The sequence below is a fragment of the Rhinichthys klamathensis genome, unplaced genomic scaffold (genome assembly GCF_029890125.1).
Source record: "Rhinichthys klamathensis goyatoka isolate OS25496 unplaced genomic scaffold, OSU_Roscu_1.1 h1tg000111l_1, whole genome shotgun sequence".
NCBI lineage: Eukaryota > Metazoa > Chordata > Actinopteri > Cypriniformes > Leuciscidae > Rhinichthys > Rhinichthys klamathensis.
The window spans coordinates 9,760,228-10,048,585 of NW_026606649.1; the positions used below are offsets into that span (position 1 = coordinate 9,760,228).

General features: G+C 39.6%; 8 protein-coding genes across 13 annotated transcripts; 6 read left to right on the forward strand and 2 right to left on the reverse strand.

Annotated features, from left to right (window-relative positions):
- Window positions 1-49,869: 49,869 nt before the first annotated feature.
- creb1a (cAMP responsive element binding protein 1a) lies at window positions 49,870-61,340 on the reverse strand. 2 transcript variants are annotated; one of them, XM_056254421.1, is made up of 8 exons: window positions 61,121-61,340; window positions 59,636-59,745; window positions 59,317-59,500; window positions 55,068-55,168; window positions 53,409-53,548; window positions 53,039-53,221; window positions 52,687-52,837; window positions 49,870-50,560 (listed from the first exon to the last, which is right to left on the reverse strand). In XM_056254421.1, exons 2-8 carry the CDS (start codon window positions 59,734-59,736, stop codon window positions 50,416-50,418), a joined length of 1,005 nt encoding a protein of 334 aa, XP_056110396.1. In that variant the 5' UTR covers window positions 59,737-59,745; window positions 61,121-61,340; the 3' UTR covers window positions 49,870-50,415. The 2 variants fall into 2 exon arrangements, with proteins under 2 accessions (XP_056110396.1, XP_056110395.1); XM_056254420.1 differs by lacking the exons at window positions 59,636-59,745; window positions 61,121-61,340 and having other exon boundaries at window positions 59,332-59,471.
- Window positions 61,341-62,187: 847 nt separating this feature from the next.
- On the forward strand, window positions 62,188-69,925 carry chmp2bb (charged multivesicular body protein 2Bb). Its single transcript, XM_056254422.1, has 6 exons — window positions 62,188-62,346; window positions 62,801-62,892; window positions 64,433-64,627; window positions 65,295-65,397; window positions 65,536-65,642; window positions 69,653-69,925. The coding sequence occupies exons 1-6, from the start codon at window positions 62,313-62,315 to the stop codon at window positions 69,764-69,766; spliced, it is 645 nt and encodes a 214-aa protein (XP_056110397.1). The 5' UTR covers window positions 62,188-62,312; the 3' UTR covers window positions 69,767-69,925.
- Window positions 69,926-84,260: 14,335 nt separating this feature from the next.
- htr1fb (5-hydroxytryptamine (serotonin) receptor 1Fb) lies at window positions 84,261-120,613 on the forward strand. The gene is made up of 2 exons (XM_056254423.1): window positions 84,261-84,431; window positions 119,446-120,613. Exon 2 carries the CDS (start codon window positions 119,459-119,461, stop codon window positions 120,593-120,595), a length of 1,137 nt encoding a protein of 378 aa, XP_056110398.1. The 5' UTR covers window positions 84,261-84,431; window positions 119,446-119,458; the 3' UTR covers window positions 120,596-120,613.
- Window positions 110,806-113,937, forward strand: LOC130087893 (uncharacterized). Its single transcript, XM_056254424.1, has 3 exons — window positions 110,806-112,893; window positions 113,180-113,299; window positions 113,413-113,937. Exons 1-3 carry the CDS (start codon window positions 112,372-112,374, stop codon window positions 113,680-113,682), a joined length of 912 nt encoding a protein of 303 aa, XP_056110399.1. The 5' UTR covers window positions 110,806-112,371; the 3' UTR covers window positions 113,683-113,937.
- A 14,655-nt stretch (window positions 120,614-135,268) lies between the features above and the next one.
- cldng (claudin g) lies at window positions 135,269-136,046 on the reverse strand. The gene has a single exon (XM_056254425.1). It carries the CDS (start codon window positions 136,041-136,043, stop codon window positions 135,414-135,416), a length of 630 nt encoding a protein of 209 aa, XP_056110400.1. The 5' UTR covers window positions 136,044-136,046; the 3' UTR covers window positions 135,269-135,413.
- A 1,195-nt stretch (window positions 136,047-137,241) lies between these two features.
- On the forward strand, window positions 137,242-156,982 carry znf654 (zinc finger protein 654). Its single transcript, XM_056254427.1, has 9 exons — window positions 137,242-137,393; window positions 138,219-138,364; window positions 140,949-141,030; window positions 141,170-141,305; window positions 141,428-141,630; window positions 152,185-152,321; window positions 152,494-152,635; window positions 152,774-156,656; window positions 156,736-156,982. The coding sequence occupies exons 1-9, from the start codon at window positions 137,268-137,270 to the stop codon at window positions 156,744-156,746; spliced, it is 4,866 nt and encodes a 1,621-aa protein (XP_056110402.1). The 5' UTR covers window positions 137,242-137,267; the 3' UTR covers window positions 156,747-156,982.
- Window positions 156,983-158,571: 1,589 nt separating this feature from the next.
- Window positions 158,572-174,330, forward strand: arl13b (ADP-ribosylation factor-like 13b). 5 transcript variants are annotated; one of them, XM_056254428.1, is made up of 11 exons: window positions 158,574-158,997; window positions 162,042-162,112; window positions 163,748-163,997; window positions 165,592-165,697; window positions 165,880-166,082; window positions 169,423-169,537; window positions 169,625-169,784; window positions 169,963-170,082; window positions 173,367-173,435; window positions 173,927-173,991; window positions 174,090-174,330. In XM_056254428.1, exons 1-11 carry the CDS (start codon window positions 158,939-158,941, stop codon window positions 174,129-174,131), a joined length of 1,260 nt encoding a protein of 419 aa, XP_056110403.1. In that variant the 5' UTR covers window positions 158,574-158,938; the 3' UTR covers window positions 174,132-174,330. The 5 variants fall into 5 exon arrangements, with proteins under 5 accessions (XP_056110405.1, XP_056110404.1, XP_056110403.1 ...); XM_056254430.1 differs by lacking the exon at window positions 173,367-173,435 and having other exon boundaries at window positions 158,572-158,997; XM_056254429.1 differs by lacking the exons at window positions 173,927-173,991; window positions 174,090-174,330 and adding an exon at window positions 173,581-173,917 and having other exon boundaries at window positions 158,573-158,997.
- Window positions 174,331-177,210: 2,880 nt separating this feature from the next.
- On the forward strand, window positions 177,211-225,398 carry nsun3 (NOP2/Sun RNA methyltransferase 3). The gene is made up of 6 exons (XM_056254433.1): window positions 177,211-177,378; window positions 177,558-177,667; window positions 179,296-179,657; window positions 181,258-181,412; window positions 184,312-184,433; window positions 225,019-225,398. The coding sequence occupies exons 1-6, from the start codon at window positions 177,265-177,267 to the stop codon at window positions 225,284-225,286; spliced, it is 1,131 nt and encodes a 376-aa protein (XP_056110408.1). The 5' UTR covers window positions 177,211-177,264; the 3' UTR covers window positions 225,287-225,398.
- The last annotated feature ends 62,960 nt before the right edge of the window (window positions 225,399-288,358 follow it).

Sequence of the window (288,358 nt, forward strand, 5' to 3'; positions counted from 1 at the left end):
AAAACAATCATGCATAATGAGTCCAGGAAGATAGTTATGGGAAGTGTAGTCCAGGACAGAATGACAATGAAATAGAGATGAGTGCCCTCTGGTGGACATCCAGGGCACTTCAGCTGGTGATCTGACAGTGGTTGTTTACCGTTTGTGTAAGCTTTCAGATTAGCAATACTGGAGTAGGCTAATATAATAAGCAGTTTTTATAATTAAAATATGAGGAGACAAGGTACAATGGAACAGTATCTTGCCCCCTCTGGGCTTTTTTTTCTTTGCAGGGAGAGGGAGGAGGAGAGAGAGACACGTGTGCTTAGAATCTGAATTAGCAGACTTGCTTTTCCTTGGGCATTTTGCACCCCAGGTCAGAGGTAAAATACATACAGTTGCCAATTTGTAAGACACTAAAATCAATTCCATTTACCATACATGGTTTTAAAACATTAATATTTTCGATGACACTTTACAATTAATATTTTTTGCTGACACGTTATGAAAAGGTTTCGTTTGTTAACATATGTTTAACATTTAGTTAAATGAATTAACCTGAGTTGGCGTTAATAAGCATTTACTAATGAAATGTGAATCGAAAGTTAATTGTATCTGTTAAAATTATTTAATTAATCTGTGATAACATTAACTAAAATGAACAGTTGAATTTTTATTAATGAAAATTATCACAAAATATAACAAATAGTAACAAATATTGTATTGAAAATTATTTATATTATTATTTAATAATTGAACATTGTAACTGATATAATAATCATTGTTAGTTAGTGTTATCTAATCTTATTTTATTGTATATTATTATGTATATTATCTTAAAGGTACAATATGTAAGAATTTTGTAATAAAATATCCAATGATCAGACATGACAAATATTGCACAGTGTGATATATTTCATGCAGTTGTGTACTTACAATATCCCAAAAGTTCCCAAACATTTTTAATTTCAGAGAAATTCCCATTTTAAATAATGGGCCCGTCCCAGACTCCCTTTTCACTTGTCGCCTGTCAATGACGTAATATCCGCGCTATCCCTGGTTTCCGCTGGTACTGCCATAGTAACCATGGCGACGGACGTGGACAACAGCATTAGGTCTAGCGGCACGCTCACGCTGTTGTTTGTTGTTTCGTTTCGTTGGAGTTTTCGAGATGCCGAGAGCCCTACATCCGTGACAAACTTCGACTTGACAGAGCTCTTGCATTATTAGACAGGTAAGCAAATGTACATAAAACTAATCAATGTTATATAGTTCAACATGATGAAATGTTAGAATATGATCTGTATGTTATTCTGATGTTGATCTAATTACTGCTAGTCTCATACAGCCAACAAACTAACACATAGAATAACATTATGGGCCCTATCTTGCACCCGGCACAAATGACTTCGTACACTGACGCATGTATCATTCCTAGTTTGCACCCGCGCAAAGCGGGCTTTTCCCTCCACAGACGCACTTCGGTAAACTAGGAAATGAACTTGCGCTCCCTGGGCGGGTCGGCGCAAAAAGGAGGCGTGTTTCGGCGCAAACATTCCCTAGTGCTATTGTGCAGTTCCAGAAAACAATTCCGCCACTGACCAGAAAAAACCTAGTCTAAAGTCAGTTGCGCGTTGTTCATAATGCTATTTTAAGCGCGCATGCTTGGCCATAAGCGGGTGCACAACGCGCATACACTTTGATTCTCTCATCAACACAGATGCAGCAGTTTTTATTTTTCCAAATCGTACATTATAACAAGGAAAAATATTAACACATGAGGGAAATCATTGTGGTGTCCATGAAGATGTAAAAAAAAAATGTAGGCCTAAATCTAGCTTACACATTTACCCACAATTTTCAGGCTAATTGTAGTAATGACGGATCAGACCTGTTTGCCCAATAGTGGCAAGACACATGTGTATATAAGGACATCTGACAAATTAGTTTGTCCGTCAAGAACCAGAAAAAAAAAAAACTCCCATCCCCATACAACGTCACTTCTCTGTCTTTCACTGCCCTGACAAGAACGTCGGTCTCCTTGGCTGTGAACCGTGTAGGGTATGGACCAATTAGACACACACCAATTATTGATTATATACAAAGGTTTATGAAACTCCAAAACTAACATCCCAAATGAAACAAACACACTGGCAGAACCAGGGTGTCCTGTTACATTGAGACTGATAACAGACTTTTATGACCTCAAAAAGGAATGTGGCCACATGTGCAAGAAAGAGACAATGGGAAGACAGAAACCCTCTTTAATAGAAACTTTGCTGCATTAGTCATATGCCTCCCAGAAACTGTGTGAATGATTTAGTGTTTTGTGTACTTTTAAGTACTATTATGTATAATACTACGGTATGTATTTGATTGGTATGTATTTGGTTGTACAACCTACCAACGGGCAATGTAACCTCACCTGTATCATATCTCCTACCTAATTAATCCTCACCTAATGACTCACACTTTGATGTACATCACATTCCTTTAGAATGCACTGTGGATTTGTTATATCTGTCTGATCATTACTGAACAGAAAAAGGGTGAAGCTTTTTCTTTTGGACTCTTTGGACAAAGAGTCATAAAAATCTCCCCCAGATGAAACTCCCGCCAGAGAGTCCACTCCTCTGATTGGTAAAGCAAACTGAGAGAGGAGGGATCTTCTCAGCGTTATTTAGGGACAGTCCACAGCGACCGCCCTCTCTCTTGGTTCTCTCATCTGGCCGCAAACACACTGCTGATACGGGGAGGAACCCCTCCCCCCAGGGCCCAGCAGACCATGCTTTCATGCTCTCAAAAGGGAGTCAGACTGCCTTTACTTCAATCCAGAAAACTGCTCACCCTGGACCCACATTCAGGATGGAGAGAGAAGACTCTCTCACAAAGAACCAAGGACAATCTCAGGAGTTTGGAACCACGACTCCAATCACCCACTCTTCCGACTTCCTCACTTCTCCTGAGTGCTCGGCGCGGCCTCAGCAGGGCCCAGGGCCCCAGGCCTTGATGTGCTCATGGAGAAAGATAACTTTCAAACAACTTCCACTTGACACCGCCGGAACCCTCAACGACGTCAATTGTCCACAACTTCAAGAATTGTTCCCACTACAAATGCAAGTATTCAATTCAATGAAATGTGGAAATGAAATGCTGTTGGTTCTTCTCAGTTAGATGGATCTGCCCCATCGTTCCCTCTCCTTTCCAATCTCATTCTATCCCTTACCTATTTATGTATTTATGTGTATCTGTACATATATGCACATATGTTTGTTTAGTTTATTTATGATTTAGTTAATAAAACTTGTACATAATATGTATTTGGTTCTGATTTGCTTGCAATACGGAGTCCCTTTACGATTTAGATTTTTGCTACAAGCTCAAAGCGCTGTATAAGCTAAGAAATGACTATTCTTCTGTGGCCATGGAAGGTAACCGTTTCTTAGAATAAATGAATAATCAAAGAGCTAGTTGAACAAACTGATTAATTGATTGTAAGATTAATTTAGCCATGTCAAGTTAATCCAATTAACTGACCCCAAATATTCATAATTAATAATAACAAGTTATTATTGATTATTAATATTTCATATAGCTGATCCTTTACAACCGCTCCTGGCGCGCGCCTGGTAAATCCGCCATAATAATAACAATCCGCCATGCAACATGCGCACCTGCTCTTAAAGGGTATGTTGGATGACGCTCTGATTGGTTTATTTCACGTTACGTCCAAACCACACCTATGAATAATGAAGCTATTTCAGACCAACCCTTTTTAAACTTGCATCGGGCGCAAGAGTCATTTATCCCGCCGGTAAAATAGCAACAGCGCCTAAGACCCGCCCACAAAGTTACTTGCGCTTCGCGCTTGATACTTGCGTTTCAGATCGTTAAAATAGGGCCCTTTAACTTTCAACACACAGTGGCGGAGGCAGAAAGTAGATGATAGGTGGGCCTCTAAAAGTGTGGGGAGGGGGGAAATAATGGACCGTCCCTCAGTGGCGCCAATTCACTAAAAGTCAAGGTATGGCAAGTTAAAAGGACGTTATGTAATCTAACAATATTACGTGACTATATTAATTCAAGTAAGTCAAAAACGACAGATAAGAACAAGACAAAACCACATAGGCAAACACGATGTATTTTATCTGTTTAAAGTTTATTTACCCCTTCACTATTATTCTGTGACTGTCTTTGGGACACTTCACACAAAAATGGAATTTCAGTAATTATTTACTCACCTTGATGTTGTTTTAAAGCCTTATTATCTTATTTTTTTATTGAAGATATGGTCATAAACGAATTAGCCTATCTGTTAGTTCTCTTTTCAAACGACAAAAGTGTCAAGTAGTTACGGCATCCTGTCATCTTTGTCAAGATGTTTTTCTTTATTAAATTCATCATAGATAGCGGTTTAGCCATTTTTGCAGTTTAGTATGATAGTGTAGACCAAGTGAAACAGCACTGCGTTACCTCACAAGTTTCATTCGTCTAATAAACTGACCTGTGTGAGTATTAATAATATTATTAAATATATTAATAATAAGAGTATTAAAAATGTCCTTATTCCTTTATATCCGTGGGACTCGCGTGTGGCGCTGATATCTCTCTCATTAGCAATCGTGCCCTACTTTATCCTAGAGTCATGTTAAAAACATCAATGTATTCACTCATCCATAAACATTATTATATCCATCAGCTTAAGGACAAGTTCCATAATTCCGCTGGAATTTTGTGTCATCAACCTATGGCTTTGTTATTGTAAGAGGTTAGCGACCCCTGGCGGCAGAAAAAGTTACATATTGTAACCCTAACCCATGCACATAAAAACTAATTTTCGCGTATAAATTGCACGATAAATACAATGCTATAGAGATGCATGAAAATGATGACATCATGCACATGCGTATGTGTTCAATCTAAAGTGTTTCACCATCTAACGGCCTGGCAGCAGAATACAGGTGTTTTATTCGTTTTCCCAGATCCGTGTGAATGGGGATCGTTTTGACAATGGTGTCGTCTGTACGCGGAAATTGATTGATTGGTTGATTGATTGATTGATTGGTTGATTGATTGATAGTTCTATCATCACAGCTGTTCGTCTTTTAGTTAATCACGATGTGTATTTTAGTTCCTCTTGTTCACTCAGTGTTTGTTTGGTCTGCATTACATTTAATGTGTGGCCCTGCCTGCCTGAGTATTATTTGTATTATCCTCATTAAACTTTGTATTGGAACTTTATTCTTCATCTTTGTCTGCCTTCCTGCAACCCCCCATGACACTTAGCCTTGCTAATATTAGCCATTTTATCATCATTCTGTGTTAGAGGTAAAAGCTATTAGCCTTAGGCTTAATAATGTTTTTATAAATTTCTGTGCACTAAAATGTCATATGCATATGTATGACATGACAGGCTTATAATGGATTATGGAAGAAATATTGTGCCTTGGGAGAGAAATTAGGTGTCTCAAACACAGATGAGTGGAGGGCACACATCTTAACATCTCAAGATTCAGGGTATTTGTAGATCAAAACATCTAAACCATTCAAGCAGGAAATACTCTCATCAGTTACACTCAGGGCTGTCCATAAGGGGGGATAAAGGGGAACGTTTTCTTGGGCCCAGCCGCTAGGGGGGGGCCCATGCAGTCCAGCAATAATTATGTTCATCCTAAATATAAGCAAAGGTTACCATATTTTATTTTTAACCAAAATAGCACCATTTATTGTTGAAAGTGAGAAAAAAATGCATTTTATTTAATGTTGCTTGAGTAAAATGTAGCCTGTGTCATAATGAAACACCCCTCTCCTGAAAATGGTCTGAGTAGACTATTTTTTGTTGTACGTAAGTCAAAACGCCAGTGCTTCGCGCCAGTTCGCGATCAGCAGCGCAAGTGAGTGACACACGATGGAGTGCGCGAATTGACACGGTAAGACCATAGACAGTAAAAGAAAAAGTAAGACCTATTGCTCACCACCATCTCCCCAGTGTGATTGAAGCAATCGATTGCCTAAAATCGTCCTGTAAATTTAATGAGGCCTTATCAGATGCGCGAGGACTGAGAGAATATGTCATTTCATTTACAGCAGTTGTCATGTGCACTGTCCTGCTAAAACTACTACAACATATTGAAGATAGGATGGAATTTGCTTCTGCAGAGTGGCAGCCTTATGGTGTGTTCACACCGAACGCGAATAGAGCGTCAAATACGCATCTATCGCGTCTAGTTAGACGCTTGAACATTCGCTCGAGTTCAAATTTTTCAACTTGCGCGGAAGACGTTCGCGGCAAACGCGTCGCCCAATTCGCGTCATTCGCAACGCCCGGCGCGAATGATGCGTCTATTCGCGTCTTTGCATTGACTTTGTATGTAATCTACTCGCGCAAATAATTAAATACGCGTTCGGTGTGAACACACCAAGATATTGGACAGGTCGCGGGAATGGGGTTGTTTCATGACAATTTTATCTTTTTTTTTCATTGGTTGTTGCGTTAAATCGTACCCAGATACAATAGTGTTATTTTCTGGCTTTTGTGTAGCTCGACTAACAACAACACAGGGGAGACGCGCTTGATTCCTGCCGGGTCCAAAGTGAGAGCGTCGGGGCCAGAGACATTTTTGGCGCTGCGGCATATTAAAGGTGCCCTAGAATGTTTTTTTTTTTTTTTTTTTTATAATGTTTCCTGGGTTGCCCTTATAATGTTAGTATGTTTTTTAACATAGATAAAAGATAAAGATAAAAAATAATCATAATTTAGAAATAAATGGCATTTTTCCTAGCCTGCTTTTAGCCTCTGATTTGAACACTCTGTTTGAAGGGCCGTGTCTGCTGTGGGATTCAGTGTAACCGCGGCCACTGCTGTGATTGGCTGACATGCTTGCATATGAAATAGCTACGCATTACATGTGAAAATCTCTCGAATACTTTTACTACTGCTATTATACGTTTTTACTATAACAGCTATCGAGATTAACGAATCGTGAGATGTTTTTAAAGTATTTAGATCTATTCCCATCACATAAAATGTTGCCGTGATGAGCATTGAGCAGATGACAGTGTGTTGATCGCGAGAATGAAGATCTTATCATTGCAAAGCAGTTTCTGCACTCTCTCTAATGCTTTCACCAATGCAAACACGATGATGTAAATACAGTAAGAGCTTCGTTGTGCAGTAACGTGCGTCATTGATTTCATAACGAGTTTGGCAAGTGTCCAGATAAACTCGCGCTGTGTGGAAAGATTGTTCTTTGATCGCTTTCTGTATATAATTTGTTCACAATTTAAATACGATTATTTTCATCCTACTAAAAGAAACGATGTGAAGTTGATATTTTAGTCACTGGCTTGACTTACTGATGCATAAACAGTATTGAACTATTTTGAGAGAAAGATTACCTGTCTGAACTTGAACAATTACACATCAGAAAGTGTTGCTTGGTAGCTCGATCCGAGGCCAGCTCTGTATTGGCCCAAGTTGAGGAAACAGTCGGTGAAATGTTTGGAAATTTCCAGAGAAAATAAAATTAACCCATTGTTTCTTCAGGCTCAGATGAAGGAACTAAAAAATACTTTTGTGTTCATGTGTACATCCAAACACTGAGCAACTGCCATGCTCCGGCTGCGCAGTTCCGCCTGGCATTGAAGGCTGGCATATGCAAATATTTGGAGGCGTACATATTAATGATCCCGACTGTTGCGTCACAGTCGGGTATATGTGGAGATTCGCCTGTTTTTCGGGGGTGTTTTTCAAAAACGAGATTTAACTAAGAAGGAGAAAACAATGGTGTTTGAGACTCACTGTATGTCATGTCCATGTACTGAACTCTTGTTATTTAACTATGCTAACATAAATTCAATTTCACATTCTAGGGCACCTTTAAATATATTATAAATCGTTTTTCCCCGTGAGAAATACAATGTGTGGCGGGAGTGCGTGACAAAAGACCGAAATGAGTGACTGTCATGCTCAATGCGTGACACTTGAGAGCCCTGTGTGTGTGTGTGTGTGTGTGTAACTATAGACCCCATCACTGAGTAAGTCTCTCTCAGTTAAATGTATGTGTTAATGTAGGAGAGAGAGAGAGAGAGAGAGAGCGAGAGAGCACACACGCATGAAATGAGTAGCCTATTGCAGATTTGGGGAGGGCCCATTCACTGGACCTTTTCAGGATCCCAGTCATTTCTGTGGGCGGGCCTGGTTACACTATGAACATCTCCTTCAGCAGTATAATCTGCCTCCCAGCTGAATACTAACTTAAATATAATATCAATAGTAATACTCCAAAAACCATCAGCTACACATTTATTCATTCATATGTTACTAAATAAGGCCATTTTGTCATAGCTAATCCATACCGTAGAAACTAATGCCATCCTGCTGGCAATTTCAGGCTGAAACATACTACCAACCAAACAGAAGTATGCAGATAACTCTGGATGTGTGTATGAGATTGACACTTCTTCATTTTGCCATGACATTTTTATGTGCTGAGGTTTTAATTTGATAGACACTAAATTTCATGGTTTCGTCATTCATTTTCATCAAAGTTGTGCAACGATCGCATACATACATAACCAGTCCTTACCCCAGGAATATGCTTCATCTTTCTGAAAAATCCCAAATGTACTGAATTTACCCATAATGTCATCAACAATTCCCTAAAGGCCACTGCTCAGATATGTTTGTTGCTGGAATGACAGGTGACAGAACGAGCTCTGAATATAATCAATATGGCCCCTTTGCGGTAGGACTGTTTTCAGTTAAGTCCCAGATGAGATCTGTCAGGGTCTTGACAGCATTTGTTTAGGCTGAGAGAGCGAACTGAGAATCTGAAGAGAAGGTCACAGTGCTCCAAAAGGTAGTCGCTTATTTTTTCCACCTAGATCTGCTATTTAATGTTCATTGTGCTGAGGACAATAAGTGTTAAATGAGCAATTATTTATTATAGCTGTCGGCCTTAAAATCACTTTTCAGACATTTCAGAAAAAATGGCCAGTTAGTTTATACATTACCATTCAGAAGTTTAGAGTTGGAATGATTTTTTAAAGATTTTTTTTAAAGAAGTGTCTTATGTACGGTGGCCCAGTAGTGCACAACACAACCAAATTTAAAAAGCAAACATAAGTTCACAACACAAAGAAATTAAACCACAACACAACGAAATGAATACACAACTCAACGGAAATGAGCCACAACACAACGGAAAATGTACAACACAACAGAAATGAGGTACAACTTAACGGGAAATGTACAACTCAACGGAAATGAGCCACAACACAACGGAAAATGTATAACTTAACGGAAAATGTACAACACAACAGAACTGAGCCACAACACAACGGAAAATGTACAACTCAACGGAAAATGTACAACACAACAGAAATGAGCCACAACATAACGGGAAATGTACAACTCAACGAAATAAAGCCTCAACACAATGGAAATGCTCCCGGAGCGCGATAAAGTTAGTTCTCTTATGAGAGGTTCTCTCGTATTGCGTAAGTTGCTTACGCTACAGGTAAAGTCATCTTTTCTCGAGATCTGAAGCCAAAAATTGTCCTTAATTTTGTATTTATTGTCAACGCAGACAGCAGACCATAGCAGATTGAGTAAGTGTGCTCATTGGCTGTCCTGCGGCAAATGCAGCAGCCTATCGGTGACCCCCTGCTTCGCGCCCTCTACGCGTCACAGCCGCCAAAGTGGGAGTGGCCAACGTATATAAAAGAGGGGCACAACAGGCTGAACTCTGATTTTCATCTCTTCAGCGAAGCTCTCCGCATCGCTGGATCTTGAGAAGCCGCTGCCGTCGAAACCCAGCCGTCGAAGCGACCAGCAAGCTCAGGAAGCAACTGAAGAAGCCGGCCGTCTTGGCCACCTTCAGCGACCCGTACCTGCTACGCTATCCGGCGACAGTATCCTTTTTAAGCCTTCTCTCTGTGTGTGTTCGCCGCCGCGACACACACTCTTATATCTAAAAGAGCGCGAGGCGTTTTTATCAAAATGCTTCGCTCCACCTGCGGCTCGTGCCGCGCCCCGCTCATCGCTGGAGACCGCCATCTCATCTGCGCTCTCTGCCTGGGCCGCGAACACGCCGCCAGCGCACTCTCCTCGGGCGGCTGCCCTGAGTGCGAAGAGCTTTCAATGTCGACCCTGCGGGCTCGACTTGAGCTCTTCAATGATGCCGCTCCGCCTGTCTCTGCTGGGCCGTGCAGGAAGAAGCGCCACTCCCAGAGACCACCGGAGACCGAATTGGCGCCCAGAAGCCCGCCGTAACCTTTCCCTCAAGCTTCTCTCTCGCCTTCCCCGCCCCTCCTCTCTGAGACCACCGGAGACCGAATTGGCGCCCAGAAGCCCGCCGGAACCTTTCCCTCAAGCTTCTCTCTTGCCTTCCCCGCCCCTACGCCGGTTCCCGCCCGCACCGCCGCCGCTTCAGAGGACGAGGCGGATGATTTGAACATGGACGCCGCCGCTGACAGCTGCTCTCTTCTGGCATCTGACAGCGAGGAATTGTCCGGTTCGCACTCGTCAGTCCAGGAGGCCGGCCGTACTTGGGCTGGCATTGATGCGGAGGCGCCGGCATCCAGGACTGCGCCCTTCCTACCGGAGCTCCACGCCAAACTCTCCAAGTCGTGGAACGCCCCTTTCTCCGCGAGAGTCCGCTCGCATGCCTCCTCGACGCTCTCTCAGGTTGACGGCGCCATCGAGAAGGGGTATAACTCTATTCCCCCGGTGGAAGAAGCAGTGGCAGCGCACCTTTGCCCGCCCTCTGGATGGCGTTCAAAGGCTGCCCTCCCCTCTAAGGCCTGCAGGACCACTTCAGCCCTTGTCGGCCGCGCTTTCGCCGCCGCCGGACAGGCCGCTTCAGCCCTGCACTCCATGGCGGTTCTACAGATTCTCCAGGCTGATCTCCTCTGTGAACTGGACGAGAAGAGCTCGGAACCATCCGCCATCACGGATCTTCGCAGTGCGACGGACCTCTCCTTTCCCGCCACGAAGTCCGCCGCCCAGGCTCTTGGATGGTGCATGGCTTCCTTAACAGTCACGGAAAGGCACCTTTGGCTGACGCTCGCCGACATGAGGGAATCCGAGCGGGCTGTCTTCCTCAACGCCCCGCTCTCCCCCACCGGCCTCTTCGGCCCAGCTGTTAGCGGGATTGTGGACCATTTCTCGGAGGTGCAAAAGACCACGCAGGCCATGAATCTCTTCTTGCCGCGTCGTTCAAACTCTGCTGCACGCCGCAATCGGGACCAGCCTGCACAGAGCTCCGCTCAGCGTCCAGCCCAGCCACCGCCTTCGCAGCGACGACAGGGCGGCCGCCCTAGATCGCGCTCAGCCAGCCGTCATAGGCCGCCTCCCCCCCCCCCCCCCCCTGCAGGGACCCGAGCCCGCGAAGTCCTCCTAGCAGTTCAAGGGAGGAAAAGACGGTTAAGCCCCGCCGCGGCCGGGCCGCCGTCAAAAGTCTCCGCTCTTTCAGACCCCGAAGCCTCGGCTACGGCAGATGTGTATTTCGCAGCCAACGAGCCGGTAATGCGACCCGCTCGCCTGCACACAACCGCCATGTTTACGGCGACCCAAAGAAATATCAAAAAGAGCATAATGTCTGGTTATACGGCTCACGCCGCATGTGTTTTAAGTGTAGAAAATGTGCCCATATCCCAGTGTTCACCCCTACACACAAGCACTATATCACCCGTGTCCCTCACAGAGCCCACTCTCATAAAGCTGGCGAAAGCCGCTCGAGTGTTAGATGTAGAACATGTGCCCACGTCCCCGTGCCTACTCACTGCCCGCTCTGTCTCACGGTCGCGCCCCGCCGGTCGCTATGCAAATGTAAGTCTGGTGCCCGCTCACGAGCGCTCACGCTTACTGAAAAGCATTTTATCCCCAGCTACACTCTCGTGTCCCGTTTCCCACACGATACGCTCCCCGTCCAAAGCCACCGGGACCTCATGTATAAATCGGCCGCCCATCGCCATAAGCGAGCCGCCGTGTTCCAGCACCGAGAGCGCGCGCGCTGCAACCGTGCCCCAGATTCAGATCCTTGAGCCCACGGTATGCAACGATCGGATCCCGGAGGCCATTCGGCCCCTTGCTCTACATGTAAAAGCATGGGAAGCTATCCCGGGCGCCTCAGAATGGGTGTTGAACACAGTAAAGAAAGGCTATGCATTGTAGTTCGCTCGCCGCCCCCCCGCGCTTTCGAACGCGGACCGAGACGAGAGTGAATGGAGAAGTAGCACACCTACTTCATGCAGAAATAGCGAAACTTCTGTGCAAGGGTTCCATAGAGCCAGTACCCCCTTCTTTGAGCGAGTCAGGCTTTTACAGCCATTATTTTCTCGTACCCAAGAAGGACGGAGCCCTCAGGCCAATTCTAGATCTGAGATATTTGAACAAAGCTCTTATGAGAAGACCGTTCAAAATGCTCACGACCAGACAGATCCTCACGCAAATTCGCCCCGGGGACTGGTTCATTTCCCTCGATCTGAAAGACGCATACATTCAGATCCAGATAATACCCCGTCACAGGCCATTCTTGAGATTCGCCTTCGACGGCCAGGTATATCAGTACACCGTCCTGCCGTTCGGCCTGTCTTTAGCACCCCGTACGTTCACGAAGTGCATGGATACGGCTCTCGCTCCCCTGAGGGGTCAGGGTATGCGAATTTTGAACTATTTGGACGACTGGCTGATTCTAGCACAATCAGAGGAGGAACTTGTTTCTCACAGAGCGGTGCTTCTCAGCCACCTGGAAAGCCTGGGTCTCACGGTCAACTGGACCAAGAGCTCGCTACTGCCCAGCCAGTCAGCCTCTTTTCTGGGCATAGAACTGGACTCTGTGGCAAAGACGGCCCGGCTGTCGATACAGCGCGCGCGCCGTGTCCGGCTCCTGGCCGCGTCTTTCCAGAAAGACAGCGTCGCATCTCTAAAGACATTTCAGAGGATGCTGGGTTATATGGCCTCAGCTGCAGCAGTACTCCAGCTGGGTCTACTGCGCATGCGACCGCTACAGCGCTGGCTGATCGCTCGAGTGCCTCACCGAGCCTGGGCGGCATTCGAATCAGAATCACTCAGGGCTGCGTTTCAGCACTGAAGCCCTGGTTAGCGGCCGGCTGGTACCAGCGGGGAGTGACAATGGGAGCTGTCTCACACCGACAGGTTATCGCGACGGACGCTGTTCAATGGCAGACCAGTCTTCGGTCTGTGGTCAGACCGGGAGAAATGCCTTCATACAAACTGTCTGGAGAAGATAGCAGTCGAGAACGCACTGAAGCGCTTCCTCCCGCACTTGAGGGGCCACAGTGTTCTAGTCCGCTTGGACAACATGTCTGTGGTGTCCTACATAAATCACCAGGGCGGTGTCAGATCCAGAAATCTCTGCAGTCTGACTGAACACCTTCTCGTGTGGGCCCATCGCTCGCTGCGCTCGCTGAGAGCCTCTCACGTGCCGGGCCACGAGAACATCGGCCCGGACAGACTGTCCAGGGACAACATTCCCCTGGGAGAATGGTCCTTACACCCCCAAGTGGTCCAGTCGCTATGGCGCCTTTTCGGCAGAGCGGAGGTCGACCTATTCGCGTCGAAAGACAACGCTCATTGCCCAAGATTCTTTTCAAAGAACGAGGACGCGCTGGCCCAAACCTGGCCCAGCTGCCCGCTGTATGCTTTCCCCCCGATCTCACTGTTACCACAGGTAATCAAGAGGATCAGGGAAACGGGCCACTTAGTCCTTCTTGTAGCCCCACGATGGGAAAACCAGACCTGGTTCCCAGAGCTGGTGAGGCTGTCACACATAGCCCCGTGGCCGTTCCCGGTGAGGAGAGATCTCCTCTCTCAGGCCGGTGGATCGGTGTGGCATCCCCAGCCAGAGCGCTGGTCTCTGCATGCGTGGATAGTCAACGGATACCCGTTGCATTGCCAGAAGGGGTCATGAACACGATCTCGCAGTCTAGAGCTCCTTCTACGAGACGGCCCTATGCGTCTAAATGGTCAGTGTTCGCCGAATGGTGCGCTGGTAAAGCTGTTGGACAAGGGCAGGTCCCCTTCCACGCTCAAAGTATACGTTGCGGCTATTGCGGCGTTCGCGGAGTCGACGCGCGGCCGCGCGATAGGAAGGAACGAGCTCATCATCCGCTTCCTCAGAGGAGCCAGGAGGATGAATCCCCCGCGGCCCCCCTCGGTTCCGGTTTGGGATCTTTCTTTGGTCCTGGAGGCCCTGAAAGCTTTCCCCTTTGAACCACTAGAGTCCGTGGGTTTGAAATACCTCTCGCTCAAAACCATTTTTCTGATAGCCCTGTCATCGGTAAAACGTGTGGGGGATCTACACGCGCTGTCTGTCAGCCCCGCGTGTCTCCAGTTCGGACCAAATGACTCTTAAGTCATACTCAAACCGAGACATGGTTACGTCCCCAAGGCGATTGGCACGCCTTTTAGAGCACAAGTCATCTCCCTATCGGCTCTGCCAGCATCCGATAGCGAGGGCGAACCCTCTGTGCCCAGTCAGAGCGCTGAGGTTTTACGTCACACGCTCCACGGCCTTTAGGCGCTCCGAGCAGCTCTTTGTTTCGTTTGGAGGGTGCACCAGGGGTCTCGCCGCCTCGAAACATAGCCTGTCCAGATGGATAGTGGACGCTATCGCAGCGGCTTACACGTCAAAACACCTGCACTGCCCTATGGGCATCAGGGCCCATTCCACTAGAGGCATGGCCTCGTCATGGGCTTGGTCCAGCGGGATTTCTATACACGATATCTGTATGGCGGCAGGCTGGGCCTCCCCCTCTACATTCGTGAGGTTCTATAACCTGGAAGTCCCCGCCTTGCAGGCGAGACTTTTGTCAGTCTAAGGGGATGTGTATGTTCTGCCCAGCTGTCATGTGCAGACCACTCTCATCTCAGCGAGGCGAGCCTCGCCGTATATAGCCGGCTGAGTTCGTCCGCGTTTCCCTATGACGCGTCAGTATGCATGTGCGGGCCTGCGTTGCTGGCCGCCTATTTCCCTAAAACAGCTGCGCGAAGGGGTTTTTCGCTTTACATAATCCAGCAAAATTTTGCTCTGTTGTGTGCTTGTGAACTGTGTTGGCCCGCGTTGCTGGCCGCCTTTACTCTAAGTCTATACATGGACCGGCGGTGCCACTCTGTGCTCATATCAAGTGTCTTTTACATGTGATGGCCCGCGTTGCTGGCCGCCGTTGTTCTGCATGTTTGTTCCACGGGTCTCCCTGGGTCTCATGCAACGGATGCTTGGCGCGCAAGGCGTTGACAATGGGTTCCCGTAGCGTAAGCAACTTACGCAACACGAGAGAACCTCTCGTAAGAGAACGTACTCGGTTACCTAATGTAACTTCGGTTCTCTCTAGAAGAGGGAACGAGTATTGCGGAACCTGCCGTGCTCGCGCTGCGAGCTTATTCGCTTCAGTCAATGAAAACCAGAGTTCAGCCTGTTGAGCCCCTCTTTTATATACGTTGGCCACTCCCACTTTGGCGGGCTGTGACGCGTAGAGGGCGCTCACTGGGCGTGACGTCACGCTGGGCTCACCGATAGGCTGCTGCATTTGCCGCAGGACAGCCAATGAGCACACTTACTCAATCTGCTATGGTCTGCTGTCTGCTGCACTGCATTGACAATAAATACAAAATTAAGGATAATTTTTGGCTTCAGATCTCGAGAAAAGATGACTTTACCCGTAGCGTAAGCAACTTACGCAATACTCGTTCCCTCTTCTAGAGAGTACCGAGGTTACATTAGGTGACCGAGTACGTTTTCCATGCCACTGTTATAGAGTCAGCAGTCTAAAAAATATATTAACACCACGATTCGTTTTAACAGTATGTAGCTAACCATTGTATATCAACATTTATTAATTCAAAAATCACCTACGTGCATTATAGCTGCATATTTATACGCTTTGATGGGCTACCACAGCGCATTGGAACATTCAAAAACAGACATGTTCAAAATCCAAAGCTTGATTGTGTTGGTAGTAGACTGACTAACTACAAGTGACTTTTTTCCAATACCTCCATGTATTTACAGTAAACAATTTTAGGAAATTTCGATAATATAATAAAAGTTTTTTTTTTCTTTTATCATGTTTCAAAGGTTGTAGTTCCTATTAACCAGACTGACTTACACCAGGTGAAATTGTGCCAATAGCTCCCTGTATGCACAGTACACAATTATTTTTTTATAAAAACATTTGGCCTTCTGTAATTCACCTAAAGTTTATTTTTTCATGTCGCAAAACTTGTAGTAGGTTCCTAGTGACCAGACTGAATTATTACAGGTGAAATTGTGCAAATACCTTCCTTTAATTCTGCAATTCACCAAATTGTTTTTATTTTTATTTACCAAATTATATTATAATAAATTATACGTTTTAACCACTTGGTGGAATTGCCAGACGTTCCCTTACGGATCATGCACTGTTGTAGCACGTCAAAGCATTCTCGAGTATAAATACGCAGCTATAATTCATGTAGGTGATTTTGAAGTAATGTTTTATGTCGATATACAATGGTTACATACTGTTAAAATGAATTGTGGTATTGATATATTAAGACTGCCTTTATTAAGACTGACTTTACCGCGCTCCGAGAGCCTGGTGGTCGGGAGCATTTCCGTTGTGTTGCGGCTTTATTTCGTTGTGTTGTACATTTTCCGTTGTGTTGTGGCTTATTTCCGTTGTGTTGTACATTTTCCGTTGTGTTGTGGCTCATTTCCGTTGTGCTGTGGATTAATTTTGTTGTGTGCTACTTGGCCACCGTAGGCTACTAATGTTCTCCAAGGCTGCATTTATTTGATAAAAAAAAATACAGTAAAAACAGTAGCCTATTATTTTGAAATATTATTTAAAATATTTCATAATTTATTCCAGTGATGAAGAAGCAGAACTTTCAGCAGCCATTCTTCAGTGTCATGTGATTCTAAGGGTTCTGCCCCAGTGATAAGCTGTCATGATACATTTCTGACAGTATGTTTCCCTGCTAACATTAAGGATTACAAAAAAAGCCGAGCATCAAGCTTTGCATGTCACCAAGCAATGCACAGACAGAAAGCTGGTTTGGATCAGCATTTGAGGAGTCGAGTTACAGAGATTTGTTCTAATGTTCTAATCACTTGGCTCCAATTAAATTCCTGGTTCTCAATTTCCTGAGAAACCTGTTCATAGAGAACATGGAGCTAGAGAAAACAAACTCACTTATTGCTGCGTAAATTACTTAAATATCAGGGATTTTTTCCACCAAACCCAAACAGAGCACTTGGAAAATGATTATCGAGTCGCATTGGACTTTTTTTGCTGACACTCAAGGCTGCTTTATTAATCGTAGAAGTACAGTCACGGTGTAATGCTGTTGTATTGAATTTACCCAAAAGGAAATTAATTAAACTATTCTCCTTTTGTGCTATGCAAAAGAAAGAAAGTCATACAAGTTTGGAATGACATAAGTGTGAATAAATGATTTTATATTTTAATAATTTAAATTTTTGTTGTGAACTATTCCTTTTACCTTTTGACACTATACATCTTCTACAGCAGCACCATAAACCAGCTATTTTCAATCCTTTTTTTCAATCAACAAATGCTTTTGGATCCACACATCATGCTCAGTGATAAATGACCTTATTTTATGTGAAATAGTGATGTGCTGGTACAGAAGTATCTGGATTGATGTACAGCTGACACACTGGTGTTAATTTTGACGTGTTCCCATAAATCCTGCTCCGTCCAGAGCACACTGGAGAACAGCAGCGTATCACTAGCTGAGTTAGTGTGTGTGAGCATACATGTCTTTGTGCCTGAGAATACACATATATAAGCATTCAGCAGACAGAACAGAAGGAGGCTGGGTTACTCTCGATAATCACCAGGCCTCGATTTGGATTTCAAATGGAGTTTGCAATGCAAGAAAAGGAAGAGGAATTCAGGGCCAGCAAGTCTCAGAATAAAAACACGGATAAGAGACTATGCAGCAAAACGTGTGGCTTTGTTGTTGCTGCAACTGATCTAAAGGTTAAACATATCTTTGGGGGCAGAAAGGCGTAAAATAAACAGCTAAGATGACTAGAGTAAACATTATCATCGGAATAAAAAAGATAACCAAACAAGACATAGGTTTTGGACACAACCTTATGGATTACACACATACAGTATTAAATTTTTTATGCTACAGATTTTACAGACATTACCTTCTCAGAAATACATCATACACATACTCATCGTTCCTGTACCATGGTAAATTATTCCCACAGAGAAAGAAACATACCAATGAAATACAATTTTCTCTCACAGTATGAATTGTATAAATATGTATCTTACTTTCAGTACAATTCTGCTTGTTGTCATCTTCAGAAATGATGACACTGCGGTTGTCGGATGTATCACTGATAATAATGAGGATGAATATAGAGAGCTTATTAGGAATTTTGTAGATTGGTTCCAGTTGAATTTCCTTAATGCAAGTAAAAAGAAAGAAATCGTAATAGATTTCAGAAAGAAAACATCAAATTGTCCCTGTAAATATCTAAGGGATGGACATTGAAATTGTGAGATCTTATAAATACCTTAGAGTCTACTAAGCTGGACCGGTGTGATCACATGAATTGTTTAAGAAGGGTCAGAGTCGACTGAGATCTTTTGGTGTGTGCTGGATTCTATTAAAGACTATTTATGCTGTGCTTTTTTATGCTGTTGTATGTTGGGATTTCTGAGAGGGACAAAAACGATTCAAACTGATTATATAGCTAGTTAATAACGGAAGAATATGTAAAAGTATGGTATTTGGGATAAAAAGCTGCTTACTTTTCCATTTGTTGATATGACGTGGTTAGCTTCAGATGGTAAATATATCAAGTTAGGTGTCCAGCTTAGAGATAATCACATTTTAAATATATTTAAAAAATATTATATTAATAATTTAAATAAAATATCATATTTATTTGTTACTACTGTAAAGCTATATTCAATTATTATTGGATCTCATTCAATGCTTTTTAAAATGAACATATTTTAATGACAGTATATTTATTAAACAAAAATGAATTATTTTATTTATCAAAATAAACCAAAAATTCAAACTTTGCTAAAGTGATTGTTTTGAACAAGTATTAACTTAGACATTATACAAAAATATATATATATATATAAGTATTTGTATGTGCCTTTTGCCCCATGCTGGTGAGCCTTTTACCCAGTGTGTGGGGTAAAAGGCCATGCCACCTCATACATTTATAAGATATTATAGTAAGTGTTGCTGCTGTGACATGTGAATCCCCACACCCACACTTGAACCAATGGTGTAAGCTTTACTTTGAAACAATTTTCACCCTGTGTTGCAGAACTTCCTTGTAAACTTCACAAATAAACAAAGAAATGGCAAGTAACACGTTGAATTTTGAAGTAGAAAGACTAGTATTTTCTTAGAACATAGCCTACTTGTCACAGTTCTGGACTTTTTGTGTTTCGCCTCCTTCTGGCTGCGTTTATCATTTGTTGTCATGGTCACTCATTATGTTCAGCTGTTCACTCATTAATCTACTCATTATCATGTGTATATGTTCATTTCTGTTAGAGTTTAGTTGTCCGGTGTCATCAGTTTATGAATGTGTTTGTATGTTACTCTGTTCTTGTGGATTGTCCTGTGGATTTATTAAATATTGCCTTTATCTTCATCTTTGTGTTCGTTTTTAAAACCACCCGCATGACATAACACCGGACCTACAAAGTAAATAGTGGCCTGTTTTTTGAAGTTTTATTTCTTTTCAGTAAGTAGGTGTTATGGTTTCGTTTTTTTCCCTGCTTGCACTATGGATATTCCGGCAGTAAAACGGTTGTGCCTTGAGCAGGGAGAACACTCCCTCGAGAAACATTTAGAGGAGTTTCTGGACCTTGCCCATCAGACCACCTTCCCGGATAACTGCCTGTGCTTGTTCCTTCTCGCCGGCCACACAAGCGCAGCTGTCCAGGGAGGCTCCACGAGGGAGCTTTGCCGCATTTGTGGAGTGGGTGCTGGTTTCCTGCAGATAAACGTTCGCTGTCCATTCGCTGTTCGGTGTGCCGCCAGCCCCACTCCCAATCCAGTGCACAGCCAGAACCACCCAGCCTACCAGGATGACAGCCTGTGGATTCTTGTGGATTATCCTGTGGATTTATTAAATATAGCCTTTTTACCATTATTTTCATCTTCGTGTGTGTGTTTATACAACCACCCACATGACAGTCTTCCAATAGTCTTTGTTTGATTTACAACTTTGAAAAATCTTTTTTTCTTTTTACAGTGTAGCTATGCTATCATTCAAAAGATTAGGGTCAGTAAGAACTTCTTTTTTTTTTTTGAGAAATCTCTTGCTTTCCAAGCCTGTATTGATTTAATCAAAAATGCTGACAATGATATGCTTAAAACGGATAAGTTTTTCCTGTGTACAAACGACACCATTGTCAAAACGATCCCCATTCACACGGAACAGCGAAAACTACAAAAAACGCTGTATTCTGCTGCCAGGCCATTAGATGGAGATGAAACACTATAGAGACTGAACACGTAATATGCATGTGTATGACGTTATCGTCTTCAGAGATTTGCATTTTTTGTTGTTTACACGGAGACCGTTTTCAGGCACCCAAAACACCGTTGTCGTGTAAATGAACGGCCAAACAGTAAATGTGAACAGTAAATGTGAACGTGACCGGACAGAGAATGAACGTGAGGGTATAACTTAGTGGCTGTAAAAATGTAAAACTTTTTATGTGTATAAAAAGTTTTACATTTTTACAGCCCCTAAGTTATACCCTCACGTTCATTCTCTGTCCGGTCACGTTCACATTTACTGTGTGTTGCAACCTTCTGTTAACCTTATTTGATATTAAACTCGTATTGGAAGATTCTTTATCTTCGTCTGTTTACCTGCAACCACCCGTGGCAGTAATATTGTAAAATATTATTACCATTTAAAATAACTGTTCCCTTTCAAGAGAACTCGAGCTGCGTCGAGACGCTGTGGGAACGCCCCTGCGTGATTGCGTTGTGAAGCACATGTATAATCAGTCCAATGGTGTGACGAGACGTCATAGGCGGGTGACGTCATAGACCAGGAAACTATAAAGCACACCTGAAAACAGGCCGCGCTAGCTTCTGTGCCTTCAGCAAGCGCTCTCTGTATACTGTATCTGTCTATTTGGTGTTGTCTGTCATTGCAAGCACAATATTCACAAGAGAAACAATATATATACACTCACCTAAAGGATTATTAGGAACACCTGTTCAGTTTCTCATTAATGCAATTATCTAATCAACCAATCACATGGCAGTTGCTTCAATGCATTTAGGGGTGTGGTCCTGGTCAAGACAATCTCCTGAACTCCAAACTGAATGTCAGAATGGGAAAGAAAGGTGATTTAAGCAATTTTGAGCGTGGCATGGTTGTTGGTGCCAGACGGGCCGGTCTGAGTATTTCACAATCTGCTCAGTTACTGGGATTTTCACGCACAACCATTTCTTGGGTTTACAAAGAATGGTGTGAAAAGGGAAAAACATCCAGTATGCGGCAGTCCTGTGGGCGAAAATGGCTTGTTGATGCTAGAGGTCAGAGGAGAATGGGCCGACTGATTCAAGCTGATAGAAGAGCAACTTTGACTGAAATAACCACTCATTACAACCGAGAAATGCAGCAAAGCATTTGTGAAGCCACAACACGCACAACCTTGAGGCGGATGGGCTACAACAGCAGAAGACCCCACCGGGTACCACTCATCTCCACTACAAATAGGAAAAAGAGGCTACAATTTGCAAGAGCTCACCAAAATTGGACAGTTGAAGACTGGAAAAATGTTGCCTGGTCTGATGAGTCTCGATTTCCGTTGAGACATTCAGATGGTAGAGTCAGAATTTGGCATAAACAGAATGAGAACATGGATCCATCATGCCTTGTTACCACTGTGCAGGCTGGTGGTGTAATGGTGTGGGGGATGTTTTCTTGGCACACTTTAGGCCCCTTAGTGCCAATTGGGCATCGTTTAAATGCCACGGCCTACCTGAGCATTGTTTCTGACCATGTCCATCCCTTTATGGCCACCATGTACCCATCCTCTGATGGCTACTTCCTACCATGTCACAAAGCTCGAATCATTTCAAATTGGTTTCTTGAACATGACAATGAGTTCACTGTACTAAAATGGCCCCCACAGTTACCAGATCTCAACCCAATAGAGCATCTTTGGGATGTGGTGGAACGGGAGCTTCGTGCCCTGGATGTGCATCCCACAAATCTCCATCAACTGCAAGATGCTATCCTATCAATATGGGCCAACATTTCTAAAGAATGCTTTCAGCACCTTGTTGAATCAATGCCACATAGAATTAAGGCAGTTCTGAAGGCGAAAGGGGATCAAACACAGTATTAGTATGGTGTTCCTAATAATCCTTTAGGTGAGTGTATATATATATATATAAATATATATTATGGCGAGCAAGCAAGATTTTAAGCGATGTGCTGTTTCCTGCCCTCGTTTTATCACGGGTGGGGACACACACGAGCTTTGTGTTGCTTGTTTGGGAGTGGAGCATGCCCAGTCAGTTCTCGAGGGGGCTGAATGTGAGTGTTGCGAGAAGCTGTCCGTGAAGACGCTCCGCTCCTGCCAGGTGTTCTTCGAGGAGGACGGTTCGGTGCGCGCTCCTCAGGGTGCACATCTTGGGGCTCGCAAATGGATCTGACAGTGGGGTTTGCCCTATCTCAGCCTTCACCTGCCATATCCAGTGCCTTATCTCAGGGAGAAGCACGCGCTGCGGTTTCTTCTCCCCGGGCTGAGGCACCAGTGCTGTGAATATCCAGTTCTGAGGAACTGGATGTCGTCAGCATTGATGCAGGGGACTTTGAGAATTCGCCATCTCATACTCCTGCTGATGAGAAGCTTATGGAAGTTGTGACTTGTGCTGTGGCTAAATTAAATATAGATTGGCCAGCCCGAGGAAACATGATAAATATAAAAAGACAAGTTTGCTAGATGAAAGATACTTACCATCTAGGTCACAACCTCGACGTCGGGTCTTGCAGTTTTTTCCCGACCTCCACACTGAGGTGTCGAGGTCGTGGAAGAAACCGGTATCATATCGTGTTTTTAATCCACAAACATCTAACTATAGCAATGTTATGGGTATTAAAGATCAAGGTTACGTGACGATGCCTCGAGCTGAAGAGACACTCGCGAGCAATCTCTCTCCCGAGACAGCATCGTCATTAAAAGCCCTGATGTCACCTGTACCATTTCTAGGGGTCCTCACTACGGTGGTGGACCCTGAGCAGGCTCTAGTTATGGAGCAGGAAGTACTGACTGTTCTATGAAAGGGGGCTATAGAAAGGGTTCCTCCTCCCAGCAGGGAGTCAGGATTTTACAACCGTTACTTCATTGTTCCAAAGGAGGATGGGGGGTTGCTTCCTATTCTAGATCTGCGCCAACTAAACCGCAGCTCTGCAGCTCTGGCTCCCATGAGACTCCAGGGCATCCGCGTGTTGAATTACATCGACGATTGGTTGATTTTAGCTCAGTCCGAGCAGATGGCGGTTCGGCATCGAGATGTTGTTCTGTCCCACATAAAGATGCTGGGGTTGAGGCTCAACACCAAGAAGAGTGTGCTCCTCCCGTCTCAGAGGACCCCTTTTCTAGGTGTGGTATGCGATTCAACAACGATACGGGCACAATTGTCACCTGCACATATTACTAATTCACTCAGCCATAAATGGGGTAAAACTAGGACAGTTACTCACTGTAAAACAATTTCAGAGACTGTTGGGTCTCATGGCAGCTGCGTCCAATGTAATATCTTTTGGCCTCCTGTACATGAGACCCCTGCGGTGGTGGCTCAGGACCAAGGGGTTTTCTCCGAGGGGAAATCCGTTTCGCATGATCAAGGTCACGCGGCGATGCCTACGTGCCTTAGTCATGTGGGAGAAACCTTGGTTCCTCACCCAAGGCCCAGTGCTGTGGGGCTTCTTGTCGTCACGTAACGCTAACGACGAATGCTTCCATCACTGGTTGGGGGGCGTTCATGAGTGACGTCGCTGGGCGAAAGGTCTATGGCAGGACCATCTACTTTCTTGGCACATAAATCGGCTAGAAATGATGGCGGTGTTTTTTAGCTCTCAAGCACACCCTGCCAGACTTGAGAGGTCATCATGTGCTTGTCCGCATGGACAACACATCGGTGGTCTCTTATATCAACCATCAGGGGAGTCTGAGATCACATCACCTATGCAAACTGGCTCATCAGATCCTCCTATGGGCCGAGGGGAAATTACTGTCACTCAGGGCAGTATATATTCCGGGGTATCTAAATCAGGGAGCGGATATCCTGTCGAAGCAGGGGCTGAGGCCCGGGTAATGGAGACTTCACCCCGATGTGGCGAAGCTCCTCTGGGAGAAATTCGGTCAAGCTCAAGTCGACCTTTTCGCATCTTCAGATACAACTCATTACAACTCGCTCCTCTAGGACTGGATGCGATGGTTCAGGTGTGGCCGAGGCTACACCTGTACGCTGTTCCTCCGATATCCATGCTTCCGGGAGTTCTGGAGAGGGTTCGCCGGGAAGGGGCCCGTCTGTTACTAGTAGCCCCATACTGGTCGGCCCGAGCTTGGTTCTCGGACCTGGGGTCCCTTCTAGACGGCTCTCCGATGGAGATTCCAATCAGGCGGGACCTACTGTCCCAAGCAGGGGGCACGATTTATCACCCTCGCCCGGAGTTGTGGAAACTGTGGGCTTGGCCCCTGAGCGGGCCAAGCTCATAGAATCAGGTCTCTCGACCGAGGTTGTGGAGACCATACTCCAATCCAGAGCTCCGTCCACGAGAAGACTGTATGCACTGAAATGGAAACTATTTTCTCCTTGGTGCAGAGAATGCCAACTGAATCCTGTTAACTGCCCTGTTGGTACTCGATTATCTGCAAGAATGTTTCTCTGCCGGGTTATCTCCTTCCATCTTAAAGGTGTATGTGGCGGCTATATCTGCTTACCACACTCCTCTGGGTGGTGCATCATTGGGGAAATATCCTCTCATTTCTCGTTTTTTTTTTCGTGGCACCTTGAGGCTGAGACCTGCACTGCGCACTAGAGCACCGGCTTGGGATTTGGCCTTTGTATTGGAAGGCCTGGTTTTTGCTCCCTTCGAGCCCATTGAAGAGGCTTCAGAAATGTTCCTTACACTAAAACTTTATTTCTACTTGCTATTTCTTCTATCAAGAGAATTGGAGATTTGCAAGCCTTGTCGGTTGCTCATTCGTGCTTTGAATTTGCACCTGGTATGGTGAAAGCTTTTCCTCACCCTAGGCCAGGTTATATTCCTAAGGTCCTTACTAATGTTGCGGGCCCGATAGTGCTGCAGGCCTTCTGTCCTCCACCTTTTAATACACCAGATCAGGAAAAACTTAATCTGCTGTGCCCTGTGTGGGCTTTGGATGCCTACATACACAGAGCTGCCCTGTGGTGTAATCGGATCAACTATTCGTCTGTTTCGGGTCACCAAGAAAGGGTTACCTGCATCCAAGCAGAGGATGAGCAAGTGGGTAGTCTATCTCACTTGCTTATGAAGTGGCTGGTCAACCTTCACCTTTGGCTATCCGGGCCCATTCTACTAGGAGTATGGCTGCCTCAAAAGCCTTATTGTCAGGGGTTTCCCTTCATGACATCTGTGATGTGGCAGGCTGGTCCTCACCACATACATTTGTTAGATTTTACGGCTTGGATCTAGACTCCACTCCAGGGTCTAGGGTGCTTGCTTCTTAGTGTGCGCCATGATTTCACACAGAACAGGCATTTGCCATTGTGGCGTCGTGGGTATAGTGTTCCCACAGCGTCTCGACGCAGCTCGAGTTCCCTTAAAAGGGAACGTCTCAGGTTACGTATGTAACCCTGGTTCCCTGAAGAGGGAACGAGACGCTGCATCGCCCTGCCATACTCCCTGCATGCCTGTGATCGACTTGCTTCGGCCTATTAGAAGCTAGTGCGGTCTGTTTTCAGGTGTCCTTTAAAGTTTCCTGGTCTATGATGTCACCCACCTATGACGTCTCGTCAAACCATTGGGCTTATTATACACATGCTTCACGACGCAATCACGCAGGGGCGTTCCCACAGGAAACCATGGTTACATACGTAACCTGAGGCGTTTTCTATTTTAATTTAGAATCGTAATTTATTCGTGTGATGTTAAAGTTGACTTTTCAGCATCATTACTTTGTTACCCATCAGTTGGTCACTCTCTACGTATGTGGTGACCGGCGAACAGGAATCTCGCTAGAGAGGCCAATCTACTTCGAGTGAAACTAAACGAGCCAATTCACATTGGCGTGCAATCATTTGCATCAGCTGTTCAGCCACGCAGCGCGGGTATATAATGAGCAGCAGGGGCGATTGCACTTCAGCCTTTTGCTTCAGAGCTGAGCACTTCGATGCTGTGTTCTCTACAAACAGAGTGTTTCAAGACGAGCGAGCTCTCAATGGGACTGGTGCGGGTGATACAGCGCGTCAGCGTGATCGATCTCTCTCTCTCTGTCTTTTTTGTTTTCTGTTGAGCAAAAACAAAAAAGCTGTTTTTACAGCTGGTAAGGTGCGCCATGAGAGCGCTGAAAGGCTGTTTTCACGGCTGGTAAGATCACCAGCAAGAGAGACAGCGCACAACAGGTACACATTCCTGTCTGTGTTCGCTGTGAACGTTCCCCTGCGTGCTTCAGCACCAAGGAGAGCAGTCCCTAAAAGAGATTTCACGGGTAGAGAGTCTTTTTAAATATCTCACTCTACCTGTGTGTTTCTGGATGCGGTTGTTACCTGGGATCACGGGATGGTCACGAGCACTGTATCGCGTGTCTGGGCATTGAACACGCTGAGGCAGCGTTCGTGGATGAGTCATGTACCCATTGTGGGAAGATGACCATCTCGGAGCTACGGTCGAGACTCTCGGTCCTGCAAAGGGGCGGAGTCCCTGCGTCTCCGCCGCGATCTAACCCTCCTCCGAGGGTTACTTCAGGCGGTAGTGCGGGTGACCTGAGGATCACGGTGAGCGCGCTTCCTTCAGGGAACCAACCCCCTAGGAACCCTCATCCCTCCAACGCTCCACAGCCAGTAAAGCCGCCAACGGAACGTGCTGGACCATCCACGAGGTGTGCACCAGTCGTTTCCTTTGGCGCTCCCCATGATGAACAGATGTCGATCGCTGCATCGGAGGGTTGGTCAGACTTCTCTGCGGATGATGATTCGGTCCCAGAGTCAGACCCGGAGATGATGGCCATGCTTTCCCGGGCAACCAACAGGGTCGGGCTCGTGTGGAACCCTCCACCATGTCACGAGCCCTCGAGGCTGGATGATTGGCAACTCAGGGTGGCGTGCGCTGGTTCTCAGCAACCCACCCCAGTGCCTTTCTTCCCGGAGGTGCATGAGGAGCTCACGGGGGCATGGACGGCACCTTTTACTGCCAGAAACTGTCCCGGTGGCTCCTCCTCCCTCACCACCCTTGATGGCGGGGCGGCTAAGGGTTACACCCGTATCCCACCAGTGAAGCGGGCCGTTGCTATGCAACTATGCCCTAACTCCACTTGGCGCGGAAAACCGTGTCTCCCTTCCCGGGCCTGTAAGTACTCGTCGGACTTAACCGCCAAGGCTTACAAGGCCTGTGGGGAAGCCGCCTCTGCCATACACACCATGGCGTTGTTGCAGGTCTATCAGGCCAAGGCACTGAAGGACCTGCACGAGGTTGGTCATGATCCACAAGTTCTCCAAGAACTTTGTGCCGCAACGGACCTCGCACTTCGTGCGACGAAGGTCACCGCGCGGTCAGTGGGTCGTGCGATGTCCACTATGGTGGTCCAGGAACGCCATCTCTGGCTGTGTCTGGCTGACATGAGGGTGACCGACAAAGTCAGGTTTCTTAACTCCCCCCGTGTCCCAGAACGGCCTGTTTGGCGACGCGATCGAGAACTTCACCCAGTAGTTCTCGGCTGTACAAAAGCAGACTGAGGCGATCAGACACATCCTGCCGCGACGGTCAGCTGCTGCCTCCACCCCATCGCCTGCAGCCCCTCAGTCTGCTCATTGCCGGGGGCATCCTCCTGCGTCTGCCTTCGCTCCCGCGCCGCAGTAGCAGCCACCACCTAAGCGGCGCCGAGGAGCCAGTCGCAAGCAGGCCGCCCCGACCCGGAGATGGATGGGACTGCTCTCCAGGAGATGGTGACCGCACCGCTCCCTCCCCTGGAAGAGGGCCGGTGGAAAATGTTTTGTTCCCCTTTATTTGTGTTCTGCCGCTGGCCTTAAAACCAGTGGTATCCAAATTTTTAATAAAAATTTCAATACATTTTCTTCCATCTCTGGGTCCAAAGAGGGCCCGGAGAGCAGTGGGAGGAGATAATCCTCAACACTCTCATCCGCCTCTTCTATCACCAGCGGGCAGCGGCGTGCAGTTCGAGAACGCATCCAAGCCGCCTCCTGCCCCGTGGAACCAGGTAAGTGTTGCACAGCACACTCAGACCCCGCTACGGGCCATCTCCCAGAGAGAGCCTCCCGAGCCGCATCCCTGCGTTCCACTTCGCTGCCCCACTGCGAGTACGCCCACGGTCCCTTTGGTCCCGCTTGCACAGTCTCTTCGAGCCTAGTTAGCGCTCCCCAGTCCGTCTCGCTGGCTCATTCGGACCATCAGGCTCGGCTATGGCAAAACAGCAGGAAAGCACGACCTGGTCGTCAGGTTCCTTAGGGGGGCGAGACGGTTAAATCCTCCTCGACCCCCCTCTATACCCTCTTGGGACCTTTCCCTGTTTCCCTGATGCTCCCTTTGAGCCTTTGCAATCAGCAGACTTAAAGCTTCTCTCCATGCAGACTTTGCTGCTGGTTGCACTGGCCTCTGTCAAGAGGGTAGGGGACCTGCAGGCATTTTTGGTCGACGAGTTCGGGCCGGGTGACAACCATGTTGTACTGAGACTCCGGCCTGGCTATGTGCCCAAGGTTCCTACCACTCCCTTCAGGGACCAGGTAGTGAACCTGCAAGTGCTGCCCCTGGAGAACGCAGACCCAGCCCTGGCTTTGCTCTGTCCCGTTCGCGCTCTTCGTCTGTGCGTGGACAGAACTCAAAGTCTCAGGACCTAAGACCAGCTCTTTGTCTGTTATGGAGGCCAGCAGAAGGGAAAGGCTGTCTCCAAGCAGAGGATGGCCCACTGGATAGTGGATGCCATCGCCGTGGCTTACCAAGCACAAGGCGTGCCCTGAATCCTATGAATCAGGTTGCATACTCACTCCACGAGAAGCGTTGCATCTTCCTGGGCACTGGCATGTGGCTCCTCGCTAACAGATATCTGTAGAGCTGTGGGCTGGGCGACACCTAACACGTTCGCTAGATATTATAGCCTACGTGTAGAGCCGGTCTCCTCCCGTGTTTTCACCCTAAATGTGTAGAAGCACTGAGAGCCCCGGCTCTGTCGGCTTGCTGCACACTACTGTGCACCCTTATTGCTCCAGAGTGAAAAACCTGTTGAGTCCTCCAACACCTCTGCCCAGACGTGGCAGAGCGTCCGGCGCCAGGCCTTTATCCGTTGAATCCTTGAGAACCGGGTCTAGACTGGGTCCCATATGTATGACCCTGTGGGGATCCCATATGTGTATTCTTCCATGGCTGCTCCTAAACGGAAGCCTGTGTCTTTCCCTTGGGCTAAGTCACCCAGTATTTCATATGCAGTACAACCTTCCTTCGGGGAAGAATGTGGGTCCTGCAGCGTTCTCCTTCCTAACAGAAAGGGCACGCTTTCCCAGTGTTATCCAATAATCTCACTGTATGGGTTATCACGGAACAACAGTGACAGATACACTCTGTGTAAGCCCTCTCCTATCGTCCTTTCAGGCAAGAAGGGGCAAGAGGCTCGCACAGGGTGCTGGATGGGATCAGCAGCTGTGGCGCTTTGGTAGGGATTCCTTTTCGTCGGTCACGACGTATGCCGAGAGTGACCGACTGATAGGGAATGTCTCGGTTAAGTATGGTAACCCTCGTTCCCTGAAGGAGGGAATGGAGACGTTTGTCCCGTCGCCACATCTGCTGCGACCTGACGGGGCAGCCAGCTCATTGGCTCGGCTCATCAGCAAAAAACTGAAGTACAATCGCATCTGCTGCTCATTATATACCCGCGCTGCGTGGCTGAAAAGCTGATGCAAATGATTGCATGCCAATGTGTATTGGCTCGTTTAGTTTCACTCGAAGTAGATTGGCCCTATTTTATAGTTCAAAATTCTTCTTTAGCCCATTTTATTGTATGTAAATGTTCATATGTAAAGACTGAAAATTAATCATAACAGATCTGAATAATTAATCGAAAAAAAGATATTATGAGATTACTGTTATGGTTACCATGATTAACTAATTGTAAAACACAATGATTATAGCATTCTATTTAAGTCTACCCCCTTGGCGTTTTTCTTCTTCAGCTAAGCAGTGTAACCAATCACTGATGTGTCCTAGGTTTGCATGAAAGAGCACAGTGAATAGTACAAAATCTGTCCTCCTATGAATCAGTATCTATCAAATTCCCCTCTCCATATTCCAAACATTGATTTAGGTGGGCGCATTGGCCCATGCGATATTCCCTGTATGTGGATATTCAGGGGTAATATGTCCCATCTGTTCTCCCTCCCACCCTGTAAGCCACCACCTGTAATGACGGAGCTCTCAAGGTCAACAGCACAGTACTGCAGCTATTAATCACAGGACATAGAGGAGGTGCCCACCACTACACACAAACACACATACATAGACAAGTGAGTCCCACTGTAATCAGAAACACTGCTCTCTGACCTCTGAATCTCCACTTTACGCAAACAATTAAAAATAATGTGTTCCGTAAAGTGTAATTACAGATGGGTAGACATGAAGGAGAGAGAGAGAGAGAGAGAGAGAGAGAGAGAGAGAGAGAGAGAGAGAGAGAGAGAGAGAGAGAGAGAGAGAGAGAGAGAGAGAGAGAGATCAGATGTTGGTAAAGTTAAAGGCTTTGTATTATATTAAGGCATATAATATAAACCCATCATATTTATTACACCCCCCTCTGGAATACTTTATTCTGACTGGTTAATTACGGGACTGAACTGCACAGGCTATTTCACCACTGTCAATGGCAATATACCATGCTATTTTAATATCACTCTGCAGTTTCTCTCATTTCACCCCAAAGTTACATTATATAATTGATGCCATTATAAATCAAAGCGGTTACTTACCAACTGTAGTAAAAAAGGGTCTCAGTGTAGGCTACTTCAGTATTAATTTAATGGATAGCATAAACATTTGCTAGACATTGATCCTTCAGAAATCATTCTAATATGCTGATTTGGTGCTCGATATTATTATCTTATTATTTGTGTTGAAAACAGTTGTGATGCTGCTAAATATTTTTGTGGAAACCATGATACATGTTTTTAGGCCTGTTTGATGAATGTCGAAAAGAACAGCATTTATTAAAAAAAAAAAAAAAAAAAAAAAAAGTCTTTACTATCACTTTTGATAAATATGCCCTTGCTGAATAAAAGTGTTTATTTCTCAAATTTTTTATGGTTTTCTATGTCCTAATGGGCTGTTTTTCTTGGCAGAACAATCAAGTAATAGTAATCATTTTTATTCTTAAAAATAAAATTAATTGATTCAGTTCAATCCATTTTCTGAATGAATCGTTCAATCCAATTTGTGAACTGATTTGACCACCAATTCAAGAACTAGCTCAGAAGAACAGCTTGTTCAGAGATCACATTGATTTGGTTCTCAAGTTCAGTTTACTGATTTAATAATCTGCTCACAGCAGTTATCAAGATTTTCAGCAAATATCTTACAAAGATTGTGTAAGGCTTCAGAAGACGCAGAATACAGCACATGAGTCAGATGATCTTTTATGTTTTTTTTCTTTCTTGACAGACATTGTCACTGTGAAATGCCCTTGTATTGAAATGACCAGTTTGAAGAGTCTTCAAAATGTCTTATTTTGTGTTCCATCATTTTTTTTTTTTACTGCATACAGGTTTGGTACAACAATGAAAAAAAAATCTTTTTTGAGTTAATTATTCCTTTAACCAGCAAATTAATTATGTTAAAACAAATATATTGTCCAGTGGTCTGCTACAACTTGCATCCTTGATTAGACTTGCTTCACAAGTAAAAGGGATTTGCATTGATTATAAAGTCATGATGACTGTTGATGCCTCATATTCCATGTGACTGCTGATATGTTTCCTCTGAGGGTTGAAAGGAAAAGTCTTTGCTAAAGGCATCAATAACCAATATGAAGTTGCTGAAATAACGCTGTTCATAGAAATTGCCTTACATTTTCTGCTTTTATAAGGTCAACCCAATAAAAAAGCAATAACATTTGAGCAAAATAATCAGTGCTCAAGCTATTATTCGTTTGTCCAATAACCGAGTCCACAGGGGGAGACAGCAGAGAGAAAATGAAAGAGGTGATCAGCATCTCCGTTATTTCAGTGGAATGGAGAAGAAGATCACTATTACCTTCCCGAAATGGGAATCGCAAAGCACCACTTCAAACACGGGTGGATTGAGGGGCGGCTGAGCAAGTGTTGAAAACACTGTGGTCACATTCTGTGACCTTGCCTTAAAAGACACACACATACTCACAAACATTTTGACAGAAGTAGAAATAGGCTTCAGGTCTTTGGTTTGCTGCATGATTGCTTTATAGTGTAACCGATTTCCAATCTGTTTGCGTTGACTGCTGTAAACGTCTAAGTCATTCACTAATTTGTATTCATGCAACGGTTTGGTACAGTCCTTGAATTTGATTGGTTGCAGCATTATTTTGCTGATATAGGGTGAATTAGTAAAGGAACTGAACATCCATATGCATCGCTACTCACTCAAAAGGACAAAGTCCTTAAAGTGGGAACTCTGGAAGGAGCAGGTATGAAACTTATTCCCAGGTAGAAGGTGACGTTCCCGCGACCATGGGTAAAGGTTTCCTAAAAGTTCTCTAAAGGTGACGAACATTCCGAACCTTTACAGAACATTAGGGACGTTCCTGAAACGTCCTCTTTTGTTAATGCAGTTTAACGTTCCTTAAATGACTTCAGGGGGACGTTCCGTAATGGTAATCTTATGGTCACATAACAACGTTACAAAGAGGACGTAATCAAAACGTTCTCATATGTGTCACGGTGTGGGTTTTTGTGTTTTGTTCCTTGTTCCTTGTTCTTGTCTGTCATGTGTTTCCCTGTCTTTTCATGTTCAGCTGTTCCCCATTTTGTTGATTAGTCTCCCCATGTGTTTCTGATTAGCCACGCCCCCTTGTTATCTTGTTTAGCTTGTTTGCCTGTGTATTTATACCCATGTTCTTCAGTTGGTGTTTGTCGGTCGTTGTTTGATGTTGTGATGTTCCTAGTTCCTTGTTCTGTGTACTGTGTACCTTGTTCTGAGTTTACCCTGGATTACTTGTTTGTTGGATTATTAAAGTGCTTGCGATTGGATTCACTCTCTGCTTCGTCCTTGCCGCATCGTAACAATATGGGTCTAAGTTGGTCCTATAATAACGTTCCTTATAGGACTTTAGGGGGACGTTCCGTAATGGTAATCTTATGGTCACATAACAACGTTACAAAGAGGATGTAATCAAAATGTTCTCATATGGGTCTAAGTTGGTCCTATTATAACGTTCCTTATAGGACTTTAGGGGGACGTTCCGTAATGGTAATCTTATGGTCACATAACAACGTTACAAAGAGGATGTAATCAAAATGTTCTCATATGGGTCTAAGTTGGTCCTATTATAACGTTCCTTATAGGACTTTAGGGGGACGTTCCGTAAAGGTAATCTTATGGTCACATAACAACGTTACAAAGAGGATGTAATCAAAACGTTCTCATATGGGTCTAAGTTGGTCATACAATGACGTTCTTTATGTGACTTTAGGGGAACATTCCATATAGGTTATTTTATGGTCACATAGCAACATTACAAAGAGGACATAATAAGGATGTTCCGATATGGTTCTCTGTTGACCATATGAGAACGTTTTGTGACTAACTTGATGAGAACATTTTCATATACATCACATTTTGTGCGCGGTGACGTGGGACGAACCGAGGTTCAACTTCCGTCAACTTCTGTCACGTTTATCTGGTTTGTCTGCGGGCTGGACCCTTCTCGGACGGACACCTGACGACGGTCTTTTTCCTGTTTTCTTCACCGACAGCAAGCCAGAAAAAGCCAATGTGATTATCATGTAAAGTTATTTTAATTAACCATTCTCGCGTAGATGGTCAGGCTATATTGGCTTTTTTTTTTTAGATAAACAAGCTAACGTAAGCGCTAGGCCTATTCCAATTTGCTTATTTTAACTCTTGTTTACATAGCCTGCAGGGTCTCCTCACGAAATCTAAGCGGCATAAAGTTCAATGCGAGGGTCTTTAGAATATGTTTGTATTATTTTTGTCTCTTTTCTTTTATTGTCATTTTTTCCTATTATTTGGTAAAGGCTACACCACTTTTCCATGGGAAAAAAGTTGTGGTGATCCCGCTATTTGGCTCGTTGTAGTAAAACAGTCTTTTACAATTGTTATTATAAAATCAAGAATGCAGACGTTTTAAGCTCAGCAACAATGGCAGTAAAATGTACACAGTATATTAAAAAAAAAACTCCTGTCACACACACAGAGCCTGCAGATCAGGTTGAAGCGGAGAAGCATCAGCTTCTTATTCTTTAAAGATAACAGAAGACCTTAATAGGACAAAAAATATATATTCTAAGTTGGTCCCTAAAAGTTCTGCAGGACGTTCTCAGAATGTTTTGGAAACATTGGATTTGTGAATTAAATATGGTCTTCTAAACGTTCCCAGAACGTCCTGAATGTTCCCTGAAGGTCCTCCAAATAGCGTCCCCAAACCCTTTAAAGAACTCCACATCGTGACTGTCTGGGAACGTTGTGGGAATGTTACCAGGCAACGTCCTTGACACCAGCGGGACGTTCTCAGAATGTTTTGGAAACATTGGATTTCTGAATTAAATATTGTCCTCTAAACGTTCCCAGAACATCCTGAATGTTCCCTGAAGGTCCTCCAAATAACGTCCCCAAACCCTTTAAAGAACTCCACATCGTGACTGTCTGGGAACGTTGTGGGAACATTACCAAGCGACGTTCCTGACAACAGCGGGACGTTCTCAGAATGTTTTGGAAACATTGGATTTCTGAATTAAATATTGTCCTCTAAACGTTCCCAGAACATCCTGAATGTTCCCTGAAGGTCCTCCAAATAACGTCCCCAAACCCTTTAAAGAACTCCACATCGTGACTGTCTGGGAACGTTGTGGGAACATTACCAAGCGACGTTCCTGACAACAGCGGGACGTTCTCAGAATGTTTTGGAAACATTGGATTTCTGAATTAAATATTGTCCTCTAAACGTTCCCAGAACATCCTGAATGTTCCCTGAAGGTCCTCCAAATAACGTCCCCAAACCCTTTAAAGAACTCCACATCGTGACTGTCTGGGAACGTTGTGGGAACATTACCAAGCGGCGTTCCTGACACAAGCCGCAGCGGGACGTTCTCAGAATGTTTTGGAAACATTGGATTTCTGAATTAAATAGTGTCCTCTAAACGTTCCCAGAACATCCTGAATGTTCCCTGAAGGTCCTCCAAATAACGTCCCCAAACCTTTTAAAGAACTCCACATCGTGACTGTCTGGGAACGTTGTGGGAATGTTACCAGGCAACGTCCTTGACACCAGCGGGGACGTTCTCAGAACGTTCTGGGAACGTAAAATTTCTAGCTGGGTTTAAACCACTTGAATAATTCAACTTTGGGGTTAGTAACATTCATTCATTCATGAATTCGTTCATTTGAAAGAAAGAAATTACTTTTATTCAGCTAGGATGCACTAAATTGATCAAAAGTGACATTAAAGACTTTTGAATTGCTACTTTTATACATTTCAAATAAATGCGGTTCTTTTGACCTTTCTGTTCATCAAAGATTACTGAATTTTTTTTGTATCACTGTTTCCACAAAAATATATTAACTGCATTCAACATTGACAACAAGAGGTATGTTTCTTGATCTGCAAATCAGCATCTTAGAATGATTTCTGAAGGATCATTAGAGATTGAAGACTGGATTGCTGCTAAAAATTCAGCTTAGCCATCAAATAAATAATTACTGAAATACACTCACCTAAAGGATTATTAGGAACACCTAATAATGCAATTATCTAATCAACCAATCACATGGCAGTTGCTTCAATGCATTTAGGGGTGTGGTCCTGGTCAAGACAATCTCCTGAACTCCAAACTGAATGTCAGAATGGGAAAGAAAGGTGATTTAAGCAATTTTGAGCGTGGCATGCTTGTTGGTGCCAGACGGGCCGGTCTGTGTATTTCACAATCTGCTCAGTTACTGGGATTTTCACGCACAACCATTTCTAGGGTTTACAAAGAATGGTGTGAAAAGGGAAAAACATCCAGTATGCGGCAGTCCTGTGGGCGAAAATGCCTTGATGCTAGAGGTCAGAGGAGAATGGGCCAATTGATTCAAGCTGATAGAAGAGCAACTTTTACTGAAATAACCACTCGTTACAACCGAGGTATGCAGCAAAGCATTTGTGAAGCCACAACACGCACAACCTTGAGGCGGATGGGCTACAACAGCAGAAGACCCCACCGGGTACCACTCATCTCCACTACAAATAGGAAAAAGAGGCTACAATTTGCAAGAGCTCACCAAAATTGGACAGTTGAAGACTGGAAAAATGTTGCCTGGTCTGATGAGTCTCGATTTCTGTTGAGACATTCAGATGGTAGAGTCAGAATTTGGCGTAAACAGAATGAGAACATGGATCCATCATGCCTTGTTACCACTGTGCAGGCTGGTGGTGGTGGTGTAATGGTGTGGGGGATGTTTTCTTGGCACACTTTAGGCCCCTTAGTGCCAATTGGGCATCGTTTAAATGCCACGGCCTACCTGAGCATTGTTTCTGACCATGTCCATCCCTTTAGGGCCACCATGTACCCATCCTCTGATGGCTACTTCCAGCAGGATAATGCACCATGCCACAAAGCTCGAATCATTTCAAATTGGTTTCTTGAACCTGAGAATGAGTTCACTGTACTAAAATGGCCCCCACAGTTACCAGATCTCAACCCAATAGAGCATCTTTGGGATGTGGTGGAACGGGAGCTTCGTGCCCTGGATGTGCATCCCACAAATCTCCATCAACTGCAAGATGCTATCCTATCAATATGGGCCAACATTTCTAAAGAATGCTTTCAGCACCTTGTTGAATCAATACCACGTAGAATTAAGGCAGTTCTGAAGGCGAAAGGGGGTCAAACACAGTATTAGTATGGTGTTCCTAATAATCCTTTAGGTGAGTGTATATTATAGTAATATATTATAATTATAATACTACAAGCCATCTAGCTTTAAAACGAATCATGAATACTTGCCACACTGGGTCATGTGATCATAAACAGTAAAATAACTTTTAATAGGGCCATGTCATGTACAGTAGTGTAGGCCTTGTGGGAGGGCAGTTCCAAAGGGGTTAAGCTATACTCTCCTAGTAGTGAATGATGTCCCGGGTCACTAAAGACCCGAGGTATGTGTTTAAGGGTCAATACAGTAACTACATGTAATGTGTAACAAGGGCACTGTTAAATAAAGTGTTACCATATTAATTTATTGTTAACTGGTAAAACCAATGATATGCAAGCACATTCAATGGTTTGGTCATGCTGATATTTGTAACAACAGCACTCTTGCTAGCAATATTGTTTAAATAAACCTGTGTTTAAATGTTCTGTTTCTTTAGATATTAACAAACCTAAATCTTGTTCAGAATCAGCTGCTGTTGACTCACAGCTTATCTCTATTAGACAGTAGTGATATATAGGGATGTGGGAGCATTAAATTAGGCGCACAATGAACAGCAATGGCTTGGCCCTTATTTTCTTGCACCGCTGCATGGTGATCGCATAAAGCTGATCCACAAATATCACCCATTACAGAGGATTGTGTAGCTCCTCATTGTGAGAAAATGGAATGTGCCTGGACACATATGTGAAGGCTGGACTCTTTACGGTGAAAATGGGATTTGTCAGTGTTCAGGGAATAGATATATTCATCATCGCTGGCTGACTGTCACAGTCTCGTTGGGGTGTTGAAACACATATTAGGGTGTAACAGGCCGAGTCAGCTTCATGTGTGTGCCGCGGAAACATTGAGAATTATGAGTATAGGCCGATAATAAGGTCTTCTCCCTGCTGCCAAAATGGTAATCCAGAATTGGGATATTTTTTTTGGTTTTGTGAACTAACAAGCTTTGCACTATTTTTGGACATTTTGCTTTTCACTCTGTATGTGAGTGATTCGTCTTTTGTGTAGCCACTGCCACCATCTACAAAATGTTCCCAAATTCTGATAAGCATTTGAGGAATTGTAGATTGGATGTCATAAGAACATGTTACAAGAATATTTGAGTAGATCAAATAGGCCTAAAGGGCCGCTCACACCTTGGATGATAACTATAATGATAAATAATTATAAAGTCTAAATCTTATAAATATTTAATAATCACTTTAACCCTCTGGTATTGTTCATTTGGGAGTCACACTTGTGTTGTTCACAGTCAAAAGTGACAGAACACCTGAAATGTAACTTCTTCTTTTTTTCAGTAAAATCAGTGTAGTATATTTTTGTTCAATAACATTTTATATTTTGAGAGAATTTTATGCTACTGATTAATATGTATGCGATAATTATGCTAAATTGTTTTGCAGTGAAAATAATATATTTTTTTCCATTATTTTTCAATTAAAGCTGTATGTCATTAAAATAGAGACAAGGCCTTTAAAATTCTCAATTTTTGAAGACAGATTAGTGTCATCTGGTGGGAGTGAATAAAGAAAAACATCTGTAATGCCATGGTGTATCCACTAGATTCCTTTATATAAAGTGGCTTGTAAATTCCATAGTTGTTTTTAGACAAAAAAAACCCCCTTACTTTTAGTTTGTAGATATATGTGTCTATTTTGCACTCTTGATATTTATGAGTGTCACCCCTTCACTGAGCCTTTTTTCTGCATCGTGGCTGATTTGCAGATTGTAGCAAAAATTGCTCTCTTGTTTAATATTTCTTCTATTATTTTCTATCGCAAACAACACAAATTTGTCAGTTTTTTTTTTTTTTTTATTACAACCTTTTAGCTATTTCGAACCAAGTCCATGAATTTTTATTTTCTTTTTTGTGGTCACATAGCGACTGTGGTCACATAGCGACTCACCAAGTTTCGTACCATTCCGATGAAGTTCACACCACGACTATAACTTTATATTCATAAATTAGTTTTTATTTGTTTTTATTTATTCATAATTTGTATACTTTTCTTTTCTTTTTTTTATAATAATTTTTTCCTTTTTTAAATCGTTATGAATTAAAGGGATGTGTTTTTTCCCTGTGTTGTGTTTGGACTTTTAGGTTACTTTCTATCCCGAGTGCCATGTTTGTAGTTCTTGTAGTTTTTTAGTAGATTAGTCTTCATTGTTCCCAGGTGTGTCTTATTAGCCAATTAGAGCCCCTGCCCTTGTGTTTCCCCTGTTCCTGTCAGTCGATGTTTTCTATATGATTTGTTGATGGTGCCGGTGCACATTCCTTGTTTTCCCTGGTTCTTTGTGTTCCCAGTTTCAGTTTATTTGTTTGTTCAATAAACCCCTTGCACAGATTCTCTCTATGCCTGCCACCTCTTCCAGATTACAGGATGAAGCTTGTGCCTATATGCTCAACTTTTATTATAAATGTTCAGGTTGACATAAATCTGTCAAAAACAGATAGTATTTATGTATCTGTTGCAATTTTTTTATTTGTTACAATTTTGTTGGATGCTGATTGATTGTGAGAACTTTTAAAAGAAAAAAAAAAGAATATCACCAAGACATTTCTTGCCCTCAAAATGCATTATAATGAGACATGTTTGTATCTTCAAATGATTTAATTTGCCACAAATCCATTTGCCATTCTCTGCCTTTTCTATTCTTGGAAAAAAAAAGGAAATCATCTCAGCGTATTGCAAAAAGAGTGGCGCCGCAGCCTGACAACAGAAAATAAATAAGCAAGTTTTCAGTGATTTGCTCCAGGAACGAATGGTAGATGAGTAATACCACTGGAGCGACCCATTTCCTCTGCCCTGCCTCTGTGTAATTAGATTGTAATTGTACCACAAGTGCGATGCCCAAAGGAACCAAGTCGTCAAATCAATTGCGCTGTCCTCGTTCATAGCCATTTTTGTTAGCTTTCTTTGGATGAATAATTGAAACATCTTGAAAGCGACAAAAGGCTTTGGGCAGACGTACCTGCTAAGCTTGTTCTGCTCTTATTGAGTGATGAATAGATTTTTGTGAATGGGTGAAAATGTAGCCATAGGAGGTATCATTTCAATTTGGCAATGCATGCTCCTTAGCAACAGTATGGGACACAATAACCATGTCTTTACATGCTCCTTGATCAGAAAATAGTGCGGTAAATTTTTTCAATTCTTTACAAGGAGTAGAAATAGAAAAAGACAAGGAGAGGACTGTTGTCAGCTTATGAATTGTAATTTTATTGAATGAGATTGATTAAAGCGTCACAAGTGTGTTGTACTAGAAGCTACTTTCTAATCAAATATAGGACATAGTGTTGTCTTTCATTGATACGTTACATTTGATTTTCGTTATGTAAAACAATTGAGACCATAAGACCATGATTGAAAGGGTTTCGATAAACTATTTATTTATTATTTTATGTATGCATGTATGTTTTATTTAATTTTTTATGTATGTTTCATTTTATTTATTATTTTTTTTTTTTTGGGAACAACACACTTTAGCTTTGCAACATGCATAAACTCCCCAACTTCACAAATGTGCTTATTTGATTAATCACATATAAATAGTGCAGAATCCAGAATCTTGAATATTTAATTTAATGCATTTTTTGCCATTTTTTTTAAATCCTAAAACTTTATTTCCAAGTTTAAATTATTGGATTTTGAATGAATAGATTTTTACTGTGGAATTTTAGGCCCCTCTATATATAGAAGATTGGGTGGATAGAATAGAATAGAATAGAATAGAATAGAATAGAATAGAATAGAATAGAATAGAATAGAATAGAATAGAAAAGAATAGAATAGAATAGAATAGAATAGAATAGAATAGAATAGAATAGAATAGAACAGAACATAAATTACCCCCAGATATCCTTTTCTTGGACTTCAACTCATAGTAGAAAAACACAGATAACATCATAAGGACAAAATGGACAGAAAATTCAACATCATACTGACAGGGGCTTTCAGACTTATAGTGTTTAATTTATTTCAATTTGTCACACATTAAAATCAGTCTAAAGTACCTCATTACCTAAGAAAAACAATAAAAACAGCATAGAGTGTGTGAGAGAGGAGTTCATTACTACCGTAAAAATCCTTCATCATGATACAGCTGTATGAGCGAAAAAGCAATCACACCATGTATTTCAATAATGCTTAATCAAATCTGATTACAAAATGACCAGGTGGTGAAACAAATGAAGGGCAGAATGTTCTTTCAGTGTGTTTAGTATATGAATGCAAATACCTTCTGTGGCTTTTCGCAGATTGCCTTTTATGCTTGGATTTCAGAATTTCCTTTAATCATAGTTGTGGGGAGTCAGTATTTTGCTTTTGAATTCATCAATCTTTCCAGCATATAGTTTTCATAATCTGATATTCACATTGCAATATTTTCAGAACATTAAAATAATTTGAATGGCCAAACTTTTAAAATAGACTTACTCATATATTTCTCTTAACCTCTTAAAGGTCCCATGACATGGGATTATTTTATTATTTTATAATATTTCCTGGGTTGCCCTTATAATGTTAGTATGTTTTTTAGATCAAAAATAGTCATAATTTAGAAATAAAAGGCATTTTTTCTAGCCTGATTTTAGCCTCTGATTTGAACGCTCTGTTTGAAGGGGCGTGTCTGCTGTGGGATTCAGTGTAACCGCCCACTGCTGTGATTGGCTGACATGCTTGCATGTGAAATAGCTACGTATTACATGTGAAACTCTCTCGAATACTTTTACTACAGCTATTATACGTTTTTAATTACAGCTATCGAGATTAACGAATCGTGAGAAGTTTTTAAAGTATTTAGATCTATTCCCATCACATAAAATGTTGCCGTGATGAGCATTGAGCAAGCAGATGACAGTGTGTTGATCGCGAGAATGAAGATCTTATCATTGCAACGCACTTTCTGCACTCTCTCTAATGCTTTCACCAATGCAAACACGATGATACAGTAAGAGCTTCGTTGTGCAGTGTAACGTGCGTCATTGATTTCATAACGAGGTGTCAGATAAACTCGCGCTGTGTGGAAAGATTGTTCTTTGATTGCTTTCTGTACCTATAGCCTATAATTTGTTCACAATTTAAATAAGACTATTTTCATCCTACTAAAAGAAACGATGTGAAGTTGATATTTTAGTCACTGGCTTGACTTACTGATGCATTTAGTATTGAACGATTTTGAGAGAAAGATTACCTGTCTGAACTTGAACAATTAGGCTACACATCAGAAATTGTTTGCTTGGTAGCTCGATGATTTATTTTCAGACGTTCATTGAGGCCAGCTCTGTATTGGCCCAAGTTGAGGAAACCGTCGTCAGTGAAATGTTTGGACCATACAAAACCTTTGGGAAGTTGTGTCGGCGCATTTCTAGAGAAAATAAAATTAACCCATTGTTTCTTCAGAGGCTCGGATGAAGGAACTAAAAAATACTTTTGTGTTCATTTGTACATCCGAACACTGATCAACTGCCAGATTTTGAAACATCTTAAAGGTGCAGCTTGGAGACATCTTCAGTGAAGGACCCAGGGTCACAGGGTGTTTCGGGTCTTTGATCTTCAGACACCCTCACCTGGGCGACCCAACCGGGGTTGATCAGTCCCCGGTTTGTGTCCAAGCAGCGCGCTACTCCATACTTCTCCCCTTTTGATCCATAACCACCTTGAGGCTTTTTCGGCGGCCTCACTGATGTTTTTAGTGGCTCTTCTTTCACGCAACCCTCTGATGCCAAGGAGCCCGAATGCCCGATGCACAGATTGACTAAGAAAGCCCCTGTATCCCACTTCTATTGGCTCACAACGGGCCCTCCATCCTCTCCCTCTGCATGCCTCAACCAGCTCAAGATATTTGGCCTTCTTCCTTTCGAAAGCCTCCTCCATCCTGTCCTCCCAGGGGACAGTAAGCTCCACCAGCACAACTTGCTTTGTTGAGTCAGATGTTAAGACCAGATCTGGCCTTATGGCCAGATGACGTCCTTGCTATGTGCTCTGGGAACATTAACTGCCTCCCAAGGTCCGCATGCAACTGCCAGTCATGGGCCATCGCTAGCAGTCCTGTTGAGGCCTTACGTTCTCCCTGAGGTTTGATGTTGTGCCTCACTGGGACTTGATGTTTAGACTCCCGGATTGCGGTGCAGATGGTGTCCGCTACAACACTTCAGCCCCTGGTTATGGCGCCAAGTGTACCTCCCCTCTCCTAGTTCTTTAGGGCAGCAACTTAGGTCGTCACCATACTTTCACGGTCGTCATCCAGCCTTTCCTGGAAGTCACTGGCTAAGCCAGTTATGCTAGATTTTGAAACACCTTAAAGGTGCAGCTTGGACACATCTTCAGTGAAGGACCTAGGGTCACAGGGTGTTTCGGGTCTTTGATCATGCTTCGCTCGTTTGCAATGACATATCTCGAGGAAAAACTCAAATCGCGCTCGCGCGTTCATACTTCCTAGCTCATTTTCTCATGGGCAAGGCAAATTCTCTGGGCGGGCATAGCAGAGAAAGGGGAGGTTACCTTTCCTCCGTATGACGTCATACGGAGGAGATTCAAGATCAGCCCGTCTGAGCTTTCATTTTCTCAAAGGCAGAGAAAGATAGCCAAAGCTCGGTTTACACCGATTGAAATTTCTAGCCACTGGGGGACCATATGCAGGCTAGGGGAACTCATATTAATGTTAAAAAAACCTCAGAAAGTGACAATTTCATGTCAATGGGACCTTAAGTGTCGTGCCCCCTTTTTTGAATAAACATGAAAATGCACAATCCGAACTTAAATGGTTGTAATTCAAGAATGCTTTGGAATGTAGATGTAAGATAGGTCTTGTTTTAAAGAAGACATTTGGCTGATTTTTGTAGTAGTTAAACTAAGAAAGTGAAAAAGAAAAAAAAGTTATAGAAGTTTGAGTTCATGAAAATGTAAAATGTAAAAATTTAATTATTCATATTTTATATAAAATATTTTTTTTTCAAAACCTGGTGGACTCTAAAACTGCAAGAAGATCAAAGCCAAAACTCTGAACAAGTTTTGTTTAAAATTTTAGATTGATATCTCAAAAAATGAGCTTTCAGTAAGATTTTGTTTGGGCGCAGTACCAAACTTTTTCACTAGATGACAACCAGACTCCATTACTGCCCATATAAGGGCGCCTCCATTTCCATATGTGTTTTGAGTGATCTGAACCATTATTTCCACAATTATCTCCATCCTTTTCAGAAGTATGAAGGGAAGTTTGGCATATTTTAATATGAATTCAACCTCAATAATCACACAAAAAGAACACACTTGTGTCTTATAGCTCGCTGCCACATCACAAATGGTGAATCTATAATTTTTTTCTTTATATTTAAAACATTTTCAGACCTTTTTTTCTAAAAAAAATGTATGGATGTTATGTTTTGAACTATTGGCATGAAACAAACTGAGGTTTCTACCATTCTTTCATGATTTTCATGTTCATCACTATTTCAAAATAAAGGTCTTAACACGCCTTAGGAGTATGAAAAAAAGATTGTTGCAAATTGATAGATTACGGCTCTTCTGTCTAGTTTATTTTGAAAATCAATCACCAAATATAAAAACTACAGATGGTAAGCTTTCAAATGATATAGTTTGTCAATATTAATTTAGGTTTAGTATACTGTTTTAAATATGTAATCGCTATGGGCCCGCCGGCGGTGCAACTTAAAAGGGGTAATCATTTACTCATCTTCATGTCATCCCAAACCCAAGACTTTCGATCATCTTTAAACCTTGAGAGATTTTTGAGTTTTCTGTACCACCATTGAAAATCCACCAGAACTTTCACTCTGTCACACAAAGTTCATCCAGATATCATGAAAGTTATCCATATAAATCAAGTGTTTGAGCTCCTGTGGACCATATTTGATGTGTTCTATATGTTTGTGCATTGATCAATGTTTATATGTGAATAAAAAGCCTAAATTTAATCTGTTCATCATAAAGCGATTTGTGTCTCTTTTTGAAGCAAGTCTTGGTGGAACGGACCTTCAATGGAGGGACAGAAATACCGGTATCTCAGGTTTCATTAAAAATATCTTCGTTTCTGTTTTTAAGATAAATTAAATGGGTTTGAAATGAAATGAGTAATTTTCATTTTTGAACTTTAAAAAAAAGAGGCAATCTGTAATGTTTGCTACAATTTGTTCACATACAAAGACAGAACGGGCAGATGTGGCTTGCCGCTTACTACATTTACAGAGGAACTTTTTAAAAAGTTTGAATGAACCCACAGACATATTGAGAAAAGAACAAAACAACAAAAAACATGCATTTGATGAGAGGACATGCTAGAAGACCTGTCAGATGGAGCAGGTCAAGATAAGGATATTCAAGTACATATACCCTCTTCAGAATTCCATAAAAACAAATGTCTTTTCTTCCAAAGCAAAGAATCAAAAAACTCTCAACAGATGATGAATGACTAGATACGACTATTAAATGCTAGACTGCACGAAAAAGCTATTTAATTAACCCTTAATACAAATTATCTTTTTTAATCATTCAAGATATTGCAACAAATCAGTGCTAATAACTGGAGTCCATAATCATCAAACAAAGACCATTTACCATTGCTTTATCAAACCCACAGATTCATAGACAATGGGGTACTGTTTAGCACCATTTAATACCCTAATGAGTTTTATGAATAAGTTTGCCTGTGGCCATTATCAAAGACTGCTGGAGACCTTGATCACTGACCGTGAAGGTGAAATGCTCTGAGAAACAGAATACAAGCAATCAGGGAGCTCTGTGCTGTTCTGCTGCAGAAAAAAAGAGAGAAAAAAACAACAACAAACAAAAAACAAAGCAATCTGGTGTTCTTTAAGCAGAAAATTGAGATTTCCATGTCTCTTAAAACAAACTTTATATTAGGCACTTTAACCATCACTGACAATTTACAATGTTTTTTTCTTCATTTTTTTCAATCTGTAGGCGATTGAATGGCTGAAGCAGTGCCCACCCGATTTGTTCAAGTAACCTTCATAATTTCAAGGCATCTCACTCTTTCAATCCATTCATCTACTAACTGAATGATAAACAGCCTGAAAAAAATGCATTTTGATATTGTTTTAAAATGTAGGCTACAGTCTGGCATAGTCTATATTTTACAAAATGTTAAATGGCATAGTGCTGCATGTGCTTTTCCGTTTATTTTAATGATCTCGTCATAAATAAACATGGTTATTTAGCATTTTAATCCATTTGTTTTCCTTTATATTATCTAACTTTTTTTAATTAATCATTTGACACTATGCGCCTATTGTGTACATACGTTTTTACATTGTACTTAGGCCTATATTTGAAAAAAACTGCATTGTAATAATTACTGTTGACTCTTCCCTTACAACTTAACCCACCGCCGTCGGTGTATGAATGAGTGAGTGAATGGGTGAATGTGGGGCAAAATGTAAAGCGCTTTGGTGGCCATTGGGTCTGTGAAAGCGCTATATAAATGCAGTCCATTTACCATTTACATTTAATCTTAACCATACCACCAAACCTGTCCCGAACCTTACCCGTATCCCACCTCAGTAGCAGCAGCAGATGTGTTTTGCAATTGAACATGAACACAATAAATATTGTACCTAAACAATTATACTTTTTTGATTTAACCCTTAAATGCATGAATGTTTCGCCAATCATTATTACATGGTCTTTATCGACCCTGATATCTAACACGGATGGATCTCTACCTGTCGTGATAATATAAATCTCTCTCTCCTGATATAAATCTCTGTAAAATAGAGCATGTTTTGAGTTTTTGGGTCAAAATATGGACCGTACTACGCCATAATTACAAAAAATGTAATTAAAATATACAAACCCAAATTTAGGTTGAAACGGCCCAGCATCTTTTAGAGTGTACATTCAGCATCTGGCTCATATTCACAATCTCAAACATATTATCAAAACTATAATTTTCAAAATCAATATTTTGATCGTTGACAGCTTCTTCACCAGATCCACCATCAAGTGACAGTGACACTAATATTTGATTGTGTTCAGTACTTGCTCTGCAGTAAATCCCTGAGCCATTTCAAGTTTTGCTGATGATCCTTCCTATTCTTTTGTTTTCTGCCTGCGGTAACTGTGAAATGTCACTTCACATATATCAGACATTGCTACCTTGGGGAATAAAGATGAATTGCACTTATTCAGTCATCAAAGATTCAATTATTGTTGTGCAGAAAAAATATAGTTACACTGTTACACACCTCAGGTCATTATAGCGACCCTATACAATTTTTACTAAATATGAATGGGGAAACAGGCATTCTATTATAAAAAAAAAGGTCTTCTTGTTATATTGTTTATAATGAATTGGTGGGGATTAATACGTTTGATGTCTAACTTTTTTTTTTAAATAATGAGAGGGTAGTGAATGACGTCCCGGGTCACTAAAGACCCGAGGTATGCGTTTAAGGACATTACACACCTAATGTAAAGTGTGACCCAATTTTGTGTAAAAATATCTTATAAGTTAGTAATCTGGTTACTTCCAGTTCTTTCATCACTCTGGAAATGTGAAGGTGAGTCCATTCCATTGTGGGATAAAATCTTTTTGCAGTGTTCTGATCTTTTATTTTGAAGCAAATATAATAGGCCACCCAGGTATTATGTGCATACTGAACACAATATACCCTACCTCAAATGTTTAGGGTTGGTAAGATTTATAAATGTTTTTGAAAGAAATCTTTTATGCTCACCACGGCTGTATTTGTTTAATAAAAAAAAAACAGTAATAGTTTTAGTATAGTAACAGAGAAATATTATCCTACAATTTATTTTAAATATATATATATTAACATATTATATATATATATAGATTAAAATAGAAAATGATTACTCCTGTGATGGTAAAGCTGAATTTCCAGCAGCCATTACTTCTCAATTCAACTTATCTCATTATTTTCAGCAACACTTTACAATAGGGTCTCATTTGTTAACATAAGCTGCATTAACGAACATAACTATGATCAATATATTTATTTTAACAGCATTTATTAACCTTTGTTAATAATAACAAAAATATTCATTCTTGTTCAGTGCATTAGCTAATGTTAACAGATAGAACTTCTGGTCTTAAAAATGTATTAGTAAATGTTGAGATTAATATTGACTAAGGCTCATAAATGCTATAGAATTATCATTCTTTTGTTAGTTCATGTTAACTAATGTTGTGTACTAATGTTAACAAATGAAACCTTATTGTAAAATGTTGCCTTATTTTCGATGTTGATGTGCTGCTTAATATATTTGTGGAAACCATGATACATTTTTTCCAAGATTCTTTGATGAATAAATGTAAAAATAACATTTATTTGAAATAGAAATATGTTGTGGTCTTTACTCATGTTTGATAAATTCCTTGCTGAATAAAAGCTTTTTTTTGTGTGTGTGGAAAAAAAAATTGTACTAACTTAAAACTACTGAATGATATTATACTGATAAAACAGTAGTATATTAAAGAATAGTAATATTCCGAACACAACCCATTTTGCAGCTTTAAGGTTGATCAGAATTTTCTGCAGAGATTATTTCCATTTCTGGACTCCAAATATTAACCAATAATTACAGACAGGCGTGAACTAGGTTTGAACTGAACTTTGCTGGTCTGAGCAACCGGACTGAAGTGAAGATCAAATATTAAATCTTCACAAACATTACAGATAAACTCTGAAAATAAAAACTACCTCAACACATTAGATTACGAACAGCTGCCAAATATATAATTGTTGATGAAAGACTGCACCAGAATGCTTTATAACTGATTTAGGTTACACATAAGCAACATATCTTAAAAATACAATACATAATACAAAAATAAACGTAAAAGTAAAATCAGAAATGTTTAACCAAAAAAAAGAAAAAAAAGAAGAAGACTTAAAATAACATGTATGTTCTGTTGTTGTGGATAGGTACATGTCATGGCAAAAGACAGAAGAGAATAACAACAGCATTTCATTGCAATGAAAAAAATTCCACTAATCAGAGATCAGTTATTATATATCAAAATCTTTGCCCAAAATATAAGGGAATCAACACAATTAGCCTCTGATCAGTGTAGATGGCACTAGAATAACCTGTAAAGTCTAGCATAGATGAAGAAATCCAATATATTACAATATAAGCACACTTACAAGTTTAAAAAACGATTTTCTGATTATTGGCCATCAAATGCTCATTGAAAATCATGTAGTATATTTCATTTACTTTACACTTTTTCAAATTTTATCATTACAGGTTTCAAAGGATCTGCTATTTTATGTTAACAAATGTGACTGAGTTTCTCCTTAATTTTGTAACAAAAGAACACTGCTTAAAAAAAGTAGATGACATTATCAATCCATGTCATAACAGAGGGGCATATATATATATATATATATACACATACATACATGCATATATATACATATATATATGCATGTATATATATATATACACGTATATAAAATATGAGTTTATGTATTAGTAACGGAAGCAGTTAAACAACAGGAGAGGGCACGGCTGATTTAATCTCAATCATTAAAGACCCATGCTGCAATAGTGAAAAACTCCATCCCTCTTTAATCATGCTCGCAAGCAGCGCCATCAAGGACTGGTGCATTGTGGGAAAGTCTTTCAAATGCGAACCTCAGAGTGACAGGAGCAGGTCTCAAAGCAGCACCCTGGGCTGTTTTCATGATAAACCCACACAAACATTCATTCCCTGTCACAGCTGCAGAAAGGTGCTCTTTATGGTTCACAACGCTCCTTAAGTAGGGCAACATGTTGATAACGAAACTGTACCCTGCATGTCGTTTTTTCTTGTCTCCGAAAAACCGACTCTCTTTCTTCTGAAGAGAAAAGGGAAATAAAAAGTTTACACGTACAAACTTACAATGTATTACTGCTAACTGGATTTTTACAGAAGATAATATTTAAAAAAAAAGAAATGAAAAATGAAAAAAGACAGATGCTGTGCAGGTGCCTGTGGTATGTTCAGAGTCTCTGTCTCTAGAGGCACCAGAAGAGATCCGTTCAGCACGTATGCGTGAGGACAATTATTCAGATTTGTGACAGTAAAGGTCCTTAAGCGCTTTGAGCTCCTCAATGAGCGTTTTGTTCTGATTCTCCAACACGGCCACTCTGTTTTCCAGACATTTAACATACTCTTTCTTTTTCCTGCGGCACTCCCGTGCTGCCTCCCTGTGGTGGAAACACATTATTACAGTCAGGCGATTATAGAGGACACCAAATTAGCCATGCAAACTAAAAATGCAATATTCAAAACCATTAAGTTAAGATTCTAAGGAAGACCACGGTATACAGGTGGTAAACAGGTTGTATTCATAGTAAAAGTCAAGTTACAGGAAAAAAATATCTATAAACAATTATGAATGACACAAAAAAAATCTGGCATTTTAATCAGGCATGTGATCAGCTAAGAAAAAAGAAAGAAAGGAAAACCTGTTTTTTTTCTCCTTTATTCAATTTGACTTAGGGCTGGACAATAATTTGATATCAATATATAACGCGATAGAATTTTTTTCAATAACGGTGATATGATTTTTAAACATTTCCGATATTTCAATTTACATTACAGCATTTGTCACTGGCACTTTACATGTAACGCTAACCCAAATAATCCATTAGTAAATCCATTGCAAAGCCTTCATGTAAACACCTTAATCGATCAGATTGAGCTTGATCCGAATGAAATAGGTGCTTTATTCCTTTTCTAATCCGATCGAGAGAACATGTAAACACTTGATCATATTGACAAACGAAACTGAAAGGACTGCGCATGTGCAATGACGTAGAATAGCGCAATGACGCATTAAACGAGCCAAAAAAAAAATATTTTGACTAAGAATTTTTCCTCGGCCAAACCCCATTCCACAGCCTGTCACACACAGTCAGTTTAAGAGCAGTTTTTTTCCTTCTTGTAATTAGGAGTATAGTGAGCACATACATTAGCTTCACAAATGAAATACTCAAAGAACATTTGCATTTAAAGAAAGGCTATTTTGAACTTTATTTCTATTATTTACACACTTTTATGAAATTTCAATGTTTTCAATCTAATGCTTTTACAAGACTGCATATTTGCATAACTAAGTTTTTATTTCTCAAATAATAAAAGCCAACAGAGCTTTTGCCGCAAAGTGAGCTAATATCACAAACTATATATAATATAATATCTGTTTTTAACCTAGCCATTATACCCTGGAGATAATAATAATAATAAATTCAGTTTTAACCAGAGCATTATAATAAGAAATTATAACGCATGTTCTAACTCAACCTGTTAACACTGAACAGAAGAGGGAAACTAATAGCACCAGCATCATCAGAATAAAAAGTGCATTTATGGTAGGGATAGGCATTTCAAGCAAAAATAATATTTGATGATCGCTGGGAATTATTCGAAAATCGCACCCCTCCCCCATATGCTCAACTTTGCTCAAGTTTACATGACATTTTTCATTTTTGGTACTCTTTCATCATATGTATGTTTAAATAATATAATGTTATTTTTTTTTATTTAATCTATGTTGATTATATGAAAAGTGAACAGCATGAGCAAGATAGGATCATTTAATAAATTAGAAGCAAATATAGCAGACAATATAATCAGGACATGGAGGCGCCGGCGCGATCACTTGCATCTCATAAATGAACCAAAACTCAGCGTAAAGGCTACTTCACAGGCATGAGAAATATATCTATAGAAAGCTTGAAAAGTCTACTTTTAAACAAAACAAAATAAAAAAAAAGAAGAAAGAAAAGACAAAATAAAAAAATAAAAAAAAAATAAAAAAACTACTCTCTTATGTAATCTGATTACATCACGCTTTAGTGGCGAGAGGAACGTGCTTTCGCTCCACTCCAGGCTTTGATCACATCCCCCTCCGCAGGGTGAATACACCTAGTCTTTCCTTAATTTAAGACCTATTCAAACTAAAATTAAGACATTTATTACACTATTTGAGAAATGTAAGCCTGTTTACTGCCTTAAAAAGAAAAGTGACAGCTGGACAGGCGGGAACCCTGCAATTAACCGAAATCCGTCGTAGCAACGAAGAACTTTAATCCCTGCTACTACAATAATATTATTGTAAAGTAAAATAATAACAATAATAAATAATTTAATAGGAACAAAATACAATACTAACATTGCACGTTATTACCACAATACTAACTAATGTGTTAATGCATGCGATTAATTCTTTTCAGTTTAACGCATTAAAAAGCTTTATGTGTGGCTTGAGCGGGAAATAGGCTTATATTGAGCATAGGCAATTACTTGTGCAGATAAGTTTTAATCGTACCTGTTCTTCATAAGCCGAACCTCCCGCTTGCGCGTGACCTCCTCAGTTCCTCCCTGGCTGGGCATTGCAGGAGACGAGGCCATGACCACACCTGGAGCAATGGTGCTAGATGCGGTGCGGATCTGATATGCCTGAACGTCTCCTGAGGCCGCTGAAAAACACAAGCAGCACAGATTTATGGTTTGACAAGGAGATGTTTAGATGCCAAGTGTGGATGGTGTCCTGGGCATAGATTAAGCCTATAGCCTGAGAAACTAGACCAGCACACTTACTCTTCTCTCTATCTGTTGCCTTCTTTTATTCAAGGTACTTGCTTAAAACGGAAATGTCTTCTATTTTTGACAAATCTCACCTTGCACGACCACTTGATTGCTGGGCACCAGTATCTGCTGCCCGTCGCTGGTCTGTGCATACTGCAGGATGGTGGTGCCCTGCTGAGCGCCTGCTGCGTTTGTCATGGTCAGGGTTTGTAGCCCTTGAACTCCATCTGTTCCGTTGTTGGCTAACTGGATCGCTCCACCCTGAGTAATAGCAACTGCGAGAAAACAAATGGCATGAGGTTGATTTAAATGCAACCAATATATTCATGAAGTTATCTGAAATATTGACAACCTTTGCATTTCAATTTGTATTTAGCAGACTTAAACGGAGTCAAGTTACTATTTTAAAAGCTGGAAAATAATAGTAGTAGTGTATTTGTACTAGAGAAGCAAACAACTTACTGTACTGCCCACTACTTGTCTGGTAGATGGGCGTTGGCATGGTAACGGTTGTTATGGCTGGAGTGGAATCCTCCTCTGACTTCTCTTCTTCTATCCGTGGGACCGCTGGAGCATCGGATGAAAGGTCGTTCAGGATCTTTCTGCATTTCAAAATATCAAATCATGCTTGTGAACAATGAATTGCGAATAAACTAGCCACTTTGGCGAGTTGAATTTTATATTCAATTAAATATATAAATGCGCTGCAGGTTTCAGAGTGAAGCGCAGCGCTTATATGCTTTTACATGCTTGCATACAACGAGGATAAAAGGAGGAGCGACGACAGTGAAGGACGAGAGAGAACCTGACCTGGACTGTTTATGTTGTGCTTTATGTTTTATTTATATGTTTATATGAGGCAGTCGTCCATGAGGGGCTGCCGCTTTACTTTCATTTTGTTGTTTGTTTATTTTATAATTAAAGTATCATGTTGAACATTTGCCAGTTCCAAACAGTTGATGGACCCCATTGACTACACTACCTACTATGGAAGTCAATGGGGTCCAGCAACTGTCTGGTTAATGACATTCTTCAAAATATATTCTTTTGTGTTCAGCAGAATAAAGAAATTCATACCGGTTTGAAACAACTTGAGGGTGAGTAAATGATGAAAAACTTAATTTTTAAGTGAACTATTCCTTTAAACCTTGTTACAACAAGTTGATTATGTTTATATTACATTATATATTTTAACAGTGTTGTTCAATAAAACCAAATGATTACTTGCTTTTGAAATGTTATTTGACACAATTATTATTGCCTCATTGTTATTTATGCATTTTACGTAATTTATAGGATATTATTCAATTAGGTCTATTTTTATTACCACAAAAAAATATTATCCGATTACTTGATTAATTGTCAAAATAATTGACTGATTACTCGATTACCACAATAATAATTAGTTACAGCCCTAGATTAGTTAAAACAATTCAAAATGCACCTGCATTGTTATGCATTTTGAGACTTTTATTCGAATAAAAGACTATTTTTCCAGTCAACTATTTCGTTTTTGAAGGTATATTAAAAATAGTTAAAATATCATCTCGTCTCATAATAGAGGAGAGGACGGTTTTATTTTAGCACACCTCCTCTCCATCCCTCGCTCATAGCAGACTGACGGTTGAAGGGGAGTGGTTAAGGATATTCTACTCAAGCCGTCAAACTGACGTCATCAGAGAAGGAATGCCGTTCCAGAGCGGAAGCGAATGTTCAGATTTTGATTAAAGATTACCACGACAAACTAATTTTTTCACTGTTAATTAATTGTTCACCACAAGACTAGTAATGTGAGCTAACAAAGTAAATAGGGTCAATTCTAATTTCATGGAGACTTTAAGGTCAGGATGGAATGGAAGTTGTGATAGTCTATTCTTCCCTATTGTGAGATATATCAGAGTGAAACGGCTTCTCAAACAAGACAAAGTTTAGCGAGGAACTTGATTTTTAATTGATTGGATCATTGGTTTGTTGTCTATTGCTGTGAGTGACAGCTTGTCCTGCGCTCGCACCAGTGAACACAAGTGCATAAAAGAAGAGAAGTCACTGCAAGAGGGAGGGGAAGTTACTTTGATTGACATGAATCACCTTTGAGATGAAACTACAAATACATTCAAGTACCTGTATGATGGCCGTCTAGACAGGATCTCTCTCCTTTTCTGGCAATCTGTCACACTGTCCACTGACTCCTGAGAATCATCACTCTCAGCAATGGTAGAAATCTAAAACGAGACAAAACAGGAACCCATAAATACTGAAGACCCTTCATCCCCTACAAAAGTTATTATTTCTAAACTATCAAGTCTTCTAGATTAACAAACAACAGAGTAGGGGTGGGCGCTATACCGGTATGAACGTGACTACCGGTATTATGTTGTACCATGATATGGATTTTGCGATACCGAGAATACCGTTCAGGGATGGAAATTAGCACCCGCCACCAGCCAAATGCGGGTGATTTTGAGTTGTGGCGGGTAAACTCGCTTCACCTACCGGCCACCGTGGCGGGCAGGGATGGAAATTAGCACCCGCCACCAGCCAAATGCGGGTGATTTTGAGTTGTGGCGGGTAAACTCGCTTCACCTACCGGCCACCGTGGCGGGTAAATAAAAATAGCATACTGTTTCACCCGGACGGCGGACACTTTTAGAGGAGGCACACCTTCAAACAAAATGTGGCGTTACATCGCAGGCGTAGAGGTCTGCAGAGAAAACATCATGGTGCGTTCACACCAGACGAGAATAGAGCGTCTGGCGCGAGTGATTTCATTCTTAAGTCAATGCAAAGACGCGTTACGCGCGTAAAAAATTCCTGCGGCGCGAATGAGGTGTAGAGCGCGCCGTGGTAGATGCGAATACGCCTCATTCGCGCGGCAAGTTCGAGCGTCTGACGCGTTCCGCGCGCATGATTTTATTGAGTGCTTTTGTGCATTCACGCGTTTGACGCGAATTCGCATCTGCCGCCCGAGTTGAAAAATCTGAACTTTAGCGTCAATTCGCGCCGCGTTAACCAATCAGGAGCCTAGCTGCTGTCACGTGGTGAAGTATCTGGATGCTTCAATAAATTATTTTGTACTAAATGCCTGATGTGGTTCTAATGCACAACAAAGCAAATATTTTATCAAATAAAACTTTATTTCAATATATGAGACATATTCATTTTGTATTGAATGCTATTTATTCCATTTCATATCTAGATTATATTAAATATTATTCTAATGTAAAGGCAACCAACATACTATAGCTCATAAATCCGTGTCTGGAGAGTGTTGTGTGAGAGAGAAAAAAAATCACAGGACAGGTTAATTACTTTTGGAGGCTGGCTCAATTTATCATCAAAACAAAAATAAATGACAGATTAGGTGGATGAGGCCGAGGGTGAGAGAAAGAGAAAATGTCAGTATTTCATTGAGACTTGAGATTAAATAAACTGCTTAAGTATTCTTGTAGTATTAATTTTCACATGCAGTTACACATTGTCGGTTAAAAACAAGAAAGTGGCTGGTAAAAACATTGAGTGGCTGGTAGATTTTGAAATCCACCAGCCACAGTGGCCGGTGGACAAAAAAGTTAATTTCCATCCCTGATACCGTTAGATATTTTTATAAATTCAAATTTTGTATATTGTTTTGTTCGATTTGGTACTCTTTACAACGTTAAAATAACACTACTAATGACGATACAAAATCGAGGCTGAACTTAACCTTTTCCTCTTGTGTCCAACTCGCATGATGCACAGGCATTAATAATCAAACACTGAGAGCATGGTAACAGCCCAGTGTTTCCCACCACACACAGACTAATTCGTGGCGGTGCGCCACAGAATCAACACCGGCCGCCACATAATGCGTTTCGTTATTATTATTATTTTTTTACGCTATTTAAAACACGCAGTGTATGTGTTCTCTGTCATTGTGACAGTGTGTCACTCCGTCTTGTCACACACGCGCCTCTCGCACACGCACACACACACAGCGTCTGTCTATGAGGCGCCGGACGGGATAAAAGTGAAGCGAACTCCGCGATCGACAGCGAGAGAGACCGCGTGTGTCCGAGCATTAGTAAATTGATACATAGTAATATATAATTACTATTGTAAGTTCGATAAATGGACAACGATATATATAAAAACAACAATTAAATTCTCACCACTGAATTAGCAGGATGTAGCCTACTTCTCTCTTTTGGTCAGTATACAAAAACTTCTCGGTTAACATAATGTTGTCTTCAATTAGGCCTAAGTGTCAAACCTCTCTGAAATCACACTATTTCATATTTATTGATTATAACGTATTCAATAAACCAAACTCCAGTGTTACTCATCTTACGATTTATTAACGAAGGAATTATTTGACCCCCGCAAAATAAAAAGTGGAAAGAGATAACTAGTGAATTCAGGCCTACCTCATGTTGCACGTTTGCACTTTTTGAGAAAAACAATGGCACAATAAAAAAAGATTTTTCAGGTCTATGTCCAATTAAATCCCTCACCTTTTTCTAGTAATATGGTTAGAATACATATTTTGCCTGTAATTTAACTAAGGTGTACTAAAATGTGATTCTAATTTTTTTTTTCTCATATCGCAATATAATATCGATATCGTCCGGACAGTGAAAAATATCGTGATATGAATTTTTGCTCATATTGTCCACCCCTACAACAGAGTATAAATATTGAATTAAGGTTATTTAATCCTATGTGCTGCTACCTGCATACAATATTGAGTCTGCAAGGACAGCTCATACCAGAGGTCGCGTTAGACTTTCTCAATTGTCCATCATTTTGACGGACAGAGTCGTAAAATTTCCGTAATGATCTATTATTACCATTCATTTTAATTTACCATTCATTTTAATTTTCATATTTTATCGAAAATAAGACTTTTAATAGCTTTTGTTATCATTTACATTTTCACTTTTAATCATGAACTTACAGGACGAGCATAAGGGCAAGATTATGCATTTATGTATTTAGGAAGAGAACAGATGAACAGAGACTGTGCAAAGCAGATTTTTTATTCCCTGCAGTGACAATGAGCTTTGGTGCCTGAAATGGCCTATATGAACAACGCGATATATTAAAAATACAAAAAAACGAACTGAACTAAACTCAATCAACACTCTGTATCTGCCTAAACTCAAATCTTCCTCCAGGTCCACATTGACTTAACCCTTTTCCTCTTTTTCTTTCACACATGACAGGAAGGGTTAAACTGGATGCTCGTCAGTGCGCAATTGAACGCATCAAGGGAGACCCATGCAGAATTGTCATTAGATTTTGCGTATTTGCCTCGGATAGACTACTTCTCGTGGCAGTTTTAATTTTTGTCCTGGAGGCTGAACCCATGCTCCGTGTTGCCAGATTGGATCAACAATTTCCAGCCCAAAAGCTCTCCAAATCCCGCCCAAAACATTTACTGCCAAAAGAATGCGATATAATTCTACTGTCATGACAAAAAAGGTTTATAAGGACCATTTACCTCCTTAAAAAATAAATGACAAAATAAAAATGATAAAAATTCATAAATTTCTCTGCCAGGAGAACAACAATACAACAGGAAACCGGATCGAAACATGGTAAATATAGTAATAGAAAATTAGCAAATATGACAAAAAATTTTCTACCCAAACAGGTAGAAACTATTAAAAGTATGTCAAAAAGCCTATTTGCAAACAGCAGTCAGGAAATTAACAGATTTTAACCCTTGCACACACCATAAAAGCAGAAAAGGCTGTTAAAAAAATGAACGACAATAATAATAATGCGCTTACCTTTGTATTGCGCTTTAACTTCAAACAGAAACTGTTGAAAAGACTTGAACATCTTTCTTGAAGTACACATAGTAGCACATAACACAGAACTTTGCACAGTCAAAACCGATTAATCGTTGATTCAATCGTCCTCAATCAGCTGACTCTGCCGTGTGGGTGTGAGTTAAGTAACGTCACGAGGACTGATTGGATAGAGGACATGCACATTTGGGTTTTGTTTGTTAACCAACTAGCCTATACAATTTGAATGTTTGAAAACGGCCAAACTGACCCCGAACCCGGCCAAATTTTGTCCACCTGCCAAACCAATTTTTACCCGCACAATCAAATTCAAATCCGGCCAATCTGGCAGCACTGCCTGCACACTGCAGTCACACTGGAGCGCACTCTCCACCAACTGGACACATTTACATTTACAGATAGATCACCCTCAGTGTAATCTGCCAAAATGACGGACGACCTTCAGATTTTTCCGTCACTGCTAAAAAAAAAAATTTCAATCAATGACGGAAAATGTTTGCGACCTCTGGCCCACACAGAATTATGTAATGAGATTTTTGTACAGTTCTCTCTTAAATGAACCATCTTGTCAGGCTTACTTGTACAGTTTGCACCTGTGGGGATTGTATGACGGAGGGCTGGGCTGCCTGGATGACCCCGTGAACTTGCACTGTTTGCCCATTGGGCAGCTGAACTAAGGTCACTGTGGGTCCAGTAGCTGATGCCTGTGCTGCAGCCATGGAAACCTGCATCAGGGAGGTACAATAGGGTGAGACACAGATACTAAACTAAGCTAGAACTGAATTGAATTAAAATATCAACACACATCTACAAGCATAATTACTCAAACTGTTCAATTATAATCAGCCTTGCCATGCTAGCAAATGTGTTTCCAAGAGCTTCGAAAACATGTTATACTAGAAACTCGCCTGTGCCAAAGTGGCCAGCTGCTGACTGTCTGTCTCTGAGATTGCAGTGTCGCCGCCCTGCTGGACATCTGCTCCTGCCTCCATGGTCATTTAGATAGCCTGGAGATGCAATTCAAAATATTTTATTTTGATAAATATACAGGATACTACAGATATACAATTTACTATGAATTTACAGGGCAGGTCATCAAAATCCCATGAAAAGGGGATGTTTATCGATGTAAATGTGAAATCTGAAAGGGTGTGACCGCAAAATCTGCCCACAGAGTGGGTTTGTCGGTTTTATTTTGACTATTAATTTGTGTAGCCTGAAGGGTTGTCTTATAAAATAAGACATATTTATAGGTATTAAATGCAAATGTATATAAAATACAATAAAATAAATTGAATAAATGAATAATGTATAATATAACACTATGTAATATATTTAAACAAATATATTTTTTGACATTCTAAAAGGGTGAAATGTTTGCATTTATATAGTCCAAATTTAATTTCAGATGACAAAAATACTATATGACATTACATAACATGAAAAATAGAATGTAATATCCATAGAAACAAATGTAGCAACCAAGCTTTAACACATGAATGAGATCATGCATAATAAATATTAACGAAATACACTTTGAAGGATTCCATGCCTGTTTTGTAATGAGTAATAATGTTGGAACTGAGTCTTTAATCATCGTGCTGAACAAACCAAGTTGACTCCATTTGCCGCCTTTTTTTTTACTTCCGTATACAGCTGTCAGTCATATTTGCGCTTTGGTTTTTAAGGATTTATGATTATAGCAAAATAAAGAAAAAAAGGTGCAAGCGAAATAATTTCATTTTTTCGTGAGCGTATTTTTAGATATTTAAAATAAAACAATACATATAAGTGCTTGCATTTTTAGGCGTGTTTCGACTTGTAATAGTGTTCCAGGTTGAATGAAGCAAGTATGCAACACAAAATCAGTCTGTTTTATGGTGTAATTTGAAGGAAACAATACTCAAGATGAATACATTTTCTCTCATTTTATTTACCAATTCAATCCACAATTTATCACATAAGATAATTGTTTTTTTGTGGTACAGAAAGACCTTTGCATGGGCGAGAATGCCGTAAAGATCTTTCATTGAACACGGAACGCTTCGACTAACGTTACTCTAAAAACCAATGCTGGGGTCAAGAAAAAAAAAACATTTCATGTGCTGTATTTCCATCAAAATGTGCCATGGACGAGCGATCGTATTCATAACACTATCCATCCCTTATCCTTTCCATAAACACACGTACTTCGTAGAACCACCGCGCTTTTCCTCCTTCGACTGCCTGACTGACTCATTGTCTGCAAGCAAGTCTGAGCTATTGAGAAACATGCCCACCGCCGCCATGATCTCTTTGTTACACACGGATCGAGCATTGCGACATGTCCACTAAAACAGCAAGTGCATTATCTCTTTCCCCCACGAATGCGTCTCTTCTTACCCGACACAGACTCGCCTCGTCACTCCCAGGCCTCCGGAGCTCCACTTTTATTTAGTCCGACACGTAAGAGACCGCGTCAGGCTACACCTCCGTCGCGTCACCGAGGACAACAACACAGAGATCGAGGGGGACGAAATACAGCCCTAATTCACTATCGACAAGATCCGAGGTGTAGGCGGAACATAACGAACGGCGTACGAAGATATACGAACAGCTACCGACCAGAGTCGGATTCACACGAGCATGCGTCAAATCCTTGCGCGCCGCTATGAGTGGCTGCGCATGCGTCAAATCCTTGCGCTATGATTGGCTGCGCATGCGTCAAATCCTTGCGCTATGATTGGCTGCCCTCAGTCGTAATAAATATGAAAAAATCTGTTCAAATGTACTAGAACAGGGGTTTTCAGTCTTTCACGAACCATCCTCATCATCCTCATGCGAGGAACAATTTATTCGGCAGATATATCGTTTTTAACGTAGAATAGTATAATATTATTCACATGAATATTTGTCAAATATTATTTGGAAAATATTCCGCTTCTATCAAGCTACATTATTAAGTTGTTTTCCTACTCACTATTGTATTGTACCGTTATTTATTATAATATTTTTTTATTATTTCTTTATGAAATCTAATTTATTATTTACGTGTGTTAATCATTTTTTATTTATTTTAATATAATTTATTTCAATATAATTTTTTTATGAATAATTAAAGCATACATAACTATTATTTTAATTAATATTCAAATGATTTTGATAAGTCAATGTATTTTATTTTTTACACTGTTTTCCTCTACACATTTCCACGGACCACCAGCACTCCCTTGTGGACCGCAGTCTGAAAACCCCTGGCCTGCCCTGTACTAAGTTTCAAAAGGAAAAGGAACAAATTCCAACCCGTATTTTGTTTATGAGACCGACAATGGAGACCTCTGTGTTTTGCAGAACAAGATCTGTGGGCGGTGCTTTCCAAGATGATGTTACGATTGGATGACTTGAATGTAACGTCACGGCAATGTCCACCAATCAAAATTAAATAATCTCTGCAGAGGAGCTCAAGTTTTCCGCCTACTTGCCAAGAACCAGGAAATAGTCATGATATTTTGATAGGTGACTCTCAGTTGATATTGGTCATTGTGAAATACTTACTTTTCTATTAGTTTCGTGGCCGACGGAGTTTGTCGCAGTTATGGCATCGTTATTCAAGAAAAAGACCGTAGATGGTAAGTTTTTTTGCTGCTGCTCTAAGGGCTTGTTTGTTTGTGAAAGCCGCCCAGCAACACTCGCACGTCAATCATCGGCTGGTTTCGTTACTGAGTGTAAATGTGTTAAATACATTTAACCTGATTTGGGGGCTTTTTGTGGCATGTCCACAGTGCTATATAACACAGAAGTGTCTGGAGCTGTGGAGCTGCCACTGAAAACTTATTAAAATTCTAACGTTATTGATCTGACTTGAGTCTGGTCATACTTAACAGTATCGGGTTAAAGATGGTAGAAAAAACGAATAGTTAATGAAATCACCGGGCCACTACTGTATCGTTAAGGGTTCTAAAATGACTTGTTATTAAAGTAGTAGGCTACCTTTAAATGTGTATTTTGTTATAACTGACTCAGAAATTTCAGCATTAATAATTTAAATAGGAATCGATAACTGTGTCTCCTATCATACTACAGATGTTATTAAAGAACAGAACAAAGAGCTGCGGGGAACGCAGAGACAGATTACAAGAGACCGGACAGCACTGGAAAGACAGGAAAAACAACTGGTGAGAATCTCCACCCATCAATGTGACGTGAATATGATGCCAAAAGTTCCCCTTTCTCAGCACTGATGTGTATGAGATCACGAGGTTATGTCATTAATGTCACTGAGGGCCTTAGTGTGTCAATAGATTATGACTAACAGCTCATGATTCTGTTTCAACTTGAGATACGGGCTGTTTGTGCCATTGCCGGTGAAACTTTTAAAGAAGTTGCTGGTGGAACCTTTTATACTTTTATTATAGCTGTCTGTCAGACATCAATAGCTATATTTTAAAACCAGTGTAAACTTTAAAAAACAGTAGCTTGGGTTGCCAGAAATTCACCGTTACAAAGTTCTGTTACAGTGTTTCAGGTATTACAGAATGGTATATTGGTGCCTGTATATTTTGGAACTCATAACCGTATAATTCATTAATGATATAATATACCAATCTACTTGAACTACCAGAATCTAATTTGCTTTTCACCTTTAAAAGTACTACTGATAGCCATTATAATAATACAGGTGGTAAAATATAAATCCACATGTTGAATAGAGTTCATCGAAAGTGGTTGTGGCCTTAAAACATGGCCAATACCCATATATAGACAGGGTCATACACACACACAAAAAACACCATCAGGGTAATGCGTATGACACTAAAATAATGCAATAAAGTAGTTTTTACATTAGCCTTTTTACAGTCTTTTTTGTAGTTGTTGTTTTTGTTTTTTTTGCAAGAATTAGTCTTTTTTGTCTGTGGCTTCTTACACAAATGTACAAAATATCTGCATTTTATGTATTAAAGGTGTAATACAAATAAACTTTTTGGCTCAATCCCAGTTCACCCCTTGCCCCTACCCCTTGGCCCTACCCCTCTGTTTTGCGCGTTCACGTCTAGGGGTGGGGTGTCCCGATTCTTGTTGAGATCGAGGGGTAGGGCTACATAGCCCTCGAAACTGAGATTTTTCAGAGGCACACTCCAAACGGAGGGCTACGAGAAATTTCACAGAATGCATCGCAAATCACCGGCGAGATGGCTTCACAAACAGTTAAACATTAAAATTTAGCGCCAGATGACACCACCATGCACTTTATTTACTCTTATAATAATAATATAGTCATTTAAATCAAGAAATTGTAAAATAAATTACCTTTCCGAATCAGAAAAGACATACATTTCGAGGAAGGAATGTTATAATCATCATGTTTCCTCAAAGTTAAGAGCAGCTGCGCTGATTGTCAGTCGTTGTCCTGGAGAAATCCTGTAAAAACTCCGTAACGGCAGAGCCATCGCCCTCGACTGATGACGTATCGGGTTCATGAAGGGTTGTTCCATTTCGTAGGGGAATATTTCAACCCCTTGGCCCTTGTAACTCTGTTGTAATGGCCAAGGGGTACACTCGAAAACAAGGGGTGAATTGGGATTGAGCCTTATTCTTCTTCTTTATCTAATTATTATGCTGTCACCTCTAAGCCTTATTCTAGCTTAACTGAGAACTGTAATGCAATTATAATGCCATCCATCCCTAACCGCTTCCTACTATTTGTTTTCATCACAGGAGATGGAAATCAAGAAAATGGCTAAAACAGGGAACAGAGAGGCCTGTACAGTTTTAGCCAAGCAGCTTGTGCAAGTGAGGAAACAGAAAACGCGTACGTATGCTGTCAGCTCTAAGGTCACCTCCATGTCCACACAAACCAAGCTTATGAACTCCCAGATGAAGATGGCTGGTGCCATGGCCACAACCACCAAAGTAAGATCCTCATGATAACTTTTATAAAAGTCTGTTCTAAACCCCAGGAATTTTATCTTCAATCAATTTAGACAATTCAGATCCACTCTGACTTCACATTTAAGTAAATAGGGCTGCTCATTTTGTATTTCTAAAATCCAAAGAGAATAGGCATTTTAGAGCCATGGCTTCCCCCTGGAATTTCAAATGGGTTTTTTGAATTATGGCTTTGGATTTATGAGTAAAATAAGGATTGTGGTAAATATTACTGGGAGCAACGTTGCTATTTTATTCAATACAGTCTCTTTAATGTGAAAGGATATTAAAGTAATATTAACCTTGTTTTACACAAATGGAAAACCACTATTCAAAACCCCCATTATAAATTCCCAAGGGAACTCATGGCCTCAAAATGCTAATTTTCTTCCAGCTAGGGCTGCAAATTGACGTTGTGCACGACTTAACAACTCTATTAACCCTGTAGGTAAATTGTTTTGGTTTTATTAGTATGTGTACTAATTTGGGCCTACATGTTGGTCTATAAATGCAGAATTGGCACAGTGTTGATACACAGCCATCATCCTTTGCATAATTGCATAAGTAGCCTAAAGTGCACATTTTAAAATGGACATGAATCAAAGAGTGACTCAGTTGTTTGTGTCTCTGCCTCTCTCAAAACAACTTAAAGACAATGCAAGCTGTCAACAAAAAGATGGATCCACAGAAGACCATGCAGACCCTGCAGAACTTCCAGAAAGAAACAGCAAAAATGGACATGACAGAAGAGATGAGTAAGATGTGTTTTCATTTGTTTATTTATTTGTTATTGTGGTTGTTTTTGTGAGAGGGTTTTGAAAAATAATGTTCTAGAATTTTTTTCAGGAAGGATTGATTGTAGACTTTGTTTCTGTGTTTGTGTCTGTTTACAGTGAACGACACTCTGGATGAGATCTTTGATGATTCTGATGATGAGGAAGAATCTCACGACATTGTGAGTCAGGTGTTGGACGAAATTGGAATTGAGATCTCAGGAAAGGTAAGAAGTGAAATGTTATACTGGCATCAGTCAAATCATGTTGAGGTACTGATTCAATAAACTGTCTTATTACTGTTGTGCATTAGTGTTAAAATCCATTTGTGTCCATTAGGGCTGCATAATATATTGGATTTAAAAAAAACTTTAATGATTATTCATATATGTGTTATATGCAACAACCAAGCAGCAATGATGATAGTGTGATGCAGAGAATCTATAACTGAATTTACAAATGTTTTTTTTCATTCAAACAAGGTAAAAATGAGGAAGCACCTTGGTTGTGTGGTAGTATTTTGGCTTTACATTTGATGACCACGCTCAGTCAGAAGTGGTTATAATAAAACCTGTAGACCACAGTTGCTATTCAGAGAAGAAATATGACAAACCTATTCAGTCTGTCTAAGCACGGCAATCTATAGAAAAGACTGCAAGCATGGTTAGCTCTTCCCCTCTTCCTAAACAGCATTAAAGCAGCACTCCATTGGTTCAAGTTTGTTCTATTTAAGCTTTAGGCCTGTTTTCTTTTTTTCTTTTTTACAAAGATATGTAACTATATATAAAGAGAAGCAATATGAGAAAAGATTACATGTGGAAAATGGAGTCAAAGTGCTGAGCCTCCCATAATTTGTTGGTCTTGATGTTCTACATTACATATAGCATATAAATAATTGAACCCTATACATTAAGCCTTTTTTAGGTTTTTGTATTTGACTTACAGTAATCCTGAATCAGACTTTATGCAGAATGTCACTTATATCAGATTAAACAGCAAATCTTGTACTATGTTTTCTTTAACTAGAAAGAACAGGATATATTTATCTTAAAACAGGAGCTATCAAATAATCCAACTAGTTTATCACACATTATGTTTTTCATTTGTATCAGGCAGCCCTAATGCTCATGTAACTATAAAAGCCCTAATTACAAATGCCAGTAGAGAATTTTGACCACATCACAGTGGGTTTTATTTGATAATAATTGTGTACAAGTATTCTTTGTGTGAAAGTTCTTCAAGATAAGTTTTTCATGTAAAATTACCCTGTTGTGTACATGCATAGATTTGCTATATTTCCTCTTAAATGTGCAAGAAAAAAGAAGAAAAAAACACACTCATATGTCCAGGGCATTCCGCACACATCACCTGTACATCCATTCATCACTCTTTCAAAAAGTATCTTATGTTCTGCACTCTCGCCTGAGAGCACATGCAACAAGATCTTTGAGTAAACATATTTGCTGTAATATCCCAATTATCACTATTGAAGTCTATGACATCTATGACAACTTCTGCTTCTGTGAACTCCAGAAATGTGAAAAGTGCCCATAAACAGCTTAGACTACGCTACATTTTTACTCTAAAATACTTTAGTAGTGTTGTCATGATACCAAAATTTAAGTAGATGGTACCAATGCCAGTGTTGTGAACTTTTTTCTTCTAAAGTGTAGGGAACTCAGAAGCGAAGACCAGGAGACTTGGTGGTATCTTCAGCAGGATTCTTTATTGAGAACACAAGCTGTGGGTAGCTGCACTCATCGTCAAGTCTAAACTAAGGGAATCTTACATTGTTGTAGTTTATATACATTTCAACTGGGTGGGATCAATTACATAAAGGTGGAGACACTCTGAAACAAAGCATGTATATGAAGCACAGGATTCAGCTCGTTACTGGGAATTCCCCAGTCCTGATCTCATCAGCATAACAGTGTCATGTATAGATGGTGATCCAATCAGCCTGATTAGATCACTCAAACCTTAACATTATCATAAGCCCCTTTCACACAGAGATTCCGGAAAATACACAGATAAAGCGACCCGGGATTTGACCCGGGTTCGTTTGATTTTGGTTCATTCACACTGCCAGTGATTTGCCGGAATCAGAGAGTGCGTTCACATACAACCCGTAAAAATCCCGTAAAGACACGTGACATCGATGTGACATGTAATGTCTCAGCAGCGTGTATAGTTTGCTTATGAGCTGCGATTTCTCTCTGGAGAAACCACGCTTGTGCATTTTTTTTCTCTGATTCGATCATAAACTAGCGCAATACGTACCGTTTCACTAGCCTGCTTTCACTTCACTTCAGCGTCATCATTACGACACGGCATTGGTTACGGCTTTTGTTCACACAGCGCGCGTTCCGGGACTGATCCCGGCAATGTTACTAGGTCCCCAACCCGGCTTCGATCCCGGCATCAATCCCGGGTCATGTTTGCGTTCACACAGAAGGCGTTCTGGCAATTTCCCGGCAATTTCCCGGGATCAACGCGCTGTGTGAAAGGGGCTATAGAGACAAAAGGCCCAGCTGTACTTTGAGAAGTGACAAAAGGTTAATGTCAGCAAGCAGGATTGCTCTTTAAATCTCATCATCTATGCCTCAAAATGGAAAACACTGTAAAGTTTAAATACTATTGTATTGGAACCTAATTAAACATTTAATAAATTTGTAACACTACACCAGTTACATTTCACAGATCTTGGTCTCACATTCAGTACCATAGCAAAAATTATTTTAACTATTTAATTATGTATTTAATTTAACTAATTACATGTAAAAAGTTAATTATTATACATAAATGTATAGTACGCAAATTGGGACGCACCTGCCTTTATGAGTCGTTCAGTCATTTATTAGACTGATTCATACAAAGCCCCAGATACATTCAGTAACAAAACATAATTTGCTCCGTCCCAATTTGCCTACTTATACTACGCCCTAAAAGTACTCTTTTTGTGAAGGAAAAAGTACATACTTTTGAGTGTGTAGCAAAAGAGTAGGTAAGCTTCGGGACATACTACTTCGTCATCTTTAAAATCCTCCATTCAATCTAATTTAGTTTCGGAGAGAAATGTTGTAGCACAATGATCTGCCAGTCGTGGGCCTTCCATGCGGAGACTCTCCCAATGTGTTTGCAATTTGAATATAATGATGCATTTTAAAGTTAATGGCTAAACATATCTTTACAAAAGTTCACAATGCTGCTGCCGAAGAAATATAATGTGGACAACATTGAATAAATACATTTTCGTCAGGTTAGATACTGATAATTAATCACTCAAACCCCTTTATCTAAAACTCTACATTACCGCCGGACTCGCGCATCCTCCATGTCTGTAGTTCTTTAACACTTTTTACGTGTGTTTGTGGTTCTAATCCTCGTCCAACGCGCGATGGGTTGTGGGCAATATTAGCTGTTAGAGTGTGCATCGATCTGCACTTCGGATTCTGACCGGAAATAGTAGACCATCCGGGTATCTTTGGAATACTCATTTCAACATACGATGAGTAACGATTTGGGATGTACTAATTCTATTTTCAAATATATGCGAATTGGGACACACCGATTGTGTTGCTCAGAGATGTACAATTTCGCAATTTTGAAATGTGCTATTTTCGTTAGCTAAATAGAGCAAAAACAATATTCTGAGTCTAAAATGTAAGTCTCCTAATTTTAACTTCTTGTTTATTGAACTAAAATCAATATCACATTTGCAAATGTGCTGATATTCAGGAAAACTGCACTCTTGCTCATGTGGTATTGCTTATAAATATTAAAAACAAGAGTCATTTTTTGCACCATGTCATGGATTTGGGGGTATTTTTTAAAATCAATTTTGGATAGCATATTTGTCCTAAAGCCCCCGTTAATTTCCGGCCCTGGTGTGTGTGCGGCGGGGCACTTTTTCGAGCCTAAGCGGTAGCTCCTTCTGTTGCGAGGAACAGAACACGTGAAACATAGCAAAGGCCGATACTGATCACTACATGAGAGGTAATATCCGAAAAAGCATAATGGGGCACTTTAAGTGTCAACTTATTAATGAATCATAATTTCTGTGTGAAAGAATTAACACATTTTATTTTAGAAACTGAGAGCCATAGAGAATTATTAAATATTGTTTTTCTGTACCCTACGGCCTACGCAGTGAAGTGATTATTGAGTTTTCGATTGCAGCAGCACTATCCATCACATTGTTTTTGATCCATAATGGATTTTTTTGTTTCCCCTGCAGATGGCTCATGCCCCTTCAGCTGGCCGAAAGCAACCAAGTGCCGCCACATCCAAAGCAGATGGGATATCAGATGCGGAGATTGAGAGACAGCTCAAAGCCCTTGGAGTGGACTAGTGCTCATGCACACACACACAAACACCTGATTATTGCCTGGCAACAGGAGGCAACAACACACTATGCTCAGATTCACAGACACACATTTGAATACATCCATGCCGAAAACAAATGCCCACATACACACGGATGCTAATAAACGGACAGACTAAAAGCTTACGTTCACAGTCACAGACCTGCCTACTCTGGGATAACCGTGCCACAAATGGCAAATGCAATTTTTAAAAAAATATTATTATTTATTTATGACAGTTGCAATGACACTATCAAGGTTGTTTAGCATTCTTTCAGGGGTTCCGCTGTTTCATCCGGCTTTAGAAAGACAAAAAAAAAAAAAAAAGTTTCAATACACGTGTTGTAAATGAATACTTATACTGAGAATAAGGCAATTGCATTTCCCTGAAATCTACAGCTTCAGTCTCTTTGATCGATAACTCCGGAATATAACTCTCGCATTGGTGTAAACAAGTTTGACAGGAGAACTCTACCTCTGTAAACAGAAGAAGTGACAGGGCTGGCTCTTTAGTCTCGCTGTGTTTTGTCTTGTCCTCACTTTACCTTGTTGTGCTCCCGGTGCATGGCAGAACATGAAGTGAGTCAGATCTTTAGTTCCCTGTTCTCACCTTCACTCAGTTTATACATTGGAAATGATTGAGTTTGTCTTCTAGGTGCAAATCTTGCTTGGATATTTTGAGTGCTCATATTTTATCCAGCTGCTTTTCTGGGGCGATGCCAAATCATAAGAAGTGTGTTCCAGTTGAGCACATTATTTATCCTCCTGTGGTCTGAAGATGGTTGTTCTCCTTGATTTCTCATGTGCCTGAGGTCTCAGGTTGACAGTGTGTGTGGTTTTCTCTTGCAGTTGTATAGGTGTATTGATCGAATCAGTTATTCTGACTTCAGAGATGCTCGAACGGTTCCTGTTACCTGTCAATTTAAGTCAGGGTGTGACCAAAGTAAGGGTTGTTATTTTTGAGTCGCATGTGAATGCGGCATAATGAGCTTGATCTTTGATTGTGCACAGATCTGTTTTTTAGGTAGACGAAGGTTATGCACTGCAATATATAGTAAGGATGTAAATAATGTAGCATGACAGGTTAATTAGTTTAATTAGTTAATTAGAGTTTATTGTTTAATCCACAGTGAGATTTTTGGAAATATGGGTGATGACTTTCCTTTCTTAAAATTTGTTCACAGACAAGATATTGTTCAAATTTAAGGGGATTATATACCCTATTTATCCATAAATAAAATTTGTAATAATAAGTGACTTGTTTGTGTTTTGATTCTATATATAAGTGGGAAGTTGTTTGTTTAAATAGCCATTTACCACTAGAGGGCAGAGCCAAAACATGCTTAAATATTTACAATCGTTACCCATTTATAAGAAAGCTGCACTGCTGTTCCAAAAATTTTTTTTGTGGAAATAAATTACTTTTTTTCTGCAAGGATGCATCAAATTGGTCAAAAGTGACATTAAATAAATGTATAATGTTACAAAAAGATTATATTTCAATTAAATGCTGTTCTTTTTTAACTTTTTATTCATCAAAGAATCCTAAAAACAAAAAAAAAATCACAGCTTTTACACAAAACAAATTAAGCAGTACAACTGTTTTCAACATTGATAACATTGAGCACCAAATCATATTAGAATGATTTCTGAAGGATCATGTGATACTGAAGACTGGAGTAATGTTGCTGAAAATTCAGCTTGGCCAAAATAAAATATTGAAAATAGAAAATCGTAATAATATGTCACTGTATTTTACATCAAATAAATGTAGCCTTGGTGAGCATAAGAGACTTTTAGTTATATCTAGATTTTTTTTTTTTTACATAAATATGTGTAATGTTAATAATATTATTTGTGATGATAATAATCAGCCTGATTTTAACAGAAATACATTACAGATTGATAATTAAAGTCTCCAGAATATTGGAATTGGCTGAAAACTGTCCACTTTGAAGAAAGAAAGAGTCTTATATTCCTTGGAATGTTTAAAAAAAGACTGTTTCTCTGACCGTAATCCTGTATTTCAAAAAGTACAATATGGGAGACTGCGATGATATAAACTTTTTTGGTTATGGTCGTTTGTTAGCATTTATCTCAATTTTCAGCTTACTGACTTCAAACCCAGAAACTGCCACTTGTGTAGGAGTCCTTTGAGGATTACTGAAAAATGTGTCACCCTCACATTTTCGCTTCATTTCACAGAAAGACACAAGATGCACATAGTGCAATCCTTCTGGCCTCCTTGAATGTCTGGAGACACAAGTGTGCATGACTCAGAGGCAAATGCTGGCTCTCCCACTCGCAAATACTTGAATATTCAATCTCAGTCAGGTCATGCCAGACTAGCCACGAAGAAGAATCTGACTCAAAGTCCAAAGGTAAATCTAATCTAATCATTTTTTTTTTTTTTTTTGCAATATGATTAAACAGAATAACAGAGATGTCGACAAAAGGCGGTGTGAAGATTAACTACAGCTTCTGGACAGCTGTGGTCAGACAGGCCCAAAGCTCGAAATGATTTTGCAGGCATGCATTTGGCAGACGCAATTGATATTGACTTTTCTTCAGAAGTTGACATTTTTATTTCTATCTATATCATTCAGTCAGACACCGAAGGCGGTTGGTTCTTCATCCCAAATAACAATCAATTGCTAGAAGGGTATGATGGGGAGAATTTTTTTCTTAAGTCATCATGAATATGGCAATACAGAATCTGAGGCTGAAGAGAAACTCAAAGCCCTTTGCATTGTCGTAGATTTTTTCCTTAAACCTAATACCTATAATACTTATACTCTAGCGCGCCTATACATTGACGTTAGCTAAGTTCACACTTCAGCGAGTCTCCAGTCGACTACAGCATCCGTCTAATCCTATAATTCTAATTTACTAGTTTTCTTGTTTACTTGCTAACTAACTTATTTGCTTCCCTAAACTGAGCTGCTGCGCAGCAGTAATAACTTACGGACCTCAGCAAATGTCCTCTAAACGCTTTACTTACGGCCGGGAGAGTTTTCGAGCAGTTCTCAGAGAAACTCTCCCAAGAAGAAGCAAGGCCGGTGGATCTCAGACAATTTCCATTAAGAATCCCACCAGTAAACAGGAATACAACCGTTTTTATAGAATAGGGGTATGGCAAAATGACATGATACATTACATAATTTCCCTACAATTTGATTGGTTCTTCATTACTTCATAATCAAGATTTGACGCTTTTTCTGTTTCATTTTAATAACTTTTTGGCATTTTATAATGGGTGCTTCTCAAATGGAAGGCTGAATTGAGGCTTTGTCTTTCCTAGTTCAGTCCTTCTGAGGCTTGAAGGCTATAGAGTCCTCCTCACTCAGCATTAAAAGCCACGATGAGACGGTCTAGAAGTGTGCATGCTACGTCACACGTTCCAGCCCCCGCGCTCACTTTACAAAAATACTATTAAAACTTAATTTTGGAAAAATACTTTGTATTACTAATCTTCATACTGCCTTTCTATTAATGCAATACAGTGAATGTCAGCTGTCTGCAGTCTCCCACTGGCTTACATTATTGGCAGTGTTAGTGATTAATTTACTGCAAAACAAAAGATAACATCTATGCTTTCATGTCTGAAAACATTATTGTTGTATTAAATTTCATAATAAACTCAGATGAGCTCAGTATACCGACTCGTTTTCCATCAGTTTATTTTCGTGAATTTAAATGTGTGCAAAGGATTGTGGGTGATTTAAGGCCGCGAAGGACACATCCGATGCGTCCTTCTAAACAGGCCGAAAGAAGGGCTCGAAAGGAAGGCTGCCTTACAAGGATCCTTCAAATTGAAATGGCCTTCAGCGACACTTGATGACGTGGCAGCCGAGATATGCAGGCTTTGGATGTAGCCTTCCGTTAGAGAAGCACCCCAAGAAAAACTAAACTGAGAACGACTGTGAAAAATAAAGTGCATGCCATTCAAAAGAATGTAAGTCTATCTCTCACAGCCTAGTTTTCATGTGTGAAATTCAATATGGCACCTACCCTGACAAAAGTCAGATTTCCCCAAAAAATCTGTGCAGAAAATTCTGAGGTAGTAGTATGAGTCATGAATTTATGAAATAAATTTCATAATTTATTTTGAAATTTGCAGGGTAAGCCCCTCCCTGTGAGAGGAAAAACACTACACAACCCTCACTGAGATAACACACACTGCACAACCCTCACTGAGAGAACACACACTGCACAATCCTCACTGAGATAACACAGACTGCACAACCCTCACTGAGATAACACACACTGTCACTCAGAACACACTGAGAGGAAAAACACTAGCATCAAACACCAAAACAGAAAATACTAACTTTTCATCTTTACAGTTTGAACAATTTCAGTGACTTCATACAAAGTAATATTTTCTTCAAAGAAAAGAGTGACATTCTTTCACATGATTTATTTACATTTTTAGAACATAACAATTCTTTAAGGAAAATTAGCAGTTTGCTTCAATAGTCTGTAGTAATTTATGGAATTACAGTAATGAGAAAAAAAAGGTAGAAACTAAAAGTACATCCTGTAATTCGAACAAATAATTGAGCCTTTCAGCTGAAATTGCACTCAGCAGTGTTTCAAAGGCACAAGGCTGAAATCTATTCTGTTTTGAATGTGTGGTTCACAGTTTTGACAGCAGTGTGTTAGCATTTGAACAAAGTGCTGTAAATCCACAGTGTTGTGCAGGTTGTGGTTAAAGTCATGGGATGAGTGTGTAGAGTTTTGAAAACTGTGTTCAAGCACTGAAAAACGAACTAGAGTTTGGTCCACATGAACTGCTGCTGTGCAGACTGGAGTTAGAGTTTTGCACATGTAGCTCCAGTTGTGCTCACTGTCGTTTAGCAATCGAAAAAAACTGTAAATATTTTTATATTAAAAAACATATGCAAACATTTTACTTAAAGTGTCTTATATATAATATACACTCACCGGCCACTTTATTAGGTACACCTGTCCAACTGCTCGTTAACACTTCATTTCTAAGCAGCCAATCACATGGCGGCAACTCAGTGCATTTAGGCATGTAGACATGGTCAAGACAATCTCCTGCAGTTCAAACCGAGCATCAGTATGGGGAAGAAAGTTGATTTGAGTGACTTTGAACGTGGCATGATTGTTGGTGCCAGAAGGGCTGGTCTGAGTATTTCAGAAACTGCTAATCTACTGGGATTTTCACGCACAACCATCTCTAGGGTTTACAGAGAATGGTCCGAAAAAGAAAAAACATCCAGTGAGCGGCAGTTCTGTGGGCGGAAATGCCTTGTTGATGCCAGAGGTCAGAGGAGAATGGCCAGACTGGTTCGAGCTGATAGAAGGGCAACAGTGACTGAAATAACCACTCGTTACAACCGAGGTATGCAGCAAAGCATTTGTGAAGCCACAACACGCACAACCTTGAGGCGGATGGGCTACAACAGCAGAAGACTCCACCGGGTACCACTCATCTCCACTACAAATAGGAAAAAGAGGCTACAATTTGCAAGAGCTCACCAAAATTGAACAGTTGAAGACTGGAAAAATGTTGCCTGGTCTGATGAGTCTCGATTTCTGTTGAGACATTCAGATGTTAGAGTCAGAATTTGGCGTAAACAGAATGAGAACATGGAACCATCATGCCTTGTTACCACTGTGCAGGCTGGTGGTGGTGGTGTAATGGTGTGGGGGATGTTTTCCTGGCACACTTTAGGCCCCTTAGTGCCAATTGGGCATCGTTTAAATGCCACGGCCTACCTGAGCATTGTTTCTGACCATGTCCATCCCTTTATGGCCACCATGTACCCATCCTCTGATGGCTACTTCCACCATGTCACAAAGCTCTAATCATTTCAAATTGGTTTCTTGAACATGACAATGAGTTCACTGTACTAAAATGGCCTCCACAGTCACCAGATCTCAACCCAATAGAGCATCTTTGGGATGTGGTGGAACGGGAGATTCGCATCATGGATGTGCAGCCGACAAATCTGCGGCAACTGTGTGATGCCATCATGTCAATATGGACCAAACTCCCTGAGAAATGCTTCCACCACCTTGTTGAATCTATGCCACGAAGAATTGAGGCAGTTCTGAAGGCAAAAGGGGGTCCAACCCGTTACTAGCATGGGGTACCTAATAAAGTGGCCGGTGAGTGTATATATGTATTATGTATTAGACATAATATATTTAATTTACAGCTGCTCCAAATGACAGACAGTAAATTATGCGTCATGGGTCACATGTGACATGAATCAGACATCTTCAGTGTTAAACAATTTGTTAAAAAGGTCGTGTCATTACAAGCATTTCAATGAGGGCTGCAAGGGGAAGCGTACCTGTGATGCCACTAAGTAACGGAGAAAAAAAGCCTAGTGGGAAAAAAAGTAATTAATGTTGAACAAAACACTCCTAATAATTCACTTACTGCAGTCATCTCTTATTCAATGGAAGGGATAATGGTTAAATTACATTGCTGCAGAACAGCAACCATGTTTTTGTTCCTCTGAATTTATTTACATTCTGAAAGGAAGTAATTTATGCTGCTTTGCATGCAACTTCTAGGAATTTCTAATTAACTTTTTTCTTTTCTTCCCGAGACAGATTGTGGTAATTTAAATAATTTGTGTAGGCTAAAAGCCATCTCCCTTTTAAAACAAGAAAACATCAATAACTGGCACGTTACTCCTGTTGACTAGAACATTTCATACCCTAAAACAATGAACCACTATTAGACTTGAAATCCTTGTTTGATCTCATAAATAACTCAGCAGACAGCACAGCAAATGTTTTGAGTCTGGACTATATTTTATAACGTTGTCAAACCTGACAGTCTCAATTTTTCTCAAATTCACCCTGTTACTTGAGCCAGTTTTGCTGTATGGTTCTAGCCTGGTTAACCCAAGAAATTATCTTTAACATTTAGCTGGGGAACATATTAAAGGCATCACTTTTTAACGAGGCTCTTATTCACCATGTTCGATCACTTTTGCTTTAAACCAGCTTTGAAGGGTCTTTCTTGAGCTAATATTTCATTACAGCCATTTTGTAACAATAGCTTACACCTCAATCTCAAAGGCAATGTTGCTGGATGGCAGTACAGGAAATTATCAATAGGGAGGGACCAAGCAATTCAATAATGAAATATCTATATCTGTCATGCCTGTTTTCATTAACATCAACATTGCCTGATGGCAACAATGCTTAAAATGTCATTATCTTTCACAAGGTCTGGACAATTCCATCTTATTATGGATTCATGGATTATGGCTTCCTTACGATGGTATCCAATCATGAACTCATGTGTGAGGGTTGTAGGTAGATCTAATGTCAAGTATGGGTATTTCCGTGTGTATATGACTTATGAGACACATAATGGTCATAATTGTGATACATAGCTGTGATCAGAGCACAAGGGCATCTATGTTCTTCTGCCTGTAAAGAGAATAGCAGATGCTGGCTATTTGTTGCATTTAAATTAATTTAACACATTCATGGTTCAATGGTTCAATGTTCCCTCTAATTTGTGTTTTTGAGCTAAACTTATTTTTATTAGGCAGATCTATTAGACAGAAATTTTATCCATTTAATTTATGTATCATACAAATTTAGTGTATGTGTGTATAGTGTATGATGCCTATTCAGTTCAAGATGTCTCTTTTTTTCCCACACATATTTGAGTCTGTTTTCCTTGCCGTTTTTTTTTTCTGTCTGCGCAGGAGTAACATCAAAGAACAGCATCTTGAAGCTCAGAGGGAACGTTTCCCAAGGAAGTCATTTGTATGTGTCTGGTGTTGCTGTGCGTATGAGAGACAGAGAAAGCAAGTTCAGAGAAGAGATGGAGGTGGTGTCTGGATCTCTGTCTGCATGGGATGTGAACTTGGACAAAAAATATCTACAATAGCAATAGCAACGCACAATTAAAACAACACAAGTTGACCAAAATGCTTTTAATGTCGCACAGAAAAAAGAAACAAAATAAAGCACCACATAGGCAACACATATAATAAAATTGTCACTGATTAAAGGCTATTGAAAACAGATGTTTTTTGAGTTGTCCTTTAAAATCCTGTACATTAGCAGTTCTCCTCTAATATCTTTAGGCAAACTGGTCCAAAGTTTAGGCGCTGCTACAGCAAAAGTGCGATCTCCTTTTTGACTCAGATGTGGGTAGCAGGGTAGGAGTAATATGTTCACGTTTTTTTTTTATCCTCATTAAAAGTCTAGCATCTGAGTTTTGAACTTTTGCAAACGAGAAATAGATGACTGACTAATCCCCGTATATAACGCATTACAATAGTCAAGTCTTGATGTTATCAAAGCGTGGATCACAGTTTGCATTTAAACTTCTAACATGATTTCATCTTTGCTAGATTGCATAAGTGAAAGAAACTTGACATTACAACATAATTTATTTGTTTTGTCCATTTTTAGAGAGCTGTCAATACATAATATTCAAGGTTTTAACTGTTCATTTAGTTTACTTGAGAGTGAGAGAAAGACAATAAAATGAAAAGAGACTGATGTGAGTAAGTTTGGAGCAAAGAGCGAATCTGAAGAATCAATTTTGTTCATTAACAATATTATATGTTATCGTTTTACAATATGGTTTGGTAATCTGTCTGTTAAATTTAGGTCACAAAGCCAAAAAAAAAAATATTGGTATGTTGCCCCTAAGTTCTCTTCAGGAGATTTTTGAGAGGTCTGTAAAGAAGCAGAGCCTTAAAATTATTGGGGATCCGAGCCATATTCTTCATATAAGTATGATGCCATCAGGCAGGAGATAGGGTATAAATCTGTTAGTTGAATAGGTATACATTTTCTCTAATTCCACTGTCAATTAAATTAATGAATAATAAGGAATGAACTGTGTGTGGTGTGGGTAAATGGGTGGGTTTTGTGTCATGTCTTAAGTGTAGGTATATAGTGTAATATTAGTATTGTGTAATGATTGATGTATGTCATAGTTATGTTTTTGTGTTGTATGGATGAAGTGTAATAAGTGTAAAAGTTAAAATGCAAAGATGGGTGTCAGATCCAACTTTTTTTATCACACATCAAATGGTGTCACTTAAAAGGAAGGCATCAGACACACACTGAATCAGACATGTGAGGCAGATCCATTTGCAACAATTTAATAAGCAGTCTCAAACAAACATAAAGCTTTCAGTAGAAGGATAACACAAGGCAGGTATGCTCGTAAGGACCGGACTGAAATAAGCCTTTTGAAAAAGGCACTTAAAGGGTTAGTTCACCCAAAAATGAAAATGCTGTCAGTAATTACTCACCCTCATGTTGTTCCAACCCTGTAAGACTTTCGTTCATCTTCGGAACACAAATTAAGATATTTTTGATGAAATCTGAGAGCTGGCTCACTCCTTCATAGGCTTCTATGTAATTTCAGTCTGCCGGCCCAGAAAAGTTAGTAAAGACATTGTTAAAATAGTCCAAATGACTACAGTGGCTCAACCTTAAGTTTATCAAGCGACGATAATACTTTTTGTGAGGTGACTAATTCGTACGAATTCAAATGACCTCACTCATACGAATTCTTACGATTTTTGCTAAATCGTACATATTTTACGAGTTGCCCAAATCATATGAATTCGTATAATGATCTACCCCTGACTCCGCCCCTAAACCTACACTGTAAATAATTGCTGTTAAAAACCGTCCAAAATCTGACAGTAAAATACTGTTTTGTCAGTTAGGTTAATTTTCATTTTTCGAGCATTCAAAATAATTTTCAGTCGGGTACTTGTGATGACAATTTTTCACAAACGTCATTTGTAAAGCACTATTTTTTCCCTGACACCCGTTCGAAGGACATCTGCTTTACATCGCCATTTGCCATCCGAAGACCTGCATCATTGACCTGCATCTGCACCTACAACTTACACGGTAATTTAAACATTTTCTTATATTCCTTGTCAGAATTTTCAGTTAGTATTACCATGCATGTTTGAAATCGATGCTCAGCAAGCTGTCGAGCTAGTGAGTGTGTTGTTTTAAAATGTCTCTTTAGCGCTGAAATGTGAATCATTCAAATATAACTTATAGCCACACGCATTTTTTTTTTTGCGTGGGCTTTACACGATGACGACGGCGCTGGGATTTTGAAGCAGATTTTGTAGCCTACATTACAAAGATGGATGCCGCCGTCGAACATCACTCATTCAAATCAGCTATCGCGTCTGTTTTAAGCGATTTGAACGTTTCCTTTTTGTTAAAAACCGAGCAAAGAACAACACTCGGAGATGTTTCTCCGCCGCTCTGCATACGTCATCTCCTTCATCGCTCTGATTGGTTTTAGGTCTATCCGCGACGTCCGTTGGTGACGCCCCTCTGGAAATGATTTGTCTATGACGCTTTGCCAGACCATAACTCAGTTACAACTGAGAATGGTCTGGTTTTAACCAGGCTAATTCTGAAGCTGAACAGTTTTTGTCCATACAATGAATGACATTAAATATTTTAGTCATGTGACGTGCAAGAACGGCTTGACTTATTTTATGTTTAAGGTGTGTGTCACCATATTAGTCTGTTTATGTGTGCAAACTGTGCATTGATAAATATTTTGATTTGATTTGAGATATTTTGATCTGTTTGTCTTGTAATTTCAGAATATACAAGTGGTATCGATTCATTTCACACTAAATTGATGTCTTTTGTGAAGCTTTAACATTTTGAACCCCATTGATTTCAATCACTAAACATTTTTTTTTTTAAATATCTTCTTGTGTTCCACAGAAGAAAGAAAGCCATTTGAGATTGGCTCTTTTTTTGGGTAAATATTTATACACACAATTACAAAGTGGCAGCAATAATAAAACCACAATGGCATACAGTATTTAAATAAAGGAAACCATAGTGATATATAAGATTATCAAAAGTGAACCAAAGTCTCAGAGGTGGACAAAGTACACAACGTCCTTACTTGAGTGAAAATACCGATACTACTGGTCAGTGGTCAAATATTACTCTGTTACAAGTAAAAGATGTAAAGACCGATTTTTACTTAAGTAAAAGTACAGAAGTACTCGTTTTTTAAAATGTAAACTTAAGTATCAAAAGTAAATGTCAATGCATTGCTTTATTATTGTTGCATTGTTGTGTGTAATACTTACAGTAGGCCTACCTTATGCCTCTGAAGAAACCTAGTGAAGACATCTACCAGTTAGTAGTATCTGTGCAATTAAGAGCTTTTAGAATGTTATAAAACATATAGAAATTAAACAACTGAATTGACAAAAAAAGACAGCCATAATCATTTTCACATTTTTTTTTACACTCCTACCACCCCAAATAAAGAAGTACACATCTATGAGTGTCCATTCATGTACATTTGAATCAAGTGGTCTATAAAGATCCAACCTGGTTTAAAACCCAGCTACACAACCATAGCTGTATAACTGCCCAACAGCAAAACTGCTTTAACAAACAGCAAAACAGAAAGACCTATTTGCCATGGATGTGTTGTGTGCACTGCTCCGACGCCGCCGAAGATCTGTCTTTGTCCATTTTGCCACCAGTGGATGAGTGTTCAAAGAAAATGATGGGAAATCGCTGAACTTCGTGACACGTGACCCTACCAGAGTGATTACTGATAGTAAAATTCAATCACGTTTTAGAGATGGAAAAAAAATCATCCCCTGACTATTACTATTTAGAGGGAACTTCAGTCAGATAGAGCAGAAGTTCATGGTGTCTGGTCACTCCTTCCTTCCCTGTGACCGTTCCTTTGCCATGCTGGACAAGAGGCGTAAGGTGTCCACACTCCACACCCCCAGCGATGTCGCCGAGATGATCCGTGGAGAAATGTCCGGACTTCAGGCAGCTCCCTGATGCAACATTAAAGCGCCCACCTGGCTTGCTAATCACATCCATGATGTGGTTGAAAGTGACAGGTAAAAAACTAAAGAGTTGGTTTTCTGAGATTAACAGTGTTGGGGATATGTGTGTGAAAGAATAATCTTTATTGAATTTCTTGTTGAATCATGATTTTAGCTGCTGACGCATGGTGTGTCCACACAAAAGGGAGCCACAGCCTCTACGAGGGATGGAAGACCTGGCTGATCACCAAACAGAGGAAGAATCAACCACCTCCAGCTCCCTTGTTCTCCACCACGTATGCTCGTGCTTATGAGGACCCTCTGGCCGTCAAGAAGGAGAAGCACCGGGATCTTATGAAAATGCTAGCCTACATGCCAGCGGAGGCCCAAGCATTTTATGGGGCATTAGAATGCGAAGAGTAGCCTGGTATGTGTAGGTCATGTGCAGGCTAAAGTGGGGTATATTGTGTATATTGTGTAAAATTAATCATAATTGTAGTTGTAGCTTCTTATCTTATGTTGTATAATAGGAATATATAGTTATTTATTTAGTAAATGAATGAATGGGGTGATTTATGAAATGTATTGTAAAATGGTAAACTAGCATATGGAACCATAGCATGGAATGATGATGGTCTGTATTGTAAATGTGTATTGTATACAGTTATTACTGTTGTTTATTGTTTGTATGTATTGTTGATTGTATGTACGGTTTATTGTTTGTACTGACGTTTGTTTTCTGTACTATAAGTAGGCCTATGTATTGTTCATTGTTCGTACTGTATTGTCCGTGATTTACGTTGGCAAAAAAATTTAAGAAATTGAAAGAAAGAAATGCTTAATATTTTCTTTAAGGTTCTGTTAGTGTATTAAAACTTAGATAAAGGAATCAAATCTCCAGTGGTTTAAAGTGATATGATGAATTGGACTTATACTGTTATTCCACATTAACTGGACATACTGTTCTTCCACATTCCAGAAATGTAAATTACTCTAACTTTTTATTTTTAAGATTGATACTAAAAAATCTTATCTCATTAGAATTGTGAAGCTTTTGTTGTCTATCTTCAAGTCAAAAATATAATAATAATATAATATTCAGAGTCCAAATTAAAAAAATGTTATTATTCAAAATTTGAAAATATGGACTTATATGGTTCTTCGTCTCAAGCCCTCAGTTGTTATCCAGTCCATTTATCACTTAAAAACTTAAAAGACGTAATTGTCCCATGTCTGTACATTGAAATTTATGGCTTCCTTTAAATTTTTGCCCATCATATTTCTGCAGCAAGAAGTTTGAAAATATCTCCGTGTGGAAAAGTGCTCCATGAAAGTTCTTCAAAAATGTTTACTTTGAGGTTTGAAAAACTAAAATAAGGATTCAAATGACACAGGGGTGAGTAAATAATGAGACAATTTTCTTTTTCGGGTCAGCAATTACTTTAAGAACATCCTAAAAGGCGTCCTTTCTAGCAAACAAAAATAATGTATCCATGTGGGAATGTTTGCATTCAACCTGGAGGCAAAGCTGAGCCTACAAAATAGCCTGACGTAAACATTTAATTCTCCATGGTTAAATGAAATGACTTGACATCTGCTGTAAACAAAGCCTAGAGAAACTGATGTTCCGCAGGAGGAATTTTAGCTTTGGCTTTTATATGGGGATCAGATGAATGGGGTTTTTATATCTGATTCTGAGATAAGCTATAATGACGAATCTCTGCTCCGGGGAAAGACTGACAGAATGAGAGGAAAGTGACAAGCCGTGTGAGAGCATCATCACAAAGGCTTCCCGTCCCCCCTCCCTCCGTAGCCCACCTGTTCATGCTGGTTTATATCCTTCACTCTCTTTTTTGTGTCTCGCTCTCATTTTTTCCTCTTTCAAGCAAGCCCTGGCCTTGTTACAGACACTCTTCCTGTTCAGATCCCAATCTCGCTACCTGCCTTATTAGAAATCCAATTCCCTGCCTTTCTGACCTCCCATTCTCTATACATTTTCTCTTTCAACATGCTGCAAAACTTTTGATGTGAGCAAAACATCCTGACCAATCACAGTTTCGTTTGCCTCTATTAAGATGCAATCTTCCCTCCATCTCACTCTTGGGTAAATATGCACATATCTTAGAATGCATTACCTCCATCATGTGCTCTAGACCTTCCAGGGTTTATTTTTTATAATATTCACCGCTGGCTGTCATGAAGCATGAGCCCTGTCATCTATTGAGTGTGCTGATATTTGGTGGGATCTGTTCTGCTTGTTGAGGTCTGACTATCTGAGATTCGCCGGTGACATAACAGCCAGATTGCAGAAGGTTTCCTGGCTGAAAATGAATCATAGTCTATTGAACCACCCTGGAGGACCTTGGATAGCATCCTCCACATGACCCAATAATCACTACAATCGTATACCACGCTGTGTTCAAATACACTGTAAAATGTAGGCTACTTGGGAAACTATTTGGAAAGTAATTTCCCCTGATATATCTTATTATTTATTTATTTAGTCGAAAATAAAGTTAGGAAAATCTTGACGTGAGTCGTGTTCACGTTAAACTTGACTCAATGGATGTAGTTGCTGAGTAATTCTCTAAAACAGTGCCTCCCGTCCCTCTCATTAAGCACCAAGCGCACCACGGCGCGCGGCTCCCACGCACTAGATGAGTCGCTCGCGCTCTCATCTCATCATAAGCATTAAACTACAGCAGTCACACGCAGCTCCGAACACCGACATTCCGGCACTCTCACAGTTCCGTCAGGGAATTCCGTGTAGGGAATTTTTATCCAGGGAAATCGTGCTGAATCGAAAACTTCCTCTTTGGAATCACTAAAGGTAAGTCAAATACCAAATCACCTGTTTTTCGAAGTGTGTTTGTGTCTTATGATGTTGTAGGCTAATGGATATACACACACACACACATTATGTAGGCTATATGCACGATTGTCAGGCTTTATACAGAGCACACAACCATATTGACAAATATCTTAAAAGTCACCTGGAATTACTATTTAATTAACCTTTCTATTTATTTATTTAAACGTACATAGAAAATCTTAAGCCTAAATGAATTCATGAGAAATTCTTGCTCCAACCAAAGAAGACAATGAAAGCACAGTATGAGCACAAGGTTCCATAATGGTTTTGGTCCAAGATAACACAGAAAATGATGACAAGGAATTATTTAGCTTCTGTCTTCTTCTTTGGCTTCTTTATCTTCTATATAATCAGTTGAGTTCTTGTAGCTGTTGTACATCTTATTGCCAAATAAATTCTAGTCCCATTTAAATGGTTGGTATAACATATTACAAATTACCAATGGTCTCTCTTTACAAATGTTCTGCTCTCATTTGTATCCATTTAGGTATTATATTTTACTATTTTGACGTCATGAAATGTATGTTATTATTTACTAACTTAAATATATTTATAAAATATGTATGTATTGTATAATATATTATTGTTTTGTAATAATATATTATTTAATGGATATGGATGGATGGATGGATGGAAATTTCCATGTTCTGAAAAACAAAAATTAGCTGAAGGAAACAATCGGTTAAAATTTGTTAATATACAAATAAGTATTTAAGGGAACCAACACGCCAGGTAACACTTTATAATAACTTTCATTAATAAATCAATAGCAAACTTTATATAATACTTAACGGCTCATTAACTAATATATCACATAGATAGAAACATGTGATAATGTGTTTGTTAATGTTTACTAATGAACTTATTAAACATTACATATTGATTAACAGATCATTATTTTATATAAATTGATATGCTTACAAATGTCATTACATTTTAAATTCGTATATGAATTTCTTAAAAATCTACAAATGATTTAAACAGATGTTATACAATGATTAAAATCTTATTTGTTAATGTATCCGAATGCTAACACATTTCTTTAAACTTGTCTGTAAAGGTGGTTATTAAGTTTTGCTAAATGCTTGCTAAACAACAACAAAAATTGTAATTTGGGTGCAAAACAAATTTTTATCACCACAACACTTTGTATGGATAGTCCTTGAATCATCCATCAACAGGAGGAAACATATAATATGTTTCACAATAATGTTCACTTCACTGTTCATTTATCAAAACAATAATATAATAGTTTGAACCATGTCCCCTTAATTGAACCCTGTACACTGTTGACCCCTTAACCAAGCCTTAAACATACACATACCACCAAACCTGTCCCTAACCTTACCCATATCACACCTCATAGCAGCAAGTGTTTTGGAATAGAACATGAACACAATACTTTTTTTGACGCAAATACAAAATTAAAGTCGCCTACTATAAAGTGGGACCAGCCATTCTTATATTGTTACATTTTCCGTCTAGGCCAACACCTTTTTGCATTTATACATTTGTAAATGTAAAAAAGGGCATTTGGTAATGAATTGAAGTTCAATGATGTGTTAGCATTGTCATTAAACTTTTAGTTCATATGATGATGCACTTCTTAATTATTTATTATTTACTTAATTTTTTTTTTTTTTTACAGATGTCATACAGTGATTAAAAGCTTATTTGTTAATGACATCTTAGAGTAATGATCTGGTAATCATTGTATATTGTAAGTTCATAAACAACAAGCACACTATCTCATATGTTGTTGCTATGTGATTGTGAATATATAGCAATTAACTAATGATCCATTAACCATTATATAATGTTTGTTAATGATTTAATGAAAGTTATAAAGTGTTACCAAAATGGGTAAAAATATCAATTTGTATATATTCAGAACCCCAGGGGAATGCTTGAATATCAGGCAGGGGAAAATACTCCCCAGAAAACAATAAATGTATAGACTGTATTCATCAACATGTTTTTAAAAAATAAAAACCACAGGGCTGACACTGTTTTGGTCGTCCCCGTGAAGTTATTCCAGAGCTGCGCTGTGACTCTGTGATGCAAAAAAATAGCTCTGGGGAAGAATACATGATAAATTACAATTCAGAGCTTCTTAAAAAACTGCAAAGACCTATATCTTCTCCTTAAAGGTGCCCTAGAATGTTTTTTTTTATTATTTTATAATGTTTCCTGGGTTACCCTTATAATGTTAGTATGTTTTTTAGATAAAAAATAATCATAATTTAGAAATAAATGGCATTTTTCCTAGCCTGCTTTTAGCCTCTGATTTGAACACTCTGTTTGAAGGGCCGTGTCTGCTGTGGGATTCAGTGTAACCGCGGCCACTGCTGTGATTGGCTGACATGCTTGCATATGAAATAGCAACGCATTACATGTGAAACTCTCTCCCGAATACTTTTACTACTGCTATTATACGTTTTTACTATAACAGCTATCGAGATTAACGAATCGTGAGATGTTTTTAAAGTATTTAGATCTATTCCCATCACATAAAATGTTGCCGTGATGAGCATTGAGCAGATGACAGTCTGTTGATCGCGAGAATGAAGATCTTATCATTGCAAAGCAGTTTCTGCACTCTCTCTAAGGCTTTAACCAATGCAAACACGATGATGTAAATACAGTAAGAGCTTCGTTGTGCAGTAACGTGCGTCATTGATTTCATAACGAGTTTGGCAAGTGTCCAGATAAACTCGCGCTGTGTGGAAAGATTGTTCTCTGATCGCTTTCTGTATATAATTTGTTCACAATTTAAATACGATTATTTTCATCCTACTAAAAGAAACGATGTGAAGCTGATATTTTAGTCACTGGTTTGACTTACTGATGCATAAACAGTATTGAACGATTTTGAGAGAAAGATTACCTGTCTGAACTTGAACAATTACACATCAGAAAGTGTTGCTTGGTAGGCAGCTCGATCCGAGGCCAGCTCTGTATTGGCCCAAGTTGAGGAAACACTCGGTGAAATGTTTGGAAATTTCCAGAGAAAATAAAATTAACCCATTGTTTCTTCAAAGGCTCAGATGAAGGAACTAAAAAATACTTTTGTGTTCATGTGTACATCCACACTGAGCAACTGCCATGCTTCGGCTGCGCAGTTCCGCCTGGCATTGAGGGCTGGCATTATGCAAATATTTGGAAGCGTACATATTAATGATCCCGACTATTGCGTCACAGTCGGTATTGTGTGGAGAACCGACCGTTTTTCAGGGGTGTTTTTCATAAACGTGAATTAAATGAGAACCCGAAAACAGTCCAGTTTGAGATTCACTCTATGTCATGTCCATGCACTGAACTCTTGTTATTTGACTATACCAAGGTAACTTCAATTTTGAATTATAGGTCACCTTTAAGAATACAAATTATGATTACTAGTCTCAGATATTTGTTTCTGAAGATTAAAATAAAAATAAAAACCTGATAATACAGTATGCTGTGCATATTGATAGACGGAGTGTCATCCTTATCTCTGCCAGTCCTGCACCTTTTCCATTGGCCTATAGCCAGATGCCCTATGTTGTCTCATATTTAATTTCAGGGCCAGTCAGGTACATTTTGTTCCTTATAACCATTATTATGAGCATACAGGGCCAACGGTAAAATATACTGATTGCAATTTGACTGACTGTTCAAAATAAAGATTTTCAAAAGATGACGTGGATGATAATAACACTAATACTAATAATAATAAATACTGATGACAAAATTACTGTTCAAAATAGTTTTTAAAAACATTTAAAATATAATAATTCATGGCCGGTTTCACAGACAAGGCTTAAGCCTAGTCCCAGACTAAACTGCATGTTTGAGCTGTCTTAACTGAAAGCAACTTGCACTGACATGTCTTAAAATATACATATATTCACAGGGTTGATATGGGGCATGACGGTAGGCATCATTCTGACCAGGAGTCACCGATTTATTGATTTCTTATTTCAGACTGGTAGAACACCAACTCCTCTCGCTTGCTTCCTCTAGATACCAATCGCCACCAGACACTGTATTGGCACAACATGATTGACATTTAGTTCTCATTAGTTATCTGAATGCACACCCTATGGAGATTCAATTACTGGATGAAGAATAGGGTTTTGATAGTGTGACTGTGTGCATGTAGTGGAGTATGAAATATCCCATGAGCAAAGTAAACAGTGAAATTAAAACAAAATGAAATTCCTTCTAAGAAGCAAAATAATTACCCAAATCTCCTATGGGGTGCTTTTGGTGTGCAAATAAATGAGTTTGAATAATGGGGATTTGTTTCTTTTTATTTATTTAATTTGTTATGAGAGGATTTCTTCTAATTTTGCATTAAATATTGAATTAAATATTTAATTGTTTTGGTGCATCTATTTTATTCATAATAAAATTCAATTTATTTTCATCTGTTAAAAATCATTGGCTTGGGCTGTTTTGAGTGTGCTTTGAACCCATAATATGTAAATTAGCTTGGACATTTAGGCTAAAAAACTGCTGTGTATCATAAACAACTGAATACCAAATGAATGGTTAGCTCTGATTTATTTATCCGGGAAATATCAATTGACCAGAGTTAATGTAACCAAAACTTCAACAGATCTTTTTAGCACCTCACACACTCCAGCTAATTGGACGTTGCTGAGAACTGTCAGCAACGCAAATTGAACCAATTACATCTGCTTTGTTTCTGAAGGTGAAGAACAAGAGTGTGTTTGATGCACTTCCAACTCATTTCAGAAGAGTGCGGCATTATTGATTGAGGCCATGCGGTCAGACAGCCCATAATGATCTTGTGATTGTGCCCATAAAGATTTTAGTGCCCAGAAGCATTCCATCTGTTGACTTCCATCTGAATCAAGTTCAGACGACACCTATAGGCGGCCCAGGTGGCCCTATGTGTACAAACATCCACACCATGACTTCATTTAGAGACAGTCCCACTGGACTGAGCTGAGACTAGTCATGTATTATCTGTTCTTTGTGTCCAAGACATGATTTGGATAGGAGTAGTTGAGCCTTGAACATTATTAAAGTGAATGTCACAACCAGGCTGCCTCCAGCCTGAAGTGCCGTCACCGGTCCAACACCCAGAAGGCTTTTTGGCACAGCCACTGCTGAAAGTTTGAGTAGGACGGATCTTCAGTCACTCTGCATCTGGCAATGTGTTCTGATATCTCTCTGTGACAGTCTGTTGTTGTTTGCTCTCTGAAGCAGAAATTGCTAAAAATTGCATAACCTCTTAAGACGTGTTGCATAAGATTTATGTAGCCTATACTCCAAGGCACAATTCTTAAGTTTGTTTAAAATCTCACATTTCCTGAAATTCCAACATCCAGATGGTTACATCATGCCTTGAAAAGAATTAAACTTAATGCGTAAAACTTTCTTCTTGGAGAAATGGAATTCTGTATAGATAGGCCTACTTAAAATTGATGCTATTTATTTTTTTAATCCACATGTTAATGTAAATAATTCATTGGTGCACGATATTCAAAAGGAAAAAAAATGTCTCTGTAATCTTTAATCAAATGTAATAACTTGCTCTATGAAATGACCTTCCTTTTCTTTTGACGTCAATATGAATAAACAAAAAAAAAAATCAACCACTACCCTTTAGATTCAGAAGATTTATTTCAGATTCAGAAGATTTATTGTCATTGTGCAAAAATGAACAACGAAATTTCTTAGCAGCAGTTCACCTAGTAAACATAAAAGATAGAATCTAGATTTAAAAACAAGAAAATAAATAGTAGAAAATACCATAATAAATAGAAAAATTATACACACTAAAAGTACTAGTTGCACCCGATCCGTATGTGAAGGTGTGACGGTATGATCCACTTTTGCGACACGACAGTCGCGTGGTGTCGTGACGCCTCCCTACATTTGTACTTTGATGGGCGTTCCTCAAGTTTACCGCTATGGGCGTGGTTTTGAGCCAGCGGCCAGTCTAGAACAGAGGACCTGCGAGAGACTTCCCCCCGTCTACATATGCTCTGCTTCTATTGGATAGTCGCGTCGCGTTCAACGGAATTCATTTGCATAAAGATGGGCATCGGACAGCTTTTTGACGAGCAGCATTTTTCCAAATGAAGCGCCGCCTTCCCGGGATGCTTTGCGGGCGCGTTAAAGTCGCGTGACGTCACCCATAGGAATAATGTCGATGCGCGACAGAAGTATCGCACGGACAAGTGGATCCGCACCCTGACGGTAGAGATCCACTTTTGCGACACGACTGTAGCGTGGTGTCGCGACGCCTCCCCACATTTGTACTTTGATGGGCGTTCCTCAAGTTTACCGCTATGGGGGTGGTTTTGAGCCAGCGGCCAGTCTAGAACAGAGGACCTGCGAGAGACTTCCCCCCGTCTACATATGCTCTGCTTCTATTGGATAGTCGCGTCGCGTTCAACGGAATTAATTTGCATAAAGATGGGCATCGGCCAGCTTTTTGACGCGCAGCATTTTTCACTTGTCCGTGCGACACTTCTGTTGCGCCACGCTCCACTTTATTCCTATGGGTGACATCACGCGACTTTAACGCGCCCGCAAAATATCCCGGGAAGGCGGCGCTTCATTTGGAAAAATGCTGCGCGTCAAAAAGCTGGCCGATGCCCATCTTTATGCAAATGAATTCCGTTGAATGCGACGCGACTATCCAATAGAAGCAGAGCATATGTAGACGGGGGGAAGTCTCTCGCAGGTCCTCTGTTCTAGACTGGCCGCTGGCTCAAAACCACGCCCATAGCGGTAAACTTGAGGAACGCCCATCAAAGTACAAATGTGGGGAGGCGTCGCGACACCACGCTACAGTCGTGTCGCAAAAGTGGATCTCTACCGTGAGTGTGTGTACGTGCGTGCGTATACTGCGTATTCAGTATAGTGATGGCTTGTGGAAAGAAGCTGAGTCTATTTGTCCTGGTCCTGATTGACCTGTAGCGCCTGCCAGAGGGCAGCAGGTCAAATAGGGGGTTAACTAACTTGATAAACCACATTAGCCGTTTTCACCCCGAGCTGTTAACGCCTGGCAGAGTCTGACTGCTTTTAGAGTACGCGGATGAGCTCCAACGTCACCCGAATCCGATTGATACAAATCATCCACCCGCCCCAATAATTTTCTCTGATTTAAGTATCCGCACCCTATGGTCAAATTATATTTAGGCTATTCTGTGTTGTTGTTGTTACGCGTGATTATAAATGGATGATCGTTACCTTCAACAGTGGACTCGGCGACGGTTGATGCGCGCATCTCTAATGGTAACATTATACACTGATGAATAAGCGCTGCTTTTAAATGAACATTTCTTTAAAACAAAATTGATTTGACAGAATTTCATTTTCTTAATGGCATAACAGGCTTAAAGTTTACTCCCTTGAAACTTAAACTGGAATGTCACTGTTTCTGTCACTGCGACTTACCAAACAGGCGAACACAAACACACACACACACACACACACACACACACACACACAAGCACGCACACATCACTTTTGAAGTAAAATTGAAAATTGAGGATGCGGTGCATCGTAATGGATCGTGATATCGAATTGAACAACTGAATCGATGACATGATAATTGTAATCGAACTGAACCGTGAGACCAGTGTAGGTTCACACCCCTACTGTGCAGTGTTGACCACTCTCTGGAGCTTTTTCCGTTCTGCCTCCGTGCAGTTGGAGAACCACACCGTAATGCAGTACATCAGGATGCTCTCGACGGTGGAGCAGTAGAAGGTCACTAGCAGCCCCTTTCCGACGTTGTTCTTCCTGAGCACTCTCAGGAAGTGCAGGCGTTGCTGTGCCTTTTTGATGACAGCTGTGGTGTTTGTGGTCCAGGAGAGGTCAGCAGAGATCATGGTACCCAGGAAGGTGAAGGTGTGGACCCTCTCCACGCAGTCTCCGTTGATGTAGAGGGGGCTCAGATCTGCCCTGTGCATTCTGAAGTCCAGAATGATCTCCTTGGTCTTTGTTGTGTTCAGAGCCAGGTTGTTAGCCAAGCACCACTTGGAAAATTCCAAGACCTCTTCTCTATAGGCTGACTCGTCTCCCTCAGAGATCAACCCCACCACCGTTGTGTTGTCAGCAAACTTCAGTATGGTGTTGCTGGTGTGGACAGGTCTGCAGTCGGCGATGTAGAGCAGTGGGCAGTGTAGACGTACGTATCGCCCGCGATATTAATGCGATATGGCTCAGCTTGTCAGTTAATTACGGCTCTTTGTAGTAAATGCCGCTCCATCTGAAAGCAGGTGAAGGCGATTTACTACTAATCAAGGAACCGGCTTTACAGACGAGATGCGCATAACAATGTGATGCGATATATATGCAGCCATGCAGCCCTAGTCAGTTTGTGTGTAAATGTATGTTTCTCGCCTTTGATGTAATTTCTTGTGAGAAATTTCTATTTTAATAATAAAATATTTGCTTAGTTATCATCAAAGCTCACTCTATTTTACTGTATATCTATATACAGTATATCTATATCTATAACTATTATTCTGTCTCCGAAGTTTGTCCGAAATCAGTTTCATTTCATCAAAGTCATTGCCTGCAAAGTCATTGCTTGATAAGGCAGTGAGGCAACAAGTCAGCTGGCTAAAGTTTTTGGATGCAGCCAAGCTGTGTTCGACTTGAAGCGGCGCTGTGCAGACTGATCAGTGTATGACAGCAAAGTACCGCGAGAGCGATTCAAAAGCATACAGAGCTTTTTACGGTAATTACGAGATGGTAAGAACGCAGCATATCTCCAAAATAAATCTGCAGTGCTCTCGTGATATAGCGGTCATGTGACAAGTTGTAGCTCTCAGAAAAATACGAGTCTAAAGTTATAAATACGAGTTCTATGATCACATGAATGCCTTTTACAAGTTAGAATAGTTACAGTAATTACGACATGGCATGCAGTGAATGCAGTGCCACGGGATATAGGGGTGCTGAGGGTGCTGCAGCATCCCCTGGTGTGGGGCACACGAAAAAAAAAAATCCCCTTACTTTAGTTTAAAACGAATGCTTAGTTTGTGGTTCATTTTTTTTTTTGTGAAAACACAACACAACTTGCGCTTTTGCCTCCGCCATCGTCCTGTCAGTCATCACCCCTCACTCTTGTCATGTGACTCCTGCGGCTCTGTGCTGGTTCTCTTTATAACTGTAAAATCCAATTTTGTCCAACTGAACCAAATTGATTTTTATTTCTATAAAAATGCAAAACGACGGTGAGCAAGTAATGTAACCCTATATAATAATAAACAAAAAATAATATTATGCAAATAATAATATTAGTATGTCCAGCAATCATTGAGTTTAATTTATTGCCATTGAACTTGTTTAATGTGATCGTTCATCCTTACATATACTACAATATATTGTTAGCCTCGAGAGTATTTAAATTAGATAATTAATCCGTTTAAATAATTGTTTGTCCTAATGGTCTAGTGGTAAAATGTTTGTTAAAGGGATAGTTCACCGAGGTCACGCACGCGTCGTGGTGCTCTCGTGAACGCGCGGCGGAGACTGATACGGAAGAGAAGAAATTGTTGAATAAAGTTGTTATTTAGTTTTTTTGGCGCACAAAAAGTATTCTCGTCACTTTATAAAATTAAGGATGAACCACTGGAATCACATGGACTATTTTAACGATGTCTTTCATTCCTTTCTGGGCCTTCAAAGGGTTAATTAAATAGCTGTCAACATCAAAAATATTTTAATTTGTGTTCCGAAGTTGAAAGAAGGTCTTACGGGTTTGGAACGACATGAGGGTGAGTAATTAATGGCAGAATTTTCATTTTTGGGTGAACTATCCCTTTAAGCGTGCCAGAGGTTCTGGGCTTTTAGTCCGCCCTTTGTTAGATTTTGCTGTATTTGGCCAAGCGGTCGTTAAGGTGGCTCGCCAATGTATTCGATTTCTCTAATACATAAAATAAGTAAGCTTGACCAGAGTTCTTGTGGGGAGAAGAATTTATTGAAGGTATACATAAATATGTAGCACAGTTCTTCGCAGTGAAAGTGTGTCGGCCTTTCAAAGAATCTTAACCCAAAGTTCTGTCTGTGTGACAGAACTTGAAGACATAAGGGCTACATACAATAGAAAACTGTTAGGACCTCCCACAGGAGATTGATCTACACTGGAATGTTGTTTCTTTGTCATTCACACCCAGCAGTTTCTATGGGCCATACGTCTGAATGGGCCATTTGGTTCAAACCTTTACAGACACAGATAGAGTTGATTGCATCTGAGGCACAGTCACAATGTAAATGCATCGGACTAAAGATGATTGAAAATACACATAATCTTTCACCTTGTATAGGTTTTTTTCTCTCATTTAAACTGACCATCAGTGATTGTATATCAAGAGCAGGGACACATTTGTGTGCATTTTGTTTTGTGATTTTACTGGAGCGAATAGAGTCTCCGCAAAGGCGTTAAATTGACAGAATAGATTGAAGCGCTTGTCTGTGTGAAGACATTGCACATGCACGAGTGCCAAGAGAACACTGTTGCCTTCCGCTACTGATAACAGAAGCAACGAGCATCCCCCCACCCCACACTCAGGCCCCATCCACACTACTGCGTTTTAGTTTAGAAACGGATAATTAAAACGAATACGATCTCCGTCCACACCAGCGTTTTAGCTGCGTATTAGAATTGATCTCCGTCCACAATTAAAACGACTGAAAACGCGGATCACGTGACCATTCACCAACATTGGGCATGCGCGTGCCGGTGCAAACACAACTTCATTGATAAAATTATCCCACCATGCTCTGGGTTAAGCCCAAACCGACGCTCCATGTACGGTCAACGCCGCCGCTGCACACGGGAATTGTCACAGATCGCTCGAATAATAGCTTGACTCCGGCGCATGTAGGTTGGTTGATACTTTATTGATCCTTTGCAGGAAATTATATTGTCACGGCAGCTTTAACACTCAGTAGCAAAAACATAATACAAAAAAAAAAAAAAAAAAAAAAAAAAAAAAAATAATAATAATAATACCTATATAGAATATTCAGTAGGCAGTTATAGCGTTGTAAAATGCAGAATTTACTTGTACAACAGCGGCTAGCAAAGATATACGCCATGACTGATGACACCCAATCATAGAGCCGAGCGTGAGCCTCTACTACGTCATCGTTTCTAAAGTCCTCCGTTTTGACCCGTCTACACTAAAACGCCCTCTGGAGATTCAAAACGAAAAACGGATCGGCAGCGTTTCTAAACTTCTCCATTTTGGATCTCCGTATTTGCCGTTTTAAGGCCTGTTCACACCGGGACGAATTTCGCGCGTGATATTCGCCGACGTTTAATGCCTCGTGACTAAACAAAGGGCGCCAATGTGAGTGCACACCGACGCGAAAAATGCCAGGCGTAAAAGCGCCATTTTTTAAAAAACGCCTCGGGTTCGTTTTTTTAGTTTGACACGCCGCGTCAAAAACTATCCGACCAATGAGATTGGCGCTTTTGCTCACGTGTCTGGAGCTTCTGAAGTTACAGTAAAACACAACTTGGGGGCGCTCAAACACAAAACGGTCTTGCCGAGCACACATACGTAACGGCGAAGAAGATATACGCCAAGTAGCGTCTACACTGCCGGGAAGAAATAGGACGAGGAAGATGCAAGGCAAGATGAATGTAGAGCTGCTGGTCTCGTTGGTGTCGGGAACAAAGAACTATATGAAAAACGCGACAGCGACTACAAAAATCTTGATAAAAGAGAACTGTTATGGGGTGGTATTGCAGAGCAAATGGGCGCCATCTAATGTCAGGGAATGAATTTGCATGTTCACTCGGCTCATCGTCAGCGAAAATCGCTTGGGTGTGAACACAAAAAACGCGTTGAAAACCGCTGGCGAATAACGCGCGCCGATATTCGTCCCGGTGTGTACGAGCCTTTGGTGTGGACGGGAGGAGCAAACGTAGCAAAAGGTCTCCGTTTTTAAACGAAAACGCAGTAGTGTGGACGGGGCCTCAGCCACCCCTGCTCAAAATCCCCCGGCTATGCGTGAACGCACCTTAAGAGTCCAGTAAGTGATTTCTGAGAATCATTGTTGAACACTGTAGATATTTGAAATCACCCCAAACAAACACACCACTCCCATCATTGCTCCGGACGAACGCACGAACATGCAATGCAAGAGTGGATGCCTCTTTATCATAGCAGAAGCGAAGCAAAATAAAGCGAAGATGACGAACGAACGACAAGGAAAAACAAAGAATTAACATAGAGTACAAGAGTATACAAACAAGAGTTTGTTGTCAGTCGCCAGCAGCACACACCAATGTTAGTCACGTATGGAGCAGAAACAATGTTACCTCAGCGTCTGTTCTCAGGCCTTCCGGCTTAGGTCTCTCCAGTGTTGGAAAGCTTTTCTAATATTAACGCGGGTTTTAAAGCTCTTGCCTGATCATAACCCTTCTTTTTCCAGTGATATTTCTCTGACCTTTTCTCTTTTGAGTCTCTCAGCTACAGTGTTGGGTAAGTTACTTAAAAAAAGTAATTAGTTACAGTTACAAAAAGTAACTTAGTTAGTAACTGAGTTACATCATTACAAAAGTAACTAATTACCAGGGAAATTAACTATTGCATTACTTTAAAATATATATATATATTTTAATATGTGAAATAACTTGTATACCCCCAATACTAAATATGTTAAATTAATTAAATAGACACTAAATAGAATAAATGATTATTATAAAACATTGTACACTGATCTACACTATTTTAATGTTACTGTGAGAGACACCTGTGAGAGACACCTATTAACTTAAACATTAAAATATTATCATTACTATAGTAGAACTACAAAACACAATAGATGGTTTAGAACTTTTAATATTTATTGCACAGATCACAACTGGCCAACAAAGTCTAATTAAGAAATGTACCAAAAATAAATAAATAAATAGTAATAAAAAATATACATACACATACACTCTTTGTAGTGCAAATTAAAATTATAAAACTCACACCTTTACAACTGGTAGACATACTGTATAGCCTACTTGAAGTATTTTCTTCCTCACAAAAGTAAACCGTTTAACAAAATTGCTCTCAATATAATACTGAACAATGTACCAACATAAATAATAATAATAAAATATAATATTTTGGGGGTTTTATTTTTATAACCTACAGAGGACATCATCATCAGAGAGGTTATTTAAGCCAAATTCTAGTCGTGTTTGCCGCACGTGTTCACAACCGGTCAAACAAAGATGTTTTCTTTGAAAGTTCCCTGCAGGTTATTTTGGATTTTTATTTTATAACCATGTAAACTAATTAAAACGTTGCAGATGATACCAATATGCTACAGAGATTATTCTAGTGCTGAAATGCGTAATTTATTTATAATTAAACTATATTATGCTCTCGGACACACTCGGTCTCTCTCACACACTGTCGATCGTGGTCGCGGCGTTCACCTCGCTTGTGTCCAGTCTGGCGCCTCATAAACACACACTCACCAGAGAAAAAACTTTGCAGTTCCTATGGCGGAGAGCGAGCCTACTCGGATGAAAACCGCTTCAGTGCATGAACTCAATTATAGTAACGCCGCATTTTATTGTCAGTAACAGTGTGTTGTAACGGAGGAAACAGTAATTAGTTTGATTACTCGTTACTGAAAAAAATAAGGCTGTTTATTTATAACGCCGTTATTGTCACGGAAACAGCCTCATCAGCACCAGACCTCCTCAATCCGCCCACTCGTTCCACATCCCCTGAATTCTGATCACCTGCACCTGTCATCATCCCCTGACTGCAATCTGTACGTTCATCACCAACACCTTAAAAACCCCACAATTCACTCAGCTCACTGTCTGGTCTCGTTGATACCTTCGACTACCTGACTCTCCGTCTAGGATCACCTCAACCCGCTATTGACTTACCCGCCTTCTGAGAATCTCCCGTCTGCATCTCCGGTCCTTCGGTCTTCAGCCAGTCATCCGTCTTCCATCCAGCTCGACATCTTCCCCCTGCATCAGATAAGAGACTCAGTCAAAACCATCGATACTTCTATATTCATATCTGTCATCAAACAGCTACTCACCTGCCATATCTGTTCCTGAGTGTCATTAATAAAACCTCTTGTTTACGTCGTTACCTGTTTGTGTCGTTCTGATCTGTGACAATTATTCCCATCACTGCTCAGCTATCTCTTTTTCAATAGTATTTCTTCAAATCTCCCTCTTGCTCACTCTCTCCTCCCCCATAATGAGTGTATACGCCCCCTGCTGATTGGCTACAAGTTTTTTGCAAGTACAGCTCGCTGCATCCTGCGGTGGATATCTAACCCGGCCCACATCCAAGTGTGACGTCAGAAGCCACGCCCATCCAAGTGTGACGTCAGAAGCCTCGCCCATGTCCAAATACGGCACGTGACTCGATTTAAAGATGAGGTTATTTGTATAGAAGTGTGACGCTATTATTGGTGCAGTTAAATTGTGACGCTTTGGCAGGCTTGGAATGGTCTAAATCACAATCACTCCCTTAACAGTGAGCATTGCTCACTGGTTTTGTAAGTTAATGACATTGTACAAGTAAACAATGTACCTTAAAACGATATTTTTGTATTTCTCTTGTATTTCTGTTACACAAATGGTAATAAATAATCATGGTTTTGCTATTATAAACGTATAAGGGAGCATCTATACTTAAACTAAAACGAGTTTTTGTCACTTTCTTAATTATATGGGATCCAAACTGCACTTATAGTTACCCCTTCTAAATAAAAAAAATAAATGTAAACTTTTTTTACATTTCTTTCTATGTGGTTATAGAAATATTGCATTTTTACAACCAAATTAAGAATTCACTTATTAGTTAATGCCTGTTATAGCAAATGACTTTGAAATCAAATAATAAAACAGCAGAATGGAATTTATGTAAACCTTAAAGAACCAATATGGTGAAACTTGAAAAATTTGAATATCGTGCAAAAGTTCATTTATTTCAGTAATTCAACTAAAAGGTGATACTAATATATAATATAGACTCATTACATGCAAAGTGAGATATTTCAAGCCTTTATGTGTTATAAATTTGATGATTATGGCTTACAGCTATGTTGAATTACTGAAATAAATGAACTTTTGCACAATATTCTAATACATAAAAAACAGTTAATTTCTCGCTTCACCTTCTGTACAGGTTTTATGAGTTTAACATATCAAAATATCATCATAGTTCAAAATATCTTGGTCACAAATTAATTTTTTATTTAATATTTTGTGTTAATACATCAAGTTAATACATCACATGGGTCTAAAATGACCCATCTATGCAAGTGTGATAACTTTTTGTTAAAATAACCAATGTCACAGTTGTTCATAGCAACACATTCACTATACTACTTAAAATCAATAGTATATTCCTGCACAATCGGAGGCTGCAGCTTTAGGACCCCGGTTACAGGACCCTAGTTTTTTAGTTTGTGCATACATAGTTCGAAAGACATTTAATCTCAGGAGTATTTTTATAAAATGTGTTTTTTTTTATTCAAAATGTATCAGAGGCATTTTGAAAAAATTTAATTTACACAAAACAAATAAAAAATGTATATCAATCCTTAAACAACTGAAAAAGTTGAGTGAGTCTTAGTTTCTTGAATTATACTGTATATTGTTAAACCTCCTTAAGTTTAACTAATTTGCTCATTATCAGGTAAAATAACGATGGAATCAGCATATGCAGTCACTAAATGATATGGCCAGATATCAGAAGGCAAAACTCGAGAATGATTCAAGCATGAATTTATTTATATATACACATGTATTTATTTATATTATATGAAAGAACAAAATTATTTGTGCTAGAACAAAAGCACCAAAAAGATCCCCTTTTCCACCAGTTGCTGCAAGAATGGCTTCAACTCTGAGAGAGAGAGAGAGAGAGAGAGAGAGAGAGAGAGAGAGAGAGAGAGAGAGAGAGAGAGAGAGAGAGAGAGAGAGAGAGAGAGAGAGAGAGAGAGAGAGAGAGAGAGAGAGAGAGAGAGAGAGAGAGAGAGAGAGAGAGATATTTCAGTTGAACATGTTAAACAAATGTCTATTTCTGATTTAACACTTAACACTTATGAAATGTTGGAGTTGTAGAGAGAGAAAGTCAAATAGAATATTCATGTTACTGACGTCTAATTCCAAACTCCAAATGTGTAAATGTAAGAGCAACACCTATTAATTGAATGGTCTCCCTTCTTTCCTCAATTGTTTGTCAATTTGTCGGTTAAAATCTTCCACTTCACTGAAATAGTTTTCAGAGAACAGTCACTGTTGTGTTAACAGAAATATCAGTAACAAAAGGGTGCACTGGGCATTGTGCAAAAATAATTAATAATCTACTCTGACCTGCAATGGATGAATAGAAAATGAGAATTTCTCTTTAGTCATAAAACTGCAGCAGGGACATTCGAACCACCCATCCAGGCAGAATTGATCTGCATCAGGCTTGAACTGAAAATGTGTGGGATGCTGTAAAACATGACAATGACAATAATTATGTGATCTTTCCATTAATCTAGAATAGATAGATAATTTGGCACATACACAGAGTTATCAAGTAAGATGTAGTGAAATGATTCGGTTGCTCAACCAAGTTACTTTGAAGTGATAAGTTAGGGTTGTAAGTGATAAGTGATCAGACCAAAACGTTTTAACCTAGCTATCGTTAAGTTGTTAATTCCAATTCAGACAAACCTTTGGCCCGACAGTTAACAGTACGCTAACTTGATTAGGATACAAACCAAAGTTTATTTTTACTTACCGACATGGCAAACAATCACTTGCTTTCAAAATTGTAGTACTCCTGAAAAGAAGTATAATATAGTTAGGAAAGTCTGCTGATGTGATGGCTGGCTTGCTGTCACTGTATTTACTATGAATCAATAATAAAACTTATTCATATTACAACAGTTTATCATCACATTACATTATCTAAACATGTATAACTTCTTTGCATTTAAGCAATGACAGAACAACTTCAAACTTTTTCAATATGGAGTATTTACAACTGACAGAGTGACAATCAAATCTCATATTCTTTACAAGCAGAATAAGATTTACAGGATGTAACGTCACACATAAGCACTGAAATAATATATTTTTCATATTTACCCTTAATCCAAATAACAACATGACATTGGTGATATAATAATGCAGTTAGTTGGTATAGTATAATAGTAATAGTATACAAAACAAAATTCTCAGTTGAGAATCTAACGTAGTTACTGATACGAAATTCACTCAGCCAAATGTAACACACAACTCAGTTGAGACATTACAGGGGAGTTAAATGACCAAATATGTAAGTTGAAGATAAATCATAGCTCTAAAACAACATCATCAAACCTTATTGATTCGAATTACATCGATATTTTGACAATGCTAGTCAAGTGATTAGCCGCACCGCACTGACCTCATTACAAACTATTATTAAAGTGATAAGAGCTGCTTTCAACAGGTAACATCTCATTCTCATACAACTCATCCGTATTATGTTGAACAGTGTTTACTAAAATACTAAAACCGCAAGTGTGTTTTGTGCATTTTGTTTCGCAGTTACCTTCGTCTTCTAGACTTCTCTTCTCGATGCTTCTTCCTGTTTTTAAATGTTAATGAGAATGCGTCCAATTTGGGCATGGGCGTGGTGGCTTCTGACGTCACACTTGGATGTGGTTGGGTTGGATGTCCACCGCAGGATGCAGCGAGAGGCTACTCGTTTTTTGTGGTGCTCGGTCTGAACCACTTTCAACAAATGTATTATGTTAAATTAAAACGTGACGTTTCATTTCACCATGCCCTGTCCTGGTGCCCACGGGGGTTTGATTGACAGGCGACCTGGCCAATCATAACGCCGAATACGCAATTTTGTCAGACAACAAAGCTGTCAGTAGATTAACGTCGGTGGACTTGAACTTGAAAACGGTATGGTTTAAATTATTTAAATTACAATATTTGAAAGTTGAGACTTTGTTTCATATCAACAGTAAGCTGCTCTGAACTCTCTCTCGTAGTCAATTGTGTAACGTTAGTCTTTGCCCCGCGATGTATTTTTCAGTGCGTGAGTGAGAACATGATGTGCGTGACTCGTGAGAGCCGCCTGGCTTGTCACACAGTAACTAAAAAAGGCGGGTCTTTGCGAACGGTGACTATAATATTAATGATAATGATTCCGTGATAATGCATGGAATATTCGGCAAAGCGCTACTAAATAACAGGGCTAATTTGTGGGGGGCGTTGCGTGGTAAGGCTTTGGCAATCAGTATCTGCTCCACAGCCAATCAAGGGACCCCTCCTTGTTCGGGCCCCGGGGCTTTAGCCCCGCCTAGCCCCGCCTAGCCCTATTGTTAATGCGGCCGTGAGGATAGTGGATCTTGTTCTTGACACAACGGACCTGACTTTGAATTTGCATGATTCCATTCTTCTCCCCTTTCCATCGTATACCAGCTAAGTGGCATTTATCTTAAATAATGAAGAAAATTTTCAAAAGGTGGAAATAAAGTGCTCAAAGCCAAGTTTAACAAGTATTATGGGTGAATTGAAATTGAATGTGGTGTCCTTGCGTTGGTTGGGTTTGCTGATATATCGACCGACATGTGCAGCTCCCTTCCTGGACCTTTGAGGATACATATACTGATCAGCAGGTTAAGAGTAGGGGTGGGCTTTAGGGATAGGAACAAGGAAGTACCCAATAATAATCCATTTATGATTTTAATAAATATACATTTAATATGTTGTTATGGTTGTATAATGTTTTATATTACAATACACTAAGCATCTAACACTACTTACACTTAGTTCAAATGGCATCTTACTATGTACATAGCAAAAAAAAAAAAAAAAAAAAAATTCTTTGCACTAATTAAAGGTCCCATTCTTCATGTTTTTTTTAAAGCTTTGATTGTGTTTACAGTGTGCAATATAACATGTGTTCATGTTTCGCGTGTAAAAAAACACAGTATTTTTCACACAATTTACTTATCTGTATACCGCTGTTTTCACTGTCCAAAAAACGGCCTGATGACTTCCTTGTTCTATAAAGTCCCTCCTTCAGAAACACGTAACGAGTTCTGATTGTGCCAGCGGTTCCTGTGTTGTGATTCGACAGCAGCTTATCGCACGTTGCCTGGAAAGGTCACGCCTCTTACCATAAATTGGAGATGCATGCGCAGCTGAAGTGCTTCTTCTCCATGGGAGCGCAACAAGACCACGCCCCTTTTTTTGTGTATTCCTGTGGGCGGAGATTAGTCAAAAAGCTATTCTAGTTACGTCATTAAAAAAGGAAGTAGAGGGATGTAGTCCAAACCGGCCGTTCGCTGTAGGCTTTGAAAGGGGACTTCTGTTAAATAAAATATCTCGCTAGGCATTGAACTTTGAGCTTTATAATTTTACAGGTATTATTTATGCTCTAACAGCAACATTACACACTAACTAAAGTTTGAAAAATGGAATCGCGAAGAACGGGACCTTTAATCATAGGCCTAATAGTATCTGCCTAAATTTTAGTTACAGGATATCTCCCATCCCCGATACACAGGCAGTCAGGTGTCATCCATGTGCATTATTCTGACTTCAAAAAGGGATAAGAAGTGGGGTGCCAGCATAATTATAATCAACCCTATTTACTTTTTTAATACACATTGCTGGTGTTATTTTGCATTGTACATAAATCACTGCACCTTAAAATTGCTTTATAATCTTTTATCAAAATGAAATAGCTTTCTCCTGCTCTGAAATGACTTTCCTTTTCGGCCGTCTTTATTAATCCCTCTTACTTTTCAACCCCTCCCCTCCGACCACCTGGCTTCATTCTGGTTTGTAACAACCATTTCTCATGATCCAATCCAATCAAAAATTGATAGAATGAAGTCTTTCCCTACATTTTTTCGCATTGAAAATACTATTTCACCAAGAAATGAGTCACATGGTTTCATGTTAAATGTTTCATTTAGAGCATCCGCATTTGGAATACATAAAAAGCCAAATTCCACACATGTTCTCTATCCAACCATCACTAACAGTCAAAACTAACAATTTTCCAAAATTTCACACATCGTTTAGTGTTATCTGAATCACCATTTGTTTACTGGTTTTTGATTCGCTAATTTACTCTGTGTCATGTGTCAGAGCTGAAGATTCCACAGCACTAACAAAAACTGACGAATCTGCCGTACCATATTAGTGCTCCGTGAATGAATAGAGTAGGTTGTTTGGGAGAGAACTGTGAGACCTTATATATATTCACTGAAACTTCTCGCAATTACCTTTGGTCTTCCCTGAGGAGGGGGATTGCCATCAGCAGGCAACCCAGGTAGGGATTTAAAAGTCTTCAAGACATATCACATATACAAATACTTTTAATAGAGTGTAAATCAAGAAATTATTGGTGTGAGATACTAAGTCCCTATTGCCTGCACACATATAATGGATCCTGTTATTTGTTTTCTTTGGTAGAATATGGCTTTTATCTAGCATATTCATTTTAGAGAAAGAATAATTTTCTGAAATAAGATCTGATGACTTGTTTTGCATACTCCAGGAACCCATGTTTAATATTACTGTGAGTGACAGGTCTTTAAATGCATGAAAGTGATGAAAGTTGGGTAAAGATCAAAATTAAAGGGAGTTGGTATATGATTAAATCCTTTAAAATACTGCTGTACATATTACTGCTAATCTGATATTCAGCTAAACCTACGCTTTGTTTAAAAACCTATTGAGCTGTCTCCGCTGGCAGCACTTCAAGCATTATAAGTGCATGAAGATTATTGAATGTAGGCAGCATAATTATACCTCTTCCTAAGATACCTTATTTTGGCAAGATTCTAAGGCAGCTGCTCATGCATTCCCAGAATGCTTATGGTGCGTTTCCCAAAACAGCATCGCAGATCAAACCAAAGAAAATGTGAGGTATGAACTGAAACATCTTGTTTCTGCTAACAGGTGCTGTAAGGGCAGAACACAACTTTAGTCTACAGCGCAAATAAAACTATTTAATTTGTTAAATATTTAAGTACTACTTCAGTAATTTATTTTTTTGTTTAATCCTCTGTTGACCTGTTATGATTAAATGTACAATACAAATACTGTATTTGAGATCTACTTGAGTGTAAAAATATTTTACAGGAAATGTGTTTTGTGTTGCAAAAAACAATAATTCATAATCATGAAGTAAGTTTTATAATTATGAATTTTACCTTTTCAATCATTTAACCACACTTTGAATATCACGTATTGTGTAATTCAATTCAAATTTATTTCCATAGCGCTTTTCACAATTTTGAATGGTTGCAAAGCAGCTTTACATAGAAGTAGTTACAAAAGTAACTAAAGAAAAATAAAGAAAACAACATAGTCAGTTTGAAATGGTGAAAGAAATTTACATACTTGATCAGAAGTTTTATTATATAGGCCTATATATATAATATTATATTAATATATATATTAATATATATATAATTATTTTATAATGTTTCCTTGGGGTGCCATTATAATGTTAGTATGATTTTTACATTTTTTAGAAAAGGCATTTTTTTACTAGCCTGATTTTATCCTCTGATTTGAACGCTCTTTGAAGGGGCGTGTCTGCTGTGAGACTTCAGTGTAAACGCCCACTGCTGTGATTGGCTGACATCTTTGCATATGAAATAGCTAGTATTACATGTGGAACTCTCTCTCTCGAAATCTTTTACTACATTTTTACTATTACAGCAATCGAGATTAACAAATCGTGAAAAGTGTTTACATCTATTCCCATCACACGAAAGGTTGCAGTAATGAGCATTGAGCAGATGACAGACAGTCTGTTGATCGCGTAAATACAGCGATCTCATCATTGCAACGCAATTTCTGCACTCTTACGAATGCTTTCACCAAATAACAATGCAAACACAATGTAAATAAAGTAAGAGCTTTGTTGTGCAGTGTAACAGCATGATTGATTTCATAACGAGTTTTAGCAACTGTCCAGATTGACAGCTTGGGCGATTGGAAATAGCCTGACTACGTCAGACTTTGTACTTCCGCTCAATTTCAGTTCGCTTCTGTACTCAATCTGAGATAGCGACCATAGACAGTAAAAGAAATGCACACAGCGACCCCATAGATTTCAACGGAGAAAGTTGAAGCCCATTAGAAGCACTCACTTCCTGATAGCCAAGCATACTGCGCAGGCTCAAACTGAGCTTGACGACGTATATGTGACGTGAGCAACCGTTCTGACCTTCTAGTAGCTGTGCCGAGACAAATCTGAATTGAAATCTAAAACAAATCTGTTGTTGAAATAGTTTGTCCCGTTGCTTTTATGAACTCTCTATCTATGGGCTTCTCCCTTGACTTTATGCCTCCATGTCCACCCGATTGCCTCATAGACAGTAAAAGATTGCCTATGAGCTTCTCCTTCTGTCTATACGGTAATTTCTCTACTGTACGACAGAGAGTCCCGTGGTTATGACACAATCGTTAGCCTATTTTTACAAAAACGGCTTCTACAGGGCCATAACGTAAGATACAAAGTAATGGAGCCTTTTATCCATTGTCCTGTTTCTTAAGCCCCGTTGCCCCCGGTACCGGGGGCGTCCGTTTTTAACAGGTTAAGAAATAAGTAATGGACAAATGTAGTCTTTGGACGCCTCAGATGTAAAGTTATTCGCTGTCAAAGTGACGCCAAAATGAATGGGAGTCAATGGAATGCTAACAACAGGTGATTGTCAGCTACAATGGCGGCTCCCAAGCGAAGCTTCAGTTTCCGGAGGATGGATTACCCCCTTGATAGTGTCACGGGTGACAAAATCGCTCGGCAAGCGGAACCCCCTTGAGAGTCCTAAGTTTCCCAGGGGAAGGTATTGTGTGCAACACGCCCCACTCCCGTGATGTAAACATGCCCGCACTGATTAGCGCTAATGCATTGCAGGTGTGAGAGAGAGAGAAGCGGCGCTCACACAGGCTTCCTGTTACGCAAGCCAGGATAAAAAGGGACCATTCAGAGAGTGTTGTGGTTGATGTTCAGTGGGGTCGTTGATGTTCAGTGGGTTTGAAGTGCTCAGTGAGTTGGAAGTGTTGAAGAGCCTAAAGGGTTGACTTTGAGCAGTGTTGGATACAAGCTTCCTCAGGAAAACCGTTGTGGTGTGGAGATCGCCCATTTGAGTTTGCTGGATGAGAGTGACCGTTCGTGGGAAGTCTGCTGGACTGAGCTATCGTCTGGATTGGTGCTGTGGAAGGAGAGAGAAGAGATAAGTGAACTGATTTCATCTTATGAGCGTTCAAATTGCTGGAAGAGGATGCAGTAAATGTGGATCTGATTGTCGGAAGAGCTATGTGTTTCAGAGTGTGTTGAGGAGGAATTGAGAGAGAAATCCCTCGTGGAGCGAGCGCAACAAACGGAGTGGGGCCTCTGACCAGCCTTAATGTGTGAGTGAATTGCAGTGCTTTTGCCTTATTGATACACATTGATTTGTGGCTGTGGAATTGAAGTGAACACAAGTGTGCTGTGCCTTTGCTGCGAAGTGGCCCTAGCCCCATTTACACGTTTGTGGAAAGTTACTATATCTGCTCCCCATTGGAAGTCCAGTGTGATACAGCTGCACTGAAGAGGGTACTCTGTACTGTGAAGGTCCTTAATTGTTATTTACTGTTTTGAGCCCAGAAGCCTACTGCATCACTGGTAACGTACCCTTTTTAACCCATTGTCTCCTTACTGTGCACTGAAGAGAGTACATTGTACTGTGAAGATTTTTACCCGTTCTACTTACTGTTTGAGCCCAGAAGCCTACAGCATCACTGGTAACGTACCATTTTTAATTCATTGTCTTCCTGCTGTGTACCGAAGAGAGTACGTTGTACTGCGAAGATCCTTACCTGCTCTACTTACTGTTGAGTCCAGAAGTACACTGCATCATTTGGGAAGCAATCTTTTAATTCACTGTCTCCTTACTGCAAGCTGAAGAGAGTACTGTGTACTGTGAGGAGCCTTACCTGTTCTACTTACTGTCCGAGTCCAGAGGTATACAGCATCACTGGTAAAGTACCCTGTTTAATCCATTGTCTTCCTGCTGCACATTGAAGAGAGTATTTTGTATTGTGAAGATCCTCACCTGTTCTACTTACCGTTTGAGTCCAGAAGGACGCAGCATCATGGGCGAAGCAAACCTTTAACTCACTGTCTTCCTCCTGTGGACCGAAGAGTACCGTGCGCTGTGAAGAGTCCTTACCTGCTATACTTATTGCCCGAGTTCGGAAGTCGGCAGCACTGCTGGGAAAAAGTAAGCTTTCAAACCATTGTTCCATTACGGTGTGCCGATGAGAGTTCTCGGTACTGTGAATATCCTTACCTGTTCTACTTACTGTTTGAGTCCAGAAGCATGCAGCATCGCTGGTGAAGCCGTCTAGTGATTCGCTGGCTCGCCCCCTGTGAACGGAGTCCCCAAATTGCCGCCCAGGGGACACCGTGACAGTTGCAACACGCCCGCCCGTGACAGAAGGATATCTAGAGGACAGTGAAGGCTATCCAATTGATGCCCCTTGTTTTATCGTTCAATAAAGATTGTTCCTCCTTTGAAACTTACCTGTGTCTCCGTAGTCCTCTGTTGTGTGCCTGTGGTGTCGGCTCCCCACGGTGGTGACTCAGTAAGAGAGGGGGGGCGGTTGGTCATCCGAGCATTCCTCCCCTCGACCTGTGTGACAATAGCGACCTATCTCTCAGTTTTCCTCCGGCCTGAAAACAGCCGGCCAATCAACGAACAGAGGGCGGGCTGAGAGCTGTGATGTAGACGCTAAAGCGCAGAGTTTAAGATTGTATTTTAGGTTAGGGAAATCGAAAATGACCGCGGATATGGAGATACGGGATGCAATTCGCTCTGTTGTGGAGAATATTCCCGGCATTTGCAAACGGAAGCCCGGACAAGAAATGTGTTTGTTAAACATTTTGAATGGAGGTGATGTTTAAGTTGGAGAGAGAGGGGATTGCGTTATGTGATTGGCTTACGGGTAACCAATGATTTTATACTTTAGACAAGCCCCCCCGAAGAAAACACTTTTCAATTTTCCCATTCCAGACTCTGTCTACGAAGCAAAGCGGAGTAACAGAGTTTGGTATTACCAGGCTAGATTGTAAAGGGGGTGTTCTTTGATCGCTTTCTGTATATAATTTAATCACAATCATATTTTAGTCATATTTTCATCCCACTAAGAGAAATTGCATAAACAGTATTGAACGATTTTGAGAGAAATATAATCTATCTGATCTTAAATTACACATCAGAAATCACTGATCACAGATAAGGCATTAGAATAAACATGGTTACTTACATATGTGGCGTTGCTGGCAGATCCCTATCGTAAAAGTGTGTTTGCAAAGCCTGTGCCAAAATTGCGACTGATTTACCAAATAATCCACAGTGAAATGCACCGAATACAAACAATTAAATATTGCACTGCTGAGACATTTACATTGTTGGAAATCCCCCCCACTCGGAAGGTTATGGTATTGATCCTGTGTCGATCTTTACTCGTTCTCATGTCACATTCACTAACGCTCCAGTGGGCGGCGCCAAAGACGCAGCCAATGTAGACGTCGTAGACGTTGATATTCTTCTGGAAAGGCGGCCTTTCGCTGCCCTGTGACGTTATAAGTTCCCACTTTTCAGATCCTGTCGTTTTCTAGCTTTGGTTTCAATAAAAGCTGTTTTTGGAATAACAAGGAAGTTTTAGTATAACACCTCTTAACTGTCAAAAGATCAAGGAACATTTGAATTCATGACCCCTTTAATGGCCCGTTGTAGCCTGACTTCGTCATACTCATATTCTAGTCAGAATGTGAGTCTGATACTGCTCCATAGGGCTTTGATTATGAGGCGTGTCTTAAAAGGAACCCCGACTATTAAGGTCCTGTCCACACAGACACGGGTATTTTTATAACCGTGACTTTTTTTACGCGGTTCGGCTGTTCGTCCACACGAAAACGCACTGAAACCGAACATTTTTGAAAACCCCTGCCAGGGTGAGGATTTTCAGAAACGCCGGTTACAGTGTTGTCGTGTAGACAGTGAAACTGGGGTTTTTGCCTTGCGACGTCAGAGTGTGCGCCGTTATCCGCTGTGTTTGACGTCAGATTTGCGCTTCTGATTGGCCAACGTGGCTTTACGGTTAAGGTTTACATCGCCGCCTGCTGGCGTGGCATGCTCTTGACCGCGCTTGATAGCGTGTTTTTGCGTTTTCATGTAGACGGAGACCGAGCATGTGTGGACGGGATTTTTTTTAAACGCTGTAGGAAAAACTCAGGTTATAAAAATACCCGTGTCCGTGTGGACAAGGCCTAAGACACAAAGGCCTCAATATGCTACAACTGCTCTCTCCTACAAAAATATATAGTTAGAAATGCATAAAATATTTTCGTTATTTAAAAAATCCTCACGGTGTTTACAGAATTTGAACTACTAAGGCAGCCATTTTTTTGCGCGCGCAATGCATTCTGGGTCGATTACGCATATTGGTTGTGTCGGTTGTGTTCAGAACAGAGAGAGGTGAGCTAATGGCGCTAAGTTTAACTGTAGCTACATCCTAAAAGTCAATATAATGCCACATTGTGCAGCGTTTGGTTGTAATTTCCAGTCCAAAGGCAACAGGGGGAGTGATGTAAGCCTCCACTCCTTTCCAAAGGAGAAGAAAATAAGAAAAGAGTGGGAAGTTGCTTGCGGACGAGTACAACTCCCTGAAGACCCACGGCTGTGTTCCCGTCACGTCAGCCCTGATGCGTTTGAGGCATTTAGTCGGCTAAAAGAGCTCACAGGTGCAGCTAGTTACAAGCGAAGACTAAAACCAAATGCCTTGCCTTCAATTTTCCCCCACAAGAAGCATAAGCGTCCGCGCATAGCGAGTGAAAGCCGCGCTAACAAACGACAAAGGCAAGTGACTGGACACTCTACTGCTAGGATGTAAACAACCCGCTCCTGCAGTTGCAGTCGTGGAAGACGAATCATCGGACACTACGCCGATCATGGAGGTAACCGACAATCCACCAGATGCTGTTAATGAATCCACTGTAACGTTAGGCCTACAGTGTTCTCCAAGTATGGCTGATGCAGCAACGCAGACGGATGTTAACCAGTCGGATGCAGCGGTACAGTGGCCAGCTGATGTGGACTACCCAGTAAAAAAGGACCATAGTTACACAGGTAAACATGAAATTGAGATTGGCAAACGTGTACAGGAGGATGACGCTGATAACTCCCAGGATCTGTTCCTCTCAGATGATGAACTTGGCGAACAGAGTCAACCACAGTACAGTCACTTTGATCCGGAATACATTGTAAGTTCATCTGAGTTTTCTCAAAACACCCAGGAATCACAAGCTTCAACCAACAGCCATAAAGAAATGAGGCTTTTTCTAGTTTTTGAGGAACAGTTAAACCAATTACTTTAGCGTTGTTTAAAGTGTGGCTCCCTGATTGTCCAGGAAGAAGTGAAAGAGAAGCTAAAGAATGAAGGATCACAGTTGACACTTGAGATCACATGTGCTAACAGCTGTAGTTACATATGGCAGTCTCAACCTACTCTGAGTGGGACCAAAGGAACAGGAAACCTGCTTTTAACAGAATCATTTTTCGTCAGTGGCATCCATTTTGCTAAATTTGAGCGTTTCTGTAGTAACATGAACCTCAAAACAATAAGTGAAGACACATACACATCACTGAGGAAGAAGTTTGTGTTTCCTGTCATTCAAAAAACGTAGATTAAAAAGCAGAGTACAGTGTTAACTACAATGAAATCACAAGAAGAAGTTGTGGAGATGGCCGGTGTGACTCTCCGGGGCACTCAGCCAAATACTGTACATACACTTTTTTAGACGCACAAAGTCAAAAGGTTGTGGACTTCAAGGTAATTAGCTGCACCCAAGTTTTGAGCTCTAATACCATGGAAATCAAAGGTTTTAAAGAAGCTCTCAAAACCATAGAAGAAAATGGAGTGAAGGTCTCAGCCATCTCCACTGACAGACATCCACAAATCGTCAAAGAAATGAGGGTCAGTAATCCAGAAAAACACCATGAATTTGACCCTTGGCATGTGGCAAAAGGAGTGTCCAAAAAACTGGCAACTGAAGCTAAGAGAAGGGAATGTGAAGGCCTGGGACAGTGGATTCCATCCATTGTAAATCATTTGTGGTGGAGTGCACAAACCTGTGAGGGTAATGCCGAAGTGTTGAAAGAGAAGTGGATATCTGTAATACACCATGTTACCAACCGACACGACTGGCCAGGGAACAGGCACTATCACCAATGTTCTCATGAGCCCCTTGATGAGACGAGCCAGAGAAGCAAGCTTTGGTTAAAGCCAGGATCTGAAGCCCATAACGCACTTGTGAAGGTTGTGAAACACAAGCGGCTTTTGAAAGACCTGGATCATCTGACAAAGTGCATCCACACAACAAAACTAGAGGTATGATCAAATACAGGCATATTTAACCCTTGTGCATCAATTAAAAAAAGTTACACATAGCTACATAGAGGACAAAAAATGTCCACGTCAAAAAACTGTCATAACATTTTTTGTCTTGGGAGCACAGACTTAAGTTTGGTATAATTTTAAAGAAGACCCATGGCAGATTATTGCTGAAATTATTTATTTGCTTTATTTGATTATTATATATTAAATATTCCATTCATTATGATGTGGCAGGGTGTGACTCACATATTTTAATATTTCAAATTCAAATTTGTTTCAGGTGTATCACTCCATGTACCTGAAATACCTCCCAAAGAGAACACATTTTGGATATTATGTGATGATCCATGCCTCCATGCTTGCTGCTCTGGATCATAACAACAATGTGAACAGGGAACAGGTGTGTGAACTGTAATCAATCCTATCCCTTGCAAGCACTATGTGACACTGGTTATTGCACATCAAACTGTTCCTAACACCTTATCTATTTTCCATATTTCTGTTTTTGAACAGGCATTTTTTCAAGATGGGGAGAGTGTTGGTGAACCCAAGTTCAAAATCTCATGGAGCAAAGTCCACAAGACATTCCGAGCAAGACCAGTGCCTGTTGAAAAGGACTATAGCTACATGACAGCTATGATTGCAGATGTTCTCTCCTCTGTGTTAGATTCAAAACAGGTCATGGACATGAGAGTTAATCCAACACATGTCATGGCTCCACAAGAGAGACTATCCAGATCACAGATCATTTGTCAAACACAGCAGTTTCCACGTTTCAAGTAGCTGCATCATTACAAACACATGACGTAGACACCAGCATAGTTCAAATGCACAGTATCTTTAATGTTTAATTCTAGTCAAGCACACGTAGTACTTCAAACATATATTTGATATTGGAGTACATGCAACATTTTTTTTTTAAACATTAACATTTAGTATGGTATCCTATTTTGTCGCATAGCTTGTTTTCTTGACAAAATGCCTTCAAATGTCAACTATTCAGCTATAGGTTATTAAAATCCCTCCATGCCTCATCTACTTCTGCATGATCAATGTCTTCATATTCAAACCCTGTATAGATTCCACTTGGTTCAGAGTAGACGTTTCTTATTTTGTTAACTGCACATGATGGAATGACTCTGCGGACTCTTCTCCCTAGCCAGCCATGCATCCACCATGTAAACTGATCATATGAGGCATATCTGTAAGACCTAAAAGGCAGAATTTTTAAAACAATTATACTATTATGTTATGAAAAAATGATTTAAGCTGTTTGTCTTAACCAATAAAACAGCTGAAGCCTTCACTGGAAGCGCACAGTCCAGTTAACTTTTTTCCCACTATTTGTAGGCTACAGTGTAGGTAGGCTACCACTGCTTGGTGAAAATAAATAAAAATTATTTATACCGATAGTACGATCGTCTGCTCTATACTTAGCCTACCCAGGACAGCTGCTGACAAAAAGTGGAGCTCTTTACAGCAAGCGCTCTCGTTCTCACTTGGCATTGGCAAGCAGTTGCCGCACAGACACCATCCGTTTTGCCCTACTCTTGCTTCCTCAACTCTCTGATAATCTTGAGTGGGCCTATCGTCTTCCGCGTTATTCTCCTGATTTAAGCAACGGTGCGCTCGGGTTCAAACTGAAAAGGCTGAACGGCAGACGTGTTCATCTCGCTACCTGTCAAAACGTAGCTGGTACGTTGGAAAACGAATAAACGAAGCTGCTACAGCGGCTAGGCTACAACCAGGCAACAACCTATACACGTCACTACCCAGAATGCATTGAGACGTAAATAAATATGGCGGCCTACGAGTGAACGGATTTTCGGCTTTTTTTTATAAAAACAAAAACATTTGGAGTGTTTTTGTATCACCTTTTTTTAGCTGACACCCACGTTAATCTTATAAGGCCAACATGCTGCACTAATCGGGGTACCCTTTAACCGAACCAAGAAAAAACAACAACTCTGCACTCAATTGGATAGACCTATAACCAATCAGAGCAAAGCAGTAAGTGTTTTTTTTTTATGAGCTACGCAAGTTGTCAACAGAACTCAACTGCACACACACTGGAAGAAGTAGTAAAATAATGAGTGTTGCTTCTTTTACTTGGTCCTCCATGAGTGCGACCAAAGGAGAAACCACAATGAGCACAGGGTTTTTTCATTGCGTCCCATCTTCTTTTAGCGACCATCGGAGCCAGCTGATAAAATAAACTTTTGCCGAATCCCGTAGGAAGGACGGTAAACACATCTTTCCGATCGACAAATGCCTTGATTGCAGTTCTCTGTTCGTAATGAATGCGCTGTCGATTTCTTTTACAACAGACGCGATAGCAGAATCTATACATCTCAGTTCTCCAGCTGCAGTCATCTTTGAGGGAAACCAGTTCAACCCAAGCGCTCTTTGATAACGTGATGATAACGTAACTGCAGATCATCTATCCATCATCGTATAAAGCCCACCCTGGCAATTTGATTGGCCCGACTAATTCTGAACCGATCACAATTACTCCTCAATGGATCAGGTCCAGACCGAACTTCCCGACCAAAAATGTTGTGGGCGGGGTTCGGGCTGGCATCCAGGCTAGGCCCGTTGCACTTTGAAATGTGGACTGCAGACCTTTTTATGTCAAACGAATTATTAAACAAATTATTCTGACCAGTCCTCAAAAATTACACAAAAAGTTCAATTAAAATAATTTGAATTCATGCGTCACATTTAAATCTGCAGCGTAATGCGAGACAGTCTAATCGTCAAATCATTTTACTGCATTTTACATTAGGAGCAGACAGTTCTGCAGTACTTTGAGAGTTGAAGCGTGCAGAGACAATCTGCAGAGAAATGTTGTTTTTATTCCATCCACAAGCACTGAAACAGAAGCATCTGCACGTTCACATTCTTCCACCAACGTGTGTTTTAGTGCGTGCACAAGAATTAAACTAATGTTATGCCGGTTTAATTGCTTCCTGCAGCGTTAATGGCAGATCATGTCGGGTAAAAGGGAAGCAAGCACTTTCATGTTCTATACAGGCCGGTTTGCGTTTAGGCCTATTTTTAAGCACCGCTTACATTATATTGAGGCTTTTCTCTGCGATTCGCAGTCTTTAAATCCATATAATTTGTGATGTCATTGATGTAAAAATCTGTTTGCTTATAGTAGTAGCCTACTTGTAACATTAGGCTATAGAAAGAACACAAAGTAAACCCAGTTTTGCGTGATGCATATCGTGATGCCTATCAGCGACCCGGGTTCGAATCCAGTCCGTATGTTTCCAACATTGAATATACATCTGTTTCAATTGTCTCACTGATGTTCTCCGGAGAAGTGAGTTATTGGTATACTGGGGGTGTCGGTAAAATGCCAGTAAAAGGCACACTTCAAGTAGGCCTATACTTGGAATAGTTTCACTTTAACACAAACAAGTAAATTTAATACAAATTTAGTTGAACTTCAGGACTGCTTTTTTGGACAACTAAAATGCATTTAGTACAAAATTAATAAATTGTGCTTAATACTATACTCTTTTTTTCACTAGGGCAGCTATACCGACTATGCAATGTACTATGGTGGTTAAGCTGCGAATTACACCATTGTTTGAGAAATGCACCCCAGTTTAGCACTAGGTTTTGCTGATCATAATGTAGGCCTACCCATTAGCCCCTGTTGGTAGATACTCTAACTGCATTTGATGTCAAAGAGCATCTTTCTCCATTGATGGTCATTCCAAAATAACTGAGTATTTTGACATTCTTTTTTCTTTTTTTTGCAAGCGACCTAGATATTGTCAGTTTTTAATTACACTAAAAAGTAGATGTTTTACCATGTGACTGGTTCTTTATGGAGGGCTTGATATCTCCCTGTCTGCAGCCTTTGACAGGACAGCTCAAATTCGCTGCTAGTCTGACGGTGTGTGTTGTTGAGGTACCATCAGTCAATCACCGATTAGTCACATGACATTTAGGTTCAGGTGATTGGCAGAAAACCTGGCAGCAGAACTGAACACCGTAAATCACCATTAGCAAAGATGGCAGATTCTAAATCTTGTACCTCTAAGATTAGCTTTGCAACATGCTAACACAAAATTCGATTAAAATCAAATGTGAGTTGAGTATTCTGCGGTATGGTTCATGTGACCTCTGGTATGGTTTGCTGCTGACATGAACACAATCCAAATCGCTTATGTGAACCACTATCAATGACGTATAATTCAGTAAAACTGTGTATTTGTGTGCGTTTCCTGAGATCCGGGATTGACGCAATGCCTTTAGAGAGAATGTAGCTATTTCTCAAGGTACAAAAAACTAGTATAAAAGTGAGACAACCTAAGTTGCCACTTATGACGCAAACATACAGTCCCAAAAAAATAGTGTGAACACTGTTGAACTCGAGTTCGAACCAAACAAACTACTAAATGTGAAAGCAACGCTTAGCGACATGCTAGCTAGTGTCAGAGTAGGCCCTATATTGGAATCAATTTTGAATCTAGACTTTTATACAAGTTTAGTCCGGAGTGTTAGCTTTATGATACATGAAGTTGGTGGCTAAGAACATTTTAAATTTGTCACATTGTTCTTTAAAAGGACAAAAAAAAAAAAAAAACAGCAAGGCAGCTCACTTTTTGGTAGTGCCAGTGTTTATAGCTAATGCGAGTAAATATGTGTTTATAGTGCCAATAAAGATTTAATTCTAAAAAAATATCATTAGAGAGAAGAGTGCTTTTAGTGTTTAAACAGCCTGATAGAACAGCCTGCTCTATAACCAACAGCTGGAAGTGAGAAGTGTGGTTGGCAGGAGAAAATAGCTGGGATGATCACACTGACTAGCATAGCTTGGCATTGATAAAGACAGTGTTGGCCATCTATTGTCAGCATCTTACTGCAAGGCCAGATTACAGCTTCACCAGCAGTGACACAAATAGTAAACATTTTTAGATGCTTTCATCTAGCTTGGCATGTATAAGCATAAATCATATGCCTCAAAACAGAAAACTAAAAGTAGTACCTTTTAAGTACCCGGCATATTTTTAAGCAGTGTAATTCTGAAAACCATTTTATGCGCATGTGAGGGGGTCATTTGGACAAGGGGGCAAACAGATTTGCCACCTTGAAAATTGCATAGCAGACTGTACCAAATAAGTGCTTGAGTTGAGTTTACTTTTGAAAATAACATATCTAAAAAATAAAAAAATAAACATTTTGGGTGTTTCCTCAGCAATGGGCACTTGAATTAAGCATGTGAAATTTTAGTAAGTTAGCGCTCTTAAAATAAACTTTTCATACTTAGTAGATTATGTAATTTGTCCAACAGGAGAAATTCTGTCTTTTTTCTGAACTCAATGATATATTGTTTAATAGCATTCTGTGATGAAAACAGCATTTTGAAATAAAATGTCAAACTCCTTTGTCTTGCGAAGTTAATTTAATGGCTAGCTACAAAAGCGCCACAACTGAAGGACAATTGTAATGTAGGGTAAAAAATGATTAAATACTTTTCACACAATGAATGTTGAAATTCTTTGATTATTACATTCTTGGTTTAGAGTTTTAAATGTATTATTGCATATTTGTTTATGATGAATTTTAAAATTGGGACAAAGTTATAACAATAAAATATATGCATTTAAGGCATTTAAAAATAAAAGATAACGGCTAGCCCTCCATGTTATATTGCATAGTTACTGGGGGAAAATACAAAACATTTGGACAATAAAATAATTTTATTTCCAGGATTGATGACATGCATATCTGGTGACAATTTTGTATCCATATAAATGTCCTTGTTTAATTGAAGAAATAATGCCTTGAATCTTATTCGTTATATGTGCTTTTTTTATATAATAAAAATAGAAAATAAAATAAAATAAATGAAGGCATGTCTACGATGGTTTTAATTAAAATAAACACCTGGCAAATAAGTTGAAGAAACGCCCCATGAAATAACGAAGTTAACACCAATTCACTGGAGTCATGGTTTATCTGATTTAAAGTAGTAGTTCACTTTAAAATGAAAATTACCCCATGATTTTCCCTCAAGCCACCCTAGGTGTATATGAATTTCTTCTTTCAGACGAATACAATCGGAGTTATATTAATAAACACCCTGACGCTTCCAAGCTCTTCAATGGCAGTGGATTGCAACCATCAGTTTGTAGTGTTAAATATGAATATTTTTCTTACACAAAATCATCACTTTGCTTCAGTTGGCCTTTATTAACCCTTCGGAGCCGTGTGTAGTCCTTTTATGATGGATGAACTTTTTTGAGCTTCAAACTGATGGTTGCAATCCGCTGCCATTATAAAGCTTGGAAGCGTCAGGGTGTTTGTTAATATAACTCTGATTGTATTCGTCTGAAAGAAGAAAGTCATATTATACACCTTGAGGGTGAGTAAATCATGGGGTAATTTTCATTTTAAAGTGAACTACTCCTTTAACACTTTTTTTCATACTCCCTGATGTAAACTGAAAAGTCAATGTCTTTTATTTTTTCGAACGGGAAGGAGTTTTGCTCTTGCTCATACTTTTGCTTTATCTAACTCTTACAGGTGACACAACCGTATGGCGAATACGTTCACCATGGACCCCAGCAATTGCTCAGCTGTGGATCTCTCTGATGTTTTGGCCAGCCAGATGAGTCCCAGCAAGATCCTCCTCTCCCTGACTCTCTCTTTCCTGGCTGTGGCGACCACCGCCATCAACTCCCTGGTCATCACTGCTATCCTGATCACCAGCAAACTCCACCAACCCGCCAACTACCTTATCTGCTCTCTAGCTGTGACAGATCTTCTGGTAGCTGTTCTAGTGATGCCCATCAGCATTGTGTACATCGCAGAAGAGACGTGGGTTCTAGGTCCGATAGTGTGTCACCTGTGGTTGGGTGTCGATGTTACATGCTGCACCTGTTCAATTTTACACCTGGCTGCCATTGCACTTGATCGATACCGCGCAATCACCGATGCTGTGGCGTATTCCCAGAAACGCACGTATAAAAGAGCAATCATAACCATTTTTTCCTTGTGGACACTGTCTGTGTTGGTTTCTCTACCACCTTTAGTGTGGAGGAAATCCTCAAGTGTGGAAAACAAGGATGGGAAGAGGGAAGTCATGGACTGCTGGATTGAGCACGACCATGTGGCCTTCACTGTCTACTCCACTTTTGGAGCATTCTATATTCCACTGGCCCTCATTTTGGTTCTTTACTACAAGATCTACAAGGCGGCGGAGACACTTCGTAACCGCCGAGGGAGCAGCCGATTAGTAAAACAGACAGTGAGCAGCGTCATGCTTTCAGGAATGAGCTCTGATAAAGACATCACCCTCAGTCCCGACACATTCTGCCCAATCGAGAAGTCATTTTCCGAACCATCAACAGATGGGGAAAGGGTGCGCAGCACTTCCTCGTCGGGTAATCTCATCAAGGTCCGCAGGAACCCAGGGGCTAGGGAGAGACGGGCGGCTTTGACATTAGGACTAATCCTGGGAGCCTTTGTGGTGTGTTGGTTACCGTTCTTCCTGAAGGAGGTGATAGTGAATATTTGTCCGACCTGCAGCACCTCTGCTGTGCTTGCAGATTTCCTCACCTGGCTTGGGTATCTCAATTCCCTCATAAATCCGCTAATATACACCATCTTTAACGAGGACTTTAAGAAAGCATTTAAAAAACTTCTGCCCTTCTGTTGCAGCAATGTCATTTGAAATTGACTGGGAGAAAAAGAGAGACATGGTTTCATCAGACAAACTTTGGAGTTGAAATCTGCAAGTTACAATGACAATCCTGTCATACTGTAAATAAGCAGACTTAACGCAAGAATTACACATCTTTCAGAGACATTTCATCAGTATTGTTTATATAGTGCCTGTAAATACATGAATGCATGTAAAACCAACCCATTTGCTTCACTCAAAGATTTCACATTTCAGAATTTTATATAAAATTAAAAGTTTATACCAAGGGGTAAAAGTTTGGCTGGTTAGCATGACCCAGTTAGCCCCTGCTGATATGTTGTAACTACACCATCTGGATCCCAAAATATTTTTTTTTTCATTAACAGCCATTCAAAAGCTGCTGTATATACAACTGTATATATGCTGTATATGCTGTATTTTAAAAAATATATAAATCTTTATATTATAATATTTTTTAGTATATTACATTAATAATGTTGTTCGTTCTAATGATTTGTTATATCTTAAAGTTCCTCGGGTTCGAACAGAGCTAGAAAAAAAAAGGCTTTAAATAATGCTTCTTCTGCTTGAAATAATTTACAAAACATCTTAAAGCTGAATATGCTTCCATCATTGAACGAGTTTAAGTTACTTTTAACAGATTATGTGTTTTGTCCTTTGGTATATTGCTGTTGTGATCCTTGATTGTGTTTTTCTGTTATGATGTGTATATGTTTATGTTATTGTAGCTGCTTTTTTGGCCAGGTCACTCTTGTAAAAGAGATTTTAATCTCAATGAGTTTTTAACCTGGTCAAATTAAGAATGAATGAAAAGAAATAATATATAAAAAATTTGCCAGTGACTGATTTTTTATTGTATTTTGGAGGGCTCTCAAATGTGTGAATGAGGGCTTGGGATTACATGTTTGTGTGGTGGGATCACCCACATGATTGTGACTATTGATTATTATGTACCCTTCAAGTGTTGGAAATATCAAAATTATGAGTTCCTTCACATGAATGACCAAAGAAAGTCTAAAAACTCTAAATTCTAGATGATACACAAGTGGCATTGGAAGAGCCAAGCCTACTTTAAACATTGCGGAAACACTGATCTAGTAGATGCTAGCAAGTCTGTAGTGAGTTATGATTTTGCATGTTTTTTTTTTATTGTAGGCTACATGATGTATTTTTTTTTATCATTTTAAATACAGAACAGCTAATAGACAAGTGCAAATTTAATCATTATAATATTATGTTTAAATAAGTGCTTTTAATAGAAATAAAAGTATAATAGAAATCATTTTCATAAAAATTGGTTTAAATATCGTTCACAATGTAATTATTTTGTCTGGTCTACTTCAGTGTTGTTTCCAACTTAAATATGTGACATCGTAATAATAAACGCCCGACTCCGAGGTATACATTTCCCATGTGCCATTGAAGGTAGCATTATTCACATGGAATCAAAAGCTTCAAGGGGTCTAGTATGCTTTTTCACTTAATGCTGTTTGAGCATAAAAAAGATCTGTAAGGTTACAAAGCTCAGTCTACTCCAAAGAGAGATATTTTATTTAACATAATCCACTGTCCAAGAACTACAATGAACAATTTGGACAACATGTTTGTTTGTTTTTTCTCCAGGCTTTGTGAAGTCATAATGTTCTTCATTTAAAACTGGCCTGAGAACAGCTTCCAGAACCACAATGCAGGCTAAGCACAAAATTGTCTACTGAAATGGAGCAGTTCCCACTTCAGTACAATCTGTTGTTTGTGGATCACAACTTGTAAGTATTACATCGTATCTAAAATGTATACGGAAATAATAATAGAAAATAAAAAAACATACCACTCTGTAACCTCCTGTGAAATCCATGCTGGCAAAGTCAGTGCACAAAATCCATTCTGGACGATCCTCTTGTTTATTAACATTAATTCTGAATCAGGCTTGAAATTGTCCTTAATATCTATTAATACTTCCTTAATATGGATATCCTTAATATTTACATCGGAGTAGAACCATAGACTGTAAAAAAGAGTAGAACTCGCTAAGGGCCATACTATTTCCCAAACACGACGATGCCAATCAATCACAACACACTGGGCCAGCTAACCAATCACAGCTAATTTTGTATTCGGAAGGAGGGGCTTCATCAAAACTGGAACCATGCGCACCATGCGACAGACACGCTCGAGTCAGACTGGACAGAGAGGTGCTGTAATGTAAAATATTTGAAAATTGTGTTTTGAACAATCAAGCATGAAAGCATTCTAGTTAGCCTGGCATGCCAGACCTACATCAAGATGTTAGGTCTGGGAACTCTCCATTGACATGCCTCAATCCGAGGGGCGGGATAAACGGTTACCTTTCAAAATCCCTCTGCACGCAATAGGATAACGCTACAACCAACCAGAGCAACGAACGGTTGTGGATGAGTGAGTCCCATGCGTTTTTCCACCAGCGGAGCTAATTGATATAATAAACTTTTGCCGTATCAGGTCGGCAAAACTCCGAACACATCTTCCTTTTTTAAGAATGACTTAAGTGACGTTAAGTCCTCCAGAGTCGCGGCCAAAGCCGATTCGAAAGACTGCTGCATCTTCATTGTTTTCAAGTAGCAGGGAAGACACGGAAATCACGCGGAACGTCATGAACTGTGCCGTCATTGTGTTAAGCCCGCCCGCCGACTCTATACACGATGTGATTGGCCCGACCAGTTTTTGTTTTTTCCAGCTCAAAAGCCTATGGAGAGTTGCTAGACCACACTGGCTGCGAAATAATTTCCGCTGCCGCTAGTGTGCGTCTAGATTTCTAGGCTATATTAGCTACACCCCAAAAACATCAAGACTTCTTAAAAAAAACATAGGTCCTCTTTAAAGGTGCATTGTGTAATACTTAGGAGGATCGATCGGTTGGCAGAAATGCAATATATGTTCTCTTACGAGAGTATCTCTCGTACTGCGTAATAGCTTACGCTAGGGGAAAAACTCTTTTCCGCGAGATATTGAAGCCAAAAATTATCCTTAATTTTTTATTAATGTAAAACGCTTTGCAGCAGCAAGCAGACATAGGCGAAACAGCTCGCGCGCCTATTGGTTGCTCTGCAGCAAATGCAGCAGCCTATCGAGAGAGACTCTGCGTGACGTAATGACCAATGGGGGCAATTCGCGCCCATATCGTCACGTCCCGCCAGAAGGGGCGTGGTCTCACCCTATAAATATGCTCGTTAGGCTGATACAAGCTGATTTTTACCTCTTCAGCGAAGCACACGCATCGCTGGATCCGGAGTGAGAAGCCGCGCCGTCGAAGCAAGCCTTTCAGCGGGACGAGCTCTGGAGTCGCTGGCCTCGCCGCCTTCAACTGCCGTACCTGCTGCGCTTTCCGGCATTCTATATCCTTTCATACTCTGTGTGTATTTACTCTGTTGAGAGTGTTTGCTCGCTTACTTGACGTGACTCACACTTCTCTCACAAAAAGAGCTGCGTCTTTTTAAAGATGCCTTCCTGTGGCTCGTGCCGCGCCCCGCTCAGCGATGGAGACCGGCACGTCATCTGTGTTTCCTGCCTGGGTGAGGATCACGCGGCTCTCGCGCTCGCTGACGGCGGATGCCCTCATTGCGAGCTTTTGCCCATGGTGACTCTGAGGACTCGCCTGGCATCATTCTCCGAGCCTTCACCGCAGCCCGCCGTGGTGCCGCGCCGCAAGAAGCGCCGCGCCCAGCGCGCTCCCGAGCTTTCTCCAGCCCGCCAAAGCTCGCCGGTTCGCCCGCCAGCTTCGCCGGCTTCGCTCGAGTCGCTCACTGACGGACAACGGCCGCCGCCTGCCGCCGCGTCCATCCACGAGTTTGACGAACCCACCGAGGCGTGTTCTCTTCTGGCATCCGATAGTGAGGATTGGGCGAGCTCCGTGGATCTCCCCTCCGCTAGCGTTTCCCGCCAGACCACTGGTAAGAGAGCCGGCATTGAGACTGAGCTGATGCGTCTGCTCTCTCAGGCCGTGGAAAGCATCGGCCTCGATTGGGAGGCGCCCGCGCAGCCGCCGCGCAACAGAATGGACGGACGCTTTCTCGGAAATGACGAGGCTCCGACGAAATCGCGGCCCGCGCCCTTCCTCCCGGAACTTCACGAGGAAGTGACTAAATCGTGGAACGCCCCCTTCTCCGCCAGGCTGCGTACCTCTGCCTCTGCTGCTTTCTCCTCGGTGGATGGCGCGAAGGACAGAGGATACCTTTCTGTTCCTCCTGTGGAACCAGCTGTAGCGTCTCATCTCTGCCCGCCCTCCGCTGGACAGCGCGCTCACACGACGCTACCTTCTAAAGCCTGCCGAGTGACGTCAACCATGCACGGTCGCGCTTACACCGCCGCCAGGCAAGCAGTTTCAGCGCTGCACACTATGGCTATCCTGCAGATCTTCCAAGCCGACCTTCTCCTTAAATTGGACGAGGAAGGACCCGGAGCGATCTGCGTGGCGGACCTGAGAAGCGCTACAGACCTCGCTCTTCGCGCTACTAAAGCCGCTGCACAAGCCATAGGACGAAACATGGCCTCTCTCACTGTGGCTGAGAGACACTTATGGCTGACGCTGTCCGAGATGACGGAAGCCGAGCGCTCTGTGTTCCTCGACGCGCCCATTTCACAAGCGGGCCTTTTCGGATCTGCCGTCAAAGATTTCGCGGACAGATTCATGGAGGTGCAAAAGACTTCGCAGGCCATGAAGCACTTCCTTCCGAAGCGCTCGAGCTCCGCTGCAGGCCGCTCAAAACAGGTCAGGTCTGCTCGCAGTTCTCAGCCGCAGCCTGCACCGCCCGCCGCCGCCGCTTCACAGCGCCGCCACGCCCGAGACCAAAGACCGCGCTCTCGCTCTGCTGGACGCCGCCCCCCTCAGCGCGGGCCCCGGCCGAGGATTGAGATCAAGCCCAAGGCCTCAAAATCTTCCTAGCCATTCTAGGAAAGCGACGGTGTTCAGATCCCGCTGCGGCCGGATTTCCACCAAAACTTCTCGCTCGGTCAGTTCCAAACATCGCGACTGTCCCAGTGTATTTCGCATTGAGCCAGCCGGTGTCTCAGCCCGTTTGCCTGCGCACAAAAGCCGTTTTTACGGCTACCCAGATAAATCCAATAAAGAGTGCATTTTCTGGTGTTCCGGCCACGGCCGATGGTGTTATAAGTGTTGTAAGAATGCCCACCCAGTGCCCATTCACACACACAGACACAGCCCGCCACGGTGCAGGGCTAGCACAAATAAAATCGACTCCGGTCGATTGTGCAAACAATGTAGTAAACGCGCCCATGTCACCATGCCCGCTCACACTACATGCTGCGTGTCCCTTGGTTTCTGTAAAAACGAAACCAACACACATTCAGTCGGCCATGAACGACAGTGTTTTCAGTGTAATAAATGTGCCCGCAGCCCCGCGCCCACATTTTCTCACAGACACGCCGATTCCTACGGGATCTCCCCCGCTCGCTTTTTCTGCACAATCTGCCATAAAAAAGCTGAGCGCGGTCAGGCCGCCCGCTGTGATCAGCGCGCCCCCCGCCTCGAACGCTGTAAACACGGTGTTGTGTTCCCAGTATGCCCGGGCTCTCGAGCTGCCGTTTTGCCGCGACCAGAGCCCGGATTTCATTCTGCCCCTAGCTATTCACGCAGATGCGTGGTCAAAGCTTCCCGGGGTATCAGAATGGGTGCTGAACACTATAAAGAGAGGCTATTCGCTACAATTCGCTCGACGCCCACGCCGTTATACGCGTTATGCGCGTGTCGAAACTACGGTGAAAAACGAAGTGTCTCATCTACTTCGTGCCGAGATAGCGAAACTACTGAGCAAAGGGGCTATAGAACCTTTATCTCAGGCTCAGAGCGAAGGGGGCCTATACAGCAGATATTTTCTGGTGCCAAAAAAGGATGGGGGTCTCAGACCCATTTTAGATCTACGACAGCTGAACAGAGTGCTTGTCAAACGCCAGTTCAGAATGCTTACGACCAGGAAAATCCTCGCGCAAGTGCGCCACGGGGACTGGTTTATGTCGATAGATCTGAAAGACGCCTATTTCCAAATACAAATAGCGTCCCATCACAGGCGATTCTTGAGATTCGCCTTCGAGGGCCAGGCATATCAATACACAGTCCTGCCGTTTGGCCTGTCCCTAGTACCTCGTACATTTACGAAGTGCATGGACGCGGCGCTCGCACCCCTGAGACTTCAGGGCATGCGAGTCCTGAACTACTTGGACAATTGGCTGATTCTAGCTCGATCACGATCGGAGCTCATAGAACACAGGGCCGCATTACTCGAGCACCTCGAGGAGCTGGGCCTCACAGTCAATTGGGCGAAGAGCTCACTGTCTCCCAGTCAGAAAATTTCCTTTCTGGGAACCGTGTTGGACTCGCTGTCCATGACAGCACGCCTGTCACCAGAGCGCGTGCTAAATATTCAGCGCGGCGTGAAATCCTTCCGCCACGGCGCGATAGTTCCGCTCAAAAGGTTTCAGAAAATGCTGGGGCTGATGGCCTCAGCAGCCTCTGTACTCCAGTTGGGCTTGCTCCGCATGCGCCCACTGCAGATGTGGCTGAAAGCGCGGGTTCCACCCAGGGCATGGACAGCGGGTCTGTTTCGCCTCAGGGTCGACCTTCAGTGTGTTTCAGCTCTGGAACCTTGGAAAATAACCGACTGGTATCAGTCAGGTGTGAGTCTGGGGACCGCTTCGAGTGTGAAGGTGGTGTCTACGGACGCCTCCACCTCGGGGTGGGGAGCGCTGCTCGAGGGCAGCTGGCCTGTGGTCAGAACGGGAAAAGCTCCTTCACATAAACTGCTTGGAGATGATAGCAGTCGACAAAGCGCTACGGCGTTTTTGTCCCCAGGTAACAGGCCACCACGTCTTGGTCTGGTCGGACAACATGTCAGTGGTGGCATACATAAATCGCCAGGGCGGCGTCAGGTCACGAAACCTTCACAGGCTGACGGAACGCCTCCTGGTCTGGGCTCAGCACAACCTGCTCTCACTGAGAGCAGCGCACCAGACAGACTGTCCAGGAACAATGTTCCAGCAGGGGAATGGTCGCTGCACCCGCAGACGGTCCAGCTGCTGTGGAAAACGTTCGGCAGAGCACAGATGGACCTATTCGCGTCCCACGAAAATGCTCATTGCCCGGAGTTTTTCTCAAAAAGCAAGGACGCGCTGGCTCATGTTTGGCCCCGCTGCCCCCTATATGCTTTTCCTCCTGTCTCGCTCCTGCCTCAGGTGTTGGAACGAATCAGGGAGAACGGATGCCCAGTGCTGCTCGTAGCTCCGCTCTGGACAAACCAGACGTGGTTCCCTGCCCTGATGCAGCTGACCAGCACTGCCCCATGGCCTGTACCATTGAGGAGAGACCTCCTCTCTCAGGCGGAGGGCTCGATTTGGCACCCTCGCCCGGAGTTGTGGTCCCTGCACGCATGGCCCATCAATGGGTACCCGCTAGCCTCCCAGAAGGAGTGTTAAACACGATCGCGCAGGCTAGAGCTCCGTCTACCAGGCGGCTCTACTCCTCGAAATGGTCTGTTTTCTCTGCATGGTGTCAAGCCCAGAGCTTTTCACCTGTGGAATGCGGGGTTTCGGAAGTGCTTTCCTTCCTTCAAGAGCTACTGGATAAGGGCAGGACCCCATCCACGCTCAAAGTATATGTGGCGGCCATAGCAACGTTTGCAAAACCGGTGTCTGGCCAGTCGCTGGGGAAAAACAACTTAGTCGTGCGTTTCCTTAGGGGAGCTCGGAGGCTGAACCCTCCCAGGCCCCCTTCAGTTGACGTGGGACCTTTCCACGGTCCTGGAGGCCATGAAAGGCGCCCCGTTCGAGCCAATCCAGCTGGTGGACATGAAACACCTGTCGTTCAAAACAGTGTTTCTCATGGCTCTCGCTTCAGTGAAGCGCACAGGGGACTTACAGGCGCTTTCAGTAAGCGCGTCGTGTATGGAGTTTGGGCCTAGTGACTCGAAGGTCATTCTCAAACCAAAGCACGGGAATGTTCCGAAATCCCTCAATACACCGTTCAGGGCCCAGGTAATAAAAAAAGACGCGAGTCTCCTTTGCCCCGTCAGGGCACTAAGAGCTTATGTGTCCCGCTCGTCTGGGGGTTAGACAGACTGAGCAGCTTTTCGTTTTGTTTGGCGGACGTTCTAAGGGACTTGCCGTATCAAAACAGAGCCTATCCAGATGGATAGTCGATGCCATAGCGCTGGCTTACACCTCTAAGGGCCTGCAGTGTCCCCTTGGTGTCAGAGCGCACTCCACGAGAGGCGTGGCCTCTTCGTGGGCATGGTCTAGCGGGATTACCCTGCAAGATATTTGTACGGCCGCGGGCTGGGCCTCGCCGTCTACATTTATAAAATACTATAACCTGGAGGTCCCCGCCTTACAAGCTAAGCTTTTGGCGGTCTAGAATTCAGTGCGATCTGCCCCACTGTGTCGGCCCAGATGCTGAGTTTGGCCTGCGTATCGCTCACTGACTGATACAGCAGCTCCACGAGTGTTGACACATGTATGGCCACCCAGTTTAGGCTGAAAATGTTTTCACCCTGGCTGCGTGGTATAATATCTATATGATTAGCTCCTCTGGATGCTATTTTATAAGGAATGACGCTTCTAGCCCCTCTTCCTTCACTCTCTGTGAGTCTATGGTGATTATGCCCTACATGCGCCCCGGGCCTCTGCCCTTGGGACTTTGGTGTTGGATCCCTGTATGCACGGCGTGTTACACTGTGTTCCCCATAGCGTAATATATTACGCAGTACGAGAGATACTCTCGTAAGAGAACGTACTCGGTTACTAACGTAACCTCTGTTCTCTCTAGAGAGGGAACGAGTACTGCGTATCTTGCCGTGCTTACAATACGCTCTGGTTCGCTTTGGCGATGAAAACCAGTTTGTATCAGCCTATCGACCTGCTTATATAGGGCGAGACCACGCCTTTTCTGGCGGGACGTGACGAAATGGGCACGAAGTGCCCCCATTGGTCAAGAGGTCATGCAGAGCCGCTCTTGATAGGCTGCTGCTTTCGCCGCAGGGCAGCCAATAGGCGCGCGAGCTGCTTCGCCTATGTCTGCATGCTGCCGCAAAGCGTTTTACATTGATTAAAAATTAAGGATAATTTTTGCCTTCCATATCTCGAGGAAAAGAGGTTTTCCCCATAGCGTAAGATATTACGCAGTACTCGTTCCCTCTCTAGAGAGAACAGAGGTTACGTTAGTAACCGAGTACGTTTACTTGTGAGTTAGTTTTGTCAGTAGGCCTACCATCTTGTGAGTTAGTTTGCTTGTGTGTTAGTTTTGTCAGTACCATCTTGTGAGTTAGTTAGTTTGCTTGTGAGTTAGTTTTGTCACAAGCGGGCCACTACTAGAATTAAGGAACTCAGCCACCTGAAAAAAGGTTTTGGCAGTTAATTTAAATCCTGAGGAAGATCCTGCAGTGCAGACACAGACCAACGTTTTCGAGAGGAATCATTCAGCTGCAAACACGAGTAAGTAATATAATTCATTTATTGTTCTAGAGTTGTTTGATGTTTAAATTGTCAAGATAAAAATAGTGATTAATATCTAGATGTTTGCTACGGAAGCGTATTGCATTCACTTGAGGAAAAAAAATCTACTCTCTGTTTTTCTGAATTAACGAGTTAATTATCTCAGAATTACGAGATTTGTTTTCACTCTGTTTTTATAAATTAATGAGTTACTCATAATTTTGAGATAATTAAGTCATTAATTCAGAAAAACAGAGCAAAAACTTTTTTCCATGAAAAATTCCACATGTACCTATTTATTATGTCTATGGGATGGAATGCCCTTCTTTTACTGTCTATGGGAATGTCAGGACACCGGCTCCAAATCGGCACGTGACTCCTCACTCTCAATAGATACACAAGAGAAGCTGCAAAATAGGTGCAGCTTTTTAATTCATTGATTGGCACGTCTTGTGTTTTTGAATGTAACGTAATCTGCTTTTAGAGCAGCACCTTAGAGTGAAAGAAAAATATTAAAGCGAACATCATGTATAATGTTATTAAAATGGTAGTTCTCTTAACATTTTTACTGCAGTGGGGTCCCGTTAGTCATAGTAACGTTATCATCCCCATGTGCATGCATGGGGATGATAACGACTATGACTATATAAGCCAACATAAACTGAAGTTTCATCTGAACGCACTGTTTGGAATCTGACACCAACACTACAGATATTTTGGTAACACTACTACAATAAGGTTTCATTCGTTATGTTAACTACATTAGTTAACATGGATTAAGAATGCACAATAGCCTACTTAAGCATAATTCATCTTAGTTCATTTTCATTTTGACATTTACTAATAGATTATTAAATCAAAAGTGAACAGTTGTATTTGTATTAACTAATGTTAACAAAGATGAATAAATAGGCTACTCTAACAAATGTATTGGTCAATGTTAATGTTACTGCAGTTAACACATTAACTAGCCTAATTTTAACAAATGAGACCTTATTATAAAGTGTTGCAATATTTTAAACTGCTGTGTGAACTCCGACAACAACATTGTCAATATGTGCTTAAACTTAATATTGACCTCACAATATGTATTCCTTTATTTAAAAGATGCAGTTCAGAGAAACCCTCCTGGCTAATGTTGCTGAAATGGAGATCAAGAGATCCATGAACTGGCAGCAGATCGAATGGCAGACACAAGATAAGTTTAAATCTATATTAAAAACACAACTCTTTAGCATAAACATAACAGACTTCCACATTTCCACATTTCTATAATTCACATCCGTTAAAGGTAGCTTACACCAAAAGGTAGCTTACACCAAAAGGTAGCTTACACCAAATGTACTTGTTACATCGTAAGAAGAATGGCATCTACGCTAAATGTTAGTCTCTCTGTCTCATTCTGACCCCAAGGTTAGGCTACTGTAGTCATCCGGATCTAGTCTGCATCCAGACCAGATGGTGGACCTGCACCCTAAGATGACCAGCCTGAATGCCAGACGAGAACTTCACAACTAGACACGACCTAGAAACAAACGCCTGTGAAGACCTCGTTGACACAACAGTCCTCGGCACAGTCATCGGATCAGATCCACGAGAAACAGACCAGTTCTCCACACAGACCCAACGGCCAGCTTCAACTCCCCTCTCACCGACGCCGGCGTGATCTTATGAAGGTAAAGGAGGAGAAAAACTGGAGAACATAGATGTGAATTTAAGAACTTGTACAATAAATAGTTGTACTTGAAAACATGTTGAATGTTGAGATTTTCACTCGCAGACAATAGTCACAAACCTGTATTCTGAATGTGAAGCTGCAGACAAGTAGTCACAAATGTGTAAAATGCCATTCACATAAATACAATGACAGACACAAACTTGTATTCGTTCATTCACATTCGCAGTACAACCTCAATTAGGCATTTGCAACATTTCAAATCTGCCATTGCTATTTCAAATCTTCACGCATTGACTTTGCTACTATTTTCACAATATATTAGATGCGTAACTACCTTGTGCATTTGCAAACTGAATGGCGGTGAGAGAAAGGCGGGGCAATTAAAAAAGTTGCAATGGCAGATTTGAGAAATTGCAAATGCCTAATACAGGGTTTTGACATTGGAGGTTTTCAATTTGGAGCTGTGAGTGTAAATTGTATTGTACAAGTACAAATATTTATTGTACAAGTTCTCAAATTCACATCTACTTGCTCTCCAGTTTTGCTACTCTTTTACCTTGGTGTAATCTTTTCCAATCTTCAAGCAAAAGGAGCTGAATGAAATACTTTGAATGATATCAATCCACAATCTGACTTGTGAAGCAGCCTGGAATCCTAACACACACCATGTTCGTTGTTTGGCCAGAGGAGAACTGGCCCCCCGACTGAGCCTGGTTTTTCTTTCTTCGTTTTGCCACTGTCGCCTCTGGCTTGCTTATTTGGGGACACTTATTCTTAATACTGTTCGGCCTGCGTTGACACCATTATATGAGAACTGAACTGAGTTGGACGATGACATCACTGTTTTCTGCAGAGCTGCTTAATAATGAAAATTGACTCTTTATAATTGATATACTTTATACAGTTATTTAACAGAACTGAATCAACACAGTTGAATTCAGCTGAACAATGACACTATTTTCTTTTTAGAGCAGCTTTACAGCCAAATTGAACTCTGTTTGCATCATTGATAATTTTCCTGTTTAACACTGTAAAGCTGTCATTACTATATATATTTAATATGCTATATATTTAATGGTGACTTGACATTTGCAAAAATGATAAAAATGATATTCGCAATAACACATCGTTTTACCGAATTAAGTAAACCTAATTTATTAAGTTATCTTTGTAAAGAAACCTCATAGCTTATCTGGCTCTCTGCCAGGGGCGGACTGGCCATCTGTGTGATCTGGAGAATCACAGAACGGCCGGTACTACAGGACGGCCGGCGGGCCGGCCCACCAGCCGCCACACACATCCCAAGTCTCCCGCATATTGATAGCGGCTCCCTGATGTCCGCAAATTAGTTAAAATCTCCCGGAATCTAGAGCGAGCAAGAGCGCGCATGCGTACCGCGTGCACGGCAGAGAGAGAGGGAGCGAGAGATTGCGTGTGTGTGCTAGTGTGCGCGTGTCCCTCACGAAGCGCATGTAAGGACCCAACCAATCAATTGTCAGTGCGGGCGGGCTTTTATCTCTACTACTCCCGAACCGAATTAATCAGTAATTACTTTGCAAGTTACTTGCTAGGGATGATGTTAGGAAGTGATATTCAGCTTGCTACATTTTTAATGATTACAGTAGTTAAAACAGCTAAACTTCAACATTTTAGCTGTAAAATGCCACATGCAGTTGCTAATATTAAGAAAAATGTTGTGTTTTTACTTTTAAAAATGTTGGTAATGTTACAGTTAATGCTTACAAACTTTGAAGATTTTGAATACAGAAGTTACATTTGTAATGGTGTATTTTCATTTAGATGTGGTATTATTATTTGTGCAGTAGCTAAGATTAATTACTGCATAAACTAATTAAGATTATTAAGTAATAAATTAATTTTAAGACAGCATGGAATAGATTGTATAATATGCTGTTAGCTATAATTTGGATGGTATAGTATCATGAGCCACAGTTAAAGTGACACTCATGGCAGGCGTTATTGTTGTTGTTGTCGAGTTTCCGCGCACCGATTGCTTTGGGCCGGGCCTAGTCAAAGTCCAGGGCCGTTTTTTAGTCCCAGTCCGTCCCTGCTCTCTGCTGTCTCAGACGACATCTTTTCCTATCGACCACCGTAACTTCTGTTGCAGTTCACAACCTCACCACTAGATGCCGCTAAATTACAGTGCAATTTTAAGTGTTAAAAAAAAAGAAGAAAAAAAAAGAAAAGTGGAACAGAGCTAGCCTGGGAAAACCCAGACAACTTCCGGCAAATTTAGATTTGCTCTGAAAGTTAGTCTGGCAAAGAGCTCATTCAAGCCCATTTCCAATCCGTCGAAATCGAGGCACCAATCAGAAACGTTGGGGCGGGCTTTACACGATGACGACAGCGCTGGGATTTTGAAGCAGATTTTGTAGCCTACATTACAAAGATGGATGCCGCCGTCGAACATCACTCATTCGAATCAGCTATCGCGTCTGTTTTAAGCGATTTGAACGTTTCCTTTTTGTTAAAAACCGAGCAAAGAACAACACTCGGAGATGTTTCTCCGCCGCTCTGCATACGTCATCTCCTTCATCGCTCTGATTGGTTTTAGGTCTATCCGTGATGTCCGTTGGTGACGCCCCTCTGGAAATGATTTGTCTATGACGCTTTGCCAGACCATAACACAGTTACAACTGAGAATGGTCTGGTTTTAACCAGGCTAGAACAGAGCAGCACCACATGCAAAGATGGCAGACACAGTCCTTCTCCCAGGGCAGTCTTCAAAGTTAGCTCAAAATGCATAACACAGCAAGATCCCAGGAGAAAGACAGAATATTCCATTCGAATGGAAGATGGAAATAAACAGCTTATGCTTGAAAAAACAGCTGGTCACATAATTGACTGACTGCTAATATTCAACATGCATTTTTAAAAAAAAAAATTATATTCAACATTCATGTTAGAGTGTGCTACATTTGCTGTCTGCTTAAGAATATATATAACAATATTTGGGCAAATTTTCAGAACAGGCATTCACAGTTCTGCCATTACTAAAGCTGTGAACAATGATGGAAAACATTTTACCACATGATTGAATTACAGCCTTCTTGAGAACTTACTTTCTCTTAAAACAGAGAGGTTGCCATCTTATCTTTTAGTAAAAATAAAAATTTCACTGACTTTGAATCACTTGATGGGTCCTGCTCCAGCAGAGCAACTGCCACTGAGATGAAAGGGAATTATAATAAGCTTTGTCTAGTTATGGCACATGGCAATTTCATTTGTCTGTCATTTTACAAAAGATAAAAATAATTCCCAAAAGCACGGGTTATTAAGTGGAATTCAGAAGTCACTGGCAGAGTACAATAAAAGCCCCACATGGCAATTTTATTTGTTTGTCATTTTACAAAAAAAAAAAAAAACTCTAAAGCACCGGTTATTAAATGGAATTCAGAAGTATTGGCAGAGTACAATACAAACCAGTGCCAAATTTACCAATGCCATAATTTAGCCCACCCTGGAGGAAGAAAAAACAAAATCCATTATAAAACCAACACTGCCATCTGTTGGATAAAAACTTCCATTTTATTAGATCAATAGAAAATAATTGAGCAACAGGTTAAAACTCATAGTTTACAGGAGGTCACACGAACAGACGTTTAAAAGGAGGGGAAAACAGACATCAGTTTTCAGAAGTCAAACATCCTGCAGTCACACATACTCCAAGCGCTCCCTTCCATTTTGAGAAGCCGGCAAATACCGTCCCCCACCAGACGGCCTTCCTTTCGGGCAAGAACTGCAGAGAAGGCCTCCACCAACCAGCATGAGAACCGCTGCCCCCCAGCAGATAAAGATGGCTGCTCCCAACTCCCTCTTCTGAGCTTGGGCCACTAGAGGATTGTAGAAGTCTCCAATGACCCTATGGGCAGTCCAACTAGATGGCACCAAAGCCAAGACTCCTGCAGTGACAAAGGCAGCCCCTCCTACTGCAGCAACCCGAGCCTTTGCGAAACCGTCTGCCAAGCAGTTAGTACATTTACCACCTGCAAAACTGGCAAATATGCCTACTAGACCAACAAGGGAAGCAATAATAAGGATAGCTCGAGAGGCTTGTAGGTCTTGAGGAAGAGCTAGCATGGAGTCGTACACTTTACACTGCATTTGACCAGTGCTCTGAACCACACAGTTCATCCATAGTCCCTCCCACATGATCTGCGCTGTCACAATGTTGTTTCCAATAAAAGCAGTCACACGCCATAGAGGAATCGCACACGATATGATGATGCCCAGCCAGCCAAGAATTCCTAGTGTGGTTCCAAGAAGCTGTAATCCAGTAGACATGTCTGCGAAAAGAGGGAGAAGCCAATAAACCAAAAAGGAAAGAGCACTGGAAGTAATGCAAGCAATGATAAAAAAAAAAAAAAAAAGAGACAGCAGGCAAATTATTACTAAATCAGTGGAGTATTAAAAGCCTTTATTCTTATTTTGGCTGGTCACATTTTTGCCCTGCTGGAAAAGAAAAAAAAAGCCTATGCTGGTTGACTGGCTTTATTGTCTTCCAGCATGGTTATAGCTGGTTAAGCAAGTTGTTTTAGAAGAATTTCAACCACTTTTCCTGGTCTTGATGGGGACCACTTAACCAACCAGATAAAACAGCTGAGCACCAGCTTGACCCGCTTTTAAAACAGCAAGACCTGCCAAGGATGGTTCTAGCTTTCTGATTTATTGAAAAGTTAAGCAAAATTTCTTAAATGTTACAGAGAGAAATTTCACCAGTCTGTAACAAATCTCCACGATAAACATCTCTTACCTGAGAACTTTCAATGATATTGATAAGCTTGCAACTTATAACACCCACACCAATCAAATCACAATGATTTTGACAAAATTCTGAAACAAGCACAAAATGCTTATGTGCAAGAAAACAATTATTTTAAAAGCCTTGATTCACGCCAACAACAACTTCCGTGTGCTCCTTTAAGTTATATTGCTCCAATAGCATGAATATGCTGTTGATTACTATCTATCAGTGATTGGCTGATTATCAATCAGTTTAATTACTGGTTTGTAGTTTAGCACGCTGTACTACTGATAACGCTGACTGTTCATTATTAAACTATTCAGTATTACAATTAATTATCAATTACTCACTTACTTACATTTCGCCCGATGATTTTACGCATCTTCATAAACCTTAAATAAAACGCCCATGATTGTTAAACATGTTGGTTTGGAGGCATTAAAGGCATGGGAGTGTGAGTGTTTGGAAAACTTAGTTAATTAGAGAGACGATTAAAGTGATTTTGACAACTTATTTGTTTTGGTGTGTTTATTACAAAACAGAAAAATATATAGGTTCTTGCCTAACCAATCAAATGTCCAGATTGAGGATACACTCGGACTACCGTTTGATCGAAGGGGTCGTCGTCCAATCACAAAGGAAACATTTAATGCTCAGTAGCAACTGACAGGGCATTCCACCAATCAAATGCTTCCGATGGGCTGTCTTTACACTCACGGTAACATTCGTGGTCTCTGTTGTACGCGCTGGTTTAGACAAGCAGTATGGCGGAAGAAGAGAGTGAATTGGAGTTAGACAGGTTTAAGAAAGAACTGGAGACTTTGTTAAAGACTAGAGCAAACGACGAACGCGGACTTCAGAGCAAGACGTACTGTGGAAGGTTTTGCGAGGTAAGATGACACTGAAATGGACGAAAGCATTTGCAAGCTTTTTTTAAAAAGCAAACAGAGATGTGCTAACCAGTGTTAGCAGCATGTCAGCAGATTCCCCTCCCCCAGTGTACAGCCACCGTGAGCCAACATTTACACAGTATTTTACCTCTATCTACAGGTGTTTTCAAAATACCGTAGGAGTAGATCTCAATAGAGCGATTCTTCATTTCCGATCACGATTTATGGAGGACGAACTGTCACTTTCTCTCAGTTAGCTCCATTAGCCTAAAGTGGCTAACGGTTAGCATTCCTAAGTTGCATTCCAAAACAAGCAGTCTGCAGAAGATTTAAGCGTCTGTACTCTTCGTAATATTTTATTAACCAGCGATTTCATGAAACCCTAAACGGGCAAACCTAGTCTGAGAAATCATTATGCACGACTGTAGGGTGTTAAATGATAGAATAACTCGATGCTGTCAGTGTTAGCAGTGGTTGATGTCCTAATAACCAGTCTCTGTAAAGGTTGGTTTTAAACCGCTGGTTTCTTCCCAACAGTTATCCAGCAGATTTTAATTTCGAATGAAATGGTTGCTAAATGAATGAATCTAGCCTTCTCTTTTAAAAAATAAACTTTGTATGCCGTTTTACGAAAGTTTGATTGATGTTTGATGTTTCGTAATTTGTATCGTGTCATGGACATGAATGGCAATGACTCCCATGATTATAAACAAACACTAGAAGTCACCTGACAGTAATGCTTTCTATTTTCAGAAGCACATAGTGATAGTAATATATTTAGTCATTCTACTCTTTCTGTTAAATGTCTCTCTTTTTTTCTTTTAGTTGGTGGTGGAGCAAACCGGGCGATGGCAAGTGCCTCTTCCCCAACTCCAGGTGTTGCGGAGTGCCCTGTGCTCTTTTGTCCAGGGTGTGGCATCCTTTCCTCCAGAGTGTGAGCATGTACGCTACACACTGAGTAGTCTGGTCCTGTGAGTCTGCACTTCTGCTTTTGCCATGAAATAGACAATTTGTATTTATTCTAAATGTTTTATCTTTTTATTTTATTAATTTATTAATCTTACTCTTTAAGTGAGTGAGTGAGCCCCTTTACACTATCCCTTTAAAAGGGTAGTTCACCCAAAAATGTCAATTCTGTCATTAATTACTCGCCATCATGTTGTTCCAAATCTGTAAGACCTTCGTTCATCTTTGGAACACAAATTAAGATATTTTTGATGAAATCTGAGAGCTCTCTAATCCCTCGATAGACAGCAATGCCATTACCACTTTCAAGGCCCAGAAGGGTAGTAAAGACATCTTTAAAATAGTCCATGTGACTACAGTGGTTCAACCTTAAGGTTATAAAGCGAAGAGAATACTTTTTGTGTGCAGAAAACCAAAAATAACGACTTTATTCTATTTATTCTCTTCTGTGTCAGTCTCTGACACTGTTCATTTGAGCACCATGACGCATGCATGGAGCCGGCCGATACTGATCCGACATTCTGATGCAAAACCCGGAAGCAATGCACTGTTTACACCATGAACAGCGCCAGAGACTGACACGGAAAAGAAGAAATTGTTGAATAAAGTTGTTATTTTTTGGGGTTTTTTTTAGCACACAACAAGTATTATCGTCACTTCATAACCTTAAGGTTGAACCACTGTAGTCACATGGACTATTTTAACAATGTCTTTACTACCTTTCTGGGTCTTGAAAGTGGTAATGGCATTGCTGTCTATATGGAGGGGTCAGAAAGCTCTCGTATTTAATCAAAAATATCTTAATTTGTGTTGTGAAGATGAACAAAGGTCTTACGGGTTTGGAACGACATGAGGGTGAGTAATTACTGACAGAATTCTCATTTTTGGGTGAACTATCCCTTTAACGGCGCACCCTCATGTTGTTCCAAAACTGTAAGACTTTCGTTCATCTTCGGAACACAAATGAAGATATTCTTAATAAAATATATCCAGTCAAAGTGGTAGTTGCATGGAGTCATAGACTGTCAATAGAGGGACAGAAATCGCTCAGATTTCATTAAAAATATCTTAATTTGTGTTCTGAAGATGAACGAAAACCTTACGGGTTTGGAATGACATGAGTGTGAGTAATTAATGACAGAATACATTTTTTTGGTGAACTAAACCTTTCATCGAAATTAACTTGCCCTCTCTCTTGCATCAACTTCCCTGATGACGTGTTTACCGGAGCAAGTGAGCGCCGAAAGCTTCTGATTCTTACACATTTTGTTCATTGTGATAATCATAAATACAATCGGCAGAAGTTAAAAGCTAAATGTAGGCAATAAACAAACTACACCACGGTCGCATGAGTTCAATGTCACCATCACTAAGCTACTCTTTCAGTCTTTATTTAAAAAAAAATTTCCATGAGAGTTTGAGTTGTAATAGTTTGCAAGAGCGTGATTATACAGGCAATGAGGCTGTGAAAGCGAACTAGTGATGGATGAGTTTACCTGTTCAGCTGATGGTGTGATTTAGCCGACCTTATTTCAAACATTTAGTCAAAAACTCATTAAAAAAAAGTGCTAAAATGCAAACTCGTTTCCGGGTTTTGGCCTACAGAAGTACGTCATCCCTGCACCAATCTATAACAAACGTCAAAAAGTCCCACCCTACATTTCTTCTTGTTCTAGAAGCAGTTTCACTTTTATATATGTCGCAATAGGAAAGAAAAGACTATCACAAAGTTCTTCCGTTTCATGCTGACTTTACAGGTGCTGTAAAACTTAATTAGAACAAATTAGTAAAACTAATTAGGAAAGTAGAACGTACGTCTGGTAAAACTGAGCACTTTTGTCGTCATTTGCTTACTTTCATGTTGTTCTAAACCTGTATGACTTTCTTACTTCTGTGGAACACAAAAAATATTTTGAAGAATGTTTGTACCCAAACAGTTTTGGTTTCTATTGACTTCCATAGTATGGACTTAAAAAAACACGTAACACAATAACTCTTATGTTCCTCAGAATTTGCGAATACTCACCAAGCCGGGCGATTTGACAATTTGTTTTGTATTTAACCAATTAGGCGTGAAAGTTCACTTTGTTTGTCCGTGTTCCACTCAGTCTTGGAGCGCCTTTCGTGGCTTAATGCAGTTTTGATAACTCTTGTTGTCTAGCATGTCCTGCAGTTTAGTAACAGTAGACTGTATTTTACTTGAATGTAGTAAAGCACTTTTAGCTGCGCATAGAAAAATGGTCTGATCGGCCTTTATAGAGACCATCCATCAAACTATATGAAGCTGTTATCGGACGATAACGATTGTCCACATCAAAAATTACAAACATAAAGATAACTATAAAATGAAAATTATATCGTCCACCGGAGTAATTCCAACTATATCGTTACTCTGTGCCGTTATCTAGCTGGTGTGGATTGTTATTCTTTAATATTGAGAGGCTCTGATAATATTTCTCCACCTCCTAATATAAAACTAATCCTGTCTGACGATATAAAAGTGGCTAACATGGTTACCGTATTGTTTATTGGTGCAACAGGTTGTAAAAGTGAATAATTACAGTCTACTCATTTTTTTTTTATTTGCAGGAGTATCTTTGAACTGCTGTTGTTCTTTGGAAAAGATGAATTCATCGAGCATCCTTTAAAAGATATTCTAGACTCATTCCAGGTAATCACATGACATCAATCCTATTATTCTTGGGGAGCATCATGTAGAATTCTGTTCTTTAACCTTTCAGTGGTTATCTTGTTGTGTCACTCGTATGTTTCCATTAATATTGTTTCATTTTTTTTCTTGTCTATTCTAGGACTGCTATGCGAGCCTGGTAAGACACCAGAATGTTTACCTTCTGCAGGTTAGGCATATTATTAAAGATGGAGGGCCTTGGGCAAACCCTGTACTTCAGGCCATTCTCAAGGATTCAGAGCTACCACAAGAAGATGGTCAGTCTATCGAGCTTTTGTTTAAAAACCGTGTATCTTGATCAAGTAATCTTTACCTTGGATTTTCTAAACTGTTAATGGAGTTGATTATTATAATTTTTAATTGCTGTTTTTGTTCGCAGTGGACAAGTATCTGAGTTCAGAAGTATCCATTTTCTTTGAGCTGCGTTTGCGATACCTGGTGGCATGTGAGAGGCTTCCGGAGGCCTTGGCACTGACAAGGAGATGCATCCGGCACTCTGTTGTAGGGAGGCATCTCTATTTCAAGCAAGCCTACCTCATCTGCCTTCGGAGAGCTTCTCTTTGTGAGCGCTTGTACAAGGAGGTGAGTGAGAAATTCTCTTGGTGTGAAACGGGCCTTATACACAGTCCACTTTTTTTTGGCAGTTTGCATACCTGAACAATAGCAAAGGTTCTCCGTTCCCTATTGTGGTTTATAGGACTTCTGACTTTTCTGGACTTTTTGGTGTTTCCTAGTTGTGCATTAAAGTCCTGCCTTGAAATGATTTGCCCTGTTTGGTTATGTATAAATAGAGCTTTTGGTAACACTTTCTATGAAGTCCATGCTTATAATGAATTACAGCTCCATTTATATTTAAGTATTACTATTTTCTAAATATACTTATAAGGACTCATTAAGACCTATACTGGATTATAAGAACAGTTATAGTTACATTTCGATATTTTTATAATTAAGTTAGGTCTGCAACAACTAATCGATAATAATCGATTATGAAAATCGTTGTCAACGAATGTCATTATCGATTAGTTGGTCTGCTTACGTCACGGGGAGCGTTTACTGGTGATTGGTTGAAACAGGCCAATCATGATGCTCTCTGTCTTACATGCGCTTCATGAGGCACACACGCAAGTTCTCTGCTGTGCGCGCGCGCTACATGGTTTGGAGCACAGTCTCTTCTGTCTCGCATGCGCGCTCTTGCTTGCTCGCTCTAAATTCCGGGAGTTTGAACTAATTTGCGAGCATCAGGGAGCCGCTATCGGGTGATTCCCGGAACTTCCGGGAGACTTGGGATGTCTGTATTTTGTCTCGAGCATCAGGTTGCGCAATCAGTTCGCTCGCAACATAAGTAATGGATTAAAATAGCGCTATCGCAGAAATAGGTTAAATTAAAACGGTGTTTACAAAGTGAAGCACTAAATATAAAGGCAGTTAATAACAGCAGCAGTAAAAGATTGTTTTTTAGTCACTGTACTCAGTGGGTTTCAGCGAATGCTTGTGCACTAATGCATCATTTTTCCTGTCCTTTTAATCAAGCCTGTTAGTTTGCTGCGTACCTCCATTCCGTTCTCTTTTTATAGCATTTGTCTACTATTAAGTTTTAATTGTTTTTCAAACGCGATCTACTGCGGCTCTACGTTCACACGCTTGTTTTCAGTCTTTCTATATTTATTTTATCAATTTATCCTTATAATTCAATTAATTTTAAATAAAAATTAAATTAATTATATATTTTAGATGTTTTTAGTTTATATCTTCACATCTGAACAACATGTCTGTTTAAATTTGTTTTAACAAAAATTGTGTATTTTAATTTTTAATAGCAATTTAAAAAAAAAATTATTTATGGTTGTCAACTTGCCATCAGCAATTTTCATTAAAAACAATGCAAATATTGATATTAGAAAAACTCAATGTGTGGCTTTTACACTTTTTAAATTACACTTTTACACATAAATACCCTGATTTAGGGTTTTATTTAGTTATAATAAGCAAAAAAATCAAATTGAATTGATCCAATTAATCAATTAATAAAAATCCGATTAATCGATTATCAAAATAATAGTTAGTTGTAGCCCTAAATTAAGTCATGGATTTGCTTTTTCAATGCGCATGCTCATAATCCATTATACACTGATTTATAAGTATTAATTAGTTAGTCGTATGGATCCATGAATGTATTTATAAAGATGCAACCTGCATTGCTATAATGTTATTATTTTATAGTTGTCAAATAAGTGAATATATTGTTATTAATAGCCATGTTGTGTTCTTATAAATACTTACTGTGAGTGATAATACAGTTACTAACCTCTATAACTGCATCATTGATGGATTTCAGTAAAGTGAAAACATAGGATGCAATTTTCCTCAAGCAAATGTTAAGAAATTATGAAGATGTGCTTATTATACATTTTAAGTTATTTACTTGTAAATGTAACTAATAAGCAATAATTCCTGTTATAAATAAAAATAATGGGGGAAAAAACACAGAAATCATTAATGCAAATAGTTTTTATTTTTTAATGTCACATACTAGCAAAATACTGCATCAATATTTTTGTAAGTATAATTACAACCTGCTATAAACAATACCATGCATATGGCTGAGATATACATAATTCATAACTAATTGGTACAGCAAACAAGTGTCTCTGGAACTATTTTATATTTGATAATTTATAAATTCGTGTATAATGGATTATGAGCATGTGCATTGAAAAAGCAAATGCATGACATCTAACAGGGCTCTAGAGTGCGACACAATTTTTTCTTAAGTCGCACCAGTGCACCTAACGTCCTCACGTCCACTGCCTCTCCACGAACGAAGCGTTTGTTCTCCTTTGATGGAACTCACACTCATGGTTGGATCATATCGTGGTCTAAACCAATCAGAGACAGAGATGGGGCGGGTCTTTGCCTCTGATTGGCTGTGGTCCAGATATTCCTGTAGGCCTACACTGCTTGTGCTCCGTGATTAAAATTGCGACCTGGGCACCAGAGAATCAGGCCTCGTTTACACTGTCAGTGAAATGTGACCCAATTCCGATTTTTTGCTCATATGTGACAGATCGGATGTGTTCTATGACCGTGTAAACAGGAATTCGGATTTGGATATTTGAGATCGGTTTCAGGCCTCGTACATATGTGGAAATAAATCAGATATGTGCCAATGCGACTGTCATGTAAACAGGCAGATCTGATTTTCTGAGGCATTAGGCTACGTGGCCGCGGTTTAATGACGAGAGCAACCCCGACGCGCATCTGCAAAGGGACGGATGGCCTGACGAAACGTTGTATCGTCGTAGGAGAGGAATGTGGACAAACGTTGACACAACATATCAAAGGTTGGCTTGCTCATCCTAAAATTTCGGACCCACTGCTCCTCGTTAAAGCCTGCCACGATCTCATGAAAGTGCGTCTATAGCACAAATTTTATTTATCGTGCCATTTACACCAAAAATAGTTTTTGCGTGCATGATACGCACTTTATGGCGTTTAATACGCACGTTTAGAGTGCGAATGATATGCACGCAAAAACTATTTTTTTGCATATAAATTGCACGAGAAATGAAATTTGTGCTATAGATACGCACTTTCATGAGATCGTGTTGTATGTTCCCATCAGTCCTGAGATCTCTCTTGCTGCGCGTTCGTCCATCTGTGCAAGAAGAACCCCCTTTAAACATGCGCGATGTTTCAGATCTATGTCAAGTGCAAACGCATGAATCGGATATGGGTCACAATTTAAAGCTCCAGTCCGTAACATTTTTGGGTTAAAAATTATCCAAAATAAATTTGAGCAAGTACATAACCAGCCAGTGTTCAAAACTCTCTGCTTGCCTTAGCTCGATTCAAAACGGTAAGCTTGTAATAATGTTTTTAATTGCAGTGGTACTGGTGGATTTCCGCGGGAGATTAGAGAATGTCTTTGCGTCATTACGTCACATCTGTACACATAAAGAAGGAGTCTCGGCTAGTAGGCTATATTGCGTGTGAGGATGTTGGAGGAGGAGATTTATAGCCTTTTCTCACAGCACTTGATATAATTAAACTTATTAATTTGATTGTGAATCCAGAAAGGTTCAAACGACAATCACCAGTGACAACTAGAGATTCACCCGTTGTAAAATGCAAAAGACTTTGGACTGAGAGTTTGGGAAAAGAGACTGCAACCGGGCCAATGCGAAAACGAGGATAAATATCTGAAGGTCAAGGTCACTCTCCCTGGTCAATGCTCCGACAACAGCCCAGACATGGAGCTACTTCAGCCATCAGTTCAGGGAAGCACTTTTAAACAGTAGCACTTTCTATTTCTATTTTGAAATGTTTTGTTTTGCTTAAAATGTTTTAGTTTGGCAGCTCAGTGAAGCACTTAAAAAAATAAGATTTTTTTTTTATATACCGTATAATTGTGCTTAAAAAAAAAAAAAGTATTTACCTACACCTTATTCTTGTTTAAAACCATTTACATATGGTGATAATAATGATCTTTACTTTGTCATAAAACATAATCGCTCCTGGTAGCAGGTGCATAAGGGCTAGCTAGCATGTTAGCTTAGCACAGCATAAAAACAACAATTTCTGGAAAAATTTTTTGCTTTATAACGACAGTCGAGAGTTTAAAATGAGATTCTGTGATCCCATGTGGCTTCTTACAGAATGAGGCAGAAATTGTAGTATTTTATAGTTTTCTGTACTGTGATAAAGAGTGTTGCTTTATAAATATACTTTATTCCTATGAAAATACCTGAGATGGCTTGAAAAACACAGATAAACCATATATCGTCACAATCGTGTGTTTATTGTCTTCAGGTTTTATCGGTCAAACCATCTCTATATGCATGTTTGTCAGCTGCAGTGATCTCTGGATGCCTTTGAAAGGGTTTTCCTGGAACGTCTATGACTTTATGGTCTGGTTTCATAGACAGGGTTTAAATTAAACCAGGATTAGGCCATAGTTAAATTAGGACATTTAATTCGCTTTTATAAAATGTGTTTGGTGAAGCTGAATCAAGTTAAACAATGACAAAACCGCATTCATTATGGTTTGTCGCTATGGTGCCATGGGAGGTTATTAGTTTACATTGCATTTGCATGGCTGGGTCAGTCTGTATCTTTGCAAATAGTAAATTACATTGCTAACTGTATGCTAGTAAACTAATTGCTATGTGCCATTAATACTTTTTTCATACGTTTCAAAATGTGTGCTTAGGTTAGGTGAAGTTTGCAGCCATGTTGCTGTGGAACAGTGTGTAAAGCCGCGTTTCCACCGCAGGAACTTTCCCCAGGAACTAGGGACTTTGGGGTGGTACTCCGTGTGTTTACACCGCAGGAACCAGGGTCTAAATGAAGTTCCGGGTAAATATTTCCCCCTCCGATAGTCCCTGTTCGTGAGGTAGTTCTTTTTCAAAGTTCAGGAACTTTCAGCGGTGGGACTTGGGCGCTGAACATGCTGATTGGTTGAGTTCATGCCGCATTTTGATTGGTTGACTTGATTGATTGACATGCAGCATTTTATTTCAACCACCATCTGTTGTGTTGCGTGCAGTAACAGTTGTCTGCTTTTCGAATCAACAATGGAGTATAAAAAAATACCACCGATGATGAGGTTCAGGCTATATTAAGCTTAAATTCAGAGGATGACATCCAGCGGGAACTGTAAAGTCACAGACGTCACAGAACTATTCGCCTAATCTTCACAGTACTTTAGATCGTGGTGGAAACGCAGACAGCAACAGGTCTGGGGGGAAAAAAGTTCCTGGGACAAATTGTTCCTGGTAATTTCGGTGGAAACGCGGCTTAAGAGAGGGTTTGAATGTGGAACATCTGAGCCCTGTGTGTGGTCACTAATAAACAAGGTGCATGCAATTCAATGCTGGGTATCATGTCTTTTCTAATGCATAAACCTGTATTACTAATGTTAGATTTTTAAAGTAGATAGATACTTGCAGATTAGTAAATATACAAAGCAACTTTGCTCTTTGTCTGGCTGGCTTTGAAATGTCGATGTCTTCCACTAGTTTTGGACCAATCTAAAACAGTTTAGAATAGAACATACAAAATATACTTTTTAGGTCCTTGAAGGGGAACATTTGTAGAAACCTGATAAATGACAACATACTAATTATGCTCCTATATGGTTTTAAAGTATACAGTCACATACAGATATGCAACACAACACACACATACTCCGCTAACAACCGAGACATAAACTGACGTAACGCGTGGAATGTCCTGCAAGGATGATCGGCTGAATCCTGTCTCCCTGTAGCACTGTCTTTGGCGTCTTACGTCACGGACATTGCAGTTTATTGCTCTGGCAACAGTCCTCATGCAGCAGGACTATGTTCATGCAGGTGATCAGGGACCCTGAGTCAGCAGAAAGGTCTCTTTAGTGTCCTAAGCTGTGCAATAATTGTGTGGTTAATTGAACAAGCATGAAAATCTTTATTTTAAACCCTTTTTGTAGTCTGGATTTATGGGGTCATCTGATGGCTTTCCTAAAGACAAAAGTAGAAAAACAATTATTATTTAACTTAATCTGGTTAATGTACAATCTTTATAAATACTACTGTCGTTGTTTAATGCATCAGTGCATTTTGGAATTAACATTAGCCAAGCTTATAACTTTTATCACTTGTAAAGAAATCCTGTTAGCCATTGTTGCACAATACATTTACTGTAACGTGATACTAATTGCATGTGTCATCTGACTAAATAGCTAACTAATGTGAACTGCTTCTTTCCTAATTATAGCCCAAAGAAAATTTAAAAAGGAAACAGAAATAAAAACTTGGCCTTTTTTCACTACACTCGTATCAAAACGCAAGGTAAATAGCTACATATGTAAGCAATGATGGAGCCACAATGCTAGCTCAAATTATGCTGCATCATACTTAAACAGTTAACGTAAAGAAATATAAATAATTCAATGGAAAATGTAATTTACTTACCAATCAAACAATTACTTGACATTCAGGCTATGTTTACACGGAAACGATCTGAAGAGAAAACGCAAAAGTGGCGTTGCGTTATCACTTTTTATTCTGCGTTTAGACGAGCGTTATGGTTGGGAAATCCGCGTGCATATGGTAACGCAAAAGTGTGTGAAATTTGATGTAGTATGCACTCCAGGCGGCTAGGTGGCAATGTGAAGCACTGCCACAACAACACCGATATCTTAGAATATTTTGTACAACTGCTGAAAAGACTCTTGTATGTTTTTCAGAGCTGCTAGTGCAACTTGAAGGTCCGACGTATGGAAATAATCATACATGGTGGTTGTTATTTTCCTGTTCTGGCGTACGCGACGAGAGCCACCGTGAGCAGATTTGCGTTTTTTACCGTTTAGACGGGAACATTGCAACAACGGGTGGAGCGTTTTTAAGATTTCCACTGTGGAGGGCGGTTTCACTTTTTTGCGTTTTTAAGTCCCCAAAACGCCGTTGCCGTGTAAACGAAAGGCACATCCGATAAAATATTTTTTACGTTTTCACCCGGAATCGTTCTCGTCAGGGTTCCTACGCAGTTTGGAAAAGTATGGAATTTGATTTGAGTAATTTCCAGGTCTGGAAAAGTATGGAAAACAGAAAGCAGAGTATGGAAAAATATTTGCATTTCCAGTCTATTGACCCTATTTAGTTTTCTATAATAATAAATTAAGAATTTAATGAAAACAAATTTATCATACAAGAAGTGTGTTTTCAAGGCAGCTATTTAGTCATTGTCATAAATGACTGAATGAATTCAAGGTGCACTTTTTCATCATGCAAAAATGCAGGTTATAAGCCAGTTATTTATATATTTTTCTGTAGTATGTCAGCTTACATTTCCAAACATTTATTTTGCCATTAATGGTAATAATCCAGTGAGATTTTTTTGTTTGCACAAGGAGTGACAAGAGCCGGTATGATCTGATCTCTCCATAATCGAGTCTGTCTGTGATTATATGAAGAAACAGAAGAAACTGAGACTAAATCCAGAAGAACTGCAGCAATGTCTCCAAGATGCTTGAAACCTTCCTGCAAACTTACAGTACTGTGAGACGTTTTAGGCACTTGTGTAAAAATGCTGTAAAGTGAGGATGCTTTCCAAAATAATGTCATAAATAGATTTTATTTATCAATTAGCTTCTATAAACTGAATCAAATCAATATTTGGTGTGACCATCCTTTGCGTTTAAAACAGCTGTTGTCCTGGTACACTTGCATATAGCTTTTCAGGAAGATTTCTTCAAGAGTCTTGGAGACGTTGCCACAGTTCTTCTGGATTTAGTAGTTTTTTTCTGTTTCTTCATGTAATCGCAGATGGACTCGATGAAGGTGAGATCAGATCTACGTGTGGAGCACTAGCTGTTGTCAGACTCCTTATATAAAAAGCTCACTGGATTATTACAATGGCAAAATAATGTTTGGAAATGCAAACTAAAATTTCCTACTGACACTGCAGCAAAATATATAAATAACTGTTTTAAAACCATTTTTTTTTGGTGAAAATACTAATTTTGCTTTGGAGATCTCCTACAACAATTGCTTTCATTTTCTCATAATATACATTGTACATCACCACATTTTTCAATGATTCTCAAACGAATTGTCCGAACGCGAGCGATCATAGTAAAGTTAGTTTTAGGTTCGATATTTCGCCAGACATTTGGTTTCCCTTGCCACTGTTCTATAGGGTCGGCAGTCTTACAAAGATATCAATAGCAGGTATAGTTTTAACATTATGTAACCATTGTATATCGACATTAAATATTCGTTCAAAATCACCTATGTGCATTAATGCTGCATATTTATACCTGAGAATGCTTTGATGCGTTTCCACAACGCATGAGGCCTAAAGGCCCATTCACACCAAGCACGATAACTATAAAGATAACGATAAAGATATAATTCTAAAAATCGTTCTCCATATTAAAGAATAAGAGTTCACACCACAACTATAACGATAAAGATATGAGGAACGATATCGTTGGGATCACTTTCAGAACGATTTTTTTTTCCAGCTGTCGAACGATAAAACACTGACAGCCAATCAGAATCCATTCTAATTTAAAGGTCTACTTTGAAACCGCAGCGCGGGCGCGTCCGTGCTTAGAATAAAAAGACCGTTATCAGTCGTTGGTGTGGACGCATATACAGTTATCTTTATCGTTATCTTTATAGTTATCGTGCTTGGTGTGAACGGGCCTTAAGGGAACGTCTGCCAATTCCACCAACTGCGTTAAACGTAGCCTATAATTTGTATTATTTAAAATTACTTTTCGAATTCCAAAGCTTGTAGAAGGTTCCTATTGGCAATACTAACCTGGTAGCCTTGAGTAAATTAACTTATCTAAGAAAATGATTATTAAAACATATAAATATCAGTTGAGCCTATGTTTACTTTCTTCACTGACACAGATGAAAATGAAAAAACTATCAGTCAAAGTTCAGGGGGTTTAGGTAGAAATAGGGCAGGATAAGGAGACTGAGAGAAAAAGAAAGATGAAGATGAGGAGAGAGCAGGTATTGACAAATAATCTAATGCCCGCACTGACATGGTTTTAAAGCTATTTGTTATCCATTGTTTTGGCCTTCAAAAGTCTTAAATTGCACAAATGTAGGTCAGAGAAATCAAAATTTTCTCGGGGGAGCATACCCCCCAACCCCCCTAACTACCTAACATCTAAATGCACATGTCTGTGTGGGTGGGGCTGTGAGGGGGGTGGCTACAGTGCCAGGGCTAAATTTTTGTCCCAGTGTTCAGCAATTTTAACATATAGTATAGTCATCATATCAGTGTTGATGGACCAAAATAAAACCATTAAAATATCAAGTCAATAAGTGTGATACTTGGTGCCACAGTGACACTCTTGTCCCAAAAAGTATTGCTATACCACGATACTCAATATGTTGTCCCACGGTGAGTCATTTTTCCCTGTTGCACCTACGCAAAATTTGAGGGTTCCCCCACCTGGCACCTGCCAAATCCCACTTTAACCACTGGTTGTAGGCATTCGGCAAATGTGTTACCCAGTGACGTGTAGCCCTCACGGAAGATTCAAATTCCTGACTACTTGTTTAGGCGGGTCAGAGTCGATTCTTTCTTTTTTAGAAACATTAACTTTATTTTACGTGTGCTCTTTTGTCTTCGTAACTTTGCAGTAAGCTGCATTACACATTGCATGAAAGGGAATATCCGAAAAAGCATAATAGGGGCACTTTAAATACGGTCTGAAAATCTACAGAAGAGGTTTGGAAATTTGAGTCTGGAAAAGTATGGAATTTTGAAATGGAAAATGTGTAGGAACCCTGTCTCGTGTAAACGGGGCCTCAGAATGTGTGCTGAATAACCTAGAGTTGCTAGTTGGTATCCAGCCTTCTCGCTTCACTGCTGCAATCCAGGCATCACATCGTTTTTTCATTTTCTAAAGTAACTTAGTTGCAGGCCTGAGGATGCATCCAACCACTGAGCAACATGGATGTAATTTTAATTTTGACATTTTTAATTGCTGGATAAAATTATCGCAATCCGACTGTTCATTAAGCGCCTTACACCGATGTTTTGAATGCGCTTGACAGCTAACCAGAAATGTCCAAGGGCCAAAGACGTCACTTCCTTAAAATAACGAATAGCTGTTGAAATGGTCTATGGGAACTGGAGCTTCTAACGGTAGCTGCAGTGACTTTATCAATCAGCTCTTTTATTTATAAAGGTGGGACGTATTCCGCCATATATGCACGGTGCACTTTCTCCCACTCATTACTGAACTGTCTGTGTATATACCTGTATCTCTATAGTCTTTCGTATAATTTTTTTTGTATGCTTCTAAGAGGGCCAGTGTGAAGTTGGCCAATAAACTGGCACAGCAAAAAAAAAAAAATTATACATAAAGTATAGGGCATGCAGTTGTATCATGCTAATTACATATTTTTACTGTAAATCAATGCAATATCACAGGAAATACGTTTTTTTGTGGTCTGTTCAGGTGTAGGAAGGTAGTGTGTTGTTTGTATATAAACAAAGCTGAAGCTATAAATATAGTGACAAGAAAGATTTCCAAATATATGTGATGTTTTTTCTGACATAATGGAAGATCACCATATTTCATGAGCAATGTCAAAAATTACATTCTTGTTTTCTTTTCTAAAGATGGCAGATATCGATGGGAAGGATGCTGTAGAGATACTCTGCATGATGGAGAATGAAGAGAAAGCTGAGACTGTTTTGATGCTGAGTAAAGGCTTCCTATCTCAGAAGCTCCAGATTGGAGACATGTACTACCTTTGGTGGGTCTCAATAGCTCTATAAACATTTAGAAGGGGAATTGTTTTCAGTGTATTGCCCCTCTTTTTAGCATTTTATATTTTTTACACAGTTATTGCAACAACCTGAACAGAAGGTAGTGTTGAGGTTGCAGAAAATTACATTCTCCTGTTTTTTTCCTTTTTTTCCATAAAGGGATTTGGTCTTCATATGGAGCAGACTCTACTTGCGGTTGAACCTTTCTAAACAGAACTTCCTAGAGGAATGCAAAGTAATGATATTGTCAGTCACCAACATAAAAGCGATTTTCCCATTTATGAAGGTGATTTTGGCAGAGGTAAGATATTATTTTATCATTCATTTATTGTATTAAACTTGTAATTGTAGACATAGACAAACATCTAAGCAAACACACCATATGTCAATATTTATGGAATGGTCTTTTTATAATGGCAATAAAATATTTATTTTTCAGCTTGGAAAAGATGGCCTGGGGATTTGTGTGGAGCTTTGTGCACGAGCCTTGCAGACTGACCTTAAGAATGATCCAGTCACCAAGTCCCTCATCTACAAAACCATTGCATACCTACTTCCTAATGACCTTGAGGTCTGTAGGGCTTGTGCGCTGCTAGTTTTCTTCCAAGAGAGAACTGTTGAGTCATACAAGAATGTGTTCCTCCTATATACTCACCCTGATCAAGAGTACCATGCATACACCAGTCTTGTGGGTAACAGTGTACGCTTTGAGGTTCTCCAGATCCTGAAAAAAGACCTGTACTTTGACCCTGAGTTCTGGAGCATTATCAATATCGAGACAAACTGTCTGAAGCTAATGAGTGATAAGGTCGGTAAAGCAGCCTTATGTGAAATCATGCAAAAGGACAAGTGGATTCCAAGTTACTGTATGAAAGGATATTGTCAGTGTCACGCAGACAACACAGACAGGACTATTAATAAAGCAGAGAAACATACAAACCGAAATGACCAGGAAGCAGAGTCATTGAAAACATGGGTTAATTCTGCCTCAGAGGAAGCATCCTCCAAACCTCCAGGCAAAAGGCGGGGGAGGAAGCCAGGGACACATCTTGTTAAAGATTCAGAGGCCTCTCCAGTTCGACGTTCATTTAGGCAATTGGACCTGGCAAAGAATCACACCAGGCAACTTAATAGCAGGCGTCAGAGACTACTTTCCCGACAGACAGAGATGAACACTCTGAAACGCAAGGGCAGGAAACCACAATGGCTTTTGGACCAGTTAGCTGCCCAAGCAGAAAACGGTGAACCTCGACAGGCCAAGAAACCAGGAAGGAAACCAAAGCGGTCAAATATTTTGACGGAGATTTCACTTGAGACAGCAATCAGTGAAGTCACAATGAAATTTTCATATCCTGATAATGAAGTTGACCTCTCTTCTGATGTTCAGGCCTCACTGTTTTCCACAGAGACCCCTAATATCTCTGAAAGCAGTACTAACAAAATTCAAGAGATTTTGAAATGGCCTGACAGTAATGCGTCTCTTATTGAGTTACTATCAGCAGAATCTACTCCATGTAGCAAAAAAGACTTCAAGGTGCGGGAGGAGATTGTTTTCTGGGAACAAGGCCTTTCTATGGTTCGAAAATTCCACACATATTCAAGACAAGCTGAATTGGAAGGAATATCAGTTGACCGTTTACACCGAGATAAAGAATTTAATCTGGACCATAATGAATCCAAACAAGAACCACAGTCTGCTGAGCAACAGTTTGAACCAACAGAGAGCCTGGGAGCTGCAACACAGGATAAAAATGTAGTGGAACGCATGGCTACACCAATCCCAGCTGTAAATGTGGAAACATCCACTCCAGTTGAAGCTATTCTTGAGCCAGTTAAAGAATTAATTGAAGATCCAAAAGTAAATAGTGAGTTATCAATTCCCCAAGATGCAGACACTAAATATCCAGACTATGGTCCTTACAGTCCTATTAGTCCTGCAGAAAATATTAATGTTGATCTTTTATCAGAAGTGACAACTGACACCAGAGCCGACACCATTCCTGTACCTCATAGTACGCCAGCAAACATGACGGTTCTTCATGAGCATGCTCCTCCAGTTCTTACTAAAGAGACAATGCTCCCTGATGAAACAGTGGCTACTTTTAGTGAAACTGAGATTGACACTCTTGACACTAAAATTGTGCCTGAGAGGATGGAGGTGCCAGTGGTGCCATCAAGACCTGAGGAGACATCACCAGATATGCATGCAGCTGTTGATGGTATAGTCTCTGACCATATCCCCGCAAGTGATGCAAGTTGCCAGCTTTCAGTTACCTGCAGCCTTTGCAATAAAGAAACCAAAAACCCACACATTCTACGGCATGCACTGTGGCATCACCGAATTGACAGAAAGTGCATGTTCTGTCACAAACGTTACACTCATGGGCGCAGCCCATCAATCCATTTTAAAGTGCACATTCAGGAACTGAAAAAGTCTAATGGGCTTTTTACTGAAACTGTTTGTGAGAATACCACAGAGGCCGCCTCACAATGTGTCGAGAAGAGACTGTTTAAACGTGTGAAGAATAAGTTTAGAAACCTCAAAATGAGGTTAAACTGCAGTTTGAACATCACAGATTTGCACAAGGAAGGGCAAAGCACAGAGCCTAAGGTTAGATTGCGGACAAGGTTGGTCAAGAATTCAGATCCCCCAAGTACATCGGATGAACAAAAGGAGAAGGCTTGCAAGATGAAGACAAAATGTCTAAGGAGGGTTTTAGCTAAGAGATCTCAGCCCACAGATGAGAACAAAAAGTTTTTCAATATGAAACTAGCAAGGAAGAGACCAAAGGCTATGCACGCACAAACTCCAGAGGACAAACAGTTGGATTCCAATGGGAATTCAGCTCATAGGGTAAATGGAGTGATCAGAAAGAAAAGGAAAGTTAAGAGTGTGCCTGAGACAAATACCTCAAATGAAAATAATCAGACATCATTACCACAAGATAACAAAGAGAAAATTGAGACATTACCACAGGACAACAAAGAGAAAATTGAGACATTACCACAGGACAACAAAGAGAAAATTGAAAATCCAGAATGTGCAGAAAGTCAGAAAGACAATGTCAAGACTGAATCTAAGAATGTAGGACTAAGAAAAGACAAGAGCAAATCAAAAATTAAAAGAAAAGATGAAATTGTGAACTCTAGGCTAAAAAAGAAGAAGATTACTCCTGGAGACCAAAAAGAGGATGGAGAAGCTATAAAAAGGAGGAAGATGACAAATAGTCCAGAAGACAGTTCTGAGAACCAGGAACCCATAGACAATAATACAGAATTTAAGGAAATTAATGTGGTGGGGTATAAAAATGGGACTCAGACAAAGTCCAAACAGCCTTCCACGCCATTCCAGGGAAAAAGAACTGGTGCATCTACGCATGTTAGATGCCCTGTTGAGATTTGTACATTTAGTGCCAAGTCAATCCTTGTCCTTTCACATGTGCTGTCACACCACCATGGCGACAAGAAAGCGCTTCTGTTCTTTTTCAATTTTGGAAAGGAAAAATGTCTTTTCTGTTGCAGAAAGATATATAATCCCCAGCATTTTTTTGACCATGTGATATGCCACAGAGGTGAGCTGAAGTTCCCATGCTACCATTACGGCTGCAAGGAAAGGTACCAAACACGTACAGAACTGAGCGAGCACATTCTAGTCCATCATCCATTGAGAGCGATGTGCTGCTTTCCTGGTTGCTCAATGCAAGCTGAGACTATTTTGCTCCTTTATAAGCATGAAAAAACACATTATCGGCTTGATGCAAATTTGGAAATAAATGCATTCCCCAAAGATTCTGAACCAACAGGGCATGGATCCCTTCAAATTCTGGAAGGTAGTATGGAGGCAGTAGCAAATTCTTCAGTCAGTCAACCGATTCAGGGTGCAGCCAAGTGGAAGGGCCCTACATCTGCAAATCAAGATGATGATGGAAAGCCCTTGGTCCTCAATAAAAGTTCTGTTAGCTACAGTAGCAAGAACCCTAGCCTTGTTAATGGGAATAGTGAGAGTAACAAAGAAGTTTCTGCCAAAACTTCAGATCCAGTCATTAAAGAGCAGGAACCACTCGTTTCAGGAAAACCTGCAAATAAACAATTCATTCGACCCCTTCCCTCAGCTTATCTAGATGAGTCGTACATTAGCATGCCAAAACGCTGGAAGGAACCCCAGGTGGGCTCAAAGTTATTGGGCTCAGTGTCAAAGCCAGTAAAACTTCCTACCAGGCAACGTTGCTCTCGATGTTTTGAATCTTTCAACAGTGAGGAAGAGCTGCAAACACACAAGGACAAATGCACATCCCTCTTTGGTTTTGATTCGGATGATGAGAGTAAGTACCTTTTTGTTATTGATTTTAAGGTTATTTTAATTTTTGCAGTTTGTTAAATATTTTATTTTTGTCGTCATAGGTGCTACATGAAGAGAAGCAGGTCTTTCTACTGGGAAAACTGATAAATGCTGCTGTAGGCAATCAGCGTTCCTACATGTGTGCTTAACATCTTCGTCACCATCTCAAAACTGAACTATATTGAGATCCACATGGGAAACGAGTTATGCCTCCTTGTAGTCTTGTATGACCGATCAGCTGCTTTATTTTAGAGCATAGGTCTGTTATCTCTTGTTAAAAGTTCTGATGTTGAAAATCGTTTATTTTTATTTTTTAACTTAATCGCCAACTGCTTAGTAAAATAGTAAGTTTGTCTTTCTATAAAATGCACAGCAGATGCTTTTCAATACTTGTCATCACTTTCTGTCAAAAAGCTTCGTCTGTTCTCTCATTTTTGCTTTTTTTTTTTTTTTTCAATTCCTGGTAATGAGAGGCCACCAAGGACCATAAACACTACAAGAGGATTTGGTCAGTCTTTCTATTCAGGCTATATACCTGCTCTAGAAAGCACAAAATGCTGTGATCAGTCTGGCGTTTAATGGAAGGTTTAACTTTACTGTTTTGTGACAGGTGTCTACCAGTGTTACATGGTGCTTTATGAGCAGAAGTACTGGATAGAAATTCATAGGCCACTCAAAGTATGGCAAGCACACTTTAAACATTTTCTTTTCTTTTTTTTTAACCTTGATATGTGAACCATTGTAAATTGTCATTGATTGCATATTTTGCAAATGTCATTAAGTTGCTTCTGTTTAAGTCAGGGGTCACTTGAGAAGAATTAAAGACACAAGTCTTTAAATGATGGACTGACTTGGGATCAGTTGGGATCAGAAGAACTGTTGGCTTATAACAGCAGGCTGGTGCTGCTGGGAAGGCCTAGTCTTTACAACTGCAGATATTCCTGTTAATGGAGGAGTGTACATGTGCCACAAAGCCTCAGCGAACATTGTCATGACATATTCTAAAGGACTTCTCTTTAAACAAAAAAAAATCTTAAGGGGAGGACTAATTTGTCTCAAATAGAGGCACGTTTAAAGCTGTTCCATTTATGAGCAGTAACAGTCTTATTTATTATGTTTTTGTTTTGTATCTTCTGTAAATGTTTGAAGAGTTTAAATTGTATATGATTGGATTGGGTGACTGGTTTTATATATTGAGAGCTTTTTTGTCCTTAATAAACACATTTTAGGGGGATTTGAGTTTGTTGGTTTATTGTAAACAAACAGACATGGATTCTTTGGATATCGTTGGCATGCCCAGACGGGGAAAAAATTCAGATATTACTTTTCTTGGTCTCGCAGACAGAATGGTGCCACCATAATGTTTTAATTTATATTAACCGTTTATGTAATGTGACAATTTTCATTTCATTTTTAATTACCTACTGTTTGCTACGTCTCCGTCCACGGGAGGCACTGTTCACATTTTAGATTACGTTACTCTTAGGCAAGTACAGTGTTGCCAAGTCAACTATTCACAGACTGACATTTTTCGGCCACTTCGATCGACGCAGTATCATAAGGGTCTCGGTGTAAAGATTATAAGTTGTCCTAGTACACACATATGTTGAAAGCTTACAAAGAAAGTTTTAATTTAATTATTTTTTCATAGTTTACATCATATCATAAATTCTTTTTAAAACACTTGGCAACCCCGACCCTAGACGAGCTTGTGGCTGCAGCCATAGCAGCCAAATTCAGCTTGGTCAACAAAGCGGACTGCTAGCAAGCTAACAGTTATCCCGTTACATCTTTTTGCAGAACAAAACAAAAAACGGTCTAAAATTGAGAGTAAAGCATTCACCGGGACGTCTTTGAAACAGTATAGTTATTGTATAATTCGATTTTCCATCTAAAGACATAAGAATGTAATTCAATAGTTTTCATGGATCGTATGCAGTAGCTAACTTGTTAGCCTTCAGTGCGGGTGCATTGATTCGGGTAGTGAGCAAAATGAAACTAAACTCTATGGTCAGTTTTGTAAGTGAAAATTAAACAATGTAACTTAGTTGTTAATCTTTAGTTTATTCTGCCCTTATTCTCTGCTAGAATGATACAACAAGATGTCTTTACTCAAATCACGAGTCCAAGATAGGCATATAAAAGAGTGATACCAGATAACGGGTTGATTAAAACACAAAGGAAAGAAATTAGTCAGGAACTTTAGTAATCAGGCAAAACGGCTGTCATGAAATAATAAATCCCTGTTCAAACACTTGGGGTGAAATGTTCAATCTGATGGCGAACTGCTGCAACTGGTTGAAACGATGGAGAGAACCTGCAAGGTGAGTGTCTACAACTTTGATCCATTGAGTCAGAGTCATTCACATAATTATTTTCTGAGCAGTCTTGTCAATTCTTATAATGTGCAACTGTGTATATGTCATCTACATGTGTAGTGTTCCCAATTTGTATTTGGACACAGAAGCCACACACAAAATTACCATGGGTGGTTTTTTGACTTATCTGTGCGACTGTCTTCTTTATACTGTATGGCCTTGTGTTTTTATTTATAGCAAAAAAAAAAAAAATATATATATATCAACATGGCTGATGAAAGTGATGATACACCAAGTACATTTGAAATTGTTATTATTATTTTGTATTGTAGGGGGGAGTGCAATGTGTAACTTTCAAAATGCAAAACCTAAACATTTAAAACATTATTTTATTTTTTTGCTTGGTACTTGAGAGAGATGTTAGGCAGAGTAACAGCTTCTAGTTACCTTTCGCTTGTCATGAACATGTGGCTTCAGAAAATATGACAGAATTTTCATCTTTGAGTGAAGTATCACTTTAAAGAAAGACAAGTATACATCTTTAGTGGTATTAATACATTCTCTAAACAAGATATTGAAACCAGTTGGTTAAAAGTAATAATAAAAACATTTTTTTTTTAGAAAATGTCAAACATAATTTATTTGCATGCCAATTGGTTTGATATTTTGCTTTGTCACACCACATTAAGGATTTATTTTTATATTAATTAAGATTAAGCTAAGTCACTTAATAAGCTTTTCTTTTCAAGAATTTCATTATTTTAATGAAGCTTTTTCATTATGCATTTCATCAGGACAAATGTATCACCCTCATTACTTTGCCCCAAAAATATCAAGATTAATTTTTAATACAGAAAAAAAACATACTAAACACAGAAGAGGTGCATTCAACGTTTTGACATAAAAAAAAAAACTTATTTAAAAAAACTATGTTTATTACCTAATAAGTAGTACATGTTTTAAAAAAATAAAGTTAATTCCCAACATGTCTATTTTTTAGTTTTTCATCTAATATTTATAATTTGTTTTATTCAAGCTTTATTTTAATTAATGAGAATAATTTTTTATAGTTTTAAAACTGTTAACAGAACCGTTTTGCTGGTGGCACCAAAGCACTTGCCAAGGTATGTTGTTCGTTTTCCACACAGTAGATTCATATTTTGTCATGAAGATGCATTAGCCCTGGTGTCATTTTCAATTTCAGTATTTAAGTCCACTTTCATAAAGATGCTGTATGTTGATTAGAGGCCCTACATGCACCTCTCACTATACACGTTGGAACATGACTCACAATCAGGCATAGGCTTAAAGCCAAGCGATTAATATCTGATTACTCACATCACCTGCTGTGCCTGAAACAAGATGCTTGAAAAGGCTAAATCTGGGTAAAATGTTTGATCGTACCTAAGAATCAGTCCATTTAAAGTGGAGATGTCTGGCCCCAAACGTGCCAGTGATGTTATGGTTATGTCTTACTGATGACTAGCTAACTGTCTAAGTTATTGTCTTAATTTCATTGGCTGAACGTAGTGTGTCCTCTAGCACCCTGCCACTGATCTTGTTGGGCTAAGTAGAAATCCCCAGCTAATCCCTCAGATGCAGAGCTGACCAGAGGCCAGGAGAGACAAAAGAGAGCGTGTGTGTTTATCATCAAAAACAACCAAAAAGTCAAGGGAAAGCTATAGCTGTCATCTTGCTCTATTCTCAGTCTCAAATGAAGGCCTCCTGGTTGCAGAGAACTGTCACCTGGATAGTGCGCTTGATGTCCCTGCGGCGCAAGTGCCGCAGTTAAGTATCTGTTTGTGTGTGTATGTGTTTGGTAGCTAAGGACTTTAGCTTTCTTGTTTGCATCAGTGATGGCTGAAAGGTTTGTTTACGCCGCCTGGCCCATGTGTTTGTCTGGCATTTCTTCAGAATTAAGCATAGGTTGATGACTGTGAGCAGAAATCCCATGTCACTTCAAGATATTTGTGTTACTCCACACAGATGTCTTTTTATGCCTCTTAAGCCTCCACTGGAAGCCTTGTAGTTTAAACAGCTGTGACTCTACAGCCCCGGACAGCTTATCATTTAATTTATATTTTTGACGTCATTCGTGTTGGAAAAGGCCACATTATTTACTTTGTTTTTTTTGTGTGTGGTATGCTGAATCATCCTCTTCATCCCTGTGCGCTTTTACTAGTCATGAGATGATGCATTAACATACAGGCTTAGCTTGCCTTAGCTCACAGCTGTGGGTGAATTCATAAGTTAATGTCAAGGTTTTTTTATGTCAAAAGGTTCTGTTCATGAAGGCAACTTTAAACAGATTAAATTTCCTTCATGATCGTATTTTGATTACTTGATGATGATATATCTTGCTATTTTTTTGGGCATAAAAAATGTTAGGATGATACATTTGTCTTGATATCAAAATGAAAAAGCTTCATAATGAAATTCTTTAAAATACACACGTATTAAGTAATTTGTCTTAATCTTAAATTAATATTAATATAAGAAAAATTCATTTCTTATTAACATTTGAAAAACTTTTTTTTTCTACCAAATAAATCTAATGTGGTGTGTGACCATGCAGAACAAAACCTATAAGAAACAGGCAAATTACAGAAAATGATATAATAGAAAAGACCCCATGTAGACCTTTTAGTTAATCTTTAGGCAAGGTTAGTTGAGAAATAAAATGGCCACGTGGTGCAACTCCCCAAAAACGTTTAGATTTAAGAATGTTTTAAAAAAGAATGGAAAAACAATTTAAAAATAATGATTAAGTCACATTATTATTATTATTACCTTTTACTTTATGGTTTAACCTCATTGCATTTTTTTAGTTATTTCATATAACCTTATCATCTTTAAATAAATATTTCTTGAAAATGGTATAAAAAGAATGCAAAACTTTTTTAAGTACTTGGCACAGGTGTTATAAACTAGATTTGTCCTTTGCACCTCAAAGCTTTACAGAAAAATATTTCTCGTTAGAAGGGCCGTCTTGAACTTTGGGAGGTCTTTGTGATGCATAATAAAGTGATGCTATATTTGTGTTCTTACAGGAAAGTGACATTAGTAATGGTTGGACTGGACAATGCTGGAAAAACCGCTACAGTCCGAGGAATCCAGGGAGGTAAATCTTCACTATAATTTTATTTCCCGCTTCTAATTATTTTTTTGTGTTTTCAAGATCCTATGGAGGACCAACTCTACCATATTTAAAAATAAATACAGAAATAAATAAATGCTCAATAAATAAATAAGCATACAATTAATTGCTCCAAAAATACAATAAACAAATAAATGTAGGTAGAAATTAAATTATACAGTGAGACATAAATATATATACCTCTTTTAATTAGCTTCTTTATTTATTCACCTTTGTAATAATTACCTTATTTATTTATTGTCCGTTATAATCTTCAACTTTATTTATTAATTACTTATTTTTTAAAGTATTTATTTATGTGCATGTTATAATATTTTTGTCTGTTTTATTCTTCATTTGTATTTTTTTACCCTATTTATTTCTTCAATGCTATTTATTTCTGCCTGTCGTTTTTTCATTTCTGTATGCATTTCTGCCTCATTATGCAAATGAGGAGGGGCTGTGTCTTAAGGGGTCAACTTCTGCCCATTGGTTGGTTAGTCTTTTACTGCATCGGTCGAATCTACATGCCACCGGCCGCGTTTTTTTTTCTTTTTTTTTTCAGGGTGGTAGGGGAAGACTCATTAATATTCATTAGGGAACTCATCCCTGATTGTCAATTTAAAAGATACATTTTAAAGTCAAGAAAGTCGCAGTTTGATGTAAAACTGTTGAGGTATAAGACTGTGAAAATACGTAATTAAAAAGACTACAAACCCAAAAGGCGCACATTTTCTCTCAATGAATGAAGCTAACTTTACTGAAGCTAACGTCTGTCATTGTTTCTGTAGTCTTGCGTTATAATCGTAACATTACGCCGTCATGCCGGAGTGTTTTGTACCAGACTGCACACACACGAGCAGCGGATCTCGCTCGTTGTTTCGCTTCCCGGGAGATCTAGTTCATTGAGCGATTTTCACATAAAACTAAATGTCACTCTTCTGTTTTATGACAAACTGCGACTTTCTTGACTTTCATAATTATCTTTTAAATTGACAAACATCATATGTGTAATTCAGGGCACAGTTCAGACGGAATAAAAAGATAAGTTGTCTCTCGCCATTGACTAGCATACATATTTTTACCGCTCCCATGAGCCGGAAGCGGAGGGGAGGGGCTTAGGCTCTCTATGGGAGGAAATGTACCCCTTAAGACACAGCCCCTCCTCATTTGCATAATGAGGCAGAAATGCATACAGAAATGTAGAAACGACAGGCAGAAATAAATAGCATTGAAGAAATAAATAGGGTAAAAAAATACAAAGGAAGAATAAAACAGACAAAAATATTATAACATGCACATAAATAAATACTTCAAAAAATAAGTAATTAATAAATAAAGTTGAAGATTATAACAGACAATAAATAAATAAGGTAATTATTACAAAGGTGAATAAATAAAGAAGCTAATTAAAAGAGATATATACATTTATGTCTCACTGTATAATTTAATTTCTACCTACCTACATTTATTTGTTTATTGTATTTTTTGGGGCAATTAATTGTATGCTTATTTATTTATTGAGCATTTATTTATTTCTGTATTTATTTTTAAATATGGTAGAGTCGGTCCTCCATAAGATCCAGGATAATTCTCATAATGTTTATATTTCTGTCATAGAAAGTCCTTTAGATGTAGCCCCTACAGTGGGCTTCTCAAAGGTGGACCTGAAGCAGGGGAAGTTTGAGGTCACAATCTTCGACTTGGGTGGCGGTAAACGTATCCGCGGCATTTGGAAAAACTACTACTCTGAGTCTTATGGGGTAGTGTTTGTTGTGGACTCCAGTGATGTCCAGAGAATCCAAGAAACCAGAGACACAATGGCTGAGGTTCTCCGGCACCCTCGTATTGCAGGCAAACCTGTATTAGTGTGAGTTTTCAGAACTTGACATGTTCTTGTCATTGAATGTGACTTAATGGCTGGAATAAGTACAGCTCATTAAACATGGAATGGCTGTCGATAGAATAAAAACAAGGCATTAGACAAAATGAATACATAACACATGTATATCAGCACAATATACAGAAAAGTAAAGAAAATATGCAGTGCCCTTCAAATATATATGTTTAAACCATCTATAAAATGTGTTCTAATTGGTTGTTGTGTACGGTAATAACATTTAATAATGTTACTCTTTCTAACTAACATAATTAGCAATCACTCAGTAAAGCTATAAAGGTGTGGTGACCAAATAATCTTAAAAAATATAGAAACCTGGGCCAGTTTAATCCATTAATCAGGCATCACAGCTGCTAAATGGGTGTGTCTGAATGTGACATTTATGTATCGCCGTTATGTATTCAAAAAGAAAGTAATTATTACTGGTCTTCAATGCTAAATGCAAGTTACTTTAATGCATTTACCCCAGTAAATAATAGGGATTTATGCTGATATTGTGCAAAATCCCACTTTGCCTAAAGCATATGTACATACTGATGAGATATGCAGATTCATGTTTAGAAAGGAGAGAAGTAAAATACCCCACCTTCGCATACCGCATTACGTGTTTAGATATAATGGGGAAATTAATGTAAAAGGCTTTTGTTCGGGTGGCTGGAGTCTTTAATCTTTTTTTTTTTTCTTTGGCTTTAGTACTATTCTGCCTTATGAAGATTTGCATTTTGGGAAGCGCATCCTAAATGATACATTCAGCTTTCTACACCACCCTGTGCGCGCCTCTACAATTTTGCATGGTCCAGCTCCTCTAACGGGCAGTAATACTACCAGACAGAATGATTTCATTGGTACACCTGTAAAAAGATCTCTGCACCTTGGGGCCCATCCTAAACAAGCTGTCAGCGTGTGTGGTTCATGTGAATCCTTTGATTGTCTTCTTGTTATTGCTGGTATTTGGCAATTATACCAACACCATCATGTCAATTCTTTACTATCCTTACTAGCTCTTATCAGACCCACCAAAACTGCTTCAACAATAGCGTGATGGAGTTGATGGCTGTGTGGGTAAATGGTAAAATAGAAGAGGGCTCAGAATAGAACTCTGGTGAACACCCATTTTTAAATGTTTGCAGCCCTTCCTCACCACCCATGCCTGCCTGTCAGAAAGATGAAGGTGTTCAGAGCCAAGACCTTGAGTTTGCTGACGAGCCTGGAGGGTTTGATGAATGTCGAGCCGCAATCAGTGAAGAGCACTCTCACATAATTCCTGCCTCTAGCCCAAGTGGAATGGGGCGGTGTGCAGCAAATGTGCAATGCATCATCTGTATATCTGTTGGAGCGTTGGACAAACTGCAGTGGGTCAAATTAGCTGAGGGAGTGAGCAGTAGATGAAGTCCTTGACTAAATATAGCTTGTTAAGTGTGCTAATAAGTCAAGAGTGCTCAATAACTCAAGGCTAATTATTCAGTCCACCTCAAGTGCAGACCTCAGGCCATTTGTCTGTGACAGCTTACCTAGGAACCTGCACACCTAGTGACCAGCTTGTATTCTTTTGATTGGCTTTCAGACTGGCTAATAAACAGGACCAAGATGGGGCATTGGCTGAAGCAGATATCATCGAGACCCTGTCATTAGAGAAGATTGTCAATGAGAATAAATGCCTCTGTCAGATTGTGAGTTAATATTTGAAAAGTTTACATTAACCGGAGACCAGTTTGAGTTTGTAATTAATGTGGAAATAATGAGTGGGGAAATTTGCTTTATTTTTATATTTACAATTCAGCAAATTACTTGAAAGAAATGCTACAAAACAATCATATAAAACTGAACTAAATGTTGTTTCCTCTGATCTCAGGAGCCCTGTTCTGCTGTGCTGGGTTATGGTAAGAAGGTTGACAAATCCATCAAGAATGGCCTTAACTGGCTTCTGAATAACATTGCCAAGGACTACGAGGCAATTTCAGAGCGTGTGCAAAGAGATACAGCAGAGCAGAAGGCTCAGGAAGAACAAGACAAGAAGGAAAGAGCAGAAAGAGTTAGGCGGATCAGAGAGGAGAGGTCAGTGAGCTAACAAGACTTTTCACATGGGTTGTCATGCTAATCCCTCTTTTCCAGATATGTCAGGAGCCGCATAGTCATTAAGAATACCGTAGTTAAAAAAAATGTAGTTTAGTTCTGAAATTAGTTCATATCAACTAAGCTGGTTTTATTTGCTTTTATATTCAAATGTGTACTCATAGTTAGTCTAACTGTGTTTTTCTTTGTTTTACTGCAGAGTTACTACTTAGTAACTACTACTACTAGTTAAGTCAGCATAAAATGAAAATGTACCGTTTAATGCATCTTATAGATTTTTTTGTGGATGATTCATCCATGTATATGTTTATTTTTTGTTGTTGTTCTTGTAATGTTTAATCTAAACTCAATCTTCCATGCAAGTGACAGGCTTTTCTCTCTGGTGAAATGTCGGACTTTTCCAAACTTTTAGTCCGCTTAAACCCTGCCCCTTGAACAGTGGACAAGCTCTCATTAGCCGTGTTTCCACTGTTGGGCCAAAAGTGAGCGTGCTAGTGCGTACCAAGGTCAGTTGCATTTCCATTGTCACTCTCAGGGCTTGATCGTGCCTCGTCGGGGCTTCATCGTGGCCAACCGTCAGAGTTTTTTGGCCCACCGAATTCCTTGGTCCAAAGTGGGCCAACAGGGGCTTGAGCAGTGGTTATGAACAGAGGCGGCGTTTGAGAGTCAACACCGCTGCTCATTTCCCATGTTTTCATATCAGGCTAACAGCTAACCTCAACATTAAAGACATTTAAAACAATTTTCAGCTCAAAACTCACTTTCAGACACCACAGCGAGTGTGTGAAATAACTTCCGATTGTGATCCGATGGGGATTCTGATCACTGTATGAAGCAGAAATATTTTTATATGTGATCCTAAAAGCTACTTATTTTAACTATTGTCATAATAAAAATACAGATATGATTAAATAAATTACCTGAGACTGCTTGAAGAACTTAAACAAAGCATACATGGTTATAATCGTGTATTTATCAGTCTCTTCCCTGTGCCTTTGTTGATACCGGACTTCTGCATCCACATTTGTCATAAATTACATTTACTCCGGTTAACTCATACAACTCACAACTCCTGTTTTCTCTCTGTGAGCTCCATCTGTTGGTCTGACTGAAGGGATAACAGTATAGTGAGATGGGAGAGAGATCGCTCAAACATCCTCGAGATCGCATAATTTCATGGACAATTATTAGAAATCCTCATTCTTTGTAAAAAAAATTGTGATGTAAAATATGATATTGTAATCATTTTTTCTAAATGTGTAAAGGCTCGTACACACCGGGACGAATATCGGAGCGCATTATTCGCCAGCGTTTTTCAACGCGTTTTTTGTGTTCACACCCAAGCGATTTTCGCTCAGGATGAGCCGAGTGAACATGCAAATTCATTCCCTGACATTAGATGGCGCCCATTTGCTCTGCAATACCACTCCATAACAGTTCTCTTTTATCAAGATTTTAGTAGTCGCTGTCGCGTTTGTCATATAGTTCTTTGTTCCCGACACCAACGAGACCAGCAGCTCTACATTCATCTTGCCTTGCATCTTCCTCGTCCTATTTCTTCCCGGCAGTGTAGACGCTACTTGGCGTATATCTTCTTCGCCGTTACGTATGTGTGCTCGGCAAGACCGTTTTGTGTTTGAGCGCCCCCAAGTTGTGTTTTACTGTAACTTCAGAAGCTCCTGACACGTGAGCAAAAGCACCAATCTCATTGGTCGGATAGTTTTTGACGCGGTGCGTCAAACAAAAAAAACGAACCCGAGGCGTTTTTTAAAAAATGACGGTTTTACGTGTGGCGTTTTTCGCGTCGGTGTGCACACTCACATTGGCGCCCTTTGTTTAGTCACGAGGCGTTAAACGTCGGCGAATATCGCGCGCGAAATTCGTCTCGGTGTGAACCGGCCTTAAGGCTTTATACTTTGGAGCATTGCGTAAGTTCTGAAATTTCTAACCGTTACTGACACCAGTGGCCGTTAGAGAAACTGCAGCCAGTCTCATCCTCGTTATCTGTGTTCTCGGTGCGCACGCTCGTACGAGCACGACCACAGCAACCAGAGAGAACTCATCGAGATTCACCAGCATGTTTACAGAGGTAAGAAAAGTTACAGCGCTGACCGGAGCTCCCTCCAAGAATCAAATGCCGCTCCGATGTTAACTCTTGTCTTTGCCCGACGCCAGTCACTAGATAAGGCTTTTTTTTTTTTTTTTTTTACTTACGAGGAGTTTCCGTGAGTGCCGTGATTGTGCTGGAGGCTGGTCGCTTCTTTCCGTCCGGCAATCGCTAGCAGTAATGGTTGCCGTACGGATGTAAGCCCAAGTAGACGAGAACGCGCATGACGTCATATTTTGGGAATTTTCGCGCCAATTCGAACCCGAGTCGCCCGACTCCTCCACACACAATTGAGCCTACAGGCTGATAGAGGCAACCGTGGTGGACAGTCAAGGTGTCATTCTTTCTATTACATTATGGTTGGCTCATAAATGTACAAATGAAAACTCTATCTTAAAGATTTTTTAAGTAAAATCCTACACATAGCCCCTTTAATGGAGTTATTTTGTGTGTTGCTGTGATCACAAATAAATTGAGGCAGGTGTAACTGAATGTTCACTTTTTATGTGAAATAATGATATGCTGTTTGATTCAGGATGTTTGATGTGCACTCCCGATCTAGTTAGTTTTCAGTCTGCTAGCTTCCCTGTGCTGGTGAAACAGTGGGGTTGTGTGACGTTGTTCTATGGAGGCAGGTTTTAGGGTAGCATTGTGGGGCTACTGGCCCGACAGTGGAAACGCAGCTTGATTTTGGCCTCGAGGTCCGAGGCTACAGGCCCTGCCTGGCACGCTGTTAGCCTGGGCTCGCACTGGCCCGTCAGTGGAAAAGCAGCTATTCATTTGAGTGCAACACAAAATCCAATCAATAGCTAATTGATAGAACCAAGTCCCCACCCTACATTCTTGCTGGTATTTGAAAAGAGAGAATTATGCCAACATCACCATGTCAGATTCTCTTCCGTCTTAGCGATCAGGTCCATCAAAACTGTGTCTACAGCAAAAAACACAGTTGAGTTCAAACTGCGTAAGGCCGCAGAGCTGTGTGTGTAAAGAGAGAATGGAAGAGTGCCTAGGACAGAACCCTGGGGAACACCCATTTTTAAATGGCTGCTGATGATGTTTGCAGCCTCTAACCACTTTTTTTTTTTTATAATCTGTTACGCTCAGATGTACATTGCAATACCGAAGAAAATATCTGTCTCTACTTGTTTTATTATGACTTTAAATTGTTCAAAATGCAAACAACAGTTTAATGAAGATGTTTTGCACTGACAGAGACAGGCAGGAGCGAGAGGAGGCTGAGCGAGAAGGAAGGACACTGAAAGAGGATGAGCTAGATGATGCCAACATGCCCAACCCATTCCAGCCAATAAACAATGTTGTTACTGAGGTTAGTTGTCACATTGTTTCTTTTAATACACAAGTTGGGTGAAATCATTAAGATGCAAAAAATACTCACTTTATATAAAAATCCCAGTTTGAAGACAAATTAATTCAAGAGCAAGAGATGCAAAGACAGAGAGAAGAGGGCCAGCACAACAGTGTGCAAGAACAGACAGCCTTTCAAGATGATGAGGAGGAGGACGAGGAGGAGGATGAAGAGAGCGAGAGACAGACCCCAGAGAGTACAGAATCAGGTAGGACCTCTAATTTCCTCAAAAGGTCTCCATTATACTATAATACATGAGTAAAGGTCTATTTTTGTATTGTCAATTAATTTTAAAATACAAGCTTTTACTATTATGACACATGAGAAACCTTTTTGCCTCTGAAATCACTTAAAAAAACTGCAATGTATCTGTCACCTTTAATCAGGAGCAGTGGACCAGACCAAAAAGAAAACTAGGAAATTGCGATTGAAACGCAAGCATAGAGTTGACCCTCTTAGAGTGGAAGAAGCAGCTGCCAAAAGCCCCACCCCTACTCCCCTACCAGGTAAGAATGCCTCTTTTACAAGTAGTTTCTCAGATATGAACAATGAACACATAATTGATCAAATCGATACCGTGGTTTACCGTGGTTTTTGCACTATGAACCTTTGTCAAACAAAAAGTTTTTTTTTTTTTTTTTTTTTTTTAATGGCTGAGACCAGAGGGTGAGCTGCAGCGGGGGGAAAAAACGTGTACACAAGCATAGGAGGAGGACTTTATATTAAAGGGGTCATATAATGGTACATGCACTTTTACAAGTTGATTGTACTGAAATGTGTGTTGGCAGTGCCTCTACACAAACATCATAAAATGATAAAAAATCCATCCAGTGTTTTTGTTTTAATCTCCTTATATGTTTTCCCCTGCCTCAAATCGAGCCGTTCGAGCTTGTGACGTCACAAGCTCGCACGCCCCTCCCACGATTGACAGCTGCGTTTCAACACAGACCCGCCCTCGCTCGTGAGAGCTGTCAATCATAGTCTGCGCGGACCGGCGCAGTCATTGTTGATATGCTGGAGCACTGTCTATGAGCAGAATGGCGTCTAAGCGATTGTGGTGTTCTGTTCTTGGGTGTAATAACGAACACAGCAGTCATTTTAATGTTCCCAAATCCAAACCGCTGAGTTTGTTTTCGAAGGCAATATTCCCCACGAGCAACGTCAATGCTTTCATATTTGCGCGAATCATTTCACACACCAGACTGCTTATAAACGAGGAGGGTCAGTATAAAGCTGGTTTTGCTAAGAAGCTGCTTCTGGACCGGTACCAACTATTCGTGTTCCTGCTGAACCTCCAAAATAACTGAAGTGAGTGTAACGTTTTATTAACCTTTAATATTTATATTAATCTTTGCAAATCGCTAGATGCACACTTCACAATGAATGCGTCTAAGGTTTACACTCAGGGTACATTACGGCATGTTTTCTATGTGCGACGTTCTCAATATAATTCATAATCCCACGTCTATAATGAACAACGCGTTATGGTTATTGTGTTACAAACGGTGTACACAGAACAGAGGGGCGGGGTGAGCAAAGCTCATTATCATTTAAAGGCATATGCACTAAAACGGCGTGCTGAAAACAGAGCTGTTTTTGACCAGGTAAAATAAGTGTTTTCTTACAATACTAATGAGAATTTTTAATTAAAGTGTATTACAAAGTTTTAATTTAGACTCTAAAGAATCATATTAGCTTGTACAAAAATGGTAGCCTGACTTCGTCATACTCATATTCTAGTCAGAATGTGAGTCTGATACTGCTTCATAGGGCTTTGATTATGATGCGTGTCTTAACCGAACCAGAAAAAAAAAAAAACTCTGCACTCAATTGGATAGACCTACAACCAATGAGAGCAACGCAGTAAGTCAACTACTTTGCATAGCACAGTTGTCAACTACAGAACTCAAATGCACGCACGCTGGAAGAAGTAAAATAACGAGTGTTGCTTCTTTTACTTGGTCCTCTATGAGTGCGACCAAAGGAGAAACCACAACGACCACAGGGTTTTCATTGCGTCCCATCTTCTTAGTTACCATCGGAGCCAGCTGATAAATTAAACTTTTGCCGAATCCCATAGGAAGGACGGCAAACACATCTTTCCGATCGACAAATGCCTTGATTGCAGTTCTATGTTCGTCTTTTAAAATGAATGCGCTGTCGATTTCTTTTACGTCCCTGCAGATCATCTGTCCATCATCGTATAAAGCCCGCCCTGGCAATTTGATTGGCCCGACGATTTCTGAACCGATCATAATTACTCCTCAATGGAGCGAGTCCAGACCGAACTTCCCGATCAAAAAATGTTGTGGGCGGGGTTCGGGCTGGCATCCAGGCTACAAAAATGGCATTATATGACCCCTTTAAACACTTCAAAGAATGCCATAAGAATACAGTTTCATGTGTCCAGGTTGCCATGCCAAGTGCTTTTATGAAGTGCTTGTTCTGTTCAATGTGGTTGAGAGGTTTTCACCAAGACATGCCTTACATTTTACTGTTATATTCTTATAATGCAAGTATTTCCATTTGCAAAACAACTTGTCCTGGCCGCAAGCATGTCTCAGTAGAACTTCTTTAAATACTTCTGCATCTGATTACTTTAAAAAAATACTTCAGATACTTCGTATAGTGCACATGCAGGTCAGAAAACAAGCAACAGAGGAAGGGAGTGGAATAATTCACAACTGGCTATAAGTTGCACCAGGTCAAAATTGCATTGTTGAGAGAATAAATACAGATCAGTTGCATTGGTCACACTTTTTTATTACGTTCAGAAATAATGTAAAACACTGATAAATAAAACCAAATATTTACAAACATTATATTTGCTATAATCATGTATTTAGTTCCCTTTACTCCACAACAAATCCTTTAAATGTTAAACCTGCAAATGTAACAATATTCAGAACAGAACAAGAATGAAAAATATAAGAATAAAACAAACATAAATTAAAGTGTCAGTCATTATAAACAACATTTATTATAAATGCCAAGCCTAAAGAGATTTATTTAAAGCTAAACTGAAACTACTGGTATGTGGGAAATGCACTATACAAATAAACTTAAGCTCACCTACCTTTCTCATTCGGCACAAATCCATGTTTTGTAAACTTGATGTTAATTGCATTATATAAGTCGCAGCATGTTTAGGTTAATTAAAAACATGTGACTTGTATTCTGGAAAATACAGCATGTCAAATTTAGGTTTAGGTCATTTATTTCATTTATATCAACTCATATTTATTTAAAATCCAATCCATAACACAAGTAATATTTTTATAGAAATAATACCTTTAATGGAATACTAGAACATAAAGAGTAGTCCCTTTACTTGCCTGTTAACAGAAGAAAAGTTTCAAAAGAAGTAGCATAGCAACATAGCTTTTTTTCTGTATTGTGGCATACATCAGAGTAAATGGATTATTGAAAAGGGTAAAAATGTGGAGTGGGGTTCAGTTCATCGGTCTTTGATTGGATGGAGTCTGGACGTACAGCATATGTCACCAGAGAGAAGTCTTTCAAGTGGAAGATCGAGTTATGACATTTTGATTAAAAGCTATGAGCTAAAAAAAAAAAATCATTGCAGTGGTGAATGTTTTCTAGGATTACAACAGACTTCTGGAAAGTCAGAGAAAATCTCTTCTATCATTTGCTAAACATTAATTTTCATTGTCAAATGCGTGTGCAAAATAACCACTGATTTGTCCTAGTTTTCCCTTTTCTTTCTTCATTTTAATGAAATATATTTAAACCTAACAGCTAATCATTTGACTTTTTTTCTTGGTTTTAGTTGGATGGGCTACTCCCAAAGTTTCTAGGCTCCCCAAACTTGAGCCTCTTGGAGATACAAGGCATTCTGGTAATTGTTGGTTCATTGCATCTGTTCCATCTCCGGCATGCGCATCACTAACATTTTTTTTTTCTCTCATTCTGTTTCCTAACCATGTAAGTGTCTCCCATAATTCTGGTCTTTAAAGCTTTGTGTTTTCTCTCCATCCACACAGCAAGCCTCAGCCACATCCTTCCTGTACAGTCATCTGTCATCAGCCAACAGAAATACCACAACCATCCACTTTAATATTGTACCTAACAAATGCTGCTTGTATAATCTCCTTAACAACTTGCTTCCTGCACTGTGACTAATGTATGCGATTTATTTTCCTGATGCTTGCAGGAAACATTTTGAATTCTGATAATGTTCTATGTCCTCTTTTGAGCAGGCAGTGACATTTTAATCTAGGAATTTAATGATGTAGTTTGTAGTCAGTTGAAATTAGTTGATCCTTGATTTTACAAAATGGAGACTGCTGACCTAATTTTCTTTCTTCCATGACTCTCTTTTATTGGCAGATTTCTATGGCAAACCTCTCCCACCTGTAGCAATTAGGCAGAGGCCGAACAGCGATACTCATGATGTAATTTCCTAACACTACCTCTGCTTCCCCCCCCTCGGTGGTTCACAGTTCTTAAGGGTCCCAACCAATCAAAGTATTGTTTTGTTCTTATCTTCAAGCACGGGCAGTGTAGTAATCTACGTGGATGTAATTCCCCATAAGCGAGGAATTGATACCCAATCGGCATACCCAGATGGATCACATGAACTCAAGCAACCAATGACTGATGGTCATCAGAAGCTGTTTCCTGGCCAGTGTTTATGAGATGAAGGGACGTGGACATTCACTGTATGACATATTCTTATAATGTTCTTATTTCTGTAGTTTTATCAAAATACTTCAAATCAGTATTAACAGACATTTGCAACTCAATTGAGTTGTTTATTCTTTTCTTTTCTTTTTTGTGTGGAAAACATGTTACAGACCTATTTTTTAAGAGAATTGAAAAATATGTAAATATATAAAAGTTTAAATTTGTGTACTTGAAATTGTACAAACATGTTCTTATGGTCCATGTGCATATCTTAAGCTCTTGTGCATATGAAATGTGCAGTTCATTTTGACACAGTTTGCCTTTAAAATATCAGAAAATATCTTTCTTTTTTTTCTCAGCAGCATCTATACGTTTATACACTACGCTGTCTTAATTTTGAGAACGACATTCATACTCTCAAATAGCACCAGCAACAGATAAAGAGATCTTGAGAAAGTAAACTTTTACATGTGATTTGAAACATTTTAAAGTTTGTACAAGCTCGTTTTTGAGTTAGATGTACATCGTGCTTTATCAGGGAGGAAAACACATTTGTCATCTTCTTAAAGATGATAAAGTGCATTACTTTAAGTGTATCAATGCTCAGCCTCCATATATATATATATATATATATATATATTAATGTATTATGACATATACTGTAAAAACATGCTTTCATATTTATTTTATGCTATTGCGATTTTTATAATTTACATTGTTGGATGTTTTGTTTTGTATTTTACCCCACACACTAAGTTGATGAGAACTTCTGTCCATCATCCAGTTTGCTCTGCTTGCAGTACCTGCGCCTTTTGCAACCCGTTTACATTTAATATGAATGTCAAATTAAGAAAGAGAGAAAGTTTATTCTGTTAATTTTCACTCTCACTCAACACATTTCCGTGTCATTACAACTGTTTGATAATGCACACATTTGCACAACTGTTAGCGGCGCCTTCTGCTGGTACATGCCGTAACTACACCATCACGGTAAAACTATAAAAGAGAGTTGAACTGTGGAGATGCTTTCTGTATAATTCATGGAAAACAATAAAATAAAAATGCCTATACTTATAGTTTTTTTTCTTTTTTTTTCGCAAGGATAATATTAAAATTCAAAGGAAAATCTGTTGTAGGCTACTTCTGCAATCTGCAATCAGAAAGTGTAACAAAATGTAAAAGGTTTAAAATCACCCTTGGTATAGTTAATATTTTATACTGATTATAATGATTTATACTCACTAAAAAAAGTGAAACTAGGCTTAAAATGTTAACGTCTATATACCTCAATAGAACGCCATCACACATCTTTCAGGTCTTCCTCCATATTTGGCCTTCCATTAGGCCAGTAATTGTAATCAAACTTTGATCATCACTCCAAAATCCATAGCATTCTAAAGTGCATTATTAATTACTGAAAGCACTTATGCTCATCATTTTCTAGGCTTGCATATCACAGTATCTGGTACTTTTAAAATCTCTCCTTTTGAACAACTCTGATTGCAAAATTAAAATGAGCAAAGAACAACAAAAAAGCTTTCTCATTTTGAGTGTGAAAGTCCCGAAAAGCCTTAAACATTTAACAAATAGGCCTACTTTTGACGAAAGAGACTTTGGTAACACTTAACTAATGGTGTCCAGTCCTGCAAGCATGCATAATTACAAGCAGCAACTAACCCTAAAGTATAGCCTACTTATTTGAGTAATTGGGTGATTCTTCAATTGTGGGCTATTTTGCCATCTTACATTTTGATGAATGAAATTTGGTTGAATTTTGTTAGAATTGTGTCAAGACAATGTTTACATGCTTTGATGTAAAGATATAATAATGGCCACGACTGAGCTTAAATATAATTTGAGTATTTTAAATCTATTTGCCAACTTGCACTGCAAAACGTCATTCCCATCACAACATCAAAAAGTCTCATAATGTAAAAAATGTATCAATGAGATCATTTAAACTCATTTATCTTGCAAACATTGTTAACCTTCAACAATTCTTATAAAAAACAAAATGTTTCCATTCAGCGAATTACATATATTGTCTTGTTCTTACCATCAAAATATGTTTTTCTGTGTTCATCAAAGCACACTTTTGTTTAATTTCTGGAAAATTAATTTTTCATTTATTAAACTATTTTTTTTATTAATTAAATTGCATAGAATATATATTTTCTGTATTCTTTGTAATTGTTTATATAACTTAATAGAGTAAACACAAAAAATATTTGAAAATTAGACTTAATTGTTCCATGATAATTCAAGTTGAATGTATGAATCAGGAGGCTGAGACAGTCAATAATATGGTGGAGTGGGAGTCAGTTAATATTTCCAATAATCCCCCCCACCCTAAATATACATAAAGCATTATTTGTAGAGATATTTTAATATAGTTTGTGTTATTATCATAAAGGTTATTATTCAAAACTGATTCAATTTTTTTATTTTATTTTTTATTATAAAAGGTTTATCTGGGAGACTCGAAATGTAGGCCTACCCACAATTCTAGAATGAATATATATATATATATATATATATATATATATATATATATATATATATATATATATATATATATATATATATATATATATATATGAAAACCTCAGCTTATGTTGATGAGTTAAAGTAGGTAATGTAAAAATAGCCTAGGCCTATATGTGGTCAAATAACTTATTGATCATATCATATAATGTTTTTTTTTATTTTATTTTTTTACAATGCACACGATTGTAACAAGGGCACACAATAAAGTGTAACCAAATAAAGTGTACGGACTTTATTTCACAACACTTTCACCAGTTGGTGGGTTTTGTTGAACCAGTGTGGTGGTGTTTGTTGGGGCTGTTCGCAATGCATCCGACCAGAAAACATAGACAGTAAACAGTATGAAGATGACCTGACGCGGAACGAATTCGCATGAACGAAAGCCGACATGTGAACACAGAAACACGGAACTAATATCATAATCCACGTTTCTGGGGGAACAAGGTCAGAAGACGGACAATACATACTTTAAAAAAAACGGTATACCAACATCGATGTTTTCTCCGAAATTATGCTGCATAAAGGGATTTTCAAGCAGTCATCTTCTCGCTCTGAAGTATTTTAAGTGTACTCTAATCGCCTCGTCTTATTGCACAGTCTCTAATACGGTGAGTGGACTAAACACCGAGAGGGTATTAGATATATGGTTTATTACTACAGAAAAACATTGGCAACACTTTATAAATGTGTTTTATGTGTATCAGGTATAAGATATCTAGTTATAATCATTCTTATTTCATTTTTTTAAATTATTTAAATATGTTTAAATAATTGTTCACATCATTAGCTTGCAGCACAATGTAAATCTGCACCTCGGAGGCAAGTCTGTAAGACTGTACTGAAGCATTTTGATGCACAGTACAGTGAAGAGCTAGGAGAGCAGTGGCGTAGTGCAAGGTGGGAATAGGATTTTTCAAAATAATCATTTTCTTAAATGCTGTAAAAACGTTTTCATTCTTCATTTTTATCATGCTTTCACTTACTAGGTTATTATGGCATTACATTTATTATGGTTTTACATTTAAAACCATGGGTGACACTTCACAATAAGGTTTCATTTGTTAACTAACAATGGTTAACTACAATGAACAATACTTCTAAAGCATTGTATTAATCGTTAATGTTAATCCTAACATTTACTAATACATTATTAAAATCAAAAGTCGAATTTGTTAACATTGTATGACCATAACATCCATGTATATGACCATTTTTATTAACTAAGATTAAAAACATGCTGTAAAAATATTTAGCTCATTGTTAGTTTAATTTAGTTATACCGATTGCTTTTAAGTTCAGGCATACTGTAACCAGAAGGAAGCATTTTAAATTCATGGAACAGTGGATGAGTACAACCTGCAAGGATAGCTCTAGCTTTCTGTAAGACAACCCGTTCGAAACTATGTGATAACTTGTCTGCTTAATGCCAATAATCTTACTACCTTGGTTGACAGTGCCATTCAATGAGTTTCAATGTTTAACATTAACATTACCATCCCAACAGCATATAGAGAAGCAAAGGACAGATTCAATATAATATGCATAGTACATGGTCATAAGAAGACAGTGTAACCGTTGCTGGCCTTTTTTGCTTACTGCTTCAACATGAGTATCAAAACGCAACTTATTATCAATGATAAGCCCGGTCGAGAAGCCAAAGGACTCTAAAATCAATTACCATATCTCTGGTCTTTTTTTACATTTACAAAAAGGCACCGTCACACCATGTCATAAAATCATTCACCGCTGGACCATGACAATTCTCATCCTTAGTCAGCAAACTAACAATAACAGTATCATCAGCAAATTTTAAAATGAGCCCATCTGTGTGTTTGCTTACAATATAATTATGTAGAGTTAGGGTGAGAACACATCCTTGAGGAGAACCTGTGGACGTAATAAGGGTGTCTGAAAAGGACTCTGCATTCTATCTCTTAAAATATATAATAACCACCCCACTATCTTAAATTCTAATTTAAACTCTGAAATCCGTTTCTTTATTAACACATGATGCTGAATAGTATTAAAAGCTAAAGAAAAATCTACACAGAGCAATCTAACATGGGTTTTACTTCCCTCCAGATGTTTCATAATCATATTTAACAGGGTGGATGAGGCATCCTCAACTCCCCTTCTGGCCTGGTAAGCTAACTCCAACGGAACTAAAAGACTACAAATTCATCCCTAACAAATTTCTCGACACATTTCATCACCAATGATGTCAGAGCAACAGGTCTAAAATCATTTAGAGCCTTATAGGATAACTTGTCATCCCTACAGGCTACTATGGCCTGGCTCTTTCCACAACTTTTAGATAAAGCGACAGTTTTGGAATATATATTATACAAAACAGGACCCAAATGAGTCCATATTGTAAAGTGTTACCAAACCATGATACTTTCACAGTACTTTGTTGTTGTTGTTCTAAGTATTAGCTTTCTGGAAATGTAAGATTTTACCTGATATACAGAAGTGCGACATATTTATCTCTGAATTTAGCCCACATAAATGTTTGATGTCTTCAGGGATGTGCTTCTGAATCCACTCTCATGGCAATACGGTGTCCTGCTTAATCGCTTCAGTGACCTTACAAACCTCAAGCAGTGTCTCACAGCGCTTGGATACGCAAACCTCCTTCCACAGACGACACATCCTGAATCCCAGTCCCATACGACACACATCCCCCTGCAGTGTTTTATTCATCGGGATCCAGTGCGTATTCCCACCCAAGGCCACCACCCAGGCTGGTTAAAGCAGTACTACCTCCTGAATGCAGCCTCTCTTCTCCCAGTACTGACTTTGAATGTGAAGGAAGGAGAAAATGTGCTTGATCTCTGTGCAGCTCCTGGGGGGAAAAGTCTGGCCATATTACAGACAGCCACTCCTGGTAAGTTACAAACCTAGTCTAGAGTCAGGTTAGCCATAGCCAGGGCCATGCCTAATATATGTGAAATGATCTCTGACTGGAACATACCTAATGATAAACCATGTTGTGTCATTTCATAAGTTTGGGGTTGGGAAGGTTTTTGAAAAAAGTATCTTATGCTCACCAATGCTGGATTTTGTTGATCAAATATACAGTGAAAGCAGCAATATTGTAAAATATTATTACAATTTAAAGTATATATATATAAATGTAATGTTCCTTTATTGGCAAAGCTCAATCATTACTCCAGTCTTCAGTGTCACATGATCATTCAGAAATCATTCTTGAGTTTTGCTGCTCAAGAAACATTTATTATTATCAATGTTGAAAACAGTTGTGCTGCTTAATATTTGTGTTGAACTTGATACTTTTTTTTTTACAAAGATCAGAAGAACAGCTTTATTTGTTATTTGTAAATTAATATGCTGTTTTTTTTTTAACCAATTTATACATCTTTGCTGAATATAAGTATATCCATTCCTTTTAAAAAACTTAATGGCCCCAAATCTTTTATAAATAGTGTAGTGTACATATGTAATTATATTGCATTAACTGATTTATTTTTATGTTCGTGAAATTTTAAAAGCACAGATAATTAAAAATGCTAAAATAAGAAAAAATAAGTGGGCTGGTATGTTGCCTTTCCTAATTTTTAATCATTCTTGAAGTAAAGGATGTCAACAGGAATTAGAAGTGAAGAAATTGGGGGTAAAGTTTTAAAGCATCTCTGTGAAAACAGAGAGAGACATAAGTGAGGATTTGAGCAGAGAAACAGGAGATTCCAAGTGTAGTCTAGTGGAATAATTGACAATTTTAGGTTACACTTTATTTCGATAGTCCACTTTTGACATTCTACTAACTAGAAGTAACTTTGCAACTACATGTCAACTAATTCTCATTAATTTGCAACTACAAGTCAACTAACTCTAATTAGAGTATTATTAGTAGACGATTAGATTAGGTTAGTAGAATAAGTTGATATGTACTTGCAGCGTTACTTATAGTCAGTAGAAGTTTACACAAAATTATTGAACAGAACAACAGTTTTCAGCTAATAATAAGATAATTGCTGATAATAAGAAATTGTTATTAAGCACCAAATCAGCATATTACAATTATTTCTGAAAGATTATGTGACATTGAAGACTGGAGTAACGATGCTAAAAATGTAGCTTTGCCATCACAGTGATAAAATTACATTTTTAAAAATTATTCATTTTAAATCATTAAAAAATAGAAAAAGGTTCTTTTAAATTGAAATAATATTTCACAATATTACTTTTTACTGTATTTGTGATCAAATAAATGCAGCCTTGGTTAGCATAAGAGACTTCTTTAAATACAAATTAAATCATACCCATACTTGCATACAACTGAGTCCAGACTTTTGAACAGTAGTGTATTTTATGTTTCTTAGACTTGGTTGTTCAGTACTGAAACTTACAGCACATTTATGTAGTACATAGAACTTCTAATTTAAAATATATTTTTTCATTAAATGAACCATTTAAATGTAAATGACTTTGTTGTACCCTACAATTATATTTTTGTTAACTCCCAGGTCTCTTGCACTGTAATGAGCTGGATAAGCACAGATATGATTGGCTACTGAAGACTCTGGAATCATATTTTCCTCCTACACTACGACATCTGCTTTCAGTGACTCACCTGGACGGCCGGTGCATTGGGAGCGTGCGGCCAGGGGCTTACGACAAGGTACCACTCTCACCTCTGCTCATCTGCCACAGCCATACAACATTTAAGCCATCATTTTGCTATTTTAAGCACTGATTTTTACCCAGAACGAATCATCAAATGACTTCTCCATAGGAGGGAACATTACCTAACATTTGTAAGATTCTTTTAACTGCAGAAGCTAAATGCACTGAATTAACCTCGCCTGAATGTCATCCATCCAAGTGTTTGGGAAAAAAAACCCTGCTTATTTATGAATGTCAGAGTGACACTCTCACATGAGTACCGATGCTGCCTCCAATCTCCCTCATTTATCACAGTTGGCGTAACACTTAGTGCAAGCCCTTACTTTCCCTCTCAAAGCAACCAAAAAAGCTGCCAGGTGGAATAGAGGTTTTCTGCACACTCAGTCATTTGAAGGCAAAGCTGCATATGTACGCATTTTTTTCCCACTCATCATGGGGTGACAAGACACTAGGCAGGTCACTAGCAGCCCTCCAGGCCAAACATGCCAATCAAGCAGTGAATATGGAGCTTTTAAGGTTCCCAGATACTGCTGACTGAGTATTATCCTCTTCTTGCGGTGAGAGAAGAGTCGGGCCACTGAGCAGAAAGGTAAACGAATACACAATGCGACAGGAGGTGTCGTGATGGTTTTAAATAAAAAGGGCTCAGGGTGGCTGGGATGCTAGACGTTTTTTTGTTGTTTTTTTCAACAGAGGCTCACTGAAAAAAACATCCCTGTGGCGAGATTTCTACAAAATGGTATTATGCTGCTTCTTGCATGTCTCACGTCCCTTTCAAAGTGAAATGTTCAGTGGCTGGCGCTAAAAACATGTTCAGCTTTATCCGATACTGGTGAACATGAATTTGGCATTGTTTTATTATGTTGGATGTTGTACGCATCACAGCAGTTCAGAAATTAAATGTCCGGTGAGTTGTGCTAAAAGGTTAATGCTCTATTACATTTAAAAAAAGAATGTACCACCGACATTAAACCCTACCCTAAACTTAACCGATAGTGTTAACAAAAGAAAACTAGAGATATAAATGTATTTGCTGAAGCTACCATGCCATTTTAGCTTGCTTCTACAAGATTTTGAGCTCTTTTATTGGGTCTCGTGTTTCACAAAATGGCAGCAGCTGCGTTTGTATGAAACGAGAGAGCGAGGCCATGTTACTGGATGGCATAATTAAATAACTGTACACAAAATATTGATTCGACTGAGTTTTACTATTTTATTGGCTCACCAAAAGCAAAACTAAGCGGAAAAAAAAAAGTGTATAGCGCTGGTGACTTCAGTAACCCAGATGAGCCTGTGTTATCTGTTTTCAGCGGTTGTTATCAAGGAATAACACACCACTGGATGACGCGATTGACCAATCAGAATCAAGCATTCCACAGAGCCGTGTAATAATGCGTTTTAATGCTTCCGTTCATAGAGATTTTTAGATGAGTGCGGAGGCTTTTTAGGTCAGGTAGAATCTGCGATCTCTGACCCAGTTTGTTCGCTGGCTTCCATGGCTGCTACATGCTGTGTTTTCCGCCAACTGGCAACCTGTGGTGGCGAAATAGTATTGGGTAAATTGGCAACGTGCGGGTATCGCACAGACCAAAACAAAAACAGACATTCCGACACGGAAAAAAACCACATTTCAATTCCTAAATATCTGCAAACATATTATGGTATTTGTATTCTTTAGTACAGTCAAAAACTTACATACAACACCTTGTTTTGAGGTCATAACATAGTATTGTGCAATTAACCGCAGGAAAGTAAGTCTTTAATAATCAATAATCTGCTGCTGTAATCATAATTTGTGTGAAAAGGAATAAAAGTTGTTGGGGTTTTTCATTTCAGCTGCAGTGAATTGTGTAAGTACATGGCTGTGATACACCGATCCAACCAGAAGGTGGCAGTGTTGTTTTTTGGTTTTGTTTTTACTCACTGACCTCCATTCACATTGGACAGATGCTTAAGATCCCCGGGACCCTCGATGGAGGGGACACAGGTACGCGTTCAAGCTGTGGTGATGAAACCTCCTGTCCCGAAATGTCAAATGAATATGTCTCTGACGCCCGTAATCAAATCACTTTATCAGTGCTGGCACTTAGATGAGGGTAACAGGTTCAGCTCTTCCTCTTAAAAATGCAGCCGTTCCTAGATCACATTGTCAGGCCCGCGGGGGTCTTTCTACACCATCATGTCCTTTAGTGACGTCGGTCTCCAGAGTGCCCCCCGGCATTCTCTTAGCCAGACAGGCAGCAGAGCTAAGAGAGGGAATTAAGAGGCTCTAATACAAATCTGGCAGGGAGAAAAACAGTGGGGCTCAATTGTCAGCTTGACTGCAGTTTCAGCCAGTTCTAATGAGGAGAGAGTAGTCTCAAAGGAAGCCGAGATAGATGAGCTTAGCTAGAGCAAGGAATGAGGGGTTTTGCTGGGTATGGGGCCGCAGGATTTCCAGAGAAAAAGAGAGGTTTGGATCATTTTTTCATTCATTCTATTGTTCATCTGAATCTTTCAGGGAGATTCTTGCCGCTTGCGTTAGTTGTTTGTTTAACCACTGTAGAAGATTCTAGCGCAGGTGCGATTTGAGATTATTGACCCCAGGTGTGTGTGGTGTTTCCACTATACCTCTCTCTCTCTCTCTCTCTGCCTCAGCCACTCTCTCATTTGCCCAGCCGGTCTCACAGAGAACGGTGTGAGTGTGTTGGTTCTTTTAAAGAGCTAATGAGGCCGATTCCGGCAGGTCCCTGCTGTCCTTCTGCTTTCCTCTTTGTGTTATGTTCGCCGTCCCCCAAGTCAACATGAAATATTCCCCTTCAGTCTCGTACACTGTTTTTTTCTTCCCTGCGGAGTTAAAACCTGTTCTCTGATGTGTGTTTGTCTGTGTGCGTTGCTCCGTCCATGTGTGTCAGGTGCTTGTTGATGCCCCGTGCTCTAATGACCGGAGTTGGCTTTATACCCCTGATACCCACCAAGGGGAAATGTGGCTGAAGGAGAGAACTCAACTACCACTCTTACAGAAGGAGCTGCTCTGGTAAATATCTATCATGGGAACTACCACACACACACACTCATGTGGGCAAGTAGACTATGCTAAACAAAGCTGCTTTATTATTAGGTGTTCAAGCACGAAGTGCTGAAAACCTATTGTATTTGTACTGATTTTTATTATTAGGTGTTCAAGCACGAAGTGCTGAAAACCTATTGTATTTGTACTGATTTTTATTATTATTATTATTATTAGGTGTTCAAGCACGAAGTGCTGAAAACCTATTGTATTTGTACTGATTTTTATTATTATTATTATTATTATTATTATTATTATTCTTCTGCCGTAAAACGCATCGTGCAGAACAAACCGTAAGGGCTGGAGCTCTGAAACTTTGTCAGATGGTAGTACAAAAATCGAGGAGAGCCTCAGAAAGTATGACCCCGATTGGCCTATAGGTGGCGCTACAGCAATCAATTGCGCGAAACTGCTCATAACTCCTAAACCGTATGTCGTAGACTCAAGTGTCTTATATCATTGGAAAGCTGGAGGCCTGACGTAAAAAACGTATATCTCCGATTTCATTTCCGGTATGCAAATTTTTCCGCCATTTTGAATTTTGTCAAAAACCTACTTTTGCGAACTAGTCCCTGGTTTTTCGCCCGATCAAAACCAAACAAATGCATACATGTTGTCTGAAGTCTGAGTATCAATAATCATTGAAAAAAAGTTGAATTTTCGATTCACGGTCGCTAGGGGGAGTAAAATGATCGTTGTGGGAGGAGCCTATTTTACTAAAATGGCTATAACTCGAGAAGTAAATGAGATATCTTCACCAATCTCAAGAGACATGTGTATGAGGACAGTCTGAGGTCACAGTAAAAAAACCGCGTCGATCTAACACTAGGTGGCGCTATAACATTAAATAAACATAAAAAGGGCTATGACCACCTGACCGTTAGTCCGATTGACTTGAAAATTGGTATGCAGTGTCTTGGTCCAAGGTGCCATGAATGTGTATGAGGAAATTGGCATAACTCAAAAAACATGGCCGCCATCGGCCAATGAATTTGAGCACCTATTAGACAAGGTTAACGGAGGCCAATCGGAACGAAACTCGATGGGCATGTTTGACTCATGGCCCAAGAGGTCTGTAAGAGTTTTGAAAGAAATTGGCCACTAGTTGGCGCTAACAAGTTTTATGGCTCTGTAATCACGTGGTGTTGCACACATCCCCAAAATATGCATATCATTTGATAGATCTCCTCAGGCTGAACAACTTTGCCTCTAGAACCATTGCTGTCAATCAAATCGTTCATTAAATATTCACGAATATGTTAAAAACCTACTTTTGCGAACTAGTCCCTGGGTTTTCGCCCGATCAGAACCAGACCAGTCTAGGGCAATTCTCTGGACTCTCTAGATCAATAATCATTGAAAAAAAGTTGAACTTTTGCATTTTTCGTATGCTATAACAGGGTCATTTAGAAAAGGGGCGTGTCAAATACACACAAAAGCCTATAAATCATAAATAAAAACTCAGAACTTGACAAAAATTGAAGAGCATATGTGTCATACCATGGTGAAGAAGCATGCAAAGTTTCATGGAGATCGGACAATAGGTGGCGCTATAACTGTTGAAAAGCTTTAAAACCATGCATTTCCTATGGTAAATTGCCTGTATTGGCTGTAAATGGCCTTTTCCATCTATGATCGTAAAATCTTAATGTTTAAAACCGGTGCAGTACAATTCTCTGGACTCTCTACATCAATAATTATCAGAAAAGGTTGAACTTCTTCATTTGAATGGCTATAATAGTGTAAATTGGATGGCTGTAACATTTTGGATGGCTATAACAGCCAATAAGTGGTATTTTACTGCCCCCTGCTGTCATTTCATCATACTACTCCCTAATATTGTTATATAAAATTGAAATGTAGACTTTATTAAATCATTATTTTAACATTTACAATCACATTTTGTCCAAATTCATCTATTGGAGTATTATGGACTGCATTTATTTATTTTATTTATTACTATTTACAATTGTGTCACAGGAAGGCTAAAATACGAAAGTATAACGTTGGGCCACGCCCCCCAAGTACAAATTCACTCATAACTCGAAAACAGAAAGTCTCTGCACGCTAGGTAAGGTTCTCTCGGGGTTCTTGATCCAAATCTATCGTCGCGGGGCTCGGGAACGCCCCCCGCGACGAATTCTTAGTTAATGTTAACTAATGTAGTTAACATTAACTAAGAATGAACAATACTCCTTCAGCATTTGTTAATCTTTGTTAATGTTAATTTCAACATTTACAAATACTTTATTAAAATCTTGTTAACATTAGTTAATGCACTGTGAACTAACATGAACTAACAATGAACAGCTGGATTTGTATTAACTAATGTTAACAAAGATGAACAAAAACAGTAACAAATGTATTGCTCATGGTTCATGTTAATTAATACATTAACTACTGTTTAATAAATGAACCTTATTGTAAAGTGTTACCGACATTTTTAATCTTTTTTATCAGCTTTCAGCATTGGCTAACAAACAAACGCTTAAAGCTATTTTTTTATTAGTTTTAATATAGTTTTATATTATTACATCACAAAGAAATATGTTAAATGCATGCTTATACACCATTAAAAGAGATTTTCACAATAACATATCCCGTGTGTGTGTGTGTAAGCATATGTCTACATTTGAATGCAAAAGCACTTGTGTGACCAGCAGAGGGCAGTAGAAGACCACTTATTGGCTCACTTTCATTTTGACACACTTGATTAGGGATGGGAATTGATAAGAATTTAACAATTCCGATTCCATTATCGATATTGCTTATCGATTCGATTCCTTATCGATTCTCTTATCGATTCTCTTATCGATTCTCATTGGGTGAGGGAATAAGTAAAAATTTGTTTGTTTGTATTAACTTATTGAACTTATAACTTATTTTGTTTGTTAATTATTATTAACTCGCTGACACAGCACAGAGTATTAGGGGTGTGAACCTACAATGGTCTCACGGTTCGGTTCGATTATCATGTTATCGATTCAGTTCAATTTGATATCTCGATGCATTACATGCACTGCATCCTCAATTTTACTTCAAAAGTGATGTGTGTGTGCGTGTGCGTGTTCACCCGTTCGTGAAGTCGCAGTGACAGAAACAGTGACATTCCAGTTTAAGTTGTGTGTGCGCGCGCGCGTCTCATATGAGTATGTGCCTGGAGAGTTTTGCGCATCTCGTGTGTGTAGAGTTTGCATGTATGCGTGAGCGACTTTAGGTGTGTCGTTGTGCATTTCATATGTATTTGTTTGAGCATTCAGCAGTATACATGTATGTTTGACTACTTAGTATACGTGTATATGCAAGTGTTTCATATTTGTGTGCGTGAATGAAGTTTGATTTAAGCCCTAGACGGCACCTCATATATTGTCGTCTTTTCGCGTGAAATATAACCAAACGAGCGCTTCTGCCTCGATGTCATGTTTGCTGCGTTCTGAATCAAAATAACGCAGCTCGTGTGTGACGTCATGACACATTTGCAACGAGCGGAACCGATAAGCGGAATCGTTAAGCAGGCATACTAACGGTTCCAGGGAATTGGTTAACTGGGCACCGGTTCTGAAGAAGAAACATGGTAAATCATTAGCTGCGTCCCAATGTGCATACTACGCCCTAAATAGTATTGAAAATTACTAATGTCACATACTATTTAGGATGGATAGTATGCACATTGGGACGCAGCTATTGTAAACAATACTATTACATGGTGTATCATGGCAAATCATGCTATAATCCTGCGGTAAATCATTCTACAGGGTATCCGCGGGTCCTTAAAAAGTCTTAAATTAGATTTTAAAAATTTATAGCCTTAAAAAGTCTTAAAAAGTCTTATTTTGACTTATGAAAGGTCTTAAATTTTCAATGGCAATTTGAGTTAGACATATCTAAATGTTTTCCAAATTAAAACTATCTAATTAGCGTACTTTTTTATTTACTATTCGTTCTTTGTGGATTTGCTCGTTCACGTGACATTTCGCGTCACATTCGCGCCAGCATTACGTCTGTCTCCTGCACGCGAAACAGCAGGAGAGGAGAAGAAAGCTGGTTAATTTCAGTTCAATTGTAAGTTCATTCTTTATGTGCGTAGTGGTGTGCGATGTGTATTGTCTATTATGATATTGTAATCATTGTTTTACTTTAAAGTTAACTATGTACGAGGGCGCACTGCGAGCTGACATCGCATTTGTCTCTCATGCTTGCTTTCACTGCGTGATGTGTCAGTGCAGTTATAGGTATGTTCCCTAAGACGTATAAAGTTTTTGTATTTTATATATCATATGTTGATCAGCAAGAGGGCTGTTTTCCCGTGCACAATAGCAAATATGATATTTATTTTATAACAGTTAAATTAACATTGTTACATTTTATAAACAATATTGTCAATATTGTTTGTTTTCCCTTTATTTCGCTGACGAGAATTTCAAAATGAAACCGTAGCAGAGACTCAATGCAAAAGACAGCGATGATTTCTTGACTGAAATCCGCGTTTTGAACGAATCATTTTAACGATTCAATGAACAATCACTTGCAGTTCCTGAATGAATCAGCCGTTTGAACAAATCGTTTGTATGAATGACTCCCTGAGACAGTGACTTGCCGCCACCTACTGGCGGGTTTAGTTTCACATTTAAAGTACCCTGTAATTAAAATGTTACAATTAGAAATCAGTTCATATTTAAATATTGAATTAAGAATTGAAAGAATTGAATATATCATAGCTTTATTTATGCAATTGTAAATGGAGTATAAATATATTAATGCCAGTTCTGATGCTGCTTCTGTGTCTCCTCTGCACTGCAAAGATGGATTTTGTTTTTAATGATTTAATATAACTGGTAACAGTGGTATTGTGTTATTATTCTAATATAATTTAATTTGAATGTTAGAATTTGACATAAAAGGTGATGCATACCTCTAAGTAAAAAAAAAAAAAAAAAATCCATATATGGGTGAAAATGCCCCTGGAACTCAATTTAAGGTTGCAAATATTGCCCTTTAATAAAAAAATGTTAATTCCTTTCACTGCTGTGAACTGACCACTGCATAGAATATGAAAAATATGAATATCTTCGTGAGTCAGCTGTCAACAACAGGCCTAAACCAGCCATGGTACCAGTACACAAACACAATCAGTAAAATATCATCTAATTATCATCAACAAAACTTTGAAAATATTGAGACATTTTTTTTTAAATATTGCGCACCCCTAATGTAAGGTATTAATTTTGATTTCTTCAGGTCTTAAAAAGGTCTTTAAAAGGCTTAAATTTGACTTTAAAGGTGAACTAATTAACTTTTTTACCTTAACCGAACAGCTTTGGAGTCATTGTAATGTTTATATTACTGATTTCGTGTTGAATGGTGGTCGTCTCGCACCCCCCTGGTGCCTGTGAGCCGCAAAACCACCCTTGCAACTTTGGGCCGGCGAGCCGTATACATGTGGTGTTGGGCGCGCGCAGCTCTTAAAGGGGCCATACCTTATTTCCACTCGTTACAGCGTCCATCCTACTGAACAGGTACCGGTGTACAGGGGGAGGGGATCCGGCCGTGAGTGCGAGCCATCTCTGCGTGAGTGCTATTCACGACAGTACAAGTGCTCCACAGCGACTCTAGGGGTCGCTGTTTGACAAAAACGGAATTCTTACTGAGCGCTGCTTTAAGAAGTGTGCAGATACCCTGTTCTAGAATGTGGTATATCATGGTAAATCATCCTATAACATGGTAAATCATGCTAGAATCATATTAAATCATACTAGAATATGTTCAATTGTGGTAAATCATGAACTTTTGCATTTTTCGTATGGCTATAACAGAGTCATTTAGAAAAGGGGCGTGTCAAATACACACAAAAGCCTATAAATCATAAATAAAAACTCAGAACTTCACAAAAATTGGTGAGCATATGTGTCATAACATGGTGAAGAAGCATGCAAAGTTTCATGGAGATCGGACCATAGTTGGCGCTATAACTATCAAAAAGCTTTAAAACCATACATTTCCTATGGTAAATTGCCTGTATTGGCTGTAAATGCTGATCTCTTAAATGAATGCTCAGATCTTCTTTTAAAAAGGTCAAGAACATGTTTAATATCACTATGAACGGCATTGAAAAATTTCAGACAAATCAGACAAAATTTGCCTCTATAATTAATTGTCACAGGAAGCCTCAAAACGAAAGTAAAACATTGGGCCACGCCCCCCAAGTACAAATACACTCATAACTCGAAAACGGAAAGTCTCTGCGCGCTCAAATTTTGATGGTAAGGTCCTATTGGGGATCTTGATCCAAATCTATCGTCGCGGGGCTTGGGAGCGCCCCCCCGCGGATCGCTAATCTGTGAGAACCCCAACTTGAAACGACTGTAACTCTTGATCCAGACCATCTAGATCCTTGTGGAAGAGCTTGTTGGAAAGGGCCCGTCCTCATCTAGCTTCGATTCGAGTTTGGTGCGATTTGGCCTGGGCATTCCCGAGATATAAGCCCACAAAGATATGCATTTAAACGGACATTACTCCCGCCCCCAATCACCCAGCAACACCGGGATGGTCTTGATCAACAGAGCTCCTCTAACACTATCTAAGTTCTGAGTTTCAGATTATTTCACTTTCTCCTTCCCAAGATATAAGTAAAAAAAAAAAAACGAATTTCCCGTCATTCATTTATGTAGGCTGTAAAACCGCTGTTGTCCACTAGAGGGAGCAACAGCATTAGACATTTTTAATCTTTTTAACCAGTTTTCAGCAATGGCTAACAAACAAATGCTTAAAGATATTTATTATGTTGGAAATAATATTTATAATAAATAATATAATATTAAGTAATGATTTATTAGAAAGTTTAATATTTTTACATCACAAATAAATATCTGAAATGCTTAAGGACCACAAAAAGAGATTTTCACAATATCATAACCCAAAATTGTGTGTGTGTGTGTGTAAGCATGCACAATGGAATTCACATTGAAAGACTGGTTTGCTTTAGTGCACAATACTGATTAAACCAAGTAGTTCAAAATAAAAGTGGTACTATAGCAATAAGTGGTCTTCTACTACCCTCTGCTGGACATTATACTTATTAATAGTCTTTTCACATGTGCTTTTGCATTCATATATTTAGACACTAAAAAATAACCTTATGTGACAATTACTATAATAACACAATCATATTTTGTCTTTCAATTCACTTTACTGTTCTGAAGCTTCACATAATTGCTAGCAACGTGGTAAATCATGGTAAATCACGATAGAAACATGGTAAATCACAGTAAATAATATTATTACATGGTGTATCATGGTAAATCATGCTAGCAATGTGATTAATCATGGTAAAGCATGTTACAATCCTGGTAAATCATCCTATAACATGGTAAATCAAGGTAAACTAAGACAAATCAAGGTAAACTATGATAAAGCATGTTAGAATCATATTACATCATAGGCTACTAGAATGTGTTCAATTGTGGTAAATCATGCAAGAACAGGGTAAACCATGGTGAATCATACTAGAACTCGGTATATCATAGTAAACTATGGTAAATCATACTGTAACATAGTAAATCATTAACAATCACACTGAAATGTTGTATATCATGGCAAATCATGCTAAAACATGGTCTATTCCATCTATGATGTCAGTGGTTAAATGCTTGCTACATAAACCTTAATGTCTTTTGATGCTTTTGAGCTTAACTGTCTTAACTGTCTTAACTGTCTTAAATGCTTGAACACCGCTAAATGCTGCTAGCAGCTTTAATTATTATTATTATTATTATTCTTCTGCCGTAAAACGCATCATGCAGAACAAACCGTAAGTGCTGGAGCTCTGAAACTTTGTCAGATGGTAGTACAAAAATCGAGGAGAGCCTCAGAAAGTATGACCCCGATTGGCCTATAGGTGGCGCTACAGCAATCAATTGCGCGAAACTGCTCATAACTCCTAAACCGTATGTCGTAGACTCAAGTGTCTTATATCATTGGAAAGCTGGAGGCCTGAAGAACAAAACGTATATCTCCGATTTCATTTCCGGTATGCAAATTTTTCCGCCATTTTGAATTTTGTCAAAAACCTACTTTTGCGAACTAGTCCCTGGTTTTTCGCCCGATCAAAACCAGACAAATGCATACATGTTCTCTGGAGTCTGAATATCAATAATCATTGAAAAAAAGTTGAATTTTCGATTCACGGTCGCTAGGGGGAGTAAAATGATCGTTGTGGGAGGAGCCTATTTTACTAATATGGCTATAACTCAAGAAGTAAATGAGATATCTTCACCAATCTTGGAACACATGTGTATGAGTTCAATCTGAGGTCACAGTAAAAAAATCGCGTCGACCTAACACTAGGTGGCGCTATAACACACAAAAAACCTAAATCGGGCTATGACCACCTGACCGTTAGTCCGATTGACTTAAAAATTGGTATGCAGTGTCTTGGTCCAAGGTGCCATGTATGTGTATGAGGAAATTGGCGTAACTCAAAAAACATGGCCGCCATCGGCCAATGAATTTGAGCACCTATTACACGAGGTTAACGGAGGCCAATCGGAACGAAACTCGACAGACATGTTTGACTCATGGCCCAAGAGGTCTGTAAGAGTTTTGAAAGAAATTGGCCACTAGTTGGCGCTAACGAGTTTTACGGCTCTGTAATCACGTGGTGTTGCACACATCCCGAAAATATGCATATCATTTGATAGATCTCCTCAGGATGAACAACTTTCCCTCTAGAACTATTGCTGTCAATCAAATCGTTCATTAAATATTCACGAATATGTTAAAAACCTACTTTTGCGAACTAGTCCCTGGATTTTTGCCCGATTGGAACCAGACCAGTCTAGGACAATTCTCTGGACTCTCTAGATCAATAATCATTGAAAAAAAGTTGAACTTTTGCATTTTTCGTATGGCTATAACAGGGTCATTTAGAAAAGGGGCGTGTCAAATACACACAAAAGCCTATAAATCATAAATAAAAACTCAGAACTAAACAAAAATTGGTGAGCATATGTGTCATAACATGGTGAAGAAGCATGCAAAGTTTCATGGAGATCGGACCATAGTTGGCGCTATAACTGTCAAAAAGCTTTAAAACCATACATTTCCTATGGCAAATTGCCTGTATTGGCTGTAAATGCTGATCTCTTAAATGAATGCTCAGATCTTCTTTAAAAAAAGGTCAAGAACATGTGTAATATCACTCTGTACGGCATTGAAAAATTTCAGACAAATCAGACAAAATTTGCCTCTATAATTAATTGTCACAGGAAGCCTCAAAACGAAAGTAAAACATTGGGCCACGCCCCCCCCAAGCACGAATTCACTCATAACTCGAAAACGGAAAGTCTCTGCCCGCTCAAATTTTGATGGTAAGGTCCTCTCGGGGATCTTGATCCAAATCTTTTGTCGCGGGGCTCGGGAGCGCCCCCCCGCGGATCGCTAATCTGTGAGAACCCCAACTTGAAACGGCTGTAACTCTTGATCCACACCATCTAGATCCTTGTGGAAGAGCTTGTTGGAAAGGGCTCGTCCTCATCTAGCTTCGATTCGAGATTGGTGCGATTTGGCCTGGGCATTCCCGAGATATAAGCCCACAAAGATATGCATTTAAACGGACATTACTCCCGACAGCAATCACTCAGCAACACGGGGATGGTCTTGTTCAAGAGGGCTCCTCTAACCCTATCTAAGTTCTGAGTTTCAGATTTTTTCACTTTCTCGTTCCCGAGATATAAGTAAAAAAAAAAAACGAATTTCCTGTCATTCATTTCAACCGTTTATGTAGGCTGTAAAACCGCTGTTGTCCACTAGAGGGAGCAACAGCATTAGATATTTTTAATCTTTTTTTAACCAGTTTTCAGCAATGGCTAACAAACAAATGCTTATAATATAATATTAAATAATGATTTATTAGAAAGTTTAATATTTTTACATCACAAATAAATATCTGAAATGCTTAAGGACCACAAAAAGAGATTTTCACAATATCATAACCCACAATTGTGTGTGTGTGTGTGTGTGTTTGTGTGTGTGTGTAAGCATGCATAATGGTATTCACATTGAAAGACTGGTTTGCTTTAGTGCACAATACTCAGGGTTTCTGCAGGGTTTAGTCAGTCAAATTTAAGACCTTTTTATGACCAATATTATTTAAATTTATGACCTACTCGAATTACGAAAAATAACTTCCTTTCAAAAGTCTTTTTTTATTGACTTTCATTAAAAGTAATAAGTTTAATTATTTAAAGGTTCCATTTTCTTAAGAGTAACAAACTGAAGTCTCCCTTTTCCTAAGTATCAATAACACAGGAACAACACAACACTTATCACGATAATATCAGTCAATATCGATAATTATGACGATAAATGTCAATTCTTTATTTCTTTGAACTTTGAAGGCAGATTTTTGTTCCTAACTGAAAGTTGTAGAAACCAGAGCGTTAATTGTGGTTTTAAACTACTCTTTATTGTCAAAACATATCATGACAAACACTTGCCAAACAGGTGAACATTTCACAAATCTGAGGTAGAACATTCAAACATTTGTATTTTTTCCTTAACAAAAATAATATCTTTATTTCAAAATTAATTTCTTAGTTTCTGCATGTGCTAATGGGGGATATTGTTTCAAGTCTTGAAACAGGTTTGTGTTGCCTGACTTTGATGGCACGTATCTTTATGAAATGTATGAAAAACAGTAGGCTATAGCCTAAATACATAAATACTGTAATTATATTCCATTAGTCCTTTAATACATTGTCTACATTAATAATATAATACAATTCAATATGTATCCCACATTTCATGGTGCAGTTAATATTACTAGGCTAACGTTACAGTAAAACCATGGTAAAGGATGTAAATGTGTAGATGGAAAAGCTTTCTGACTGTATAGTTGCGCACAGTGTTTCTCCTGTTCGTCAGCGCTGTTTCATCTGCCTTTAAACTGGTTTAAATCAGTGAGACATTTGTGTTCTTCGCTGAATTCAAGTCCTTCTCACTGGATCTCGTGATCGAGACTGATCAAAGTTAACCATAGACAGTAAAAGAACGCGTCTGCTCTAGTGAGCTTGATCGCGCTACGCTGCCGTTTGGACTTTGAGCCGAGCGGATAAACGCTCCGTGAGGCGCGCGCGGTTCAAATGAGTTTCGTTCCGCTTTTGGCGCATAAACATGATCTAACATTTATCGAACTCTTAATATCGTTTTATAGAGAAAACATTATATCGCGATAATGAATGAATGAGCATATCAATTTAAGATGTGGCTAAATGTAATTTATGACCTTGTATGGAAAAGCCGGACGTTTTTATGACTTTTTATTGCCTAAAATTCTTATTATTAAATTTAAGACGTTTTATGACTTTTTATGACCCCGCGGAAACCCTGATACTGATTAAACCAAGTAGTTCAAAATAAAAGTGGTACTATAGCAATAAGTGGTCTTCTACTACCCTCTGCTGGACATTATACTTATTAATAGTCTTTTCACATGTGCTTTTGCATTCATATATTCAGACACTAAAAAATAACCTTATGTGACAATTACTATAATAACACAATCATATTTTGTCTTTCAATTCACTTTACTGTTCTGAAGCTTCACATAATTGCTAACAACGTGGTAAATCATAGTAAATCATGCTACAATCCTGCTGAATCATTCTAGAATGTGGTATATCATGATAAATTATTGTGTAACATTCGGTCACAACAAGGTAACATCAAGGTAAACTAAGACAAACCATGGTAAACTGACTATTGTAGTACATTGAGAAATATGAATCCTGAAGGACAATTGCAGTAAACATTTCTTTTTTCCATCACATAGTTCAAATATCTGTATCTACAACAGAATGTGTGTGTGTAGTCCTAGGTTTCTGAATAAATGCTGAATAATCTGATTAATAGCTTGCAAAGACATTAAATGCTTATAGACCATTAAAATATATTTATATAATGACTTTGTGTGTATGTGTGTGTGTGTGTGTGATCAAATGTCTACATATGAGTGTAAAAGCACCTGTGAAAACACTTTATTAATAAGTAGAATGGCCAGCAGAGGGCAGTAGAAGACCACTTATTGTCTCACTCTCATTTTGACACACTTGATTTTCAACAGTAAATCAAAGCACTAAAGCAAACCAGCTACAGCAATCAATTGCGCGAAACTGCTCATAACTCCTAAACCGTATGTCGTAGACTCAAGTGTCTTATATCATTGGAAAGCTGGAGGCCTGAAGAACAAAACGTATATCTCCGATTTCATTTCCGGTATGCAAATTTTTCCGCCATTTTGAATTTTGTCAAAAACCTACTTTTGCGAACTAGTCCCTGGTTTTTCGCCCGATCAAAACCAGACAAATGCATACATGTTCTCTGGAGTCTGAATATCAATAATCATTGAAAAAAAGTTGAATTTTCGATTCACGGTTGCTAGGGGGAGTAAAATGATCGTTGTGGGAGGAGCCTATTTTACTAAAATGGCTATAACTCGAGAAGTAAATGAGATATCTTCACCAAACTTGGAACACATGTGTATGAGTTCAATCTGAGGTCACAGTAAAAAAATCGCGTCGACCTAACACTAGGTGGCGCTATAGCACACAAAAAACCTAAATGGGGCTATGACCACCTGACCGTTAGTCAGATTGACTTAAAAATTGGTATGCAGTGTCTTGGTCCAAGGTGCCATGTATGTGTATGAGGAAATTGGCGTAACTCAAAAAACATGGCCGCCATCGGCCAATGAATTTGAGCACCTATTAGACGAGGTTAACGGAGGCCAATCGGAACGAAACTCGATGGGCATGTTTGCCTCATGGCCCAAGAGGTCTGTAAGAGTTTTGAAAGAAATTGGCCACTAGTTGGCGCTAACAAGTTTTACGGCTCTGTAATCAGGTGGTGTTGCACACATCCCCAAAATATGCATATCATTTGATAGATCTCCTCAGGCTGAACAACTTTGCCTCTAGAACCATTGCTGTCAATCAAATCGTTCATTAAATATTCACGAATATGTTAAAAACCTACTTTTGCGAACTAGTCCCTGGTTTTTCGCCCGATCAAAACCAGACCAGTCTAGGACAATTCTCTGGACTCTCTAGATCAATAATCATTGAAAAAAAGTTGAACTTTTGCATTTTTCGTATGGTTATAACAGGGTCATTTAGAAAAGGGGCGTGTCAAATACACACAAAAGCCTATAAATCATAAATAAAAACTCAGAACTAAACAAAAATTGGTGAGCATATGTGTCATAACATGGTGAAGAAGCATGCAAAGTTTCATGGAGATCGGACCATACTTGGCGCTATAACTGTCAAAAAGCTTTAAAACCATACATTTCCTATGGCAAATTGCCTGTATTGGCTGTAAATGCTGATCTCTTGAATGAATGCTCAGATCTTCTTTAAAAAAGGTCAAGAACATGTGTAATATCACTCTGTACGGCATTGAAAAATTTCAGACAAATCAGACAAAATTTGCCTCTATAATTAATTGTCACAGGAAGCCTCAAAACGAAAGTAAAACATTGGGCCACGCCCCCCCAAGCACGAATTCACTCATAACTCGAAAACGGAAAGTCTCTGCCCGCTCAATTTTTGATGGTAAGGTCCTCTCGGGGATCTTGATCCAAATCTTTCGTCGCGGGGCTCGGGAGCGCCCCCCCGCGGATCGCTAATCTGTGAGAACCCCAACTTGAAACGGCTGTAACTCTTGATCCACACCACCTAGATCCTTGTGGAAGAGCTTGTTGGAAAGGGCTCGTCCTCATCTAGCTTCGATTCGAGTTTGGTGCGATTTGGCCTGGGCATTCCCGAGATATAAGCCCACAAAGATATGCATTTAAACGGACATTACTCCCGACAGCAATCACTCAGCAACACGGGGAGGGTCTTGTTCAAGAGGGCTCCTCTAACCCTATCTAAGTTCTGAGTTTCAGATTTTTTCACTTTCTCGTTCCCGAGATATAAGTAAAAAAATAAAACGAATTTCCTGTCATTCATTTCAACCGTTTATGTAGGCTGTAAAACCGCTGTTGTCCACTAGAGGGAGCAACAGCATTAGATATTTTTAATCTTTTTTAACCAGTTTTCAGCAATGGCTAACAAACAAATGCTTATAATATAATATTAAATAATGATTTATTAGAAAGTTTAATATTTTTACATCACAAATAAATATCTGAAATGCTTAAGGACCACAAAAAGAGATTTTCACAATATCATAACCCACAATTGTGTGTGTGTGTGTTTGTGTGTGTGTGTAAGCATGCATAATGGTATTCACATTGAAAGACTGGTTTGCTTTAGTGCACAATACTCAGGGTTTCTGCAGGGTTTAGTCAGTCAAATTTAAGACCTTTTAAGACCTTTTTATGACCAATATTATTTAAATTTATGACCTACTCGAATTACGAAAAATAACTTCCTTTCAAAAGTCTTTTTTTATTGACTTTCATTAAAAGTAATAAGTTTAATTATTTAAAGGTTCCATTTTCTTAAGAGTAACAAACTGAAGGCTCCCTTTTCCTAAGTATCAATAACACAGGAACAACACAACACTTATCACGATAATATCAGTCAATATCGATAATTATGACGATAAATGTCAATTCTTTATTTCTTTGAACTTTGAAGGCAGATTTTTGTTCCTAACTGAAAGTTGTAGAAACCAGAGTGTTAATTGTGGTTTTAAACTACTCTTTATTGTCAAAACATATCATGACAAACACTTGCCAAACAGGTGAACATTTCACAAATCTGAGGTAGAACATTCAAACATTTGTATTTTTTCCTTAACAAAAATAATATCTTTATTTCAAAATTAATTTCTTAGTTTCTGCATGTGCTAATGGGGGATATTGTTTCAAGTCTTGAAACAGGTTTGTGTTGCCTGACTTTGATGGCACGTATCTTTATGAAATGTATGAAAAACAGTAGGCTATAGCCTAAATACATAAATACTGTAATTATATTCCATTAGTCCTTTAATACATTGTCTACATTAATAATATAATACAATTCAATATGTATCCCACATTTCATGGTGCAGTTAATATTACTAGGCTAACGTTACAGTAAAACCATGGTAAAGGATGTAAATGTGTAGATGGAAAAGCTTTCTGACTGTATAGTTGCGCACAGTGTTTCTCCTGTTCGTCAGCGCTGTTTCATCTGCCTTTAAACTGGTTTAAATCACTGAGACATTTGTGTTCTTCGCTGAATTCAAGTGCTTCTCACTGGATCTCGTGATCGAGACTGATCAAAGTTAACCATAGACAGTAAAAGAACGCGTCTGCTCTAGTGAGCTTGATCACGCTACGCTGCCGTTTGGACTTTGAGCCGAGCGGATAAACGCTCCGTGAGGCGCGCGCGGTTCAAATGAGTTTCGTTCCGCTTTTGGCGCATAAACATGATCTAACATTTATCGAACTCTTAATATCGTTTTATAGAGAAAACATTATATCGCGATAATGAATGAATGAGCATATAAATTTAAGATGTGGCTAAATGTAATTTATGACCTTGTATGGAAAAGCCGGACGTTTTTATGGCCTAAAATTCTTATTATTAAATTTAAGACGTTTTATGACTTTTTATGACCCCGCGGAAACCCTGATACTGATTAAACCAAGTAGTTCAAAATAAAAGTGGTACTATAGCAATAAGTGGTCTTCTACTACCCTCTGCTGGACATTATACTTATTAATAGTCTTTTCACATGTGCTTTTGCATTCATATATTCAGACACTAAAAAATAACCTTATGTGACAATTACTATAATAACAAAATCATATTTTGTCTTTCAATTCACTTTACTGTTCTGAAGCTTCACATAATTGCTAACAACGTGGTAAATCATAGTAAATCATGCTACAATCCTGCTGAATCATTCTAGAATGTGGTATATCATGATAAATTATTGTGTAACATTCGGTCACAACAAGGTAACATCAAGGTAAACTAAGACAAACCATGGTAAACTGACTATTGTAGTACATTGAGAAATATGAATCCTGAAGGACAATTGCAGTAAACATTTCTTTTTTCCATCACATAGTTCAAATATCTGTATCTACAACAGAATGTGTGTGTGTAGTCCTAGGTTTCTGAATAAATGCTGAATAATCTGATTAATAGCTTGCAAAGACATTAAATGCTTATAGACCATTAAAATATATTTATATAATGACTTTGTGTGTATGTGTGTGTGTGTGTGTGTGATCAAATGTCTACATATGAGTGTAAAAGCACCTGTGAAAACACTTTATTAATAAGTAGAAGGCCAGCAGAGGGCAGTAGAAGACCACTTATTGTCTCACTCTCATTTTGACACACTTGATTTTCAACAGTAAATCAAAGCACTAAAGAAAACCAGTTTTTCCATGTTAACTATTATAACACAATCATTTTTTGTCAGAGTTTATCACTTCATTTTTATTGGCCCTTCACATCAATGCAGCAATGTGGTAAATCATGGTAAATCACGATAGAAACATGGTAAATCATAGTAAAAAATACTATTACATGGTGGATCATGGCAAATCATGCTAGCAATGTGATGAATCATGGTAAATCATGCTACAATCCTGGTAAATCATTCTAGAATGTGGTATATCATGGTAAATCATCCTATAACATGGGAAATCATGGTAAACTGTGGTAAATCATGCTAGATTCATGGTAAATCATACTGGAACATGGTAGATCATGAAAAATCACACTAAATTTGGTATATCATGGTAAATCATGCTAAAACATGGTCTATTCCATCTATGATGTCAATGTTTAAATGCTTGCTACATAAAACTTAATGTCTTTTGATGTTTTTGTGCTTAACGGCCTTAAAGGCCTTAACTGCTTGAACACCGCTAAATGCTGCTAGCAGCTTTAATTAGGTGTTCAAGCACGAAGTGCTGAAAACCTATTGTATTTGTACTGATTTTTAGGTGTTCAAGCACGAAGTGCTGAAAACCTATTGTATTCGTTCCGATTTTTATTATTATTATTATTATTATTCTCCTGTAAAACGCATCGTGCAGCCCAAACCGTAAGTGCTGGAGAGTTGAAACTTTGTCAGATGGTAGTACAAAAATCGAGGAGAGGTTATCAAAGTATGAGCCCGATTGGCCCATAGGTGGCGCTACAGCGATCAATTGCGCAAAACTGCTCATAACTCCTAAACCGTATGTCGTAGACTCAAGTGTCTTATATCATTGGAAAGCTGGAGGCCTGAAGTAAAAAATGTATATCTCCGATTTCATTTCCGGTATGCAAATTTTTCCGCCATTTTGAATTTTGTCAAAAACATAATTTTGCCAACTAGTCCCTGGTTTTTCGCCCGATCAAAACCAAACAAATGCATACATGTTCTCTGGAGTCTGATTATCAGTCATTATTGAAAAAAAGTTGAATTTTCGATTTCCGGTCGCTAGGGGGAGTAAAATGATCGTTGTGGGAGGAGCCTATTTTACTAAAATGGCTATAACTCGAAAAGTAAATGAGATATCTTCACCAAACTCAAGAGACATGTGTATGAGGACAGTTTGAGGTCACAGTAAAAAGATCGCGACGATCGAACACTAGGTGGCGCTATAACATTAAAAAAACATAAAAAGGGCTATGACCACCTGACCGTTAGTCCGATTGACTTGAAAATTGGTATGCAGTGTCTTGGTCCAAGGCCCCATGTATGTGTATGAGGAAATTAGCGTAACTCAAAAAACATGGCCGCCATTGGCCAATGAATTTGAGCACCTATTAGACAAGGTTAACGAAGGCCGATCGGAACGAAACTCGATGGGCATGTTCGACTCATGGCCTAAGAGGTCTGTAAGAGTTTTGAAAGAAATCGGCCACTAGTTGGCGCTGACGAGTTTTACGGCTCTGTAATCACGTGGTGTTGCACACATCCCCACAATATGCATATCATTTGATAGATCTCCTCATGCTAAACAACTTTGCCTCTAGAACCATTGCTGTCAATCAAATCGTTCATTAAATATTCATGAATATGTTAAAAACCTACTTTTGCGAACTAGTCCCTGGTTTTTCGCCCGATCGGAACCAAACCAGTCTAGGTCAATTCTCTGGACTCTCTAGATCAATAATTATCGAAAAAAAGTTGAACTTTTGCATTTTTCGTATGGCTATAATAGGGTCATTTAGAAAAGGGGCGTGTCAAAATACACTCAAAAGCCTATAAATCATAAATAAAAACTCAGAACTTGACAAAAATTGATGAGCATATGTGTCATACCATGGTGAAGAAGCATGCAAAGTTTCATGGAGATCGGACAATAGGTGGCGCTATAACTGTTGAAAAGCTTTAAAACCATGCATTTCCTATGGTAAATTGCCTGTATTGGCTGTAAATGGCCTTTTCCATCTATGATTGTAAAATTTTCATATCTTAATGTTTAAAACCAGTGCAGTACAATTATCTGGACTCTCTAGATCAATAATTATCAGAAAAGGTATCATTTTTTCATTTGAATGGCTATAATAGTGTAAAATGGATGGCTATAAGATTTTGGATGGCTATAACAGCCAATAAGTGGTATTTTACTGCCCCCTGCTGTCATTTCATCATACTACTCCCTAATATTGTTATATATAATTGAAATGTAGACTTTATTAAATCATTATTTTAACATTTACAATCACATTTTGTCCAAATTCATCTATTGGAGTATTATGGACTGCATTTATTCATTTTATTTATTACTATTTACAATTGTGTCACAGGAAGGCTGAAAACGAAAGTATAACGTTGGGCCACACCCCCCAAGTACAAATTCACTCATAACTCGAAAACAGAAAGTCTCTGCACGCTAGGTAAGGTTCTCTCGGGGTTCTTGATCCAAATCTATCGTCGCGGGGCTCGGGAACGCCCCCCCCCCCCGCGACGAATTCTTAGTTAATGTTAACTAATGTAGTTAACATTAACTAAGAATGAACAATACTCCTTCAGCATTTGTTAATCTTTGTTAATGTTAATTTCAACATTTACAAATACTTTATTAAAATCTTGTTAACATTAGTTAATGCACTGTGAACTAACATAAACTAACAATGAACAGCTGGATTTGTATTAACTAATGTTAACAAAGATGAACAAAAACAGTAACAAATGTATTGCTCATGGTTCATGTTAATTAATACATTAACTACTGTTTAATAAATGAACCTTATTGTAAAGTGTTACCGACATTTTTAATCTTTTTTATCAGCTTTCAGCATTGGCTAACAAACAAACGCTTAAAGCTATTTTTTTATTAGTTTTAATATAGTTTTATATTATTACATCACAAAGAAATATGTTAAATGCATGCTTATACACCATTAAAAGAGATTTTCACAATAACATATCCCGTGTGTGTGTGTGTAAGCATATGTCTACATATGAATGCCAAAGCACTTGTGTGACCAGCAGAGGGCAGTAGAAGACCACTTATTGGCTCACTTTCATTTTGACACACTTGATTAGGGATGGGAATTGATAAGAATTTAACGATTCCGATTCCATTATCGATATTGCTTATCGATTCGATTCCTTATCGATTCTCTTATCGATTCTCATTGGGTGAGGGAATAAGTACAAATTTGTTTGTTTGTATTAACTTATTGAACTTATAACTTATTTTGTTTGTTAATTATTATTAACTCGCTGACACAGCACAGAGTATTAGGGGTGTGAACCTACAATGGTCTCACGGTTCGGTTCGATTCCGATTATCATGTCATCGATTCAGTTCAATTTGATATCTCGATGCATTACATGCACTGCATCCTCAATTTTACTTCAAAAGTGATGTGTGTGTGTGTGTGTGCGTGCGCGTGTTCACCCGTTCGTGAAGTCGCAGTGACAGAAACAGTGACATTCCAGTTTAAGTTTCATGGGACTAAAGTCTGTTCATGATGTGTGGCCAAATGTTTCTGCATATTGGAGGTCCCTCCCCCCCCCCCCCCCCCCCCTTTGACGAAATGGAAATTTTACAGGTGTTGCAGCAAGTGACCATATTGTTATGAGGCGCCGTCATACTCTCATTGAGCATGTGCGCGAGTTTGAGTGTGTGTGTGCTCGCGTCTCATATGAGTTTGTGTGCGCGCGCGCGTCTCATATGAGTATGTGCCTGGAGAGTTTCGCGCATCTCGTGTGTAGAGTTTGCATGTATGCGTGAGCGACTTTAGGTGTGTCGTTGTGCATTTCATATGTATTTGTTTGAGCATTCAGCAGTATACATGTATGTTTGACTACTTAGTATACGTGTATATGCAAGTGTTTCATATTTGTGTGCGTGAATGAAGTTTGATTTAAGCCCTAGACGGCACCTCATATATTGTCGTCTTTTCGCGTGAAATATAACCAAACGAGCGCTTCTGCCTCGATGTTATGTTTGATGCGTTCTGAATCAAAATAACGCAGCGCGTGTGTGACGTCATGACACATTTGCAACGAGCGGAACCGATAAGCGGATCGTTAAGCAAGCAGGCATACTAACGGTTCCAGGGAATTGGTTAACTGGGCACCGGTTCTGAAGAAGAAAATTAATAAAAAATAGTACTGCAAAAAAACAGTTTACTGTAGTGTAAAGCTATTGTATTGCTGTTATATATTTATTGTCCAACATTTACATTTTAGTACAATTACATTTATTTGCTGAATTCGTTTATTTCATTGAACTTATTTTTGTATGTAAGGTTATGTGTACCTCCTGGGAAACGGTCTAACGTTATAACTTTATGAACTTACATCACTTTATTCTTCTTACCTGTCACACTTAATGTAGAGATTAATATAATTAATTAAATCCTTGAACTTCCCTGTCTCAAGTTATGTGGGGGAAAAGCCTAGTAGCAACTTCTTTTTAACGGATATAACGTTAACTGTTGTGAATTAAAATAATCACCTAATTATTTCAACCTAAAAATGACCTCTGCACTGGACTAAATATATGTACAATATATGACTGCCGAGTCGCTTTCACCCCAAAATGGCGGACGCGTAGGGCTGCTGCTGGGCGCTGGTGTTGCAATGGAACGTTCTATTGGCTTTCACTTCTTGTCAATATACGTTCTTTGTCTGAACTAACAATGAACAGCTGGATTTGTATTAACTAACGTTAACACTAGAAGTGCCAGAATTCCATAACTACTAGAACTGCCACAAGCGGTCATTTTGACCGTTAGATTGCAAACTCTATATCTTTAATGATAAATACCCAATTGAGAGATTAATGCATTTGTTGTATTAGGATATCTTTTAAAAACAAAACAACACCAAACTGTACATTTTAAAAAGTTTAATTATACATTTATAAATAATAATATCAGTAGCCCGTAATTATCGCATAGGGCCTATTCACAACAGAGCTATATTTCCATATCCCTTCAACATAACTCAGAACAAGATAATAACAACTAAAAGTATCTTATTTAGATATTCTTTTGACAGTGAGAGAGACAATGTCACGGTTTATGAATTCGCTGTCTCCTTTCTCGTCTTGTTGTGTGTGTGTGTGCGTGGTCGCTGATCAATGCAGCTGATCAGCACGTGCGCTCTGATCAACGCGCCAGCTGCAACTGATCAGCGATTCGACCCTTTTCAGTGTTACTGTTCTCGCCTAGTCTTTGGGTGTTTCTCAAAACCAAGAATGCAAAGAACGGACTTGTGTTCTTGGGGAGAACGCTCTTGCTAGTTGTTCTTGGAAGAATGAACTCACAAGGTGACGAGCACACAGAACGCTGCTGACAGTTTAAGACGATGTGTTCTTGCTGGTATTGCGCAATAATACCCCCGCACAGACACCGTCTGCAGTACCCAAACATAACGAGAATTATTGACGATAACAGCCAGGCTGCAATGGTCTCTTGGCTGTGGGGAAAAACGAGTCTGTGAGCAAACTGGCCGGTTGGCTCGATAGCTAACGTTACACCCGCAGGCGCTTATGGAGATTCTCACTTCCGAAAACGTTTGAGCACATTTTCGATTAGCCATACATTTTCGTAAAATGCCAATATTTGAAATCTACACAGTTGATTTCTCGCATCAAATGTTCTCAGAAGTGAATTTAGTGATGAAATAGTGTACGTAATTGTAGAAAAACGAAATACTGTATTGACCTGCCTCTCCTTCCTCGAATGCCGAATTGAATGCTGGGATATTTCTGCCGTCAAGTTCACACAAGTTACCAGCCGATGCATCCTCGGTAAAATGGGCGTGTCAAGAACACATCCGGGATTTTTAACTGTTCTTGCCAAAATGCAAACTTGTGTATTGGGACAGTACTTGGGCCACAAAAGATGACGTTTCACAAGAACACAAGGACACAAGTACAGACAAGAACACAGATTGAGAAAGGCCCTTTGTCAGATCGTTGTGGATTTTTCCTGCGTGTTTGTTCCCTGCCTGTATCCGTTTTCCGTGTGTCATCCCGTGTTCAGCACTCCTGGTTCAGCACTCACTCCAGCGTCCCTGTGCTGCCAAGGGCTTCATACCGGACATTTGCACACCTTGACTCTCCCAGCATCTGACCAGCTCTCAATAAACATATCTGTCATTTTGCAATTGAATCTTCTGATTATTTCCTAATAGACAAAGGTCAACCGCGAGAAATGTAACAAAAGAATCCCGCGAAATTCAGTGCGGTCAATATGACCGTCTATGGCCGAAATAGGTAAATATGTTCATTTGTTTGTTTGCCTTTTGTGTAATTTATATTAAAAACATTTTAAATGAAAATACAGACACTTTTAGGAAAAGTCAGGTATCAGCAGGATTTTTTATTTTTTTTTCAACAAAGTTATTGCAGATATAAAATTCAAAACGGTCAAAATGACCGTCGTGGCCGTTCTAGTGTTAACAAAGATGAACAAAAACAGTAACAAATGTATTGCTCATGGTTAGTTCATGTTAATTAATACATTAACTAATGTTTAATAAATGAACCTTATTGTAAAGTGTTACCGACATTTTTAATCTTTTTTTATCAGCTTTCAGCATTGGCTAACAAACAAACGCTTAAAGCTATTTTTTAATTAGTTTTAATATAGTTTTATATTATTACATCACAAAGAAATATGTGAAATAAATGCTTATACACCATTAAAAGAGATTTTCACAATAACATATCCCATGTGTGTGTGTGTGTGTGTGTGTGTAAGCATATGTCTGCATATGAATGCAAAAGCACTTGTGAAAACACTTTATTAATAAGTAGAGTGACCAGCAGAGGGCAGTAGAAGACCACTTATTGGCTCACTTTCATTTTGACACACTTGATTTTCACCAGTATTCTGCACTAAAGCAAATCAGTTTTTCCATGTTGACTATTATAACACAATCATATTTTGTCAAAGTTTATCACTTCATTTTTATTGACACTTCACATTAATGCTAGCAATATGGTGCATCATGGTAAATCACGATAGAAACATGGTAAATCATTGTAAACAATACTATTACATGGTGTATCATGGCAAATCATGCTACAATCCTGCAGTAAATCATTCTAGAATGTGGTATATCATGGTAAATCATCCTATAACATGGTAAATCATGCTAGAATCATATTAAATCATACTAGAATACGTTCAATTGTGGTAAATCATGCTAGAACAGGATAAATCATGGTGAATCATACTAGAACTTGGTATATCATGGTAAACTATGGTAAATCATGCTACATTCATGGTAAATCATACTGGAACATTGTAAATAATGAAAAATCACACTGAAATGGGGTATATCATGGTAAATCATGCTAAAACATGGTCTATTCTATCTATGATCTCAGTGGTTAAATGCTTGCTACATACAACTTAATGTCTTCTGATGCTTTTGTGCTTAACGGCCTTAAAGGCCTTAACTGCTTGAACACCGCTAAATGCTGCTTGCAGCTTTAATTATTATTATTATTATTATTTTTCTTCCGCCGTAAAACGCATCGTGCAGCCCAAACCGTAAGTGCTAGAGACTTGAAACTTGGCCAGTAGGTAGTACAAAAATCGAGGAGAGGTTATCAAATTATGAGCCCGATTGGCCCATAGGTGGCGCTATAGCAACCAATTGCACAAAACTGCTCATAACTCCTAGACCGTAAGTCGTAGACTCAAGTGTCTTATATCACTGGAAAGCTGGTCACCTGACGAAAAAAACGTATATCTCCGATTTAATTTCCGCCAATATAGATTTTCCGCCATTTTGAATTTTGTCAAAAAACTACTTTTGCGAACTAGTCCCTGGTTTTTTGTCCGATCGGAACCAAACCAGTGCAGAAATGTTCTTTGGAGTCTGAATGTTAATAATTATCGAAAAAAAGTTGAAATTTCGATTTTCAGTCGCTAGGGGGCGCAAAATTAACATTGTGGGAGGAGCCTATTTTACTAAAATGGCTATAACTCGGTAAGGAAATGAGATAGCTTCACCAAACTTGGTACACATGTGAATGAGTTCAATCTGAGGTCACAGTAAAAAAATCGCAACGATCGAACACTAGGTGGCGCTATAACATGGAAAAAACATATAAAGGGCTGACCGTTAGTCCGATTGACCTGAAAATTGGTATGCAGTGTCTTGGTCCAAGGCCCCATGTATGTGTAAGAGGACATTGGCGTATCTCAAAAAACATGGCCGCCATCGACCAATGAAGTTGAGACGAGGTTAACGGAGGCCAATCGGAACGAAACTCGATGGGCATGTTCGACTCATGGCCCAAGAGGTCTGTAAGAGTTTTGAAAGAAATCGGCCACTAGTTGGCGCTAACGAGTTTTACGGCTCTGTAATCACGTGGTGTTGCACACATCCCCAAAATATGCATATCATTTGATAGATCTCCTCATGTTGAACAACTTTGCCTCTAGAACCATTGCTGTCAATCAAACCGTTCATTAAATATTCATGAATATGTTAAAAACCTACTTTTGCGAACTAGTCCCTGGTTTTTCGCCCGATCGGAACCAGACCAGTCTAGGACAATTCTCTGGACTCTCTAGATCAATAATTATTGAAAAAAAGTTGAACTTTGCCCTTCGCTTCGCTATAACAGGGTCATTTATAAAAGGGGTGTGTCAAAACACACTCAAAAGCCTATAAATCATAAATAAAAACTCAGAACTTCACAAAAATTGATGAGCATATGTGTCATACCATGCTGAAGAAGCATGCAAAGTTTCATGGAGATCGGACAATAGGTGGCGCTATAACTGTTGAAAAGCTTTAAAACCATACATTTCCTATGGTAAATTGCCTGTATTGGCTGTAAATGGTCTTTTCCATCTATGATCTTATATTTTTCATATATTAATGTTTAAAACCAGTGCAGTACAATTATCTGGACTCTCTAGATCAATAATTATCAGAAAAGGTATAATTACTTCATTTGGATGGCTATAATAGAGTGTAAATCGGATGGCTATAACAGCTATAACAGCTTGGATGGCTATAACAGCCAATAAGTGGTATTTTACTGCCCCTGCTGTCATTTCATCATACTACTCTCTAATATTTTTATATATAATTGATATTTAGACTTTATTAAATCATTATTTTAACATTTACAATCACATTTTGTCAAAATTCATCTATTGCTCTGTACTCTCTAGAACAATAATTATAGGAAAATGTATAACTTCTTCATTTGGATGACTATAATAGGGTCACATCAATATGTAGCCTTGACCGAAAGCCAATATCTTTTCAATAAATGCTCATAGCTTCTTAAAATAAGGTCAAGAACAGCTATAACAGCTTGAAAAAGGCTAACAGCCAATAAGTGGTATTTTACTGCCCCCTGCTGTTTAAAAAAAGTCATTTTGTCACACTACTCAACTATAATTAATATTTAGACTTTATAAATTCACTATTTTAACATTTACAATAACATTTAGTCAAAAATCGTCTATTGAAGTGACAATTGAGTCACATTGGCTCCTGAAGTTCCAAATGTCTCTATCTACATCAGAATGAGCGTGTGTAGATTAAATGATATGAAAAACATGGCCTATTGTATAAGTAGGCTGTAATAGCACTGTTGTCCACTAGATGGAGCAGCAGCATTAGACATTTTTAATCTTTTTTATCAGCTTTCAGCATTGGCTAACAAACAAATGCTTAAAGCATTTTCTTTAATTACTTTTATATTATTACATTGCAAAGAAATATGTGAAATGCTCATATACCATTAAAACAGATTTTCACAATAACATATCCCAAAAATGTGTGTGTGTGTGTGTAAGCATGCATTATGGAGTTAACATGAAAAAAATTGTTTGCTTCAGTGGAGAATACTGGAGAAACAAAGTAGCTGAAAATGAAAGTGAGCCAATAAGTGGTCTTCTACTGCCCTCTGCTGGCCACTCTTCTTATTAATAGTCTTTTCACATGTGCTTTTGCATTTATATGTATATAGACACTATAAAATCACTTATATAACAATTACTATTATAACACATTCATATTTTGTCAGAGTTTATCACTTCAATTGTTCTTATGCTTCATATAATTGCTATCAACGTGGTAAATCATAATAAATAACGCCAGAAACATGGTAAATCATAGTAAAAAAGGTAAATCATGCTAGAATCCTGGTAAATTATTCTAGAATGTGCTATATCATGGTAAATCATCCTATAACATGGTATATCAAGGTAAACTATGGAAAATCATGTTAGATTCATGGTAAATCATACTGGAACATGGTAAATCATGAAAAATCACACTGAAATGTAGTATATCATGGTAAATAATGCTTGCTACATAAAACTTAATGTCTTTTGATGATTTTGTGCTTAACGGCCTTAAAGGCCTTAACTGCTTGAACACCGCTAAATGCTGCTTGCAGCTTTAATTAGGTGTTCAAGCACGAAGTGCTGAAAACCTATTGTATTCGTTCCGATTTTTATTATTAGGTGTTCAAGCACGAAGTGCTGAAAACCTATTGTATTTGTACTGATTTTTATTATTAGGTGTTCAAGCACGAAGTGCTGAAAACCTATTGTATTTGTACTGATTTTTATTATTATTATTATTATTATTATTTTCCCCTAAAACGCATCGTGCAGCCCAAACCGTAAGTGCTGGAGCTCTGAAACTTTGTCAGATGGTAGTACAAAAATCGAGGAGAGGTTCAGAGAGTATGACCCCGATTGGCCTATAGGTGGCGCTACAGCAATCAATTGCGCGTAACGGCTCATAACTCCTAAACCGTAAGGCGTAGACTCAAGTGTCTTATATCATTGGAAAGCTGGACTCTTAACTTAAAAAACGTATATCTCCGATTTCATTTCCGCCATGATAGATTTTCCGCCATTTTGAATTTTGTTGAAAAACTACTTTTGCGAACTAGTCCCTGGTTTTTTGCCCGATCGGAACCAAACCAGTGTAGAAATGTTCTCTGGAGTCTGAATATCAATAATTATTGAAAAAAAGTTGAAATTTCGATTTCCGGTTGCTAGGGGGCGCAAAATGAACGTTGTGGGAGGAGCCTATTTTACAAAAATGGCTATAACTCGAGAACGAAATGAGATATCTTCACCAAACTTGACACACATGTGTATGAGGACAGTGTGGGGTCACAGTAAAAAAACCGCGTCGATCTAACACTAGGTGGCGCTATAACATTAAAAAAACATAAAAGGGGGTGTGGCCACCTGACCGTTAGTCCGATTTACCTGAAAATTGGTATGCAGTGTCTTGGTCCAAGGTGGCATGTATGTCTATGAGGACATTGGCGTATCTCAAAAAACATGGCCGCCATCGGCCAATGAAATTTGAGCACCTGTGAGACGAGGTTAACGGAGGCCAATCGGAACGAAACTCAATGGGCATGTTCGACTCATGGGCCAAGAGGTCTGTAAGAGTTTTGAAAGAAATCGGCCACTAGTTGGCGCTAACGAGTTTTACGGCTCTGTAATCACGTGGTGTTGCACACATCCCCACAAAATGCATATCATTTGATAGATCTCCTCATGATGAACAACTTTGCCTCTAGAACCATTGCTGTCTTTCAAACCGTTCATTAAATATTCACGAATATGTTAAAAACCTACTTTTGCGAACTAGTCCCTGGTTTTTCGCCCGATTGGAACCAGACCAGTCTAGGACAATTCTCTGGACTCTCTAGATCAATAATTATTGAAAAAAAGTTGAAATTTGCCATTTGGTTCATTATAACAGGATCATTTATAAAAAGGGGCGTGTCAAAACACACTCAAAAGCCTATAAATCATAAATAAAAACTCAGAACTTCTCAAAAATTGATGAGCATATGTGTCATACCATGGTGAAGAAGCATGCAAAGTTTCATGGAGATCGGACAATAGGTGGCGCTATAACTGTTGAAAAGCTTTAAAACCATACATTTCCTATGGTAAATTGCCTGTATTGGCTGTAAATGGTCTTTTCCATCTATGATCGTATAATTTTCATATCTTAATGTTTAAAACCAGTGCAGTACAATTATCTGGACTCTCTAGATCAATAATTATCAGAAAAGGTATAATTACTTCATTTGGATGGCTATAATAGAGTGTAAATCGGATGGCTATAACAGCTATAACAGCTTGGATGGCTATAACAGCCAAAAAGTGGTATTTTACTGCCCCCTGCTGTCATTTCATCATACTACTCTCTAATATTTTTATATATAATTGATATTTAGACTTTATTAAATCATTATTTTAACATTTACAATCACATTTTGTCAAAATTCATCTATTGCTCTGTACTCTCTAGAACAATAATTATAGGAAAATGTATAACTTCTTCATTTGGATGACTATAATAGGGTCACTTCAATATGTAGCCTTGAGCGAAAGCCAATATCTTTTCAATAAATGCTCATAGCTTCTTAAAAAAAGGTCAAGAACAGCTATAACAGCTTGAAAAAGGCTAACAGCCAATAAGTGGTATTTTACTGCCCCCTGCTGTTTAAAAAAAGTCATTTTGTCACACTACTCAACTATAATTAATATTTAGACTTTATAAATTCACTATTTTAACATTTACAATAACATTTAGTCAAAAATCATCTATTGAAGTGACAATTGAGTCACATTGGATCCTGAAGTTCCAAATGTCTCTATCTACATCAGAATGAGCGTGTGTAGATTAAATTATATGAAAAACATGGCCTATTGTATAAGTAGGCTGTAATAGCACTGTTGTCCACTAGATGGAGCAGCAGCATTATCTTTTTTTATCAGCTTTCAGCATTGGCTAACAAACAAATGCTTAAAGCATTTTCTTTAATTAGTTTTATATTATTACATTGCAAAGAAATATGTGAAATGCTCATATACCATTAAAACTGATTTTCACAATAACATATCCCAAAAATGTGTGTGTGTGTGTGTGTGTGTGTAAGCATGCATTATGGAGTTAACATGAAAAAAATGGTTTGCTTCAGTGGAGAATACTGGAGAAACAAAGTAGTTGAAAATGAAAGTGAGCCAATAAGTGGTCTTCTACTGCCCTCTGCTGGCCATTCTTCTTATTAATAGTCTTTTTTTGTATATAGACACTATAAAATCACTGATATAACAATTACTATTATAACACATTCATATTTTGTCAGAGTTTATCACTTCAATTGTTCTTATGCTTCATATAATTGCTATCAACGTGGTAAATCATGGTAAATAATGCCAGAAACATGGTAAATCATAGTAAAAAAGGTAAATCATGCAAGAATCCTGGTAAATTATTCTAGAATGTGCTATATCATGGTAAATCATCATATAACATGGTATATCAAGGTAAACTATGGAAAATCATGTTAGATTCATGGTAAATCATACTGGAACATGTTAAATCATGAAAAATCACACTGAAATGTAGTATATCATGGTAAATCATGCTTGCTACATAAAACTTAATGTCTTTTGATGCTTTTGTGCTTAACGGCCTTAAAGGCCTTAACTGCTTGAACACCGCTAAATGCTGCTAGCAGCTTTAATTATTATTATTATTATTATTATTATTATTATTCTGCCGTAAAACGCGTCGTGCAGACCAAACCGTAAGTGCTAGAGACTTCATATTTGGGATTAAGGTAGCACAGAAATCGAGGAGAGGTTGAGAAAGTATGAGCCCGATTGGCCCATAGGTGGCGCTATAGCAACAAAAACGCGAAAGTGATCATAACTCCTAGACCCTATGTCGTAGACTCAAGTGTCTTATATCATTGGAAAGCTGGACTCTTGACTTAAAAAACGTATATCTCCGATTTCATTTCCGGTATGCAAATTTTTCCGCTATTTCCGGTTTTGTCCAAAACCTACTTTTGCGAACTAGTCCCTGGTTTTTCGCCCGATCGGAACCAAACCAGTGCAGAAATGTTCTCTGGAGTCTGAATATCAATAATTATCAAAAAAAAGTTGAAATTTCGATTTCCGGTTGCTAGGGGGCGCAAAATGAACGTTGTGGGAGGAGCCTATTTTACTAAAACGTCTATAACTCAAGAAGTAAATGAGATATCTTCACCAAACTTAACACACTTGTGTATGAGGACAGTTTGGGGTCACAGTAAAAAAACCGCGTCGATCTAACACTAGGTGGCGCTATAACATTAAAAAAACATAAAAGGGGGTGTGGCCACCTGACCGTTTGTCCGATTGACTTGAAAATTGGTATGCAGTGTCTTGGTCCAAGGTGCCATTTATGTGTAAAAGGATATTGGCGTATCTCAAAAAACATGGCCGCCATCGGCCAATGAAGTTTGAGCACCTGTGAGACGAGGTTAACGGAGGCCAATCGGAACGAAACTCTATGGGCATGTTCGGCTCATGGCCCAAGAGGTCTGTAAGAGTTTTGAAAGAAATCGGCCACTAGTTGGCGCTAACGAGTTTTACGGCTCTGTAATCACGTGGTGTTGCACACATCCCCACAATATGCATATCATTTGATAGATCTCCTCATGTTGAACAACTTTGCCTCTAGAACCATTGCTGTCAATCAAACCGTTCATTAAATATTCACGAATATGTTAAAAACCTACTTTTGCAAACTAGTCCCTGGTTTTTCGCCCGATTGGAACCAGACCAGTCTAGGACAATTCTCTGGACACTCTAGATCAATAATTATCGAAAAAAAGTTGAACTTTGTCCTTTGCTTTGCTATAACAGGGTCATTTATAAAAGGGGTGTGTCAAAACACACTCAAAAGCCTATAAATCATAAATAAAAACTCAGAACTTCACAAAAATTGATGAGCATATGTGTCATACCATGGTGAAGAAGCATGCAAAGTTTCATGGAGATTGGACAATAGGTGGCGCTATAACTGTTGAAAAGCTTTAAAACCATGTATTTCCTATGGTAAATTGCCTTTATTGGCTGTAAATGGTCTTTTCCATCTATGATCGTATAATTTTCATATCTTAATGTTTAAAACCAGTGCAGTACAATTATCTGGACTCTCTAGATCAATAATTATCAGAAAAGGTATAATTACTTAATTTGGATGGCTATAATAGAGTGTAAATCGGATGGCTATGACAGCTATAACAGCTTGGATGGCTATAACAGCCAATAAGTGGTATTTTACTGCCCCCTGCTGTCATTTCATCATACTACTCTCTAATATTTTTATATATAATTGATATTTAGACTTTATTAAATCATTATTTTAACATTTACAATCACATTTTGTCAAAATTCATCTATTGCTCTGTACTCTCTAGAACAATAATTATAGAAAAATGTATAACTTCTTCATTTGTATGACTATAATAGGGTCAATTCAATATGTAACCTTGACCGAAAGCCAATATCTTTTCAATAAATGCTCATAGCTTCTTAAAAAAAAGGTCAAGAACAGCTATAACTGCTTGAAAAAAGGCTAACAGCCAATAAGTGGTATTTTACTGCCCCCTGCTGTTTAAAAAAAGTCATTTTGTCACACTACTCAACTATAAGTAATATTTAGACTTTATAAATTCACTATTTTAACATTTACAATAACATTTAGTCAAAAATCGTCTATTGAAGTGGCAATTGAGTCACATTGGCTCCTGAAGTTCCAAGTGTCTCTATCTACATCAGAATGAGAGTGTGTAGATTAAATTATATGAAAAACATGGCCTATTGTATAAGTAGGCTGTAATAGCACTGTTGTCCACTAGATGGAGCAGCAGCATTAGATATTTTTAATCTTTTTTATCAGCTTTCAGCATTGGCTAACAAACAAATGCTCAAAGCATTTTCTTTATTTAGTTTTATATTATTACATTGCAAAGAAATATGTGAAATGCTCATATACCATTAAAACAGATTTTCACAATACCATATCCCAAAAATGTGTGTGTGTGTGTGTGTGTGTGTGTGTGTGTGTGTGTAAGCATGCATTATGGAGTTAACATGAAAAAAATGGTTTGCTTCAGTGGAGAATACTGGAGAAACAAAGTAGTTGAAAATGAAAGTGAGCCAATAAGTGGTCTTCTACTGCCCTCTGCTGGCCACTCTTCTTATTAATAGTCTTTTTTTGTATATAGACACTATAAAATCACTTATATAACGATTACTATTATAACACATTCATATTTTGTCAGAGTTTATCACTTCAATTGTTCTTATGCTTCATATAATTGCTGTCAACGTGATAAATCATGGTAAATAACGCCAGAAACATGGTAAATCATAGTAAAAAAGGTAAATCATGCTAGAATCCTGGTAAATTATTCTAGAATGTGCTATATCATTGTAAATCATCATATAACATGGTATATCAAGGTAAACTATGGAAAATCATGTTAGATTCATGGTAAATCATACTGGAACATGGTAAATCATGAAAAATCACACTGAAATGTAGTATATCATGGTAAATCATGCTTGCTACATAAAACTTAATGTCTTTTCATGCTTTTGTGCTTAACGGCCTGAAAGGCCTTAACTGCTTGAACGCCGCTAAAATGCTGCTTGCAGCTTTAATTATTATTATTATTATTATTTTCCCCTAAAACGCATCGTGCAGCCCAAACCGTAAGTGCTGGAGCTCTGAAACTTTGCCAGTAGGTAGTACAAAAATCGAGGAGAGGTTATCAAATTATGAGCCCGATTGGCCCATAGGTGGCGCTATAGCGCAAAAAACAAAAAAATGGCACTATTTTCCTTAAATCTCAATAACCCTTTGTCCCAGCCTCAAGTGTCTTATATCATTGGAATCCTTGGCTCAAGCCGAACAAAAAAGGCCTCAAGGATTTCATTTCCGGTATGCAAATTTTTTCGCTATTTCCGGTTTTGTCCAAAACCTACTTTTGCGAACTAGTCCTAGGTTTTTTGCCCGATCAGAACCAAACCAGTGCAGAAATGTTCTCTGGAGTCTGAATATCAATAATTATTGAAAAAAAGTTGAAATTTCGATTCACTGTCACTAAGGGGCGTCAAAACGTTCGCAGGAGGCGGAGCCTATTTTACTAAAATGGCTATAACTCGTGAACGAAATGAGATATTTTTACCAAACTCGGTACAGCTATGTATGAGCTCAATTTGAGGTGACAGTAAAAAAATCGCGACGATCGAACACTAGGTGGCGCTATAACATTAAAAAAACATAAAAGGGGGTGTGGCCACCTGACCGTTAGTCCGATTGACTCGAAATTTGGTATGCAGTGTCTTGGTCCAAGGTACCATGTATGTATAAAAGGATATTGGCGTATCTCAAAAAACATGGCCACCATCGACCAATGAAGTTTAAGCACCTATGAGACAAGGTTAACGAAGGCCAATCGGAACGAAACTCGATGGGCATGTTCATCTCATGGCCCAAGAGGTCTGTAAGAATTTTGAAAGAAATCGGCCACTAGTTGGCGCTAACGAGTTTTACGGCTCTGTAATCACGTGGTGTTGCACACATCCCCCCAAAATGCATATCATTTGATAGATCTCCTCATGGTGAACAACTTTGCCTCTAGAACCATTGCTGTCAATCAAATCGTTCATTAAATATTCACGAATATGTTAAAAACCTACTTTTGCGAACTAGTCCCTGGTTTTTTGCCCGATCGGAACCAGACCAGTGTAGGACAATTCTCTGGACTCTCTAGATCAATAATTATTGAAAAAAAGTTGAAATTTGCAATTTGGTTTATTATAACAGGATCATTTATAAAAAGGGGCGTGTCAAAACACACTCAAAAGCCTATAAATCATAAATACAAACTCAGAACTTCACAAAAATTGATGAGCATATGTGTCATACCATGGTGAGGAAGCATGCAAAGTTTCATGGAGATCGGACCATAGGTGGCGCTATAACTGTTAAAAAGCTTTAAAACCATATATTTCCTATGGTAAATTGCCTGTATTGGCTGTAAATGGTGTTTTCCATCTATTATGTCAGTGGTTAAATGTATGCTAAATAAAATTAATGTCTTAAATGCTTATGTGTTTAACGGCCTTAAAGGCCTTAACTGCTTGAACACCGCTAAATGCTGCTTGCAGCTTTAATTATTATTATTATTATTATTCTTCTGCCGTAAAACGCATCGTGCAGAACAAACCGTAAGGGCTGGAGCTCTGAAACTTTGTCAGATGGTAGTACAAAAATCGAGGAGAGCCTCAGAAAGTATGACCCCGATTGGCCTATAGGTGGCGCTACAGCAATCAATTGCGCGAAACTGCTCATAACTCCTAAACCGTATGTCGTAGACTCAAGTGTCTTATATCATTGGAAAGCTGGAGGCCTGACGTAAAAAACGTATATCTCCGATTTCATTTCCGGTATGCAAATTTTTCCGCCATTTTGAATTTTGTCAAAAACCTACTTTTGCGAACTAGTCCCTGGTTTTTCGCCCGATCAAAACCAGACAAATGCATACATGTTCTCTGGAGTCTGAATATCAATATTCATTGAAAAAAAGTTGAATTTTCGATTCACGGTCGCTAGGGGGAGAAATATGATCGTTGTGGGAGGAGCCTATTTTACTAAAATGGCTATAACTCGAGAAAGAAATGAGATATCTTCACCAAACTTGGAACACATGTGTATGAGTTCAATCTGAGGTCACAGTAAAAAAATCGCGTCGACCTAACACTAGGTGGCGCTATAACACACAAAAAACCTAAATGGGGCTATGACAACCTGACCGTTAGTCCGATTGACTTGAAAATTGGTATGCAGTGTCTTGGTCCAAGGTGCCATGTATGTGTATGAGGAAATTGGCGTAACTAAAAAAACATGGCCGCCATCGGCCAATGAATTTGAGCACCTATTAGACGAGGTTAACGGAGGCCAATCGGAACGAAACTCGATGGGCATGTTCGACTCATGGCCAAAGAGGTCTGTAAGAGTTTTGAAAGAAATTGGCCACTAGTGGGCGCTAACGAGTTTTACGGCTCTGTAATCACGTGGTGTTGCACACATCCCCAAAATATGCATATCATTTGATACATCTCCTCAGGTTGAACAACTTTGCCTCTAGAACCATTGCTGTCAATCAAATCGTTCATTAAATATTCACGAATATGTTAAAAACCTACTTTTGCGAACTAGTCCCTGGATTTTCGCCCGATCGGAACCAGACCAGTCTAGGACAATTCTCTGGACTCTCTAGATCAATAATCATTGAAAAAAAGTTGAACTTTGCCCTTTGGTTTACTGTAACAGGGTCATTTATAAGAAGGGGCGTGTCAAAACACACTCAAAAGCCTATAAATCATAAATAAAAACTCAGAACTTCACAAAAATTGGTGAGCATATGTGACATAACATCATGAACATGCATGAAAAGTTTCATGGAGATCAGACAATAGGTGGCGCTATAACAGTTGAAAAGGTTTAAAACCATGTATTTCCTATGGTAAATTGCCTGTATTGGCTGTAAATGGTCTTTTCCATCTATGATCGTATAATTTTTATATCTTAATGTTTAAAACCAGTGCAGTACAATTATCTGCACTCTCTAGATATATAATTATCAGAAAAGGTTGAACTTCTTCATTTGAATGGCTATAATAGTGTAAATTGGATGGCTGTAACATTTTGGATGGCTATAACAGCCAATAAGTGGTATTTTACTGCCCCCTGCTGTCATTTCATCATACTACTCCCTAATATTGTTATATATAATTGAAATGTAGACTTTATTAAATCATTATTTTAACATTTACAATCACATTTTGTCCAAATTCATCTATTGGAGTATTATGGACTGCATTTATTTATTTATTTTATTTATTACTATTTACAATTGTGTCACAGGAAGGCTAAAATACGAAAGTATAACGTTGGGCCACGCCCCCCAAGTACAAATTCACTCATAACTCGAAAACAGAAAGTCTCTGCACGCTAGGTAAGGTTCTCTCGGGGTTCTTGATCCAAATCTATCGTCGCGGGGCTCGGGAACGCCCCCCGCGACGAATTCTTAGTTAATGTTAACTAATGTAGTTAACATTAACTAAGAATGAACAATACTCCTTCAGCATTTTTTAATCTTTGTTAATGTTAATTTCAACATTTACAAATACTTTATTAAAATCTTGTTAACATTAGTTAATGCACTGTGAACTAACATGAACTAACAATGAACAGCTGGATTTGTATTAACTAATGTTAACAAAGATGAACAAAAACAGTAACAAATGTATTGCTCATGGTTCATGTTGATTAATACATTAACTACTGTTTAATAAATGAACCTTATTGTAAAGTGTTACCGATATTTTTTATCTTTTTTTATCAGCTTTCAGCATTGGCTAACAAACAAACGCTTAAAGCTATTTTTTTATTAGTTTTAATATAGTTTTATATTATTACATCACAAAGAAATATGTTAAATGCATGCTTATACACCATTAAAAGAGATTTTCACAATAACATATCCCGTGTGTGTGTGTGTAAGCACTTGTGTGACCAGCAGAGGGCAGTAGAAGACCACTTATTGGCTCACTTTCATTTTGACACACTTGATTAGGGATTGGAATTGATAAGAATTTAACAATTCCGATTCCATTATCGATATTGCTTATCGATTCGATTCCTTATCGATTCTCTTATCGATTCTCATTGGGTGAGGGAATAAGTACAAATTTGTTTGTTTGTATTAACTTATTGAACTTATAACTTATTTTGTTTGTTAATTATTATTAACTCGCTGACACAGCACAGAGTATTAGGGGTGTGAACCTACAATGGTCTCACGGTTCGGTTCGATTACGATTATCATGTTATCGATTCAGTTCAATTTGATATCTCGATGCATTACATGCACTGCATCCTCAATTTTACTTCAAAAGTGATGTGTGTGTGCATGCGCGTGTTCACCCGTTCGTGAAGTCGCAGTGACAGAAACAGTGACATTCCAGTTTAAGTTGTGTGTGCGCGCGTGCGTCTCATATGAGTATGTGCCTGGAGAGTTTCGCGCATCTCGGGTGTGTAGAGTTTGCATGTATGCGTGAGCGACTTTAGGTGTGTCGTTGTGCATTTCATATGTATTTGTTTGAGCATTCAGCAGTATACATGTATGTTTGACTACTTAGTATACGTGTATATGCAAGTGTTTCATATTTGTGTGCGTGAATGAAGTTTGATTTAAGCCCTAGACGGCACCTCATATATTGTCGTCTTTTCGCGTGAAATATAACCAAACGAGCGCTTCTGCCTCGATGTTATGTTTGATGCGTTCTGAATCAAAATAACGCAGCTCGTGTGTGACGTCATGACACATTTGCAACGAGCGGAACCGATAAGCGGAATCGTTAAGCAGGCATACTAACGGTTCCAGGGAATTGGTTAACTGGGCACCGGTTCTGAAGAAGAAACATGGTGAAACATGGTAAATCATTGTAAACAATACTATTACATGGTGTATCATGGCAAATCATGCTATAATCCTGCGGTAAATCATTCTAGAATGTGGTATATCATGGTAAATCATCCTATAACATGGTAAATCATGCTAGAATCATATTAAATCATACTAGAATATGTTCAATTGTGGTAAATCATGAACTTTTGCATTTTTCGTATGGCTATAACAGAGCCATTTAGAAAAGTCATTTAGATAGTGTTAGCTCCTCTAACACTATCTAAGTTCTGAGTTTCAGATTTTTTCACTTTCTCCTTCCCGAGATATAAGTAAAAAAAAAAAAGCGAATTTCCCGTCATTCATTTCAACCGTTTATGTAGGCTGTAAAACCGCTGTTGTCCACTAGAGGGAGCAACAGCATTAGACATTTTTAATCTTTTTAACCAGTTTTCAGCAATGGCTAACAAACAAATGCTTAAAGATATTTATTATGTTGGAAATAATATTTATAATAAATAATATAATATTAAATAATGATTTATTAGAAAGTTTAATATTTTTACATCACAAATAAATATCTGAAATGCTTAAGGACCACAAAAAGAGATTTTCACAATATCATAACCCAAAATTGTGTGTGTGTGTGTGTGTGTGTAAGCATGCACAATGGAATTCACATTGAAAGACTGGTTTGCTTTAGTGCACAATACTGATTAAACCAAGCAGTTCAAAATAAAAGTGGTACTATAGCAATAAGTGGTCTTCTACTACCCTCTGCTGGACATTATAATTATTAATAGTCTTTTCACATGTGCTTTTGCATTCATATATTTAGACACTAAAAAATAACCTTATGTGACAATTACTATAATAACACAATCATATTTTGTCTTTCAATTCACTTTACTGTTCTGAAGCTTCACATAATTGCTAGCAACGTGGTAAATCATGGTAAATCACGATAGAAACATGGTAAATCACAGTAAATAATATTATTACATGGTGTATCATGGTAAATCATGCTAGCAATGTGATTAATCATGGTAAAGCATGTTACAATCCTGGTAAATCATCCTATAACATGGTAAATCAAGGTAAACTAAGACAAATCAAGGTAAACTACGATAAAGCATGCTAGAATCATATTACATCATAGGCTACTAGAATGTGTTCAATTGTGGTAAATCATGCAAGAACAGGGTAAACCATGGTGAATCATACTAGAACTCGGTATATCATAGTAAACTATGGTAAATCATACTGTAACATAGTAAATCATTAACAATCACACTGAAATGTTGTATATCATGGCAAATCATGCTAAAACATGGTCTATTCCATCTATGATGTCAGTGGTTAAATGCTTGCTACATAAACCTTAATGTCTTTTGATGCTTTTGAGCTTAACTGTCTTAACTGTCTTAACTGTCTTAAATGCTTGAACACCGCTAAATGCTGCTAGCAGCTTTAATTTTTCTTGTTTCTGTTTCGTTTGAGCAAAGTTCTTGACCTTTTCGATATTATGCACAATTTTAAATCGTACAACAATAAAGGCATAATTTTGACACGAACGGTTTAAAAAGCCTATTTGTAAACTAAATTGAATGACCAAAAGCATTATTTTGATGTGTACGAAATTTAATGCACGACCCTGCTGTTGGATGGTTTCCTAATTTGTACAAAAATGTTTAAAATTTTTGTCATAGTGATAACATTTGTATCCTTCCCACAGTATGGCAGGAAGAATGTTTTTATAGCATCTCATTGCATTTTCAGATTTTTTGCAAATAATAAATGATTTAATATTAATAATGAAAATATTAATATGAGAAACAATATATAAAGTTATATATATATTTTTTATATTTTAGTGTATTGCTAGAAAATGACAAAATCGTAACAGCGTTGCAAATATCGCAGACCTCATATAATGAAAATAAAACAGCTTAAATATTAATTCTACCCTCCTGGGGTTGACTTCATTTTAAGGTTAAGCACCTGACTATTTGTGGAAAAAGTTTCAAGCCTTTTTTTCTCAGTATTATTTTAGTATTATGTATATACTATTATAGTGTTTATTAATATTTTGAATTAGCTTTTATTTGTACATTTTAATTTGAGTGATTTCATTTTAGTAATTTTGTGCTTTTGTCATGTTTTGTTTTAGTGCTTAAATTGCCCCTATTATGCTGTTTTCAAAGGTTATTAATTTGTCTCCTACAACAGTTTACATGTATCCAATGTCAAACAACACAGTGCAGAGTCACCTCTTTTCTTAAAGTGTATGAACCAGTTTGATAAAGGATCCTTTCTGAAAGCTTACTCTGCTCTGATTGGTTAGATGGCCCAGGCCCAGTGTGTTTGTGATTGGTCTACCGCTTACAAAGTGTGTCAGAAATGAAACCGCCATTACCATATCTGAATTTCAGCTCTGGATGCTTCCTTAGCACTTTATACACAGTGACTAGAACAGGCGTTGGTTTTACTGAATCAATTCGGAGCCAGAGTCCTCATCCTTTTGGAAGTGCATGGAAAGTGGATTTGCTTTCGCAGCGCAGAAATGTCGACGAAGTAAACACGAAGCAAACTCTTCCAGGCCTCCACTACAACTACAGTGTTTGAGTGCGGGTCAAGTAGTTTTTCATGTAATAGTTATATTGTTTTATCTCAGCTTTATTTCAATGAATGAAAATGTTTTTAATAGTTTTAGTTTTAGTTAACAATAACACCACTGGTTTTAGTAACATACTTTTAGAAAGTGTTAATAATGGTTGGTTGGTTGTGGTTTTTCTTGTTTTTCAGTTCGGCACTAGCAGCAGTGCGTCCTGGAGGAGTGGTTGTCTACTCCACTTGCACCATGTCACGAGCCGAGAACCAATCAGTTGTGGAGGCGGTCCTTGCGTCTTATCCAGGGGTGGAGCTTCTGGACCTGGAGCAACAGTTAATTGACTCTCTATCTGATCATTTCTACTTTGCCCACCTCCATCCTTCAGTGGGACAGTTAGTGATCCCGCTAAAGGGTAAAACTTGGGGACCTATGTATGTTTCTCGATTACGGAGAATATATTAAAAACGTACATAGGGCCATGGTGCAGCATGCAGTTGTACTTTTAACACATCAGAGCTGGGGTGTTCGCATGGGTTTGAGTCATGACTGTCCTAGCCCTCTTCACTAAACAAACAATACTTCACTTCAAAATACAATAAAAACTAATAATGTGAAGTATTATTACAATTTAAAGTAACTTTTCTATTTTATTATATTTGAAAGTAATTTATATCTGTGATGGAAGCTGAATTTTCAGCATCATTATTCCAGTCTTCACATGATCCTTCAGAAATCATTCTAATTTCCTATCAACGTTGGAAACAGTTGTGTGCTGCTTAATTTGGAAGCCATTATACATTGTCTTTCAGGATTTCAGGATAGAAAGTTCAAAATAACTGCATTTATTAGAAATAGAAATTGTTTGTGTCAATGTAAAAGTCTTTACTGATACGTTTGATCAATTTAATGCATCCTTGCGGAATTAAAGTATTAATTTATTTCCAAAAGAAACGTATTTTTGCAAGGTCATGTATATCTGATTGAAATTACATCTGAACTTTGATTTTTTCCATGCCACGGCAAAGGCACGGGTTAGGCAGAAATGTTAATCGCTGGCGACCCTCCAGCTGAAGCACCACTTAAGATGATCTCTCGCAAGTGAAGGCTGTTTTGAAATCTCAGAACGCAACACTTGAACAAGGTTTTGAGTAATGAATGCGGGCTCAGGTCTCTTCTCTTTTGCATAAGTGTTTTTAAACGTCTCAGCTGAACTGCTTGAGGAGGTTTCGCTGTTGTCAGCCTTTGAGCTCAATGACAAATTGTGTCTAATAAAACATAAAGTTTTCCTGAATCATGGAAGAGCACACCTTGAATGTTTACCATTAATATGATATATGAAAATGAGATCGCATGCACCTCGGCTCTTAGACAAGGTGTATACATTTAAGGAACAGTCTATAAGTGCTATAATAGCAGCATTGTAGCTTTATTTTTATGAAAAAACTTCAGCAGAGTACACAGGGTTATACATTAACAACATTATCCTATCCACTGCTTGTTGCTATTTCAGCTATACATAAACTGCACCTTAGATGGTTTATTTAACTATAACTGCATTTGAATATACAAGTATTCACTCCCCCAAAGATTAAACCTGGTTGGATCACCTCTGGCAGGATTACGGTTGTCAGCCTCCATAGCCTCCAAGTCGGTATTGCACGTCTTGATAATGGAATTTTTGCTCATTCTTTCGGAGCAATATTGCTCAAGCTCTGTTGCAGTATGTTTTAGGTCATTGCCCTGTTGGAAGATGAATCGTCTTCCAAAATTTCAGCGCTTTTGTGGATTGCTGCACGCTGTCCTCAGGGATTCTACTGTACGTGCCTCCATCCATTTTTACTTCTAACTTTATGAGTTTTCTAATCCTTGCCGCAGAGAAGCCAACCCAAAACTTGATGCTGCAACCAACATGATTCACTCTAAGGATTGTGTTCTTTGTGTGATGTACTACTAGGGTTTTGCCTAAAAGCGTGGAGGTCCAAAAATTCAGTTCATATGATTATTTCATGTTTCTGTCAAGCCCATTACATGCTATCACATGTTGAGCCTGTAATATTTGTCTTGCCACGCTCACTTGTAAGATATGAATTGTGCTGTTTTTGTATGCATTATACAATAAATAAGTTAAATAACCATTTTAATATGTATTGTTAATTCTATAATTATTACTTCTATTATTATGTCCCACAATTAGAGCTTTGCTTACAGCACACCAAACTATTTCCTTTAATACAGTTTTTTTAAGGTAATATAATATTCATAAACTATGTGAAGAAAATAGAGAAATCAAGTTAAATATCATTGAATGGAAAGTTTCTATTGTGCGTAATCAAATTGTGCCTTATTTCAGTTATTTTATTCCAAAAATATTAAAAAGGTAAATTATTTTAAACATGATATATAATTTGAGATGTGGTGGAAATGACACTGCGGTGGGAATTTTCACGACGTTCATAAATTCGGTAACACTTTATAATAACTGCACGCTATTAATCATTAGTTAAGAATTAGTTAACAGTTAATTCATCATTTATAAAGCATCAATAGACATTAATAATCAGCTTATATATACAGATATAAATGCTTTATTCTTGATTTATAAGCATATCTATAATATGTTTATTAATTGTATTTTCATACTTTATTAATTATCATTTCTAAATGAAGTATTGCATTATTTACAACCGATTATTTAGGAGTTGTCAGTGGTTCATACGATCACTTAGAATGTGTAGGTAAATGATAAATAAACTATTTAAATGTACATTGAGTCACAGGGTTATGTAGTAAAAAACTTGATTATTGAATTGTGTTAATTGAGTTGTGTAATCTTATGGTTACATACATCACAGTTTTGTATCATATCAATTATTAACTGTCTTGGGGCTGAGTTTTTCTCCTCCAAAACTTTTATATATATATATATAACCTGTGAAACCCTTAAAAGTGTGAGTGAAATATCATTGCACTTCAAAAAACTGGTACTTTCAGTTACACTCAAATTATCCATCCATAGTGTAGATAAGTTACATAAAGGTACAATTTAATTTCTGTTCTGAGGTACATTAACTGGTGCTAACTTCACAGATTTCTCACAATGTTGCTATTTTATGTACAATAAAACAAACTGGAATGTTTTTTTAGAGCAGCTCTGCTTGCATATGGAAGGAGAAAAAAATATCTCAGTGTGAGTTTGTGCCGGGATGGCAGGTGTCTTCGCCCTTCCATTTTCTGCATTGGGCTCCACTTGCCCTTTCAAATCAGTGAGCGGCTCATTCGCGCAGGAAATGAATTATTGCCTCTCAGAGGGAGAGAGGAAAAGAGGAGAGAGCGAGGAACGATAGACTGGAAACGTTAAAGCATACTCAGTAAAGATCGCGCAGAGTCCATTGCCGGTCTGAGAAATGGGCCCTGGTTGTGTAAAGACTTTAAAATAGCCACTGACATTTACACTAGCTCCCCATGTCTGCTGTTTTAATAATGCCACTGTGAGAAGGACAGAAAAAACTCACACACCTGTGACGAGTTGAGAAATTCTCCACTGTTCATTACGATTTTTATGGAGGAAACTGAATGCATGAAAGTTCAGGTTCAACCAAATTGGTCTCGCCTTCAAACGAATGGTGAGGTTTTGTGAAGATCTGGAATATTCTGACCAATGAGGGCAAAGTTCGCTCACATGATTTTTATTGTCGAACTTTTGAAATGTTTCCTTAATAAAACAAACAGAAGCAAGGAGAAAAAGCAAACAAACTACATGTCTGAAAACACCCTGATATAGGCTAAGTAACTTTGCAGCTGCATATCTCATTTGAGTAGACTGTTAGTAGCAGCTTTAGCAGATGTTAAGCAGTACACACTCACAGTTTACTCTTACTCTAAAGAGAGTTAGTTGTGACATGTGGGTGCAAACTTGCTTTTAGATAGTAGAATGTCTAAAGTGGATGACATGGTGGATTATCGAAATATCGTGTTACCTTTAATTTTAGGTAACAGTAACAACACTGCGCCCAAATAACTACTTGTTCATTTCGGTTTTGTACAAACTACACAGGTTTAATGATGATTTTCTTGTCACTACCTGAATCTTTGTGGCATGAATTCAGTTGTAAAATGCAGTCGTCACCCCTGTGAATAACGGAACTGGATTAAGCACAGTGTGTACGTGGCTCTTTTGTTTCACTTCAGTTCATGTGTAGCTGAACCGTCTCATCTATGTCCTCATGTGGGTGGCAGAGCGCTGACGACCCATACTGATATCTGATTTAATCTGGTGTTGCCCTTTGCTCTCTCTCTCTCTCTCTCTCTCTCTCTCTCTCTCTCTCTCTCTCTCTCTCTCTCTCTCTCTCTCTCTCTCTCTCTCTCTCTCTCTCTCTCTCTCTCTCTCTCTCTGTGTCTGTTTGATGTTCAGATTGCTTTCCTGGCCTGCACAGCAGATACCAAGCCAACTCTGCGGGTTGCTACACAGTCCCCAGTGTTAATGGGGGTCTGTTTATGACTGGCCTGGCTCTGCTTATAGAGGAAATATGCTCACAGCTTCAACAACAGTGTGTATGCCCATGCTCACCGAGGCATAGCTTATATTTGAGATGTTTTTGCCTCATTTTATTGTAGTTATAATGGACGGTTGTTATTTTGCAAACAATGTCACATTATGAGGCCTTGAGTTTCTTTTTCACTCTGATCTCTTATGTATAGGTAGGCTATTTGTAAGTAACCATCCATCCATCCATCCATCCCTCTGTCTATCCATCCATCTATTCATCCATCCAGGGAGAGAGAGAGCTTCTGAGGAATTTGAATACGATGCGGAAATATAATGGATTTATGCGTATGGTCATTTTATGGTGCGTTTGTCATATTTTTAGCTGTCCCACAGCAGTTTAAAATAAAGATGAAATGATTGAATAATGTTATTATTGTTGTTGTTTATGAACTAATTAAATTGTTTTACAGTTTAGGCTTGAATAAAGTTATAAAATCCTTAAAAAATTATTTTAATATGGCACCAGAAATCACACAGAAAATAATGAAACTCATGTCAAACGGTGTAAATATGCTAAATAAATGTGATAACATTTTACACATTTAATTAATCATATCGATTGAATGCAACAAATGTAATATTTCATGAACCTAAAAGTCATAAACCTTTGCATGTCTCCAAAGTTGTTCATATAAAAAAAATACATACAATTTACGTCAATAATACATTAACAGCGTATGTTTCAGTGACTATGCAAATGTATGAAAATATTTACACTTTGTGTATGAATACTTATACAATTACTAAGATAACATTTTTCACTGACAATGAAACCAATAGTCACAAACATTCCTAGTCGATAGATCTAAATACATGACTCTTTTAGTATCATAATCTGATATCAAAACAGCACAGGATATGATGGAGCAGCTTCTATGATAACAGACAGAGTGCACAAGTGAAACAGCTGTAATGAGTCAACTTCATCTCGCCTGTTAATTACTTCATACACATTCTGCACTGTTGCTTATGGGACTAATTATGAGGTAAACAGGCAACGATTTCAAAGTGTCTCCTCCAGAACGTTGAAATGTCAAATGGGAGTGTATTCACAGGTAATGGTACACAGAGAGACAGAAGTTTTTCTCTGCAGTGTTGGTTTGCTTTATGTTTGAAGAGCATGTCACATTATCCTTAAAGGGTTAGTTCACCCAAAAATGAAAATTCTGTCAGTAATTACTCACCCTCATGTTGTTCCAACCCCGTAAGACTTTCGTTCATCTTCGCAACACAAATCAAGATATTTATGATTAAATCTGAGAGCTGGCTCACTCCTTCATAGGCTTCTATGTAATTTCATTCTGCCGGGCCGGCCCAGAAAAGTTAGTAAAAACATCGTTAAAATAGTCCAAGTGACTACAGTGGCTCAACCGTAAGTTTATCAAGCGACGAGAATACTTTTTGTGCTCAAAGAAAAACTAAAACACCGACTTTTTTCAACCATTCATTTTCTTCTGTGTGGGGCTCTGAGTGCGTTCACGAGAGCGCCACCCGAGAACTGAGAACTTTTTTTTTTTAAATAAGTAGTGAAGCAGTTTAGTTACAATATTATAATTTTTCTAGGAAATAAGATTATGCCGGACTAGTATATGTTCTTTTCAGCTCATTCTTTTATTGAGTCTTATTTCATCATTCTTCATTTAAAAATAATAAAATAAATTTTTATTTAAAAATAAAAACATGTTTATTATAGAAGAGGTGTGTTCAAATCATTGCACATATGGATTGCATTTACAAAAAAAGGTGCAATTCCACAGTGATCTGCAGTTCAGCGGTTAGATGAAAGAATATTGAAAGGAGTCAATTTACTAATATATATAATTTTTTAGATCATTAGCCTGTCTGAAACCAGTTTCTTTAGGAGGTCAGGTGCCTTCGCACACAAAACCTTGCCTGTTAAGTCATTGACTGACTGCATGGGCAGCTGCCATACGTTTCAGACACATTCTTTATAAAATCTAAATTTGCGACATGGGCTGACCTCGACCACAACAGCCATTTTGTTGACCTCCATGTGAACCCTGTCTTTTTTTATTTGCTTATTTTGGCAGGCTGTCCCTGAGGCAGCTGAGCTGTGTCGAGCTTCACCCCACTTCAAAGGGAGAATATAGGCCTGCTTTGCATAATCAAGCAGAGAGAAGAAGAGCGAAAATCTCAGCAGTGAAGCTACAGCAGGAACATACAGCGCTTGATAATCTCTCCCTTACACTAGTCGCAGAGCTACTAACATTCAAGCCCAAAAGGGAGTATGATGGGACATCAAGCCTTGTCATGGAGTCTGGCAGTGATTATGACCATGTGTTTATCTTGTTTTGTTTTAGTTGATCTGAACATCAAAGCTGGTAGAGCTATAGACTCTAATAGACAAATAGGCAAAGCCATCGCATTCATAAAATGTTGACTGATGATTAAATGTCAAGCAAATAATTGTGATTATCAATTTGAACAGTTTTGTTCATGTCACTTACATTGTAAGCTTAATGCAGATGCACATTAAAAAGTTATTTATTCACAATGAATTTGGAGTTATACAAAAAACTTTATGATTTTCTTCAAAGCTTTGTAAACAAATATTACACAGGGGTAGAATGACATGAATAATTCACTCTGAAGTTTTTTTTATTACCCAAACAACTAATATTATAACAGAGATGCACCAATATATATAAAAAAATAGCAATAAGCTAATTTGCATACCATGACAGATAATTGATAAATCGGTCTTTGTCAGGTGACGTCACACTCGTGATACACAAAGTGCATTATGGGCGTAGCCGCCATTTGTAAGGTATCGATGCTGGAGTATTCTGTTGTTGGAGAATTGTTTTTTTTTCATTCTTTTTTCAAACTAAACCATCCTTAACATGACATTATCATCATCATCAATACAGCAAACCTATCTTTGCTGTTACTAACTTTACAGGATTTATTTACATTCCTACCGAAGGATACAGTAACTTGCTGAAATGTCCGCGGGCTTTAAGAGATTTATAGTTTTTAAATTGTTCACTGGTAACGTTATATGTGCTTATACCATAAACAAGATAGCTGACAATGCCCAAGTTTGAGGATGAGAAAGCAATGCGGGATTAGCACTCCAACTTACTGCAGTCAGCTGAGCTCATAATGGATCTATGTTCTGAATGGATGACAATTTCTCCAAATAACGGTACCTGCCATATTTATCGAGTTTATTGCGGTACGGCATTTTCTCAGTTTTCTTGTGCTTCTCCAGTTTTGCGAGTTATTTACTTGTTATCTCTACTTTCGTAATCTCTTCAATGCTCACAGTCAGTAGCGATACCGTCTCCGGTTACTATCGTAACCTCGGTTCCCTGAGAGGCGGGAACGAGACATTACGTCATACTGACGTATATGGGAACTCCTTCCTTCTCCATTTTCACTGAAATCTTAAAGGTTAACGCCAGCTGGAGACAGCTGGCCAATTGACGCAAAACATGCAAATGCTGACCGGTCCGCGGGCAGTATAAATAGCATGGGCGTGACAATTACGTCAGAATCAAGACTGAACGCTAGCACAGCTGATCAAACGGCGAGCACGGCGGTTGACGTAATGTCTCGTTCCCGCCTCTCAGGGAACCGAGGTTACGATAGTAACCGGAGACGTTCCCTTTCAAGGCGGTCACTTCGACATTACGTCATACTGACGTATATGGGAACTGTATAGAATCCCGCAGTGAAGATAAGCCCTGAACGGGGTCAAGCTACACTCCCACAGGAACAACAGTTCTAAGCCAGCAGCGCCGCTAGGAGCACTCAAAACTGATAGGCGAAACTAGACCAACGTCTGCTCCGGCTTACCAAGTTGCGCATCCACTGCAATGAGGCGAAGGCTGCACTGGACAGGGCAGCAGATCACCATAAGCACTCGAGCACAAGAGCTAACACAGTGTCGACGGCATAGCGGTGACAGCTGCATAACCTTAAGCCACACACAGAGTTAACAGTACGTTGGAACTACTGCGTAATGTGGAAACAGCTATGTAACCTTATAGTCATAACACAGAGTTAGCAGCAATGGTAACTCTGCAATACAGACTACTGCACAGCTGGTGGTAACAGTTTCATGAGTACATTGATAAAACTCACCGAACCCATGACGCTAAGGTGGTGCATCAAACTTGGAACCCTGGCGAATGTGTTCTGAGAAGACAGCCAGCATACCTAAATCCCGTAGGCATTAAGCAACCATTTAAAGCATCGAATTCAGAGAGAAGTCTCTGTATAAAACAGCACGTCCCTAGTACCATCCACCAAGCACACAAACAGCTGGTAGACTACTGCTAAGTGATCCACGTACATTCACAAATCCCTTACAGGGCCAACATCACTCTGAGCATCGGCATCATGCGAGGCTGAAACTCAGCAGATAAGGCGGGCAGGGATCAACCTGTGCTCTGAACGGTGTAAGCGACTTCGGAACGTAGCTTGGTATCGGACTGAGAGTGACGCTGCAGTCATCAGGTCCGAGACAATGCGACAACATTCACTAGAATGAGCGTAAGTCTCCAAGTGCTTCGCTGGGGCGAGAGCCGGTGGTAAGGCCATCTTAGGGAGAGCTCCGTCTCAGCACTTGTCAGTGTGAAGTGTCTTGCTCAACTAAGGACCCAGCAGCGGACACACAAGAAGGTTCCACAGCTTGGGGCTGGGGTGCCACCTTGTAGAACATAGCCGATGTTATATAGCCAATGTACAGAAGTGCAAATCAACACATAACTGAATGTACATAAACACAGTGCCAGTGGCCGTAGCGACGACAACTGTGAATATACGCAGTTAGAAAATAGCCCCATAATAGCATAGCACCTCAGTAAGCAAACAAACACAGTCATAACTGTAGCTACAACTGTGAATATATGAGTTTGCACAGAATAACCAGTTGCCCTGATAGGAACGGGGCAATATAACAGCGTAGCACATGCACGTACAGCATAGGTCGCTGTAGCGCCAACTTAATACACGCAGTTAGCTCCGTATTAGGCTGAAGGATACGGGGCAACACCGCTGCATGAACATATCCATTTGTAAATAAATGCAGCGCATGTCGCCGTATCGACGGAGACTGTGAATATGCACAGTTTGACTGGGATAGCTAGTTGCACTGAAATACAGGGCAACATGGCAGCATAACACAAGTGAGTAAGGAATAGCGCATCCTTGCATGTACATAACGCAGCGTAAGTCGCTGTAGCAACAGAAACTGTGTAGAGACAGAAACTAAGATGCATAGTTAGATTAGGATGGCTAGCAGCACTGAAGGAAACAGGGCAGCATTACAGCATAACACATCCGTTTACGTACATGCATCCAGAACTGTGAATATGCACGGTTAGATTAGGATAGCTAGTTTTGCACTGAAGGAAACAGGGCAACAAAATAGCAAAAACACGTCCTTGTACGTGCCGTGTAGTCGCCATAGCGACAGAACTGAATATGCAGTTAGTTCACGAGTTCACACTTACATCAATTACACAGAGTAAAGATTATGCGTATTTGGCGTGCTGTCCGGGGGGAGGGCAACATAACAGCATTACCCATCAGTGTGCACATATCAAACATCTGAGTGTATAATGCGGTGCAAGTCGACGAAGCGACCGAGACTGCATGAATATGCACAGTTCACATAATGGTCAGTTACGTTAGCAACATAACTGCATAACGCTTCAGTGTGGACACAGATGCAGCGCAAGTCGCCGTAGCGACAAACTGTGACTATGCACAGTTAGATAGGATAGCTAGGTGCACTGAAGGATACAGGGCAACGCGATAGCATAGTCACATTAGTGTGTACAAAAACACAGCGTCAGAGGCATCGCGACATCGACTGTGAATACATAGTAAGTCAGAATAGCCGGTTGCACTGATGATACAGGGCAATATTTAGCGGCGTAAACATAGCACATCAGTGCGTAGCGTGTACACAGCGTCAGTTGCACCGCACAACAACTGTGTACGTAATCAGAATAGCCATTTGCACTGAAGGATACAGGGCAATGTACAACGGCATAAATCATAACACATACAGTGTGTAGAGTGTACATAGACACGGCGTCAGTTGCATCACACGACAACTGTGAATATGCACTGCGTAGTAATCAGAATAGCCATTTGCACTGAAGGACACAGGGCAATATATAATGGCATAAATCATTACACATAACAGTGAGTTGTATGTACGTAACACAGTGTCAGTTGCATCGCACCACACTGTGAATACGTAGTAATCAGAATAGTTATTTTCACATCATGACTTTGCGTAAACATACACGCCACTTTCAATTCAAGTGGCGTGTTATCTATACGCATTTTGAGCTATCCGCGTGTATGTCCACGCCGAAATCTTTTGCGTGTATGTCTACGCCATTAAATGTCCGAGTGATTCCGCGTGTATGTGTACGCCGTTAAATGTCCGAGCGAAACGAAGCAAAATCTATATCTACATCTGTGGAGCGATATTTCTTTTCCTAGGATGGTAGGAGAAGACTCATAAATGGTATTAACCCCAGTGACGGGTAGGTTTAGGGACGGGGTTGGGGTAGGTCATATATTTATATATACATAATACAGTAATATAACGTTAAGTCAAAGGCGTTGATAAACACGCTGAAAAGCGATTAAGCGTGTTGATAGCACGCCAAAAATGAAAATACGAATTGGCGTGTCATACATACGCCATTTCATGAGATCAGTCTGCACTGAAGGATACAGGGCAAAATACAAAGGCAAAATTCATAACACATAGTGTGTAGTGTGTACATAAACACAGCATCAGTTGCATCGCACAACAACTGTGAATACGTACTGCATAGTAATCAGAATAGCCATTTGCACTGAAAATTACAGGGCAATATATAATGGCATAAATCCCAACACATAACGCTGTGTAGTGTGTACGTAACACAGCGTCAGTTGCATCGCACAACAACTGTGAATACGTAGTAATCAGAATAGCCATTTGCACTGAAGGATACAGGGCAACAACGGCAAAATTCATAACGCAGTGTACGGTGTGTACGTAACACAGCGTCAGTTGCATCGCAAGACTGTGAATACGTAGTAATCGGAATAGCCATTTGCACTGAAGGATAAGGAACAGGGCAATATATAATGGCATAAATCATACACATAACAGTGCGTAGTGTGTACGTAACACAGCGTCCGTTGCAACGCAACAACTGTGAATACGTAGTAATCAGAATAGCCAGTTGCACTGAAGGGTACAGGGCAATATCGTGGCATAAGCATAACACACACATATCAGTGTACATAAACACAGCGTCAGTGGCATCGCACAACTGTGAATCAGAATAGCCAGTTGCACTGAAGGATACAGGGCAATTTATAGCGGCATGAATCATGAACACATATCAGTGTGTAGAGTGCACGTAAACACAGCGTCATTTCATCGCACAACAACTGTGAATACGTGGTAATCAGAATAGCCATTTGCACTGAAGAAACAGGGCAGCATATAACGGCGCAAATCTTAGCACATATCAGTGTGCAGTGTGAACAAACACAGCGTCAGTGGCGTAGCGACAACAACTGTGATTACGTGGTTAAATCAGAATGGCCAGTTGCACTGAGGGATACAGGGCAATATATAAGGGCATGACAGTTAAATCATAGCACAAATCAGTGTGCAGTGTGTACATAAACACAGCGTCAGTGGCGTAGCGACAACAACTATGATTATGTGGTTAAATCAGAATGGCCAGTTGCACTGAGGGATACAGGGCAATATATAAGGGCATAACAGTTAAATCATAGCACATATCAGTGTGCAGTGTGTACATAAACACAGCGTCAGTGGCGTAGCGACAACAACTGTGATTACGTGGTTAATAGAATAGCCAGTTGCACTGAGGGATACAGGGCAATATATAAGGATATAACAGTTAAACCATAGCACATATCAGTGTGCAGTGTGTACATAAACACAGCGTCAGTGGCATAGCGACAACAACTGTGGATACATGGTAATCAGAATAGCCATTCGCACTGAAAGAAACAGGGCAATATATGACGGCACAAATCATAGCACATATCAGTGTGTAGTCTGAACATAAACACAGCGTCAGTGGCGTAGCGACAACAACTGTGGATACGTGGTTAAATCAGAATGGCCAGTTGCACTGAAGGATACAGGGCAGCCTGACGACATAAGCTGTAAGCTGTGCACCTCCATTACCAGAGTGGGGCGTCCTGACGCGGCGCTCTCCGTGGCCTGTGTCGCCACATTCCCGGTCCCGCCCTCTGCCAACGGTGAAGATCCGGTTCGTTTCGGGTTCGAACCGTTTTGGCGGCTGTAGCCGAAATAGGCGGGACGAGGTGCCGACGAAGAGAGACATCGAGGAAGGCTGGACGTATAGAGATCAAAAGTTTCGGTTTAATGTCTGGCCGCGGCGAGACTAAATTTTATCTGTGAGAGCTGGGATCGAACACGGGTCTCCCGTGCGACGGCTTTGGGGTTCGCCACTGAGCCACAGGGGGAAACAACCACTTTTGCGCCTTTAGACACAGAGCCATCGCCTTGCCTCGTCTCTCTGGATGCGTCTTCGCATGACTTACCATAGGACGTCGTGAAGACGGAATCTTTCTTGAAGTAGCCTGGCTGTTAGATACCGGGCTAAGTAAAATAATAAAAGTATCCTTTCCGACGAAGCCTATCGCGTCGAGTCCGTCTAGCGAGCCCGCGAAAAGGACCGGAGAGGCGACGGGCAGGTTAAAATGTATCTGCTGCGAGAGCCGGGATCGAACACGGGTCTCTCGCGCGCAGGCTTCAGGTTCCGCCACTGGGCCACAGGGGAGAACGACTGTCAACTCTTCTTTGGGCGTGAGAGGGCCCACCAGCAGCCGCTGGCGGCAGTGGGCCTCATCCCTGCTGATGCCCGGAGTTTATGAGGGCGCGCACTGGTAGACCAGCACGTATGCCAGTCGTCCGTGAGTGCGGCCTCGGTAGATCCTTGTTTGGGTAGAGCGAGTCAATACCGCACATATCTGGCATGTAGCAGCCATCGGATGCGGGGAGGAAACATGGTGAGTAACCTCTATTGCAACTTCCACGATGACTTCAGATAAGACTTCTAGCGTGAAGAAAGAGATTCTGACGTAATTGTCGCGCCCATGCTATTTATACTGCCCGCGGACCGGTCACCATTTGCATGTTTTGCGTCAATTGGCCAGCTGTCTCCAGCTGGCATTAACCTATAAGATTTCAGTGAAAATGGAGAAGGGAGGAGTTCCCATATACGTCAGTATGACGTAATGTCGAAGTGACCGCCTAGAAAGGGAACTCAAAAATGGCGCCGCGGTGACGTCACACATCAACAAACCCACGTGTCTGACAAAGACCGATACCTAGCTCTGGCATGAAACTCTAGATGGGGTGGTCCTTAACTCGTTTGATAGTGATATCACATCATTATCTAGCGCAGCTGATTGGTTGCTGTTGCATCAGCGGCCAATGAGCTGCGGCTCAACATTCAAATACTGGTAGATTGCTGTTAGCATTCCGCAGCACGCTTAAAAAAAGCATCTGAAATCAACATCTTTTACTCCATATCTCTGTGCATATTGCATGGTTTGCTTATTATTAAATGAGCAATCATAACAGTTTAATATAAGAGTTGTTTAACAGTCTTATAGCGTGATTTACTAAGCATATAAGATGCAGCGTTTACGCAATTGTGTTTATGTAGCACTCAGCAGCAAGGGGTCTATTGGTCTTTGTCAGACACGTGGGTTTGTTGATGTGTGACGTCACCGCGGCGCCATTTTTGAGTTCCCTTTCTAGGCGGTCACTTCGACATTACGTCATACTGACGTATATGGGAACTCCTCCCTTCTCCATTTTCACTGAAATCTTATAGGTTAATGCCAGCTGGAGACAGCTGGCCAATTGACGCAAAACATGCAAATGCTGACCGGTCCGCGGGCAGTATAAATAGCATGGGCGCGACAATTACGTCAGAATCTCTTTCTTCACGCTAGAAGTCTTATCTGAAGTCATCGTGGAAGTTGCAATAGAGGTTACTCACCATGTTTCCTCCCCGCATCCGATGGCTGCTACATGCCAGATATGTGCGGTATTGACTCGCTCTACCCAAACAAGGATCTACCGAGGCCGCACTCACGGACGACTGGCATACGTGCTGGTCTACCAGTGCGCGCCCTCATAAACTCCGTTTTATCCAGACTGGACTATTGTAATGCTCTCCTGGCTGGTCTTCCAGCTTGCTCTGTCAAACCTCTACAATTGATCCAGAATGCTGCAGCCAGAGTAGTCTTCAATGAGCCGAAGAGAGCACACGTCACTCCTCTCCTTACACAATTGCACTGGTTGCCAGTTGCCGCTCGCATTAAATTCAAGGCACTGACGTTTGCCTACAGAACAACCACTGACACTGCTCCCTCTTACCTAAACTCATTACTTCAGACTTATGTGCCATCCAGAAACCTGCGCTCTGCTAGCGAATGTCGTCTTGTGGTACCATCTCAAAGAGGCACAAAATCTCTTTCTCGGACCTTTACCATGGCTGTTCCCTGTTGGTGGAATGATCTGCCTAACTCAACCAGAGCTTCTGAGTCAGTAGCCACTTTCAAGAAACTGCTGAAGACATATCTTTTTCGGCAGCACTTGATTCAGTAGAATTAACACTTTCTCTTCTCTTCTCTTCTATTCTATAAAAAAAAAAAAAAAAAAAAAAAAAAAAAAAAAACTGCACTAAGATTAAACTGAGAGGGGTTATAGCACTTACGTATTGTTGTCCTACTGTTAGTCTAACTGCTTCTATTGTTCTCATTTGTAAGTCGCTTTGGATAAAAGCGTCTGCTAAATGAATAAATGTAAATGTAATGTAATGTATTGTACGGTGGCCGAGAGAGCTCAACGCGCTGCAACTGAAGAAAACACATGCAAATAGAAAAAAACGCATGCAAATAGAAAAAAACACATGCAAATAAAATAAAACGCATGCAAATAGAAAAAAACGCGTGCAAATAAAAAACACCCGCAAATTAAGAAAACATCTTCATCAGTTTCACAACACACGTGTGCTCCAAATACTCACAACACCACCAAATACAGAAACGCAATAACACAGACCACAACGGACATGTTTCCAGGGGAACCAAATAAGTGACGAACCCGGCTGGGACGTGCTGGCATAGATATCCATAAATCTATGCGTACTGGTGCTTACAGCTTAAAATTATACTTTATTTATTTATTTGTGCAAAACATATAGAGATTACATTTTTTTTATGACATACAACTTGTATACAATGTACAAAATGTATTAACAATATGTTCAATGTCATCAGAATACAAATGAGAAAAGAACAATGAGCTGGAAACTAAAATAAATAAATAAAAAAGATAAAGAAGAAAAACATGAAGGAAAGATATTTATCTATACATCAGTTACACTGTACAAATTGTTTCATGTTATTACATTTTCATAAAAGAAAAGTTTCGTAAGAAATGTTAGGTAATGTAGGGTCCAAAATTTTAAATTTGAGACACACAGATATATAACGCATATTTTAAAAGCTTTTTTGTAAACTAAAAATAAAAATGTATTTGCATCCGTTATGTTAACAGCATTATATTTCTGTCATAAGACCAGCTGATGGACACCGTGCTGCGTTGTCATGGGAACATCCCAGGTGAAAATAATGAGGAAATTACATTGTCTTTCGTTGCTCCCGATCAAGTGCGTTCCACACGGCTATAATGGCACACTAGAGCCTTGCTCACTCCACAGTCCCACTTTAAGGGCTCTGCAATCTGCCCTTCGAAGGGAGTAGGGCATAGGGAAGCTCACGAGCATTAAGCACGTCCCAGCCGGGTTCGTCACTTATTTGGTTCCCCTGGAAATTTGCAGCGCGTTCTGCATTTGGTTGTGTTGTGAACTTTTGCAGCGCGTTTCTGTATTTGGAGCACACGTGTGTTGTGAAACTGATGAAGATGTTTTTTTTTTTTAATTTGCAGGTGTTTTTTTCTATTTGCACACGTGTTTTTCTATTTGCATGTGTTTTTTTCTATTTGCATGCGTTTTTTTCTATTTGCATGCAGGGTTCTAAATTAACTTTTTTGATCACCAGCCACTGTGGCTGGTAACTTTCTAAAGTTACCAGCCATTTAGAATTTCCACTAGCCAAATTTTTTCCGGTGAAAATAAGAGAAATTATGAGTGCCACTGAATGCATTTGATAATTTTATTAACATTGTTGGCATGAAAAACACATATAAAGTACAATACAAGACAGAAAGTGCAAACATTTCATTTCAAGTTTGGGATCTATCTCTATTAGGGATGTGCACGAATATTCGAATTTTCGCTCTGTAATTATTATTAAAAAAAATAAAATACTAATACTAATACTTTTTTTCTTCAATTTTTTTTCGCAGTTATAATTAAATGCACTGGGTGGAGCATTTAACAAGTGGATTGTGTTTTTGATCACATAATGTCGTTGTCTGCCTCGTGAAGTTTGGAATTACTTAGATGAAAATGATAGCCTATTACAAAATTGAATTACGTTTAATCAATTATTAATTATTATTATTATCATAATATCACCACCACAATGAGAAATCACATGAAATCCAAAGAAACAGCAGTCGACTGAGGAAGCAGCTGTCCATCACTGCATTAACGACTGCAGGTCAGCAGCTGTACACCGATATCTTCTGGTAGCAAAATGATTTTGACATATGCTTCCTTTAAGTTTCGATGAGGGAGACAGGTTTAAGAACAGAAAACGCAAAGTGCTGTTACTTCACTTTGCACACACACGCGCGCGCGTCTCTGCAACGCCTGTGTGTCAGCACAGCGCGTTTTCTCACTCGAGCATGTGGATATTATTGTTTTTCTCAACATGAACGTGAAACAATATAAACACGATAATCATATGCTGACTCGAGTATGCTGACTACGTTCTGTACGAAAACTGCGCAGTCTGCTTCTTTTTTTTCCCGTTTTTTCCCCGTTTGCGCTGCCTGAGCTTAAATGCTTTTGTTGTTTATATATTTTGTTTACACATATTGTTTAATGTTTTCAACTAAAAGAAAACCTTAATATATATAGTAAGCTTGTTGTGTATAGGCTATTGCCTAATGTAGGCTATAGGCTAAGCTTGTAAGAAATAATGACAAAAACCTTAAACTTAAAAAAAATAACGTAGGCTATCTCTCGTTAAACGACATTTAAATTTAAACCCAGAAGTCTGTCCCAACCACCGCCGCATTTAGTTTAATCTTAACTTTTTACTTTAGCTACTTTACTAGCTACCTCCTCTTTCAGTCTGCTCCCTGCTCTGGCTCGTTCTTCATCTTCCTTGTTTTCTGGTGGACGGACGCGTACGCTCTGTTTGTTTCCATGATCATTTCTCGCGCTTGTTTCACTGCAAACTGCGCGCAGCCAATGGGCGTATGAAACGTCATCACGTAGCATTACGGCACAGTGTTTATGGGAAATGTAGGAAGTACTGCCAGGGGGATAAATGACCGAGAACAGAACCTTATGCATCACCGGCCAAACTGGCTAGTAAGTTTTTATTAACACCCGCCAAAATGAATTTTAACCCGCATTTGGCGGGTGTTAATTTAGAACCCTGTTTGCATGTGTTTGCTTCAGTTGCAGCGCTTTGAGCTGTCTCGGCCACCGTACTATTGTATAAAAGTCCCTTTTAAGACAAAGTCATTTCACTCGACAGCCATCTTTGAAACGCCTTTGGGGCATGGAAGTGCGGCTCCTATCTCTTTGAATGGTGAAACATCAAATTCCCCAATCCAAGCTCTTGTTCGCCAAGCTTACAATTCAATTTCATATTTGAAATCACCAATGAAATCTGACAAAAAAAAAAAGTCTCCTAAATTTTGTTTCTAGGCGCTCGAATCATGACAAGATAAATGCATTTTTCAGGCTGGACCAAGCTAATGTGCATGTGCAGTCCTAAGCGCACGTCTCAGGACACTGATGCTGTGTTCGAAATCGCCACCTAGACCCTCATTCACTATTCCCTACATTACTCCACTAATATAGTCCACTTGATTGTGCTGCCGCTTTTTCATAGTTTGTGCTTGCTGTTTAATAATTAATTGAAACGTAGCAAACTGGCAGCTCCAGTAATGGAAAGATCTATCCTGAACTCTGTCAGGAAACATGTATAAACCATAATTACACATTTTAATAATCAATTAAAAAGGAATTTATACCTGTATGATATTAGGCTGGACCAACGGGGTTTTTGAAAATGGATGGATGGATGATTCAGCCACGAGTGGCAAGATGTGGGAATTCATTCAGAGCGCGACTCTCACAGTGCATTATGGGTATTCTCTAGCTGTTGAGCGTGCATCAGTTGTACACTCGTTATTGTGGTGCATTGTGGGATTGAATGAGTGCACTCGTTGGCTGCGTCCGAAAACTTAGGCAGCTGACTTGTTGCCTCGTTACCCTATCAGGTAATGACTTTGCAGACAGCGTTTGCGCACGAAGGTACCTCACGAAACTGATTTCGGGCAGACTTCTGAGGCAGCGTAACGGTTTAATGATCTACAGCAAAATAGAGCGAGCTTGGGTGAAAACTAAGAGAATATTGAATGACTACAATAGTAATTCCTCACTAGAAATTACATCATAAATGGAAAATGTTGATCAAAAATTTACATTTAACACAAACTGACGACCAGCTGCAACTTTCAGATGCCATCTTTATTTTTATAGCTCAATTGTCACAGAATGGAGAACACAGGATTGTGGGATATCAAAGGCAGCGAAGGACACATCTATGCTGCCTTCAAAGATTGATCAGATGAAGGTATCTCAGGACTGGAAGTGAAAATAACATTGCATTCGGATGTGCCTTGAAACCTTCTCTGAAGGCAGCATTTATCAGTTTTCGGACGCATCCAATAACGTCCACTATGGTTTCGGACACCACTACGAATGGCTGTCCCCTCAATTAGTGCCCTATTTAAGGGTTTAGGGGGCGATTTCGGACACAGCCTGACTGTTTAGGAACCTGAGCTTCTAACAGCAGCTCCAGTTACGCAATGACTTTACCAATCGGCGATTGGCACTTTCTTTGTTTGCACTTTCTCTTATTCATAATATGAGTGCCCTCTCTGTCTGTATATAAAGTCTTTGATTGTATGTAATTGCTGTGAGGATACGCTCATTACGCTGTCTAAGCTACAGATATGAGAAAAGGTTAAAGTGAAATAAGCATTCACGTTTCAACGGGTTACCATGTTTAGCTGCATAATGACACGTTCATTTATTTTCAAGGGCAATGTTTTCATTAGCTATGCTAATGTGTGCGGTTGATCTCATCTGCACGCAGCGTCAGATCACAGTCCTGTCTTTATCGTCTCAACAGCTTTTCACTTATCAATAGGGTATAAGGATTATGTCAATGAAACATCAAATGATAATTATCCTACTTGCTCAGGTGGTTGCTGGGTTGCACATATATATTAAAACATGCGGTCTCTGAAGAGAAAAAAAATGTAGCGCCCACTCCCCGTCCCACTGAGGTAATATGAAAACTTTCTGTCCAAATATCAGCCTAAAAGGAATGCTGAGTTAGGTCTGGCCTCAGATCGAGCTCCTCATCAGCGGCGTCAGTCACAGTCCAGTGCGGTCTAATGTTCATCACTTATGGGTTGAAGCAGTTTTTTTGCTGATCTGGGACCGGTTTTACTGTTCTGTCATGGGCATTTATGTTGGTGCAGTTTTTCCTGCAGCTTCAGAAGGAGGTTTTGACTTAGAGGAGATAAAGACAGAATGCATCGGCCTTCATCTGCGACCATAACAGTCTATCCTGCTTTATGTAGCCCATTAAATGTGATTCTTAATAAAGCTGACTATATTAGCTAACTTACCAACCTACCATTAAAAATTAATGAATGGTGCTGCATGATGCAAGCAGAAAGCTGAAGGTCTGTGTAAATGGAGAGGTAAAAAATATGGAGTATGGAGAAAGAAATTTAAATGTCTTATTAAAGAGACATTATTTGTTAGAGTCAGTGAGCAACATGACCATTTTATTTTAGAAACATATTCTGAATTTGATTTGACATACCCAGTATGCTTAACAGTTGCATAATAATTCAATTACAGCTAGATAATCAGCTTTATTATGTTCAATCCGTTACAATTCCTTCTGACAGCTATTCAATGCACTGTAGAACTTATTGCTGTAACTTTACAGTAAAATACCTACAGCTACGTTGCCAGCCACTTACTGTATTTCTACAGGACTGGTACTGTAAGCAACATTTCAGTATGTGTTATTACCAAATCCTACTGTTTACAGTTTTAAACTGTTACAGCACTTTTTTTTTTTTTGACTGGGGGATACTGTAATTAGCCTACTTCTTATTTTAATGTACTTAGATCATCACACAAATATACTTTTTATTTTTCATAGGATTGGTCAAAAAAAGGAAAGTTTTGAGTTTTAAAACAAAAAGTAGAAAATTGCCTTTTATGACCATGTAAGCTGAAATGTCAGCTGTAATTTATTTTATTTGATAAAAAACAACATTTAACCCTTTAATGCATGAATGTTTCGGCAATCATTATTACATATTCAGGTCTTTATCGACCAGGATCTATATCTAACACGGATGGATCTCTACCTGGAGCGATAATATAAAACTCTCCTGACATTAGAGTAACAATTAAAGAAGAATAAAATAAAGCATGTTTTGTTACTTTTGGAGCTTGGAAGGGTTCAGTTGGATCAGATATTTTATACCATCATCACTGTCCTCATCAGAGCTCATTTCCCAGTACATTCAGCATCTGGCTCATATTCACCATCTCAGACATATTCTCAAAACTATCATTTTCAATATCTTCAAAATCAATATTTTAAACGCTGACAGCTTCTTTACCAGATCTACCATCAAGTGACAGTGACACTAATATTTGATTGTGTTCAGTACTTGCTCTGCAGTAAATCGCTGAGCCATTTCAAGTTTTGCTGATGATCCTTCCTATTCTTTTGTTTTCTGCCTGCGGTAACTGTGAAATGTCACTTCACATATATCAGACTTTGCTACCTTGGGGAATAAAGATGAATTGCACTTATTCAGTCATCAAAGATTCAATTATTGTTGTGCAGAAAAAAATATACTTACACTGTGACACACCTTGGGTCATTAGCAACCCTATACAATTTTTACAAAAAAATGAATGGGAAAACAGGCATTCTTTTATAATTGTATTATTTTGTTCTTGTTATATTGGTTAAAATGAATTGTTTGAGGAATACTAAGAAGGTTGATGTTTAACCTTAAAAAGTAAAAGAGGAGGAGGGTAGTGAATGACATTTCGGGTCACTAAAGACCCGAGGTATGCGTTTAAGGGTTAAAGTGCAATTAGTTGTAAATAATTAACAAAGCAGTAATCTTATTTACTTTTAATGTTCTTCCAAATGTGGAGTAAAACAAGTTTTTCAGAAATGTATTTCACAGTATTCAGAGTTATAAAATAAGGAATAAAGAAAAAAAATGTGAATAATGATAATGCATATGTAAAGACAGATGATGTATGCAAAAGCTTTTGTAAATACAGATAAATTTGAGACTGTAAGAGTGACTTTAAGTGTTAGGCCTAAATGAAGTTTCTTTCAAACAGTTACACTTTTCTTGACATAAATCACTGTATTACACCTAACCCTGGATCAAATTAAGCCATCAATGTGAAAATGTGGGGAACAAAACCACGTTTTCTATGGTGCTACTTCAGTCATGTTACTTTTAGTGACAAACCCAACCTAGATACAAATTAGCCACCAATTTGTCAAACGGTAAAACAGTTATGAATTGAGATGAAAACGTGTTTAAGAAACAGTTCCAAATGATTTAGTGTGTGAGTGAACTTGATTTGAACTGAAATGTGAACTGATTCTATATGGTGCTAATCCATTTGAAGGATTCATTCAAAGGAACTGACTACAAACTGATTCATTTGCATATTGGACAGCACTTTTATGATTCCAAATAACCACTGGAATATAGCAGGCACAGGACTTGATTGCTGAAATATTGAAATGGAAAATGTGACAAGCCAACACTACTCTGCATATAACAAAGATCGTCTAATAATATGTCTTTTCTACAGCACCACTGGAGCCCTACCCAGTCTGTATGTTAATGCGGCCATGGTCACACATTCAGGTTAAAAAAAAAAGATTTGAATGCTTGTCAAACACTTTACTTGCAAACTTTATTTAATCAAATCAATCTCAAAGCTGTCTTGTGCAAAAAACTGAAGAGGAGAAATACCCACACATTTAGCGAGATTGTTACTAATAAGCTTGATTTAAAAAAAAGCTTGTTATCGTGGTGTGCCTTCATGTGTGCTTTTCACTTATACTATTGGTGTATGTAAGGGTTATTCCATAAAATTTTCAGGAGACATTCATGGAGTCAACAAAGTGTCATTTTATTGACTTCAACACTTAAGTAATGACCACACATTGTGCAAAAGAAAGAAAGAAAGAAAGAAAGAAAGAAAGAAAGAAAGAAAGAAAGAAAGAAAGAAAGAAAGAAAGAAAGAAAGAAAGAAAGAAAGAAAGAAAGAAAGAAAGAAGAAGAAAAAAAAAAAAAACACAGACTAATAAATGGGACATCAGCACATTACTGAGTTCTGGGTCTCAGATGTTTCTCAGGGATCCCTCACCAAAACTAACCCCGCCACAGAAAATGAAGCCATTTTAACCAACCAGACCAAACCATTTTTATAATTACAGGGGTCTCACAAAAATTCTCATTCCATTACATCAAATTTAAAGGGGGCATATATATATATATAAACTCAAATAAACATAAAATCACATTTACCATAAAGCCACAGAAAATACACTTAAACATACACACAGAAAATATCCTTTAAACACTTTCGAATTAACACGCAACCCCAACACAAAAACTACATTTCCGAATTCCCAACCGAATATATAAAGGACACAGGGAAAGGCCGTGCCCTTTTAATTCAAAGCCTTTGTTCCATGCTGCAGTCATGGATCCCAGCGGAACCAGGTAAGTAGTGGTGGGCGGATCGAGGGTTCGTGAAACACTGAAACAGTTGAAGCAAATGTGCCATATGCTTATTTCACGCAGCCGTTATTTTGAAATCGAAAGCGAGGCTCCGGTGGGAAGAAAACCGGAAGTGCCGCCTTAAATCACAGGAGAGTCGCAAATGGGATGGCGTATTGTTGTGTTTAATGTAGAAATTAGTTATTCTAAAAATTTACATACATTTCGTTCATACTTTAGACCAGGGGTCTCAAACTCAACTTAACTGGGGGCCGCTGGAGGTAGAGTCGGGGTCAGGCTGGGCCGCATCAAGTATTCCACAAAAAATAGTATTCAAGTATTCCAAAAAAGGAATACTCTTTGTCATTCTTTGTCTATAACACATATTTGTGATATTTATATTTGCTTATATCCTTTTTATTTTCTTTATACAACACATTAATGATATTGAATGTTTTTTTTGGAAGGCACATTTCCTTTTATCATACTTTAATACTTTATACTTAATACTTTATAATTCTTGCTTTTGAAATACAAATATTTGCAGTCATGTCTGCCTGTCTTATTGAATTCTTTTTACACATGTAAAGTGTCTCAAATTACTGACTGCACAAATCAAAGCAAACCTTCTTATCAACCTGTTGGACACATATTACAAGCTCAAAATGATTATTCTCATATTGTTTTAGAGCAGGGGTCTCCAACACGTCGCTTGTGAGCTGCCAGTAGCTCGTGGTCTGATTGGTGGTAGCTCGACAAGGGGCCGTTCACATATCGCGCTCACATATTTTGCGCGCTTAAGTTCGTTATTTTAGATGTAGGCGCGTGGCAAGCGAGCTCATAATTGAAGCGACGCGCTCATTTTTTCCAAGGGGGTAATCCATCGACCGGAAGTTGAAGCCGGACGGGTGCCGCCATGTTGTAGCAGAACTTCACTTGCGTTAGCATTTCCATTGACTCCCATTCATTTTTGCGTCACTTTGACAGCGAATAACTTTACATCTGAGGCGTTTAAAGACTCCATTTGTCCATTATTTATTTCTAAAGAAACACGACAATGTATAAAGGGCTCCATTACCTTCTATGTTACACTATGGCCCCGTAGAAACAGATTTAGTAAAAATAGGCTAACGATTGCGTCATAACCACTCGACTCTCTGTCGCGCTGTACAGAAGTTACCGTACAGACAGCAGGAGAAGCTCGCAGGCAATCGGGGGGACGTCCCGTCAAGGGAGAAGCCCATAGATAATGAGTCCATAAAAGCAACGGAATTCTTACTCCTGCTCACTCACGCCAAAGAACTCTTTGCTCAAGTTCCCCGTCTCTGCAAGATTAACGTTGGCAGTTTTCACGCACAGCTACTAGAAGATTAACGTCTGTCAGACAGGTTGCTCACGTCATCAAGCTTAGTTTGAGTCGGTCTGAGTCTGCGCGTCAGGAACGGAAGTTCTCAAAAATCGCTAAAAGTGGGCTTCAACTGTCTCAACTGAGTTCCAATGAGATCGCTCTGTCCATTTCTTTTACTGTCTATGATTTTTTCCAGGCGCAGTATGTTTGTACTTCGCGGTTGTCTATGACAACTATTGACAACAAACCCACCGTAAGCTGTCACGAGACTATCTATGGTAGCCCGTAAGGGATACATTATTATTTTTTTTTAAACGCGGCACACGCAACGACAGGCCGCACTAACATTAAACTTTAATGTCAAGTAGGGGGCCACAAAATATTACCCCGCGGGCCGCGAGTTTGAGACCACTGCTTTAGACTATATACAGTGGAATTCAATCATTTTTTTATATATATAATTCCGAAAGTAAAAAAAGAAGCAGGAACGAACTATATACATATCCTATATTGGATATTAAAATCCAATAGTTTAAATCGCGGGAGAAGCTTCAGGTTGGTAGTCCAAGGCATTGTTGTCTATCCGGAGCCTCACTTTCGATTTCAAAATGGCGGCTGCGTGATATAAGCGAATTGTGTCGAAGCTTCGAAACAATCCGACAACTGTCTCCATGGTGACCCCTAGTGGTCAGGACAATGACATGCAAATGCAACAAAAACCCGGGCCAAACATGCATAAAAACCCCTTTTACAAATCTATTGCAAATGTTTTATTGAAAGTAAAATCTTTCAAATGCAATTATCTATTTAATATGATTATCAAGTGTATGTTCTTTTGCAATTGTCAGGGTTTGTTTTGTTAGTTCTATGAATGGCTCAGCTAAACAGGCCAATAAGACTTAACTACCATTATTAATTTGAATTATACTAATGTCTAATTAAATAGTCTACAAATGTATAAAACTGATCAGAGATCAGGTAAAACCCACAGACACTTGTTCAATGGTTCTCTGTGACTCCTCATGATTCATGGGTTGACAGAGATCATCACCCCCAGTGGTGAACCATTGCAATTCCGAAGTGTTCCGAAACGTTTCAAAACAGTTATGACGTAATGAAGCCTCGTTTACTGAAATCACGTGACTCTGGCAGTTTGATACACGCTCCGAACTATTGATTCGGAACAAACGATTTGTAGGCTTTGAAGCTTCATGAAGCAGTGTTTTGAAATTGCCATCACTAATATCTTGGTTATGGTTTAATTTACTCACTAGCGTGAACTTTATAAATAAATGGTTATTGGCTTTGTCGCTCTGTTAGGTTTAATGCGCACTAAAGATACAACCTCCAGTTCCAATGTTTGGGTAAATAATATTTAAATAAACAAAATAATTACATGAAATTTATAAATAAACAGACAAAAAAACAAACATTATTCCCTTAACAAACGAAATATCAATTTCTCATACAAAAAAATAAAAAATAAACTAGAACCATTCAAATGAAATGTTCATTCAGTGTGGCCTTAGCTATCAGTGTAATACCAATGAACAACATAAACTATATATTGCACACATTTAAGTGTTTTATGACTTCTAATAAAGAAGAAAATAATACGATGGCAACTGCTCTATACACACTTTCAAATTGTTGTACCAGTTTAATAAGTGAACTTCAGCATGGTGATTCAGTAAGGTTGTCTGCATTTAAAAAGATTCTCATATTATTCTGATACAGTATGAATCAAAATTCCCTTCTGGTGTATCAGCCTTGTGCATGCAACCCTAGCGAGAGCTGCTCTTTACCCTGGTTCATATGAAGAAACTTAGGGTATTTAGTTGGCACATCAACACTATATAGAGAAAAAAATTGCGCCAAAATTCAGAAATCTTTGGAAGATATCACTGAACATTTATTTAACCGTAGCAAAATTTCTTACTTATGTTATTATTTCATCCTTATTTTTGGTGTTTATTTTAAATTAGACAGATCTGATATTAATCTCAAGTATGTTATTTAACCATTGATATGGTTCGTTAATGCTTTGAATAAAGACTGAGAGTCAATGTTCAGAAATTATTAATTATTATTATGATTTGAACTAAGTTGTATAGCTGTGTTTTCCGGTATGTTCGTTGTCAAACTCAAAAATTGTTTTATTTTTAGTTAAAAAATGGCATTATTTTATATGAAAAAGTTAATAATTGTAATTTATTGAGAAAATATTTTTGGTTGTCTTGTATATTTTTTTGATTAGATCAGATAAGATTTTAATCTGTCATATGGTCATGTTACAATGTAATCAAGAAAAACTTATATTAATAAAACAAAACCACATAATTATACTAGACATGTGTGAAATGTATGTGGGACAAAAAATAATACTCTGAACCCCAAGTAGATTTACACAAACTGAGAAAGTCAATAAGCGTTACGTTAGGTTGTGCCCCGCTCTGCCCATTTGCTTAAAACTTTACTTTTTAATTTAAATTATTAATTTATATATCACACATAATTGGATCTTTTTTTAGCAATGTGTGAGTCTGGATGTCTAAAACATATGCTTGCTGGTAAATGATGATTATAATTAAACACCTTTAAAAAATGTTGTTATGCTGTACATTGTTTCGTATCCTAATGAATCTAGGAATAAACTCTACATAAATACCTGAAACAAGTTATCAGATTTTCAAAAGAGTTCTTTAATTGTTCTCCAAGAAGCCTCTGATTAATACCTTATGTTTCTATACACCCTGAATCTTTTATTTCTCTGCATTGGACTCCTGAATGGACAACTTATCTGTTGAATTCATTTTTTGGGGTTCGAGGGTGAACTATATCTGCTGAATTTCGACAGATGTGGAGATGGCTGAGTTGGTCGAGGGGGTTCTGGAAGTGGGACTTCATGGGTCAAACTGTTACTGAAACTGTTCAGTTCATTTATGGGCTCTTGCTGAGCAAAATAATATATTTTTGGCACTGTACCAAACTCTGGCAAGTGTTTGGGAGCTCTGCCTCATTGCTCATGATGTGCTGACACATCAGGTCAATTAAAAACAGAGTGTGATCTCTGCTGAAGACCTGATGAGAAGGCAGATTAGTGGCACTAAGGAACAGATGATTGGCAGCTATAAGGGAACCAGGCTGGTCAAATGGGGAGTGGGGCGGATGTAAATCAAAATAAATGTACCTATATTTCCATGTGAGACGAATATTGTGTGTTCACTTAGTCGTGTTCTCATCATTATACAATTCTGGATCTCCTTCAGATTGATATAACAATGCATTAAAGGATTAGTTCACCTCAAAATGAAAATTTCCTGATAATTTACTCACCCCAATGCCATCCACGATGTTCATGTCTTTCTTTCTTCAGTGGAAAATAAATTAAGTTTTTTGAGGAAAACATTTCAGGATTTTTCTCCACACAATGGACTTCAATTGCAACCAACGTTTTGAAGTCCACATCAATGCAGTTTCAAAGGGCTATGAAGTGCTTCAAACGGCTCTGCACGTTCCCAGCTGAGGAATAGGGTCTTATTTTCTAAAAAAAAAACAACAACAACATTTATATACTTTTTTAACCACAATTGTTCGTCTTGTGCTGGTCTGCGACGCGCCAGGGATTACGTCATCACGTTGGAGTGGCAGCCGCTGTAAAAACTAGCTGTATAAAGCTCCTAGATCACTTACAGTTTTCCACAGCTCATGTTGTCTGGAGTTTATCTACACTGTAAAAAAAATCCCGTTGTTTTTACGGAAAAAAACTGGCAGCTGTGGTTACCAGAACTTTACCGTCAAAAATACGGTATCAACGTTTTTGGTTTTATAGACTTAACGTAAAATTTACAGTATTAAACCGTAATTCATTATCTGATATAATGATAATTTTCCAACCTATTGAAGTATTAATATCTGTTTTGTACCATTGTTATACACTGACAACCAACAACCATCACAGCAGTGATGAGAGTCACATGATAAATCAAAGCTCATCACAAGCAATCTTCCACAAGAATGTTAATACTATTATATTGAAGCTGCACAGTGTTATTCGCACAAACATTAAACACCATCATTGTAACACACATGACATTTTAAAAATGCAATAAACATTAATTTAACAACTAAATGTAACATAAAACCCTAATGTACATAACTGATTAGAAAAGAACTAAGAAAACTAAGAAGAAACATAGTTATTTCAACAAAAATAAATCAAATGTGAAGTGTCATGCAGGGAATTGTGGGAATGTCAATTTACGGTTTTTCACTGTATATTATACAATGAGTTGTTCTTTTCACTTTCAAAAACTGTAAATTTAACAGTATTTTACAGTACAATTACATTAAATGTACCGTTAGATCTATCACAGTTATTTACCGTATATAGTAAGGAAACTTTCTGTTAACCAATTAACAGTTTTGCACTGTAGCATTTTTACCGTCTTTTACCGTTAAAATCACGATCATTTTTTACAGTGTACTGGAATTACTTAGAAAGATAGTTTTGCAGTGATTTGTCAGCAGAACAATCCAAAAACACATTAAATAACAGTACAACCCACTGAAGAGATGTATGTGCCTCACAGCCTCACTTTCATTCCTGTTAAAAAATCAAAGATGGCGCTGCTGGGAATAAGGTCTATTAGGGTTCCAGGTAAGCCAGGAAGTGAGACAGCTGCCGATGAGGAAGGAATCTTCTGAGAAGCGCAGGAGAAGATCACGAGGAGCAGTGGAAACGAAGGTGTTGGAGGTGATTGGGATCGTATGAGAGAGTGACGTGGAGCCTGGTGAATCCTGGTGAATCCTTAAAAGCCAAATATACAGTGGCAGTTTTGCACTATTCATAAACCATTTAAATGATTAGTTTTGGTTTATTTATTTATTTCCATTCTAACATTGAATCTCAAGGTTGAGTTATTATCCCACTGGCAAATTTGATTCCTGACCATTGATGTGTATGACTCCGAATGGACTTTTATGGGTGCATTGGTCATGCACTCTTTAAAATGAAGCTTCTTTTTTTGGCATGGATGGTTTCACGAAGAACCTTTAAAATTCACTGCCTTTCCAATGCAAAAAAAGGTTCTTTAGTAATTGAAAATGGTTCTTTAGATTATTATAATGATCTTCACACAAAGAAAATAATGGTTCATTTAAGACATTTTACCTGAAAAGGTTCTATATGGAGAACCCATGTATGGGAACATATTTAGTACCAGTTTTTTTTAGGTAGAAAAACACTACCTTATATATATAAATCTATATATATATATATATATATATATATATATTGGTCACACTTTAGTCTAAGGTCCAATTCTCGCTATTAACTAACTAACTATGACTTTTGCCTCAACAATCTCCTAATTACTGCTTATTAATAGTTAGTAAGGTAGTTGTTAAGTTTAGGTATTGGGTAGGATTATGGGATGTATAATATGGTCATGCAGAATAAGGCATTAATATGTGCTTTATAAGTAGTAATAAACAGCCAATTTCCTAGTAATATGAATGCTAACAAGCAACTAGTTAACCCGTTTAATCCCAAATTTTTTCTTGCAACTTGAGTACATGCATTTTACTCCTTAGACCTCCCTAACACTCAAACATTATGCCTTTTTTGATTTTATGTTGGTTAAGTTAGTGAAATATTAGGTTTTATACTCGGTCACAATTATAGTGACCGGTGGGAAACAACATAGTCAGAATTCATTCAAATTCTTCAATTAGACCTATTGACACAATTCATTCCAAGACATCCAATATCTCGTTTTGTCATTTCGTGAAGAAGGCTTAGTGAGGTGAAAAGGTTGTCATGTACAAAGTTACACCCTGGAGGAACTTCTGCTTGTTCGGCTAGACCCGTATGGGCTAGACCATGACTAAACTTGGGCCCTGTCCTAGGCCAGTTTCAGGGAGATGTGTGTTCACTCATTCAGTGCACTGAAGATGGGCCGTACGTTGTAGAAAGGGTTGTTTGTGGTCATGTGTGGGGCACACCAATTGGTTCTCATGAACATCTGCCCAATCCTCAAGATAATTCACCTCTGCGTCGCCATTCAATAGTCTACTTGGCAAATGGGCTGTTTCACCCTGGTACTCCCTATCTGAGCCATCACTATCACAGTCACTTTCAATTTGGGGTGGGGGTGGGGGGAAGGGGTTCACGTACATCAAGAAGGTCCAGCACATTGACCGTTTCTGGGACACTCATCACTACACTGAACAAAATTATAAACGCAATACTTTTGTTTTTGCCCCCATTTTTCATGAGCTGAACTCAAAGATCTAAGACCTTTTCTATGTACACAAAAGGCCTATTTCTCTCAAATATTCTTCACAAATCTGTCTAAATCCGTGTTAGTGAGTACTTCTCTTTTGCCAAGATAATCCATCCCCCTCACAGGTCCCTTACAGAAAAAACACATGAATTTCACATGTTATCACATGTTTTCCACATGTGCCCACATGTGACCACATGTGACCACATATGCCCACATGTGACCACATATGAACAACATGTCATCACATGTGAACAATGTTTCACCACATGTGAACAACATGTCACCACATGCAGTAATGTTCGACCACATGTGAACAACATGTCACCACATGCAGTAATGTTCGACCACATGTGAACAACATGTCACCACATGTGAACTTAATGGAACACGTGGCACATGTGGAAAACATGTTATAGGTAATAATGTGGAGCTCATGTGAAATATATTTGCACGTTGTAATAGGTTTTAACATGTGAATTATGTTACCACGTCACAAATACTGTACATTTTTAGCTTCAATAGCCTTTTTCACACAAAATGCATAGAACATAAAGCTTATAATGCATGTGTATATACTAACACTTATATACACGTATAGTTTTTAATGAGTTTTTGCAATACTTTTATTTCAACACTGTTTACCATTTCTAAAGCTATATTGTAAATATATTTTACATAATCAACAGTATATTATATTTGATATAATCAATAGGCTACTGCAAGCACGTTTTCAAATAAAATAAAGTGGATATTAAACTTTTCATTTTAAGTGCTGCATGATTTTGACGTGGTTTAATCAATGCCGTGCGCGTGAACTTTCGAGTATTTCAAACACTGGAGCGGCCGGCGCGCAGAGTTGCCATGGAAACGGCGCGGGACCACTGCTACTGGTAAGCAACAAAACTCCCTCTCTCGATGTTGTTTAAACTTTTCACGGCTTTTTCCAGGTGAGATTAGTCTCTAAAATCACACGAATAATACTCACAACTGTTTTTGACATTTCTCTTACTTGTAATTGACACGATTCTGTTAAAAATTTACATGGTGTAGTGTCTTCGGAAAAAGTCCGTTAGGATCTCAACCGTTTTCTGAAGAGGTAGCAGCTAGCTAGGCTAACGTAATGTTAACTCGGTTGAACTTTTATTTATTAAAGTTTGGGCTTTTAATCACCTCTTATGTGTAGATGAGAGGTTTTGTAAAGGTTTTACTTGGAAGTGAGCTAATTTATTTAACACAAACGTAAACATAACGTATCGGTGATGTTACTTTCAGGAGCAAGAAAATTGGCTGAAACTAACGTTAGCTCAATGGTAACGTTAAACACATTTTGATTAAAAAATGTTCTGTGATTTCAGTAGTAACAAAATAACCCATAACAGAGAGAAAGCTCCACGACTTCAACATTTCTGGAGAAAGCTGCTGCCGGAGAAGTAACGTTAGGACACAGGTGAGCCGAGGAAGCTCATTAAATAACCTCATTTTATTTCTCAATTTGTTTTTTTAAATTGTTTATTTTAAGAAGGTTTTGACATCCAAACGAAGTTACACCGTATGAGCAAAATTAAATGAATAAGTAAACCCAAAAACAAATTCTGTTATCCTAGTTAAGAAATTATATTCTGTATATTCTTTAAATTCTTTCTCTTTTCTGCATTTCACCTCTGCTGTAGCTTCTTTCCTTTCAATAAACCTGGCATTGCATTGTTGGCTCAGTGACAAATGGCTTGTTGTGTTCTTAGATCCTTCAGTGCTGATGCCCTTCAACGGAGCGGAGTGGAGCTGATCTTCATCTCTAAAGCACTATTGATGAACCATATGATTAGTAAGTAAAACGCCAAACATACACTAATGTCAAACATACACTAATTGTCTTGGTACAAATGTTTATGTCTCTTTCTCTTATGTTCACCAAAAAACATTAAAAACAATAATATTGTGAAATAATATAAATAAATAAAAACTGTTTTCTATGTGAATATATTGTAAAATGCAATTACTTCCTATGATCAAAGCTGAATTTTCAGCATCACAGCTTCACATCATCCTTCATAAATTATTCTAATATGACGATTTGATGCTCAAAAAAACATTTATGATTATTATCAGTGTTGAAAACAGTTGTGCTGCTTCATATTTTTGTGTTTTTCAGGATTATTTGATGAATAGAAAGGTTAAAATAACAGCATTTATTTGAAACAGAAATCCTTACTCTCTCTTTTGATCAATTTAATGCATCCTTGCTGAGTAAAAATATGAATTTCTTCTTTTTTTTCTGTTCATTTTTAAATCTATCATTGACCCCAAATGTTTGAACATTAGTGTAAACTACCCTTCATATGTTTGTGGTCTATTTAACAATGAATCCTGGAGGGGAAAAAATGGTTTAAACTGTTACAATGGTTTACACAAACACATTAATCAGCACAACTGTTTTCAACATTGATAATAATCAGAAATGTTTTGGATGTTTACATGGTAAGAATGTATAGAATTCAAATATAAAAAACACTGACTCGTTAGGTCATGTTTACTCATTAAAGTCAGATGATTTCCTATTAATTCAATAGAATATGGTGACTTCAATTTACATGACGTCATGAGCAATCAAGTCATTTATATAGATCAGTGAGTAGTGCCCAGCATATCCAAGTCCACTAAAGGAGATTTCTCGCATTTTACCCCTAAACTCTGGAATATGAAGGTAAAAGAGTATCAAGACTCGAGCATGAACAATAAATACTTGTATGCTAAAATTTACACTCACAGCTCCAAAGTGAAAACCTCACCTAATATGCAATAACGTTGAAAAGATCACGGTTTCTGTCCTGACGAAAATGTTCTATTTTTTATTTTATTTTTTGCTTTGCAGAACAAGTCTGTGACTGACTTAATGAACCCAGTTGCTTTGGATCATGCTCAAAGATGTAAGGGCTACAAAAAGTTAACCAGAACTCTTATGGACTCCATCTTCTCTTTCGAAGAGATGGCAGCATGAACGGAAAAAAAGGGGTTGTTGGTGAAAAAAGAGCCTTGACCTACAAAAGGTGCAGCTAATAATTGGTAAGCATGTCTGAATATCTTTTATCAATAGTTATTATATATGACAAGCGCTGAGCGCGTCCGTCAGCGCCAGCCATAGCGCGGAAAGCACAGTTTGAATCTGACAGTTATGTCACTTCATGTCAAACTTGTTTTCAAATTTTAATGTAATCAATCTCATTTCTTACAGACCATGTCAAAAAGAGGCACCCAGGCATCGGAGGCACTGAGATCAAGGTCTGCATGGCACAAAAGTTAAAAGATCTGAGGAGACGAGCAGAAAGGTAATATTCAGACGATCCAACATCCAAGTGTGATCCCCATGTGGTCTGTTCACATTTGCGAAACCGACATGCGCGAGGACTGATGACTCAGTTTATTCCTCAGTCTACATTGTGATCTAATCACAAACTGTCAATAGTTTTTTTTATAAATGAGACGCACCACTCGTCTTATACAGTTGTTTAAGCAAGATGTATTTCCATAGCATATTTACGTAAAACGTTTAATGACATAATAACATTACAAATGAATAATAATTAATTATTAAGCCCCATAAAAATGCTTTTCAGAAACCTACGGGGTGACGTCACGGACACTACGTCCATATTTTTTTTTACAGTCTATGGTTTGCACTGCCCTAATCTTTGATCTTTTTCTATCCCAAAACAGGATGCCTGCTGCAGGAGACACAAAGGACTGAGACAACACACTTTCACAAACGCACACCACACACACACACATGCGCGTATACCTGCGTTTTTTGCGGCTTTTTATGTATAATTTTAATTTGGTTTTGCTTTGTTTGTTTTAAACATTCAATTTGTATTGCATATTTTGAAATGAAATAAAAAGTGAAAAAAATTTTTTTTTGAATTATTTGTTTTAATGTTGGGAAACATTAGGCTATAGAGCCTACACAAGAACATGGTAGGCCTACCGTTTTCTGTGGTATATTGCTTAATGATTTTTACATGGATTTCACATGAAGTTACAGGTTTACATGGTGTGTAGCTTTAACATGGATTGTTGATGGGTTTCAAATGTCATTCTATGGGTTTCACATGAGATATTTTACATTTCACATGATATCTCATGGGTTTCACATGTGATTAAATGTTTCACATGGGAATTTTACGTTTCACATGTAAGCTCATGGATTTCACATGGGAATTTTGGGTTTCACATGCAATCCCATGGGTTTCACATGTAATCACATGGGTTTCACATGCAATCACATGGGTTTCACATGCAATCCCATGGGTTTCACATGTAATCACATGGGTTTCACATGCAATCCCATGGGTTTCACATGTAATCACATGGGTTTCACATGTAATCACATGGGTTTCACATGGGTTTCACATCCCATGGGTTTCACATGCAATCCCATGGGTTTCACATGTAATCACATGGGTTTCACATGCAATCCCATGGGTTTCACATGGGAATATACATGGGTTTCACATGAAAATGTTCCAAAACCACACGTTTCCCATGTGCAAATTACCTTTAACATGTGCAAAGCACATGTGTTCCACATATTTCACATGTTAAATTTCACATGTGCAAAATCACATGTCCACGTTGTCACATGGGATCACATGTGTTTTTGCACATGTGAAACTCATGTGGTTTTTCTGTAAGGGGTGTGGCATGTTCAGTGTAGGATTGCCAAAACCTGCCAATACCAGCCAATACCTCTGTTTTCAATTGAAGCACTGTGTTATACTACCGGTCACAATTGTGACCGTAAACAAATTTACAAGTCTTACGAGCAAAATATATATGCAGAAATATAATTCTCAAAAGATATCAGTAGTAGACCCTTAGAATATATGTACAAAATATGATAGTTCTATATGTAAATTAAGATGTTTTATATACTACTTTTTGTAGTAGTCTGAGGAAGACATCTTCTTCTAGATGTGCAAGCAGGAAGTGAACTGATCTGGTCATGTGACCTTCACACTAGTCACATGACATTAATTGATTTTAATCAAGACAATCTATTTTGTCATTTAAAAGTTGAATTTCTTGCCCAAAGTCAATAAAAATTTTTTTAGAGCTTCCAGAAATAAGAAAAAAGCTGCGGTCACAATTGTGACCGGTGAGAATTGGATCCTAAACTATAGTGTTACCATATTTTTTAATTTATTTTATTCATCTATTTGTTTAATTTACTGGAATGATACAGGATAACATTGTTACAGAATTCAGCAGATGCTGTGTACACATCAGGCTTCTAGCTAATAGCTAATTTGCAGCCTAGGTTGGGCTTATTTAAAATAAAAATAAAAATGCAGTTTCAATTTTATATTTGATATGAATCGAGGTGGACCCTGGGAGTAGATGTTGTTTTTTTCATGGGTCTGCTGCCACAGGGCTAATTTGACAGAAAGACTGCGTAAAACAGACATAATCCCATTTTAAACTCTACACAGCTTAGTCTCATTAGAGTCTGCACTCCGAGCTGCAGTGTGCTGACTTCATTAGCTAATATTGGACAGCAAAATTGGCTGTTGCAAAAGGCGAAGACATCCGGCACTGCCAAGGAGGAGTCCAATATTAGCTTATGAAATTGAGCTAAAATGAGCTTACAATAGCACAAAATTGCTACCATTTTAAGCTAACATCCGTGCAGTGCCATAAGTTTAGTTGGTCCCTCTGAGTGAGGACATTGACGGTTAATATTAGGCCTATATCTTCTAGGAGAACACACAATTGCACATTTGTCAGTCAGCTACAGCTTTATTAATGTTTTGCAACTGAAAGATAAATTGAATTTACATTTCCTGTGTATTACTCCCTCGCATATAAGGACACCAGAGAGATACACTTTCATTATTTCTCCAAGGTGACTACTGTTTGGAGATCAGATATAAACAGCAATTGAGGGTTATTTGTGTGTTTCTTTTTTTCCCTACTCGTATACCTTGATTCTTTGATCAAGGTCTCAGTCTCCTTCATCAGCATGGCAAACGCATGCATTCAATGAGTGTCTCCGAGTGTGCATTGTGTTAGTAGTGCTAACATAGACTAAGCTTCGGAGCTGCTCTGTATCCAAGGGGGATTTGTGTATGTAAAGGGAGGGAGATTGTGAAAATGTCTGAAACATTAATATTGCTGTAATCTGATATAGATTTCACTTGGGGCAAAGACATTCATCACGCAGAGAGAGAATGACTAATGAAGGATTTATGATATGTGGCGTATCTCAGTAGACACTTATTACAAGTTTAGAGGTTGATATGGGCCAGTGTTTGCGTGTGCACATTTGAGCATGTCTCTGTGTGTTAGTACATCTGCAGAGTTTGTTTTGATTGCCTAAAAGTTTATGTTTGGATAGGGATATTAAAGGGTCTGCAGTGTCTTTAGAAGCTTATGCAATTTTTCAAAGAGCAAACAGACCTGTCAAACTATATAGGAACACAGCAGAAATAGAAGTGTTTTTTTAATCAGTTATGTATGTTGTTTAAAGCCAAATTACAGCCTGTCATAATGCCATGAAAGACGTTCAGTAGCACTACTTTTGCACAAAACCACAGTCTACTTTACTAAATGTTTACAGGGTATTCGTGCTAGGTTTGAGTTCATAGCTTTAGCTGTGAGGCCACAATAAGCTTAAATCCCATAACTAGTCATTATTTAAAGAATCATATATGACGTACACAGTATATAGCATATGATCTTGAAATTCATTCTTGCATTAACTAATTTACATTGCAGTTTGACAGTTTATTCTTGACAATGTGTCAACAAACATGGAGATTTATGGTAGTGATGGGGAGTCGACTCAAAATGAGTCGATTCCTTGACTCTGAATAGCCCTAGTTGTGACAGTCTTTTCTTCCCTATTGTGGCATATATCCAAGTGAAACAGCCCCTTGAACAAGACAAAATGTAGGACATGACATGATCTTGCCCATCAGGAATTGATTGGATTGCTGTGGTTTGCTATTGCTGTGATCTCATGTGAGTGACAGGTTATTCTGCCCTTGCGTCAGTAAACATGTCATCAGAGAAGAGAAGCTGTTGCAAGAAAGAGGGAAACATTTTTATTAAAGATTACGAGGACACATGGAGTAAAATTATTTATAATAACCAGCAATATTTCATAAAAAAAGAATTGTCCATTTAGCCCCATGTAGCTTAGGTACAATATGTAAGAATTTTGTAATAAAATATCCAAAAATCACTTGCACAGTGTGATATATTTCCTGCAGTTGTGTACTTACAATATCCCAAAGTCTCCAAAGATTTTTTTTTATTTCAGAGAAATTCCAATTTGAAATAAGTGGCCGTCCCGGAAAAAATGTCGCCTGTCAATGGACGCAATATCCGCGCTATCCTCGGTTCTCTTACGAGAGTACTCTCGTGTTGCGTAAGCTAGCTTACGCTACGGGAAAAAACTCTTTTCTCGAGAATACTGAAGCCAAATATTATCCTTATAATTTGTATTAATTTAAAACGCATTTGCTGCAGCGAGCAGACCTAGGTGAGGCAGCTCGCGCGCCTATTGGCTGCTCTGCGGCAACTGCTGCAACCTATCGAGAGACTGCTCGTGACGATAGGATGCTCCTTGATTTTCATCTCTTCAGCGAAGCCTTCGCATCGCTGGATCTCGGAGAAGAAGCCTGTGCCGTCGAACAGCCTTTTCAGCGAGACGAGCTCTCTGAGGAAGCCGGTTGTCTTCTCGCCGCCTTCAGTCGCCGTTCCTGCTGCGCTATCCGGCGCCCATATCCTTTCTTAACGCTCCGTGTGTTCGCCGCTGCGACACTCACGTTTTTCTCTGACTAAAAGAGCCGAGGCGTTGATACAAATGCCTCGTATTTCCTGTGGCTTGTTCAGAGCCCCTCTCGCCAACGGGGGACCGTCATATCCTATGCGCTTCCTGCTTGGGCCGAGACCACGCTGACCACGTGCTGTCCAAGGGGCGGATGTCCCGAGTGCGACACCATGGCCTTGTCGACCCTGCGGGCTCGACTGGCCATCTTCAACGTGGATTCCGCGCCTCCGCCTCCCTCTTCTGCGCCGCGCCATAAGAAGCGCCGTTCTCAGAGGCCGCCTGAAGAGGTTCCGGTGGACGAATGCACGCCGACGGGATCCCTGCGTATTTCGCTTTCCCCAGTGTCACTCACCGATGGCCAGCGCCCGACTTCAGCCGCTCCCATCTCCCGTGACGGAAGGGGACGACGAAGAGGACGGCTGTTCTCTTCTCGCCTCGGGGAGTGAAGAGTGGTCGGGTTCCATTCCGGTCCCCGCCCCTTCTCTTCTGGAGTCCAGTGGGATTAGAGCCAGCGTCGACGCCGAGCTTCTCCGCCTCCTCACGAAGGCCGCGGAGGACCTCGGCCTGAATTGGTCGCTGCCCAATAAGCCCGCGCACAACAGACTCGACGGCTGCTTTCTCCCTGGTCGCCGCGCAGCGCCTCCCACGAGGCCCGCCCCATTTCTTCCCGAACTGCACGAGGAACTTTCGAAATCCTGGAAGGCTCCTTCTTCGGCCAGGCTGCGATCATCTGTCTCTTTGACGCTCTCCGTTGTGGACGGCTTTAAGGACAAATGATATGTTTCCATTCCTCCGGTCGAGGAAGCGATCGCAACGCAACTTTACTCGCCCTCAGCTGGATGGCGTTCTAAGGCCGCTTTGCCTTCTAAAGCCTGCCGAACTACTTCCGCCTTCGTCAGCCGCGCTTACACCGCCGCTGGCCAGGCCGCCTCAGCACTACAAACTATGGCAGTGCTGTAGGTATACCAAGCCAACCATCTCCGTTCCATGGACGAGGTGGGCACGGACCCCAACAGCTTTATGGACTTGAGGAGCGCAGGCCATCGGGAGGAACATGGCGTCCCTCACCGTTGTCGAGAGACATTTGTGGCTGACGCTGTCAGATATGAAGGTCGCTGACAGAGCCTCCTTCCTTGACGCGCCTGTATCTCTTTCCGGGCTTCTCGGGCAAGCTGTTGATGGGTTTGTGGAGCGTTTTTAAGAAGTTCAGAAAACGTTGCAGGCTATGGGACACTTCATCCCTCGACGCTCGAGTTCCGCGTCAGGACGCTCTAGGAAACAGCCGCCTGCACGGAAAACAGCCTCCACGCCGCCTCCGCCGCCAGCTTCTCAGCGTCAGCGACCAAGAGAGCGCCAACGCTTGAGCTCGGCTGGCCGTCGCAGGCCGCCCCCTCCTCGGGGACCCAAGCCCAAGATCACGCTGGATCCTGTGCCACCGAAATCTTCCTGACTCTAGGAAGACAGCGAAGGTCGAGTCCCGCTGCGGCCGGACCGCCTTTGAAGTCAGCACGTGTCGCTCTCACAGTTCCTGCGGCTACGGTGACTGGAGATGTGTATTCTACAGTCAACGAGCCAGTTGCACAACCCGCTCGCCTGCACCCAAACGCCGTTTTTACGGCGACCCAGATAAATCTCAAAAATAGCATTATGTCTGTTTATCCGGCTCTCGCCAAAGGTGTTTTAAAAGAAGGAAATGTGCCCACGTCCCAGTGTTCACCCCACACATAAGCACGGCCCACTCAGTGACACACACTCATTCAGGGCCTGTTTCAATAAAGGCGGTTCATGCCGATTGTGTTTTAAGTGTAAAGAAGGTGCCCGCTTCTCAGCACGCACGCTTACTGTTAAACACCGTGCCCTCTGTGCCGTGCACACACATAAATCATTCCCCGGCCCACGTGACCAGAATGTTATGTGTAAATCATCCCGCTGCTGGTCTCAGCACGCTGCCTCAGATAAACACTGCAAGCACAGTGTCAATTTATCAGCCCTATCAGGTCTCCGGGTCCCTAGCTTACAGCGACCAGAGCCCAGATACCATTCTACCCCTGGCTATACGAGCAAAAGCATGGGAAGCTATCACGGGCGTGTTAGATTGGGTGCTGAACATTATAAAACGAGGCTACTCACTGCATTTCGTTTGCCGACCCCCCCCGCTTTCGAGCCCGGGTCGAAACTACAGTAGATCAGAAAGTAGCTCATCTGCTTCGAGCTGAGATTATGAAACTGTACTTGAAAGGCGCCATAGAAACCGTCCCTCTGAACCAGAGCGAGTTGGGTTTCTACCGCCGTTACTTCCTGGTACCCAAAAAGGATGGCGGTCTCAGACCCATTCTAGATCTCAGGCTTTTGAACAGAGCTCTCATGAAGCGATCGTTCAAAATGATTACAACCAGACAAATTCTTGCGCAAATTCGCCCGAGGGACTGGTTTATATCAGTGGATCTGAAAGATGCTTATTTTCAGATATAAATAGACCCCCGTCACAGGCCTTTCTTAAGATTCGCCTTCGAGGGTGAGGCTTACACCGTCCTTCCGTTCGGCCTATCCTTAGCACCTCGTACATTTACGAGGTGCATGGACGCAGCGCTCGCCCCCCTGAAACAACAGGGTATGCGAATACTGTACTATTTGGACGACTGGCTGATTATGGCCCAGTCGGAGGTGGAACTTGTGACACACAGGGCTTTATTACTGAGCCATTTGGAGACTCTGGGCCTCAAAGTCAATTGGACCAAGAGTTCGCTATCTCCCAGTCAGAAAGCTTCTTTTCTGGGAATGGATCTGGACTCTGTGTCAATGACAGCGCGGCTGATGTCATAGCCCACTCTGTGTATTCAGCGCTTGGCGATGTCATTCAAAGTAGGCGATGTCTCTCCTAGGCCTCATGGCTTCTGCCTCAGGGGTGCTTCGTTTAGGCCTGCTTCGCATGTGCCCTTTACAGCACTGGCTAAAGACGCGGGTCCCGCGTCGAGCATGGGCATCCGGTCGTTTACGTCTCAAGGTAACTCAGAACTGCGTCACAGCTCTGGAGCCCTGGAAGGCAATTGGCTGGTATCAGACAGGTGTAAACCTGGGGCTAATCTCGAAACTGAAAGTGGTTTCGACAGACGCCTCCAATTCGGGCTGCACCTCTACGAGGGCAGACCGACTTTTGGCCTGTGGTCAAGCCAAGAGAAGAGCTTGCACATAAACTGTCTAGAGATGAAGGCGGTCGAGAACGCCTTGCGGTTCTTCCTTCCTCTTCTAAAGGGCCACCATGTCCTTGTCCGCACGGACAACATGTCGGTGGTTTCCTACATAAATCGCCAGGGCGGTCTGAGATCACGGAACCTTCATGCACTGGCAGAACGCCTCCTTGTATGGGTTCAGCGCAACCTGCTCTCGCTGAGAGCAGCGCATGTGCCAGGCCATCTGAACGTGGGTCCAGATAGGCTGTCCAGGGACAACGTTCCCCCAGGAGAATGGTCTATCCACCCTCAGACAGTTCAGCTGTTGTGGGACACCTTTGGCACAGCGGAGATCGACCTCTTTGCGTCTCAAGACAACACTCAGTGTCCAATATGCTTCACGAAGAACAAGGACGTGCTGGCCCATCACTGGCCCAGCCACCCTCTCTATGCTTTACCGCCGATCACGCTGTTACCACAGCTAATCAAGCGTATCAGGGAGAACGGTTCCTTTGTGCTTCTAGTTGCTCCGTTCTGGCCGAACCAAGTTTGGTTTCCGGAGCTGATGCAGCTTCAGAGCCTGGCTCCATGGCCTGTCCCGTTGAGGAGAGATCTCCTCTCACAGGCCGGGGGCACGATTTGGCACCCACACCCCGAGCTTTGGGCTCTACATGTGTGGGCCATCAACGGCTACCCGTCAATATTAGATATTAGGTGTATATATATTAGGTGTTAAACACGATTACGCAAGCTAGAGCGCCCTCTACTAGACGGCTTTATGCTTCCAAGTGGTCAGTGTTCTCAGGTTGGCGCTCAGCTCGCAACCTGGATCCACAAGATTGTGGGGTATCGGAGGTTCTCTCCTTCCTACAGGAGCTTTTGGATAAGGGTAGATCCCCATCCACGCTCAAGGTGTATGTGGCGGCTATCACTGCGTTTGTCAAACATTCGCACGGTCAGTCACTGGGTAGGAACGACCTTGTAGTCCGCTTCCTCAGGGGAGCTAGAAGGATGAACCCTCCTCGACCCCCCTCGGTTCCCATATGGGACCTTTCCTTGGTCCTGGAGACCATTAAGGGTGCCCCTTCTGAACCTCTACAGTCTGTGGACCTTAAGTATCTCTCGTTGAAAACCGCCTTTCTGGTGGCTATCGCCTCAGTCAAGCGGGTGGGTGACTTACGCACTTAACGCACTAGTATAACATTATAACTTGAAAGTTATAATGTTATACTACGTGTTAGTCCGTTTGCCATACGAAACTAGCAGTAAGCTAGATCAACATTAGAATAACATACTGACCATATTCTAACATTTCATCATGTTGAGCTAACGTTATATAACAGTGCATAACGTTTATGCTAGGCGTTTATACTAGTGCATAACGCACTTTCTGTTAGCGTGTCGTGCCTTGAGTTTGGGCCTAATGACTCCAAGGTCATCTTCAAAACGAGACATGGTTATGTCCCCAAAGTACTTGCCACTCCTTTCAGAGCGCAAGTCATTTCCCTGTCAGCCCTCTCCGGATCTGACAGCGAGTCTGACGTGAATCTCCTTTGCCCAGTTAGGGCCCTGAGAATTTACGTGGAAAGTTCGACTGCTTTCAGACAGTCAGAACAGCTCTTTGTTTCTTTTGGTGGCCGATCTAAAAGTCTGGCTACCTCGAAACATAGACTTTCCAGGTGGATAGTGGACGCTATCTCACTGGCTTATGCATCTAAGGGCCTTCGTTGCCCTCTGGGCGTCAGAGCTCATTCCACTAGAGGCGTGGCCTCTTCGTGGGCCTGGTCCAGTGGGATTTCTCTTCAAGATATCTGCATGGCGGCAGGCTGGGCCTCTCCGTCTACATTTATAAGGTTCTATAACCTGGAAGTTCCCGCTCTTCAAGCTAGATTGTTATCAGTCTAGTTTATCTGCTCAGTTCTGCCGGACTTGCTTCCGCAAACTGCAAAGTTTCAGTTCAGGCAGGCTAATGCCTCCTCTGACTGTTATACAGTGTTAAGCACCCTTGTTCACTTAAGGTAACCACGTTTGCCTTTATATCATTCTTATTCAGCCCATCCTTCGGCTTTTTATATCCTCATATCATATGAGCTCAGGGCACTCGCCCTTGGGTCAGTGTTGTGGTAGATTTAGCACGCACAGCGTTTTAAATTGGGTTCCCGTAGCGTAAGTTATCTTACGCAACACGAGAGTACTCTCGTAAGAGAACGTCTCGGTTACTAACGTAACCTCGGTTCTCTCTAGAAGAGGGAACGAGTGTTGCATAACCCTGCCGTGCTTGTGCTACCATCTGGTTTTGCTTCAGTTGATGAAAACCAAGGAGCATCCTATTGAGCTCTGGCTTATATAGGCATAAGCCACGCCCATTCGTGCGGGATGTGACGACTGAGGGTGCCAGCGCCCTCATTGGTGCTTACGTCACGAGCAGTCCCTCAATAGGTTGCAGCAGTTGCCGCAGAGCAGCCAATAGGCGCGCGAGCTGCCTCGCCTAGGTCTGCTCGCTGCAGCAAATGTGTTTTTAAATTAATACAAATTATAAGGATAATTTTTGGCTTCAGTATTCTCTAGAAAAGAGGTTTTTCCCGTAGCGTAAGCTAGCTTACGCAACACTCGTTCCCTCTTCTAAAGAGAACCGAGGTTACGTTAGTAACCGAGACGTTTATATTCATACTGCCATAGCCATGATGTAACCATGGCGACAGATGTGGACAACTGCGTAGTGCGTAACGTTTAGCGGCACGCAATTCTTGTTTCTTTCAAACATAGACCATGGCAAGCAGACTTTGGGACAAACAAGGAGAACTAAAATGAGGATCAATATCAGCGTGGCGTTTTTGAGATGCAGAGAGCTCCACGTCCGCGACTAACTTGGACTTGACAGAGCTTCACGAGTCACGACTTGACAGCTTTATTAGACAGGTGAGCAAATGTACATAAAACAAATCAATGTTATATAACGTTAGCTCAACATGATGAAATGTTAGAATATGGTCAGTATGTTATTCTAATGTTGATCTAGCTTACTGCTAGCCTGGCTCCGCCCTCCTACGCACTTCCGCTCAATTTTATTTTCCTTCAGTACTACGTCTGGGATTGTGCTGTAGACTTTGGTTTCCAGAAATAATTTTTTTACCGGTCCAATCAGCGAACAGAGGGAGTGGCTGAGAACGATGACGTTGATGTAGCGCGTCAGTTTGAGTTGGAGTTCAGTAATGGCAGCGGAGAAAGACGTGAGAAAATCTATTCGGTCCGTTGTTGCAAAACTGCCGAATATCCAGAAGTTAAAGCCGGAGCAAGATCAATGTTTGCTAAGTGTTGTTGGTGGCCATGATGTTGTGGCCCTCCTCCCCACGGGGTTCGGGAAAAGTTTAATTTTCCAGCTCACTCCGCTAGGTGAATGAGTTAGCTAAGGCGAACGATAGGATGCAAAGCCGATAGTTGTTGTCGTCTCCTCTTGTTGCACTAATGGAGGACCAAGTGAGGGAGGCAGAAAGGTTAGGAGTTGGTGCTGGGCAGCTCGGCGTGCACGATGATCACTGTACAGCATTTGCGGCAGATCCGAAACGACCGCAGCGGCGTATTGTTAATGATTACACCCAGCTTCGACAGTTGACTGAATACATCACTGTCCTTAGTGTCAAATATACATTTAGAATTTAGAATTGTTCCTTGAACTCTTAAATTCGATGAACAAAACATGCAGCTCTCGTTGACAGACATCTTATTCTAAACATAATGCTCTGATCATTCGGACTTGTTTTTTTTTATTGCTTAAAACAATACACAAGTAATAACAGAAAACATAATACAAAAACAAACAAAAAATAATAATAAAAACAAAACAAAAATAAAACAGTAGGGGGATAATATAAAATAAACATGAACAAGTTAAGAGAATTACATGACACTGAAAAAAGGAAAATAATTACAAACAGATAATGTTTTTAAGGCTTTTTTTGTTCTCAGACAACTTAATTGAAAAGAGGTATTTTTAAAATTCTTTCACAAATATAAGAAAGAGAGGTTTAGCATTTAGATATTTAGATTTATGAATATGGAATTCGGACTTGTTGTTTCCAGCCGGTTTCGGCGCATGACATACGTCACGACCACACGTTAGCGATTGGCTATGGCAGATCCTGAGTGACGCTGGGCAGATCCAATAGTTTTGAACTTTAACAGAGAACCCGCCTACAAGGAAGTAAACGTTTCTCAATGGAGCGAGGCCAGACTCTCTGTACAAATGAAATGTACGAGAGTCTGGTAGAACCAGGCTAGCTTACTGCTAGTTTCGTATAGCAAACGGACTAACACGTAGTATAACATTATAACTTTCAACACACATTTAAATGCTGTTTAGTGTGATAGTGTAACGTTAGACCAAGTGAGGCAGCGCTGCGTTACCTCACAAGTTTAATTTGTCTTATAAACTGACCTGTGTGAGTAATGCAGCACTTGTGGGTAGTTCGGTAGAATTAAATGTCCTTTATATCCGCGGGACTCGTGTGTGATATCTGTCTCTTTAGTAATCGCGACCTGCTTCAAACCACTGTAATGTTAAAAAACATGAATGTTTGCACTCATCCATAAACTTTATTAGATCCATCAGCTTGACAGCAAGTCCCATCGTTCAGCTCATCACTGCGTCATCAACCTACGCCTTTGTTATTGTTGGAAACTACGCCCTCTTGTGGCGAAAAAAATCTTACATATAGCAATTTTTGGGTACAGATGCATCAGACTCAGCTGGGAGAGCCTACTCTGTTCAAGCATTGCAATGAATCTATATATACTAAATATTATCTAATTTTATAGTATGTGTAATATATAAAAAAGCAATGAACATTACTCTTGTAGTGTGCGTCTGGCTTAATGTTCTCATTTTGTTTCCCTCGCTTGGTTATTTGCTTAGCAAATATGCCACGGATAGGCCATGTGGTCATTCTTTATGCTGCTCCATATATATATGTATATGTGTATATGTGTGTGTGTGTGTGTGTGTGTGTGTGTGTATATGTTTATGTAACTGTGTGTTACAGAGGTGATAATTTGTAACACCTGGTCTAAAAGAGATCTTCCACAAGTCATAAAGTGTTATGAGGCAAATTGCTGTCTGCATGTGAGTGCTTGTTGTGGGTACACTCATTTGCATGCTTTGTGTCAGGTTGAATTAGAAACATAAGCTTTAAATGGGATTAGGTTTGACTATGTCTGCCACACAAATCCAGGCAAACAAGGTATTTCAAGGTCTCTGTGTGTGTCTGACTGCGTATGTGTGTTTCTGAGAGAGAGAGAGAGAGAGAGAGAGAGAGAGAGAGAGAGAGAGAGAGAGAGAGAGAGAGAGAGAGAGAGAGAGAGAGAGAGAGAGAGAGAGAGAGAGAGGCAATCTCTTGCAGCCAGCAGACAGGACAAGGCTTGACATGATGCAAATTTCCACCTGCCTTACTTGCTTCTGGCTGATGCAGTGTGTATATATGTGTGTGCAGCATAACACAATCTCTTTAAATGACCCTGAATATGTTTGTTGACAGTATTTGTTGATGTGCCAGAGGAGACCTTTAATTTTTTCCAGTAATTCAGAGCAGTAAACCAAAAATCAGCCAAAGTGAGTGCAGTCATTTTCTAATAAATAAACAGACGTGAGACAGAATAACAATTCAAAATTGTAAATCAAAACATCCAATCGGGAAGATGCTGTAATGTATTGGATGGCAAATAAACCCAATTCTAGATTCTGTTTTGATGTGAGCGTTCATGCAAAAGTTAAAGTGCCAGTTAAGTCAAAATTAAGTATGTGTTCTGAGTTTTTCATACCACTGAAACAATGTATTATTAGCCATCCAGCCAAATTTGAATGATAAAAAAAGCCGGGAAGTACATAAAATAAGCTATCAAAATCTTGAAAAAATTAGCATTATTCTCTGCTCTCAAACACTGGGGGCGTGTCCGCTGGCTGGGCTGAAGCCACGCCCACTTGCGGGAAAGCTGCAGACGGTGATATTAGGTGATACTAGGCTTGTTTGAGATGAGAAAAATCTGCGCAGAACCGAACACCGGTGATCAGCGCGCGATGCATGCCGGTTAGAAATGTGTCCGAGTGCTGTCCGCCTTGCTCTGATGTCATGCCGACGTATGTCAAAAAACTCTCGCGACCGCAAGGCGCACGTGTCGGATTCTGCAGTTGCGCGCAATTGCTCTCCACCGACTGCGCTGATCAAAAGCACGATGGGAAACGACTTGCTGACGACACAGCTAAATGCTCATTGGTTTAAACAACCGTGATGTATTGTTCTCCTTTAAAATGTTTGATTTTAAAACTCTGATATCATGTTTTATGTGTATAAATTATGTGTGGATATTCCCAAACTCTCTGACGGTGCGATCTATGTGATGTAATTTTATTTTTATTTTTTTAATAAAAACACATGTCTGTATTAAAGAAAAAAATGATTGATAAACACGTTGGTGTAATACCCCTGAAAGAGAAGTATAAAGCAGATAAAGAATAAATCACACAAGCGCTGCAGTGATGGCTTCGTCGTATTTACTCTGAATGAAGCACATCACGGGCGCACGCGGGATACTAGGGCGTGCGATGACGTCATCACTCTGGCATGCTGAGCGAAAATAATTAATTTAACCCTCTGGGGTCTGAGGTGTTTTCGGGGTCCTTGAGATGTTTTGGCATGCTCTGACATTTCTGCTTTTTTCAGTTGCTTATAAACATATTAATGGCACAGGTGAAATTACACTCTATATAGCACACACAGGGCTACCATAATATGTGAGCAACATGTATGTACATGTTTGTATTTTTGAGAGAATATTGTTTATGCGTGGTTATTGAAAAAACTAAAAAATAAAGTTTCTAATATAAGGCCACAAATAACATACTAAATATCTGTCCACAAGTCTTTTGACTAGTGGATGTTGTCGCCTAGAGTTTTTTGCTTCAAATTGATCTGAAAATCATTCTGCCTAATCATTCACATAAAACAATAGATTGTTTTAAATTGTGAAAAACACACGGCCCAACCCCCTCATGAATAATTAGGCAGTTCTCACCTGAGCAGACTGCATACTAATGAGCCTTTCATTCAGGGGTGTCACACAAGAAAGAATGCAAGGACAATATATATATATAAATAAATAAATATTTATACACACACACACACACACACACACATATATATATATATATATATATACACAAACAATCAAAATATAAATGAAAGCCAAAAGCACATTTTTAGTCACACCTTTTAGCCATCCACATACCATTTTTAGCCATCCACCGCGGTAAAAATAAACCAGTCGCATTTCAAAGTCGTTCGCGAAATGACCGCCAGGTGGCGCAAAGGTACATTTAGCAAAACGTAAGTGGGGCTAATGTCTGTAGCCTAAGGATGAAATACTACAAGTTATGGTAATTTCCAAATAAGCCTACAACAAACATTTATAGCCTACCGTAATTGTTGGTCATACAGATAAGATATAATCTTTTAAAACTGTAAAAGGCTAAAGTATAGGCCTACACTCACAGGCTAAAGACAAAACGTTTTCTCGCTCATGTGAGAAACAGACGTTTGGGTATTTCTCAGTGAGAAAATGAATAGCCGAGCGGTAGAACTTACGGTTCATTATCAAGATGACACGGGTTCAAGTCCTGCACAAACATGGTCTGTTGTAAGTGTTATATTTATTTAGATTTGTCTAGCTCTAAAACTCTGTTACACCATACAGTTTTTTTGCTTATATTTATAAAATACAATTATCATGCATTTCCATTTTACACTAAGGAACAAAATAGTATCCAACAGAACGACTTTGCATCTGTATAATAATAGGCTACCAATCGTAATTTCAAAAGCAGTTCTGTAAAAAATAAATTATATATAGCCTATATATATATATACTATATATATTTTTTTTTTCAGGGCTGCCAACTCTCACGCATTGAGCGTGAGACTCACGCAATTGACCCAAATCTCACGCTCTCACGCCACACCCCCGATTTCTCACGCTGAAGTGTCAACCCGGTCGGTCAAATTCCTAAAAGATATAGTTTATCTATAGATCTACCTGTTGAGCCACTCGTGATCGACTAGTTATACCTCAAATTAGTTAAAATATCCCGTAATCTATCTAGAGCGAGCGTGCATGCGAGACAGATATTGTGCTCCAAACCATGCGCGCGCATGGCAGAGAGGTCTGTTCCCTACAACCTAGAGTTTTTAAAAACATGGTTTTAAGTAAAGTGTGATTTGCCAGGGGGGACTGGGATTTCCTTCTGGTCTAAACATCCCTGCTTCTGCTGAATTATTTTAATCCCCACACCCCTCCCTCCACAGCTAATCAATGCTATAGGCTACTTCACCAATATCAAATATATAAAATAGAGATATGCAACAGGCACGTTTAAACGACAAACAATAAAATCAAAACCAGCGTTTCAGTTGTTCATTAGTTCCAGTGGCCTTGATGCATGCACGGCTTTTCAAAATTTCACAAAGCGTGTTGAGATTATTTTGAATGAAATATTTAAGTTTATAATTAAGTGTTTTGGCACACCACGCCGAGTGGCCCTATGCATTTTTCGTCGGGTTTTATTCTGGCATGGTGAGTTAGTGTGGTGAGTTAGTGTTCGACAAACACGGCGGCGCGTTCATTTAGATTAATTTATTTTCCTCATTATTACAGCTAAAATAACTTAATAGGCGACTCCGTAATGTTTTGGTCATACAGATAAGAGTAGAGTAGCTTACATCGTTCAAAACTGTAAACTTGTATTCATATTAGGCTAACGACAAAAACAGTATATCTGTAGTCTCTGTCTCTGCGCGTCACAAAAATGAACCGAAAGCCACTTCAGCTCAGTCACGATAAGAAATCGGCTATGTCTAAAGCCTTTAAATGTCTAAATATTTAGGCTAATAAATGTTATCTGATGATGTAGGCTAATCCATATGAAAACGAGAGGTACAGAGGATCTACTCAAACATGTAATGTAAGCGCTTCCTAATGAGAAAATGACAAGACAAGGGTGAAAATCTCGCTCTAATTAAATGTAGGCTAAATCGCCCTGAATTAAAATGTAAAAACAGATCAAATAATGTATTTGTCGAAACGTTGCGATATTGTTTAATTTAAGTTAATAATTATTCTATAAATGTTATTCAATTTAGCAGCATTACCATGAAGCACCGTGTTTCGATATTTATTTGAATAATACAAAATAAAATAAAAACTTAATTCACAAATTGCATGCCTGGTTGTAAGGATCTAAAGATCCCTGTAGACTTTAATATTGAGTTGAACATTTTGTTCATGACAACAAATTAGATTATAATTTTTTTTTATATACGTTTTTTCAGATTATATTTAGTTTTGCTTGGAAAAAGCTGGCCCAAACCAGTTTTATTTAATCAATTATTGAAATAATGAAATATTTAGTAATAAACTTTTATGACAGAAATATCACTAGGCTACATGTAACTTAAATCATTTAATTCCTTCATTATCAACACTGTCTAGAATAGCGATTTAAGTGTGAATTGCGACTTCTCTTTGTGTTAAGTCAGCCTCAGACTCCGATAGCCTGTGGGGGGGTTGAAGGGACAGTTGCTGGACAAAGGTGTTAATGTTCCTCTTTCATTTGGAGAGTGTCGGATAGCCAGCCTGATGAGCAGGCAAAATTATTGTTAGGATAAATCTGTGTCCAAATGTAGGCCCCATATCTTATTAAATTATAAATATTGTAGTTTATTTATTGTAGCCTATTTAAAGTTTTTTTCACACAAAATTTCAACTGAAGTTATTGTAAGGTGATTTCAACAAGGCATGCTGTGTCTTTGAAGCAACAATTAAAGGCTAAATAATTTTTTCGTGATTTGTATGGCTGACACGCAGCGACATATTTAATATACAGTATTATCAGCTGTATGATGTGTTTTTACCCTGAAATGTTTAATTTCGAGAGAGACCCGGCGCGCGCAGCGAGGGAGACTAAATAAACTTGTTAAAAAAAGAGATCCAGCGCGAGAGAGGCAAAGAGAAACGCATATTTTTAATTGAATTATGTTTCTTTGGACAATTTTCGTTTTGTACTGTTTTAATTGTTTAATTTAGCTGTAATTTCTTTGGCAATACAAATTTAAAATGTCGCAAGAATAAGATTAGCCTAGTGTTTCTTATTTTGCATCGCAAAAGAAATAAACTCTAAACCCGATGCAACCCTGTTTTAAATTTAAAAAAAACTGTCCCGACACTTTATTTAAACCTTGAAATGTTCGAAATTGGTTTCAAACTTAAGTAATTTTAGTGTTCTTTTACATTACACAATAATTTAGCAGACTAAAGACGAGCTTCTTCATTTTCATTTTCTGACGCAATCGGCTGACAATCTTCCTTCATCAGTTTTTGTCGTTTGTGCAGCGGCTGCGGTTCTACAGGAATGTAGCAAATTTATGTTGTAATGATAATTAAACAAAACTCTTGACTTTAAATAAGTAAACAGTTATAAACAGTTACCTATTTAAGCATCAAGGTGGTAAAATATAAACGCTGTAGGACAACATCGGTTAACAACATGTAGGCCTATTGTCACAGGTCGGGGGGCCAAGCCAGACTGCGCCCACCCCTCAAAATCCAGGACCACCTCGAGGAGCGTACCAGAGACCAGACAGACAAGGAGATTTTCTAAAAGTAACAATCTTTATTTAAATAAAAGCAGGAATTAAAAGTCTTAATATGGGCTTCGTCTCTCTTTCCAGGGAGGAGGAGACCGAGGGGTGCGCTGCGAGGGCCCGGACTACTGGCAGCCACAGAGGAGGAGGGAGCCGGACGCCCGTCTGGCGTGCAGGTAAGTAACGTGGTAAGAAGGCTCTTTTCGGCGAATTACAGGCGGACAACGGTCTGGGCAGACCAGGGCCGGGACCACGGGCCAGGCGAGGACTCCCTCCACAGGACAGGTGGGTAGCAGGTAAGTTTTCTCAAGCGTCAGCTATTTGACAGGTGCGAGGTCCTCCGAGTGCCTTTCCGCCCTTGACGACTCCAGCCAGAGACGAGGGTACCCTGTATCATCCAGGACAGAGACAAGTGTGCAGGTTTAATTCTATTTCGGTGAAGGGTGGACTTACGGCTGGAGCGGGTGGTTCGGGACGAGCAGCGCTTCTGCTGGGTTGTATCTCTCCTCTGAACAGGCAGCACACAAGAAGGCCGAGGCAGAATAATCTTCTGTCTAGATAGGCAAAGCCTTTGATACAAGAACGAACAGGATCCTTTCATATAGTGGGGAATCAGGCTTACGGCTGGGCTGGGTGGTTCCCACGGTAACGCGAAGGCTGGGGCGTGTCTTTCCACCGAACAGGCAGCACACAAGCAGGCGGTGGCAGAGGAACGTTCTATTTAAATAGACAGAACAAGTTAAACAAGGCAATCACCCTCCTCTCCCAAATCACAGGACCTGGTGGCGAAAGTGGAACATACACGTTCAGCCTGAGGGCTTCGTTCCGCAAACACTGGGGAGAATGTAAACTGGAGAACACTGGCGGTTAAATAAACAGGTATATCCACACACTGCAACTTCACGTCAAGTCCAATACTGTGTGACACTTCAATTCAGGCACCGCAATCCACTCTCAAATCTCAGTGCAATAAGGCCAGCACTCACCCAATGTTCAATCCCTCCACTGTTGCGCTGATTCGCCACTCAGAAGCTGGTGAGATGCAGAGGATTTTGCACCGCATGGAACACAGCGTTTTCAACACTCTTTCATACTCAGAAGATATCAGGGGTTCAAAGATGAATCAGTTCACACTCTTAGTGGTAATTATATTTGTGGTCAATACACTTCACAATTCCTTATCCAATTCAGTGCAAGACATGCATTCACACGGATCCGGTGTTTCATTACTTATCTTTCTCCCTCGAGTGACGACATTCTCCAATCTCGACTCAATCTCCACAATTCGCTCACTTCACATCCAATTCACGTTCCATCTTGCACTCCTTCAATCACCGTTGCACCCCTTTCCAGTCAGATCCTCACAGCCGCTCCAAAGATCCCAGCAAACCCAAGCCACTGCCAAAGGAATCGATCTTTCCCGGGAGAGTACCACCCTCGAATGCCTTTTCCTTTTCCTTTTAACTGCTTCTCTGGGCCGTGTTTCCCAATCACAGATCCCCACACCAAACACCCGCACCTGGTCCCGCTTAGCTAAATCAGCTGCCGCTGTCATGGCAACTGACAACAGCAAACCAGCACGGTGTGCCGGTGAAATCGTCCCGGGGGGAAACACACTCCTAGCGGAAATTAGTTCCGCTAGATTTGTCACCTTGTGACACTATGCTACATTGAGATTCGATCTCGGGTCGATTAAAGCTCCTCGAAGCTCGGGTTGTTGCGTTGATCTCTGAGCTAGCGTCTGTACGCTGTTAAAGTTGTAAAGCCTCTTTGATGTAGCCTAAACAGGGACGGATTAAGGCGATGATGTGCCCTGGGCACGGATGTCTCAAAGGCCCCCTTCACCAATTTTTTGGACAACAGTGGGCAGGCAAGCAAGGCATTTTAAGGGGACCCCCGAGGGCTGGTCATTTAAACAATCAGAAATGTTAATAATAACAGACGCAGCAACATCTCTGCATCCCCCAGTGTGGGGCCTCTCGCTCGTTACGCTCATTATGCTTTTACCTTTTTCAAACTGGTGCAGCGCTTACTCGCGGTATGTAGAAAATGCATGATTTGATTTGTTAAACATGAAAAGGACTTATCCGTCTGGCATGGCAGCTCGCTCTAACTTTAACCTAGATAAATGCATATCCAAGTGCGTGTGCGGAGTGTGCAGTGCGCACTGCATGGCAGGCGTCGGCGCGAACACTTGCATTTTCCTATCAACAGTGGAAACAACTTGAAATAGGCCTACTCAATCTTTTCTGGTCATAGGCCTATACAGAAAAGAATAATGCATCAGTCGCAAGTAGCTACTTTTATTTTTGTAAACTCACAATAACAAGAAAACGTTGTGCTTTTGTAAAATAAAATAAAACAAACAGGGCGCGCTTTCATGGTCGTGGCGTGAACTGGAGCGCGTCTCAAAAAAAAAACTGAAACACAGTGTATAGCCTCACATACATGATGAATATTTCTATATAAAGCTTGAAATGTCCACTTTTAAACGAAAAAATTCGAATCGAAAGCAAATACCGGCTGATTAGGCTGATATGATATGAAAGGTGCATTTCTCTCTAAAGGCGCATCCACTTTACAGCAGAGATATAGATATGTTTGCAGCAGACACTGATTTAAAAAAAAATATATATATTATTAAACAATAAAAATGCCTAGTTTTTTTCCAGACATATATTATCATTAGCCTGCTTTTGCCGGTGCTTTGCGGCAATATTTATGCATGCGCTTGCTTGAGCGCGGAATAGGCTATATGCCTCCACTCAGTATTTAAGCAGAAATTAATATTAACGTGAGATAAGTCGACTAATTGCTTAAAGGAATGACTACTAGTCGTCGACTAGAAAATCTTTAGTCAATGGCAATTCTAATCAATGCATTTAGGCTAGTTGACATTTATTTAATTAGTAGCCTAATTCTAGTATCCAGGTCTTTACGTTAAATTAGTTGAGTTAACAATTAGTTAATGAACTAAAATAATAAAACAAAGATTAAATTAAGATGCTATATAGCATTGCTTGTTCCACCACAAAAGACACTTTTTAAGGTGACAATCCGTTACACATTTGAAGATTTGCTGTATCTTGAAGATTGTTGTATTGTATTATATCTTCTGTTATAAAGATGAAGATTGACATTTCGTTAAAAAAAAATAAGCCCATAGGCTACTATTGTAAAACATAAACAACTTAGCCTGTGTTCTGTCTTGGTTGTGGTTTTAAACTCATTTTTGTTTTGGTTTTTGAGTAACCGTCTTACGCGTGACTTTTATATTACGCAATGCTTTTCACTCGCCTCTAGATGTCCTTCTCAACAGCGCAGCAATACATTAAAATTATTTATTTGATTTATTTACTAGTTAATACTTTGCAACTGCAAAAAAATCACATTATTCTTCAATATTTAACACAATTTTACTGAAAATAAAAATAAAATAAAAATAATTATTTGAAAAGAATAGACACAGTACATTTTACAGGCCCCCCTGCTGGCCCAGTGCCCTGGGCAAGTGCCCAGTAGGCCCGTGCGTTAATCCGTGCCTGAGCCTAAATGTTTTTATTGCAATGTTTTATGTTGAAATGTTTTCATTATTTATTCAATTACATTTCAGTAGCCTAATTTCAGTATTGTGATTATGAATTATTTTAAATACGTTTCACTTGTTGAATTCATCTGCTACCAGCTTTCAATCGCTCTGAATCAGCCGCGGTGCGGCAGCAGATTACGCATTAGAGAGAATAAACCGGAATAAACGAACACTTTTCAGAGTCTATGATTGTAGCGCCCTTTTAGCGGTAAAAGGCAGCAAATACACCACACATTTTACCGCCGCGGTGGAACGGCTGATGTGGGCATTGTCATGGCTTGCCTCGACATTTGCGTTTGAATAGCGCGCGTCCTCCGTGGGCGTGTCAGATTAAAGCGTAATGAAGTGTAATGAGCTGGGGAAAAAAATACTGACAGCACTCTCTTTTCATACAGATTGCATTCATTTAAAAGAAGAGAATTCAAGCTTCATAAAGAAAAATCTCTCGTGCCTGTGTGACAAGTAATCGCGGAGTTACAGTTAATCTTAGGACGCGTTTCAGAATGGACTTCACTGACAGAGAGAACGCAGAACTCGCATCATGTTTGTTTTTCTTTATTTGGTGAAAAGCACAACACTTTGTTTTTATTGTGAGTATCCACAAAAAAAATAGAAACTTAACAGGATCTAATGATGTATCACACTTATATGTAAGATCAAAATCAACCGAGTATTTTGAGTCTCTTTTGCACTGATAAGAAAAAAAGCGAGACAATCGCGCCGGCGCGATAGCCGACCCCAGGGGGTTAATAAATGAACATAACACTCTTCTTTTTTTAACAAAGGACAAATAAGCATTTAAACAATATTATAATGCATTTGAAAAGAGACACTATATACATAAAATCCACTATATCACACTCTCCCCCTCAAAAATAAGATGTCGTCCCGACATCATATCGCTAAAGTAATCAGTTACAGCAATGCTCAATTTACAGTATTTAACTCCACCCAGCAGTTGTTGTAAGCAACATCAGATTTTACAACACTGTTACCAAAATTTTCCTTGCACAACATTTCTTTTTCTTCTTTTTCTTTTCTTTTTTTTAGTGTTTCTGCAACAACCAATCATTTTACCATACAAGAGTCCGTATTACTTAATAGGCAAGAGGCACTGGTACGTAATAGTCCTCTGGGTTAGTGTCAAACAAGAAAGTCCTCTTTAAACCCCAGAATATCTTTGTAGGAAAAAAAAAACAGTCTAGGCAAAAATGGCAAAAAGTCCTTCAAGCAAGAAAAAGATTCAAAAAGTGTCAAGAAAGTCTGAAAGTGATTCAAAGTGTCCACAGTTTCAAGACCGCACAACAGTCCATTTTTTTTTTCAATAGTTTCTCACTATGGGCAATAACAGTCTCTGGGTAATGTTCTGTATAGTGGCATTTCATGCCTTAGACACAGGGACTTGTTATGGGGTGAAATTCATGTGATAGTGCAATTTTAAGTTAAAAGCACATATATGAAGGCTGGGGGTAACAAAGGGGTGTTGATGACCAGGGTGTCGCAGCTGTCATCCCCCTAGATGCAAAGTGTGGGTAGTGGTTGTTGCCCACTATCTGCACATTGTAGCATAATGTGCTACAATGTGGGACCCAAGATTGTCATAGGTAAACTTTTTAGGCGGACGACTTTTCGTCGTTTTCTCCTGGTGATCTGGTACCCGTTTTCTCCCTCGGAGGTCCTGTCTCTGGACCCAGGCACTGCATCTGCTTCCCTATCAGGTGAGTCTTGTTGCATTAGGTCAGCAGTTGGTTCATTTTCATTCGATCCTTTTCTTATTTCAGGTACAGACTCTGGGAGATCCATCTCTGACTCAGCTGGAGGTGACTGTGGCCTTGGTTCCACCACTGGAGAGTTAGATCGAGGCTCAGAAGGTACTAACTGTGGTGATAACGCATTTCTTTTTTCTAGGCAATCACTGCTTTCCTGTGGTCTTATCTGGAAGGGCTCCACTTGAAAGTAGTATTCATCCTCTTCACTTTCATTATCGTCCTCTGACTCACATTCTCTTCCCCCGGCGGGCTTCAGCTGAGTTCTGCTGTTTCTTGGTTGCTGTCCTTGTTTTGGTTTAGTACTTGGGGCTGGTGTGATTTCTAGAGGTAGATGGTCACATGGAAGGAGAAGATTGCGATGTAAAACTCGTGATCTGCCTTTACTCTGTTCAGGTTTTACTTCGTAGACTGGAGCACCATCTGCCACCTGGCGTGTAACAACATGAACCTCATCCTCCCAGAAATTTCTCAGTTTCCCGGTCCCACCTCTTGGAGTCAGGTTTTTTACAAGGACCCTGCTTCCTGGGAACAGGTCAGTACACCTCACTCGTTGGTCATAATTCCTTTTGTTTCTTTCTGCACACTTGTTTGCCTGTTCTCTCGCAATCGCACAAGCTTCCTGCATTCCTTTTGTCCATCTTTTCATGTACTCACTGTAACTTTGGCAGTTATTGTCGGATTCAAGTCCGAAGAGAGCATCGATGGGCAACTTTGGTGAGTGTCCGAACAGCAATTGGAAAGGTGAGAAACCAGTCACGTCACATCTAGTACAGTTATAGGCAAATATCAATTTGTTCAATGCATCTTTCCAATTAGCTTTTTGGCTTTCAGTCAGGGTTTTCAGCATCTCCAATAATGTCCGGTTAAATCGTTCCACCTGCCCATTCCCTTGGGGGTGGTAGGGGGTGGTCCTTGAGCCGGCAACACCGCTGTACTTTTTGAGTTGGGTGAGTAGCTGGTTTTCAAATTCTCCCCCTTGATCGTGGTGAATTCTAGATGGAAACCCAAACTTCAGGGTGAAATCATTGAATAACCGGTCAGCTACTGTTTTTGCCGATTTTGAGGTGGTGGCATATGCCTGGGCAAATCGAGTGAAGTGGTCGACGATTACCAAAACGTGCTCATAGCCCCCTTTGCATTTGTCCAGATGGAGAAAGTCAATGGACACCAATTCAAATGGGTGGGTCGTTTTGATATTTTTAAGAGGCGCTCTTGTCTCACGACAGGGTTTTTTTTTTTTTTTGATACAGCAGCAGGTTCTCAGAATATAATTTTCAATGTCTTTCTGCATGTAGGGCCAGAAAAAACGATCCCTAATGAGGCTTTTGGTGCGATCAAGTCCTTGATGACCCATGTCATCATGCATCTCTCTCAGAACAGTTCTTTTGAATTGTGTTGGTAACACCAGCTGTTTTCTTTGTGACGTCTGACGGAACAGGATGCCATGTTCATCTAACTTCAGCTTTTCCCACTCTCTCAGGAGAACTTTGGCTGGCGAGTTGACTGAACGCCACTGCTGAGGAGGTCTAGACCCTGCTTGTAAGTGTTCACTTATTACTCTGATGTACTTGTCATCCTTTTGTGCTTGTCTGATTTCCTCTTTTGACAGGGGTTTGAGGTGTCCCTCATTTTTCTCCACACTTGCCAGTACACTCTGACAGGCTACTACAAAATTCACATCTGGATTCCCTTGGGACTCCACAGCTTGGATCACGGCTCCCACACAGTCAGAGGAGAATTCCTCAGTGCATTCTCTCATTGTCGTTTCCAGGTCGACTGGCATCCTGGAGAGTGAGTCTGCATCTACGTTTTCCTTACCGGGACGGTAGCGGATGGTAAAGTGGAAGTCTGCGAGCTCTGATACCCATCTACACCCGGTGGCATTCAACTTTGCCGAGGTCAGGACATAGGTCAATGGGTTGTTGTCGCTGAACACCGTAAAGGTTGGTGCGTAATACAGATAGTCTCTGAATTTTTCTGTTACAGCCCATTTCAGAGCTAAGAATTCCAACTTCCCACTGTGCAGATGGTAATTTTTCTCAGCTGCCGTCAAATTCCGAGAACCATAGGCAATTACTCTCAGCTAGCCATTCTGCTGCTGGTATAAAACAGCTCCCAACCCTTGGTTGGATGCATCCGTATGAAGGATGAACGGTTGAGAGAAGTCGGGGAATCCCAGGATCGGAGGTTGAGTCAAGCAGTTAATCAACTTTTCTAGTATCTCCTGATGTTTTTCTGTCCACTCAATTAATTTACTTGACGGCACCACATGATTTCGTTTGTTATTTCTTACTTTGTGTCTCCCCTTTCTCTGTGGTCCAGCACATTCCGTGTTAATTTTTAGCAGGTCATAGAGGGGACTGGCAATTCGGGAAAATTCTTTAATGTATTGCCGATAATAGCTGAGCAGGCCCAAAATATTGCGTAGTTCCCCCACCGTGCTTGGTGTCTGTTCCTTCAGTGCCGTTACAGCGACGGTGTCTGCGGGATCAATACGACTGCCTTCAGCTGACACAATTCTCCCCAGATATCGCACCTCTTTCTTAAAGAGCTCACATTTTCTTGGTTTTAACTTGACTCCACGGGACTGTAACCTCTGCAGTACTTTCTTCACCGCTTCCACTTGTTCATCAAAGGACTCAGTGAAGACTAGGATGTCGTCTAAGTACGGTATGCAAATTTTGTCTCTTAACCCTTCCAGGCTCTCTTCCATGAACCGTTGGAACGCTGCAGGCGCGTTCATAAGGCCGAAAGGAATACGAATCCATTCTTATAGTCCCCACGGGGTTGCAAATGCAGTCAGGTACTGGCTCTCTGGGGACATGAAACCTTGGTGGTAGGCCTTCCCTTGATCTAGCAGTGAGAACCACGCATTACCTCCCAGCCCGTCTAGGATATCCTGCACCCTGGGTATTGGCTGGCGATCAGGGATTGTTTTGCTGTTCAGGTCCCTGTAATCGATACATAGCCTGAGGCTGCCATCCTTCTTACGGACGCAGAAAATCGGGGACGAGTAAGGGGAATGAGACTTGGCCACCCACCCTTGAGCAATCAGGTCATGTAAGTAGTCCTTCATCTCTTGATATAACGGTTTGGGGACTGATGTGTATGTGTGGGCAACAGGGGTGTTATCATTTAATAAGATACTCAAATGCAAACCTGGGACACAGCCAATATCGTCGTCTGACCTCGAAAAGGCATGACACTCTTCACGTAACATCCTCTTGACTTGTTGTTGTTGGGGCGGAGTTAAATGGCTCACATCCACTGGAGGGTCCCATCGATCTGTATTGGGAGATGCCTCAGTGATCTCTGGTAGGACCTGCGTAACAGATGCTGTGGCTTCACACTGTGCATTTGATATTGGTAAAACAGACTTAACTGGCTGCAGAATTCCTAGCTCTGTTCTACCACCGAGCGTAATGTCATGATCTGTTCCATTCTGCACATTGATAGTAATTATTGGGTGGGCCCCTTTTTCCAGAAGGAAGAGAGTATCAAAGAGTTCAAGGCCATCTGGATACATCGGGTTAACGTGTGGCTCAAACAGTAGCACCGCATCTTGTTTCACGTGAGGCATTTTTACCAGACACTGAATTTGCATAATGGTGTGCTTCTCTATGTTCACAGGTTCCTTCCTGGTTCTTACTACGTACTCGCTGAGCCTCTCAGCAGTCAACAAATTGATGAAGGTATGTACACTTTTCTTCTTTATGCTAGGAAAAGCACTTCTGACAGTTCTGTACAAACAAGCATTAGTCACGTCAAGGGATCGCTTTCACATTATTTTCACTTTCGCTTTGTCTCATTATTTGTTCTATCACGTTATACCCGACGATAGGTCTGGGCAATTCTTGGTCCTTCAAAACAAGCACAGGAATGTTTAACTCTTTCTTATTGGTTACAGGGGATGCCAGTTTGAAAGTCAACTCCACCCATCCACTGTATGGCATGTTCGCTCCATTTGCTGCCACCAGGCGCAGACTGTCTGGCGCTTCGGTCGCCTCGGAAATATTTCTCAGTGTCACTTCAGGTGCATATTTGGCTTTCCACCGCTCGTCTATAATGCATACTTGGGAGCCTGTATCCCATAATGCTTCATTCTTTTTTCCCTGTAGATAACAGGTAACAAGGCACTGTTTTCCCACTAAGGACGTGATGGCAGAATGCTGGTTAACTTGACAAGGGGCAGTTAAAATACTATTAAGCGTACTATCAAGCGACTGGGACTCAAACTGTCTCTGATGGCCAATGCTACATTTCTCATGTTTTGGGGACTTCTCTGCCTCTCGGGTCACACCCCGTCCCTTGGGGGTAACCCGCTCCTGTTTAACGGAGCTCCACGCTGAGGTCTGGCACCTTTAATCTTACAGCCAGCTGAGAAGTGCTCGCTGCTTCCACAGTGATAACATTGGGTGCAAGGTTCTTCTGCGTTGCGCTGCTGGCAATGGAAACATTGTCTGGCTCGTGAGGGACGGGACTGGCGGAACGGATAGGGGTGCTGTCGGGGTGGCTCCATATACTGCTGTGGATAATACTGGGGTGCTGCAAAGTTTGACGGCTGAGTTACATAGTTGACGGACATGGGGTGCTGCTGAGAAGGATACACCTACGGCTGTCCATGGTGTGTCTCTATCATTGAATAATGCTGACGCGACTGTAGAGAATGTTCTGGTGGAACAGTGGACAACTGAACTGGGTTTGCAGGTGGGGGAGGTATTTTCTGTTCCCTCACCTGTTGTTGGCTTTGTGAGAACTGGTGTGGAGACATGTATGGGCTTCCCTGCCGTTGGTATGTAGTTGTCTCGGGTTTCCAGGTCTGATGCTCTTGGACTTGTGTCCATCCTGGTGTCTGTTGGGACACTGCTGATGCTGGGTCTTTGTTGTAAACTGCAAAACACTGCTGAGGGACAGGTAAGGGCTGCTGGATGGACTCTTTAATCTGTATGATATCATCACTCAGGCTTTTTAGTTGTGACATTAAATCAAACTTCGACTGTTTGGACTGAAGCTTTTGTTCAGGGGCAGGCTCATTCAACTGTACAGCATGAACAGTAAATTTTTTTTTCAAATTTACGCTTATTTTGTCTTTCAGATTCATTGGAACAAGCTACATTGAGTTTCTCCAGCAACACTTCGTCTGGAACAGCGGGATCTGAAAGGTATGGTTGAAGGTGGCTTTGGATGCGGTCGTTTTGGAATCCAGTCAAGGCGGTGTGCAAGAACAT

Bases quoted from the DNA above. Each gene is read 5' to 3' on its own strand.
- creb1a (XM_056254421.1), bottom strand. From the start codon at position 59,736: ATGACCATGGAGGCAGGAGCAGATGTCCAGCAGGGCGGCGACACTGCA. The intron at 55,169-59,316 runs GTAAGCCTGACA...GTCTCGTTTTAG, and splicing joins CACAGGTGCAAACTGTACAA to ATTTCTACCATTGCTGAGAG. The intron at 53,549-55,067 runs GTACTTGAATGT...TTTGAAATGCAG, and splicing joins TCTAGACGGCCATCATACAG to AAAGATCCTGAACGACCTTT.
- htr1fb (XM_056254423.1), top strand. From the start codon at position 119,459: ATGGCGAATACGTTCACCATGGACCCCAGCAATTGCTCAGCTGTGGAT.
- arl13b (XM_056254428.1), top strand. From the start codon at position 158,939: ATGTTCAATCTGATGGCGAACTGCTGCAACTGGTTGAAACGATGGAGA. The intron at 169,785-169,962 runs GTAGGACCTCTA...ACCTTTAATCAG, and splicing joins CCCAGAGAGTACAGAATCAG to GAGCAGTGGACCAGACCAAA. The intron at 173,436-173,926 runs GTAATTGTTGGT...TTTTATTGGCAG, and splicing joins TGGAGATACAAGGCATTCTG to ATTTCTATGGCAAACCTCTC.
- nsun3 (XM_056254433.1), top strand. From the start codon at position 177,265: ATGTTTTCTCCGAAATTATGCTGCATAAAGGGATTTTCAAGCAGTCAT. The intron at 177,379-177,557 runs GTGAGTGGACTA...TCACATCATTAG, and splicing joins ATTGCACAGTCTCTAATACG to CTTGCAGCACAATGTAAATC. The intron at 184,434-225,018 runs GTAAATATCTAT...CTTGTTTTTCAG, and splicing joins TTACAGAAGGAGCTGCTCTG to TTCGGCACTAGCAGCAGTGC.
- znf654 (XM_056254427.1), top strand. From the start codon at position 137,268: ATGGCGGAAGAAGAGAGTGAATTGGAGTTAGACAGGTTTAAGAAAGAA. The intron at 138,365-140,948 runs GTGAGTCTGCAC...TTTTATTTGCAG, and splicing joins ACACTGAGTAGTCTGGTCCT to GAGTATCTTTGAACTGCTGT. The intron at 152,636-152,773 runs GTAAGATATTAT...TTTATTTTTCAG, and splicing joins TGAAGGTGATTTTGGCAGAG to CTTGGAAAAGATGGCCTGGG.
- cldng (XM_056254425.1), bottom strand. From the start codon at position 136,043: ATGTCTACTGGATTACAGCTTCTTGGAACCACACTAGGAATTCTTGGC.
- chmp2bb (XM_056254422.1), top strand. From the start codon at position 62,313: ATGGCATCGTTATTCAAGAAAAAGACCGTAGATG. The intron at 62,893-64,432 runs GTGAGAATCTCC...TTTTCATCACAG, and splicing joins AAAGACAGGAAAAACAACTG to GAGATGGAAATCAAGAAAAT. The intron at 65,398-65,535 runs GTAAGATGTGTT...GTCTGTTTACAG, and splicing joins GGACATGACAGAAGAGATGA to TGAACGACACTCTGGATGAG.
- LOC130087893 (XM_056254424.1), top strand. From the start codon at position 112,372: ATGGAAATCAAAGGTTTTAAAGAAGCTCTCAAAACCATAGAAGAAAAT. The intron at 112,894-113,179 runs GTATGATCAAAT...AATTTGTTTCAG, and splicing joins TCCACACAACAAAACTAGAG to GTGTATCACTCCATGTACCT. The intron at 113,300-113,412 runs GTGTGTGAACTG...GTTTTTGAACAG, and splicing joins ACAATGTGAACAGGGAACAG to GCATTTTTTCAAGATGGGGA.